Raw genomic sequence first — 213,007 nt, 5'->3', positions numbered from 1 at the left:
GCTACTTAAAGGAAAAAAAAGACATAATCAACAAGAGGGAACTGGAAACAGTTTCTTAGAGGAGAGATTTCAGCTAAAACTCAAAGGAAGATAGAGAAGCCAGAGATGGCAATGAGGAGGCTGAGCAGTCCAGGCATGGGAAACAGTCCAAAAAAATAGCTTCTGGAACTAAGAGATGGTGTATCCAGTTCATGATTTTTTCTAGCTTCATTCATCAAATATTTATCAAGCAGCTGTTATGAAATTAACTCTAATGGTGGAATTTCAGGCAGTGTGGTAGGCAGGGGAGATCTCTGAGAGAAGATCTCCCAAGTTGCATCACCATAACTCAATTCAACAAACTTATATTACATAACTATAATATGCAACTCATTCTGCTAAGTGTTGGGTGAGATTTAAAAATTAAATAAAAGATAGACCCTGCCTTCATAAAGCTTGCAATCTATATGGGAGGCAAGGAGAGAAATACAAATACAGATATCTCTAAGACAAATTAATAAATTCCAAACACAAAAACTGGGAATGTCATTAACAAAGTCTAGTGTAGGATGGGGATAGAGAACATTTAATCTGGGCAGAAACAACCAAGGAAGCAATTTTGGCTGACCCTTCTCAGTTGTAACAATGCAAGAATCACTACAGGTATTGGGCCTCGCTTCATCAATCAGTAAGCGTACCTGCCGTGCATCAGGCACTGAGGACACAAAAACAAAAGGAACAACAGTTATGTGATGGAAGAATAGATTTGAAATTAGAAGGAATCTGTGCCCTCAAGAAGCATACAGCCTATATGTGTATACATATACATACACATATCCATACAAACTAGCTCATGTATAAAAGAGATAAAGATTATTTGAGAGGATGTCGATAGGTACTATGGAGAGCAGGAATGGTGAATGGGAAGGCCGGAGTGGCTAGGCCATAATGTGCAAGGAGTAGAGGCCTATATAATAAGACTAGAAAGTTAGGTTGGGCCAGGTTATGAAAGGCTTTAAATGCACGACAGAGGAGTCTATATTTCATATTCTCTTGATAAATGTTTGTTGAACTGAATTTTTAAAAAATGAATCCAATTTACAAATTAAGAAAAAGGAGCTTCCAGAAGTTAAGATTGGATTGTTAATTAGTAAAAGAGACTAAATCAGACCCCGTTCTTCCACGGCCCTTTCCAGCGTGGCAGACAGGTCATCTCACCAGGGAGTTCCTCCCCATGCTCCTCGAGGAATCACACCCTCAGCAAGTCTTGCTGTCAGGCAATGAGAATTTGCTGGAGAATACTTTTGCCAAATAGGCCAACATCAACCTCTCGAGAGGCTTGCAGAATATTTGCTTGGAATATTTACAGAGAGGCGGCAAAGAATTACCAGCATGCACTGGAGACAAGCAGCCTGGCGGGCAGAAGGAGGGTTGGATTCAGCTTCAGAACACCTGGAACTGGACGACAGCTCCGTCACTTACTACCTAGCTGTGTGGCCTTGGCAAGCCCTCTGGCATCCCGGAATGCAAAAGGAACTTATTAATGACCATCCCCTGCTGGGGGCGGGGGGAGTCTGTGAGAAAAAACCCAGAATTATGTCTCCAAACCACTTTGTGAATAAAAAGCATTTTTATGTAGAGACAGAAACAAAACAAAACAAAACTAGGCCTTGAGTTGAAGGACATGACCTCTGGGGCAGGCTTGTTCTGGCTGATAGGAAGTCACCTCAGTTCTCTGAACCTGTCTCTTCACCTAGAAGTAGAGATCAGCAGTGATAATAAACACTTATGACTTGCTTCCCAAGGCTTTTATAGTGAAGAAAGTGCTTTGTGACTGGATGCAAGGACATTTATAAAGTGCTTATCATTTGTAAAACATGGGGAACCCCTGGTGAGAAAACCCTCTTTGACAATGAAGGCTGCCCCCTTCTAGTCTTAGAAAATTTCCTAGGGGCAGCTGGGTGGTGCAGGGGATACAACACCAGCCCTGAAGTCAGGAGGACCTGAGTTCAAATCTGTCCTCAGACACTTAATAGTCCTAGCTGTGTGACCCTGGGCAAGTCACTTAACCCCGATTGCCTCAGGGTAAAAAGGAAAAAAAGAAAAAGAAATAATTCTTAGAAGTTAAATGTACTGAAAGGTGGTGGCTTGCACAAGATCACACAGCTAGTGTTAATCAATCAATTAATATTGATTAAGTGCCTAACCAGGGGCAGCTGGGTGGTGCAGTGGATAGGACACTGGGCCTGAGTCAGAGAAGACTGAACCATCCTTCTGAACTCATCTGGCCTTAGACATTTGCTAGCTGTGTAACTCCACTTGCCTCAGTTTCTTCTTCTGCAAAACAAGTTGGTTTTAAATCTGGAAGCCCAACTCTTTATTCCTTTGACCAGGCCAGATATTCAAAACACAAAGCCAAAATCACACACGCAATTTTTTTTTTTTTGCCTTCAAATATTTTAGAATTCAGGACATAGATAAGTAAATATAAAATTAAAACAATTTCTGCTAGAGGCAGATAACACTAACAAATTGGGGGTAGAGGTGTCGGGAAAGGAATTGGATAGGGAGAGGCCTTGTGTGGATGTGAGGGTAGCTTCTGAGCTCTGAGCTATGCTTGGAGGTTGTGGACAAGTATGGCCAGATTCCAGGCCTTTGAAACTTGCTGCTGTTTCCTGGCACAGGCCCAGATGTGCATGTGGGGATTGTGGGTTAACACCCATGGTGGCTTCCTGAAAGCCCTTCTGGCTAAAATTCCCAACAGAACGAGAGATTTAAGGCAGTATTTCCCAACTGATATTCTATGGACCTGATGGGTAATTCCTATTGTGAGTGAGGGATCCCTTCTATAATATTACATATGAAATTATGTATCTGGTATCTTGAAGTCCCTAAGTATGAGGGCAAGAGTTGGGAAAGCAAGAAATTATAATCCAGGTACCAAAGTTTTTGAGGAAGAAAGAGAAATGACACCTACCAGGAAATAATTTCTCTTTTAATTATTTTCTACGTATTCTGTAAATAGCTGTACATGTTTGCTTTCCTGTTGTCTTTCCCATTAGTCTTTGAGCTCCTTCAGAGTATGGACTGTCTTTTGCCTCTTCTTGTATCCCCAGAATTTAGCACAGTGCCTGGCACACAGTAGTTTATTAATTTTGTTCAGTCCTTTTCAGTCATGTCTGACTCTTTATGATAATGACACTTAGGGTTTTCTTAGCAAAGTCACTGAAGTGGTTTGCCACTTCCCTCTCCAACTCTTTACACAAGATAAGGAAACTGAGGCAATTAGGGTTATGTGACTTGCCCAGGGTCATTCAGCTAGTTAGTGTCTGAGGTCACATTTGAACTCAGGTCTTCCTGATTCCAGACCTGACCCTTGGTCCAAAGTACCATTTAGTTGCCCAGTTGTTTATTCATGGGCTTTTAATAAATATTTATTGAATGAATATGGGAAAATTGCTACATGTGAAAAATGTTTGGTACAAAACCAGGCTTAAGTTCCTGTATTTTGCTTCAAAATCCTCCTGATTCTGAAACGTTCTGAGCCACAACTTATGATCCATATTCTGTAAATTGTTTTAAAGTCCAGAATGCTCTCTGGCTAAATTAGTTTAAGAAATGCTGAGTTGAGAAATTGAAGGCTCTATCAATGTATCTTGTTAAATCATCAGTGCTGAACATGAATTGAGGGCTTGAAGGGAAATCTCAAGCCAACTAGTCCAAAACCCTCACTTGATAGATGAGGAAAGCTGGGGACAGAAAAGTTAAGTGACTGATCCACCCTCTCATGAGCAGTAAGTGCCTAAAGCAAGATTTGAACCTAGGACTTCTTAACTAAACACACTAAGCACGCTAAATCACGAGATACTGTACAATGACTTGTCTAAAGTACTTGCCTAGGCAGAGCCAGAGTAGGATTCACTCAGGATTTCCTACTGCAAAGCCAGCTCTCTGTCTGTATTACTACTTATCCTACCTCACTTTGGGTGAGATTAAGCCATTATGTGGGCAGCTAAGTGGCACAATATATCCAGCACTGAACCTAGAATTAGGAAAACCCATCAAATCTGGCCTCAGACACTTACTAACATGGCTAAGTTACTTAAGCCTGCTTGCCTCAGTTGCCTTATCTGTAAAATGAATTGGAGGGGGAAAGTATAAAGCCATTCCATATCTTTACCAAGAAAACCCTACATAGAGTCACAAAGGGTTGGATATGACTGAAAAAAAAAAGGACTGAACAATAACAACACCAAAACCTATTATCTGCTATTAATAGTTTAGTGCAATGTGGTTGATGTGTTCTCCAGCATAGACAAAAGAACCGAAATGATATGGGAGAAAGGGCAGGTCTGGCTTGTGGGATAAGTCTGAGTGAGTACCATAGTGGGTAGTCCTGGGTAAATAAATGGTGGAGACCACAAGGATGGAGTCAGAGATTAAAAGAGTTGAGAGCTCCACTGCCTGGAGGTGAGAGGGGCACATCAAGGCAGCTTTCCCAAAGCAATGAAAGGATCATGAGGAAGGTGACCTTGATCTTCTACAATCCCTCCAGCAGAACACAAAGAGATTGTAGGCTGCCTCTGCAAAAGGGGAGGAGCGGGGAAGAGCAGTTTGCTACTCCTGTAAAATAAAGCCTGCTGTACATAGTGGAGAGAGTGAATTTTCAAAGGGAAGGGCTGGTTTCCTTTAGTTAGCAAATTGCTGTAGACATTTCAGAGACAGGCCTACCAACCCCAGTGTTGTGCTGGGCTGGGCTGGGCCGGGCTCTGTGACTCATGAGTGTGCTCTGGAGGAAGAGAAGCTTGTTATTTTAGGGTACTTCACACTCTGAGGCATGGCTCACACTGATACCAACAGCCCCAGTGCCAAATGCCTTGTGCAGCATGTTCTGTCCCTCCAGGGAGGGAATGGGGGAACAGCTGGGCTGGAGATGCAAAGAGAAAAGGCAAGAACTTTGGGGGAGGAAGACGAGGATCAGGAAAGTAGAGGGGGCTCAGACATAGAGTGGGGTGGGCTGGGAAAATGGAATAACATCTCGTCATTCAGGGATGTTATTCAAAAAGCCCCAATTCTAAAATGGCAACACCACTCTCCCAGCACTCCCCCTGCCCCAAACAAAAGGGAGAATGACCAATCTTTCTCTTCCTCCTCCTCCTCTCCCACTCCACCCTCCTTCCATTCTCCCCTCCTCCTACTGTCTTTCCCTAAACAGAACAAAATGAAACAATTCAGCCTCTAGGAATCTTCAGAAACTGTGTAAATCACACAGAAATGCAAAGGAATGTTTAGATAATGTTCAAAAAGTAGTTTTTTTATATTGTGTTACATTTGAGGGGAGGAGAACGTCAGGGTAGAAAGACAGGGAGGCTTTGGAGTTGAAATCTGGGTTCAAATTCCAGCTCTGAAGCCAACTACCCATGTGGCCTTGGGCAGGTCATTTAACACTCCAATATTTTGTTTCTCCCCCATCTGAGATACTAAAAAGGTCTCCCTATATTCTGGGTACTCCCTCCCCCAAATATCCTCCCCACTTGGCCCTCAGTTTCATCAGTTATTAAACGAAGGTGCTGCATTGGAGGGGTTCTGAAGCTTCTTCCATCTGAATCTATGATCCTGTGGTCAGAGATAAGCTTTAAACTGAAGATCCATTCTCCCAGGATTGAAGGTAGGTGAGTGGAGCCCAAGGTGGAGCCAGGGAGAGGAATTTCCAGTGATTTGGAGCAAATTTTAAAAAAGAAAATAGGATGTGAGGAGTGAGAATTATTCCTATGTTTCTGTTTATTGTTTGACCTTCCTTTACTGGTACAAAAGACATGAAATCATAAATCTAGAACTGAAGAAAATCCCCAAAGTCACTCAGGTTAATCTTTCATTTTACAGATGGGTAAACTGAGTCACAAGTTGATTAAATAATTTGCCAAACATCATACAGTTAGTAAAGCAGGATTGGGTTCATTCATATCTAGGGCCTTCAATTTCACAGTCAGTGCTCTTTCCTCATTTGGTACTCATCAAGGATAGGTATAATAGAAAAAAGGAGGAGCCACATTGTATATTAAGGATGAGTGGCAGGAGATAGCATCCCAAGTACTATACTGGTAGTACCCCCAGATTGGTAAAACAAGAACCAGAATAAAATGGCCTTTCTGTTAAGTGGACACTTTGTGGAGCATTTAAGCACAAGATGGCAGGTCACAGATGGGATTATAATCAATAGAGGTAGGAGATAAGAACATTGATATGCCACATATCATATATATATATATAGGCATATGGATGTAAAACATATATAAAATCATGAATTATAGAACCAAGAGACTCTCTCTCCTACCACTGAGACAATAATAAATGTTTTTTATCAGATACTAATTTACTGGCAGAGTTTTGCTGAACCTTTCTAGTTTCCATTTGATCCATGCATATATACTAAGCACATGATCTTGACTCCTTTCCTTTTTCTCAAGAAAGTTTATCTCCCTCTCTCAGATTCTGTGGTCTTTCTCAGTATTCAACTTCTCTAGATCTATTTTAAGGTATTCCATTTTTCTCTTTCTTTCACAGAATTGTCTTTTTTTGCACTTTTTTTCTTTCAGTTTCTTATTCTTGCCCTATCCCTCCTTTTTAATTCAATACTATTTTTTCCCCATCTGTAATTCATTCTGGTATACAAAAAAGATCCTGGCTGACCTCCCCTTTCCCCAATTCTATCTTCCCTGCTTTAAAACTGGAAATATGCCAACTTTATCTTAACATTTTTATTCCTGTTAAAGTAAAACCATTCTGGGAAAGGTACCATTTTAATGTATTAGTCATTTACATCTTACTTTGAATAAAGATTAGAGATCAGATTTGAGTAGGAAAAATAGGGCTCTGAAAGTATATGTGGAGTTGAGGATCACTTTACTTCTCTAATCCCTGAAACACCCTAATCAGATGTCCAATTCTCTCATTTTATTGATGAGAAGCTAAGACCTGACAAAGTTGTTTCTTGCCCCAGCTCATACAGGTATAATCAGAAATGATTTCTGAACCCAGGTTCTTTGAAAACCCATTGCTCTTTCTGCTGTATTATATAAATCCACTTTTTTCTCACTGCTGCCACCCTAACAGCCCTTTATTAATATATGCCTTCACTATTATAAGAGGCTCTTTGTAATAAGAATTTTGTTTTTCTTGTTTTCTCAACTGGGTTGGAGAGAGAGGAGGAAAGAAAGGTAGGGATAAGAAAATGTGAATCTGAAAATAAAATAAAGACTAATTAAAACAATAATACCTTGTCCCTTAAGAGATCTTCCTGCTGTCTCCATTTTCTCTTCATTATTGGCCATCCTTCAATGAGACACCAAACTAATCTTTCTTATTTATAGGTCTCAACACTTCAGTCCTACTTAGCTCTCAAATGCCTGAAACATATTGAACTCAATAGCCAAACTATATCACTTTACTATTCCTTGTATATGCTTTATACCTTTCCATCTTCTTGCCTTTACTTATCATAATCTCTGCCTAGAATGTATTCTCTTACCCCAGCTTCAACTCTTAAATTTCTGCCTATTCTTTAAAGTCCCGTTCTTCCTGAAAGCCTTTTCTAATTTTACAGTTTAGACTTTCCCTTGAATCTCATTTTGTTTTTCTTATATATATCCCCTACATTTCTAATATATTATATTATAGTTATTTATATATGTTTTTCATTTCTCTTCTAAACTATAAACCCAGTCTTATCAAAATTTTGTCTCAAGCATGGCGTTGTGCATATAGCAGCACAAATATTTATTGAATTGAAATTACAGTCAATCTTCAATTTTCACAAAGTTGCTATTCCTAGAAAATGGCATAAAAGTAAAAAATGCAAATGCTGATGCATTGAACCTATAGGAAATAGAGGGCTACATTTCTGTAACCATTAAAACTCATAATCTTTCAATAGATATTGTTAAAATATACTTTTCTGCATATAATTCTTTATAATACAATATCAATTCTGATAACATGAACTTTTCCTAACACAGTAACTATGAAACAATCCAAAAAATCCCCAAATCGCAAAATAAAACTGGCAACATGCAAAACATTTTTCTTATTTGTAATTTCTTAGAATTCTGCCAACATCTCAATTTAAAAAAATTTTTTCGAATAATAATTACTTTTCATAACATATGAAATCTATAATTCCACAAATATTATACAACAAAAATTCTTAAAATTGAAACATTTTTTAATCTGAATCTTATCTTCCACTGTGTCAGATGACAGTGAGAGCTTTCTACTGTATATTATATTTCTGTAAACCTCTCTTCCTTGGCCACCCTCTAAAAACCAAGGGCTCTCCCTGCTAGAACTTTGGTCAATGTGGTTAGCAAGATCTCTGACACTATATCCTTCATGGCAGATGGATAGCATTGGAGATCATAAAATAATTCATCACATATCTGCTTTGAGCATTTTTTGAAATTCTTAAGAATCTCAGAATATGAGAGCAGAGCAAAGGCAAGTTGATCTTTGATGATGGAATTGACAGCTTCATTGTATCTAGTGAGCTAATCTATTAGTATGACAGGGCTTCAGCATCTACCAGGAAGTTTTTCTAACACTTTTTTTCTCACTAAGCCTTATCACTGACTTTGCACTCTTGGACTTAAAGCCCAAATGATTTATACTATGCTTTGAGGGCAGAATTACAACACAGAACTTGTCTTTTTTAAAAAAGCTTTTTCTTTTCTTTTTTTTTTTTTAATTAAAGGTTTCTATTTTCAAAACACATGCCTAGATAATTTTCAACATTCACCCTTGCAAAATCTTTTTATTCCCTCCCTTCTCACCATCCCTCCTCTAGACAGCAAATAATCCAATATAAGTTAAACACAGGTAATTTTTCTATAAGTATTTCCACAGTTATTATGCTGCACAATAAAAATCAGATCAAAAAAGGAAAAAAGAGAAAGAAAACCAAATGTAAGCAAGCAATAAAAAAAGTGAAAGTACCATGTTGTAATCTATCTCAGTTTCATAGTCCTCTCCATGGGTGCAGATGGCTCTCCCCATCACAGGACCATTGGAACTGGCCTGAATCACCTCACTGTTGGAGAGAAACACATCCAGAGTTCATCATCATATAATCTTCTTGTTGCCTCTTCAATATTCATCATCTTCATCTGTCATTTTAGCCAATCTGAGAGGTTTGTAGTGACACCTCAGAGTTGTCTTAATTTGCATTTCTCTGTGATTTAGAACATTTTTTCATATATCTAGAAATTGTTTTAATTTCATCATCTGAAAATTGTACATATCTTTTAAACATTTATCAATTGGAGAATGGCTTATATTCTTATAAATTTGAGTCAATTCTCTATATATTTTAGAATAGGGCCTTTATCAGAACCCTTGGATATAATTTTTTTTCCCAGTTTATTGCTTCCCTTCTAATCTTGTGTACATTAGTTTTGTTTGTACAAAAACTTTTTAACTTAATATAATCAAAATTATCCATTTTGCATTCCATAATGTACTCTACTTCTTCTTTGGCTACAAATTCCTTCTTTTTCCACTGATGAGATGTAGATTATCCTTTGTTCTTCTAATTTGCTTATGGTATCACTCTTTATATCTAAATCATGAACCCATTTCAACGTTATCTTGGTATAGGGTGTTAGGCATAGGTCAATGCCTAGTTTCTGCCATACTAGTTTCCAATCTTCCCAGCAATTTTTGTAAATAGTGAGTTCTTATCTCAAAAGCTGGGGTCCTTGGGTTTATCAAACATTAGATTACTTTAGTCATTGTTGTATCTTGTGAACCTAAACTATTCCACTAATCCACTACTCTATTTCTTGGTCAGTACCAAATGGTTTTAATGACAGCTACTTTATAATATAATTTTAGATGTGGCACAGCTAGGCCACCATTATTTGCATTTTTTTTTTCATTAATTCCCTTGAAATTCTTGACCTTTTGTTCTTCCATATAAATTTTGTTATTATTTTTTCTAGCTCTGTAAAATAATTTCTTGGGAGTTTGATTGGTATTGATGGAGGGAACCTTGAAACTGTCCTAATTTGGAGGGGATGGAGGGGTAGGGGGGGGACTACTCTCCTTGAACTCTTGAGAAGCTCTCTTCTGACAGAGATCTATCCTTCAAGGAAGTTAAATGGTTTCATTAAGATTAGGCCAGGACCACTCCCTACTTAGCTGAAACTTAAGTGGTCTCATTTAGCTGTAAATATGGACCTGATATTTCTATTGAGCTGAAAATTAGTCCAGGACCATTTCTACTTAGCTAGAACTTAATGGTCTTATTCAATTGGAAATCTAGACCTAGGGGCAGTGACAACAATTGCATTCAATTGAAACTTCAGTCTCAGATTTCCTATTTAAAGGGCAATTTGGGGGTTCATTTCTTTGCAGAGGCCCAAAAGCAGGACCATATCTTGTCAAGGAACCTCTCTCTCTCCTTGGCATAGCTGCCTGTGAGGGCCCCTGCCTGCTGTGAAGATATTCTCTTCTCAGCATTAACCTCTCTTTATCTCTCTGCCAGGATTTCTCTACACCCCTTATTTATCTCTCTGCCAGGGCTTTTGTCACTGGGAAGTCAGTCTTCCTAGCAAAAGCTAACTCCTACAGTACCAACAGTAAACTCCCTTTTTTGCCACTTAAACTCTTCGGGTTCGTGAATTCTTTCACATTGACCAGAACGGGTTCCCATGACTCTTTGACTGCCACTAACCCCATCAGTATGGCACTGAATAAGTGATTAATTTAGGTAGAATTGTCATTTTGATTATATTAGCTTGGTCTGCCCATGAGCACTTGATATTCTTCCAGTTAATTAGAGCTGACTTTTTTGTGTGGAAAGTGTTTTGTTATTATGTTCAGGACTTTGTTTTGATAGGTAGACTCCCAGGTATTTTATAATATCTACAGTTATTTCAAATGGGATTTATCCTTCTATCTGTTGCTGCTGGACTTTGTTAGTAAGATATAGAAATGGTGATGACTTATGTGGATTTATTTTGTATCCTATAACTTTGCTAAAGTTGCAAATTGTTTCTAATAGTTTTTTAGTTGATTCTCTAAGAAACCTAGAGTTCTATTTGCAAAGAGTGATCATTTGGTTTCCTTATTAGCTATTCTAATTTCTTTAATTTCTTTTCCTTCTCTTAAAAAGGTAACTTTTGAACTTGAGCCTTAAACCCTAATGATGAAAATATGTAGTGAATATAAGTAGAACTCTTTATAACAGTTGGGTGAACAAAGCCAGTAAAGCATACAGCTATTTTGTCAACTTGTGCAAATAGCACCTCTCATTTTTTTCCTTTACTGCATGAAATTATGCATGCAGTTACCAACACAAAAATGAAAATGAGGTTACTAATAAAATCACAAGAATGGCAGGAATGTTGAGGATTGACTGTATTTGTCTTGAAAAGTCAAAGTCAATATAAGGATAGTAAGGCAGGAGAAACCAAAAGCTGTATCAAAAAGGAAACAAAATTTTACTTGTTTCACAATTTTCTCAGATGGTTAACCCTGCAAAGCTTAAGAATGATTGATCAATCTAGTTCATTCCCATATTTCTATGTCAGCCTTTTGAGGTCATGACCTGGGTCCAAGTTCTTTATTGTCAGTCACCAGCCCATATGACTTTGACTAAGTCTTTTTTTTCTATTAGTCTCAGTTTCCCTTATTTAAAAAAACAAAGGGATGGATTTGTTATATCTCTAATTCTCCTTCTATCTCTTTTTCTGTGATTCATGATCAAAAAGACCAGGAGTAAATATAATTTGCATTTCCAAGGAAGACAACTGATTATGTAACTCCACTGATGCTTCTATCTCAAGGACAATATTGATGACATATGGAACTCAATAAGGAGGAAAGCTGATTTTAAGTTTTGCACAATTTTTCTCTTTTGAAATATCCTTGTGTTGTTGCTTCTATAACTGTAGAAATCAGCTTGTTTGAATTGGCAAGTTTCTTGAGTAACCCTTGCCAAGTTGCAAACTGTTTTGTGCTCAACAGTCAAAGTACCATATTGTATAAAGAAATATGTAAATATACTAGACAAAGACTTTGTTAGATTCATGGAGCTCCCCTCCCCCTCATTCTTTCCTCTACCCCTTCATAGACAATTCAGACTTACTCCACTTGAAACACTCTGGAAATTAATAATTAAAGGAGCAGTTATCTTTCTTCCTCAGGATAATCATTTTGCCATTTAAAAATCCAGAATAGATGCAATACAAAGTGAAAAATCTTAAATGCACTAATTTGCATGCACTGAAGGTCATTGCATGGGAAAATACATGTTCTGTATTCATGGCAAATACAAAGGGGAACAGAAAAGAAGGAGGAAAAACTGAGACAGCAAGTCTGGGACAAAACAAAACAAAAGCCACCACCAATGGTATTTTGTAACCAGCTTAAGTCTCCCTTTCACCCTCCCCCACTTGGAATTTGGGTTTTTTGTCTTGTTTGTTTGGGGTTTATATTCTACATTACAGAAAATTTCCATTCATCCAAGACTTACAGAGCACCTTTATCTATAAGGACTGAGCCCAGAGGCAGGAAGACCTGAGTTCAAATTTGACCTCAAATACTTCCTACCTGTGTGATCTTGGGCAAGTTAGTTAACTTCTGTCTGCTTCAGTTTCTTCAGCTGTAGATGGAAATAATAAAAACACCTTCCTCTTGGGAGGATTAAATGAGATGATATTTGTAAAGTGCTTAGCATAATGTCTGAAATATGGCAGATGCTTAATAAATGTTTCCTTCCTTCCTTCCTTCCCTCCTTCCCCCTTTTCTCTTCCCTCCTTTCCTCTTTCCTTGCTTCCTTCCATCCATCCATTCAAAGAAGTTGGAAGATACAATACCTGTCTTCAACATACTCACTAATTAATTCCTTAGGGAGTTCAGTGTGATATAGTGAAAATGGGATTGGGAAGAAATCAAGATCTAGGTTCCATTGTGGCACTAATGAGCCTTTTTATTTTCTTTAAGCTTCAGTTTCTTTATAATGATAGCTCACTTTATATAGTACTTTCTTTACTTGATAAGGTAAACATTGAAAATGTCTTTATTTCCATGTTATAGATGAGAAAAATGAGATCAGAGCAGTTAAATGACTTGGCAGAATGTACTGTTATAAAACTGAACCACAGGACCTCTGATACCAAGTCCAAAGTTCTTTCATTAATTTTCACTATAACACACTGCGTCTAATCTGCACAATCATGTGGTTGGACTAGATTGGTAAGATTTGGAGCCAGATGACACCTGAGAAATCACCTGCTCTATTGCCCTTTATTTATAGATCTAGTAGGTAAAAGGAAGAGGCTGATCAGGAGATCTTTGATAGATTCCTCCCCCTCCCTCCCCTCTCCCACCCCAGGTTACTTTATGATATTATAGGATGTGAAGGGAAAGGGATAGGGAAAATTAAGTGTTACTGTAGTTCAAAAAGGAAAAGTGAAGATTCAACCTGATGGAATTTTAGGGCTGGTAGCCATTGGCTAGTAGGATTGACTCAAGGATCAACTATACCACTGATAGTCTTTTAAAAACATAATCTTTAAAGTCTATCAAGATAGCTAGGTGGCACATAGATAGAATGATGAAGCTGGAATAAGGAAGACCTGAGTGATCCCAACCATTACTAGCTCTCTACAATGCTGGACAATTCACTTGACCTCTGTCTGTCTAATTCTCTTCATCAGTAAAATAAATATAGTAATAGTATCTACTTCCCAGGAGTATTGTTAAGATTAAATATGAAAGCACTATATAAATGCTAGCTTTTATTTACCATTGTAAAGTACAGAGAGCCACAGACAATGGGGAAACTTTCAGTGAAATAAACCTTCAGCCTAGAGGGAACCTTCTGACAATATCTGGTTCAGCTCTCATCTCCCCTTGGGGGCATCTCAGCTTTCCTGAGAAGTCAGGGATGTGTGACAACCTGTGTTCTACTTGAAACAGAGATACTTGCAGTAAAGAGGTATTTACATAATAATAGCAGGGAGCTTATACTTAGCGCATGCTCAGTGTGTTATGGTAATTGTATTAAGGTATTTAAGACTGAGAGAACTTGAAATAAATGGACTCCATATTTGACCATCCACCTAGGTCCCTGATTCATCATTCTTCCTCTAAAACCAAGGACTTGGACTGGTCCCAAGATCCTCCAGAGAGCTAGTCTAGAAGGTACATTTTGACACCCCAAAATGGGGCTCCAGAAAGCATACTACAGAAAAGGATTATGATTATAATTTAGCCCTGGTAGTCAAAAAGAGAGCCAGTTATGGAAGCTCTTGAGAAGGAATTGTTCATCAGTTCTAGGGAAAGGAGATAATTTGAGTAGATCTATTTTGCCAAGAAGTAAAAAATATTGTGGCTTACAAAGAGCAGTCCCAGAGAACCCAGCCCAAAGAACAATACATGAGAATGAGATACCATGAGAAGAAAAAGGATACTAGGACCTTGAAGTACTGAAGATATTGGAGTTATGAGTACTTGGATCACGTGTTACCAAAGTTTGTCCCATCTACCAATATAATCAAAGTGTGTGCCATTTTTCTTGTCAATACTATGTACTTGTGGTAGAATGTATTCCAGGGATATGGACAGAGTATTTTATAGCGACTGTTTTTATGATGTCATTTAAGTACCTTTGTTTTGAGCTAATTGTGTCTTCAGAACTACTATTTAAGGTAAATGCATTGGTTGGGGCTCAAGAGCTATCATTTTAAAAACATGGTTAAAAACCAAAAAGAATTAGTTGTATCCTAGGAAATCCAACCTATGAGTTCAAGTTATAAGGCAACTTCAAAGAGTGAATAAAAAAGAAACTGAGTCACAGAGAGGTGAAATCATTTTCCCAAGATTACACAAGTGTTAAACAGATGAATTAGAATTCCAACCTAGGACTTCTGACTCCAAATTCTTTTCTCAATATCCCTTTTAGAAGCTTTCATATTCTATGTTTGTTATTAGAAAAAGAGCCATGTAGAGAGGATTCTACATCAAAGTACGCTTAACAGTTATTGCTATGAAGATTGCCAGAGAAAAATTTAAAGATGCTCTTTCTCTCTCTTTCTGTCTGTGTGTCACTGTTTCTGTTCCATTGTCTCTCTGTCTCTATCTCTGTTTTTCTGTCTGACTGTCTGTCTTTTTCTGTCTCTGTCTATCTCTCCCCTCCCTGTGTATGTATAAACTAATACATCCACATGTGTATACATAAACACACTGTCCTGCTTTCACATTATTCAATTCAAGTTCCCTAATATAGTAAACAATTACTTTGTGCAAGATCTTTATTCTAAGATCTTGGTAAATGATGAAAAGAAAAAGCAATTCTTATCATTAAGGAGTTTTTTCCCTATTGGAATGATAAAAAATAACATTCAGACAGAAAAATATAACATAATTGCAGTGAGAAGAAAGTACTCACAGTTACTGAAATTTGGGAAGGCTTCATGAAGATCACATCTGAACAGCTCCTTGAAGGAAAATCGAGTCTGAGAGGTGATGATGAGAAAGGTTTTCATTCCCAGTATGAAGGTTGACTAATGCAAATCTGTGGATATGTAAGATGGGATGCTGAGATTTGTGAAACAACTAGCAGTCCAGTTTGGAGTAATAGATTAGGAGTTTCTTCCCCAAAAGTTGGGTCTAGAACCTCATCATTTTCCACAACTCTCCCATGCTGGGGAGATGGCTCTTACTCCAGTAATTTCTTGATTTTTCTGTCACTGCTTCTCTCTGGCTGTTTGATCTCAGGAACCTGGAGTCCAAGACACCTATCAATGTGAGCTACTTAGACTGCACTGAGTCAAGTCTGACCCACAACAATAGTTATATATAATTAGTACAGTATAATGTTAGAAACAGAATGACATGGATTCAAATCCTTCCCCTATAACACCAACTTTTTGACTCTGGACAAAACAACTTCTAAGGCGACAACGCTCTAGGATTCCGAGTTATAATGGCTTGCCAATTTTCACTAGTGGAAGAAATTTCCATGTTGGGAGTTCCCTACACTGATGAAATCTCAGGTCTATACCAAATATATATAAATATATGCATATGTATATATACATAATCTATATTTGGAATATACACATAACACATACATATTTCTTTGGAACATCTTATACCTCAGAAAATAGGATCCAAGTGTAAAGATATTACAAGCTGTGAAAATGTGTTATGCTATAACATATTCTCACAGTACACAATGAATAATGTTTTTAATGATGAGTGGGAAAAAAGCAAGAAAGTATTTTCCATTTGAGAAGATTGCTATATTCAGATCTTAGTCCATTTCCTAGATCTCTTGTCTTATAGGTGTCCCCATATGTCATTTGGATGTATAAGAGGCAGCTGGCAGGAGGGTCAAATGAGATAATTTGTGTAAATATGTGTAATATGTGCCAGCATTAATGCTATAAAAATGGTAGCTCTTATGCACTAGAAATATCACATCTATAATAGAATAGTGAATTTGGTGTGTCTTAAATTTGCCCAGTAGAGAAGTAGAACAGTAGTTTCCAGATTTCTTAGAATTTTTTTCCTTCTTCCTTGTCCTCAACAATTCCTCAAAGCCAAACCCTGTCTCTAGAGGCTCTTGATCAAACAGTAGGTTAGATTGGGTCAGCAGACTTTGATTTACCTTCACTTAAAGTCCTGTCCTATCTCTGCCCTGAAAGACCTTTTCATTTGAGTTCTAAGAACCTCTCCCATCAATGGCTACTAACATAAGTTAATACAACTATAGCTACTTCCAAAAAAAGGAAAAAAAACATAAACCCCAGTGACTATATCTTTTCAAATCTATTCTCTTCCTGAGTTTTTTTTTTTATCAGTTATTTCTAAAATAGAAATTGAGGTGGGGGAATTGAAGGAGGAGGAAAAGGGTGTCAATGGGTGGATAAAGTAGGTAACTACCCTGCAGTGATATCAATTAAGGGATAGTAGTAGGGGCTGCCAACCCTGAATTGTCCATAGAGGTTTGCCAAAAATCTCTTCTCCTCTTTAAATCTTAAGATTGGTTCTTCCCAAAAAATTGTTTCTACTTTAACTGGCACTAGTATCTGTTTAATGCTGGGCCACTCCAATAACCTAACAAAAAGATGAGCCCTGCAGGAATAGAATATGGAAGTTAAGTTTTGAGAGGAGGAAAGTATAAGGAAGTTCTGAAATAGGGGTCCCTTGAGAGCCTAAGATTGGTATGAGGGTTATTTTTGTCAGAACAGAGTAAAAGATGTTAAAAACAACTTTTGTGTATCCTCCAGACTTTTTCTTAAACTTTTTGTTTGTATCTGGGGTTTCTGCTCTCTCACAGCAATATCTTATTGATCCTTTTAGCCAAACTCAATGCCATGCACTTTAAAGCTTTCCCTGATGTCCCTCATTGATAACAACTTAACTTCTTCTAATGCATTTATCATACATAATGTTGTATTGGAGTTATCAGCATTTATGTCTTATTCCATGTTAGAATATAAGCTCCATGAAGGCAGGGTTTGAGTCATATCTAAACTAATCTTATCTGTATGAGTCATAATTTGCTTAGAACCAGCTCTGATCTGTTTTATTGTGGGGACCAGAGTAAGAGAGGTGAAAATATGTTTCGGGTCAGTAGTAAGTTAGAGATATGGAGTTCTTCTGAGCATAAATATCAGCTAGTCCAATTATAAAATAAACAAATCTCCACACCTTTCACCACAACTTTCTCCTAAATGATTCTAGTTTGTTTTCCATTGTCAGTGTAGATGGCTTCCCTGTGAGTTATCTAAAATCCAAAACCCCTTGAAAAAGTTAATTAAAAAGGCAAGACAACAAATAAGATGAAACAGCCTTCTCTGGGTTTAGGAAGTGATCTTGGGGCAAGGAAAGGCTTTCAGGTTCAGAGACTTAAGCTGAAGTGAACATTGCATAAGAATGCTGTGTTGTATGGCTGCCTATGACAATGCCCAGGACAGTCCAAGCTTGTATGGGAAGAGGCACTCTGCCATAGTCCTATTCCTTCCAGGGTAGTCTCCCAACAGCTCCAGGGTTTTCCCCATTTGATTTTTGGCTATCATGTTTCTTTCCAAGCAGTGTAAAGACTGCACATGACACCCAAAATAGTGAATTTCTCCTGTCCCCAGACAACCCCTTGAACATGAGCGGAAGGAAAGTTGGTGCTGTTATCTTTCTGGACTTGGCACAAGGTCTCACCTGGAGTTTTAAAAGTTGTTTTGCAAGTTGGAAAAGCCAGTAATGTTTAATAAATAGAAACATGGACTGAGAGGTAGGAGGCCTTGTGATTAAGAGAACAAGTGGTCCAGGCAGATGCCTAATTGACACGGGGTGGATGGGACTTTGCCCCAGGGTTCTGATATGTGGGGAGGGATGGAGTTCTTTCTCCCTGTGGCTATTACTGTCCTTGTACCTCAGCTGCAGGTTAGTATGTCCTTGTGCCCCTTGCCCTTTAAATAAATTGTTTTTTACCTAGATGAAAAATATTCTAGTTACCCCTCTAAGTCCAAGGTTCCCAAGGTTATTATAGAGAATATGGAGACATGACCTCAGAAGTATAATTAGCACTTTTAACATCTGGGATAAGCAACATCGTTTGGATAAGCAACATCGTTTGGATAAGCAGTATGAAAGTACTTTCAAATCAGCTTTGTAATTACTAATATTAAAATAGTGTAAAAAGGTGTTGGGTTTTTTAAAATCTGGAGGTTTTTTCATTAGACCTGTGATTTCATTGGTATAAGAAGTTTGCTGTAAAGAACTTCAACAATCACTGCAGATCAGAATCTTCTGTGAAATATGTAGTCTTAGCAAGGTATCTGGATCACCGACGTTTTCGTGACTTGACCATGTTTCCATAGTCAACGTACGTCAGGGACAAAATTTGAACCCGGGTTTTGCCTCTGAAGTTAGCAGCCCCAATTAAACTGAGACCTGTTGAAGACTTTAGATTAAAAAGTCTAAAAACTCCCACTGCATCATCTCCAGTCATCTTAATCTATATCTTGTCCCTAGACCCAGATGACTCTGGAACGGAAAGTGAGGTGACCTTGCCCAGCCCTCCCTCACTTAAACCCAATTCACTTGCACGTCATAGCATTACCTCCCCAATGTCACAATCATCTTCTAGAAGGAAGGATAAACAAACAGCCCTCTAGCCATTTTAGCAACCTATCTCTCCTAGTGCAACCTAATATTACATTTGTTGTCATATCACATATTGACTCATATTGAATGTACAATTCACTACAATCCATGAAACATTTTATAAGAATTTTTGAGCATGCACCTTCCATCTTCTATTTATGAAGCTAAATTTTTTAAACACTTACAGTAATTCTTCCTCTTCATACAAAAAAAAAAAAAAAGTTTGAAGACAAACTCAGTTGAGAAGGAAATTCATTAACATAGAAACTATAGCTTTTGTCTTCTAAATGTTGATGTTCTGGGACAAAAACCCTATTATTCCATGCTAGACATGGTTTTTGACTTTCAGTCTTCCTTCTAAATTAATTGAAATTATGAACTGGCAATCATGCTTACATGAAGCTATTGACAGAACTAACTTAACGACTTGAGAAAGACTCAAGTATATTTGGAGGCTACCTCTAAATCTTTTTCAACATCTAAAAAACAAAGTGTCTAGTTCTTATGTAATATTATTGTTTGCTTTCAACTTCAAAAAGTTACAAGAACCATTAGTGGCCATTTCACTTTATTTAGTTTTTCTTACTATTGTGAGAATTAGCTTAAACAGACTACTGTGAAATGTGAATTAGTTAAACAGATGTTTCTCTTAAGGTCTGACATCCTTCATCACTAAGAAAATGGGATGTCTGATTTGCGGGGGCAGAGAGATAAAAAGGAAAGATAATTTTATAAGATGGACACTTTGGGGAAGGGCTAGTCTGGGCAGGCTGCTAAACTGAGGAACTTTGGTTCATCAGTAAACAGGATACTGTGACGCTACTGTGAGGGTACTGAGAGGTTAAAAAAAAAGTGTATTGTGGCTTGAAAAGGTTCTAAGGATAATATTCACCCATTTTGAAAGTTTGGTTAGGCTTATCTTGCCCCCTACAATTCTCCCATAGCCCAAATGAAAAGCAGTGATCATTTTCAGAGGGGCCTTTGGGAACAGTGGCCAGGGCAAACCATTTTTCTACCACAGGAAACTTTTGAAAATGCCTCTTTTTTGTTTTTGAAAGTTAAACTCCATTGTATCTTATTTTCCATCAGATACTTTGAGTCTTTATCATAATACATGTGACAATTTGTCTCCAAACAATTACCTATAGATCAATAGAGAATGGATTTTATGGCATTTAAAATATGTGCATTTATTTTTAAAAATCACATTAAAAAGTGTTTCCTTTTGGAAATGCCCTCCCCTACCCACATGTTATATATACCCTAGGTGACTGCCTACTTTCTCTATCTCTAATTCTTTCTTTGACTGGGACACTAAACTTCCTCCTTTGGGACTGAGAATAGGAAGAACGCCACAGCCTTATTATCCTATTCTGGTAGAGCAAGACTACAAGAGGGTCAAGAGTTGGTCTTTTCATTTTACTAAGAACTATGGTCCCCTGGAGTTATTTTTGAGGAGAAGAATACAAACTTAATCTAAGGCTTCCTGACGCCCTTTGAGAAAAATCTAATATAGGCATTTTTAAACTAGGGTTAGTTACTTGTTTTTAGTAACTGTATTTCAATATAATTGGTTTCTTCTGTAATTCTATACATTTTTCCTTTGGCACTTAAAAATATTAATCTGATAAAAGATCCATAGATTTCCAAAGAGGGCTATGACATAAAAAAATGATGAAGAAACTGTTCTAATTTCTTATTTGCTATATTGAGCTGATTGCATGATAAATTGCCCAAGGGAAGGTGAGAAGACTTCACTGAGATAGGTTACTGGCACCTGGTATTTTTCACAGCTAATAATATGCACAGCTGAGAGGGAATATCAAGAACTCTATTTTTGAATATCCAGTGGGAAATGGAAGAGTATGGAAATTGAGATTATGAGCCAGAGTGGGAGAAGATAAAAAAAACAAAACAAAATTTCTCACACTAAAGCCACAAGAGTGGGGAATGAACAGTAGGGAATCCTAGCCTTAGTGGTCCTCTAGCCACTTTTTCCCAGGAATTCCTTTTAGTTGTAAAATAACTGGACTATAAAAGGGCCATGATTGTAAGATACATAATAAGAACAGGCTGATAAGTATCCTGAAGTAGGTATTCTCTGTTCCATAAAGCTTTCCTGTTCTCACCAGGTCTAGGTTTATTTACTTCTTCAAATTTCCTACATTATCTATATATTTCTCCTTTCTTAACTGTTGCACTATACCTTATAGTTATTTATGTTCATATTGTTCCTCTTGAAAGGCAACTGTGGTGCAGTGGATGGAAAAACAGTCTCAAAACTAGAAATCCAGTGGGGCAGTGGATAGAGCACCAACCTAAAAGTCAGGAGGACCTGAATTCAAATTTGGCCTCAGACACTTTACACTTCCTAGCTATGTGACCCTGGGCAAGTCAATTAACCCCGATTGCCTCAGCAAAAAGCAAAGCAAAACAAAACAAACAAAAAACCCCTAGAAATCCCTGAGTTTAAATCCCTTTTCTGACATATGATATCTGTGTAATCCTGAGCCAGTCACTTCACCTCAGTCCCCTAGAACCCAGCTTCTTAACTTGTGGTTTAGGGACCTCATTTGGGAATCTCATAACTGAATGGGAGGAGAATGAAATGATGATTTATTAACAGTAAATATTTGATTTGTATGCATACATAATATGTATCTATATGCAACTATATACCCAGAGTCATGTAAAACTTTTTTGGTTATGAGTAGAAAAAGTTTAAGAAACCTTGTTCTAGACCAGAGATGTCAAACCACAGATGGTGCTCAGCCACACTAGAATGCATCTCTAACCAGATTAAAATGTAATTGAGAAATATTTAACACAAATAAACAAACACACAAGAGGACATAGGAAATGTTAACATAGGGTTTTGTTTTGTTTTTTGTTCTCCCCATCTGAATTTGACAGCTCCATGTTTGTAAGCTCCGTGAGGACAGAGACTGTCTAGATGTTTTATCTTCCTCTCATCCTTGCTGTTGACACCTGTTGACACATGTTAGCACAACATATTGTTGAATTGAATCTGGTAACTTATAAAACAACAGAAAGCCTAAAGGCATTGTGTGTGTGTGTGTGTGTGTGTGTGTGTGTGTGTGTGTGTGTGTGTATTTAAAAGAACCAATGTGTTCACAGCACACTGTTGGGTCCTTTGGCTTTGGAAGAGAGCTTTTTGAAAACTTGGCAACATGTGACCAGGAAACTATCTTGGCCAAACACTTCAGAGCTGTGGTCTTGTGGTATCAGCTCTTAGCTGAGAAAGTCCACCACGCTGATGCAAAGAGTGGGCGGGGCAGAAGAGAAGGGGAATTCTTCCCCAGAGAGGAAGGGGGAGAGTGAACCAGGAGGTATCAAAAGTCCTAACAAAAATCATTGTGCAACCATTCCTGGAGACACACCTTAAATTTAGGTTATTTCTCTTCTGATTCTATTTTTCCCTCCCAACCACTCTTCTAGAGATTTTTTCATCATGCCTTGGAGCTGGGCAACTTCTCTTTGTAAATTGACTGGGCTTTTAGATTGTAAACTCATTGAGAGCAGGGACTGTCTTTCTTTTTTGTATTTGTATTCCCAGTGCTTACCACTGTCCCTGGAACTTTGAGACCCATAATAAACATTTACTGACTGACAAGGATATATTAATTCAATTAAAAATATTTTGGAATCGCCTTCTTTGTTAACCCTGCTTTCTGTCAGTGTCAACTTTCCTCATGGAAGGATCTTGAAATGGCTTATTCATATAACTGTTGTATCTCTCCAGTAAAAGATAAAGTTCTTTGGGCAAGGACTGCTTTCATTTCTGTATATCTCTAGTGTCTAGCACAGTGTCTTATAGTCAGCATTTAATCTAAACTTTACCTGTGCTTTAGAAAATTAATGTGGTTGGAAAAACAGGCAACTATTGTAAGAATTGAAGGAGATATTTTTCTTATAATATAAAAATAAAACTTTTGAAAGAGAGAGGGAGAAAGAAAGCAATATTATAAAGTCATATTATAAATATGACTTCTGCTAAACTCACAAATCTCACAGAATTAGAGTTTGTCAGGCTTCCTCATTTGTTTGTTTATTTGTTTTTAGCAGATGAAGCATCTGAGGCACACCAAGGTAACATGACCAGCCCAGGTAGTCAGTATGAGAGACCACAGGTCTTCTGATTGCACGGCCCCATCTTTCCACTAGACTCTCCAACTGCTCAGGCCAAGAAACTCTTAGCACTTCTCTCAGAGGTAAACGATGAGGGAGGGAAGAACAAGGGCCCAAGGGAACCCTGAGAATTCTTCCTTTTGGCCCAGTATGAGTTGAAATAAAGTTAGCTTTAGGGAGACCATCCTTGCACCATTGACTGGCAAGAGAGTCAGGGGGGATTTCCAGGAAGCTCAGGACATTTTGGTGTCTCCCCACCCAATGGAGACAAAACTCTTTAGAGAGGAGGGTGGTTTAGTTAACTGCAGACCATAGAAAGAAGGCCTCTGATAAGCCTGGCAAGAGCATTGTTGCCCCTTCTGAGCAGTGCTAGCAGATGTGGAATGAACCAGTTTCTAAAACCCAACATAAATGTACTCGAAGATAAGTTTATCTTGCAGAGGAGGCTGACCCAGAGCAGCGCTTGAATTGAATGTTATCCATTCACACATGCCTAATCTTAATAGAACACTAAGGCCAAGGGCTTTTAACTCTCTGTCTCTCCACCCAACTGCTCTGGTAGAGCGGAGCGTGGAGAGGTCACTCACTCCTAGCTGAGAACCATGTGGCGCTTTGGCAAGCCAAATAGTTTAACTCTGAAAGATCAAATGAAATCCCCCAGCCCGGGTCTGGGGTAGTGTTCCTCAGCCACTTATTAACATATGTTGACACTTCTGAGAGAAGGCTGTTCAGGCAGTTATGCTGAGAAATGAAACATTTCCTAACTCTGAAGAGTAACCACAAGAACCGAAAAAAAAAAAGAAAAAGAAAGAAAAAGAAAAAACAGAAACTTTTGCAGATGGTAGTCACGTTATTTAACCCTTAACTCTCTGTAGCTATTTTTTCTTTTCTTTTTTTTGGGGGGGAGGAGGAGAGGAGGATTTGGAGAAAGGAGGTATGGGATTATTTTGCCACTGAGGCAGTGAAATGAGGAAAGCTGGCTGGCCAGGCCTTGAGTTCGTTTCTATGAAGTGATTGTCAGAGTTTTGGAAAACGCCTTCTCTAACTGACAGCCTTATTTGTTCTAGGGACCTAGTTTCTCCCATAGGTGCTTCTGTGCTGAAACAAGAAGTACCTACAAAAAGTATCAGACAAAGCAAGATGGGGCCTGACCTACACACCTGGGCCCACAGCAGCTGCATCAGGGACATTGCAAGAGAATGAGAGAACCAAAACCCTCCCACCAGACATGAGAAGCTTTTTTTCCCCCTAAAGTCAAATCTTTAGGCCCCTAGAATGGGGAGCCCTTAAATAGACTTTATTTTCATTGCACTGCATGTAGAAGCTCATCTCCAAGAATTCATTGTGTATGGAAAGCTAATATTTCAGCTCAAATGTCACCTACCTTACCAAACCTTCCTGCACCATGCCAGTCTCTGAAGTACTTATTGCCTTCAGCATACATTTAACCCCTACCTTATATTGCTTCGTACTAATTTTTTCTTTTTTACTGTTTTAAACATTTCACTCAGGCTGTCTGGTACCTTAGGGACAAAGACCATTTTGTCTGTTTCTTTGTTTCCCCTAGATTTCCTAATACAGAGCTAGCAATTAAATTTATTTTTAAATCTTTTTATTCTGAACTTAATCACTCCCCTAAAGGAGTGTCTCCATCCACAGAGATACAAAAAATAGAAGTGTATATGAAACTGTGGATTTCCATTTCATATTTCCTGCTCTCCAAAAAAAATTAATTTCATTTATTTTTAATTTGTGGGATAAAACAAGCATTTCCATAACATATGAAACTTCAAATCTATTATGTACAACATGTTATTCCATTTATATAATAAAATTATCATGTGAATTAATTTTTTTCTTTCCCTCCTAGAAATGGCTATAATTAGATACATGTATGTATGTGTGTTTATGCATATCTACATATATGCAAATATATGTCATGTGTGTCACATGCATTTAAGAACATTCTATATATATAGTTCTATTTATCAATTCTTTCTCTGGATACAGATAGCATCTTCATATTTCCTTTGTTTGTAGTTATTCTGGGCATTTATAACAGTTATACTGCTTGCTTTTAAAAAATAAACTGCACATAATTTTCCAAATTCTCCAGCTTGAGCTGCAACAATCCAATTTAACAAGTCTCTATCAAGGGATTCCTTCTGTATGTGGTACTATGCTAAGTACTGGTACTGAAAAGACAAAGTCCAGATAGTCCTTACCTTTAGTATTTGCACAGATAAGCAAACACAAGACAGCATGAGGAAGGAGGGAAAAATAAATAGCAAAGGAAAGCAACATAATTAGTACTGAAATAATCATTCTACATATGTCTACGAATGTGCTAGCACTGTACTCAATAGTGGGTTCACAGAAGCAGAAATGAAATAATGCCTGACTTTAAGCCGCCCATGGAGGGACAGTAAATGTTCATATATAATTGTATACAGAATATAGTTGGGGGGTGGGGTGAAGAAAGGAGGAGGTACTAGTAACTGGGAAATCAGAAAAGGCCTGAGGTAGGAAGTGGGTTTTGAGCTGAGCTTTAAAGGTAGCTAAAAATTCTAAGAGCCCTTTCTTAGACTCACAGGGAATGCATTCCAATAAAAATCCTTTTGAATGAAATAGAAAGATTCTCATCCTTAGTGAAAGCAGATTGATGAGAAAGAGAACTATTTCTCAATTTAAAGAGACCAGTACATGATTGGGCTGGGCCAGTATTCAGGGTACAGCCTGATTCCCATCATGACCAAATCACCCAAGGCCCCCAGCCTCCAAGGTCCTTTGCTATCAGCAAAGTGATGTCCACTGTGATTATACTTCCAGGAAGATGGATTGCTGTTCCTTTTGCCCAGAAGTTATGATGAAGTCCTTTTTTGAAACTGTTTTGCTGCTGCCTATCCTTGAAAATCTCATGACCACACATCTGGTAAAGGTTGGGCAAAGCTAGAAATTTTATCAGAAACCTTATTCTCTACCCTCTTCCCCCCTTCACCTCCCCCTTCCCTTATATACTCCCCAGATTTGGTTAGGAAAGGGTGGAGCCCAGTAGCACAACTTTTTTTTAAAGAATAAAAGCTCAAGTAGAAAAATGTTTTAGATTCAATATAATATTTATAAAACCACATTGGTTTTTACTGTCTTGTACTTTGTATCCCCCAAAGCACCTATACCAAGCTATATTTAGAGATGAGCTCAATATTCCTTGAGTGAATGAATAAATGAATGAAATATCAAAAAAGTAATTTATTGAATGTTGCCAGTATGTAAACACTGTTTCTAACTACTATCTAAACACTGTATCTAAATACTATTAGTAGTTAACAGTAAAATTAGATTGTAGTTAATTAAGGATAAACCAATCATAAATATATTAACCATTTCCTGACAGATGATAGAATTAGAACATAGACTTCTTTTTTGACATGGCCACTAGGTGAATTTCTTTGTTTGTTTAAACACCCATATTTTAAAATATTATTTTGTTCTTTCTTTTTCAATGGGGAGGGGAAATGAAGGAGGTATGAGAACGTGAAGGTAGATTTTTGTTAAATAAAAAAATTTAATTTAAAAATAGATAATTCGGGGCAGCTAGGTGGCGCAGAGGATAGAGCACCAGCCTTGAATTCAGGAGGACCCTAGTTCAAATCCGATCTCAGACACTTACCACATCCTAGCTGTGTGACCCTGTGCAAGTCACTTAACCCCAGCCTCAGGGGAAAAAAAAAGAAAAAAGAAAAAAAAAAAAGAAAAGAAAAGAAAAAAAATTAAAAATAGATAATTCAAAAAGGCAGTAATAGTTGACTTTTTAAAATATGACCAGGGATCAATATAAGTCCCCTATAAAAGAAGCAAACTCTGACATTGGGGTAGGGAAAATGAAATAATTCTTCAGTGACTTGTGATTTTGATACAGTTGCCTAAGATTCAAAGATTTACCTAGTCACCAATTATCAAGTGTTAGGGCCTTAGGTGAGAGTTTGAATTTAAGTTATTTTGATTTTAAGAGTAGCCGTCTAATCACTACCCCAGTCTCTACCAATGTAGTACAATGTGATTGATGATGAACACTAGCATTTGCTTAATGCTTTAATATGCAAAATGCTTTACAAATATTATCTTATTTTAGCTTGGCAATAATCCTAGGGAGTATGTGCTATTTTTATCTCTATAGGTTTAAAAAAAATAATAAGGCAGAGGGTAAGTAACTTGTGTAGGGACACACAGCTATTAAATATTTGAGGGGAAATTGAACATAGGTCTTCCTGACTCTGAGTCTAGTTTTCTATCTACTGAACCACCTAGATGCCATATATAAGAAGTTGCCATATATAAGAAGAAATGCTGATCATTTCTTACTTTTTTTTTTTTCTAATGGAACTTAAATAGAATATTCAACCAAGTCAGAATATACTAGTCCCCCTAATTAGAAGCAACAATATCCATAGAATACAAGGAAACCTTATAGTTCCTGGCAACTCTAATGAAAGCTTTTGAATGGGTCTAGGGTGGGAGACAAAAATCGTAGAATACTAGAAAAAGGACTGGCAATTAGGAGACTTGGGTTCTACTCTCAATCTTCCATTAATTTATTGAGTAATCTTGGGTTTATGTTTTACATCTCTGGTTCTCAGTTTCCTATTTATAAGATAGAAGCAGTTGAATTAGTTGGTTTCTAATGTTCCTTTCATTTGACTCCTAACTCTATGAATGGATTTTGGGCTACTCCAAACTGGGAAAAGGAAAAGGTACCTTAAAGAAGGAAAAGTGAAGAAATGCCATGAATTTCAGATTAGGATTTAGAGGAAAATCTCCCCTTGAACTCCAAGCTATACCAAATGCAATCACTTTCATAAAGCATTTTTATAAACCTTAATGTGTTATATAAACATGGGTCTTTGTTATCATTTATTTTATCAGCACAAGTACACTATATTGCAAACAGTTACTTTTCCCTACCCTTCTGTCTAGAAGTCTTGTTTTACTAATTGTCCTTCATAATTAAGCTGGTGATCTTCTCTCAAAATTATATTGCATATATTTTATATTTATCTATGGAATGGAGGACTGATTAGTAGGAGATTGCCACTGTTCATATGGGCTACAGCAGGTAGAGCAGAGCTATTTGTGCTCCTTAGATGGAGTTCCCATTGCCCCTGTTCATGTCACAATTGTATGTGTATCAATTGTTTCTCCCAAGAGAAAGTAAGCTCCTTTGGATCAGGCAAGGCTTTACTTTCACTTTGTATCCCCAGTACCTGTTGCTTCATAAAATACAACAATGAATTGAATTGCTAGAATGCAAAATGTTATTTATGTGTGCAAGCAAGCAAATTATAATCCCTGAATGTAATAGAATATTACCATGCTACACAAAATGACAAATGTAATACAAAGAATTATGAAAGATTTACATGGACTGATGCTAAGTGAAATAAGCAGAACCAACAATATACACAATGATTTACAACAATGTAAATTCTAATATATTCAAAAGTGAATTCCACAAAATTACAGAGAGCAAAATGTTATTTATGTGTGCAAGCATGCAAAGTTATCCCAGGTATGCATTCTTAAGAATATAGCCTGCAGAGTCTTTTTGTTGATTTATGCAGTAATGATTCTGAAAGGCCCTGTGCTGGGTGCTTCAGATAGAAAAATAAAAAGTGGCAATACCTATCCTCAAGGAGCTTATATTCAACTACATTGGGGGAATGGCATGAGAAGGCACAAAAATAATATATACACAGATAAGAAGCAATAAAAGCAAAGAGGTACAAAGAAGTCACTCTAGAAAAATATAAAGAGAAAGAAGACACTTTCAATAGAGAGATCAGGGAAGGTATCACAGAGGAGCCTCCTGAGCTGACCCATGAAAGAAAAGAATTCTGGAAAGTAGAATAGAGAAAGGAGTGCATTCTGGGAATGGACTTCACAGAAGGGGGGAGGGCATGATGATTTCTGGAAACCGTAGTCAGTTTTGAGTAGAAAATAGAATGCATAACCTCGTTTAGTTTTTTGAAGAATATTTTTTGTTATTGTTGCTATTCTTTATATATTAAAATGCTTGTGTTTTTCCTATGGAAAAGAGGGAGTAAGTGAAATTTTTTGATTACGGGAGTGACATGGTCAGACATATACTATAGGAAGATTATTTTGGAACCTCTGAACACTGAGTTAGGGAAGAAAGGGAAGGAGACCAGATAAGAAGTAATTAAGAATTAGTTAGGAAGTAATAATAGAGAGAAATCAAAGATGACTGACTACAAGCTTTTAAATGACTGATAAAGTGATTGTGCCACCCACAAAAACAGGGAAGTTTGGAGGAAAGGACATTTTACGTGAAAAGATAATGAGTTCAGATTCTCCTAGTAGTATTATACCTGAAAGAAGTCAATGCCTTCAACCTATTAATCATTTCCTATTTATCCTGTATATAACTTGCAAAAAGGTAGTCCTTGCCCTCTGAAAGCCTGTAAACAAATGGGGGAGATAACATACAAACAAATATACAGAGCAAATTATATATAGGATAAATAGGAAATAATTAATAGATTGATGGCATTGGAATTAAGAAGCATAAGAAATTCTTCTAGTAAAAGATGGGATTTTAGTTGGGACATAAATCTAGCAAAAATCAGTAGGTGGAATTGAGGAGGAATAGCCAGAGGGGCATAGCCAGAGAAAATGTTCAGAGCTAAGAGATGGAGTGTCTTGTTTGTGGAATAACCAGAGGCTAATGTTACTGGGTCAAAGTGTACCTGTCAGCAAGGTGTAAGAAGATCTATCTTGGAAAGACAGGAGAGGGATAGGTTTTGGAAGACTTTGTCAAATAGATAATTGTGTATATCATTGCTAAGAAAGTTTCTATATGCATCAAAATATTTATTAGGAGCACATTGGTAGTAAAAAAGAATTGTAAACAAAGAATATAGTCAATAATTAAGAAATAGTCAGCAAATTATAATCCCTGAATGTAATAGAATATTACCATGCTACACAAAATGACAAATTAATACAAAGAATTATGAAAGATTTACATGGACTGATGCTAAGTGAAATAAGCAGAACCAACAATATACACAATGATTTACAACAATGTAAATTCTAATATATTCAAAAGTTAATTCCACAAAATTACAGAGAGCAAGTATTACTCCAAAGGAAAGTTATAGAAAAGACATCATCCTGGTCCTTTGTAAAGGTCAGAGGCCACAAATATATATATTTTTAGACTTTTACAATGTATTAATCAGCTTTGCTGATTTCTCTCTTTTTTTTTCTTTAAAAATATTGTATAAAATGACTTTATGGGAAGAATATTGGGGAAATTTTGATGATATAAAAAAATAATTAAAGATTTTTTTAAAATGAAGTGGTAACACTTCTCTATGTTAGACATGTTGAGTTAAAGATGCTAGTGGAATATATAAATTAAAACATTTACTAAATAGTTGGAAATCTGGGACTAGAGTTCAAAGGAGAGATATTTAGATTAGGGAGTTACTGATGCTGAGGTGGTAACTAAATCCTGATGAGATCATCAAAGAGAGCTCATACCAGAGACTTGAAGGATACTCACAATTTAGGGAATAGTAGGATGATAAATCAATACAGGAGATAGAGGGGAAATTGTTATCAGAAAAAATAAAAGAATAATGTTTCAGAAATGAAAAGAAGAGAATATCCAGAAGGAAGAATTTGAGTTTGAAAGGCTGAAGGAAAATCAATTCAGACTAAAACTGAGTAAAGGCTTTTGGCCTTCACAATTAAGAAATCATTGGTAGCCTCTCAGAAAATAATTTCAGTTAGAATTATGGGGTTCAAGGTAATATTTTTTTAAAATTCCATTTTATTTTTCATTTCCAAATCTTTCTCTTCCCTTCTTCACACCATTGAAAAGGCAAGGAAAATAAAATCCATTACATATATGTCTAGACATGTAAAACAAATTTCCACATTAGCTTGTAGAAGGCTGGAACTCTGAAAAGGTATACTTAAGATACTGACAGCAGAGTGCTTATAGTTAAGCACTTAACTCAGTATGATTGATAAAATAATGATTCTTTAGTTTAGTATATACTTAGTGTGATATGGTGATATAATGGCTTTCCTAAAAAAAAAAAAAAAAAAAAAAAAGGAGGGGGCAAGAAAAAAGAAAAAAAAAAAACTGCTTTAGTCTATATTCTGAGCCTATCAATTCTCCATGTGAAGGTGAATAACATATTTCATCAGGAGTTTTTTTGGAAGTGTTGATGGTCATTGTGTTCATCAGAGTTACTAAATCTTCCAGAGTTTATTATCTTTACAATATTGTTATTACTGTATAAAATGTTCTGGTTCTGCTCACTTCACTTTGTATCAGCTCATACAACTTTTCCCATATTTTGCTGAAACCATCCCCTCATCATTTCTAAACACTGTTATATTCCATCACATTCATATACTATAACTGGCTTAATCATTCCCCAAATGATGATTACCCCTTAATTTCTCTGCTACCACAAAAAGAGCTGCTCCAAATATTTTTTTGTATATATAAGCCCTTTCTCTTTTTCTTTGATCTTTTTGGGATATAGACCTAGTAATGGTCTGACTGGGTCAAAGGTTATACAGTTTAATAGCTTTTAGAGCATAGTTCCAAATTGTTTTCTAGAATAGTTAGACTAGTTAACAACTGCCCCAACAATGTATTAGTGATCCTATTTTCTATGCATCTTCTTTGTCATCTTCCTTTATTTTTTTTTTATCCTCTTAGCCAATCTGTTGGATGTGAGGTAATACCAGAGTTGATTTAATTTGCATTTCTATTTAATGGGATTAAGGAGTGAATAGGTGGTAAAGAATCTAAATCTATGAATGAAGATTATTTTGTAATGGTTTTTAACAGTTTAAGGGAAAAGAGCTATAAATCTATGCTATATTGGAGTAAAAAAAAAAAAAAACCACACACACACACAACCCCAACACATTTCTTAAGGATAGGCTGAAAGAGCTCAACATGTTCTTCTTAGGCAGTGGAAGACAGAGCTAGTAAGTTGGGAGAGATTGAAAGTGATAGAGAAAGGAATGATTGAAGAAGTAAGCTTTAAAACAGGGTTCTTAACCTTGGTTCCATGGACAAAAATTTTTGAATAAGTAATGTGTCATTTAAAAACTTTAGAATTGATTGTATGACATGGGAGACATTGGCACAGAACCACTCAGTATGGTGTGCTCTCATCAGAGAAAATGATGTATGAGCAAAGCAGAATTGAATTGGCTCAGAAGAAACTTGAGATGCACAAAGTTAGACTCCACTCCAGTTTATAGGGACTATTTGTGTCTGACCTTTGGCAGAGAATTCGGAGCTCATATTGATCTGATCAGCCATAGTCAGATGCTTTAAATTGACTTTAACATTTTGGTCCTTTTTGAGAATGAAGGATAACAACCAACAAACAAGGGTTCTGTGAATTTAGGTGAAAGATTATATATATATATTTTACTAACTTTTGCTTTCTTTGGTAATCCTATGTATTTTATTTTATGAATTTAAAAACATTATTTTGAGGAAGCATTCATTGCTTCCATCAGACTGCCAAAGTCAGCCAAAAACATTTCCAAGTGTTATGTGCCACTCACTGTGCTGTCGTGCTCTTAAGGGCTCACAGACTAATGTGGGAGACAACATGCCAACAAATATTTAGAAAAAAAATATAAACAGGATAAACTGGAAATAATTTTAGAGAGAAGGATAATATTAAGGAGGACTGAGAAAGGCTTTTTGAAGAAAATGGGTCATTGGCTGGGACTTGATGGAAAGCATGGAAGCTAAAAGTGGAGATAGGAGGGTGAGCTTTTCAGGAATAGTGAATGGGAAGAGCATGAGCTAACCCATAAAAGTATTCAGAATGGGGTATGGGGGCAGGAGTTGGAATGTTATATAAGTCAAGCTGACTGAAACCTGGTTTGCTGGGAGGATAGACCTCCTTTAGACAATAATTGGAAAGTCAGAAAGAGGGACAGGTTACGGAGAGTTAAGATAAAGAGTTCAGTTTTGAGTGTACTGAATTTATGTCTATAGGGCATCCAGTTCAAAATGGGTTTCTTTCTCTTCTTTTCTCCTTCCCTTCCTCCCTCTCTCATTTTCTCTCTCTATCCCCCTCCTCTAAAGCAAATGTCAAAGAAAAAAGTTAAGAACCTTTGCTTTAGAAGAAAAGAGAAGATAGGATCAAGGATATAAGTAGAAAAGTTAGCTTTGACAAGGAGAATGGCCATCTAATCTTTTTCTACTGAGAAGAAAGAGAAATAGGTTTGTTTTTTTTTTTTAAGTAGAGTGCTTTTGAGGTACAAAGGAGAGAAGATGAGGAAGCTCACTGAAGATGTTTTTTGTATTCTCAGTATAAAGTAAGTTCATCTCCTGAAAAAGAATGGGATTGGTTTGGAATTGGAGGTTCGAGGAGAGAGAGAAAAAAAAATTAGCAACAGCTGCTATGGGGATTTTGTTAAAAGAATCCACGAAAGATGAATGAAAGACTGTTTTGCAACAATGAGGTCTAATTGAATTTAATGTAAAGGGAGACAGTAGCTCATTCTGATGGCCAGAATGCAGATGAAGCATCAACATCTCTCCTTATCTTCCTGCAATATTAATAAGTATCTCCTGAAACTTAATGGTTCTTTGGGGTAATTTTCATGGCCCAGATGCTAGCTACAAAGGTCTTGACAGGAATTGAAAGGACAAATAGTTTTGCATTTATTCATACCAAGTATCATTAAGACTATATGGATGTTTTAAACTTAGTGGAAAATGTACAGCCTACATAGTAAGCAGAAGAGGAATTTACCCTTCTGATCTAACTGATGTTGACCTTGGGTACCTTACAGTGAAGGTGGGGTAGGCATGGGAGACCAAGAAAACAAAGTCTTGCTAATCTTCCTGAACAACTTCCCGTCAATAGGTTATTGTAATGGCCTTTCTAACAAAAGAACTAAAAATGTATTGGCTAGTTCCAAGCAATGTGTGTAGGGAAACCCCACAAAAGTGTAATAATCTCTCTCTGCTCTATCCGTATGTGCATACTCAATGCATGCACAAACATAGATACCCCAAGAAGAGCCATAGCTGCAGCTAACTGTCATTTGAAGGCAGCAACAGCAACTCAGTGGTAAAGAAGAGAAGATGACTAAGTGGAAAGGCAGTGGCAAGGGGATTGCAGGACCACCCCCAAGGGATCTATGAAAGACTAAGCTGAGAAGTGTCAAATAACAGGAAGTTAATGAAAGGCAGAGCTGTGAACGGTGTTCTGGCTAAATTTCCTCTGTAGAGGGAGCCTTAGAGATCACGTCTCTTAATGTATTGAGTATGAGGCTCAGAATAAATCAACTACTTGATCCTAATCTATTATTCATTTTGTGATTCCCCTTGATTTAATTCATGATTCCTTTCTGTTTGTGGGGAGAGAATGTAGTGGGTAGAGGCTCTATCTATAAATGCATAATTTTGATTAACTAAAAAACAGCCTCCATTCACCCTGGGATAGCAAGAGTTTCCAGAGTTGAGTGGGAGTCATATTGAAATAACATAACTTTGCAGTGGACTCAGTTGTGTGTGTGTGTGTGTGTGTGTGTGTAAATTCTTCTGAGAGTGTTTAATGTTAGGTTCTTACTAAGTGCTAAGTTGGTACTTGACAATTTTCTAGTTCCGGCCTTTCCTGGTAGTTTTTACTTGTGAATTCCTGGAGAAGAACTTGAATGATCAGGAGGAGCAAGTTCATTGGTTGGAGTAATTCTTCCCAGAAGCCCATGCATTATCCCACGCCCATTCTCTGGGAGGATAAAGAGGGCAGCTCTGGAGGAGATAGGGAGTCTCTGCTTTAGACCAGGCTTGATGCGGCTCTCTGCAGGAAGGGAAGTCACTTCTCTGGACGAGAGTTAATGGCAACTGTCTGGAGACAACAGCACGTTACAAACTGGCGTCCTCACATGGGGCAAGGACTTTTCCTTATCCTGACAAGGACTTATTCTGAGCCCTGCAGAGAAGCTAGCCCAGACCTTTGCAATTTGGCTCCCAAACAGGTACAGACACGGTCCTGATTCCAGTGGAAAAGCCTCCCATCCAGATCTCAGTCTCTCTGACCCAGAACCGTGAGTAACAAGGAAACTTTGCTAAAGATTAAGTGAGCGTGCTAATAGATAAATAAGGAACTTAACTTGTTAAGGGCTAAACCAGCAATCTCTTATAGTGAAATGGGGCAAATGCCTTCTGTTCAAGGAAAATGTTTGGAGAGCATTATCAAGGTTATGAAAAGCCAAGGATTGATTATAATTTTGGAGGAGATTACTGAACTTTTAAAAACTGTGAAGGTCATATGTCCTTGTTTTTCTCTGGAAGAAGAATTGGATCCAGATGAATGGGAATTAATAGGAAAGCAATTAGATGAACACTATAACTCCAGACCAAACTCAATTTCCAAAGATATACTTCATACCTACAATTTAATCCAAATGGCTTTAAAAATTGTTATTCTAAAGGAAGAAAAGAAGGAGCAAAATGGGGAAGTGTCAACTAAACTAGATGAAAAGGATGAATCAGATAACAATGAAGTTAAGTACAATTCTGAGCAACAGGAGCATTTTTCATCTCCTCCCTCAATTAACCCTTCAGGGGTGGAGCAAGAAGGAGGAGGGGAAGAGGCAGAAACACAAACAGAATTGCCTGTGAAGCAGCCTATGACAAGATTAGAAAAAGCATTGGTTAAAGGTAAGAGAGAAGAACAGGATATAAGTGATTTTATACATGCTTATCCTGTGATTGAAGATATTGACTCTGTAGGTCATAAAAGGAGAAAATATGCACATTTAGATTTGAATAAAATTAAAGATTTGAAAAAAAGTTGTACCCTTTAGGGGGCTACATCAGCTTATGTTAAAATGTTACTAGATGGTTTGTCTTATGAAGTCCTAACCCCGAATGATTGGAAATCCATAGCAAGGCTATGCCTGGAACCTGGAGAAAATTTGTTATGGCTTGCGGAGTTTCATGAATTATGTAAAATCCAAGTCAGATGCAATTTGGAAATAGGAGTTAGCACAAAATTCACTTTTGAACACTTAGCTGGTGAAGGTCAGTATGGAGAGAATTCAGAACAGATTAATTATACCATGACAATATATGAGCAAATTGCTAAGGCTGCAATAAAATCTTGGGGACAGAAAGATTGGGGAGAGGCTTTCACTAAAAAGAGCAAGGTCCCAATGAACCTTTTGCAGATTTTGTGGGATGTTTGCAAACTGCTGTCAAAAGAACTATTGGAGAAAATGCAGCTACAGAAATAATGACCAGACATCTGGCTAAGGAAAATGCCAATGAGATTTGCAAAAAATTACATGGGGATTAGACAAAGATGCTCCTTTAGAGGAGATCATAAGATGTTGTGCTACAGTGGGAACAAATGCTTTTTACACCCGGACAATGATGAACATGGAAAGACAGGGTCCCTCCTGGCAAGGGACTTCTAGAGAATCTCGGCGATGTTTTCAATGTGGAAAAATTGGACATCTAAGAGCTCAGTGTAGATATGGAGATACAGTGAGAAGACAGGGTGAGAGAAGACCTAAAACTCCATGTCCAAAATGTCACAAGGGTCTCCACTGGGCCTCCGAATGTAGATTGACCCAGGGAAATGAGAGGCGGGGCCCAGCTTCAGCCCCCCAAGTGGGGCATGATGGCAGCCGAGGTTACATCCAGAGAATTTTAAGACATGATCAATCAGCCAAAAGGCAATCAGATGGAAGAAAGGGATTGAAATTAGGAAAAATAGAGTTGTGTGCAGTAGAGACTATTGAGATACTCCCTGGAGAAGTGAAATCTGTTCCTGTTGAGCCTATGGATCCTTTGCCTCCAGGCACAGTAGGCTTGACCATTTCACCTTCTGAGAGTGCCTACAAACAGTGTCTATCCATACACTGATGTGGGAAACTGGAGAACGTGTAGCTAATATCCCAGTCACTAACACAGGTAGACAACATGTGATTTATCAACCAGGAGAAGTAGTAGCATCAGGCTTATTGCTATGTATCCCTAATAAGCAACCTGGTGATAGTCGCCTAGATTCTGACTCCAATGAACAAAATCCAGGAATATATTGGACAGCAGCTGTGACAGCTGACCAACCTATGCTTACTATTTATATAAATGGAATACCATTTGAAGGATTGGTAGACACGGGTGCAGATCATACAGTTATTAGAGGTGCCAATTGTCCCAGTCACTGGCCAAAGATTAAGGCAGACACCTACATGTCTGGGGTAGGAGGATCAATAGCAGCAGAAGTTAGTGCTAGTCCTTTGAGATGGATATTTGAAGGAGAAACAGGAGTTTTTCCTCCTTTTGTGGTTGAAAAAATCCCCACCAATCTTACAGCAGATAGGATTACAGATAAGCACTTTGGCTTTTTAGGCAGGGCTGATGTTGAAGGCCTACCTGCACTTTCATCAGTTCCTATTCAGTGGAAGACTGATTCACCAGTGTGGGTAGAACAGTGGCCCTTAAGAAGTGATAAAATTCAGGCCTTATTAGACATAGTGAACAAACAACTTGACCAAGGACACTTGCGGCCTTCTCTAAGTCCTTGGAATTCCCCAGTATTTGTGGTGAAAAAAAAATCTGGAAAATGGAGAATGTTAACTGATCTAAGAAGAGTAAATGAACAGATGGAAACTATGGGAACTCTTCAGCCTGGACTTCCATCTCCTACTCAGTTGCCAAGAGAATGGCCTCTATGGGTTATAGACATTAAGGATTGTTTCTATTCTATCCCTCTAGATAAGGAGGATATGAAAAGATTTGCTTTTTCAGTGCCTAGTGTTAATTTGGCTGAGCCTTATAAAAGATATGAATGGACAGTTTTGCCACAGGGAATGAAAAACATCCCTACTATGTGCCAAATGTATGTTGCTGCTGCTCTTGCTCCAATAAAAAAAGCATTTCCAAAAGTAATATTGTTACATTACATGGATGATATTTTGGAATGTGTACCTGAGGAACAAATGTTAGAAGCATGTTTACAAAAGACCATGGAAACACTAAAGTACTACAAACTGCATATAGCTACAGAAAAAATTCAAAGACATTCTCCTTTTCAATATTTAGGATATGAAGTATATCCTAAGACACTCACAGTACAAAAGCTTTCTTTAAGAACAGAGAAGTTGAACACCTTAAATGATTTTCAAAAATTAATAGGAGATATCCAATGGATGTGTCCAGTGTTAGGCTTAACTACCAATCAACTACAACCTCTATATGACATTTTAAGGGGAGACAGTGCTTTAAATTCACCATGCCAGCTTACAAAAGAAGCACAAGAGGCTTTGAGAGAAGTTGAACTGGCTTTATCCAATGTGGTTGAAAGAGTCACTCAAAAACCCTTGGAAATATCAGTTTTTGCTACAAAAGAGGCACCCACAGCAGTCCTTCATCAAGGAGACAGTGTGATTGAGTGGGTGAACCTCCCAGCACAACCAGAACAAAGCCTTACTCCTTACCCAGTGCTTGTGGCTAGAATTTTATTAAGGGCAATTAAGAGAGTAATACAATTATCTGGAATAAGTCCTGAAAAAATATGCACATTCTATACTCATGCACAAATTAATGTATGCTGTGAGACCATCCCAGAATGGCAAATTTTATTGGCCACCGCTCCAAATTTTGCACATTGATCTCCATTAAAGATAACCCGGCTACTACATAATTGGCGATGGATCTTTGAAGAAAAGGTTTCTAAGGTTCCTCTTAAAGGACCAACAATCTTTACAGACACCTCTAAAGAAAATATTTGTGCTATATACTCTCATGATTTAACCATAAGGAGAGTAGTCAGGACTCCTTTTCAATCCACTCAACAGAATGAATTATTTGCTATCATGCTAGCTCTTACTTATTAACCAGGAGATGTAAATATAATTACTGATTCAGCCTATTCAGTAGGTGTAGTACAAAGAATTGTCACAGCCCAAATAAAATTTGCAGCCTCTAATATTTATCAGCTCTTTAAGGAACTTCAAGAGCAAGTGAGAAAACATCCAGGCAAGATTTATATCTTGCATGTCCACTCACATAGTGGACTTCCAGGTCCTATTTTTGATGGAAATTCAAAGGCAGATAGCCTTCTAGCCATGTTAGCCAGTAGTCCTTTATTTCAGGAAGCACAAGAATCTCATTCTAAATATCATCAGGCTGCTCGAGCTTTATGTTTACAATTTGGAATCACAAGAGAGGAAGCTAGGAGCATAGTAAAAAGCTGTACAGCTTGTCTTCCTTTCTACTCTCCTACACTCCCTCCAGGGAAGAATCCTCATGGTTTAAGACCCAATGAAACCTGGCAAATGGATGTGACCCATTATAAATCTTTTGGTCGTCTATCTTTTATTCATGTCTTGGTAGACACCTTTTCAGGATTCACATTTGCAATGCCAACAGCAAAAGAGACAACCCGAGTGGTCACTGAATTCCTTATACAAGCATTTGCAATTATGGGTGTGCCACAAGCAATAAAAACAGACAATGGACCTGCATATACGTCCAAACATTTTACACACTTTTGTGCACAGTATAAGATTTTACATACCATGGACATACCCTTTAATCCTCAAGGGCAGGCAATAGTAGAGAGAAGAAACAGAGATATTAAGACACTCCTCCAAAAACAAAAGAAAGGGGGAGCCATGGGTAACCCTAGAGAACTTCTAAATTTAGTTCTCTATACCACTAATTTTTCAATTTTTGACAAAGATGCACTGGCTCCGGCAGACAGGTTTTATAACCCACCAGAACGGCAGTGTCCAGTGCGAGCAGCTCCACTGTCCTTAGATAATCGCCAGGTGATGTGGAGAGACCCAGAAGTGGTGAATGGAAGGGACCAGATAGGTTAACTACCTGGGGGAGAGGGTTTGCTTGTATTTCTTCAGATGGAGAAGGAATCAGATGGGTGCCGACGAGTCGTATTCGCCTTGTCCATCAGAGAGAGACAGAAAAAGAGAAAGACCTCAAAACAAAGGAGAAAATCTAAGAAACATCTGACACTGAAAGAGCATGGCTAATAAGAAGACTGTTAAAGAACTTTAAAAACTAGCAGGAATCATTGGATTTCCTAACACAAGATGAGACGAATGGACAATGGACTTATGGACATTTATAAATTCTCAATTTATGATTATTTGATCATGTTATTTGTTACATACTTCTAGTATGTACAATGTTACAATGTTATTATGTTACTATGTGTTTATGTAATTATGTGTAATGCCTCCCATATTGATGGATTTATGTTTCAAGGTCACGACCACTCTATGTTCTAAATCAAAAGAAAGGGGGAGATGTTAGGTTGTTACTAAGTGCTAAGTTGGTACTTGACAATTTTCTAGTTCCGGCCTTTCCTGGTAGTTTTTACTTGTGAATTCCTGGAGAAGAGCTTGAATGATCAGGAGGAGCAAGTTCATTGGTTGGAGTAATTCTTCCCAGAAGCCCATGCATTATCCCACACCCATTCTCTGGGAGGATAAAGAGGGCAGCTCTGGAGGAGATAGGGAGTCTTTCCTTTAGACCAGGCTTGATGCGGCTCTCTGCAGGAAGGGAAGTCACTTCTCTGGATGAGAGTTAATGGCAACTGTCTGGAGACAATAGCACGTTACAGTTTAACAACTCAGGAAATGGGATTTAATTTAAGATAGAGGAGTAAAGGTGTAAACTACAGGAAGACAAAGGGACAAGGAATTCAAAGGTATAGGCAATTTATAATTGAACTGATTTAACCATTAGTTCAAGACTTTGAAGAGAGAAAAGTAGATCAGAATTAAGGTGATGACCTGATAAAACAGGGAAGGCTGAGAGGCTGGAGGTCACAGTAGAGATGCAGTATGGATTTAGATAAAATGAGTCAGTAAAAAGTAAAAAAGAAAAAGAGGTATAATAAGACAATAAGAGAATCAATAATCAATAAAACCAAACAGGACACTTTTCTATTACCCTCAATAATAATAGAGAATAGTTATATAGCATTTGAATAGGAGACAGCTAAGTAGTTCAGTGGATAAAATGCTATACCTATCATCAGGAGACCTGAGTTCAATTCTGGCCCCAGACTCTTAATAACTGTGTGACCCTGGACAATTCACTTAACCCTGTTTGTCTGAATCTACTTAAGAAGGAAACAGTGAGGAAATTTCTTGCCAAGAAAATTCCATGGACAGTATCATCCATGGGGTCAAAGAGTTGGATACAACTGGACAACTACAATAATAGCAACAGCTTTTTCAAGTGTGAAAAACACTTTTCATATATTATCTCATTTGATCTCATAACTCTCCTGTGATGTAAGTGCTTTTATTATCCTCATTTTATAGTTGAGGAAAGTGAAACAGATAAAGGTGAAGTGACTTGATCAAGTAAATATTAGGGGAAGACTTCATACCTTTACTATTCTGGGGTCCAGTGGCCAGAATTGAATCAGGACAACTGAAGATAGTCCTGGATGCAGTGGGAGGCCTAGGCCTTTTTTACGATAAGATCCTTTTTTAAGGAATCTCAGTTTGTCTGAGGCAACACCTATTCAGTGATTCAATGAGACTGAGGCAAAGAACAGCCTCTTTAACCTGTTTTAAAAAAAGCCCTCAAACAACCTGAGGGAGAACTCAAGTTTTCTGGCCAAAACAGAAATAATTGTTATTTATATTAATTCTGAGGCAATTGGAATCCAATAAGACTTGGCCTGGGACCTATTTTTGGCTCATCAATGACAGCCAGAATAATTTGGGTTTATTGAAGGCAATTCCAATGGACTTGTGATGGAAAGAGTTATTTGCAACCAGAGAGAGAACTATGAAAACTGAAAGTGGATCAAAGTTTCGTATTTTCACCTTTTGGGGGTTTGTTATTGTTTGCTTATAGGCTTTTTTGTTTTTGTTTTGTTTTTGTTTTTTTTTTTACTCCTTTTTGATCTGATTTTTCTAGTGCAACATGACAAATATGGGAATATATTTAGAGGAATTGCAATTAACCTATATTGAATTGCTTGCTGTCTAGAGGAGGGGGAGGGGAAAGGGAGGGAGAAAAATTTGGGACACAAGGTTTTGCAGAGGCAAATGTGAAAAACTATCTTTGCTTTTGTTTGGAAAAATAAAACACTATTGTAAAAATGATTCTGTTTAAGGCATAGTTCTCAAGGGAAAAAAATCTAACCCATGAACCCCAAGATATCTTTTGAGGTATCAGCAATCAAAATTTACATTCCTTTGGGCAGAGCACTCATAGAAAAGAAGAAAGAGAAAGGAAAAAAGGAAGGAAGGAAGGAAGGAAGGAAGGAAGGAAGGAAGGAAGGAAGGAAGGAAGGAAGGAAGGAAGGAAGGAAGGAAGGAAGGAAGCTTCAGAGAAGAAAATGAGGTTGGTGACTTTGCAAAGCCCTCCCTCATTTAAATCCAATTCATTTTTTTGTCTGATGTCACTTCCCTGGTCATCTTCAAGAAGAAAGGAGAAATTACAATAACTATACAATAATATACAGGGTTTATGACCAGAACAGAAACAATTGCTATTTATGTTCTTTTGAGTCATTATAACCAAAACAAAGACCAAGTGAGGCTTGGCCTAGGACCGATTATTGGACAATGAGAGCTACAGTGATTTGAATTTAAGGCCTAGTAAAGTAGCTCCAATTGAATCCCAATGGGTTTTATCAACTGCTGATAACTGTACAGTCCCTAAGTCACTTAGTCAAGTGCAAGTCAAGACACTGCCCTTTTGATGTCATTAATTTTCTTTTAGAATGATACACACATGAACAACAATCTGTGAATAGTAGTAACGGCTCCACTGGGGATCCATCTGACCAGTTCCAATTGGGCAATGCTGCTCCTTCCTTCCTTTCCTTCCTCTCTCCTTTCTCCCTAACTTCCCTCCTCCTTCTTTCTTTCTTTTCCTCCCTCCCTCCTTCCCTCTCTCCTCCCTCCTTCCCTCTCTTTCTTCCTCCTTCCTTCCCTCTTTCCTTCCTTTCTTAATTACATGGGAAATCATTCCCTTACATGTAGCTGTTTTATATCTGGGACCATTTCTAGTCAGTCTAACCTATGTCTTGCCAATTAACTCAGATAACTCTGGAGAACAAAAAAAGATGACTCTGAAAAGCCTGAGTCACTTAAATACAATTCACTTTCAAGTCAAGACATTCTCCTCCTGATGTCATTGATCTTCTTTGAGAAAGAAGAATGAAAAAATAGCAACAACAAATACACAATTTAAAAAAGTAAACTAACTATCCAATAAGCTTATAGTTTCATGTCTATTTTTTAATTTAAAAAAATTTAAAGAATTAATTTATGAGAAATTAGACAGTAGGAACAGTGGAAAGTATTACCAGAGGAGAATGTCAGAGCACAAGATCAGAAGGATGAACACGTTTGAGGTGATTGTGAAGTCAAAGGTATGACTATCCCATGGGGAGTTGAGGTAGAATGAAGGTGAAAGTCATGGGAATTGAGGAAATTAAGGGGTTATGAGGACTTAATGTAGTGAGGATTAAAATTAATATGGATAAGAGCAAAGATTAAGGTACAAAGGGAAATTATAGGGTATAAAATTCATTTCAAAGCAAAGAGACTTACTTTGAAGTTTTTAAATGCTAGTGATAAGGAAGTTAGTAAAGTGATATGAAAGGATGGAGACACCAGTAAAATAGAATCATGAAGTCAAGAAAGGGTTTGCAAATGGAAATAAAGGTTCTTGATACAAGAGATAGCAGACTCTACCTCCAAGATTTAATCACTGGCTCAATGAACTAGCATTTATTAATTGCCCCATAAGTGCTGGGTATTGTGATAGATGTTAGGAAAGACAAAAATAAAAACAATTCCTTCCTGAGAGAATATCATGTTCTAGGTCAGGAGAGGGCAGGGAAAGAAATTTACATATAGACATGTTTGTTGTTGTCATGTCCAACTCTTTATGTTTTTTTGTTTGTTTTTTGATTGTTTTGATTTGTTGGCAAAGATATTAATTAGAGTGGTTTGTAATTTCCTTCTCTGGTGGATTAAGACAAATAGAGCAGTTTATAAGGGTTTAAAGCCAGATTGAACTCAGATCTTCCTCTTTTCCAAGAACTCTATTGATTAAGCTACCTAGCTGCCTCCTATAGATCTATATAAATAGATGCTCATCAATGCAAGATAATTTTGAAGAGAAGGCATTAATGGGTAAAACAATCAGGAAAGGCCTCATAAATATGGTGATACTTGAATTGAGCATTAAAGGAAACCAGGGGTTCTAAGAGATGAGATTAGGAAAGACAACAATAGACAGCCTATAACCAGGCATGAAGGCAGGGGATGGAGTGGACAGAAGCATGTGGAATGCGTGCGCGCATGCGCGCTTGTGTGTGGGTGTGTGTGTGTGTGTGTGCGCGCAAAGGAATATGTCCAATAAAGCTAGAAAGATAGTTTGGTGCCAGATTTTGAGGGACTTTCAGTACCAAACCAAAAGTTTCATGCTTCCACAAACATGGTGCCTCAGGGTTTAGACTTTGAGACAACCAAACCTTGCCATGCAGCCACACTTATTGTCAATAAAACTCTGCCCAATGGCCTTCCAGAGAACTTGCTGACAACTTGGTTTAAGGCCAAAGCTCAAATAATTGCTTCTATTCACACTATCAGTTGGCTGAACGAAGAAGGAGTAGTTCTGGAGACAACACAATGGGTTTGCTGTGTGAAACCAGTGGCACTAGGAAGGAGTGGTATTAAGGCAAAGATCACTGTCAATGTGGAATGGACACTTCTAGCATGAAAACTAGAAGACAGAAAATAATCATCAGTCCATCAGTGATGGACAAGTTTAATAAGTGAATGCACACCTCATGGTGACGAGCCTTTCATTCATTCAGTAGGTGTTGATTTAGCAACTCTGATGTGCTTATTGCCAAGCGTAGCAAAACAGTAGAAACAAAGGAAAACAATAGTAAATAAATACTAGTTATGTCACACTAAAGTTGGCAAAGCAGGTACATTATCTGAGTTTTACGACAATCTTGTGAAGTTAATACTAAAAATACTGTATTCTTCATTGGAAACTGAACTCAGAAAGATTAAGCAGCTAATCATGGTCCCTTAGCTAGTAGGATTAAAAAGAAAGATTTGAATCTGGGCATTTTAGGCTCCAAGGTTAGTGTTGTACTGTATACTACTGTACCATTACACGTCTCCTGTACCATCTCCCTACAGCCTTTAAAGTTGTCATAGTCAAAGAGAGAGAGCAGGAGACCAAGATCAAAAGTGAAGTGCTCTTCCCTAATTCTGAAAACTTAAGCATCTCTCATGGACTTGTTCATGCTAATTTCGGACAATTCTGGGTAAGGCGATCAATATACTCCATCAACACCACTTGGGAGTCTATTCACATATCTAGTGCAATGGATCATTCAGAGTCTGGGGGTCCTTTTACTGAAAACATGTTCCAAAATGCCAAGGAATTGTTAAAACTCCAGAGTTCCCAGAGTTGTTAAAAGTCAATTGGTCAATAAGCATTTATTAAGCACCTGCTATATGCCAGGCACTGTGCCAAGCAGTAGGGATCTAAAGAAAGGCAAAAAACAGTTCTTGCTCTCGTAGAGCTCAGAGTCTAGTGTTGGATACAACATACAAACAGATATCTACAATCTATGTACAAGATAAATAGGAAATAAACACAGAGGAAAGGCACTAGAATTAAGAGGGATTGGAAAAGACTTCCTGTAAAAGATTAAAACAGAGTAAAGTCATAAGCATAGAGTTTCCTTGAGTCTCAAGAGCTCCCACCAAAGCCCTAAAAATGTTTTTTATACTCTTATTGCCCAGAGGACCCATAGCTGTATCCTGGAAGAATCCAAGTGGGGACACAACTTCCAGTCCCATCTACGGTTTTAGGATTGTGGAGACATAAGTTCCCAGTGTCAATAACAACCATCTTACAAAATATAGGACTTTACTCTCTAGTAGCTTATAATTTTGTTAGGGAGAAAAAGAAAAGTAAAGTGAGTAGCTTGAGAGTAGTAATATTTCATAATTATATATTGCTCCAAATTTTGTAAAGCACATTATGTGCTTCATCTCATTTGATCCTTACAACCCTATGAAGACAGTACTGAGATCATTCCCACTTACAGAAAAGAAAATTGAATTAAATCCCTTGAAGATAAATCGCTTGCCCATGTCAATTAATTAATAAGTATCTGAGGCAAGATTCAAGTCTAGGCCTTCCTGATGAGGCATCTTGACATCAGGGGAAGATGGAGTATTGAACTTGTAGTCATGGGCTCTGAATTCAAATTCCAGCTCTGCTAATTATTACCATAGGATCTTAGACCTTATAATCTCTAAAAAAACAGTCTACATGATAAGGTCCCTTCCACTTCCCCAAATCTGTGAGCCTAAGACTCCAAGATCTCTCTCTGCCATTCCATACAGGAGATGACTATAGCACAAGAAGCGTGCTAGAGGTAGGATAAGTGGTCTTTGATTTCAGAAGAGGGAAAGGTCACTCTCTGTAGGGTGGAACAATCTGGGGATGTCTGAGACCCGTAGGTTTGGAATAATTGGAGAGGGAAGCGAGAGGCTTTTACTAGGGGTAAGGGGAAGTTGTCAACATCATGGAGGAAGGATGAGTATAATACAGGACAGTAAGGAAACTGCCTTTCATGGTAGGACAATATAATTGAGAACTAAAAGTGACCTCAGTGGAAGAGAGTGTTCATTTTGGGGGAACAGAAGGAGATAAGGTTGGGTAGGTAAATAGTATGATATCACACAGTCAGATCCCTAAGATTCGCACTGTGCTTGTGTGAACCTGGGTAAAACCACTTGCCACCCTAAGTCTCAGTTCTCTACATCTCTTCCAATCTAATTCTGGGCAATATGAAGGATCATTAAAGTAAGATGGGATCAGATTGTGGAATTATTTGATTTGGGGATTTTTATTCAAGTTGAAGTGGCCAAGCCTTAGAGGATAAAGGATTGTATTACACACATATACATAAACACACACACACACACACACACACACACACACACACACACACACACACACACAAAATCATACTAGGTAGGAAACTAATTCCCTTAGAAGGTGAGAATAATATAGCCAAAGCTATATGGTTATCATAGGTTGTAGTCATAGGATACTGGAGAGGCAATATTACCACAAACATCCCATGAAAGCTGCCCTTCTCCTTTGAAATTGGCACTGAATGCTTTCTTGGGTCAGTCAGGCTGGCTCCCAGGAGCCTCACAGGGCACTGAGCTCATCCCAGTTCTTTTGTTCGATGGAGCTAATTCTGCTCTAGGTGGAGTACTTTCCGTCTGCTGAGGTACACAGCCCATATGAGGGAACGAGCCCATGCTGTTAGTGACCAAAAGGAAAGACACTATTTTTAGTTCAAAACTAGGCTGGTTGTTTCCTGTTTCCTCCCTTACCACCAGGAGGGTGAGAGTGTAGGAGCAGCTTCTGGTGACAACCTCACAGGGCTTCCATCTGCTCTGGGGAAATCATATGGGCACAAAGATGATCAGACTTATTCCAAACTGAAAGACTAAACACAGTTCCTTTTAGATGGAAAAGCCAGCTTCTCTTGAAAAGTCTATTTTTGATGCATTGGGGAAAAACACACATACACACAAAATGAAATCAAAAAACAAGGACAGGGCCTGAGAACAGAGGGAATCTGTCTAAATCACTATCATTTCGGAACAAGGTTCTAGAGGTTTGATGTCCAACACATTTGTTTGTGAATTCTTTGCCTGAAAATAAAAAAAAAAGATATGAAAAAGAGTGACTAGGTTTCCAGACCAGCCATTTAGGCTTTTTGATTGGAATTATGATTTCATTGGTATAAAGAATTGCAGATGAACAAATTCCATCTATCAATGCAAATCAGAAATTCCTTTGCAGTTTAGAATTTTAGGGAATTGCCTAGTGAGGGAAGCACTGAGAAGTAAAGGGACTTGTTTAGGTCATATCTCATATGCATCAGAACCTGGATTTACATTCTGGTTTTTCAGTCTCAGAGGTCAGCTCTCTATCCTTTGCCTTTTGACCTGTAATATAACTGAACCCAAACTAAAAGGACTAACACTAAACTAATCACTTTCATTGTTTCTTTAAAATAAAATGCAACTGTCTGTGGATATCAGAAATATATGTGTGTAAATGTACACACACACATACACATACACACACACACACACACACACACACACACACACACACACACACACACCATGGAGGACAAACCTTCAGATACTTAGAATGGGAAGTTGCCCCACACCACTAATTTGATCTCATAGTATGGGAGATGACTCAGGTATAAGGGTTTTTCTGGATAATATTTGAATAAAAAGAGAGATGAAGTTACTAGTGGCTTCCAGATGACCTGTTGTTAGATAACAGGTGCTAAACTATAAATCATGGGAATCATAGAAAACCAGAATCTGTGGCAACCAGTAGGGATGGCTTGCTCTTGGAGGTATGGAACCTTTGACAGTAGTTCAGAGGAGCTCGAAGGTTCTCAGAAGCCAATGAAGATGATCCAAAGGCATTGTATCCCATTAAGAGCAATTGTAACAACTTAAACTGTTGAAGCAACCACAGTCAGGGTTTAGAGACCTTTTCAGGGCAGGGAGAAAGTGAGAAGTTTGGGAATGAAGAATAGAAGGAAGAGGGGTTTTGTGGGGATCATTTCTAAGTTTTATTCAGAAGAAGTTTATCATCATTTTAGAATTTTGGGTTCAAGGCTGAATTCACATGCTAGCTCCTCTAGGACATCCTTCCTTATGACTCCAATTATTTGTGCTCCAGACTTCTTATGTTGCTGCTGCATGGACAACCCATAAAACTTGTTTATTATTATATCAAATGAAGACAAACACCACAAATGAACAATGAGTTTGTCTCAGAATTGAATAAAGGAGGAGAGCTGGACTGTCTTTGGAAAATTGCAAGTTTCTAGCCCCAAGGTTCTCCCTCAAAGACCACATTTTTTTAAAATAACAGTATTGTTTTGGTGATGCTATGTGGCTTTAAGCTTGGGATAACTCAAAGGGCAATGGTGAAACATATGAATTTGGAGCTGGAAAACCAATCTCTTCATCATCCTCATCATCATAGATAATATTTAAGATCTAAAAATCCTTTAAATATATTATTTTTATTTGATCTTCATTACACTTCTTTAAGACAGGTGCTGTTATTAAGACTGTTTTACAAATGAGAAAACTGAGTCTACAAAAAGTTAAATGATTTCCCCAGGAATAAGTCTGAGTTAAATGACATAACTGGTAAGTATATGAGATGAGATGAGAACTGGAAGGAACAATCTTAGATTTCCCTGATTCCAGAGTACAAACAGTATACATCATTAAATAAATCCCATCTAAAATGACACATTCTACAGTAAGCCCATACAAATCCTTCTTAATTCTAGTGGCTTTCTCCTTTTAATTAATTAATACTATCCTATATATAGCTTGCTCCTGTATATTTTTTTGCTTATTGTCTCTATTAGATTGTAAACTGTTTGAGGGTAAGGACTTTCTTTTGTACTTTTTTGTATCCCCAAGTCTGGCAGATAGTAGTTGCTGAATAAATCTTCATCAACTGAATGAAAGATGTATTCCATTGGTATCCATTTTTGTTCCATTAGTATCTAGCCAAAGTTAAAAAAAATTGAGGAAAACTCCTAAATCATTGAATGGAATAGCATTTTAGTTTTATGGGAGGGCTCGGATGATAGTCACACAGATTGGGAAGGCACAGATGGGTAACAATCTGCACCATAGGAGAGGGCATCCCTATTGAGGAGATCACAGATCCATTGGAGCATGGATCTCAACTGTTTCTATGTTGTTTTTCCTAAAAGCTTCTTTTGGGCAGAAGCCATCACATTGCCTTTGTATGATGAGCACAGTGACATGTAAATTTAAGTTCTTAAAAATATTTGGTATATTGAATTGAATAGAGATATTATGGTTTTGGGGTAGTCATAGAAGGAAGAGATGGCACCAGTGTTCCCTCTAATCCTCTTATACTGTGAAAAGATAATCATTCTTTCCCAGTAGTGAGCTATAAATTCTAAGTATAGAGTTTGTTGTTTTAATTAAATAAAAGTTGGGGCAAAGCAAGTGTGGCATATTTAGTGATGCAAATGGTCATTGAACTAGGTGAAAACATAGCACTTTCCCATTTTCCAAGCTCTTTTGCATTCATTATCTTATTTGATTCTCACAATAACCCTATAAGGAATGTTGGATAGTAATAATATCTGCACTTTGTAGAGGGTAAAACTGAATCTCTGTGAAATCAAATAATTCATCCAATCTCATAAGTAACAGAGCTAGTCCCAAACCTCAATCGCTTGGCGTCAAATCTAGTGTTCATTATATTACACTCCAATGCTTTTTCTTTTACTGAATAGTAATTAGGCATAAATGGAAGGGAATTTATATAAATCACTATAATCAGTGTTGCTTTTTTCTATAGTCAAAATAAATTCTTAAAATCATAGATTCAAAGCTTGGAAGGGCTTTTTAGTTCTTTCTTTTCTCCCTCACTTGATTCTTCAATATCTGTGATCAGTGTTAGATTGACAGTTTCCCTAAACCATCTTTTCATCTTTCTTATATAATCATATCAATTCATTAAATCTTCATTGATCATCTGTGGGTTTTATTCCTAGGCTGGGACTATAATGATAAAGATGAAATCATCTTACTCAAGGAGTATTCTACTGGGTAGAATACAAAATGTTCACAATCAAAAGAATGAGTTGCTACAGGGGAGGTTCTCAGATATCAGATTCTAGGTCAAGGAAGGCTTCAAACCCATTTCATAAGAGATGCCAGAGTTGGGTATCCCTGGCATTTTGTTGGATGTAATTGGGTGAATTAATATTCTTCAAAAAAGAGAGGGTTTTTTCTACTGTTAGGAAGACAAAGGACCAGGACCTATAGTGATCTCCAAACTTTTTTGATTGAGCACCACCAACAATTTTTTCCCCTAGTGGATTTGCTAGTGTGTGTGTGTGTGTGTGATATTTTCCAATTAGTACCTTAACTTCTATGAGTGCTTAAATCAGAATTGTATCATAAATCCCCTGAGGCACAGAAAGGGAGAGGGATTGGGAGTTTGCAAAGCAAACACAAAAGTATAAACTGGGGAGAGAGATGGATTTTAGTGGTTTTATATTGGAGACAAGCCTAATGATTAGAGGTCAAAAATCACATTCTCACCTTCTGCTTGATTAGTTCACATTCCTGTAAAGTCACTTTAGGGCTTGTACCTTGGAGACCAATGACCTGGAGCTACCCTGATAGTCTCTTGCTCATTTTCTGCTAATGGTATCCTTGAATTTTCAATATCAGAAGACAGGAAATCAATATAACTTCCTTTTCTTTCCTCTCCATTGTTTTTCTGTTTTTCATTTTTGTATAACTTGACTTCACATTTGCTTATCACATACACTTTACCTTTCTCACATTTTCGGTCACCATGTTTTAGATTCAATGTGGTAGGGGAAGAGACAATATTCATAGATATTCAGTGTTGAAGTTCATCTTGAAAATATGCACCTTTTAAAATATAAATAAAAAAGGCTTTTCTTCTCCCTCCATCCACAAATATTAGATATCACTGGTTCTTCTTAAGAAAGAATCCAAGTCTCTAATTCTATCCAAAAGGTTTTTTAAATGGTCTTGAAAATAGATCTCATAGATGATTATACACCACCGCAACAAGACTATACAATGATCAAATCTGATGGAAGTAGCTCTCTTCAACATTGAGATGATTCAAACTAGTTCCACTTGTGCAGTGATGAAGAGAACCATCTACACCCAGAGAGAGAACAATGGGAACAGAGTGTAGAACACAACATAACATTCTCACTCTCTCTGTTGTTATTTGGTTGAATTTTGTTTTCTTTCTCAGTTTTTCTTTTTCTTCCTTCTTGATCTGACTTTTTTTGTTCAACAAAATATATATATATATATATATAGGATCTAACATGTATTTCAACACATTTAACATAGATTGGACTACCTGCCAGGTTGGGGGGGGGGAGGAAGGAGGGGAAAATATGGAAAAAAAAGGTTATGCAAGGGTCAATGTTGGAAAAATTACTCATGCATATGCTTTGTAAATAAAAAAACTTTAATAAAAATATATAAAATAAGTATATAAATCAAACATTTAGTGAAAATAAATCATAAGGAAATTTATTTTAAAACAGTTCTTTGGTATACATATAATTTTATCATGTATTAAAGATAAAAGCAAATTTGCATACTAAAAAAAAAAAGAAAATAGATTTCAAAACTTTATCTTCCCCTCAGTGAGATTTTAATTTTTTTTTTATTTAAGCAACCTCCTTCCCCCCATCCCAATCAAGAAGAGAAAGAGATAGCAAAAGTTATCATTTATCCAAGTGTCATTGTTATTTACTCTGGATAAGGACAAGACTGAAATAAAACTCTGAATTCTGTCTTCAACTCTTTCTGCTTCACTCTTCCTGGTTAAATGTCTTGCTCTAACATTCAGGGAGAAAACCAATCAGCTAAACTTGAATGAGACCCTGGTCTTTCCTATAAAATACCTAGTCCTTTTCACCATTCCTGAAGTCCCATGATTCATTACTTGACTCAGTTTCTTTAAACTAATTCCTTACTTTTTCTATCCTAGGCAAATGTGATCTCAGGGTTTATCTTATACCTAGGCAGAACAGAGCCACCCCTTTCCTTAAAAATATCTCCCCTCTTCAAGTACAAATCTGAAGTTCTATCACTGGAGATTAATTTCCCACAATCTTTTAAAAAGGAAGGAGAGGAAAGAGTTTGTGTTTATATCATGGTAATTCCCAAAGTCCCATCCCTGAGCATGTTAACTTTCCTTTTTAACAAATAAAAATAGTGACACAATATAAATGGATACAGGCTACATCTGATGGCATAGTCAGTTTTCTATACCTGTAGTCCCCCTCCTTTCTACTGAGAGAAAGAAGCTGACTTCCACCTTCTGTTCTCTCCAGTCATAACTGATTTTTACAATTAATCAGAGATCAGCTACTTTTTGTTCATCCATATGCAAATAGATGGAGATTCTACTTCATTAGGTTTTATTTTCCTGTTACTAGAGAAAAAAAAAGTATCACTCTCCTTTTAAAATTAAATTCTCTTGATAGTGGTAATTCACAACAATTTATACTAAATTGAATTGGCAGCAAGGAGTGTCGGAACTAGTGGATATAGCACTGACTTAAGAATCAGGGGACAGCTGGGTTCAAGTCTTGCCTCTGACACATTCTGGCTGTTTTCAAGTTTCAGTAATGTAGTGCCTGTTATTAGGAAGGATATAGCAATAATTCTAAGGCTATCTGGCCTTGGGAGTGATGTAGTTGGAAATGATATATTTTTTACTGTAGGTTATCCTGTCCCAGTTTACTCTACATGACCAGGATGTTGTGGCCATAAATATGGCTGACTGTCAGATAACAAGCTTATTGGTCGGTGATAACAAAGTTTCTGAGACTAATAACTAACAATAATGAGATGTTTGAAGTTGATATAGGCATAGAAAAAATTTGATATCCCTCATTTGACCTAGTGATGTTTCAGGCCTGAAAACAATCCTCCAGAAGGTTCCACATCCACCCCCTTCCCCCCAACCTCTCAAAGAACTACGGGTACTACACCTGTGCACAAAATCAGAACCAAACTACTATTTAACTTCACTTCTAAGCCATGAAATTATCATATCAGTGACATGAAGCACCTGGTCTCTAATTTTTCCCTATAAATTTATCTTCTTGTCCTTGGGTTTATGCTATCTTCTTTTGGAACTTAGCCCACTTTAATCAGCATAAAAAATATAATAAATTTTGCCCTTTGACTTGGAGATGGGTCTGAGGCTGAAAATTATTTTGAGACACCTCATGACACTAGTCTAGAACCTCAACTTTTGGGGGTCCCCTTAAACCCTATTATCAGTGCCTCCTGACAACTAAGACTTTTATAGTAGAACAGTTGTAGTTCTATATTTCCTAGTTTCTTTTACATTGAGTTTCCTACAGCAGTCAAACCACAGGTCCTGTTTAAAAAAAAAATAATCTACCTAAGTGTGGTAACATCTTTATCTTTGTTCTGAAAAGATCAGTGCAATTGTCAGATTAGAAAGTCTGTGGAGTTCACATTTGACAAGCTTGAATGTGACCTTAAAGGGAGTAATTAAGAGGGATTGAATAGTTTGGGAAAATTATTTTCCTAGACTGTACTGATAGTTAAGTGATTTTTGTTCTTTTTAATAAAGCAAACTGTTAATTAAACACTTTCTTAGTCAATCTTTTGACTATGAAATATTTTTGTTCCAAAATTCCATAAATTGGGACTTCAGAATTACTTGTGTTAGAGAAATGCCTGATGGCATGAAAATATCATCAATTTGGACATTCCTCCAAGTAGAATAATACTAGATTTAAATTAATTTAAAAATCATTGAGGCAGGCTTGTGCCTACAATACAGCAGATAGTATTCATTTTTCTTTAACAAATGATAGTGAAGTATAAATGTAGGATACATTTGTGGCAAACAGTTTATAACTTCTGATACTGTAGGGTCTCAAAGTTTGTCCTTCCTTCCTTCCTTCCTTCCTTCCTTCCTTCCTTCCTTCCTTCCTTCCTTCCTTCCTTCCTTCCTTCCTTCCTTCCTTCCCCTTCCTTCCTTCCCCTTCCTTCCTTCCTTCCTTCCTTCCTTCCTTCCTTCCTTCCTTCCTTCCTTCCTTCCTTCCTTCCTTCCTTCCTTCCTTCCTTCCTTCCTTCCTTCCTTCCTTCCATCTTTCATAATTATATTTGGTCAGTTTGGTGTATTGTTTTCAGAAGGTCCCAGAGCATATGCCTCTCTATGGTTGGCTCTCTTCTCTGCTGCCAGAAGTCTAGTTTATTGGAGTTGCTGCTTCTCTTGAACTTTTTTTTTTGTGGGGGGGGTACCTATGTCTGGATTGTTTCTCAAATCCCTCAATTATGCTTTAGTCTCTTTCTTGAATCAAAACAACAACAAAAACCAAAAAACCCTCCTAATCTTCTAGATGATTTTTTTCCTACTCTGTTGTTGGACTCCATAACTGATGTGATAGGGCAAGAGAGCAAAATTCTCTCTTCCTTTTCCAGAATCTCCTCCACAGTCTTCTGAATCCCAATTTCCTAAAATTTCTCAAGGCTTAATTACTTACAGGTCTAAGGATGTGGTTAATTTGTCTGATCATCCAATTCTTCTGATTTACTCAAGAAATTTATTCTTATCTCATCAAGGTTACACAAAATCTCACAAATACTTATTTTAACATTTTGTTATCTCATTAAAATTTTATCATTTATAACTGAATCAACTGCATGTGTGGGTATGTAAAGGTGGGACACAGATAAATCATATACAATCTTTCTTATACCTATATTGGTAGATGCTAAAATGTTAGGAAAATCAAAAGTAGCTTCTCATCCAGATTGGGTAACTCTGTTCTAGTCTTATCCTCATTCCTCCAAAGTTTTAAAAAGTTCTTTAAGGAAATCATGAAAAAAATCCCTTTCAAAATCCATCTTAGGTATCTTTACATGATTAAGCATGAACCAACTTTGGTATTTCATGTCTTTCTATGAGACTCTGTAGTTGAACTTGGGGATTCCTGTAAATGGGCATCATCCTACCATATCTTTCCAAGAATGTCCTTGTTCTATAACTCAACCTACTGGCAAAGGACAATGATACCTCTGTTGTGTTATTCTAAGTAGTCTAGACATACTGTAATGGATTTTGATGTCATTGCTAGAAATGGTCATATTTATGTTTGCATTCAATAATATAATAACCATGTTTTCTGTGTATGTTTTTGCTAGTGTGTACATGCATGAGTTCATAATATGGTTGAAGACCCTAGAAGCAGAAAAGAATTGATTTAATCATGTTCATACATGAGTCAGTGGCCATAAGATTAGGCCAATGTAGGCCAGTGAGATCATAAGGACAATAAAACCATAGCTATACAACCTGAAGGTATCTTAGTCAATCCCCATATTTTGCAGATAAGGAAACTGAGGTCCAATGAAGTCAAAGGACTTACTGCTTTAAGTGATATAGGTAATAACAGAGACAGGATTCAATTCCACTTCATCTGACTCCAAAATTACTAGCCTTTCCATTATAACACAACAAATTTTGGCACTGAAACACTCCTTCAGGACCTGATTTAGTTATGTTTGCTTGGATGAGAAATTGTGAATTTAAAAGCCATACATAAGCTACACTCCTTAAGGAGAATGGAGTGCCAAAGCTCATGTCCTGTAACAGCTGGGAGCACTTTGGAGATGACACACTCAGACTGCACAGAGAAGACTGGGACACCCCCTGACAAGAGTGGCCTCCCAGACAATCTCTGTAGCTCCTCTTAGGGGATGATGCTGGTGAGGAGGCAGAACACAAGGCAATTGTTTCAGTTCATGTGCTGGGAAGGGTTATACAAACCTGGGCTACTGGAGGGAAAAAAAGAGATGAAAACAGTCTTTTGTAAACAGTTTCATGCCAACACAGTGGGATTGTGTTTCTCTCATCTGACAATAGGGGAAACATTAGACTGGTGCATCAGTTATTCATATCTTACTCAGAGGTCAAAGTACACATTCCCCCCACCAAAAAAAAAACACGAGTAAAATAATGCAATAAAATATGCTCAAAGTAATTTATTGTACAAGGACAGAATATAAAATACAATAAGTCTTTTTGCAGATATATTTATGAGAACCCTAAGGTACTTATACCTACATGGTCTACCAACATTGTCCCTTCTCTAAAGCTGTTTTCTCCTCTCTTCCTCTCTCTTCCCCAGTTCTCTCCTCCCTTGACCTCTCCTCCCCTGTTTTCCCCTCTCTTCTTCTCTCCTCCTTTCCCCTATTTTCTCCTCTCCTCTTCTCCCCTTTCCTCTCATCTGCTTCTCTCTTCTCTCCTCTGCTTCCTTCTCTTCTCCTTTCAGCTCTTCTTCTCTTCTCCTCTCCTCTCCTTTTCTCTCCTCTCTTCTCCTCTGCTTTCTTTTTCCTCTCCTGTCCTCTTCTCTCCTTTCTTCTTCTTTCCTCTCCTCGTCTCTCCTCTTTTCACCTTCCTTCCTCTCCCTTCTCCTCTTCTCCTTTTCTCTCTTTTCTTCTCTCTCTTTTCCTCTCCTTTTTCCTCTCTTGTCCTTTTCTCTCCCCTCATTATTCTCTTCTCTACAAAGTCCATTATAAAGAAAGAAATCTAGGTGTGAATTCAAAAAACCTCAGTTCAAATGCTGGCTTTACTACTTACGTCTTGTGTTACTTCAGTAACTCATCTACTTGGGGCCAAGACAAGGAGGTGAAAGCTTTGCCCTTGGGCACTGAAATGTAGACAGCTCCTTATATGATTCGTATATCATGATGTAGCCTCACTGTCTGAGCCAGGCTGATAAATGCAGATTAAATTTAGAAGTATATCACGTCTACATTTCTCTCTCCCCTTTCCGAGGCTGATTGTTAAACATTTACCAGCACACTGTTGATTACAGGGAACAATTAAGGATTTATCTCTTCTCTATTACCATTGGCTTAAGTCTCTTTCAGTTGTGTTCTTATTCCCAATGGCCACCATTTTATAGACTCCAATTTGGAAGGTCTAGATTCTAGTCTTACTTTTGATACTTATCCATGAGACCCTGCAGAAGTTACTTAATCTTAATATCTTTGTCCCTCGGCAAGTGTACAAGAGCACAAGTTTCATGGAAAGTAAATTGATAAATGTAATCCTTTACAGGGAGGGGAGCTCCCTATGCTAGTAAAATCACATGTATGAAAAGAAAAATAAAATAAATCACCTGATTAGTGAGACACATTTTGAAAATAAGCTCACATTTATCTAAAGCTACTATGTGTAGATTTGAAGCAAATGTTTGGGGTCACTTAATACAAGTACTTTTGTATTCAAAGACTAAATGACAATATATTTGGGCAGATGCCAAAAATCTGAAATGACTGGGTTGAGATCTCACTGCTTTTGTCTTAATAGCCTCAACAGAGTCTTAGCAATCTATCTTTGTCTCACTGTCTCTCAGTGCCTCTTAGAAAAGATGATGCTTTGAGATGCTTGTGGGGGCTGGACCTGACAGAGACATCAGGGGAAAGCCTGTCAGGAACAAAATCTAGAAGCAGTTTGCCAGCCTGAAGTGAGGCTTGTATGACAGGGCTGACATCACATGCTGGGTTGGATGGTTGGGAAAACAGATGATAGCAGGCTACCCAATGAACTGTCATACAGAGAGCCAAAGTGGGATAATTATAAGTAAGGAGGGAATAAGAAACACATCCAGAACTGCAAGCACAGATAGGATAATAATGATAATAATGCTGGGTTATATTTTTATAATGCTCTGCCTTTTCCAAAGCATTTTCACAGCTGTTATCTTCATAATGCGCCTGGGAGCTAAGTAGAATAGATATTAAAGGAACACAGAAACTCAAAAGTGATAAAAGGGACCTCCAGGGTCAACCAGCACTTAAAGAAGAACCTCCTCTAAGATCTCCTTTGAAGCTTGGTTCTAGTGATGGGAACCCATCATCTCCTAATGCATTCCAAATCACTGAAGGATGGTTATAACCAGCAGTGTGCCAATAAAATTTTAAGGGTCTTTCCTTTCCCAAACTGATAGTTTTGTGATGGTAAATTGTGATAGGTAAATTCTTACCTAGCCCTTAGTCATTGGATGGGCATTGCTTCAGACAAACTGAGATCTAGGAAAGACCTTAATTTAGAAAGGTCAAGGTCACCAACTGCATCCTGGGCCATTGCTGGTTATCTTGACCTTTGTCTAGTCACTTGACTTCAATAAGTCTGAAAGAGAATATGAGGCTAATGATTTCATGCAGCTCTGCCTCACTTAAGTCCAATTTATGCATGATTAAGTCATCACCCTGTGATGTCATTCATTCTCTTTAAAAATGAAGAACAAAGAACAACAATAACAACAAGTTTTCTCAAGGAAAAATTTAATTATACATAGGCCCACACTTTTAAGTTTAATATGCATAATTAACATTCATCATTTTCTTGCAACAAAAACAATAAATTCAACCCAGGTTTGTAGCATTTGCTCATTTCTATTTGAGGTATTAAATGTTACTGATCATTTAATAATTGGGAGCCAGTTTGAACAGGCTCCAGCACACCCCTAGTTCTAACTATTCTGAAAGTTTTTCTTACATCAAAACAAAATCCACTTTTTTATGACTTCCTTATATTATTTATAGTCCTGCATTAGGTGATTCTACTTAGCAGGAATTAGCTGAAAACTCCTTGATATTTAGGTTGTGGATAATTTAGGAGTTTAGGAGTGGATAATTCTTTTTAACACCCAGTGGTAGTTGCCAGTAATTATCAGAACCATGTAAAATACCCTGTAACTTTGATAAGCCTCAAAGAGGTATTTAGCCACACTGGAGGGGGCAGGATAGAACTGGTGACCTTTGCTCTCAACTTCTACAATTGCATTCAGATCATTGTCCTTCTTTACCTATTTAAAGGTACTTCCAAATTCTTTATTTACTTAAGAATAAACAACCATCCTTTCTTCCACATGTCTCCACATCTAGAAGATAAATATTTGCCATTCCTTCAACAATTCCTCCTATAGCACAGTCTTTACTTTTGTAACCATATTGATCACTTTTTTCTGGACATGTTCCAGCTTGTCATTTTCCTTTCCAAAATGTGAGCTCTAGAACAAACAGAATACTCCAGCAGTTGTCTGACCAAGGCACAATGGGGGAAAATATTATGTCCCTCATGCTGTATAAAATGCCTCTCTTTGCATCTAATATTGAAATAAGTTTTTTTTGACTGACATATCACACTTTTGTGCCATTTCATTCTTCACAGTCCAAGAAACCCCTCCCCCTTTTGGAAATCAAGAAATTTGCTTCTTTAGTCCTGGGATAACTTAACAGGTAAAGAGACTAAGACATCAAGGTCTGAATCTGGTCAAATCACTTGTGTTCACTGGGTAAGATTTGAAAAAAAAAAAATAAAAGACATCTTCCTGCATTTGAAAATTGCGTCATTTCATTTGTGTCACAGTCTATAGAAGCTTAGTACCACTACCATAATGATTGTATGGCATAAGGGTATAAGAAATGCTTTTTGATTGATGGGTGAAAAGATTGGTACCAAAAAAAAATGCTTACATACCATGGAAAGCAGAATTTTCTGACATCAAAAAAATGTGCATTTATAAAAGGGATAGAGATAATGTAGGGAAGTGAATAGAGAGCTGGTCTCAGTCAAGAAGACCTGGGTTCAAGTTCAGCTTCTAGTATATACTGGGTTATGACTGAGCAAGTCATTTAAAGATTCAGTGCTGTGAATAGCTAAGACATTAAATTATAGAGTAGGGTAAAGTTGCATTTCCTTATTAGGAGTTCCTTAAACCAATAAAATCATAGATTCACTTCCTTTTGATCCCATGCCCATAAAATGTAATATTTTTTTTTAAAATCTTGTATTAACCTATGTTTTAGACTGGTACCTACTTAACTCTAATTCTAGTTCTGTTAATCTCACAAACTAGTTGATGGAATAGCTGAAACTACAATTCAGGTCTCTCTCCTCTAGACAGAAAGTTAACCTGTTTTGTTTCATGGATGGTTTCATATGGCCCATAAAAGCACTTCTCAGAATAATGCTTTACATAAATAAAATAAAATATATATGTTTACAAAGGAAACCAACTGTATTGACATGTTTGTAAAAAAAAAAATGTTTACTCATCTGAGGTAGGAGGTGATCTAGACCTATTATCTCTAAAGTAGGGGCTGTGCCCCACTCCCAGTCCAGGAGGATGTGTCATGGCCTTCCAGGATGTGAAACCAGTCTGAAATTATCCTACATGAGTCCTGTCTCCAGAACAATCACACTTATCCTTCACCCAATTCATTCTGTCCTATCTGCAGGAAAAGCTCTTAACTTCCCCACTTCTGATCTAGGTGCTAGCCCTTCAAGGTAATTATAACTTAAACCTAATTCAGGGACTCAAAGCTGCAAGCCCTCTGATATTATATAGTAAATTCACCTGCCCTCTTATCTCTCACCAGCATATCCATTGGATGAAAAACATTAATAGAGAAGTTCAGCAAAAAATTTGGTGACCATTGTTCAAGATTACACTAACCCTACACCAATGAGAATTAGTCATGACAGACAGCCCATTGTAATATATGACTATAAGGAAGAAATTTTTCTTTCAGACAAACACATCAACAACTGAAAGTTCCAAACAGCACCAAGCTCTTTGGAAAGGGGTTAGGAGGCAGTTGTAACTCAAAGATTCCATATGACTTGTGCTTAATGCATTAGCCTTTGAGGCTCCATATCCCCTATCTGGGGACTAGTCTTCTAACAGAAGCATTTTGTTTAGAAACAAAGAAACAGATAGAGGGGAAAAGGTGGAAAGAAGAGAAAAGGAAAAGAGAGGAGGAGAGTGGAGGAGAAGAAGAAGAAAAAGGAAAAAGCAGAAGAAGAGGGAGGAGGAGAAGAAGGAGAAGAAGAGGAAGGAGAAGAAAGAGAAAGAGAAGGAGAAGAAGGAGAAGGAGGAGAGGAAGGAGAAGAAGGAGGAGGAAAAGGAGGAGAAGGAGGAAGAGAAAGAGGAGGAGAAAAAAAGGAGGAGGACAAGAAGGAAGAGGAAGATGAAAAGGAAGGGGAAGAGAAAGGAAAAGAAGGAGAAGGAAAAGGAGGAAGAGAAAGAGGAGGAGAAAAAAAGAGGAGGACAAGAAGGAGGAGGAGGAGAAGTGAGGGAGAAAAAGAAGGAAGGAAGGAAAGGAAAGGAAAGGAAAGGAAGGAAGGAAAGGAAAGAAAGGAAAGGAAGGAAGGAAAGGAAGGAAGGAAGGAAGGGAAGGAAGGAAGGGAAGGAAGGAAAGGAAGGAAGGAAGGAAGGAAAGGAAGGAAGGAAGGAAGGAAGGAAGGAAGGAAGGAAGGAAGGAAGGAAGGAAGGAAGGAAGGAAGGAAGGAAGGAAGGAAGGAAGGAAGGAAGGAAGGAAGGAAGGAAGGAAGGAAAGAGAAGTAGAGGCTCATCTACATCAGAAGAACTGAGAGGTTTTAGGTAAGGCTATCATATCTCCACCATTGATCCTATCACAATACCAGAATTTCCAACAATTGCTGTAATAAGATCTTGAAACCTCTGGTTAAAATCTAAATGCTTTCTGGAAGGTCCAATTCAAATTTAACAAGCATCTACCAGGTAACTACCATATGCAAGGCACTATGTTAGACAATGAGGATACAAAAACAAAACTAAATAAAATCCATATAATCCCTGACCTCAGGGAGCTTATTCTACTGGGGAGAGAAAGAATGCAACATATATTTTACAGAAAAGTAAGTACAAAACATGAACTCTATAGTCATAGCTTGCTTGTTTATAGTGTTGCCAGGGAAACTTGGAACTACAGAATTAGCTCTAGCAACTAAGCAAACTTTTTCCCAACATAATCTTTTGAACTTGGTGTTTTTGAGATGAGGGATATAAAGGATTAATCTTGACTGAGGTACAAGGATGGAAAGGAGGGACTGATAGAAGCTAGAGCCTCACTAAACTCAACTCAGTTTACGTATTAAGTATAAGCATTTTGGAGGGCTGCTGAACAAGCAAATCCCAATCACAAATGGCATTGTCATAGCAACTCATGGTAAGGCCAGAAAGAATTTGTAAGAATCAGATTGTCAAGGACTCAATGACATGACTTCAGATTACCATATTGACAAGGGATACACTCCTCTGTAAACTTCTTCAAGGCAAGAACTGTGTTTTATTTTTATATCTCCAACGCTTAGCTTAATTCTTGGCATATAATACTAGGCACTTAATAAATATTAACTGACCAACTGACTGACTTTCTTCAAGAGAGATTCTGTTGAAGAAATCTCCCTTTTGGAAGCCAGTGATCAGTTTCTGAATACAATAATTGTTGAGTTCTTGGGAATCCACAATTTTGGGATCTCTCAAACTGAGTTAACTCCAAAGCTAGAAAATTACATTCTTGGGATCTTTTATCTCAGACTATATACATGGACCAATCTATTTACTACACCATGTACTTCTGCAACTTGCATCTTGGCTGAAGGTGCTACATCAGTTTTAATCAAGGAAAATCTATCCTGAAAAACCTTAATCTCTTGATTAACTGTGAGGAATTTGGCTCTTTTCAACAATGAGGGTGATTCAAGACAATTCCAATAGATTTGTGATGAAAAGAGCCATCCATATCCAAGAAGACATTGAATGTGGATCAAAGCTTAGTATTTTCACCTTTTGTTGTTGTTTGCTTGTTTTTTTTTTCTCATGTTCCCTCCCCCCCCATTTAATCTGATTTTTTTTTGCACAGCACAATGAATATGGAAATATATTTAGAAAAATTGCACATGTTTAACCTATATTGGGCTGCTTGCTGACTAAGGAGGGGGGGTGAGAGAGAGAAAAAAATGGATATACAAGATTTTGCAAAGGTGAATGTTGAAAACTGTCTGCATGTATTTGGAACAATAAAAAGCTATTATTAAAAAACAAAAACAAAAACCTCTAACCTCTGACCTATATTCAGAAAAGGAAATAAAAAGACAGAAATAAGATAGGAATTTAAGATTCTTAAATTCTCTCCTAATGCTACAGGGTAGAGGAAGGGAGATATGAGAGAAATTGTACCTAGGCACAGGATTATTTATATCCATTTCTTTTTTTTTTTAACTTTTTTTACTCTTTTTTTAAAAATAGTTTTTATTTACCAGATATATTCTTGGGTAATTTTACAACATTGACAATTGCCAAACCTTTTGTTCTAATTTTTCCCCTCCTTCCCTCCCACCTCCCCCCAGATGGCAGGTTGACCAGTATATGTTAAATATGTTAAAGTATAAATTAAATACAATATATGTATACATGTCCAAACAGTTGTTTTGCTGTACAAAAAAAAATGGGACTTTGAAATAGTGTACAATTATCCTGTGAAGGAAATCTAAAATGCAGGTGGACAAAAATAGAGGGATTGGGAATTCTATGTAGTGGTTCATAGTCATCTCCCAGAGTTCTTTCGCTGGGTGTAGCTGGTTCAATTCATTAATACTCTACTGGAACTGATTTGGTTCATCTCATTGTTGAAAAGGGCCATGTCCATCAGAATTGATCATCATATAGTATTGTTGTTGAAGTATATAATGATCTCCTGGTCCTGCCCATTTCACTCAGCATCAGTTCATGTAAGTCTCTCCAGGCCTTTCTGAAATCATCTTGTGGGCATTTCTTACAGAACAATAATATTCCATAATGTTCATTATATCCATTTCTTATTCCAGGCCCATCCCACTTCTACCCCAGAAATCAGGTCTAGAAGTTTAAGGACTAGAGGTAGAAATGTGTCATCAACTTGCTTCTAAAAACAATGGAGCACAGGCAGCTCTTCTGAAAAGAATATCATCCTTCCTGACTTTCAGTCCCCAAATATCTTGGAGTCTGTTAAAATAACCTGAGCTCAGATGAAAAGTGCTTAGCACAGTGCTTGCACATAGAAAGCACTACATAAATGTTAGCAATTATCATTATGTGTAAGAATAGAAAAGGAGAATGTGAAATTCCACAAAGACCATTCAAATGTATATGCAAAGGACAGTTTTTTTTTTCCCTTTGTGAACTTCTTCATGCCTTACTTTCTCCATCTGGAATATGAAGTGCTTGTCTTAGATGATCTCTAAAGGCCTCCTCCAGATCTAATATTCTGAGTCGATGATTTCTTTTCTGCTAAATTGCACAACTGTTTAGTACTGTTATGGTGTTTTTTGTGACAAGAGACTTGAAGAAAAAAAAAAAAAGTCCTTTTCCCAGGCTCCATGGAAAAACTCAAACCTTCTCCTTGTATTTTGAATGTTGTGAGCGTGCCTTGTCCCTACTCTGTTCGTTCAGTGCTGTACAGTACATTACATGTGCTGATATATGGGGCGGGACACAATGCAGGCTTTGTAGAGGGCAGCTGGTACTGGGCATATGCACAGTGTGTTCTGGGGGCAGGCCCCGTGCCCTGGGTTCTTGCCCCATGATTGCCAGCCACTGAGAAAAGCTGAAAATGAGTCTCTTTTATTATTTCTTCTGACTTGTAGGCGGCTGAAAGAAGCATTCTACTCATCCCCGAGAGTGATGCCATTGGGTCAGGAAGAGAAGAGGTGGAATAACTAAATAGCTTCTCCTTGGAAAAATGATTAGGATACGCTCCATCCCCATCTTTTGCTGAAACCCTGAATAAATGAAATCTCTGGAAAACAGTCCTTGTAATTATAAAGTCCTAACTATTTCTTATTGACCTTTACAGGGGACTTCATCCCCTAGACCCACATAAATTACCCCCACTTGCTTTGCATATTATAGACACTTTATAAATACATTAGGAATGAATGAATGAATCTGATGGATTTTTAAAAGAAACTACCTTTTATTCTTACTTCTAAAGGAAAATCTACCAAAGAAACTATTTGAAGACTCTTCTCTTTTAAAGAGCCTGAGACTCATTCATTTATTCAACAATTATTTATCTTTCACCTAATTCATGGAAGACACTGTGCTAGGAATCATAGAGAAAATAAATATCAATAGGGACTCTACCTTCTATAAATTTATAATTTAAGTATAATTAAGTATAATTTAAGGGCAAATCATAGCAAACATAGCTTTGAAAAGAAAAAAAATTCCTGCTTTTTTGTGGCATTGAAAATGCTGCACCTTCTCTTCTAAAGCCCACCCTGATCTCTCTCTATTCTGATGTCTCATGACATTTGTTGTCTGGTCCATTGGCCCAGCATTTAACAAGTTATCTATTGACCTTTATTGTCACTTAAATCAGTTTGTATGAATGACTTGTTTTCTCAATGGCATTATAAGATCCTCAGGAAATCATTGACCATATAATGAATTTACCTTCTTTCCCCCATGCAGTAGGACTTCCATAAATTCCATTAATCATTGTTGAATTTAATTAAAATATTTTTTCTTCTGGAAAGGTACTGCTGAATTCAGATCCTAGCTTTGACATGGATTTACTTCATGATCCTAGACAAGTCATTGCCCAGGAAACTAATTTACAGCTCAGTTTCAGATCTTCATTGTGTGAGTTCCTTAAGGACAGGGACTGACCTTTGCCTTCATAGTCTCATCACTTAACACAATATTTGACACATAGTTGTTATTTAAATAAATACCAATTAACTAATTACATTGGTAGAGGTTTTCACAGTAGGAATGAAAACAAGTCTTGATAACCAATGCTTCTCCTTCTCCCTTAGAAAATCTTGTTCTTGATTAATATGTTTCTACAAAATGGGAAATATTTCTTGGGCTGTGTTGGGTGACATAATCTAAAATCTATTATACATATACACATGCAGGCTCCCAAAATCTCTACTTCAATCCAAGTCAATTAACATTCATTAGGGCCAGTCAAACCAGTCCTGTGAAATCTGTAGAATTGGGATATCTATTCTATCTTCTGGGCAGACAGACTGCACTATTCTGTTTGAGTGACAGATAATGACTAAAAATATTCATTTCTTGGAGCTATTTTACTACTTCACATGTAGTCATGGCCTGAAATAACCCTGAACCTTATACTACTAATCTGGGGAAATAATCCCTATTTGGACAGAACCAGGAATGGCATCAGAAGACTGACTCAGGAATACACACTATTGCTACTAAAAGGAAGCCAAACTTAGGGCAAGCTAAAAATCAGAAGATCAGATAATAAAACATATGTTCTTTCCTTTGACAGAGTCAGGGGTCTATTAGGACAGAATGGTGCATATCAGATTTAGAAACTGAATTCATTGTTTTTCTTAATTTTTCTTTATTGTATTCTTAACTTTTTCTTCCTCACTTCTTTAGAATGGGAGTGGGGAATATGTAAAAAAAAAATGATATCACGTAAAAGCAAATAGCATCAATCATTTCCTCCTTATGCCCCCAAAGAAGCCCATTCAGATTATGGATAGGGAGAGATGATCATAAGTATAATTTTCTCTTTGGGAAAAAGGACAAATAGAAAATTTATTTTTCTTCAGTAAAAAATTTATAAACTGCAAGCTGACAGAAAAACAGTGATTCTGTAATTCATGGCTTGAAGGGTAATTTTTATAAGACCCCTTATTGATAGAGATTAATTATTCAATACTTTATGCTTGTGTGAGAGTTGGAGATGGTGAGTTCTGGAGAGAAAAGAAATCCAAGACTTCTGCCTTTCAGCTTTAAGAGAAAAGAAACATGGCTCCAACCTTTCTTCAGATCCTTGAAAGGAGAGAAAAACTCTAGGAAGGACATATAATCTCCATCAAGTTGATTTATTCCCAGGGTCTTTTTCTTCCTTCAATGATTTGAAGAAAGTTTGAAATTACATGACTTATCCTTGGAAGGCAGAAGCTAGGTCTAAAAGACCTAGAACTCTATCACTCTCTCTCTCTCTCTCTCTCTCTCTCTCTCTCTCTCTCTCTCTCTCTCTCTCTCTCTCTCTCTCTCTCTCTCTTTCTGTCTCTCATCAGCTCTATTCTTTTCATAGTTATGAAGCAGTTAATAATCAATCTCCACCAGAAAGTAAAATTTTATACAAATGGCCCTTTGAGCTGTGGGTTATATTTCTATGACTTGGATCTTTGAGCACATTGATATAACTACTTATCCAGATTCGTATAGCTACTAAACAAATACAGGGAAATATTATTAGGCAGCTAGTGGATATAGTACTGGACCTGAATTCAAATATAACTTTAGACACTTATTAGCTGGGCATGTCCCTTACACACTGTCTGTCTCAGGTTTCTTATATATAAGATTGGGGTAAGTATCTACTTCATAAGGTTGTCATAAAAATAAAGGGAGATATTAATAAAGCAGTTCACAAATTGTACTATGATTTGTAATTGCTATTTATTATTGTTTAGATCATAAAAATCTAAGGTTGTTATACAACTCATTAATCAAAGCCATTATCAGGGCAGAATAACTAAGACTTTGTTCCCATATGCTGAAATTTGAAGCAGTATGTTAATACTTCTACTTCATTAGCAGGTAGAAACAATGGAGTTTAGCATGAAGTTAAATATAAATAATAAAAATAGGAAGCTACCAGTTATGGATTTCCCTCACCCTCAGTGAGCTCCTCCCCATTCTCAACCCAACTTGCTCCCAATTTGCATTAATTGGAGTCTCTCCAGTAAAAGTTTGACAATTTCTTGGGAGTCTCTGGTTTTTCCTTATATAATATCGCTGAGCCTTTTCTTGAAGGATCCCTGTGCCTCAAGTCAATTTCTTTACAGAGTACCCTCCTCACTTCAACTGAATTTCTCTTTAAAAATTGATTTGAGGATGTCTTCTATTCTATTTTTCCCCATACATTTTGTGGTGCTTTCCCAAGCAGAAGATATGCTAGCTATATCTCTGTTTTTAATATCTCGCTAATCAGAGACAGCATGATGCAATACAGTGGTTTCTGGACATTTTGGACTATGCAACACATCCTTAAAATGTTTGTGAATTCACATCCATATATATGTGTGTGTGTGTGTGTGTGTGTGTGTGTGTGTGTGTGTGTTTGTGTATTTATAAATTACTCCCATATTATACCATACTAATATATTAAATACATTTTAAAGCATATGCTAAATAGAAATTAAGTAGTATAGGATAGAGATGAAATGATATCTTAAAATATTTTAATTTTATTTATGGAACTGTACAAAATCCCTTTTTGACATATCAAAACTTTATTTATATATAACATAAATGTAATGATGTTAATAATGAAAATGCAGGAATGAGATCAAATATGCATTATTATTTTATCAAAATCTTGACTTAATATTTTTTGCTACAATAAATCAAAGGTCTGGCTATAAATTCAGTTTAATTCTGATACTTGATTTAATGTCTTTATATCTGGTAAAGATAATCCACAAAGATATAAAGGTCCCAGTGGAGAAAGCACATCAATGACTATATGTATTAAATCATGATGTTCATTTTTAAAATTAATTTTAAAATGTTTTTATTTAAAGTTTTGAATTCCAAATTCTACCCTTCTCCCCTCCCTGACACAGTAAGCAATCAGATATAAATTAGACATATGTAATTATGTAAGACAATTCCACATTGGTCATTTTGTGCAAGAAGACTTGAATAAAAGAAAAAAAATTAAAGAAAGAAAGAGAAAAACACCATGCTTCAGTCTGCATTCAGACAGTATCAGTTCTTTCTCTGGAAGTGGATAATATGCTTTATCATTAGTCCTTTAGGATAGTCTTGGATCATTGTGTTACTGAGAATAGATAAATCCTTCAGAGTTCTTCATTGAACAATATTGCAGTTACTATATACAATAGTCTCTTGAGTAATTTCTGACTTTTTAAAAATTATCCTGCTTGTAATTTCTTATAGCACAATAACATTCCATTACAATCATATACTATAGCTTGTTTGGCTGTTCCCCAATGGATGGATATTACCTTTGCTTTCCAATTATTAGCCACTGAAAAAAGATTTGTTATAAATATTTTTATACAGATAGATCCTTTTTCCTTTTGGGAGGATGCCTTTGGGATATAGACCTAGAAGAGTATAATTTTACAACTCTTTGGACAGAGTTCCAAATTGTTCTCCAGAATGGTTGGATCAATGTATTAGTGTCCTAGTTTTCTCACATTCCTTCCAAAATCCAACATTTTCCTTTTTTTTTTTTTTAATCAAAGTAACTATTCTAATAGATGTGAAGTGATACTTCAGAGCCGTTTTAATTTGTATTCCTCTAATCAATAGTGATTTGGAACACTTTTCATGACTATATATAACTTTGATTTTTTTTTTTGGTAAAAAAAAATTGCCTGTTCATATCCCTTGATCATTTATGACACCAATTTTTTCAGCCCATTCCATTAATTGTGCAAAGATTTTTGTTTAAATTTCATTAGCAAATTCCCATTTTCTTTGATGTCAACCAGCTGTTTTTGAAAACTAGTTAGGTGTTACATTTTTTGACATATGAGTTCCCAATCCACTCAATCTTTGTTTAGAAGATTAAATTTTTTTGTTCTCAAGTTTTTGTGTTGTGTTGTGTTGTGTTTTAAAAACTGGATTTCCTCACCCACCTTGTCTGGAAGTACAAGAATTATTCACAATCCCAATTCCACTACTGATTGGCATGAGGGTTTTGAGCTTCTCTGCTTCCTGACTGGGGCAGTTTTCTGCTTCTTAGATAATCTGGTCCCTCTCATATCACATTCGTATGGACTTAGTAGGGACATCCTATCAGCTCAGAACTCACGAGTTCAAGGGATACACCAGCTTCAACCTCTCCAGTCTCTGGGATTACAGCCAGGCCTGACTGTTTCGATAATTTAAAGTGTTCAGTTGTGAAAGTTTTCATAAGTGATACAATGGCTTCATTAATAATAACAAAAGCTTAGTGTTTGATCAGGACAGCTTCATACTATCATTAATTGCTATTTTAAGGCTCAGTAGAAACTTAGAGAAAGATACACTGTTAATGATAATTAATATCCATTTCAAGTCAAATCAGACCTCATTTTTTGTTTCAAATCTTTTGCCTCAATTCTTACCTTTAATCAATGAATGGATGTTGCCTCGACAAACTGAGACCTGGGAAAGCTCTTAGCTTAAACAGGCCAGAGTCTCCCATTGGATTGTGGACCATCATCAGTTGTGCTACCTTATGTCTTGACAGTCAACTCAGATGACCCAAGAGGAGAGAATGAGGCTGAAGACTTTGCACTCTGTCTCACTTAAATCTAATTCACTTGCAAGTCAAGATATCACCTCCTGAAGTCTTTTTTTTTTTTTTTTAGAACAAAGGATAGACAACAATAAGGATAATGAAGATAAGTCCAAATTTCAGATATTCTTTATCATTTCAATTTTTGACCAATTTCTTATTATACCTGATCATTTTAGCTCGTAATAAGAGCTCTCATCAGAAGTATCAGCTCTTCTATTTTCTAGTTGTCACTTGTACTTGTATTAATTGGTATTGTCTTTGAATCTGGTTCCTTTGTAGGCATGTACAATGAAGCAGGCCCAAGTTGGGCCTGAGTTCAAATCTTGATTGTCATTTACTGCCTGTGTGGCTCATTTAACAACTCTAGATCTCAGTTACCTCATTTATAAAATGAAGGACTGAGTTAGATCACTTTTAGGGTCACTTTCAGTTCTAGATCTAGGATATTTTTCATTCACTTGTCATTTTATGAAGTTAGTTTAGCTAAATTTGGATACTATACCTAGTAAATCTACTTAACAAAATACATAGAAACTGTAATATATTGTGATACATTATGAGTGATAAAGGGTACCATCACTGATCTCTCAGGTTTCCTTGTATACTTTATGTACTATGTGATCATTTAAGGTAAAAACGGAGAAAGAGTGCTTGTGTCAACCCATTAAGTAGTAGTAGTTTAATTTCCTATTTTTAGTTTTAGTAAAAAATAAGTAGAAACAGAATTTCTAATCTTTTCTTCTCCAAGGCCAATTAGAACAACTAGATAGCTCAGTGGAACTTTGAAGTAAGAAGATTCATCTTCCTGAGTTCAAGTTTGACCTCAGACACTAGCTGTGTGATCCTGAGCCAGTCACTTAACCCTGTTTGTTTCAGTTTCCACATCTGGAAATAAAATGAGCTAGAGAAAGAAATAGCATATCATTCCAGTATCTTTGCCAAAATGAAACAAAGCAAAAACCCAAAACAAAACCCAAGTGGGATCATGAAGACTTGGGCATTACTGAAACAATTTGAAGAGCAGTAGCAGTATGTGTACTTTACCTAAGAGAACACTGGCAAAGAAGATAAAAAGATGGCTTTAGAATCAGAAAGACCTGGGTTCAGGTTCTACCACTACTATACTGACTGTTTGACTCCAGAGCAAATCATTTAACACCATATTTCCTTAGGTAACTCTTTCAGACTAGAAGGGATATGGAAGCATGGAAGATCTGAAGTGATAAGAGAGAGTTCCCTTTACCAGTGAAATCACAAGTCTAGATTAAAAATCTCAGCAGTTAATTTTAAGTTAATTTCACTCAAAGTGTGGGATGAAATTCAACTAACTATATTTCAGGACCTAGCACATGACAATCCTGTTACAGACAGAACAACAATTCACTTAAGTACTCACAGACTGAAATCTTTTGAAGATTCAAAAAGTGAAATGTTTTCTAAAAGCCTTTATTCATTCAGTCAGTCAGTCAATTGATAAACATTTACTGAATCCCTATTATCTGCAAGTCACTAAGCAAGATGCTTAGGTGCTAAAAATAAAAATAAGACATTTCCCCTTCCTCAATACCTTTAAGATCTAGTTGGGATGATTAAAAATGAACATAAATGTGCTTTCAAGTAGTCAGTGATAGATCATAAAGAGAGATACAATGTGCTTTTAAAGTTTTGAGAAGGGAAGAGGTCTTTTTATTTTATATATTTATTTTGCCACGGGAAGCATAGAAGTCTTCCTGATAAAAGTAGCATTTGAACTAGACTTTTAGATAAATGGGAGAAGCATTCTAGACAGAACAGATAACATAAGCAAAGGCATGGAGATATAATAACTGCCATTTAAATGTTGTTGTTATTCAGTTATTTATCATATCTAACTCTTGGTGTCCTCCACAGACTATATTGCCCATGGAATTGTCTTGGCAAAGATATTGGAATGGTTTGCTATTTCCTACTCCAGTTGTAATTTCCAGGTAGAGGTCAAATGATCTGTCCAAGATCACATGGCTAGTAAGTGCCTGAAGTCAGATTTGAACTCTTATTTTTCTGACTCCATGTGCAGTACTCTATCCACCAAATCACTTAGCTTCCTGACAATTTATATAGCATTTGAAAATTTACAAAAAATTTAAGATACTGTATACTTTGCCTCATTTGGGACTTAACAATATGTGAGGTAGATTATTATTGCTTTTTTTTTTTTATCATGATCTCACAAATAAGGAAACTCGGGCAGAGAGAGATAGAATGATTTATTTCGGTTAACACAACTAGTAATATTGGATTGGAATCCAGATCTTACTTACTAGTGCCAAGCATGGTGCTAAGTGCTTTACAATAATTATAAGGAGGAGATTGAACTTGATGGTCTAGAAGATCCTTTCTACTTCTATGTCTTTTATCTAGTAAACTTCTCTGAGCTTCAGTTTCCTTATCTGTAAAATAGGGATTATAATAGAACCGACTTCTTAGGGTTGCTGTGAAGATTAAAGTAATGTTATAAAGCAATTTGCAAGTTTTTTAAGAGATATAATCACATCAGTTATTATTATAAAAGAGACTATCATGAGGTAAAGCTAAAAAAAGATAGATTGGAGACAGAAGTTAGAGGCCTTGAGTGTCCAGTTAAGAAATTTGGCCTTAATTCTGTAAATAAGAAGCCATTGAATTTTTGAGTAGAGGAGGGACATGGTCAAAACTATTCATTAAGAAGGTCATTCAGGAAGAAGTTTGTAGACTATTGGAATAGACTAAAGACAGAACCAGTTAGGTAAGTATCACAATAATCTGGACAATAGGTTATAATGGTTGGAATTTTGGAATGATAAGAAAGAGATGGAAGTAAGAGATACCAGAGAGACAGCTTAGAAAGGACCTGGTGATTGATTGAACATGGGAGACAAGGAAGAGGAGAAGGCACCAAACTTTTGAGATTGAGATTGAGTGACTAGAAGATTGATCACACCAGTAAGAGAAATAGGGAATATGTTTTAGGGAAAAGACAAGAAATTCAGTTTGGAGCAAGCAGAATTTAAGTTGCTGGGAAGAAAGCTGAGTGGAGATCTATAGTGAATATTTGAAAATGTGGCTCCAGAGCTCAGAAAAGAGGTAGGACAGGATGGAAACCATCCAACCAACCTACCGATGTATATAAACATTCAATTCAATGATTTTTTTTTTTTAATTAAGTAGCTACTATGTTCAAAGCTCTATGCTATATGGGGGAAATAAGTTTAGAAAAAATACCTCTTCATTTTCATAGAAATTAGAATTTAAAGGAATGTGATGCAAATACAAACAATTATAGTACAAAATACATTATAAGTGCATCAGAAAGTTGTAGGCAAAGTACTAATTGGGGTCAAAGTGAGTAAGGGTCATTATTGACCTGGGTATTTCCTGCATTTAACGTAGACCAGAATATGGATAGGAATTAAACAGATAGAAACTAGAGGAAATCATTTCAAGAAGAAACAGCAAGATTAACCATAAGTGTATGAGATTTACAGAGGAGACAGGACTAAATATACTTGCTGGTTTCCATTCCTAGAGAGAAGATAATTTAACAGAAACAAAGAACTCAGACACAAGAGATAAAATTTCATTGAGTCTCAGACCACATTACCCACGCTGCTTTGCTGTCATAATGGTTCCATCTGATTCCTCCTCAAGTTCACTATGGATTTTCCTGTTCTTTGTTTCTTCATAAAGGGAGCAGGCTAAAAGATTTAACCCTCCCAAAGACCACATTCCCTTAATTACAAAATATGTTGACTTTAGCAGGAAAGTGGACTCTCTTGCTCTTTATTTTCACCTCTATCAGTCTTCCATATTGATTTCAGATCTTCACTACCTGTAGTTTTATTTTTTTCCTAATCATTCTTCCTCCTTCAAATTTCTCCCTAATCCAATCTATTTTCCATACAGCTGCCAATGCGATTTTCCTAACTTGTAAGTATGACCATGATCTATAAATTCTAGTGGCTTCTTGATCACGTATTCTCTGGCATTTAAAGCTCTTCTACAACCTAGCCCTTTCCTATCTTTACAATCTTCTGACACATTCCTTCCCTCCACATATTCTAAGATCAATCATACTGATTTTCATACTTACTTTTCTTCACATTCTACTCTATATCTCCCATCTCTCTAGTCTCTACACTGCCGTTTCCCACTATCTTCTTACCTCTAACTCTTAGATTCTCTTTAGCTCAATCGCCCTCCCCCCATAAGGTATTTCCTCATCCCCCTAGCTACTAGAACTTTCTCCTCTAAGTTTATTATCTTATCTATGTATTATTTATATAGTTATTTATATATATCCTCCCTTCCCCATTAGGATGTAAATTCTGTGAGGGGAGGGAATATTTCAGATTTTTCTTTATATCTTCAGAGCCTATCACAGTGACTGGCATACTGGAGGCACTTAATAAATGCATGGTAATCCATCCTGCCAGTTGTAAGAAAGTTGAGGAAATAACTGCAAATGATATTTTCCTGAAGTTTGGTTTTAAAAGGAAGGTGGTAAGTGGGATTACAGTTGGCTCAAATCATAGAATCATAAAACTATACAAGCCATAAAGTTAACCAGATGTGGTAGTATACACCACATCTATAACTCCTCATCTTGGAGAAGTTGAAGCTAGTAGATCAGCTGATTTCAGGAGTTTTGTGCTACAATAGACTAAAGCCATTGAACAGATCCTTTCTGTCCAGCATAAAATGGTAGATCCCTAGAAATAGTAGACCAATAAGGAGGGACAAAGCAGCTCAACTCAGAATGGAAACAGGTCAAAACTTTTATGCAAATCAGCTGTGGAACTGGGTAATCCCAATCTGGGTAAGATAAGGGAGATCCAATCTTGGGTAGGAAGTCAACTATTTCAAAATTTAACTCTTCTTATTAAATAAGTTTCAAATATCAAATGCACTTTTGAATCTCCATATTATTTATTAGGAACTTCCCCCATACAGATCTACTTATTGAAGTGTCTGTAAAAGAGAAAAATCAATGGTAAAGATCATATTAGCAAGTGACATTTATAGTGAAATAAAGCTGTTAGTTGGATGTTACCTCCAATGATAAAGATTATAATGCATTCATATAAGGACTTTAACAATTATAAAGCTTTTAGAGCTGGAAAAAATTCTCTATGATCCTATGAAGTAGGTACTACAGGTATGTAAACTGCTTTTAAGTAAGGATTTGTATCCCCAGTTTGTCTATAGTTATAATGAGGGAGAGAGACAGACTAAGAGAGAGAAAGGGGGGGGGGGCAGAGACAGAAAGAGACACAGAAAGATAGAGGAAGAAGGAGAGAAAAAGAAAGAAAGCGGGGCAAATACAGGACCAAAGAATGAGATAAGGACTAGGAGAAGGAAAGAAAAAGAGAGAAGATGAAAAAGAGGGAGAGAGAAGAAGAGAGAGAAAAAGACAGAGACAGAGAATCAGTTTTGACCTGAAAACATCTACCTTACAAAAAAACATAAGTATTATCCTTTCAATGCTACATGAATTATGTACTTTCTGTTCACTAGGGGCCCATTTTTAGAGCAGCAATTAATTTTTATCATCATGTGGGTGGTCCTTTGCTTTACTGTGAACTTAAAAAACTGTTTCTCATGATACAGTGCATGTGTGCTTTAGTTTTATGGGAAAGGACATATGTTCTCTGACCACTTGCTAAAAGTTTCCTGGTTGGTTCCTTGGTCCCCTGACAGAGAGGTCAGTGGAGGCTGTACCAAAGAGGAATGATGATTGTGCTAGAAGAGCTGTCCACTCTGTGTCCAAAGGGAAGCAGGAAAAATGGTTTCTGGTCTCATTCAAGGTGGGTTTGTATTCAGTCACAGACCAAACAAAACTCTTCTTCTCTCCTTCCCTCTGGCACCAATGACGATATGGACATGATAGCAAGAATATATATTTGCTTAAGAGAGTCTAATATTGGATCTCAAATCTCTGGAGCTACATGGTAAGCATCCAGAAGCCATAGAATGTTACTAAAAAGGAATTGCTTCAATAAAATCTTGCAGGACTAGAGTAGAAAATGATAAACAGTGAGGCTTTGTAAAACAGCAAGAAACTATATGGGTAAGGAAAATAAGTTTACAGAAAGAGAGATTCGAATAAATTAGGTTATGTTCAGAGCACATGAAACATTTTAACAAGGGAAAACAATAACAATAGCTAGTATTTATGCAGTGCTTTAAGGTTTTTTAATATATATTTTTTAATCCTTACAACTGCCCTATAAGGTAGATGCTTTTATCATTCCCATTTTAAAGATGAGTAAAATGTGCCTGGGAGAGGTTGAGTGACTTTTCTGGGTCTGTCTGGTTTGAACTCACATCTTTCTGGCTTAATCCAGCATTCCAGCTACTGCATTATAGGAGGGGAGAGATGACCAAGGAGAAAGGTCTGTGTCTGGGAAGTCAATAGAATGGTGTGTGAGCAGAGAGGGCAATAAATTGACCTGCCCTTTCCAGTACTGGAAGTGTTGATTTCATTAATGCTCTTCATGTAAGAAGTAGAAAGTGTATGGGGGGGAAGGGAGGGATGGAAATAGTGAGATAGGACGAAGGAGATAAGATGATTGCTATATTACAATATGGTCCTGTCTTGGGACTGGCAAGATATCATGAACTTTCATTACATGCCAACAATGGGGAGAGCAGGACCCTAGAGTAGGCACTGGGGATGAAGGCTCTGGTCAGAGATGGAGGGATGGGGGCCAGGGGGCCAGGGAATAGGAGGGCAGGAGGAGAGGGGGACGTAGCAGTATTCCAGGAAGAGTCTTGGGTATACCCAAGTATACTCGAGCATGAGTGAGAAGGTGAGATGCATTTGTCCATTATGGAAGATTTGTAAAAAGGAAAGAAAGACACAGGGTCAGTGTTATAGTAGCTAGAGCACTGGACCTAAGTTCAAATGTGATCTCAGACACTTACTAGCTGTGTGATCCTGGGCAAGTCACTTTATCTGTGTGCCTCATTTTTCTCATCTGTAAAATGAGCTGGAGAAGGAAATGGCAAACTACCCCAGGATCTTTGCAAAGAAAACCCCCAAAAGGGGTTACAAAGAATCAGACACAACTAAAAACAACTAAACAAAAAAGGAAAGCATCATTGAAAGGAACAAATTTTAATTGTCATTACAGTATCAAAAATGGATAATGTAATGTTTCTCCAGTCAGTGTGATACACTGTGGAAAAGAATACTGGTTTTAAAATCAGATGACGCAGATTCAAATTCTGCCTCCTACCACTTAGCTGTGTGACAATGCACAAGTCACTTAAACTCTCCTGAGCCTCTGGTTCCCCTTCTGTAAAATGAGGGAGTTGTCTCTATATTCTCCAAAATCCTCAGCTCAGGAAGACAAGATGAGATAGCCTTCTGAGAATTAGTAGTCCTTTAAAGTTAAAGACAAGAAAGAAAGAAAGAAAGAAAGAAAGAAAGAAAGAAAGAAAGAAAGAAAGAAAGAAAGAAAGAAAAGAAAAGAAAGAAAGAAAGAAAGAAAGAAAGAGAAAGAAAGAAAGAAAGCAGCTGAAGAAACATAATTTCCTTTTCAAAGATAAGAAAATAAGGTTTTTTAATTCTACATCTGTAAAATAGTGTTAGATTAAAAGATCTCATCCTTTTCTATATCCTGAATAGAGCCTTGACTTTTATAATTAGAGATAAAAATAATACTAAGTTAGAGATTAAAGTAATATATTAACAATAAGATCTAAACAATCCTGTTTGCAGTTAAGAATTTTGAAGAGTGTAGAGGGAGGGAGGAAAAAGAAGATGTCTCTTGCATTCTGCAAGAGGGACTGAAAGTGGCTAAAGAAAAAGGAAACTTAAAACAGAAAGGAAAATTCACAAATTTTACAATTTTCCTTGGGATTCTTCTCCCATCAGATGCAGACAGATAGTTTTGGAAGTTTTGCATGATCATATCTAACTCAGAGCCCCAAAAAAATTATGCCCCAAATCTGCTATGGCCCTAGAGGCATTGGATTCAAAGGATTTTTCTAGTGCTTTATAAAAGGCAGAGAAAGTTCAAATACTACCTTTGGAAGCCTATTGATATCTTTAAATATTTCCCTTCTGCCTGTGGTTTATCTGCAAGGCCAAATCCAAATAATGGAAAACCAAAAATTATTTATCTCAGATCTCTTTGGGAAAAGGAGATACCTTACAATTAGCCCTCTTCCCCCTACCCAATTCAAGTTTTGCCATGTCTCTTCTCAATGATGGGAAGAGCTTCACAAAATGAGAATTTATGTGTAACCTATAAGGCCGTAAAGGAGGAGTGCATGAATTTGAGAAGAATTGTGGCCATAGAATCGATAGAATTTGACAATTGATTGAATATGGACACTATAGTTATTATTGTATTACTTTGATAATAATGATAATGATTTGTGTAGTATTGAAACAAACCCACTAGAAATCTAGAAAGACTATTCAGTGGTTCTGTGGAAAGTTTTAACTCTTGAATCAGGAATTAGAAGATCTAAATTTCAATCTTCTCTCTGCTATTCACTAACTACAGCTTTTAACTATTCACTTAACGTCACTCCACCTCAGTTTCTTCATCTGTAAAACAGAAATAATAAGACCATCCCTACTTAACTCACTGGGTTGTTGTGAAGATCGTTAAAGCTTCTGGCAATTCCATAGCATCAGAGATAATCCTCATGAATAAGACTTCTACTTGTTGCAGTCTGGTTAGACTAGATCCTTCTCCCAGGGGGGAGATGGAAAAACACATAGAATGGAACAGCCAAGATGACTGATGAATCCATTAAGAATAGTCCCTAAAAGAAAGTTTACTAACCTGTATATTCATCATTAGGGAACTTACTCATGACTGGCAGATGGATGCAAAGGTAGCTGGGCTCTGCCTCTATGCCTTGCTACACTGGTAAACTTCCAGCACTCACCCTCCTTCTGAGTACAAAACCCAATTATTCTGAGACACTCAAAATCAGCCTGCTATTCTAGGAAGAGATGGTGTTCCCGTACTATCATGTGTGTTGCTTCATCTTGTACCAGAACTAAGAGAACAGTTTCAATGCCATCCACTGACCTTATAGTAGAATAATAAAGTGCAGCTTTGCCTTTGGTTTTTGAAATCCCAGCAGGTCTAACTCACAAAGTTGTGGACCTTCAATGAAATCTTAAAAGTCCCTGGGGCAGCTAGGTGGCGCAGTGGATAGAGCACCAGCCTTGAATTCTGGAGGACGCCAGTTCAAATATGGTCTCAGGAGGGGGAAATTTGAAAAAATGAATACAAGGGAATAATGTTCTAAAAAAAAAAAATTACTCATGCATATGTCCTGTTAAAAACTTTCATAATTATAAAATTAATTTTAAAACAACAACAACAAAAAAAAAAAAAAAAAACAAATCTGGTCTCAGACACTTGCCACTAACTAGCTGTGTGACCCTGGGCAAGTCACTTAACCCAGCCTCAGGGGGGGGGGGAAAAAAAAGTCCCTATTCCACCTACTCTGCTGAAATCACTTTCTATCAGGTCATCAGTGATTTCTTAATCACTAGATCTAATCACCTTTTTTTTCCCCCTCCTCATCATCCTTGATTTTTATAGGCTTTGTATTACCAAGTCCCTTCATTAATTTCCCTGACCTCTGCTTCTTCTCAGTTGCAGTCATTATTTCATCTCCCACTTTTCCCTGCCCTTCCTCATTGCTAAATTTTGTTCTGATCCCTCTTTGCTTTATACACTTTCCACTTTTGTGCTTATTAATTCACTTATTGCTTTACCTGATTTCACTTCAATTATCACTTCTCTGTAGATAACTCCAAAATTTTTGTCTTGTCACAATTCCCTCATATATAAAATCAAGACTAAATGATCTCCACATCAGTATTTACCAGTTTTCTAAAAATTTATTAAAGATTTATTAAATTTATTAAAGATCCCACATCTAATCAATTGCCAAAAATCTATTAATTGTACTTTCATATTCTCTTCTCTCAAATTCATGCTCTCCTCTCCTTACACTCAAACCAGGTTATAACAATAACAGCTCAGACCAATGAATTATTTGAAATCAGACTTCTGAGCCTCAGTAGAACGAAGCCTTTTTCAGTATCCTCACTAAATGAAGAGGGGCTTCCCAGGAGCTGTGGGCCACCAGATTATTTAAGCAGGAACAGCAAACTAACACAGGTCAGAAAAAAAAGCTTAAGTAATAGTGGGATACAGCCAATGAGTGATCACCGCACTTCCTCCTGAGCAAGATAGGGAGACTCAGTTTTAAAACAACAAAAAAAATTCTGAAGAATTGTGTGTGTATGTGTGTATATCTATACAGATATATATATATATATATATATATATATATATATATATATATATATATATATATATATATATATCTGTATATGACTCAAAAAATGAACTACAGAGAAGGCACAGATGCAACCTTTAAATGACTAAAATATATACCTTGACTCTCTTGTGATAACTCCCCATTCACCCCTATATTTCCTTTTCTAACATAGTAATTGGAGGTTTAGAAGAGAAATATCCACCAATTTGAACTGTGTAGTTACATGTGTTTTAGAATAAATCACTTTACTTTAAGCACAAAATACTTAACATTCAATAGAAAGTACAGCTTTCCCCCTTACCCAAATAATCATTTGCATACCAAAAGGTTTTTTTTTTTTCTCTCTCAAAATGCATTACATCAATTGTCTCTTGCAGCTTTGTTCAGAGCTCACATAGTGACATGGAATTTATGGGAAATTGCTAAAATTTATCAAATCAGTGGAGTTGAACCCTTTGCTTTGAACTAGCCCAATTTCTCAACAAAAAGCAGCATTACTGGCAGTTGATATTCTAATGAAGTCCTCAAAACCATCTGAACTCCACAGGCTGGCAATAGACAGCTTCCCACCTGCCATCACTACTACTACCACCACCAAACATTTGTTATTTTTCCCTAATCACTTATAAGGCTACATGAAAGCTCATCACTGCCATTTAAGCCTAAATGATTTTAAATACTGAAAGCAAAAGGTATTTGTATTTCAAAGAGAAATTTTGCCTCTAAATGAGACTTGAGTAGTAGCATAATATTCAAAAATCAAAAAACTTCATCTACTGAGATAAGAACTAAATAGTCAACAAAAACTGCTAGGAAAACTAGAAAGAGTCAAATAGATATTGGGGTTAGGTCAATATCTTACTCTAAAAGATGTATTAATGCATATAAAAGAGCAAAAAGAATTTTAGAGGGACATCCAAAGTGGGACAGCTTTGAAACTAATATATTAAGTTTATTATATATTTTTAAAATGAGTTATACAATGATCAGTTTTCTCTAGAATTATTTTTTTATTCCCTTTTGTATGTGGAAAGTTTATTTTATTTTATTTGGTGTTTTATCAAGTTAAGAATAATAAAAATAAATAAATAAGTAAATTGTAACCCAGAATTCCAAGTTCTAGGTCCCAAAAGATTGGGTTCAGATCCCTTTCCCACCCAAATCATGTAGCTTTGGGTTATATTGTCCCCAGAGTTTCTCTGGGAAATTTCAGAATACATTTATTTAAAATATATGTGTTACCCCTTCATGTGGGTAAAATAGTACCCCCAATTCTATGCAGATGTGTAATTTCACTATATGTCAGATATAGGACAATCTTTATTTCACCCCGAGAGCATGAAGAAAGCATCCACAGGACTCACAATAGGCAATTAATGATTCTTCTCTGTTGAGTCTTACTTTTCCTCTTCCAAGATTATAATCCCCTAGACACAGCTTTTTAGCACAACATTATGGTTTGAACTCTCTTCAGATGGAAAGCAAACTTGGTGTGTGTGTGTGTGTGTGTGTGTGTGTGTGTGTGTGTGTGTGTGTGTGTGTGAAAGCAACACCTTGACATCCTGGCAAGTTTCACCTTTTCCTCAGAGGTATGTTGACCTGTAAGTACTACCCTAAAGGTTTGAACCTCCCCAGAAGGAAATAAACTTCACTGTCATCAGACCAGAACTATTTAAAATAAGACACAGCAATAATAGAGGGCAAAGTTCATATCTTTTGTTCCCCAATAATATGGCTAAATCTCTTGCTGCTCTTTCATTTCCATGACCACATTCATAATTCTCAAAAGATTAGTACTGCCAAGGAATCCAAGAAAACAGCTCTTCTCTATCCAGAAGGCTGGCTCCTAAAAGCCAACATAGTCTAGGATAATAGTGTCAAATTCAGAGACACATCTCTAAAGGTTGCACGTTGACATTATGTTATATTATATTTTATATATATATATATATGTGTGTGTGTGTGTGTGTGTGTGTGTGTGTGTGTTTAATTTTGTTAAACATATCCCAATTATATTTCAATCTGTTTCAGGCCTCATTCAAGAGTTTTACCACCCCAAACTGTTAGCCAGCTTCAAGGTTGACATCTCTGAAGATTCTAGGAAGTCTTTTATTTGTGCAGGAGTCTGGAATTGAAGGACTCCCATAACTTCACTTGATGAGTCCAGGCTCCTGAGGCTACATCTTTGTGAGTAAATACTCACTATTTAGTGTCTCCAGATTCTGGTCATAGTCTTTCCAGATGCTGGATCTCGGCCCTCAGAGTCCAGGAATTTGGATCCCAAGAATTTCTAATACTCCATTATTTTCCTAGCTACTTCTAGTTTTTAGTCCAAGAGGCGACCATTGGCCAGCTGGCCAGCCAGCCAATAAGTATTCATTAAGCTTTTCCTGTGTGGTAAGCATAATTCCAAAAGAAAAAAAAAATGCAAATACAAATAGAAATACAGTCCCTGATTTCAAAGAACTTAAATTCTAATCAAGAAGACAATATATAACGAGAAGTTAAAAGTGGGGAGAGACAACTGTATCTGGAAGGAGCATGGTAGAGGAAATTGGGAGAAGGACAAGATGTGATTTACCTGGGCAGCTTCCTCAATGGAGTTTTTAGGAGGAGCCATCCCACTAGAGGGAGAGTTTTCAGGGGTGGATGGTATTCCCAATATATGACAATTCCAAGGGTAGACTGAAGCTTCAGTATGAATAACTGAGGATGATAGAGGAGAATGGCTAAAAGGAGAATGATCATGTAGTCTCTGGGGTTAGGGGAGCTCTGATCATTTTAAACTGCCCTCTGTCTTTAGGAACCACTTATCCAGATCACTTTTGTGTCTCTGATTTGTGCTGTGCTTACTTCTGTTCCTTTCTGAATCTAAAAATAGACAAAAGGCTAAAGGGTCTGACTCCAAAATAACTTTTATAGGACCAAAATAAAGAGATGAGTGATCCACACAGCAGATCTCAGTCAACTAATTCTTCCCATATTAGTCCTAGTAGTTCATCCCAAACATCAAAATCTCAAAGGAAAACTGATCATCTGTGAGGCAGCTAGGTGGCACAATAGAGAGGATAGGTCTTGAAGTCAGTAAGACTCAGATTCCCATGTTTAAAACCAGCTACAGACATTTACTAGCTTTGTAACTCTGGGCAAGGGACTAAAATCTTGTTTGCCTTGGTTTTCCCATCTGTAAAGTGAGTGGGGAAGGAAATGGCAAATCACTCCTATTTATCAACCAAAAAACACCAAAAATTGGACACGATTGAAAAACAACTTAACAATAAAATGTAACAAACTTCCTGACTCTAGGCCAAGGACTCTATCCAATGCATCACCTTGTTTTCCCCACAGAACAAATAGATTTGACCTCCCAAATGTCAAAGTAGCTTGTACTTCAACAGTAAATATCCTCAACAATCTGCTTTCCCCATCTTTCACTCCTCCCATACCTATGTAAACCATCTCATTATCAAAGCTCTAGATAACAAATATAACTTGTAGGCTTCCCTATAATCAGTACTCCATATAGTTTGTACCCTCTTGTGAGATTCTCTCTTTAGTAAAATAATAATCTGGTGCATTTTTAGCTCTTCCCTAAGGGTGATTGCATTTCTGGAAACAACTCAAGTCTTCCAATCACCATTTAAACATGGAACAATCTTTCAGGATAGTAAGAAACAGAAGAAACAGGCAATGTGTTACAAACAAAAAAGTCCCTCCCCCCAGGAAAATAATTTGGGGGAAAGGGAGTAGAGCTGAGAATAGAGGGAAGCAGACTTACTCTGTGATATCAAATTCACAAGTCAGGAACAGAGATAGAAGAGAAAGGAAGGCCAATCTGAGCCCCTACTCAAAATGAATTGTTAATGGAGAAGGGGTCAAACTTTACAAAAGAATCTTCTAGGTTGAGAGAGGATGCAGGAGTGATGGATGTTCCAGGGCAAGGAGGCCCCAGTCTCTGAGAGAAGTTCCAGGATGAAACAGTACGATTTGGAAGTCCAGAAGCTGGGAACAAAGATAGGAGTGCTATTTTATCAGATTCATTCTTTGTAAAGGGCTGAAATTCTGAATAGGTGCACTAGAATCAGACAACTGAGCACTTAAGGCTAATTACCTATTGGACAATACTCAATTAGCATATGATTGGGAAAATGGCCCTTCTCACTATTCTGTGCTGGCTCCATCTTTTGGTATATACAGATAATTATAAGAGGGATTAGGGGGTGGAGTAAAACAAGCCAGAGTCACTTTGGAGGAGAATAAGGAGAAGGGAGGTTGGTGGCAAGCCCTCGTGGAGTTTCGCCCATCTCCTTTACTTCTCCCCCTAAAGACCAAGGACTTTTGCTGATCCTGACTCTGGCTGATCCTGAGGTCAACAGGGAGCTAACTCGGACTTCACAATTCTTAATTCCTAAAAATTCTCAACAACAATTAGGCAAATCTGAAAGAAGTCCCAGTAGGCTGAGTAGTTCATTATCAACTGAATTCATCCCAACACCTGGCTTTTGTCACTGCTTGGTCTGCTACCTGCCTCTTTCATCACCTGGTTTTGGTTTGGATTATTTATTTCTTTATTTAATTTTGCTACTGACTTATCTCCCTGCAGCATAATCTTTCAACTCAGTCTTGGTTCACTGGCCCTTCATCTTTCAAACATGGCTACTGCCATGGCTTCTCCCATTATTGTTGTCTTCTGACCTTAGATAAGTTATTTAATCTTTCTTTTTTCTCAATTATAAAATGAGAGATTTGGACTAAATGATTTTGAAATTTCCTTCCGCCTTCAAATTCATGATCCTGTGATTTTCTTTTTCCTAATTCCTTTTGGGTCTCTCCTTTTCAATCACCTCCATTTTTTGCTTTCTGCCATGCACCCTTAGTCTACAGAATTCTGGGAAATGGAATTTTTTCCCTACTGGTACTAGGACTACTACAATTATACAAGCACTTTCCTACCTTCTGTTTCTGACCCTTCCAAAATGAATGGAGAGAAAGAATAAAGTGCCTCCATCTCACCTTCCAACTTTTATTCATGTGTGCTATGAGAGTCCACAAGTATTCAGAGGAATTCTTCCTCTTTCTCCTGAATGGAATAAACTGAGTGAAGACCTTTCATAGGCAACTATGCCCTAATTGTGACTTGAAACTTTGCAATAACAAGTTGATGGATAGCTAAAAAACTGCTGGTGTTCCATTGTCTTGGATAAACAGTTCCCCTCCTGTTTCCCCTCATCACTTAAGGCATGATGACTTTGGGCATTCAGGTAATAGAATTCTCTCATTCAAGAATATCTGTTTGTATAGCAGTTCTCTGGGGAGATTTGAATTAAAAGTTTATTTACTGGTATTCTTTTGTTTCTGAGATAGATTTCCATGTTTAGAGTGTAAGCCTGGACTCCCCCAGACAATGGGAGAAAAGTGGGGGACTTCAGTATTTAGGGTCTAAAAATCTTGTGTTTTTCAGTTTGTGCTTTGCATTCCTCTACTGATACTTTATCTGTTGGGAGTTGCCCTTTAGCACAAGATTGTAATAGATCCTTTTCTTTTTTTTTTTTTTTTTTTTTTTTTTTTTTTTTTTTTTTTGCTTTTTACCTTGAGAGTCTCTGATCTCTGATTTTAATTTGAGTAAGGGTCACTGTCCTAAACACTATATTTCCTCAGAAACCTCAGCAGAAGGTGAAATTTGAACTAGGATTTGAAGGGTAGGCAGTGAAATCGAGGGAAGAAATGATTGTGTTCTCTAATTGTTGTTTTTTCCTATATTTGAAAGCCTCTTGAGGGCAAAGATGAAGGTTCAGAGGAAGCTGCTTCACTGAAAGTGTGTTTAGGAACATAGATAATAATCTCTATAATTGATACTCTGCTGATGCAGCCTAAATACATTAATGTAGTTCTTGGAAAACAAATTAAAACTCTAGGTACATATGTACAAAGACAGGACTAATCACCATGGCATTCTGAGCCCAATATAATTTGTTCTCTTCTTAGTGAGTCTCTCTGGAACAAAAAAAGCCCCTCCTCCCAAGAAATATATCTGTTTAAAATCCAGAGCATAGACTATTCAGGAAACACAAATTTAATAATCACTGGGAGATAAATATTTCATAATCTCCATGAGATAGGAGATGCATAATTAGTGACATCTACTTCTCTCTTCTCACCAGGCTTATAAGAATATAAAAATCTACATATCAGCACATTCATATTAAATTGAATTTACTGGGAATGCAATTAATTTTAAAAAATACACACACACACACACACACACACATTTAGTTAAACTTTGACTAGCTTCCCCAAATTATCTAAAGTGGAAAATCTTTCTAGATCAGAAAGCTGGCTGCTTAGATAGTGACAGATTTTTCCAAATCAACCCTCTCCTCTGGCTGTGGATTACAGACAATTGTGGTAACAGAAAAGTGTTTTGAGTTTTTCTAGTGAGAGTAATATTTTTGAGAAAGGGAGAGGAATATCTTTGGTATCTTCACATGAAGAAAGGAAGATTGAGAGAGGGAATTTGTTTATCTGCTGAAGAGGCTCTGCCAGTGCCAACAACAGAGAAATTTTCTGGGTTATGATACATTAAAATTCATCTTAAAAATCTATTTATTTTATTTTTTATCATTAATTATTGATTGATTTATTGATTTTAGTAGTTTTATTTATTTATTATTGATTGATTTTAATTTTATTTTATTTATAAATTTTTGTAGAGAAACATAATTCTGGAGCTTGCTTGAAGCTAATTTTTGTTCCTTTTTAAGGTAGATAGCATGCACAATTACTTGCTTATTTGGACAAATACCAAATTTAGACAACTAACAGACTTCTAAGGAAAGAATCAGACTGTCCACCATGTAGACCACAATTATTCTCAAGTTCACATTCAGAGGTTTCAGTGTTCTCTTAGTCACCATTTCTTACACTTTTTCCCCTCCTCCCAATATATTGCTTTTAAGAGATGATACTATTATTCCAACCCCAGAATTATGGAGCATGCCAATTAAAGATCTTTGCTTAACAGTAAATCTATATATTTATAACCCAGAGGTCAGTAAACTTCAAGGTAGGCCTTATCAGAGGAGTACTGACAATCAAAGACCCCTCATGTCCATAGAGATACACAAGCAATCAATGGGAGATTCTAGCAACAGATTAGAGGAGGAAATCCAGGAGAGCAGGCAGTTAGTATCAGGAATTCAACAATAAATAATACATTAATCTTCTGGAATGACCTTAGAGGTATAACTGGGCTAAGACAACAAGGGTTTTTGGCCAGGATATCTAAATCCAGAAGATACTGATGGCATTTTAGTAATGTTGATGCAACTGAACTTAGTGCCAGGATCACTGGAATATTAATTGAAAAAAGAAACCACCTTGACCCAATATATTCAAAAGTTATTAATTTTTTACACCACTTTTTCAAGTCTAATTTTTTCCCCTGAGGCAATGGGGTTAAAAGATTTGCCCAGGGTCACACAGTTAGGAATTCTTAAGTGTCTGAGGTCAAATTTGAACTCATGTCCTCCCAATTTCAGGACTGGCTGAACTAGCTGCCCCATTCAAGTTTAATCTTGAAAAGGCTATAAGTCAAGACTAAAGTGAAAGGAATATTGGAACACAATTTTTTTGTTTGCAGATGATTGTGCATTCAATGCAGTCTGAAGCTGAGATGCAACAAAGTATGGATCAATGTTCTGCTTACTTGTGCTAATTTTGGCCTGATAATTAACATCAAGAAAACACAGATGCTCTATCAGCCAGCACCACACCATCCATATGTGGAACCACCAGTTACAACAAATGGAGGAGTTTTGAATGATGTGGATAAATTTACTTATCTTGACAATATAGTTTCCAGAGATATACACATTGTTAATGAGGCTGACATATATATTGCCAGAGCTAGCTCAGTGTTTGGTGGCTCCAAAGAAAAATATGGAAGAGAAGAGGTATTAGACTAACCACCAAACTGAAAGTCTACAGATCCCTTGTGCTGACCTCATTGTTGTATACCTATGAAGCCTGGACAGTACACCAGTGCCATGTCAGGAAACTGAATCACTTCCATCAGGTAGATTCTGAGGATCACCTGGCAGGAAAAAAGACACTTAGATCCTTTCTCAAATTAAGCTGCCAAGCATTCCACCTCTACTGCAGAGAGTGCAACCTCCTTTGGGCAGGCCACATTGTTCTTAAGCCAAAAATAGGCTTGCTAAAAAGACTATTTTATGAAGAGCTCACATAGAGCAAATGCTCACATGAGGGACAGAAAAAGCATACAAGGACTCTTTCAAGGTCTCTCATCAAGAACTTTGGATTGATTTCATGCCATGGGAGATACTGGCACAGGACTGCCCAGCATGGCATACTCTCATCAGAGATGATGCTGTGCTCTATGAGCAAAGCAGAATCAAAGTAGCTCAAAAGAAACATGTGCAAATTTAAAGAATCTACCCCAAATGTTCACATGGACTATTTCTGTCTGACATATGGTAGAGCATTGTGAGCTCATATTGATTTGATAAGCCACAGTAGGACACACTGTAACTTGACTAAGCTAGGGATATCATTTTGGTCCTCTTAGAGAATGAAAAAACAACAACTAACCAACCACTTCAAACCCTGATTTCTAGTGTTTACTAGTGTTGGAGTTGTAAAGGCTCATATTGAAATTTTAACAATCAGCAGTTATGAACTGGTATGAGCTGGCTTCAGTATACCACTGATCAGACTAGATGACCTCTAAAGTCACTTCCTGATTTAAGTCAATTTGTATGATCTAGGGGGATCTAGGTTTCATGGGCAAATATTCTGGCAGAAAACCAGGTCCTGGGCAAGGAGTCAGAGCAGGATATAAGGGTAAGGGACAAGACAGAGTGCCTCAATAAATACAAAGGAGCACAAGACAGAGGGGCTTGGTTACAAAGAACAAGATAAGAAGCCTGTACTAGAACCAGGATACAAAGTCCAACAAATTTCACGATATAGTTATGGAGTAACTGCCTACTCTGCACTGTGAGCCAAACCTAAACCACAGAGAAGAGGCAAACCTCCTGGGGGCTGGGGAAAAGAAAGACCCTTTCCCCAGCCCCCAGTGACAGATGACAATAATAATCTTGGCAACCCTCAGTCACAACTTTCTGTGCTAATGAAAGGAAGCTCTCCACCCTGGCTCTGAGGGATTTCTCTGTTTTTCAGAGGATGATCATCAATCAACTCAGAGCTGGTGATAGAAGCGCTGGAGGGCTTGGCAGGGTGGGCACAGTGCCCTGGCTTCTGGGCTGTGGAACAGCCTTGTCATTGTATAAGGATCAGTAGATGCACTTCACTGGTTTACTAGGGAATAAATCCTTTCATGCAGTTTTAGAGAGTAAAGCTCTTGAGCCTTATAAGTCACCAGATCCCTGAGGTGCCCTGTCCTACCCTATTCTTGAGGTCTTTTTCTCAAGAATAAGGACACACAATTTCTCAACCTGGAATTTACTTGAAATATTTAAAAAGACAATACAGTATCGACAGATATGAGATTTTTTTTTTTTTTTTTTAAATGCATAGACATTTAAACTCCTCTTCTAAAAATTCCTTGTTCACCGGAGGGGGAGTGTTTGAGACATAGGATTTTTCTCTGCTTTGTTATGTTACACAGTTGCTATAGGGTTGCCGAGGCAAATATGTGTTTTGGTTGGCTATAAGTGTGAGTGGCCAAAACACCCTAATTTCCTTCTGAAAACAGTTCCCAAAAAGAACAGAGATATCTGCTGTCCAACTGACCTACTTAGCAAGTCTCCTAGAAAGACATGTCTATGTGGGGCTGTGCCTGGCATGGATAAAACTATTGGCTCTTATCATTGAATCATAGAATTTTAGAGTTGGAACAAATCTTAAGGGTTCAACTTTTTCAACCAATGTAAGATCCTAGTCTACAACATCTTTAATTGATGGATATAGTGCTTAGCACATAGTAGTGCATAATAAGTATGTGTGTATTGATTGGTAGATCTAGCCTCTGCTTGGAACAAAATTCAGTTATCCCTTTCACATTGCAGAAGAAAGAGTTCATGGGTGGTGGTGGTAGTAAGGGGCATGGTATCCCCACAATCTGGAAAATCTGCATACAATTTTTTGGTTCTGCCTTTGTACCAGAGAAGAAATCTGAATTTTTTTCTTTTTCTTTTATGAGATGTTTATAGTATTTTATTGTAAAATCTGGATTGATGTTGTACAATACTACACATATGTTTTATGTATACTTTCTAAAGTTTCTAAACATTTTCTGTGTCTTCTGGCCTTTATGTGTCAACTGTGACCCTTATAAAACTCTAAAAAAAATTCCCATTTAATTTCTTGCAATACATTCAAAATGTAACTGTAGTAGTAGCCATGGGACAGGGTCGGTATTTCACCTTTCAAGAATCTTGAGAAATCTGAAGTTAAAAATAATTCAGTCTAATCCAGACAATCATAATGGCTCTCAAAGGCAAATTCTTAGAAGGTGTTTTCATTACAAACCCCAGTGATTTAAAAATGGAGATGAGCAACTCATAGCATGGATACTTTAGAGCTTCTTAGTTATTATAGAACTGAGTGGCAACTTATAGAACTGGTGGCATTCTCTAAGTAACCAGCATATGCATTTTTATATCTCTTTCTTCTATCTTCTTTTCTTCTACCTCCATTCCCTTTCACCTCCTTTATTTTTTCATACTCCAATGCCCTGAAGTGTTACTTGGTTCAGCTGATCAAGCACTTCCTATAAAGGCAACAATGAAGGCTGTGTTTGTTGGATGATGGTCATAGGACTTTTCCTCAGGTGCCTCATTGCCAACAGATGTGGGTCCTGGCTACATTCCTGTAAACTTAATTCTCCTGCTATCCCTCTTGAGATGGTCTGCTTCTTGTAGACTTCTCTGCCTTGGTTAGGGGAAATGGGTTAAAAACAGATGGGCTTTTAAACTCTTTACTGTATTTGATAGGAAGCTGACCTTAAAGTCAGGAAAACCAGGGTTAAAATCTGGCTTCTGATATATACTGGATGAGTGACCATAGGAAAGCACATATATAATGTACATAGGCAAATCATTTAGCCTTTCTCTATGTATAGAGGAAAGTTATTTAATCTCCAGGTGCTCTAATCAATTCTCTAGTATTACAAATTGAAGCCTACTTGGTAAAGTGATAGATCACTGGCCCCAGAATTAGGAAGACCTGACTTCAAAATTTATTAGCTGTGTGACTCTGGGTAAATCACTTAACTCAGAAAACTCTGTCTCAGTTTCCTCATCTATAAAATTATCTGGAGAAGGAAATGGCAAAGCACTCCAGTATCTTTGCCAAGAAAATCACAAATGGGTCATGAAGTTAGATATGACCAAAAATGACAACACAACAACAAATAAGTTTCAGCCAAAGGCCAATCTTAATTGTTAGGGGAACTTATCTGGTTTGGAGTTTGCTTTACCCTTAATAATCACAAATTCAGTCCCATCAGACCTATCCTATTCCTGACCAAAACAATGCAATTCACTAGAAGCCAAGGCTCTGAAGCTTTTTCTTTTCTTGATAACCTTTCCTTAATAAGTATATTTTACTTTCAATTTAGACAATTAAATATTTACTAACTGTGCTAAGCACCACAAGGGGAATAAAAATGAAATCAGTTTTTTTTTCAAGGAATTTACATTCTAATAATAAACTGAAAAAAAAAAAGTCAATAGTAGCAGATTATGTCACTTAAAACTATGGCAATAAGCTACAATTGCACTTATTTTTTATATTATATTCTAATTCCTGAGACTACATGAATGAAGAGGGAATAAGAAGATAAACTAAAGACCATCATGCCTTCATACTGATGTAGAAGCAAGCTGTCCAGCAATCTCCTTGAGTCTTTCTTAAAAATCTGAGATGTTTCTCCAAACCATCAGTGACCTGAATTTGGGTCTTCACTTGAGATTGGTAATCAATGGCCTGGAGGAAGGTATATTTAAAAAGATGCTTTATTTCATTAGTTTTGGTACTTTATATCATCTTATATCACAAATCCTCCAGGCTTTACGAAACAATCTTCATGAATTGCCATGGCCAGAAAAATTTATTACCTTACAGCCAGTGTTTTATAGTAAAGATTCTCCAAATTTAGTTAAGCTGGTGTTTAGACATGAAACACATAAGTAATAACTTGTGTGGGTCCATACTCAAAGTTTTGCCAGCTTGGCAGCATCTGTCAGAGCTTGTTTTCCACTGGTGTAATCTTCTAGAATCAGGGTCATTGCCACATCAAGTTAAACTTTTAGAGAAGAGGGACAACACACTGACATTTTTGTTACTTTTGGTTATTTTCCTTGAAAGCTAAAAAAAATAAAATAAAATAAAAAATTCTTTTGGCTCCTAAATTTGGGAGTTGGTTTATAGATTCAAAACAAATTTGTAAACACTGCTCTAAGAATGACTGTCTTATTTTTGTGTTTGACACACAGTGGAGCTCCAGAAGTGTCCTTAGCTGACCAATTCTTGAAAATTATGCAATTAGCCTGTCCCAATGACAGGAAAAGTCAGAATGCCCTAAAAGGATGTCAGGTCAGTTTAATATGACAAAGGATTAATTTCCATGCCTATTTATATAGAAACTGAGCTTCGATGGTTCAATTTGCATTATTTAATGAAATTCAACAGGAACATTTTCTGGACCTTTAAGAAATCAATTAATCAATCAAGTATTGCTTAAGTACTTACTATGTGTCAGACACATCGTGTGCTCTGAACTAGAGATACAAATGCAAGGAGTGAAACTATCCTTACATTCAAAGAGTTTATATTCTAATGGGAGAGACAACAAGAACATATATATGTATAAATAGAACAAACATAAAAAGATTAAATACAAGATAATTAAAAAACAAATTAATTTGGGTAGCAGAGCACTAGAAGTTCAAAATACCATGAAAGGTTACATGTAGAATGTGATCTTGAAAGAAGAGAAAGAGTCAATGAAGTGGAAGTGAAGAGAGAATTCATTTCAGTATAGAGGGAAGTCCAATGCAAAGAAGATGGAAGATCTTAAGGACATCACTAATTTCTGCAGTGTTGTCCTTTTGGCTGATATATTACTGTAATATAGATCTGTCTAATTGATTTTTAATATCATTTTTCCTTCCTTGAAGAAAAACCTCAATACATTTCTCCTATTTTCCTGTATACAAAATCTCAGGCAGTATATATGACATCCGATTTTTATAATTAATTCTCTATAACTGAAATCGATCTTTTCCTCCTCCCTCAGATTGTCTTAAGGGTCCTTTGTTTTGATCTCAGCTTTGCCCCTTTACATTTCTACCTTATTCTTAGATATGTAGTACAAATACCTTGAGGACAGTGACTTTTTTCCTCTTATCTTTGAATCTTGCACATAGTAGGTGTTTTGACAAATATTCTAGGATAATAAATATCTACACAATTGTGGTTAAATTAGGACCTCAAAAATTCACTTTTCAGATAATATAAATTTATGTAATTGTGTATTTTTAAAATATAAAATATACAGTCTTACATGTTCAGTACATTAAACTTGTGAAGTATATGAGGATATGAAAAATGAACAGATTATTTCCCTTGTGGTTAACTATAAGACCACATATACCCATTTTGGAGAGCTTAATTTTACCATAAGTGGTATGGCCTAGAAGCTTTTTTTCATCTCTACTTTTAGTCATTTTTTGGCACATATTGATATCTATTATAACATCAGCCAACTAGCATATTAATTGAATTCAAATCATTTCAACTAAAATTCACTCATAATCAGCAATAAGTAGGATGAATAGGGCTGAAAGGAAGGAAAACTCTAGAATTCCACAGGCAAATTTCTCAGTTTCATAGTGAAAATATCCATTAGGAAAAATTCCCATGGGGCCACAGAGTAGACCGAGTTACCTCTAAATAAATTGACTTAATTTATTTTCTCATTTAGCAACTGACCACACAAACACATGTTTGTATTTTAGGAATGAAATTAAAAGATGAAAAGATGCAATTCAATATTTATGTCCCAGATATAACACACAAGGAGAGCATTAAGGGTCAGGAGTGGCTAAATTTCTAGGGGCCAAAAAATGATGTCAAGCTGAGTTAAGGTGAGCCAAAAAGAGCGGGCATGTAGAATAGGTCTGGTAGGATGGTACATTATTATGGCAAACATATGGACCATTTTAGACAATTTGAGCAAAATGAGAACGGACATCAAATCTCAGCTTCCATCTTCAAGCATTGTAATGTCCTGCTCTTGGGGCTTCCTTATAGGCAAGCAAAGTAATTGATTCATTATGTTAATTTATTTTTCCTTATATTTCTTATAGAACCTGTAAACATCAATCGGCTATCAATGATGCTCATAATATATTTCTGATTGATCTATATGTATATGTATATCAGATGTGGAACTCTTTTGTCATTTCATTTTTTTTGTCTTTTTATTTTATTTTAGGGACATAGGAAATAAATCCGGAGGAAAAAAAATGGATTGTTTCCCTCTATCTCCTATCCCCTGGCACTGTCATAAATCAATAACTCCCATATTCTCATTTTCCATTTTAATAGTCAGGTACAAGGCTTTGCCCCTGATAACCTGGCTTGTAATCAAGTGATTACTTAAGATCTTTTAGTGAATTCTTCAACACTGATAATAAGGTTTTGGAAAAAGTTATACCAAAGTGTTGGAAAAGCTCAAGATTAGATCTAAAGTTTTTCACCTAATGAATCAATCTTTAATAATGTTTTTATTAAGATAAGAAACAGGAAAAGGTAGATAAGAAGGGTAGGAGAAAAGAAAATGTGAGCAGAACCATGAGCACTGGAACCACAGATCTAGATCTAGAGGTAACCTTAGAGATAATATGGACAAGCTCCCACATTTTAAATTTGTGGAGAATTCTAAGTCACCCTGACAGAATCTGAACCCACGTCTTTGAAGTCCAAAGTCAGTATTCTTTCTATTAGGCCACACTGATTGCATTAGCAAACTTCCTTAGTGATTTGGACCTTGCAGTGGACAATATACATATATGACATAGCTAGATTGCACAGTGGATGTATGGGGGAGACATAAAGTCAGGAATACCTGAGTTCAAATCTGGGCTCAGACATATATAAACTTTGGGATGCTGGGCAGGCCACTTAACTCTGTCTGCCTCTGTTTTCTCATCTGTAAAATAAACTGGAGAAGGAAATGGCAAACCATTCCAAACCACTCTTTGTCAAGAAAACTCCAAATGGGATCATGAAGAATTGGACATGACTGAAATGACTGAACAATGAACAACATACAGATTTTATCCTTGACTTAAAGTCCATTTGCATAAGACTCTCTTCATTTGTGGAAATTGATTACTCAATCTCAGAGCCTTCAAGAAGGGAGAGTTAGGGAGAATAGAGATCCTGGTCTTCTAACTTCCAACTTTGAGAGAGAAGACATGTAGTTCCAGACTTTTTTCAGGTCTCCTGAAGGAAGAGAAAGACACTGGGAGAAAACCAACGTTGAATTATGGGTTATACAGAAACAAGATGTCCTTCAAAATAACAGCTAACAATTATATGCCACTTTAAATTTTATAAAATGTTTACAAATATTTACCTCATTTGATTCCCTACAATAGGTAGGGAATGCAAATATTATTATCCTTATGTTACAGATGAGGAAACAGTGGCTAGAAGATTCACTGTGGCTTGTCAATAATAACACAATTAAGAAGTGTAAAAAGTAGGATTTTGTCACATATATCTTTTTACTCTAAGTCCAGCATTTGTTTTCAGTACATTGTACTGCTCATATGACCTCTAGAAATTAATCTTGACCTTTGCATTTAAGATTCAGCAACATATATATATATATATATATACACACATATAATATAACACATATATACACACATATATATATAAAACTCTTTCCCTTCCCTACCCTTTCCTCCTTCCTTCACACCAATCCTAGATATTTAGAGCAATGGAATATTAACATCCAGGCCCACTATAATTTTGTCAAAAAGGTTTTTTTTAGCTGTGATATTCTTTAACTATAATTGTCTACCTCACAACTCGAGTGCCTATTTAATATGTTTCTGTACCACTAGTCAAAATTGATAGAATTGATTTTAGTTATTAATGATTATTGGCAATTATTATTAATATTATTAGACATTTTTCAAAGACACACAAATCTAGTAACAAATGGATTTAATGAAGACATAACATGTTATGAACCACTAACAGAAAATGCAATGGTAAATCATTCTTTGCACCTAGACACAAAAGGATATAATTTCCTATAACTCCAGTGAATTATAATTTAATGCCTGTTTAATTCTTTTGACTCCCTCCCCTCCCCACATACTATCAGCACATAGCCATTTCAGAAGTCCTAGTTTCAGTGGTAGAAGGTTAGCACTCCCTCAGGGTAGAATGGAAAACTGAAAATCTTCAGCCTGGCTCTGTTGAAGACATGAAATAGATAACAATTGGGTTTGAGGAAAATCCCCTAAAGAAAGCTTAACTGAAAAAAAAAAAAAAGTCAGTAGCCATTGAAGTCAATAGAAACTGTGCTCTATATAGTCAGTATTCTCTGCTTGGAATAAGATTCTTTTTTGACATCAGTGACTACCTTGGGTTTCACTGTCCTTTGAGGGTGTGACCATTATCAATTGATCTACCATGAGGTCTCAGCTAGTTCAATGTAGTGAACCATCCAGCAATGTCTACACTACAGTTTTCCTCAGACCTTTCTTGAGAGGGATCCTTCATTCCCTTCCTGAACGAGCCAGTTTGAGCAGTTCTTACAGTCTGAAGAAGGGTGATAAGATTTTCTTGCCTTGAAGGTATATTGCTTGTTTGCAACTTAATAACTACTTTAGCCACAGAGACTCATTTGTAACTAGTTTCTTCATAGAGTTACAGAGTTGCTCCCCAATGGAATCTGATTTCTCTCACTGAGTGCCTACTCAAATGGATTGACTAAACTTTGTTCCAATGCTGTATCTCTCCAGTCTCCCTGGAATGATAAGGGGACTTCTAGGGGTTCTAGACTATCTTCTAAAAATTGAGGTTGGGGTAATGATATGGTGTGATTGAGGGGTGGTAATGAAGTTTGTATCTACTGTCTCTAGCACTCTACTTTCTATTTTTTTAAATTATAGCCTTTTACTTTCAAAATATATACATGAATAATTTTTGACATTCATCCCTATAAAATCCTGTGTCCTGATTTTTTCTCCTCCCTTTCTCTTCCACCTACCCCAGTTGGTAAGTGATCCAATATATATTAAACATGCAGCACTCTACTTTCTGATGCCTTGTTATCATCATGGGTACAAGGAAGGAGCACTGAATTTTGGGTCACGAGGGCTTGCCTGTGGCTCTGTGACAATAAGCAGGCATAACCACTCTGGAGCCTCAGTGCCTCCATCTGTAAAATAAAAGTTATATGGTAATTACTTAACAGGGTTGTAAGGAGTTTCAAATGAGATTTTATATGTAAAGGACTTTGCAAACTAAAGTGATAATAGCAAAAGCAACATTGTGTGATGATCAACTATGATAGATTTAGCTTTTCTCAACAATACAGTGATCCAAGACAATTCTAAAAGTCTCATAATGGAAAATGGCATTCACATTCAGAGAAAGAAGTGATGGAGTCTGAATGCAGATTGAAGACTACTATTTTCACTTTCTTTGTGTTTTTTTTTTTCTTTTTGTTCTGCTTCTTTCACAACATGACTAATGTAGAAATAAGCTTCTATGACTGCACATAATATAAATCAGAATGCCATCTTGGGGGAGGGGAGTGGGAAGGAGAGTGGGGAGGAAGGAAGAAAAATTTGGAACTCAAAAAAATCTTATTAAAAATGAATGTTGAAAATGGTCTTTACATATAATTGAAAAATAAAATATTTAAAACAACTTTAAAATGATATATGCATGCATGTGTGTACATGTATATAGTATATGTATATACACATATATGCACATACATTGATGTTGATTGTTGTTATGAGTAAAGTTCCATTTTTTTGGAGTGTATATTTGTTGCCTGTGGAATTTACATCATATAAAGTACCACAGGTTTAGAGCTTCAGGGACTCCCTATAGTCTCCAGAATATAAGTTCTTCTCTTTTCCTTTAAAAGCTCTTTATAACCTGAGTCCTTTCTATATACTCTTTATTCCTTTTCACATAATTGAGTTACACTGGTCCACATGCTGTTTTTTGAGTCCATGTCTTTTTGATGGTTGTCTCCCAGGCTTCCTTGAAATCTCAGCTTAAATACCATCTTCTTCAAGAGGCATTTCCTACTCCACCCAGATATGCCTTCTTTTCTAAAACTACCTTCCATTTGTATTGTATATGTATCAGAAGTATCTAGTTATTTACATATTATATCCCCCATGGGAATTCCTTGAAATCAGAGAATTTTTTTAAATCTTTTTTTTTTTTTGGTGGGGGGGAGGGAGGTAATCTTCAGCCTTTAGCACAATGCCTAACATGTAGTAATCACTTAATAGATGCTTTTGATGTTTGTGGCAGCCCTTTTTGTAATAGCTAGAAATTGGAAACTGAATGGATGCTCATCAATTGGAGGATGGCTGAATATATTATTGTATATGAATGTTATGGAATATTATTGTTCTGTAAGAAATGACCAGCAGGATGATCTCAGAGAGTCTTGAAGAGACTTACATGAACTGATACTAAGTGAAATGAGAGAAACAGATCATTATACATGGCAACTAGAAGACTATATGATGATCAATTCTGATGAACAGCTCTCTTCAACAATGAGATCATTCAAACCAATTTCCAATTGTTCAGTCGTGAAGAGACTCATCTACACCCAGAGAGAGGACTATGAGAAATGAGTGTGGACCACTCTATTCTGTTTTTGTTTTTTTCACTCTTTCTGTTATTGTTTGCTTGCATTTTTGTTTTTTCTTTCTAGATCTGATTTTCTTGTGCAGCAAGATAACTATATATATATATATATATATACATATATTGGATTTAACATATATTTAACATGTTTAACATGTATTAGACTGCCTACCATCTAGGGGAGGGGGTGGGGGGAAGGAGGGGAAAATTTGGAACAGGTTCTATAAGGATCAATGTTGAAAAATTATATATGTTTTGTAAATAAAAAGCTATAATAATAATAATAAGATGCTTTTGGATTAAGTGATTGATATTCATTGTGTAGAGAGAAAATTTTTTTCCTGCCAAAGAAAAGCCTGATATTGAGTGTTCTCAGCAGGTAAAGACTTTGTAGTTATTCTATAGAAAGGGAGAAGGCTAGTAGGCCACATTAAAGTAAAATTATTTATTTGAAAGACAGACAGCAAGAGAGTTCTTTCCTGGTGGCACTCTGGCAAACTTTTGCCCTACTAGTCTAGCATCTCAATAAGTTCCCTTTTAAAATCTGCAAATTAATACCAATTGGAGAAATTGGAAGTAGTTTGATCAATAAATGCGTGACCAGATTTCCATATTCTGTGACAGCCAAACCTGTTCTTGTTTCTCCTAGGAAACATTTTGAGAGCAAATTAGAATATAATAGTTATCAAATAAGCATAAAATAGCAGAATTTGAGATTTGATACAAGGAACCTTCTAATCCAAATAAATAGAGAAATAAAGAGAATCTCTACTACAGAACATTCCACAAGTGGTCTTCTAATACCTAGCCTCACATTAATTGTGTCACCTTGGGTAAAGCCTTAATCATTATCTGCCTCAATTTCCAAAATTGCAAAATGAGGAGAATGATGGTACCTGCCTCTCAGAGTTGTTGGGAGAATTAAATGAGATAATATTTGTAAAGTATTTAAGCACAGTAAGTGGAACATGGTAGATATTTAGTAAGTACTTATTTCCTACCTTCTTGAAGACCTATCTCTAAGGAGGAGGAGGGGACTATTAACATTTCAGGTGGTCCTTTCAATGTATTTCAGCATATTATGTCAGCTTTAAAAAAATATGCTATGGTCATCTGCTTGGTCCAATTCATTTGATCTAAGGAATTCTCTCGCTTAGTGTCAGAAATCCCTTTGAATGCCATCTCTTTATTCTTGGATAGGATAATATAAAGACAAGAATATACTCTTTCCTCTTTATTTAAAAGTAACAATGTACCAAGAGCATTGGAACGGTTCCAAAGGCATCTCTAAAACAGTGTGTTTCACAGAGTGATATAATTCAAAATAGTTGGATCTTAATCAATATTTGGTGAATGGGCTGTGTTGACTGGAAGGATGCAGTAAAGATCTCTTAAAGGATAATTGAAGGATACATTAATTTCATAGTTAACTAAATTGAATTCCAGAGAGTGAGGGAATGGCTTATCCAAAGTCAAAAGTCCTATAGGTGGAAGTCAAGAATTCTCTGACTATAATCAGTTCCCTTCCTCTCTATCACACTGCTATTCTTTGCTTATGGCTTACATGAATAACTTCCATATGCACTTTGGTAATGCAATGGATTGAGTTTGAACTTGGGAGTCAGGAAGATAAGTTCAAATCCATCCTCAGACACTTACCAGTTATGTGATCCTGAGCAAGTCACTTAAACTCTGCCTACTTCAGTTTTCTAAGATAAAATAGCACCTCCCTCTCTGAGTTGTTGTGAGGGTCAAATATTTGTAAAGCATCTTACAATCCTTAAAAAGCTATGTAATGTAATAATAAGTTAGTTATAATAATAGTAATTATTCCCTTTTATGGATTTTTAGCAAAGCTCCTGAGTCAAGGATCTTTAAATTGGTACTAGGTCCAGAAAATATTAGTTACTAATTATCACTGAACATTCCCTAGAGAAGTTAGCAACGAAGCTTCCCTCTTGGAAGGAGAAAGTAAAAGAATATTTTCCCTTCTTCCCAATACTTCAATATTCCTAGGCAGGAAAGCCTTGTTGTTCTTGGGTCCTAGCCTAGAATTCACTTCACCTCAAATTGCCTCGTCCTTTCTCCATACTTGGGACTTGTGGACAATATTTTTTTAAGGAGCTGCCTTTTAATTATTTTAATTCAGTTCAATCCAACTGAATTAAACAAGAATATTTTTAAAAATTTGCTGTATTACCAGGCACTGTCCTTAAAAAAAAAAAAAAAAAAAAAAAAAAAAAAAGGTGGGAGAGGTTAATACAAAGATGAACAAAACAGGAATCCACCCTTTCTTTTTCTTTGGAAGATAATATGGTGCCAAAGGCTCCCTACTCTCAGAGAGCTTGCATTCTACTGGAGCTATACAATGAGAATATAAAAAGTAAAATATAGAATAATCTTGGTTTATGCCTTGCTTGACTATCTTACCTGAAGATGTTACTACCTTGTCATATGGAATATAGAAGAGTGAGGAATTAAACATGAGTGTTGTGCAAAATGGCAGAGAGAAAGGTATGAGGCAACTACAATGCACAACCAATTAAAGAAAAGTAGATCTAATTGTATGATGGCATAGAGAGTACTCTCTGGCCTCCCAGTCTGTCTTTATAACTGGAAGAGAAGATGAACTGGTTTCAAGGCAAACCAACAGGTAACCAGCTATGGTAGTCACCAGACACCCTCCCAAAGAAGTCCTGTAGCACATTGGATGGATCTTCTTTTGAAAAGAGCTGCATAGGAAAGGCAGTCCCAGATAAATTGTGAACTGCATTGTTGGTGGGAACTTCTAAATCAATTAGATTACAGATCCATTTGAATATCTGAGTAATTACAAAATAATTTAGTTGGTATGTGGAGGAGAGAGTACTAACCATTATTGGGGAAGGGGAAGAATAAGGAAAAATCTCAGTTATAAAGTGGCATGCAAGCTGATTCTGAAAGGTATTTGAAGTGCTGAGGTGTTGGCCAGGAGAGAACATTCCAAACGTGGAGGGTTTTATGGGAAAAGACAAAATTTAGATATTGAATGTTATCTACAAAGAACATCAGATCAGCCAAATGGGTAGAATAAGCATAGTCTGTGAGGAAAAGTAATGTGAAATAAATCTGAAAAGATAGGTCTTATGTTAAGGTTAAGATCTTATGGAAAGTCTTAACATCCAAAGTTGTGGAATTTTAATTTGAACCTAAAGGCAATGTGGAGCCATTGCAGCTTCTTGATTTAGTTGTAAGCTGAGTCCTATACCTGTCAACAAGTGCCAAGAATTGGTTGGTGTTAATTGGTATTCTTTCCATCAAATGCTGTTTCCATTTAGAAATGTGATTAAATGTGTTTGAAAACTTGATTGATAATGATTGTGCTCAGGAAAGACTATTGATGATGTATTAGATGCATTAGTGCAGAGCATATGTTAAGAGGAGGAGGAAGAAGAGGAGGAAAGGGGGGGAAGAGGCAGAACTGAGGGATAAAAAGGAAGAAGGAGATGGGGAGAAAGAAAAAGGGGGAAAGAGAGGAAGAGGAGGAGAAGGAAGGAGAAGGCAGGTAATATCATTCCCCTCCCCCAGCTTCTTGATCAGAGGAGTGCTTTGGTCAAACCTGTGCTTTAGTAGAGACAGCTAAATGGTGCAATGAATAGAGTATGGAGTCTGAAGTCAGGCAGACTTATCTTCCTGAGTTCAAATATGGATGGACTCAGACACTTACTAGCTATGTGAACCTGGGCAAGTCATTTGACTCTATTTGCCCCAATTTCCTTATCTGTAAAATGAGCTGGAGAAGGAAATGGCAAACCACTCTAATATCTCTGACAAGGAAATCCCAAATGGAGTCACAGAGTTGGATTTCACTGAACAGAGTAGGACAACACTAAAATGACTAAACAGTAGTAACTAAGCAAACAGAACTACAGAGAAAATATGACTAATATTAGCCAGTTTGATTGAAAGAAAAAAAAAATCCTGAAAAATCATTCTTTTTTTTTTTTTTTTTTTTTTTAACATAAAATTTAAAGCTGGAAGGGAATTTTGTAACCTAGGATCCACAGAGTATTTCAGGGCAACACAGATCTCAGAGAGGGGAAAATTACATTATTATTTCAGTATAATTATTTTCTTTTATAAACCTACATATTTTATTATATGTTTTTAAATGAGGATCATGGCACAGAAGAGATTAAAAACAATTGTTCTAGACCTCTTTTTCATCTCACATGTGAGAAAAATTAACTCTATGAGATTGAGTCCCTTGCCCAAAGTGTAACTTGAGTAGTAAATAGTTTAATTTTCAAATTTAATTGCTCTGACTTCAGAATAGGATTCTTTCCCCTATAATGCTGAAGGTATAGATCACCCCATTTCCAAACCATGATTTGAACAAGCATATAATAGTTCTGAGATATTCTTTTCCTCTTCTTCCTTCCCCTTACTCAAGAGCACCTGCAATTTCTAACAAGCCACTTGTCAGGAGAATTAGCTCAAATGTAAGGCCTCCTTCCAGAATTGAGATGAACCCTGTATGAGTATTTCTAAACAAGATTCATATTTAACTAGGAATGCTTCCAGAAAAAATACCATGCCCTACAGCTTTAGCAGGGTCACTCATTCACTGCTATGTTATTTAAAAGTGAGAGACCTGGCAGACTAACAGTGCCAGGCTGTTAAGGTGTACCCTTTGGCCAAAGATCTGGATTTAATGACTGTGGAGAGTGTGTATCACCTTCTCACTCAAATGGTAGGGAGCAAAGAAGGTTCAGAGAAAGCCTGATCTCCCAAGAGAGATGGGGGAAAACCCTTGACTAGCAGAAGGTAGATTCCCTAGGAAAGGAGCCAGGAATCTCAGTAGTGAAAGCTAGGAGAAAGTGGAAGGGAGATTAAAAGTAGTGTTGTAGTTGAAGGAAATCAGGACACTTTAAATCTGAATCCCCTGAAAAAACCACAATTGACATGACCAAAACATCTCCACAATCCCAGTAATCCACATTCTGGGGTCACTAAAGAAGAGAAGGAAGAAGATAGAATTCTCTGTGAGGTGTTGGCCATGTCTTCCTCCGTCTTGGAAGATATGACTGTAGAAGATGGATAATTGGAAAGGGACAATTTCTAACCTAGAACATAAACTTACTAACAAATGACATTATAATTCACGAGTCAAAAAGAGTGCCTACATTCTCCAATTTTTTACAGCATTGATCTCTATACTGTTTTACGGCTTTGCTACCTCTTTTCTTTTTCCTTTCTTTTCTTTTCCTTTCTTCTTTTCTTTTTTTCTTCCAACCTTCCTTCCTTCTTCTATGCTTCTTGGGTCTCATCAGATCCTCATTCTCTTGTTTTTTGGATAATTTCTTATTATTTGCATATTCTCTTAAATGCATGAATAATTCCTTTCATTGTGTGATTGTTTAGGAAAGAAACTACAGTTCTTTTAATCTCTTAGTCTCAGTTCCAGAATGAAATGTTTAATGTTGTTGTTTAGTTGAATGTGATTCTTTGTGACCCCTTTTTTGGCAAAGATACCATAGTGGTTTGCCATTTCTTTTTCCAGTTCATTTTATGGATGAGGAATTGAGGGAAATGACTTGCCCAGATTCACATAGCTAGTAAGTATCTGAGACTAGATTTGAACTCAGAAAGATGAATCTTTCTGACTCTAAGGCCTGACATTCTATCTATTGTGACACCTAGCTACCCTAAACTGAGGCAAATAGAGCTAAGTAACTTGCTTTAAGATTATGTAGCTGATCAGTGTTTGAGGTGAAAGGACCTCAGAGACCACTTATATTAACTCCTGAGGATCACAGGTTAAGGGACTTAACTATGATTACACTTCAAGTAAAATGTATAGAGAGTACTGTATAGATTTTCCTGACTTCAAGTCCAGAATTCTACCTACTATCTTCTTCAAGTGTAACTGCCTAGACACAATTCCTTCCTCCCCACCCCCACCCCACCTAAAGATTGACTAACCTGGCTGGTCTATTTTTCTTCTAAATAATGAAATCTTACATTTCTTTAACAATTTATGTTTTAAAAGTTTTTGCCTTAAACTTGTGAGATAGATAATTACAAACATTATTATTTGTATCATCTTAAAGATAATGAAATTCAGCCTCAAGGATGACAAGTGATTTGCCCATAGTCATGCTGTTAATAAGTATTAGAATGACACTGAGATCCACATTTTCAGGGTAAAGTCTAGTATCAATTCCATTATAACACACTATCATTCCTACAAATTAAGTCTTCTTCCAAATCCATCATGGAATTGATCAATTTTACTCTCTCCTCTTCTACTCCTTCCCCAAATAATAAGCAAACACCATTTTGCTTTTAAGGTGACTAAGAGGTAAAACAAATAAAATGAAAAATTACAAAGATAAAATGTCTTTAAAATGGATCTAAAGCAAAAGTGATCACTAATTTTTATAAGCATTTCAAAGTGGAGCTGATCATACACACATCTACATGCATATATTATATATACACATATGTATACATACATGTATGTATACATTCACATACATATACACAGTCATATATTTAAATATATGGCTCTTTTATTCCCTTGGACTGCTATTCTTGATTCTCTATTCCATATGCCCTTGGATCCTGGCATTTGATCTTTTACATTTATAAGATAAATAAGAGTCTTAATGGTGAGATATCCAAATTAGGTAACTGGCTTGAAAATGTAATGGAATGAATTCCTGGGCTTGAATTCTAGTTCTATTACCTGTGTGACAATGGACAAATCGCAGATCTTTTCTGGGCCTTAGAGTCACAGGACTATAGCATCTAGATTGGAAGAGACCTTAGAAGTTATCTTGTCTGACACCCTAATTTTACAGATGAGGAAAATCAAGCTTCAAGATTGTCAAGATACTTTTTTAAAATGTCACCAGTAGTATTGGCAGAGTGAATATTTGAACCTGGGTACTCCTACTTCATTCATATTCAAGCAGAGGCTTCCTCTATAAAATGTGGAGAGTGTACTAAATGATCTCTAAAGTCTTTAAATTAGGTTTCTTCACATCTCAGGAAATTCCATCTCACCCCCTTTTCTCCAAACAGTTAAATCATTATAGATTTATTTAAACTCCAATATAATTCCTATCTTACAGGGAAACAAAACCCATCAACCATAAGGTCTTTATTTTGGTGGAAATGTGATTAGATCAAAGGCGTGGGAGGCAAAGGGAGGGAAAGAAAGCTGTGGGAATTGGGGGCAGCAGGTGTGGAAAGCAGGAGGAGGTTGCTTAGGAGAGAAGTGGGGAGGGGACGCGTATGTATCACATTCTGCCACTAATTGTGTCTGCAAATTGCATTCCAATGTATGGGGCTAAAGAGGATAAAAAGGAGGACTCCCACATTTGTTATGTCTGAAGTTTCTCTCAACTTTCTAAAGGACATGTCTAATGACATTATGCTGTGTCACTTTGACTTTTTTATCCACCAGAGCTGACTTCCATGTGGTCCTTCAATAGGAAGCAAAGAGCTATTTCCTTTCTCTTACCCTTTAACTTGATGTAAAACAGCCAGCGCTCTGTGATGGGCCATAGTCCTCTGGTAGCTTTGGGTTCCATTGCATTGTTTTGCCTTCAGAGATAGAAATCTTCCAAATCAATTCAATCAACTGCAAATTTGGCAGATGGGAGGTGATACAGTATAGCTGTTGATGAACACTGACCCAGCCCCCCCCTGACCTTCTCTTCCCAGTCTCTCCTTCTCTTCCCAGTCCCTCCTCCTCATCCCAATTCTCCTTTTTCTGAAAACAAGGTGTGAAACTTTTCCAACAGACTCTCCTGAGATCTTCTGTACTTCTTAGTTTCAATTCATCAGAAATATTGAGAAAATAATGTACAGTAGCACATTGGTTGTTCAGCTTCCTGTCTCAGCCCAAATTAGGAAACAATAAGAGCCTCTGAGAAAAAAAAAAATCAGAACAGTTATAAATTTTTTTTCAATTGTGAAAGCATCCCAGTTCATTTAAGATACCAAAAAAGGAGGCAGCTAGGTGGTGCAGTGGATAGAGCACTGCAGTGAAATCAAGAGGACCTGAATTCAAATCTGGTCTCAGATACTTTACACTTCCTAACTGTGTGGTCTAGGGCAAGTTATTTAACCCCAATTGCCTCAGAAAAAACCAAAAACTTTTAAAACACAAAAAATACATTAGTCAAATTGGTTTGTTTATTTCTAAATAATGTCATGACTACCTCACAACTCAGGGGATCTCTTTCTATAAGGAAAAACTATACAGTGACTTTAACAATTAAGACCTTTTACAATATAGTTGTTACTCTTCTTTCCAACCTTGTTTCACACTATTCCACTTAAAAAATAGCCAAATTTTGACCAGATAAGACTATTATTGCTTCTACTAACTTTGGATTTACAAAGTGCTTTCCTTATGAAAAAGGGGAGAATTAAGAAGTGTCTTGATGAGGGTGAAAGGAGAGTGTGAAAACTTGGCTTGAAGCTTAATGGAAAAAAAAAAAAAAAACCAGTAACTGAAATTCTGGCAACTGGTCTCATCACTTCCTGGAAAATAAAGGGAGAAGAAATGGAAGCAATGTCAGATTTTATATTCTTGAGCTCATAAATCACTGAGGATGGCAACTGCAACCATGAAATTAAAATATGCTTACTCCTTGCAAGGAAAGATAAGCAAATCTGGACAGCATACAAAATAGCAGAGATACCACCTCCACAAAGGTCCATATAGTCAAAGCTATGACTTTCCCAGTAGTAATGTAGAGCTATGAGGAATTATTCAATTGAAAGAAATGATAGATCCATTTGAGCATGGTTAACTCTCTTAAGTTCTGTCTCTTTTTTCAAGACCTAGCTCAGATATTATACAAAAGGCTTGAACCAGATTGGAAGTTCCCTTCATGGAAGTAAATACATGGGCTCTCTGAGGTACAAGAAAATTGTCAAGGAGGTAAGAAAAATATTTGGTAAATTACCATTTTATCCTACTGAAATATTCCCAATAATGTTAATAAAAAAAGAATGTGTGAGAAGGAGGTGAGGGTTGGGTGGATAAGAGAGAGTATTAATTATAGTGCATCTGAAAAATGTTAAAAGAGCAACTGATTCCCAAATGTGAAATAGTCAAAGCAATTTTCAGATGATGAAATAAATTAGAACCATCTATAGTCATATGAAAAAAATACAAATTAAAACACCTCTGAGGTATAACACCCCATATTTGTCATATTGGCTAAAATTACAGGGAAAAATAATTATAAATGTTGGAGAGGATATGGGAAAACTGGGACACCAATGCATCATTGGTAGAATTGTGAAATAACCCAACCATTCTAGAGAGCAACTTGGAACTATGCCCCATGGGCTATCAAATTGTGCATACCCCTTTGATTCAGTCTGTATCACAAGGAAATCATACTAGAGGGAAAAGGACCCATATGTGCAAAAATGTTTGTAACAGCTCTTTTTGTGGTGGCAAAAAATTGGAAAATGAATAGGTGCCTAGCAATTGGTAAATGATTGAATAAATTATAGCATATGAAAATAATAGGATATTGTTATTCTATTTTTTAAAATGATGAACAAGTTGATTTTGGAAAGGCCTGGAAAGATTTACACAAACTGATGCTAAGGGAAGCCAGCAGATCCAGGAATACATCATACACAGTAACAGCAAGAATGTGCAATGATCAACTATGAAAGACTTGATTCTCTTCAGCAGTTCAGTGATCCAAGACAATTCCAATAAACTTTGAATAGAAAATTCCATCTACATCCAGAAAGAGAACTGTGCAGATTGAATGTAAATCAACACATGCTATGTTCACTTTTCTTTTTCTTTTTTCTCTTTTTGTTTTCTCTTGTGGTTTTTCTCTTTTGTTCTGATTTTTTTTCTCCCAACATGATTCATAAAGAAATACATATTTCAAAAAATCATTGTACATGTGTAACCAGAAAAAGAAATTTTTTAAATTAAAAAGAGACAACTGAAAGAATAACTTATACTGACTAAAACCAAAACTTATGTGAATCAAGATTCTTAGATATGTTCTTAGTTAAATCCAAAGTAAGAAAGTTTGAATGCTATATATGTGCATATCCATTTCAGACTATATCCAAAATAAAACCATTATATGATCAAAAAACAGAACCAAGGTTCTCACTAAATTAGTTGATTGTATTCCTGATGCAATTGAACAATTTTGTGATACTAAAAAATGTGATTATTTACCAAATAAATGCTTCCTTATGAAAAATTAATTTATTTTTACATGCATGTGAACGGCGAACTCTCCTGTTGAATAAGGATTGAGAAGCAATGTGGTATAATCGATAAAGAACTAGTTTCAGAGCCAAGAAAAGGGCACATTTTAACTTCCCCTTAGCTTCTCATTGCTAAGGACAACTCTAAAATTATAATTTTCAGAAATGGTGTTTACTGGCATAGTCAGAGGGAATCTCCTTACCTAAGAGTTTAAAATACTAGTGAGGTTACAAGTCTCTATCTTCTTGAATGGGAACTACAAGAAAGTTTGCATAGTCAAGAGGCCTGAGGCTTGAAAAGTTTGAAAACCTCTAGACTCAGTGATCTCTAAGTTTATTTAAGCTCTAAATCCATGATTATATGGACAACTCTATGAGGTAAGCAGGACAGGTACTATTATTCCCATTTCAGAAAGAAAATGAGATTCCATGAGGTCAAATGACTGATTTAAAGCCACACAGTTAGTAAGAGAACAATAGGCCTCAAATTCTAATCCCAATATCCAGTATTCATTTCATTTCATCAGGATTACTTTTTATTTCATTGTTATCAATCAATATGAATTGATCACTACCATAGACATTACTGTAAACATCTACTGTTTGTCAAGCTTTGTGCTAAGTACTGGGGATATCCAGAGGAGCAAAAGACAATTTCTGGCCTCAAGGAACTTGTCATCTAGTGGGAGAAACAACATGCAAATAAGTATATGCAAAGCAAGCTACATATGAGATAAGTAGGAATTAATTACTAGAGAGAAGGCAATAGATTTAAGATGATCTGGATAAGGCTTCTTTTATTTTAGTTTGGACTTAAAGGAAAAAAGGGAGATTAGTAGTTGGAGTGGAAGAGAAAAAGCATCTAATCATCAGTACAACTTGACTTGGCCAAAGCACTTTATCACTTTAGGCCTCAGGTTAGTTATCTGTAAAATGGGGGTTTTGGACTACTTGATTTGTTAAGTTCCTTCCAGAACTAAATCTCTGATCCTGTGAACTCCCATATAAGCATACATAATGCTTTGAGGCTTACAATGCACTTTCCTTACAATAATCCTACTGCAGAGATAGCACAAATATCAGTATCTCTTATGATAGGAAAGTGAGTTTCAGAGTAGTGAAGTTACCCAGAATAATGCAATTAGTAAATGTGGGATTTGAACCTAGATTCTGGCATTGTTTCCCACACCAGATACTGATTATATGGAAGGCAATGCCTTAAATCATGACCAGGAAAATTTAGAAGAAAACACAGCCATTGCCTTCATGATAATCTATAAAGTTGAGGAGAAAAATAAGAAAAATTATAAGGCAATATGTTTCTTAAATAAGTGTCATAGGCAGTAACTGTTATGAGAATTCAGAATAAGGAGAGCTCATTGTAACTAAAGAAAGTTTCACGGATTAAATGGCTCCGAGAATCCACTACCTGAGTCTCTAACTTCATAGACAAACACCCCTTCCTGGTTCTCAATCCCCATTAGAAAGTAGAAAGGCAGATTGTCTTACTTTTTCTATTTTTATCACCTGAATTTAGCACAGTAGCTTGTATGTAATTAGTATTTAATAAATGTTCATTAGTTCATTCAATAAAAGAGCAAATTTTTTTTTTTTCAGATGGTAAAGAACAGAGAGGTGGTGTGACATGTGCACAGGTAAGGACAAAGGGTATTTGGGAGGACAGTGAGTGATTCACATTGGATGAGACAGAACATTTGTGTGTTGGAGATAAGATTGGAATAGATTTTCCACATGAATAAATAAATAGGGGCAGTAAAGTCTCAAAATGCTGAACTTGGAGTATTAAAGACCTAAATTTGATTCTTCTTTCAATTATGTCTTAGACCCCATGCAAGTCCAATCTTTTTGCTTCAATGTTTTCATATGGAAAAGGAGAAGATTGACTTTGATGGCTTTTTGATGGCTCCCTTTCAGTTCTAAATCTAAGATCCTATGAATTCTCACCGAATTGTATGAATGGTGGAACAGTTTGAATTGTTATCTGGATAGGACAAAGGTTTTTATGCAAATTATTTAGAAAGCATCCTCTCAATCTATTAATAATAAACGTTAGTACCATGAAGAAAGATCCAGTGTTTAAATTATTTCATATGACAAATTCTGGAATTAACTGTCTTCCGGTGAATGAAAAGTTCCAAGACTTGGATTCTTCTCCTTCTCCATCTTCAGTTCTTTAGGTTCTTACTGCAACATAAAATGATCAAACTAATCTTTAAAATACGCAATCATTTTAGTTCAATGGGAGGAGATCTCAAGGTATCAACCACATAGATATTAGGAAAATGAGAGATGCCTTTGCTTCTATTTCCTGCCCAAGACTGAACTAGTCCTCCTAGTCTTCTTGGGGAATAAGAAAAACAAAGTCCTCCTTTAGATGTAGACCCAAACTCACCCCTTGCTTTCAGGAGGAAATTGCTCACACTTGAATCCTAATTCAGTAGGTTCCAAGAGTTACTTTGAAAGTACTCTTCCTTGGGGGGGCATGCAGTCCACTAGCATCAGGCTTTCCTCTTTCTAATAGCTTCCTCTTGCTCAACATCTTTGTTCAACACCCTCCTCCCCTTCTTCCCAACTAGTTTCTCTAATTGTTATAGTGCTTCCTCCTAACTGAGACTGACACAGCAGTGAGTCCCCACATTCCCTCAAGTATACATTTCCCGTCCTATTGTTTTTTCCAGGACCAATATTAACATAGCCACCGACATTAGCATTACATTTGGATGACTTATCCACAGGTCAATAGGAGGTCTCAACTCAAGCTTTTTTGGAGAGGGTGGGGGAAAGAGAGGGATATGCTATGCAGCCTAGTAGGCCAGGTGTCATTTTTTCAAGGCCAGATTTAGGAGAGCTATTTAGTGGAGGCTGCAAAAGCTCTGGTGGATAGGCTAGAACTCGAGAAGGAACAGTTATCTGATGTAATGCCAATAATTAAAAATTTGTAGCTAGCATTTTACAGTGTTTTAGGTTTTTCAAAACAGTTTGTATATGTTATATTCAATCAGTCAATCACTTGATCAGTAAAATGTTGATTCATTTTGGGCAGAGAATGTTTCCTTTTTTGTTTTTATATAGTCAAATATCTGGCATATAGTAGGCATTTAATAAAAGCTCATTGACTTGAATTTGTAGAGGCCTTGGAGAATATGGGAAGAGAGACAAGACAGAGAATGATAATTTAATATCAAGGAGCATTGGCCCAATTCCTTCTTTTGAAATTTCATGACTTATTCAAGTTAACACAGGTAATAAGCCTGGCAAAGAAAGAAAAAAGAAAAAAAAGAAACCTGGTCTCAACCCATGTATAGAGAGGATTGCCCCCTTATAGTCTTAAATCCTACATTCTTTGGAATGGTTCTATTCTCTTCCCATATTCTCCAAGTCTTTATCCATTCAAATCAATTAAGGACCTAATGTGTGCCAAGTGCTGAAATCATGTCACTGCTTTTGAGTTATAGAAAACTAAGCACTACTTTCTTTAAGATGAAAAGGTACTTTAAAACTTAGTTAAAGTTGGTTTGTTTGGTTGTACTGCTTCCCCCTCCTCCCCCTTGTTTATTCTTACTATGGAGGATAGCTCTTGGGAAAGTGGGACTGTAAGGGAGAGCACAAGTGCATGCTGTGCTAAGTGCTTTAAAATATATATATATTATCTCCTTTAACCTTCACAACTGCCCTGGGAGATGTATATTAAGGAAAGTATTTGGCAAAATAAACAAAATATATTTAAATTTTTAAAATTAAGTAAGAATATCTTAGGGAAAGTCTGACAAATACAGTTAGAAGCCCACAGGGGTAGCAGTGGCTGAGAATTTCCCATTAGAAATCCTGATCGAGGGGTGTGGTTCCGTGGCATTGGTCTGCAGAAGTTGGTGGTTTTTGAAGTCTCAGTAGCTTCAAGAAGAAAAGAAGAATGGGGAACTTCAAGTGGTAAATAAATGTGCTTTTGAGGAGAGGGAAGTGAGGGAAGGAGAGGGACTGAGGGACTGAGGGAGAAAGAGGGAGGGAAGGGGAGAGACAGAGAAAGAGAGAGGGATAGAGAGAAGGAAGAAAGAGAAGAAGGAAGAGAGAGATCATTTTTATTTTCTTTTCATATCTTTCAACCTACTTCTGAAGCTTCTTTGTTGGAAGCAAATCATTCCATAACCTTCCTTCTATTCTTCTCTTTAGCCCTTTCAATTCTCTTCCAGTCCATCAAACCGTTTAGTCAAAATCAATCAACTAGGAATCAGGAGACCCCGGTATTTCCCTGTACACTGAATCTAACCTAGTTAGGTCTGACCGTAATCTCTAAAAGCATTGTCCAGTTCCAAAATTCTGAAATCCCCACGAGCTCTACAAAGCTGCAAGTAGACTGTTGCGGGTGGAGCCGATGGGGTTCAAGGGTCAAGAATATAATTTTAAAACACTGCCATTTCCTCTTTCTTCTCAAGCTTTGATGTGCAGGGGAGCACGGGTTCTAGCGTTTTGTGTTTCCTGGGCAGATCACTGAGGCAGCAACATCTGTGGAGACTATGAAGGAGTGTTGGGGGCGGGGTGAGGTGGGAAGGGCTGATAATGGGATTTTTAGATTTCAGTAGTTCAGGTCCTTGGGCCCCTGACTTCTGGTGATTTAAGAAGTAATTAGAGTTCATGACAGAGCATACGGGACTTTTGCTGGGTGAAGAGTGTATTTTGGAGTCCACGCAGTTCGGCACCAGGTTCACATTCCCCTTTGCATACACATCTCATTCTGCTCCTGCTGTTTGCAAATCTAGGTAGGAGAGGGTTTTATATATGTAAATTATATGAATATGAATGTATATGTGTGTATTTGTAAAAGCCGAACCAAAGATGCCACAGACAGTAACAAAGTACGTAATTGTGTAAATGGTAGGCTTCTCAGAGGTAGCTGGGCAGCTTTTGCAGGAAAATGACAGGGGAGCCAAAGATGAGATTGTGTCGTTGCACAAGCCCTAGAATGAGATGCCCAAGGCGCGAGGGTGGCGGTAAGGGTGGGGCTAGGGTGTGAGCATCTCCACAAAACTACACCCAGAAACCCTACGGCTGCTTTTAAGGAGGTTTCACAGAAGCGAGCCAAGAGCTTATCTCAAATTTCTGTCCTCGCGGTTCGGCTCGTCTGTAACAGGAATCCGATTGGTTCCAGGAAACTTGCAACTGTAGAAGTTTCCCCATCATGGCGCTGATTGGCTCCTGCTATCCCTTCCCCAGGCCAATGGCGACCTCTGTTTCATTTGCCCGTACTGGCTGCCTCCCTCAGTCCATGCTCACAAGCCACACATATCTCCTCTATGCAAAGGTCCTGCCTCTCCAGCCTACTCCTCACATGCAGCTTTGCAGCCTCAGCCGCAACTGAACGTTTTTTAACCTGATCTGCCCCAGGATGTGGCTTCTGGGGTGACGTCGGGCCCAGATGTTCTCCCCAGACCACGCCCACACCCGGGATTGAAACACCCTCAGAGCAGCAATAACGGGCAAAGCTTGTTGTATTGTCACAATGCAAGGGAAAGGGTAGACCAGCAGCATTTTTTTTTTTACGTTTATTATTTGGCATCCTTAAAAAAAAAAAAAAAATCAGTTTTTGAAGCCGATGAAGCCGCAGCTTCCTGAGCTGGGATTTCCTCTCTTTCCTTTCACTGGACTTCAAATGCATTCACTTTTTAATGACCGGCCGGGTGGGATCTTCCTGGACGAAGTGCAGTTTTGGTAAAGCGACAAACCCAGCACTCACGGTTCGCAGCGTACCCAGAGAGAGAAGACCCATCCCCCACCCCCTCCGCCCACCAGCTTGGATATATAGAGATAGATTTATATATTTTTTTATGCAAAGAGAGAAAAAGTGCAATTCGAGATTAAAACAAACAATTTCTCTGTAAAATGGCAGCCGCCGCCTATGTGGATCATTTTGCAGCCGAGTGCCTTGTTTCCATGTCCAATCGAGCGATTGTCCATAGCCCCAAAGAGGACCCCGACACTTCACTCGAAGGCACAGCAGCCCCTCTTTTTCCGAACGTAGAAGAGAGGCGAGAAAGCAGAGAGACCGGCAAGGACAACGCCTCTTTGATCGTGGTGGCCAGGATTTTAGCTGATCTCAACCAACACGTCCCAGCTCCAGCCCCGCCGACGGAGAGGAGGGAAAATGCCTCCAAAAAGGAGAAATTACCTAGCCGCCTCTCTCCGTCGGGGGAGCCGGCTCAGGAAGCCGCCTCCCCGGACCGCCGATGGAGTGGAGAAGCGGCCACACCTACTAGTCCAGCAGGGAGCGAGCCCAGCCTCAAACAAAGGAGCAGACGGGGGAGAAGCCGAGCTGACCCTGAGTCACCTCAGAAAAAGCACAGATGCCACTACGCGGGCTGCGAAAAAGTTTATGGCAAATCCTCCCACCTCAAAGCTCACCTAAGGACTCATACAGGTCAGTCCCCAGCCGGCCAGTGGCTTAGCCATTAAACTGTGTAAGGAGTGGCACCCCCCAAGGCCAACGTTAGGATCTGTCTCTTGGACGTTTCCAAGCTGACACCTGGTGCCAGACACTCAGTGAACTAACACCTTTTCTCCCTGGTTGTTGTTAATGTTTTAAAGTGACGAGAATAAAGTGCCGTGTTAGTGCCGTGGACAGTAAGTGACACTAGTGTTTATCCACTTCCCTCCTTTCCCATCACCCCTGTCCCCCAGGTGTGAAGATTGTAAACGGTAGTAAAAAAAAAACAAAAAAAAAAACCTTCTGGGTTCAGCTCGTTTTCGTCTTCCCCACCCACAACCTACCTGTCCTCTCTACAGCTGTACCCCGCTGTAAGCCAACTCGATATAAAAAGATCTGGGATTTTATACGGGAAATAACCCCCGGGGATGGGATTATTCTCATCTCAAAATGATTCATCCCTTCCAAGAAAGGGTTCACGGAGAATTGCTTTAAATAGTGACTCCCTCAACGCGTACACAATGTGATCTGGTTTACAAAAATTCGATTTACACAAACTTTGCTGGGAAACTAGTGCATACAGCGAGGTACACCGGTACTGCTCCAACCCCGGCTATCCTGCATCAGTTCTGGATCCCGACAGCTTCCTAGAAACCTTGAACCAAATTTTGCCTTCCATTCCCTTCCAAGGCTTCTCATGTATTATCCAATATTCTCCTCAGCTCTCGGGGTGCGCTTAGAAACCGCGGAACTTGCCTCTGGTAGAGGCTAGTGGGGCTCGTGGGAAGTCGTCACGGCTAAGGGATTGAGGTGGAGGTTAGAGAGAACACGGCCTCTCCGTCCCTCGTAGCAAGCTTGGAGGTGATCAGAATAGGACGCAGGGGCTGGGACAAGAAGCGGTGGTCGTAGGTAGAAGGTGGTGGTGGTCGGGGCTAGGGAAGCGCCCCTAAAGGCTCCCAGTACTCGGAGCCCGGGCGACCCCGCCCCACTTTAAAGGGTCAGCCGCTGGCCCCGGGGCGAGCCAGCGCGAGTGGCAGCGAGGAGTCGGGCGAGGCGTCCGAGGGGCAGGTGGATGGCTCCGGCCCTGTCCCACTTCCTCGCTGTCTCCGGGAGGGGAGTGGCTCGGCGCCAGCCCTCCGAGTCTTTCTGCGTTCGCCTTGTAGAACGCCAGGAAAAAGAAGCTGCACGTTTTTTCGGAGTTGTTGACTGGGTGAAGGACTAGGCTAACTACGGGGAAAGCCCTCCTTTCCCCCACCCCCTCCTTTTCCCAGCCCAAGTGAATTTGGGAGGGGCTGGGAGGGAAACCGAGGGGAGGAGCCCGAGCCGGGTCGGGTTCACCCGGGGACACCGGCGCTCTCCAGCTACTCTGCACATTCTTCGCTCCCCTCTTCCTGTAATTTTTTTTCCCCCTCAGTGCTCTGGGGTTTAATTTGTTGTTATTAGAGCCAACAGTACTGACTGTGTGCATTGGGGAAGGATTAGGAAAGAGTGTCTCTGCTACGAAACGGGACTGAATCCGGGGGGAGTGGGTTTTCTTTGTTGGAAGCTCCCCCACCCAACTAGCCAGACAGTGGAAATAGTCGGGCTCCGTCTCTTTCTCTTACACACACATACACACACAAACACACATACGCATACGCACACAACCCGAAGCTCCACACCCAGATTCAAGCCTGTTGTTGCTCCAGGAAAGAACAAACTTCCTATTTACCAAACGTTTTTAATCTTTAACTCCTCTCATTTGTTTACCGGGCTGCCTGGAGTTCCTTCCCAGGAATCCAGACCTCATCATCAAAAAATAGGAAAAGTCCTGCCTTCTACTATTGCTGACACTGTGTATATACAGCTCAGACTTAACTGCTAAGGGCTGCAAGTAAACAAAGATAAATAATAATCCCGCAGGCCAGGACACAGGTTTGGAATATGGCGTGACATGGCCTGAATGAGCAAGTACTTGTCTAAGCTTGCTGCTAATTGCGAGACACTTTAAAAAAAAAAAAAATTACCCTAAACCAACAAAAGGCGTGAGAAAGTAGTTGTTCTCTCCTCCCAATTGTATTAAAAGAGCCTTTATGAGACAAAATGAATTAATTTATTAATTTTATCTTTTCAGTTTTGTGCCTGATCAGACTAACAGCTCTAAAAACATCACTTTTCTAGTCCATCTGTACATTAATAAGTTATTCGTTTAGCATTAATTAGACATCTCCAAAAACACGAAAAAACTTAACACCCTGAATATAACTTCCCTTGCTTAAACCCATATTCACGCAATAGCAGAACTACTTAGATTGTCTCTTTCCAGAGTTCTTTCAAGTACACATATTGGAGAAAGGAAGCCTCAGTCTTATTCTTTTGTTGGCTTTCATTTTACTCCTCCCCCACGATACAAATTGTCCTCTCTGGTTGTTTTTGTTTGTTTTTCTTTCTTTTCTTTTCCTCTCACTCTACCTTCTCTCTTCTTTCTGTGTTCTCCCCAACTCCCCAAACATGGCATAAGGGAGAGTTAGGGTAATAAGTGTTACTAGGACTGAGGGTGTAGGGTATTATTTCTGTTTAAGAATGAGGTTAATGGTAGAAGTACCGGGCTTGGGGATCTATGATCAGAGTTTGTGGGTGTGTGAAGTGTAGAAGGGTAAGTGGAGAGTCGGAGTGGGAGGTAGGGAGTGTGGTCAGGAATGATGAATCTAATTGAATTGGAATTTATGGTCAAGTTTGAGGGTATGTGGTGAGGATTAAGGGGGTATGGATCAGAATCAGGGGGCATTGTCAGGTTGGCCATGTATCCAGTGTGGGGCATAATCAGTGTTAGGGGTGTGCCCAAAGTTGTGGCTTGTGCTCAAAGTTGAGAGATGTGGCTGGTTTAGTACTGAGAAAACAAGCTCAGTTCCTCTTTTGCTCTCTTCTCAGACTGAGACGCTAAGATGAAACATCACCATGTGGCTGTGTATTATAAATGGTGGTAGGGCAGCTATTGGCCTATAAAGTGGGGGGTGGAGGATGAGGCAATATAAGCTTCCTATAATAAGCTCTGTCAAAAAAAAAAAAAAAAAAAAAACAAGGCAGAAGGAAAATGACTCCCCAACCTGTGTTTTTACTTCACAGTCAGTCCTCAGGAACTTTGAAATATAAGAGATTTTAGCATTTCTATTTGAATTGGAAGTGAGATGGTGAAGGGGTGGGAAGATACACATATACACAGAAGAAGATTCTAGAATGAGTCTATTATACCATGGACAAACCATTTTCTAGATAAGCTTCATTTTGAATACTCAAAGCTCTGTCTCTTAGTTGTCTACACTAGCAAGCATGTACTAGCCAGACAGTGGAAATAGTCGGGACATTTTATTTTCTGATAAATATCCTATCCTATTCACTGGTTTAAAGTGGTGTGTGTGTGTGTGTGTGTGTGTGTGTGTGTGTGTGTGTGTGTGTGTGTGTGTGTGTGTTTTCCCCTCTCAAATTACCTAGAGAATTCTCTCAACTCTCAATTCAACTTTCCTATATACTTCCCCTATGTTTTTTGTTATAGATATTAGTGTTTCAGAGTAATGAGTCTGAACCTACTGATAGGCCTGCAGAACATATTAAATTTAAAGTTTTAGAGAGTGTTTACTCCTCTCTCACCTAAAAAGAATGTTCTGTTTTCCTTTTATTCCTCAATCATGGGGAAAAGTTCTTTCTTGGTCCTAGGTCAATTAGAACTCCATTAACCAGCCAAGTTAGTGCCATTACCATCAACTAACATGACTTTGTATGGAATCTAAGATGTTTGCAATTTCTCCCAGAAATATTTGCAACATGCAGATATCCCAGTAATAATAGTACTAAAGAGAAACCTAAATCTTTTTCTAGCCAAGTGAAGGATTGGTATGAATGATGGACTGAGATCAGATGGTGCTATGGGATACCAAGATCTGTCTGATCTATATTCAAATTGCTCTCTCATAGAAACTAACCCTCTTGCAGATGGCAAGGATCTGGATCTGGGTTTTATTTGAAAGGTCATTGCATTATGATAATGGATAGAGGGCTAATTTGCCTTAGTCACAAGAACCAGATTTAAATCCTGGTTCCATCACAAAATAGCAAGTCATTTTAACCTCTTTTAGCCTTGATTTCTTCATCTGTAAAATGGGAATAAAAATGTTTGTTTTACTCAGTTTACCAGATTTTTATGAAGAAACTTTAGATATATAATAATAGCTAGCATGTACATAGTGCTTTAAGAAAATATACTTATTTTATTTGATCTTCATAAACACCCTGTGATGTAGGTACTGTTATTCTCCCTTTTTACAGATGAAGAAATGGAGGCATTGAGAAGTGACTTGCCCAATATCATACAGCTAGCATATACATACAGGCACATATATACATAGATACATATATAAACATAGGAGCCATCGTGTGATGCAATGGGCAGAGAACTGGTCAATAGAATCAGAAAGACTTAAATTTGAATTCTTCTCACAGACATTGGGTATAGGGCCATGGGCTAATCACTTAAACTTTTAAGGTCCCAAACAGCTCTCTATAAGTTGCAGATAGAATATTGACCTATATTGATCTAGGAATTTCCTGTGTCAATGAAATCCTAAGTCTGTCTATCTCCTATGTTTTTCTGTGTGGTGTGTGTGTGTGTGTGTGTGTGTGTGTGTGTGTGTGTGTGTGTGTGATGCCATCATGATGCATGTTGTATCTATTTGGGTGTTTTTTTCATTCCTTGAAGTTATTTGATCTGGACATTTTGCTCAAGTGCTAATAATCAGAATAACAAAAATTTGGAAAGGGGTTGTGGGAAGGACCAAACCAGAGCACAGGAAGCCAGAGGATTCAAAGATGGAAAAAGGCATCTCGTCCACCACTCTCATTTTATAGATGATAAAGTCCTGGAGAGTCACATATTCTAGATCCAGGGCTTTTAATCTTTTAACCCTTCTCTTTAAGGAGTTTTGGACAATATAGATAAACCTTAGGTAGGAAGTAGATTGTAAAGACTATTTTCCTAACTAGACTGTAACCTTTGTTGAATCACTTAGCCTAGTCTTGATCTGTGACAGATGGGTAATCATATCTGATTTGTATATCTCAAAGAGTTGGTACAAAATGACATTAGTATGTAGGCATTTAAATGTTTGTTGAATTAAGTAGTGTATAAAAAAATACTTTGTAAAGTATAAAAAGCCATGACATTTGAGATTTTATTATCCTATTAGTATAGTAGAACTCTCTGATAACAATGGAATATTATTACTTAAATTTTAATATACTGAGGATTAAATTATGTCACCTCATTCTCTAATAACTACATGCAGAAACTATAAAGCTTAACATGTCTCTGGATCACAGGATCAGAGCTGCTAGAGAACTTAAAGGCAATTTAGTCCAACTCCTTCATTTTACAAGTGAGGAAACTGAGGCATAAAGAGATTTAATGACTGCCCAAGGTTACTGAGTATTACATGAGAGGGAGGATTTGAAGCCACATCTTCTCACTACAAATCCAGTGTTCTTTAGATTCATAGTGTAGCATTTGATTTTTTTTTATTTATTTCCCCTATACATTTTATTGGTTTTTTTATTTTATTTTAAATTTTTTAATTTTTTAATTTAAATTTTAAAATTTAAATTTAAACCCATGTCAATTCAAATATTGTCTCAGAACTTTAAGCCAAAGGTCACACATATCTCTGAACATGGTCTTAGCTCTTCATTTTTTTTCAAATGGAGAAGGGTGGATGCTGGTATTGCAAACATTTAAAATGGACTTGTAAAGAGGAGACTGTTCTCAGGTGAGGAAGGCAATGATATAAACCAGACAACTGAGTTACTCTTTGTTTAAAGGTTTAAAACCCTTACAATATATTCCTAAGGAAAGCCTTTGTGTCTTTCTGTCATTCACTTTTTTTAAGGGTTTTTTTTTTTTTCCAGGATTCTGGAAAAGGCTTTAGAGGAAAATAGTATTTCTTAGTGTTTCCAGTTTTATTTTAAAAAGGTTTTTTTTTTTTTTTTTTTTTTTTTTAATATGCTTCTATGGAACCATCCTATGTTCTTAACTTAAGAGTCCTGGAGCTAGGCAGCACGACAGAAAAGCTGGCAAAGGTTAAAATACATTTAACAGGTGATGAGAAAGGCTGAAGACTTCTCAATGGTTTCTTTCATAAAGTTGTTATTGTCATTAATATTCTTTTTTTTTTTTTTTTTCTGATGTAGGTTAAAACCATTCTGAGCATTGTTAGGGTATAAACATTAAGTTAATTTATAATTTGAAGGTGATATTTCTCTAATAGTTTCATGAAAGAATGGCCACAGAAGGATCTAAATTATATCAATTTAGAATTCAAATCAATCTTATCTATTAGAATCAGATAGGTGGTTGAGTGGGTAGAGTACAGAGTATTGGACCTAGAATCAGAAGGACCACAAACATTTATTAACTGTGTGGATCTTAGCCACACTATTTCCCCATTTTATGCCTCAATTTGCTCAATTATAAAATGGGAATAATAGCACCCACCTCCTAGAATTGTTGTGAAAATCAAATAAGATAATATTTGTAAAGTATCCAGCACAGTGACTGGCAGATGGTTACTGTTGTGTCATTTCAGTCAGATATGACATAGGTTTTCAGGAAATTTATTCTTCCAGTGCGAGAAGTTTCTATGATGGGACATTCTATCAACCAAAAAGCTCTATTAACTAGTAGTTATGGGCTTTAATAACATAATACTAATTGATGGCTACAATGATTATCGTGAATCATCTGATACAGGTCCCAAAAGGCTTTCCATTTGTAGAAAAATACAATTATGTTCAGTAGAATTTTAGTGTCAATTGTATTTTATTTCATTGAAGTTGTTTGAAAGTTATTTGAAATCAATGTAAGATAGTTTTCTATTAGTTGGACTATTGAGCCAGCCAAAACCCCTAGTCCAAAACGTAAGAGAAGGATGTCCTATACTTTACCATTTAGATTTTATTCCCCAGGTTGGAGAAAAAAAGATTTTAAGCCCCAGCCTTCTGAGAGAGGGGCATTAATGTGGAAATTAAGGCAGGGAAAGTGAGGTATACGGAAAGATCCTAAAGATCATTGCTTTATTCTTTAGAAAATCTCACCACTAGACTCCGGCAGAGAGCTCTCTTATGAAATGGCTCACCCTGCTTCTATCACTCTAGCAGCTGGCAGCCAGTGTTTTGACTTCGTCAGATTCTGTTGTGTTGTCCAGAGCAATGGGGGGGCTTGGCTTGCTACCAGTGGAATGGACACGCTGTCTTTCTTGGCAGAGACACTCTGAATACATTCCTACCTATTGTTCCCTCAAAAGAATTGTTTTCAGAACAGTTCTGTTCTCTGCTTTTCCTCCAGCCGACCAGCCAAAAACGTTTCTCATTCAATGTCTTAGCCAGGGCAATCCAAGTTTCAGTTCTCATGTAGTTTTTCCACTGCTTTCTGTTCAAGCCAAGGGAAAACAAGAATAAAATTGTATCTTTACCTTCTTCATGTACATTTAATCAGATCTGCCAACCTTGCAGTTTGGGGGAATAGAGATGCTGTTAACCCTTGAGGGCTAAAGCAGGGCAACAGATAGGAAGGAGGGAGGGAGCATATGAAATAAAACATTTCTAATGACTCCAGTGTGATCCATGAGAACTGGCCTGGGCTAAAGTTTATGTTATTAAAGTGAAGCAACTGTTTTGAAAAATTTGGAGCCACTCATTTTCATAGAAATAATTCATGAGATAATTACACTACCTAGCTCATTAAAATAACAAACTGTTAACTCTGGAAGAGTCCTTACAGATTATCTGTTCCATCTTTTCATAGATGAGTAAACTGAGACCCAGAGGTTTTAACCAATTTTTTTCACAAATTCAGACAAACTTCCATTCTCAGTGGTTTACAACTTTTTCTGTATAGCAATAAGATTATTGAATTTTTGTCTCTTCTAGCTGTCTTTTCTTTGGGGGTTCCATGTGAAAAGGGAGAATAAACACAAAATAAAAATTTGAGAAAAACCAAAAATCAGCCTTCCAGATTCATAATTTGGTCTGCTGAAATATCTTCAGCCATCATTTTCCACTTCTGTAATAAGAGGAGCATAAGATCCTACATTATAGAATGATGAACTTATGGTCAGGATCTTGGAGGTCATACAAATTCATTTTACAGAAAAGGAAATTGAGGCACCTAGAGGTTAAGTAAATTGCTCAGGAACACACAGCTAATAAGAATAGGAGGTTGGATCTAAAACCAGGCCTTCTTGATTACAAATCTTATTCTCTATTCACTGTGGTTCTTGGTCCAAAATCAGTCTTCCAGCTTGTGTGCATTGTTGTCAAAAAGAGAGTCTAGAGACACACCCATATACCCACAATTAAATAAACACTTAGTGCGGTTGTTTGCCCTTGGAGACAAAGTGACCACGTATGTGGTATTTCCTGGGTCAGAATTCCCAGAAACTCCTGCACTTGAATTGCCTATAGTGATAATAATTGCTGTTTTTTGTTAAATTAAAAACATATATATTAATAGTAATACTGTACTTTGTCTCAGTCTGACAGAAAGTTTTATATAATTTAGCACTAATCTCTAAGTCATTTTCTATATTTTAAAATAGAGATCTAAATTGTCATAATTCCCCATTCCCTCCTCTACTCAAATGAGTATCATAAGAAGATGGGAATCTTAAAGTAGGAAAAGGGTTAAACATATATTGTCTGGGTTAATAATCCAAAATTGTTGAGTAATCTATTGGACATCCCATTCCCTTTCAGACCACTCTCCTCTCTCCAGGAATTAAACAAAAGAACCTCACAGTTCAACTTAATCCTTTTTCAATGGAGAAGGGTGGGTGCTGGTATTGCAAACATTTAAAATGGACTTGTAAAGAAGAGACTGTTCTCAGGTGAGGAAGGCAATGATATAAACCAGACAACTGAGTTAGTTACTCTTTGTTTAAAGATTTAAAACCTTTACAATATATTCCTAAGGAAAGCCTTTGTGTCTTTCTGTCATTCATTTTTTTAAGGGTTTGCTTTTTTTTTTTTTTTCCCAGAAGTCTGGAAAAGGCTTTAGATAAGAAAAATAGTATTTCTTAGTGTTTCCAGTTTTAAAAAGGTTTTTTTAATATGCTTCTATGGAACCATCCTATGTTCTTAACTTCTGTAAGAGTCCTGGGGCTAGGCAGCACGACAGAAAAGCTGGCAAAGGTTAAGATACATTTAACAGGTGATGAGAAAGGCTGAAGACTTCTCAATGGTTTCTTTCATAAAAATCATATAATGAAATTAATACCTCACTTATAAGAAAGAGACCTTACTTAGTGACTCAGTTATTTAGAGCTCAGCAAAAAAGAAAGAAAGAAAGAAAAGCAAGATGAGTAGTTGAAATTGTATACATTTTATTTTACAAAATTTATGCATTAAATCTCATGCACTTAGTTCACAAGAATTCCGGGTCCTTATTCAGAGACTGTTTACACATACTTTACACAAAATTTGTTTGTTTATCCAACTTACAAAAATGGAATTAAGGTAGGGGAATGCAGTTAAATGCAGGCACACTAAAAGCCTAATTACCAGGAAGAAGATAGACAGAAAATAACTATGAAAAGAAAACCCAAACCATTAAGAACTCAAGAAACAGTGACTTAGTAACAGGTAAAGATAGAAAACAGCTTTATAGACCTTAAGAGCATAGGTGGACACACAGGGTGTGCTTGAAGGTCCTATGAGAATGTACCTCCAAGTACATCACTGCCTTAAAATAGATTAAAAAAAAAAAATGACACACAAAAAGAGGAACAAAATAAAAACAAGAAGTGATGTTCATGATAACTCTTGTATCATCCCCAAAAGTTAAATAAGTGTTAGCATGTTTTAGTATATAATTGAGAAAACTTTTTTTATTATGAGTAACTTAAAAATAGACCTAATATTCATAAACTTTACTTATGTGGACCATTCATTTGTAAGGAAGATAAGACAAATAAGATATTACTATATAAGAGGATTCCCCTATTATTTTCCTCTGAAATGTACTTTACTTTTATCTGTATGTTGGGCAGCAAGTTTACAGACTTGAAGAATAAGTCTTAACCTCCATCTTTATGTGCAAGAGATAATAGACATTATGGTGACTGTGACTGAGAAATGGACGAGGAAATTAGCTCAAATTTAAATGAGAATTATTAAGAAGAATGAGAAACATGGATATAAGCTACAAGAGCAATATGGCACAATGGAAAGTGTTGGATTTGGAGAAAGAGGACTTGGCAGCTGTGTGATCCTGAGGAAATGAATTTTTTGGGGGGTTCCATTTTCCTCATCTATTTAAAGAGGAGGTTGGAGTAGTTAGCTTCATCCCAATATAAAGCTTCTTGAGAAGGGAAAGAGAACAAAACATTTATTAAGCGTCTACCACTTGCCAGTACTGTGCTAACTGATTTGATCCTCACAACTCTTTAAATTAGGTGCTATTATTATGTCTACATTAGAACTTTGGAAACCAAAAGGTTAAGTGACTTTCCTAGAGTAACAAAGCTAATAAATATCAGAGGTCGAATTTGAATTCAGATCTTTCTGCCTCCAGGTCCAGTGCTTTTTGATTCACTTTACTACTTATTTGCCTAAAAGTAAGTAAATACTTCATACTTCATTCTTTATATTGACATTTCTGGTGCCTAGTAGAGTACTTGGCACATAGTAAATGCTTAAAAATAGATGCTTTTTGATTGATTGTTATCTCTGATACTCTAGTTTCAAGTTGAACATTACAAAGAACTTCCTATGCTTTATGAATTTATGGAAATCCCCAAATAGCCTTACCTAAGACATTTGCAGATTCTTCTCTTGTGCAGATTTAAAGAGAAGTGTAAATAGGTATCTTTATGGAATTGTTTAAATAGAGAGGCTTATTATATGACCACTTGAAGTGCATTTCAGATTTGCAATTCTTTGGTTGGCCATGCCCTAAGAGCCCTGGATTTGAAATTTGCCAGACCTGGGTGAAGATGCTTGCAGTGCCTTAGCAAAATGGAAAGCCATTGTCTCCAAGTCCCATCTCCTCAAGGTCCTTTCACTCCTGGCAAACAACTATTCAACTAATTAGTCTTTGCAGTTGTTATATCATCTCTAGTTGAATGTATCAACCAATTAGTTTTATTTGGAAAAGTTTTCAGGTGACTTTGCCTTTTGCATGTTAATCACATTACATGTCATCTCCTTGATGAAGGAAGCACACAGACCTGGGCTGGCCCAAGGGCATGGGTGATTTTCCTGGACTTGAGGTTTCAGTAGTCCTAAGGACAAGGTTGGTCTGTGCCCTAGAGAGGCCCTGCTGGTGACAAAGCATAACTCATACACATACAAAAGTTTACAGAAACAACAATAACAAAAGTAAACCACTGGACTTGAGAATCATAGGAATGAGTTTATCAACTTCCCTATATCTGTTTTCCTCCCTCCTCCCCCCAACAAATTGGGTAGGACTTTACCTACTTTCCTCTAGGTTACTTGTTATCTTTTTAATGACTTTTTTTTTTTTTCTCTTTCAAAGCCATGCAGAGCTATGTTATACTCATTTTAATACGTACAAAGTTGTTGGGAAACAAATAGTATGATTTGCTCTAAGCCCTAAATCCATTATAGTAAATTCTCCTTTCTCAAATCCTTGCAACCAACCATGGAGGTCTTTTCTCCTGATCTTGAAAGTCTGTTTCTGAAAAGGAAGAGAGAGAAAAGACAAAGTCACGGAAATGGCAAATGGAAGAGACTGAGTAGTTGGTTCAGAGGGAAGCAGGGTCATCTAAGGAAGCTGTGGCTGATATTTTTCCTGTTCCTTGCTCATGACATACCATCTCTGGGTTCTGTGACCTTTTACTGGCTGTCTTCCATCTTGGAATGCTTTTTTTTTCCTCATCTCTGACTTGGCTCCCCTAGATTCTTTGAAGACTTAGTTCAAATCCTATCATCTGCAAAAGCTTGTTCTCATTCCCTGTCACTTGCTAGGTCCTCCTTTCTTTCTTTCTTTCTTTCTTTCTTTCTTTCTTTCTTTCTTTCTTTCTTTCTTTCTTTCTTTCTTTCTTTCTTTCTTTCTTTCTTTCTTTCTTTTGGCTTTCAACATGATTCAACTTTATTACTACAAAAATAGTTTCAGAATTAGACACAAATACAGAAACACAAAAGACACAAAACACTAAGAAATACAAAGGGAATAATAACTCATCCTATATTTGTTTGTTCTCACAACAATTCCCCATGCCTAAAATGTACTCTTCCTTCTCTCTCCCTGAGACAGTCTTTTTTTTTTTTATTTATAAGTTTCTTTTGACAGTATATATGCATGAGTAATTTTTTTTATGACGTTATCCCTTGTATTCATTCTTCCAAATTTTCCCCTTCCTTCCTCTACTCCCTCCCCTAGATGACAGGCAATCCCATACATTTTACATGTGTTACAATATAACCTAGATACAATATATGTGTGTAAATCCCATTTTCTTGTTGCACGTTAAGTATTAGATTCCGAAGGTGTAAGTAACCTGGGTAGATAGACAGTAGTGCTAACAACTTACATTCACTTCCCAGTGTTCCTTCTCTGGGACAGTTGTTTCTGTCTGTCCATCATTGATCAACTGGAAGTGAGTTGGGTCTTCTTTATGTTGAAGATATCCACTTAGGACCTCTTTTCTTACATTACCTCTAATTTGCCCCATATTTATCTCGGGCATTCATATTTATTTACATGTCTCTCCTATTCTAGTGTGAGGTCCTTGACTAAGGCACCATTTTTTGCCTTTCTTTGAATCCCTAGTGTTTAGCACATTGTCTCAAACATAGTAGGTACCTAATAAAAGTTTATCATTTGGCTGACTATTAAGTACTCTTAAATCTAAATTCAATTTATGACAGAAAGGAATTCATTTGTCACCAAAGTCATTGAAGTTAGTTATTGGATCTTTATAATTTCCTTTTGTATGCATTTGCTATTTTTAAAATGCTTTTTTGAGCAAGATTTTTGAAAGTCCTTATCCCTTCTTTGGTCCCACCTGAATGATGTGATATGGGGAAAAAAAACTGGTTTCTTTTTCTAGTATTAGTATCCACCATACTTTAGATATTAGAGAAGAGGGAGAAGAAAGGGTAGAGGAAGTGAAAGCCAAATGAAGAAAAGAACAAAAGGAGGGAGAGAGTAGAGAGGAACCTGTACATTTGTTCCTTCATTCAGTAAGCATGTATTAACTATTTTCCCTGAGTTAGGCACAGAGGGGTGATACAAATCATAATCCTTGACTTTCAGGAGACAATTATTTAGCATATGATATGACTAATTTTTCTCTATCTTCTTTGCAAAGATCTAGACACCCTCCATTTCCTTTCCATAAGGAGCCAAAGACTAACTTGGAATACCAGCCATCAAAACTGTCAACATTGCCAAGGGAAATTCTGTGGCAGCTAAACACTATAAATAACTTGTTTCCATGCAACTTTCCATTTTTGTATAATAAATGTTGAATTTGAGTTTAAATTTGAACCTCCTCTGGTTTCTACACCACCTTTCAACTTAGCCAGCTGACTAGGTGGTAGCTTTTTCCAGTTCTGTTGTGAATCTTTTTAAAAACAAATGATAGCTCTTGAGAAGCTTGGGAATGTCCAAATCACTACCTCCTCCCTTTTTTCTCCCCTCCCCCCAATAAACACCACTGCCAAACAGGTTTTGCTGTTTATACTTGTTAAAAATATGTTTCAACAAGATATTTATAGCCAGGAGAAGGTATTTATAGTAGTGTTGTCAGTCATGCCTTTGCACAGTTTGCCCATTTAGCTTGAATCCAGTCCACAAAGATGGGACTGTCCCTTGAATTGGGTTTTGTCACCTGCTTACTTTGGTGACACCCACTAAGTACTGTAATGATACAGATGTACAACCCATTAAAGAAAACAAAACAAAACAAAACAAAGAAACAAAAACAAGTACAGATCAAACACCTAAACTTGCTTTCTCTTCCCACACTAGAAACCAACTTCCTGGGAACTCCAGGTGGGCATATACTTGTGAATTTCTCTCCTGTTTTTCTGGGGACTATTCAAAAGCAGAGGTGGTTTTACTTATAATTTGAAGCAGATATGAGTGAGGCCATTACCGAAAAGCAAAAAAAAAAAAAAAAAGACAATGAAAAAGAGATGTTATTTATTTAGTTTTCTCACACTGTTTATTTGCACTGCTTTGAATAAAACACTGGACATTTTTTAAATTCAATAATAATTTTACCAATATATTATTTATGAAAACTATTAAAAAGTTTTTTGTGTGTATTGACAACTGAGTTTATTTTCCACAAAACTCTCAAAAACAAAAACAAACCATTTACCCTTCTACTTTGAGGACTTCAAGTGCTATATTTTATTATTGTCCAGGCAAAATATGGTCATGGCTCTTCCCAGTGGGCAAACTTGGAACTTGTTTATATAGGACATGTGATTTCTAGTTCTGTTTTATAACTTAAACCTATGCCAGAAATTTTTTTTCCCTACCCCCAAATAACCTTGTATCAGCTGTTTGGAAGTTAACCTTGTTGACAAAGCCAATATACTTTTCAACTCAAATTAAGAGAAATCTTTCAAGATAATTTGTTAACCACCTCCTTCTCCTTCTCCTCATTGTGATTTTTTTTTTAATTATGCTTAAAAGAAAGTAGGGCCTTTTAAAAAATTTTCTTTGTTCCTACTTTGTTTTGGTTTCTATGCGGCTAGATTTGGAGATTTGTTTCTTAGACAGCCATCAGACCAATGTTGACTCATTAATAAGAAGCAATGAGAGTCAGACATTCTAATCCTGTATTTGAACTGGAAGACTCAGGTTTATACATGGTCTCTATTCAAGTAATAAAAGGCAAAGGGAAAAAAGTTCAGCAGGCATTCCCAAGAAGCTATATGGGGGAGGGAAGAGTAGGGAAGAGGTCTTAATTTATTCTTTTCTTTTTTTGGCAATCATAGCACAAAAACACTTGCTAACCAGGAACTTGGCTTAAATCATGCAACTGTAAGCCTGACTATCCTTAAATGACCTCCCTGGAAAAGCACTGAGTGGTTTGTTGCCTTAGGTTATATATCTCTGTGCTTGTGCCAGGTGATAAACACATTTCTGCTGGAACAAAGAGGGAGGAGCTATAGATGATTGGAATTACTGAAAGATCTCATCTGCCACCTAAGAAAATGGCACTGCCTTCTTTCACTGAATTATGGACCTTCCCTCCTCCCCCATCTTGGATCTCTAGCCTGTGCTGACAACAATTTGGGAGTTTGAGTTTACATGATATTTGGGGCCAAAGTTCCTGCCACCTAATAAAAAACATTAGGTTTGACTTTAATGGCCTTTCTTTGTACTTTTAGCTTCTGTTTCAAAAATGAGTTTAAAAGATGGCATTTGGAGAGCATTCCAACTCCAAAAGCTGATAGTTTTTAAGTTGTATGTTCTTTGTTAAGTAAAACTTAGTTAATTAGAATATGTAGATAATGGAACGTTCTGGGTTCCTTCATTTTCTCGAAAATGGATGGTTTATCCTATAAATAGTGCAGTATGGTTTAATTTCAACTTTTCTAAGACTATTGAATGTACACTGATCATAATGAGGAGCACCCAGGAGAACTGGTTTCTAGTCCTGGCTCTACAATTAATGGTTCTGTGACTTTAGAGAAGAAATTTACCTTTTCTATACCTTAGTTTCCTTGTCTGTAAGATGAATAGATTAGATCAGAAGATCTCTCTGTTCTCTAATTTTAAATTATATCAACAAGCATTTTATGATGCTCTACTTTAGTAGATTGCCTTACACAGGTATTTAGTAGCTGTACAACCAGAATAATGGAAAGAACTCTGAATTGGGGGCTTGGGTAAATGCTGAGTTAAATGGAAAAATGTCTCTCTAGAAGAATGCCTTAGGTTTTTCCTTTTATGATACAGTTGTGGTGCTTATATCTAAACCAGGAAGGGACAAAACAGAGAAAAAAATTATAGACCAATATTCCTAATAAATATTGATGCAAAAATATTAAATAACATATTAGCAAAGAGAATACCCTAGGTTTGGAGAGTGTCCTTGAACCTGTACTATTCAAGAGTTTTATCAGTGACTCAGTGAAGGAATAGATGATATTATGTCTATGCTACAAATTACAAAGCTTTTGTAAGCCTTTTGACATATAAATCAGGGCTTGCTTAATTATCTTGTTGAGTATATAGACTTAAGAAATTAGTGGAAAAAGTTTAATACTGCAAATTAAATTTATTTTATTTTTTTAAATAATTTAATTTTTATTTTATTTTATAATTATAACTTTTTTTTGACAGTACATATGCATGGGTAATTTTTTACAACATTATCCCTTGCACTTACTTCTGTTCAGATTTTTTTCCCTTCCTCCCTCAACCCCCTCCCCCAGATGGCAGGCAGTCTTATACATGTTAAATATATTACAGTATATTCTAGATACAATATATGTGTGTAGAACCGAATTTTTTGTTGCACAGGAAGAATTGGATTCAGAAGGTAAAAATAACAGTTTACACTCATTTCCCAGTGTTCCTTTTCTGGATATAGCTGATTCTGTCCATCATTAATCAATTGGAATTGGATTAGCTCTTCTCTATGTTGAAGATATCCACTTCCATCAGCATACATCCTCTTACAGTATCATTGTTGAAGTGTATAATGATCTTCTGGTTCTGCTCGTTTCACTTAGCATCAGTTGATGTAAGTCTCTCCAAGCCTCTCTGTATTTCTCCTGTTGTTCATTTCTTACAGAACAATAATATTCCATAACATTCATATACCATAATTTACCCAACCATTCTCCAATTGATGGACATCCATTCATCTTCCAGCTTCTAGCCACTATGAAAAGGGCTGCCACAAACATTTTGGCACATACAGGTCCCTTTCCCTTCTTTAGTATTTCCTTGGGATATAAGCCCAGTAGTAGTATGGCTGGGTCAAAGGGTATGCACATTTTGATAACTTTTTGGGCATAATTCCAGATTACTCTCCAGAATGGTTGGATTCTTTCACAACTCCACCAACAATGCAAATTAAATTTAAATGTTTATTGTGTATATGCTTCCTTTTTTTGGAGAGTTGTTTGTTTAAAATTTACTAATACACTTAGTGTACTTATCCAAAGATAGAATGCTTATCCACAGTGAAATAGAGTAATGTTTGAGTTGAGTTGAGTTATAGGTATCTATCTTGTTTCTCAAATATAGGGACCAACAATAGTTTGTGAGAGAAGTATTTAAAAGTTTTAGCAGATTGAAAACTAAAAATGTAACAGCCAAGCACCACAGTACCAAAAAAAGTGACATTATTCATGGTTGAATTAAGAGTGTTATAATGCCCAGAATGAAACAGTCTTTTACTCCTCATTCTGCTTGAGTCAAACTACCTCTGGTATATCATATTCATGCAATGACTATAGGTAGCTTATTTGTGTATGAGACATTTAGAAAAAAGTTTAATTCAAAATTTCTGGTTAAAGCTTTGACCCCAAAAATATACATTCTTCTTTTCATTACAGAATTGGGGGGGGATGTCAGGGTATAGAATATTGAATTTGTTCTCCGTCTTAGTTATCAAAATGCTCCCCTGACCCTCTTTTTCTTTTTAAAAATATTTATTGCAAGGAATGGCTCCATGTGGGACAGAGGGGAATGAGAGGGATATTTTCAGAAATAAATATAAGGTATTTTTTTTCAATGATATCAATAAAAAAAGACAGGAAATGGGGGAAGAGAATGCTTAGTATAGGATGAATGTGCAGTCCTTAATTATGCAGTGACTTTATGTTTAAGGAACTCAGATTGTGTCACAGTAATCATGTTTGGGACTGGGCTGTCATTTGATTGGGACCTAAACCTAAAGTAAAAATACTGGGAGTTTAGTCTTAACTCCCTTTTTTTAATTTGTAGTTACTTTCTATGGAACTTGGACAAAATTATAAATAAGAGTACATGTAGTAACTTGTTAGCATGACCAGAGATTAGTCTAGAAACAAGAATGTAGCAGATACTAATTAATCAATGACCTAGTCACAAACCTTCTGTCCCTTCCTTCGTACCCTGTCCCTGTTATCCTTCATATATTTTAGTTAAAGTTTCAAACCCATGTAACATTCATGAAAGAGAAAAACAATAAGTTTGTCCTTGATTTATCCTCTGATTACATTTCTATTCTCGGTTGTTAATTGTTTTGTTCTTTCAGGAAGGCCATTTGTCATAAGAGTATAAACTCAAGAACATGTTTGTTAAATCTAGCTTCCTAGTAGTGTGAATTATAGATTTTCTGAAATACATGGTACCCTCTTTGGAAAGGCCTTGACAAAGGCAGAAGCACAGATATAAATCACCAGTTAATCTTAAGAATAGGGCTACAAACAAAAGTTTGGCTGAATTTGCCATTTATTCTTTGCCATTAACTAGATTAGCCATCATCCCAAATTGTTGTGCTTATGTTGAAGAGTTCTGAATAACTGCATTTTATATCAAGGTCACTTTGAACAAGGATTTCAAGATAGTTTCCACTTTTTCACTCTAACTTGTTCCTTTTACCCAAATCATCTATTTGGAGCAATGCTATTTAAGCTCAGGGAATACATTAAATCAACTCTATGGCATTGAAGACTATAGCTCTTTTTATTCCTTTAAAATGAATTTTTTATATTAAATTTTTCTTATGGAAAAACATTTCTAGATGTTCAAGGATTATTTGAAGTAAGGAACAGAGTGTATTTTCCTGATATTTCCAGGTTAGGAGAGGTTGTATTTGTAAGGCTACCTGGTGGTTAGTAGTGGTAATTATCATAAATGATGTTTTGGTGGTTTTCATAGATTCTCCAATAGGTCACATGATTCACACATTGTCCAAGGGTGTATGATATTGGCCTAACTGGAAATAGTCTGGAAATAATGAGAATCGTTTGGAGGCTAAAATCTGAAGAGGAACTTCCCTAGTAATGTGATAAGGGTTAAGGGCTAACTTTCCTTTAGAATGACACACACAACTTTCTTTTATATTCAATATAACGTTCATATAGTACACCTGAGACTTTATTTCCTTTTCTTTTATCTTCATAATCACTTTGACATCATTCCTAAGTGATTGAAATCCTGTTCACATTTCCATTCAGTAATAAAAATGGTGCTTAGAATCATATTTATCTGTCTGTGAGAGGGCTATGCTTTGACCGCTAAATCTTCAGTGAAATTATTCCTCTGGAAAGAAATCAATCAAAAGAAACTTTGGCCCAGATAGCATAAACTGCCAGCAATAATGTTTGATTCTCTTTACCAGGGTATCTTTGCCAAATGAACTAAGTTGGGGGTTATATTCCTTCAAGGAAGAACTTGATTCCATGTGGTGTAATTCACAATAGAATTTATAGGCATGGAAGCATGTTGAAAATCTTTTTAGATGAAAATATTAAGAAATAATATTTTCCTCTAAAGCTCTTTTCAGACTACTAGGAAAAACTCTTGGAAAGGTGGATGTTAGTATACTGGAGAAAAGAACAAAAAGGTTTTCCCCTGGGAGATGGATTAAGGATGGTACCAAACCTTTTAACAAAAAACAAAAACAAAACGCTTATCTAATCTTGTGTACCTGGTTGAAGTGATTTGATTTTTGACTCATCACCACTTAACCCATCCACCCAAAACAGTTGGTGGGCCTTGACTACCCTGTTCCACTGAATAAAGATTAAGATATCTTTGGAAAGGAGGAGGCCCTTTCCTGTAACTCCTCTCAAACGAATGGAGTAGTGACTTAATTGCCCAGTTCTGGAATGGTAACATAGATTGTATTTTAAGATATTTTCTCAAGTTCCAAAACCTATTACTATGGGACTTGGGTTTCATAGGTTATCCAAAATCTTGTAACAGAGTTATGTCAGAGGGCATAGGAGACCATACATTAAGTTAGAAATGCCTGAAAAAAAATGTTAAAATTTTTTTCAATCAATATCTTAACAGAGTGTTGTATTAATATTAACATTTTTCTTTGACATATGCAATAAGGACACGTTAAAGACACAGATATTGTATGCCTTTGAGATGAGCAATGGGCAATTCCTGTTTTTACAGCAAAGCTCACAGAATTCAGACAGAAAATGGTCCATTAGCTACAGACATGTGTGCCCTTGTGTATGGATGGGTGAGAGGAGAGGAGTGGGGGGAGGGGAAGGAATTGTAACTGTATACACTGACAGTTCCACTGCTTTGCTCACCCTGGAGCACAGTAGTTTAATCTACCTAGTTGCCCCTTAGTTGGAGCTCTTTCGCTTCCTGTTCCTCCAGTAATACCTCCATTAATTGACAGAAGAGCTGGTATCTTCTGAGATATCTGGGCACCTGCCAGATCTTTTCTGATTAGAAGCTTTAGTGAAGGTTTTCTACTATCTAGTAAAACTATTCAAAATTTGATCTGAGACTCACAACCAAAGTAACACACAACTCCTTTTAAGTTAACAAAAATTGGAGAAAAAAGAGGAAGAGACTAGGGACAATTTTTTTTTTTTTTTTTCTGGTGGAAATGGTTTTCCAATTCCCAATTTCCCTCACTCTCATCCCTACCCCAAGCCTTAGATACTTAGAGATTATAAATTAGGCCAATAATACAGATCATCAGATACTCTGTGAGTCATGTGATCAATTGGTCTCCAAATCTGGAAAAGGGAGTTTTATCTTTTGTGGGTTAGTTCTTTGAGTTGCCATGAGGGCTTATGAAGTACATTATGTGTGCTTCACATACCAATATTTGGTTAGATGTTCAGTGTTAAGTGATTAGTGCCCAACAAAGCTAAAGGTAAACACTATGTAGCCTTGGAAACTGCCTGTGAGCTAGATTGAAAAATGCTTGTAGTGAGAGTAGTTTTAATTGTTTCAAGTTTCCAAGTAGTGGTTTTGTTTTGCTGTATTTTTTTTTTTTTAATTGGATAGAGTGAGTAAGATATCAAAATGTCTGACCTGGTTCCATGTAATTTATTTTTTTAACAAATATTTGTCTTTCTTTTGTAGAAGGAACAAATTTTTTTTTTCAAAAGATTCATTAAACTCTATTTTTTTTTTTAAATAATAGAAAAAGTCTTCTGAACATTCTGATAGTATTGTTCACTCCCAAAGGCAAGGAACAGAAAAAAGGCAGAATCATCCCTCCTCAACCCTGCAGGTGAGGAAAAGGAATAAAATTTGTATAGGAAAACCTCCTAGAATTAGGTGAGCCTAAATAAACATAATGTCAGGACTTTATTAGCTTCTAAGATGATTAGGTCCATGGAAAATTTCTGGGAGATGCCTATATTGGAATATCCACTTTTCTGGAAACTGTACTCTTAAATATTAGTAAAAAAGAATAGAGATCCAGTACTTAAATCATTCTGAAGCCCAAAAGAGCCCTCCAGTTCTGAAAAAAATCCTCATTCCTTCTCAACAACTGTAGTTTGTGATCAGGGAATAAACCATTCCTTTTAGTTGGATGATCTACTGACAAATAATAATGTGCAAGGTTTTTTATTAGTGTTCTAAGGTGTGAACATGTTTTATTTAATGTTACTGTTAATGTTAGCTTATTAAACTGTTCAAATGGCAGATCAGGATCAAGAGTGGCTGTGTGTGTGTGTGTGTGTGTGTGTGTGTGTGTGTGTGTGTGTGTGTGTGTGTGTGTGTGTGATGCTGCCTGACTCTCAGTTCCATATGGAAGGTTAGATGGCAAAACTTTCTGGGGGACATCACTGGGGGTTAGAAAGAAAAGGAGGAGGAGGGAGAAGGAAGGGGAAGAGGAAAAAAAGAAGAGGAGGAGAAGGAGGAGGAGGAGAGGAAGCAGAAGGAGAATAAAGAGGAAGAGGAGGAATAAGAAAAAGAGGAAGAAGAATGCCATGCTTTAGGGTATGGTTAACTTCAGCCTGAAGAAGACATTTCTGTTCATATTTAGGACTCCTAACTCCTGGTTCTTGGTATTTTCCATGTTATAGCTTAACTTATAAAATGTCACCTCCTTGACAGTGAGGGCAATGCATTTCTGCCTTTTTCTCCTTCTTACCACAGGCACCACAATCCCAGACATGAAGGTGTCTAATATATTCATTGATTGGTAATCACATTTGATAGATTTTCTTCACCTGTGTCTTCTTTCTTTTTATCCCTTACTTTGTAATCATAGCTGCCTAGTATTCATGGAATCATTCCAGGATTCATAAAACCAATTGAGGGATTGAGAGAGGGCTGGTTTTGGATTCCAGACTCTGGTTCAAATCCTGGTTTGGGTATCTATTCTTGGTGTAACTATAAGCAAGTCATTTTCCCTCTGTTGACTTCAAGAAATGGAGAAGTTGGACCTTTAAGTTTTCTTCAGATTCTAAACCTATAATCCTATGGGCTGTAAATAGGACTAAGTTCTATACCTGTGGTATGTAAATACTAGCAATGATAATGGTGATAGTATAGTTTGACACTGTCTTTATGAACTAAAAATCAATTTCCATTAAATTTGAACTCAAAATTCACTTGACTATGGTGAGTATAATAACAGTTTGTGATCATGTAGGTGGCAGTATAATTAGGCTGCTAATTCTGAAATCTTGGAAGCTCTGAGTTCAAATCTAGCTTTAGACACTTACTATGAGACTCTGGGCAAATTATTTATCTTGTTTTCTTCCATTTTCTAATCTGTGAAATGGGGATAAAAATAGCATCTACCTCAAAGTGTTGCTGTGAGGATCAAGTCAGACAATTGCAAAGCTCTTAGCATAGTGCCCAGCACATATTAGTAATTATATAAGTGTTAACTATTACTATTATTATAATCATTTATTTGTTTCAGCTGAGCATAAAGTAATATACTAACTTTATTTTATTAAGGAGGGCTACAATTTTTTTAAAGCAACTTCTTTGCAACAATGGTCAGATTGTAGAGGAACCTTAAATGCCAGGTTAGAAATTTTTTATTCTAGAAAGAATGTGGATTGGAACAGGGAATTGTTATGGTCAAGATCTAGGCTCTGGTAAAATGAAACAAGCAAGGAAATTCATTAGGAGATTATTACAATAGTCTAGTTGAGAGGAAAAGAGGACCTCAACTAAGATGATGGTACTGTGAGTGGATGGAATAAAGATGAAAGTGATATTGAAGACATAACTAGACAAGACCTGACAGCTGATTGAGATGAGGAGAAAGTGAAGGAGTGAGAAGAGACAAGAATGACTCAGGAGTCAGAAACCCAGGTAAGTAAAAGTGTGCTGCTGACATCAGAAGAAATAGGGTTATTTTGAGATTTGAGGAGATGAATTCTATATTGGATATCCTTTACTTAAGATGCCGATGAGACATGATGATATTAATAGCTACTTTTCAAATATTATCTCATTTGATCTGTCCTCTGAGGTACATGTTAGTATTATCCCCATTTTACAGTTGAGGAAACTGAGGCAGAAGAAGGTGAAAGAGCTGTCCAAGTCATATGGCTAACAAATGTCTGAGACTGGGTTTGAAGAGAGGCATTCCTAACTCTAGGTCCAGTGCTGTATCTACCATATGATCTAGCTGCTTAGGCACAGATTTAGGATTGGAGTTGAGGAAAGATAGTAAAACTTAGAGATCAGTCAGTCAGTCAACAAGCATTATGCACTTTTTTTATGCCAGGTACTGCTATGCTAAGCACAAAGGAAGGCAAAATCCCTGCCTTTAGGGAGCTCATGATCCCCTGAGAGTGGATAATGTAAAGGACTAGAACTGAGCAGATGCACTTAACCGAGATAACCTAGCACTTAAGGCTAATTACCAATTGGACAACTCTCTATTAATATATGCTTGGAGGATGACCCTGCTCAACTCTGTGCTGGATCGATCTGTGGGTGTGGACAAAGAGGGGAAGAGAGATCAGAGGGTGGAGTAGGATAAGATCATCAATTGAGAAAATGTAAGAAGAGAAAAGGGAGATGGAGATGAACTTTGGGAAGGAACTGTGCCTATGAAGCAGGAGAGAGATAGATGATGATGATTAAACAAAGGAGAATGAGAAGATTAATCAGAAGGGTAAGAAAGGAACCAAAAGAAAAGAATCTAAGAAATAGTGGAGGTGAAGGAGATAGATTCAGTAGATTCAAGGAGTCATCAACAATGTTAAAAGAAGAAAGCTCATTTCTGAGAAACAAGCTTCCAGAAAACCTAATTGACAACATGGCAATTAACTATATAACATAAGTGGAATCAGAGAACCCCAGAATTCTATAGAACCTTAGTGGTCAATTAGTATAGTCCATATCTTATTATTTAGAGAAGAGATAGGATACTCACCCCTTTCTTTTCAAATATTTGCTATATTAACCCACTCTTTTCTTCAGAAATGATTATATATCCACTGGTAAAAGAATGGGAGAGGTGTAGTAATTGGTGTGGACTATATATATTACTAAATGATACTGGTTCCATTCATTTTATTCTCTGGTTGTCTATGTGTGTGTGTGTGTGTGTGTGTGTGTGTGTGTGTGTGTGTGTGTGTGTGTGTGTGTATATGGGGGGGATACACATGCTCAAAACACACATGCTTATGCATTCTATTTATATTTATTACCAGAACATAAAATTATATTATGGATTTATTTTTAGGAAAAAGAAATACATTTTCAGACTATTCATTATTCAGACTATAAACTATTCCTCCTTAGTTCCCCCCCCCCCAGGCAATTGGGGTTAAGTGACTTGCCCAGGGTCACACAGCTAGGAAGTGTTAAGTGTCTGAGGCCATATTTGAACTCAGGTCCTTCTAACTTCAAGTTTGGTGCTCTATTCACTGCACCACCTAGTTGCCCCATAGACTATAAACTATTGAGGAATAAACTTGAGGATTAACATGACTTTTGTATGGTTTTCTTAAATCTTTTAATGCCTAGATAGTGAAAATTTATGTTTAGAATGATGGCCTGCAACAATTTTAAAGAATACTCATTATTTTAACTTCATGGAACTCTGATCAGAAGGGGAATCCATTTATTTGATAAAGGTTTTCAAATCTAGTTAAATTAGGAAAAAAAATAAATTATCTATTATGTGCAAAAATTATACTGTACTTTGGAAAGTACACCAAGAGAAATAAAATGTAATCCCTATCCTCATGGAGCTTTAGTTCTGTATAGTATATATGTACATAAATATGTATAATTTAAAATAAGAAAATTGTATAGATAAGCAATCAAAGTATCTTGAGATTTAGATGTGTGTTGGGGGAATCAAAAAAAGATTAATAGGGGAGTTGAATAGATAGAAAATGGAAGAGGGTTCTACAGAATAGTATAGAGAGTGTGGTGAGAAAACCTGAAGAACTACAAATAATCCAGTTGTGTTGGCACATAAAATAAGTACATCAATAAGGGGAGTTTCCACACATTGGAAGTTTCCCAGAGCAATGAAATTACAGGTCCAAGACTCTCTCCCTCCCTGCCATTTCTTATCCTCTTCCATTCTCTCCTCTTCAAAAAAGAACATAAAGGAAAGTAATAAAAGACAAAAATAGTATGCTACCATGTTATAGTATACCTTAAATGCCAGACTAAATTGTATTTCATTTAGTTGATCATGGGGATTCAGGGAGTAGTTTTTTAGCAGTGAAATCACAGTATTCAAGCATCAAACAAGATGAATCTGGCAAGCATCCTTTAGGATAGGTTGAAGGAAAGAGAGCTTGGATATGGGGAACCTGGCCAAGAAGATATTGCATTAATTCAGGTAAGATGTAATGACTGTTTCATTAGGGTGGTAAGATCTGGGAGCAATTTGACAGATATTAGTGACTGTACTTAGTAACTGACTTAATGTGGAGGAAAAAAAAGAGAAGGAATAAAAAATGATAGGGAAATCCCAAAGTCAGGTAAGCAGGCCAATGATGGTGTTTTTGAAAAAAAGTCAAGAAGGGGCAAAGTTTGTACAAGATACGGAGTTCATTTCTGGACATGGTGAGTTGGAGATGCTGTTGGGAACCAGGTAGAGGTGTCTAGGAAGCCACTGGAAGTAAAAGTTTACAATAGTGGGAGATTCAGTTTTTGACACTCTTTTGACAATGGTGAAGCTATTCAGCCTTTTTGGACCTCAGTGTTCTGATCCATAAAATGGAGAGTATTGAATCGAATAACTTCTAAAGTCCTTTCCAATTTTTAAATCCATTATCTTATGTTCCAATGGTCCTGTGCCATAGTTTTTGGTGCTATCTGTATAGATGTAAGAGTTAAAACCAAGGGAAGAGAGTCCTAGAAAAGGCTACAGTTAAAACTTTGAATAATAGAGTTTTTTAGAAAGAGACTGAAGTAGAAGGAATAGGAGTCAGCAAATGACTCAGAGGGGAAAAAAAAAAATTCTGCCTAAATCTCAGTTAGAACAGCCAGCTAATTACAATAAACCCTCTATTTCCTAAATGCTGAGCATATAAAGATTTTATTCTATCAACAAGAGGACAACCAGAAGAAGCAAAGAAACCAGACAGAAAGTCCCCAAATCAGCTATAAAAAGAATACAGAAAAGAACCCTTGCAATTTTGTATTTCCCATGACAGAATTTTTTTTTTTTCAAAGATGCCAGGCCTCAATCTCTCTAGATGTTGACAAATCCTCTTTGGGATATCTGCCAATGATGCAATGATTTACTGCCACCTTCAATCCTGAAGCAGTGTTCCAGGAATACAAATACAAAGGCTGATATCTCTCTATATCTATCTATCTATATCTATATAGATATATATATGTCTATATAGATATAGAGATACAAAAGTAGATAAGATATATATCTATGTTTATATCTACATCTATATCTATATCTATATATCTATATCTATATATATAGTGTGTATGTCTACACAATACATACTTACAGATATATTTATGTAATACCTGTGAATTTTTTTTTTTTCTTTTTGGTCTTTTTTTTGTAATTGGAAGAATCACTGCATCAGTAGTAGATTGTAGCTTATTCAGACTCTCTAAGATTTCAATAACTCCTCAGCATGATGCCATATACCTTTGTCTTTGATTACTTCCAATTTCTATTTTTCATAAAGCTAGAGCCTTAGGCAAGGGTAGTTACCATGTTGGATTTCATAACTGACATTGCTTTTGCAATCCCCAGACAATAGCAATTCTGTTTATAATGAAACCAGTTTAGTAATTATTTTACATGAATATAATCAGACAGACAATTCTAGTTTCTATCATGTCAAAATGAATCTTAAACATATAAAGGAAAATAACACGAGGGATCTATTGATTGCCATTTTTTGTAGTTTATTTTTGCTTCTCTTGTTTTGGGATGCATTCCTTTGCTTGGCTGCATGAATATTTGTTACTTTGATGAGCTTTGGGTCTTACGGAATTTTTTTTTTGAGGTGGGGAGCACATAATTCCATATTTTTAGTTATTGGAATTCTTTCTCAAAGATATGCATAAAGGATAGCATATTTGGTTGTTTTTATACTTGTTAAACAACAGCTTTTACATTGGGTTCTTAAATTTTTATTTTCTTTTCATCATCTATACATTCTTTTGAAGTAGAAATTTCTTCTTTTGTGAAGAAACTCAAATTTTAAGAGTATCCTCAGGAAAGAAAATATATCATGTAAGCATCTTCCTCAAATTGTTCTAAAATTGTTTAATATAAAATATGACAAAATCTGCCATTTACAGAAGAGGTTAAAAAAAAACATTCATACTGGAAGAAAATTAATTTGGTTGTGAAAGTCAAAATATCTTAAACTTTCCATTAGGATGGAATATGTAATTCAAATCCCTATTAGATCATAAATAATGTCCTTGAAAGTAAGGACCTTGTTTTATTCATTTTTTAAAAAAAATTATTTTGTTTTTAATTTGTGGACTAAAACAAGAATTTCATAACATAATGTAATAAAAAGGATGGTTGCACATGAAACTGTAAATCTGGTATGAAACATTATTTATTTTAAATATAGTAAAATTATTATGTAAATTTCTATTTTTCCTCATTTTGTTTCCCTCCTGAACCTCCCCATGCTAAAGATGGCTACTATTAGATACAAATAGGTATATCTATATCAATCTATTAATATGTACATATATATATGTAAAATTATTCTACACATGTTTCTATTTGTCAGTTCTTTTTTTAGATGCAGATAGCTTCTTTCTTTATTTGTCCTTTATAGTAATTTGGGTATTTGTAATACTCTAAATGACTTATTCATTCACCCCAGTGTCCACTACTTTGATCCAGAATAGATATGCCTATGTTATTAACTGAATTATTGGTTACTCTTATGCAAAGAATAGTCACTGGAAATCTTTCTAAATAGGTCTTGAGGCCAAGTTGAGGCAGGTGCAGAGTAAAAAAAAAAAATCTGATGCTGACAGTTACTTCTGCTGGAGACCTTCAAGAAGTCACTCACAGGTGGTGATGTGTGTGGGAAAAGGGGTGGTAGTATTTCAGTTGGCTGAATGCAAATTGGAGTTCAGGACTTACTCAGACAGAGAGAAAAACACAAGTATCGAGATTTACCTCAAAAACATTATTTCTATCCTAAAACACACACACACACACACACACACACACACACACACACACGCACACACACACGCACACACATTTCAGTTCAGATAGTGAGTTCAAATACAATAATATCTTGATTTTTTTTTTTTTAGTTCACTGTCCTGAATTACTGTGTGTGTGTGTTTTTTTTTTTTTTAATTAACTCAGTTATATTTAAAGCTTTGATCAGGTTTTCTCAAAATGTTATCTGTTCTTTCTCTCTCTCTGCAGCAAAGATAAGCCCTTATTTCTGACATTAGACTGACCCCAAATCTGAGTAATATGTTATACTTCCATTATGTACAGAGCCCTATAAAAGGTACCAGAGGGGAAACAAAAAGTATTGTTATGCCTCACCTCAAGGATCTACAATTTTACATGATTTGTGTAATCTCATTTTTGTTATTTTTTCTTGATGAGATCATATTAGTCATTGATGGGATTAGGAACAATTTGAAAATGATAAATACAGGTTATCTGTACCAATATCCCAGAAAGACTTGGACCCAGAAGTGATTCTTGCATTTCTTCCTAAAGGTGGGAATATGGTATGCCAGGAGGTATTTTTATTTAAAAATTTCTTATGAATATTAAAAAAGATTTAAGTCCTAGGTATTTTATTTGTTTTTAGAGGAATCAGAGTTAAATGACTTGTCCATTGGGATTTGAACCCAGGTCCTCCTGACTCTAGGACTGGTGCTCTTTCCACTGTGCCACCAAGCTTCCCTAAAAAAAGATTTAAAAATAAATAATTTTTGTATAAGGACCTTACCTTCAAGTAGTTTACACAACATTTGGATAACAAGTCACACCCTTGTGAATGAGTTAATATTCAACTTGATGACTACAGAATGGTATAAGAATATTTGATAGAGAGATCATTTATAGCTGAAAAGGAGGATGGACAGGCACTGTGGCAGGCTTCATTGAGCTTGTCCTTGAAGGAAGAATAGCATTTCAACAGGGGAAGATGAAGAGGGAATACAAGACAGGCATGGGGGATGGTCTACAGTTAATGGTCAAAGCTCAGCAAATGATGGTGGAAGCAATTATTTAGTAATTCAGTCAGGTAGGAATCTGGAGTGTGTGTTGGAGAAATAAAACTAGAACGGTTGGTTAGAGCCAGATTTGAATGCCAGATACTAGGTTATTAGAAAGAGGGAATCACTATTTTGTGGGTTTAGAGCCCTCCTTTTTTGAGCCAAGTGGAAATATTGCCACATTTAGTCTTTAAGAATATAAATTTGTCATCTTTGTGAAGGATGATCACAGCAACCAAGCAGAGGCCAGTGAAGATTCTTTTATTTAATTCAAACAAGTGATGATAAGTTCTAGAACTTGGATGGTAGCCATGTGAGAAGATGGGAATGGGAAGTAGGGGATGGATATGAGAGATGTTATGGAGATAGAATTTGTGGAACTAAACTACTAATAATTGAGTTTGGAAAGTAAAGAAGAGGGAAGAGTAAATGTTTTTTTGCCTGAGTGCCTGGGAGAATGGTGGTGCCATCGATAGAAATAAGGAAGTTGGGAAGAAGGCCAGGTTTAGGTGGAAAGACAGGGGACACATTGAATTTGGTTTGCTGACAGAATATCCAGTAGAGGTGCTTAGATATGGAATTTAGGGACAGACTGGGGTTAGTTATGTGATTTGGAAGTCATGGAGATGGTAAATGAAGCTCTGGGAAATGGATGAAATGAGGGTAGATGGGGGAGAATATAGCTACAACAGAACCAAGGACAGTTCTTTAAGTCATCCATATTTAGGAGAAGAAAGAAGGAAAATAAATTAGTGAAGAAGACATAATTAGGCAAGAGAGAACACCGTCTAGAAGCCAAGGAATGAGAATGTCAAGAAAGTTATTGATATTGACAATTAAGTAATCATTAGAGGCCTGGAAGAGACCCTAACAATTCAGTAGAATGGTAAAAATAGGACCTAGATATATAGGTTTGAGGAATAAATGGATGATGAGGAAGTAGAAGTAGCATATATAGATTATTATTTCTGTAAATACATCAGTGAGAGGAAAGAGAATTACACGGAGTAGCTTAAGAGGGTAGGATTAAGGGAAGAGTGTTTTGTTTTGTTTTGATTTCTGGGAAACAGCAGAACTAATTATGTTTCTAGGTTGAGAGAATGGGGCAGTAGAAAAAGAGACTGATTATGAAAGAAGAAAGGGGGTAATAAATGAACAGAAATTCCCAGAAGAAATGTGGGAGGATAGGATTAAGTTTTAATATGTTACGGTTTTATGACTGACCATAGTTAAGTCAACACCTGGACTCTGAGGGTGTTTCTCTTACTTGTAGATTTCCTATAAGACCACATTCCTCTGAATCACCACTTTTAGGTTGTACACTGTTTTCTGCTTAGCCAACAACTTGGAAGAGGGCCTCACCCTGGAAAAACAAATAACATGATTCTGAATAAAAATGTTTGCCAAATCACCAGGTGGCACAAATGAAAACCCTCTATGTCACTACACAGTGGAAGATGCTTTATTCCTTTTTGGAAAAGATGGTGAAGGATGGAGAGGAAGGAAGAAGGGATGAGAGAGAGGAGAGGAGAGAGAGGGAGAGGGAGAGGGAGAGAGAGAGAGAGAGAGAAAGAGAGAGAGAGAGAGAGAGAGAGAGAGAGAGAGAGAGAGAGAGAGAGAGAGAAAGAGAGAGAGAGAGAGAGAGAGAGAGAGAGAGAGAGAAAGAGAGAGAGAGAGAGAGAGAGAGAGAGAGAAAGAGAGGAGAGAGAGAGAGAGAGAGAGAGAGAGAGAGAGAGAGAGAGAGAGAGAGAGAGAGAGAGAGAGAGAGAGGAGAGAGAGAGAGAGAGAGAGAGAGAGAGAGAGAGGAGAGAGAGGGAGAGAGAGAGAGAGAGAAAGAGAGAGTGAGAGAGAGAGGAGAGAGGAGAGAGAGAGAGAGAGAGGAGAAGAGAGAGAGAGAGAGAGAGAGAGGAGAGAGAGAGAAAGAGAGAGAGAGAGAGAGAGAGAGAGAGAGAGAGAGAGAGTCCCAATAAAACTTGATCTGTTTATTTCTGGAGATTTCAGTATATTAAGTATAGTTATTATTAAATATTAAAGCTCTAACAAGTTCATTGAGCTTAACAATTGTTTATATTTAAATTCTATCATGCTTATCTTGGCTATTGCTGATTTACATGAGGAATATATGGTTTTTGTCACATTGTGCCTCTAATAAAATCAAGTGGATACATATTCAATTCTTGCAGATGGCTAAACTTTTTTGTTTGAAAAGAAAATACTCAACACATCTTGTAATTTTAAGATGTGTTCGTGTTTAAAAAAAAAAAAAAGAGAGAGAGAGACCTGACTTTATTTTTTATATCATCTCAGACTAAATATTTTAATCCCTCTGATTTGTTTTTATAAAAAGGAAAGCTGTGGAAAGAAAAGTGTGATAGAGGAAGGTCATGTAATGGGATAGGATCACTTCAGTAGGGACACTTACTGCTTGAGTGACTTTGGACAAACCAACTTAATTTCCCTGGCCCTCAGTTTACTCCTCTGAAAAATGAGTGTTGAACTGGATTGTCTGTATTGTTTCATTCTCTTCCAGATCTTTGGTCTTATGATCATGTGAATTGAATCCCATAGAGTATACACTTCATAGAGCTGTTTTAAATTGCTTCTTTAGAGGTACATTCACCACAGCACTAAAAGAACCAAACTTTTCAGATGCCAACAGATCTCACTCCATATAGAAAGGGACAAACAGAAATTTTTAAATTGCTGATTTGTTGTAAATCCTATGTCTCAGCTCTTTCCTGAATCCCTAAGAAATGGCTGTTAGCAAAAGAATATCCACAGTATTTTGTAGCCATAATTATCCTGTTCCTGTGTATTTTCTCATATCATTGTGATAAGGACAGGCTTTGAAAGGATTGATCAAGGAAGCTGAGAAGCAATAACTGACATAAGGCTTCTTTTCTCTTTTTGATCCTGAAAGAAAAAGGTGAAAACTCTCATGAATGTGAATAACATCAATGAAAAGCCAAGTATTTAATGGAGTCATAGTACTATTTATTTGTGTTATTACGAGTATGAAGTTCTGCTATCTTTGACTAAAGTTCAATGATCAAATGAAATAATGCATGTAAAGTGCTTTGCAAATCATTAAAGCATTATACAAGCACCATTGTTATTGTTATTATTATTAGGTTGTTTTCCCTCCAGAGATTGGAATAGAACATAGGGCATGTTGAATAATAAGTATGATACAAGTTAGAATATAATAGAGACAGAGGAGACACCTTGACTAAAAAAATTGAGGAAGGAGAAGACACTTAAAGATAGGGGCAACCAACGATGGCCCTTTGGATCATATATAACTTTCAAGTTAGACTTTGAAGAGAAGGGTTTAAAAAGTTAGAAATGAGAAAGAATGGAGTGCTTTATAGTCTTAAAGCTAATGGGATTGCATAGAGGTTTGATCATGCTGGATGCTTTGAAAACAACTGATAATTCACTTAGGCTGGAGTATAAAATGGGTAAAAGGGAACAATGTAAAATAAAGCTGGGAAGTTGGGATAGGGATAAAGCCAGTCTGTACAGCTTTAAAGGTCAAGCTAAAGAACTTTCAGTTTATCCAGTGGTTAATAGGGAATCACTGGAATTTTTTGAGTGGAGGGGTAATCTACTCAGAAGATGGTCTAGAGTGATTATTTTGATAGCTTTGTGAAAGATGGACTGATATTTGATGCAAATATTTACCCATTTTATCTATTGTTTCTCTTTTAATTCTATCTTCATTGATTTTATTCATTGTATTATTCATATATGTATACATTTTATAATATTCACATATGATTCATATATACATATTTATTCATATTCATTTAGGAATAATATATTATTCATGTTTTTAGCTTTTTAGTTTTGTGTAATCAGAATTGTCTATCTGGTTGATCTCCTTTATCTCCCATTTAGTTAAGTATTCTTTCCCAGTAATAGTTGTAAGGGCCTGTTTGGATCTCATTCTTTTCTAATTATTTTGTATAGTGGGCCATTTTGACTTCAGATCATACATCTTGAGTTATTTTTGGAACATGGAATAAGTTGCTAGGTTAAATGTAATTTTTGCCAAATTGATTTCTATTTTTCCTAGCAATTCTTGTAAAAATATATTCAGGGTATTAAGACCTTTAATAGGTACTATATAAATTTACATTTTGTTCATGCTTAGAAAAATAATTTTTATGATTTTCTCAAAAATATTTAGGGTATTAAGACTTTTAATAGGTACTATGTAAATGTGTATTTTGTTGGTGCTTAGAATAAAAATTATCGTGACTTCCTTACAGTAATTTTATCATTTGAAGTTTGGTCATTAGTAAGAAATATTACTTAGTAATTATAAGGATAACAAATTTAAGTGGAATTCAAAAGATTTTTATAAAAAAAAGTCTTCAAAGTGACAATAGGATTTGGATGTGAAATCTGGCATATTATAATGTGATATAATATTGAAATATTATAAAACCTCTATAAATACTAGTTATTATTATTTTTATGACTCACTTATGGAAATGAGTATCCTTTTTAAAGTTTAGTTGCCACAGTGAGAGAGCTTTGTATGCCTGAATTCTCATGGATCCAGTAACACAGATCAGTTAGAAGAGTCCGTGTGAAATTATGATGTTAAAGATGATGCTGTATTTTGTATAAATTATATTTTGGATTGGTACTTTCCTATTAGAATTTTGGGTAACAACTTAATATAATCTACCATATATTTATAAATCATGCTTGGGTTGACCTGGAGAGGATTTCTGTAGTTGCTTAACCCCCTTATCATTTATGATTTTTTTTTTTTTTTTAGCCTATGCAGTAGAATTGAGCTTTGGGTAACCTAGGTACTTTTTGTTTCTTAGTTTTTATATCATAGTCATATCCAGGTATACTACTGTTCTCTCTCGTGCCTTGACCCTCTGCACTGAATTTTTTCCTCATAGGAAAAAGGTGAGGTGGGGGACTAAAAGCAATTAAGGAAAATTCACACACTAACTTTCCCAGATAAAGTAGGAACCATTCTGTAATTCTTAAGCTCCACTTCTTTAAATTACATGAGGGAAATGCATTTCTTCCTCTTTTCTCTTAGACCATGATTGGTATCAAAGTATATTCCAAAGCTTTTTCCAAAGTCTTGGTTCTTTAGTCCTGTGTTAATGTCCCTTATACTCCTGCCTCCCCCCACTTTTTTTTTTAACCCCAAGACTACTCTTTATTTTCTGCATTTTCATGTCTACGTCCTCTCAGGCTTCTCAGCTTCTTACCAACCATTATATTTTGTCATTTGTTTGCAAAAGATTTCTACTTAAGAAGCCATCTCTTCTAACGCTCATTTTTTCAGATGAGAAATCAAATTTAGAGAGGTCATTTGTTTAAGATCACATAGAATAACAGAGAAATGATTTGAACTCTGATATTTTGGCTCCCAAATCAATGCTTTTCCCACTGGGTAGTAGAAATGGCTCTGGAAAATCTGCAGTGCCTCTTCTCTTTGGGCTATTTTGGGAGACTCTTTTTAACTGATCTGTGTTTCTGGATCCATGAGAATTCAGGCAGACAAAGCTCTCTGATATCACTGTGGCAACTAAACTTTAAAAAGAGTACTCATTTCCATAAGTGAGTCATAATAATAATAATAACTAGTATTTATAGAGGGTTTTATAATATGCAAGCACTTTAACTATGTTATATCACTCGATCTTCCCAACTCAGTGAGTCCATTTTTTCATTATTGGAAAAGAATATTGTGATCAGCTAAGAAAGCAAAAGACTGGGAATCATCATCTAAATAATGGAGAACCCAGGATGCTGACATATTGTGCAGATTCTGACAGCATGTTCTTATATGGCCAATGAGAAAACAGAAAACCCATGAAATAAAGTCCAGTAGCCTAAAGACTTTAAGGGTAATAGGTAGCTGAGTAGACTGACCAAAAGGAATTTGGTTCTACCAGGATTAATTTAAAATTAGTTAATTGTAAGTAACACTATTATTCTAGAATCTATTTTATAAAGACTGCCTAGGGCAGAACTGCAACAAAACTGCAAAGAAGTTGGATTTTTCCTCCAAGATGTCAAAATTGGGGAGAAGTCATTTCTTCCTAAGGGAATATAATTCCTCTCTCCATGGTGGTCAAAAGTCTGCTGCTGTCCCCATGTGGAATACTTTATAATTTTCCCCAGTCTGTCCACAGATCCTATCTATCAGTCTCAGACACCTGCTCCTCAAATGTTCCCTTAATAGTACCCTCCCTTAACTTCTGTAGATACATAGTTTGAACTTTTTGGAGGACAGATTGCCCCTTCATTTTCTATTGTCTGTCTTCTACCTATTCATCTCCCATTTCTGCACCTTCCTTCCTGTCTTGGACTGTCCTGGGAACTATTACTACCACCAGATATTTTTGGCTCAGGTGAAAGTCCCTTCAATTCAGATTCTAACCTCAGGCATGACGTCCCCCATCATATTAACTTGACACCTAAGAGTTCTTGAACAGTGAAGGCTCTTGCACCTGGATGAGAAATGCTAACCAGTATTTTCAGCAGCTGGGTTTTTAGTAATTGCTATTACTGTTGTACTGAGGATTAGTTCTCAGTGATGTGAAATTTCCTTCCCTTTTGAAGTGTTCAGGCTTTTTAAAAATCATGGTTCATTTGTGTGGAGTGGACAGTTTCTTCTTCTACAAAGTGACAGGCTTGGGCTAAGCTATTCATAAAGCCCTCCCAGTGCCAACTCTATGCTTCAAGTGGTGTTTTTTGATTCAGATTCAATGTGTTGAGTGTTGAGCTTCTGACAGACCCCAAGCTGGCTCAAAAATACCACAGTTCCTATTTTCTCTGAGGACAGATTCTTTCCAATGGCAGAAATACCACATCTGTCAGCCATCTTTTTCCCTTTCAATAATAAAATCCAGCTCTTGTTATTCTAGCTCTAGGTGTTGGCACCTGGAGTTCATCTGCAGCCAGTTGGAAATACAGTATCTTCGGAGAGTTTCCAATTCAATCATCTGTGCTTAGCTCAGCTAATTGGAGCTGAGTCAAGAAGCAGAAAAACTTTACCATAAAAGCTGCCTGAAGTGTAGCGTATGCCCCAGACAAAAGGTACCTAGCACAGAGAATCATACAATTTGAGTGAAAAGGAACTGAGATCAATTTGTCCTACCTTCTTGTTTTACTGATGAGGAAACTGAGACCCAAGAACTTGACATGACTTTCTCAATGGAACACAAATGGCAAGTAGCAGAGCTAGGATTTAAACTCAGGATCTGCCTCTGAGCCCAGATCATCTATTCCATTGTACTATGCTGCTGTCCAACATCACACAGATATGAAGATCATTAATGAGTAGCTGGAATTTGAACACAGGCCCCTGTTATCTAACATCAAAGCCAGACTTCTTTCCATGTGCTGCTCATAAGTGAATATTATATGCTCATTATGATGGCGACATGTTAAAGTTTTGAAACCATGGGGAGAGAAAAAGAAAGAAAATCTTTAAAACAAGCAAAAATTCCAACAACATTCAATGGTTCTCATTTTTGCCTTAAAGAGCATAAGACAATCTAAGCAGGCAAGGTCTTGGTCCCTGTCTGGAGCAGGAATAGTCTGAACAACAAAGATATGGCTAATTTTGAGGTAGGTAACTGTGGATGATCTAATTTAATTTGAAGAATTCTTAGAAGAATGTTAGAGATAGAAGTACAATGGGAATCTCCTAATTCAGTTTATAGGTGTAGACACTGAAACTTAGAGGTCACAAGACTTCTCCAAGATTATATTGTCTAATTGCAGAGACTAGAATCTCTGTCTGTTCTTCTATATTTTGTTGGTCCTTTGATTTTTATTACTTCTGGAGGGAGAGAAAAAACCCTCTCCATAAACCAAAAACAAACTATTCCATCTCTTCCCCTCCCCATGCCTACTTTTCAGCAAAGTTTGAAATTCCTAGAGCAGGGTACAAAGCCTTTCATTAGAGTGAAGATGTAAAATGCATAATGCCTGAGAAAGAGAAAAGAGAATTTAAATTCATTTTCAAGTGTGAAGGACTGACAAGACATTTTCAGAAAACTGGTGTTTCCAGGCAGGAGTTCTTAAACTGATCCATAAACTTTTTAAATGTATATTTTTGATCTCGATTTCATTATAATTGCTTTCCTTTGTAATTATGTAGATTTTATTTCAGCTTTTAAAAAATGTTATTTAGGGGATGGGGTATGGTCTATAGACTTTACCAGACCAAAAAAGGCATCTCCCCTCTATAATGGGTTATTTAAGGGGGTGTTTTTTAAAACGGTTTATAGGGGGGAGATCCTGACTCCCCCCTATAGGTAGAGTGGAGGGGGAGAAGAAAAAAATAATTAAATGAGGAAAAGGTCTCCAATAAAGAGAGTCTGGGAATACATTGGTCTTACCTTGTTTGTTATGGAGGGTGGGGGTGGTGTTGCTTATTTGTTTCCCTGAGGCTAAAATAGAGGAAGTGACTTTGTTGTCAGTAGAGAAATGATAACTATTTGACTAGTGGCCATATCTTTTCTCTCTTCCTACCCTCCATCCCTCATTCTACCATGGAATATTTAAACTAGTTAGAATATCAGGATAGAAAATGGATTATATGTTTATTGATGTCTGGTTTGAAATTGGGAGAGAAATCCTCATCTGGCAAACACATTTGCAAAGAAATTGGTAACATGTGTTTCATAGCTGAGGAGGACAGGGCATATTGGCCTGCCTGGAGTACCTAAAGTTTTGGGAAACAAGACTAATTCACAGCTCTTGGCCTTATTCCTTTTGTTTCTTAATCCATTCACATATCAGATTTAATTTTACAAGCAGAATGATGAGTTGGAAGACAAACTAGAAGATCACAGAATTCCAAACTGAATGGATGTTAGCAATGACCTTTTCCAAACTCCCTCATTTTATAGATGAGGGAGTTGAGAGCCAAAGGGGTGGACTGCTTTTCCTAAGTCAAAGAGAGCCAAGATTCAAAAGCAAATTTAGTTCCAAATTCAATATGCTTACCATTTCAATATGCTGTGCTTTATATTAAGCTGAACAAATTTTCTGTTACATATATATCATAGGATTTGGTGAGATTTTTAAGTGTTGAGAAGAAAGAAGACTTAAAAAGTGACTTCTGGGGATTGTGATGACTACATTTCAATTTCCTTTTTCCTATACAACAGCAGACCAGGATGATTTTCAAGATATACTATCTACTTTTTTTCTCCTATACTCAAGAAATGGTGAGATTTTGGCCTATCTCTTATCTTCCTATCTCGCCGAAATTTCTTTAAAATTATAGTGTTGGTTTAGATCCTTAAGGTTGCTTGTATGACTATAACTCAATGATTCATATTTATCATGTTGGCATCTTTAGAATAAGATTAACTGATACAAAATTTAGTAGAAAGAGCACCAAACTAGGGAAATGAGAGCTTGGGATCTAGTCTTTTCTTCCTTACTGAGAGATTTTGGGAGAGTTCTTCAGTTTTTATGGTCCTTGGAGATCCTTATTTGTACAATGAATATGCCTTCTGGTCCTTTCCAGTCCTATGACCTTGGATTGTAAAACTTTGAGTGAGCTTCTAGGTCAAAACAAAACAAAAATTAACTAGATCATTTAGTTTTCTTCACAACCTCAAATTGAGTTCTAAAGCAAACCTCCCTTACATCCCCTAAGATTATACTAATTATAGTCCTGATCCAAGGAAATTTCATACTGGGTGCAAAATGCTGAGAAATTGGCAGGCTAAATTTTCCAAGCCAAGTTGAGAAGTAGCTTGTTACAATAGTAAGAACATTAGCCCTAAAATCAGAGGATCTGAGTTCAAATTCTGATTTTGATCATGGCTAGGTGTGTGTCTCTAGGCAAGTTATTTAACTACTTTGGGCCTTAGTTTTTTATCTGCAAAATGAAAAGTTTGGATGCCATAGCTTCTGATGTCCCTTCCAACTGTAGATTTATGCTCCTATTATAATACCATTTCTGTGGGCCAACTTAGCATTTTGGCTAGGAAGTTGGTCTTTCTTAGAAGCAAGGTGAAAACTCTAGACCTTTCTAGGCACTGATCCTCACTTCCTGATTTCTTCCTTTAGCTATAATCATCTTTTTATTTAGAAAGTCACCATAAATATCAATCTTGCAGAACAAAAAAAAAAAAAAAAAAAAAAAAAGGAAAAAATGGACCAATGCTTGAATTCACATCAGCATGTTGGTGAAAGCAAGTGATCACAAATGAAGTCAATGCTCACAGATAAGAAAAGGGATATGCATATAATTCAGAGGAATAAGGGGAAAGTTGTATGTACTGATGCACAGTGCCCGACACTTGGGAGCAACCAATGTGTTTGTGGATTCATTAAAATAAGCACAACTAAGCACGCAATATGCACGATAGTATATTGTTGTTGTGAAGTCATTTTTAATCTTCTAAGATTCTTTATGAGTCCATTTGGGGTTTTACATATTGGAGTGGTTTACCATTTCCTTCTCCAGTTCATTTTACACATGAAGAAACTGAGATAAATAGGATGAAATCACAAAGCTTGTAAGTTCCTATTTGAACTCTGCTCCTTCTGGCTTGGAGGACTAAGGCTCTCTTTAGTTTATCATCCAGCTGCACAATGTAATTACAACAATATAAATGAAAAGATCACAAAGAAGCTAGGTCCTGAGCAATTAAAAAGAAAAGCAATAATGACTTTAGAGAACAAATAATGAAATGAAATACCTTTCCTTTTGGCAATGGAGAATGAGGGTGCAATGTTGCGTACATTGCTGAATGTTTTCACTATATATTATTTGTTTTTGTTTAATCAAGTCTTGAGATTGGAGTAGGTTTTGTAACCAGATATTATTTTGATGTCAAACACAAAAGGCAGCAATAAAACACTAAAAAAATTTTGGAGGTATATCACATTAAATTAATCCTAGCTATATTATTAATAACTTTTATCAGTTTTCTGTAAAAATAATAGAAGAGAACCTCATATGGAAAGCTAGGGAGCAAGGGATGATCTGGACTCTGGGAAGTATTGAGGAGAATGCCTATCAAAGAAGTTAGGGAGGTCTACTTCATTTTGGAGGTCTTCTCTAACATTTTTTACAGGAGCAGATCACCATGGAGCCCACTACTGTCTTCTATAGAATAATATCACTTGCAGGCATGAAAGAGAGCCTATACAGGAGAATTATAAGTGCTGTTCTTTGTATCATCTGGTACTCTTTCCAGGTGATGCTATTTCCTGTTGGTTATGGCTCCTCAAGATTAGCATTGGGCAATTCAGTGAGAATGAGACTTCAAGAATGATTGATAATGGTATCTCTCTGTTCTGGGAGCTTTTACTTTTCCTTAACCTTTAACTTTAATCTTCAATTGTATTTGACAATTCAATAAGTATTTTCTGAGCACTTGCTCTAGGGATTGTATGTGACAATTTAGCAAGTGTTTTTTGAGTGCTTGCTATATAAAAGCTCTATGTCAGAGGTTTGGTGGCTGGAGCAGCACTAAGTCAGTGCTTACAAACAGATCAGCCTCATTAGTTTTCCAGAACACATGCCTGCCCAGTATAATGTAAACTTCTTGATCACAGGGGACTGTTTTGTTTTCATCTTTGTATTCCTATCACCTCACACAGTGCTTTATGGAGCATAGAAAAGTAATAATTGAATTAAATATCAAAGGACCCTTGAAGTGAATTGCATATTGCTCTCAAGAATAGCACAAAAGATTACTAAATGTGTTACTAAAATCAGGACATCCTATGTCTAAAGCATCTTTTGAGCTACCATTTAAATATAATTTAAGTTAAATTTAAAATTAAAGAGAAAAAATAACTTTTAGTCAACTCATGCTAGCTCCTAATAGCACAGTATCTGATATATAGTTAAGAGCACTAACATAACATTTGTGTTAGTGATGATGATGATGATTTGCTCACGGTGATGTTTAGTGATCCATCTTAGAATTCTGCTGCAGTTCAACATTAAACATTAAATTTACTGATCGATAGTTTCCAGAATCTACTTTTTTCTAATTTAAAAAAATGTAATTTCATCCTAATCCTTTTAATTCTCTTAATTTCTCCATAGTTTCTTAAGATTATTGATGATGGCTCCACATTCATTCATGAATATTCTTTCCTAATGGCTAGAGTAGGAGATCTGAGCATTTCAAAAGCTGCAAAATATTTTCTAAAACTTTTTTCATCTTGGGTTTTAATGAGTCAGAAATGACAAAACTTAGTGACTGGACAGGAAGGGAGAGGGACTTGGAAGTTTTAAATGAGGGTGACTGGGAGGAATGTTGGGGAAGATGAAAATAAAACAGAAGGAGTTAAGTAATTCTGCCTTGTCATCTAGTAACATTCCTCCATCTTCCCCAAATCTTTCCTGGTCCTAAACATACTAAATTTTTCTCGTCCTCAACATAACTAAAATTTTTTGTTGCCCTTCCCCTCCCCCATGCCTCAGATTTTCTATTGCTTTTATAACACTTTCTTTTTTCTCCCACTTAGTAATATTTTTTTTCTAACTACATGCAAAGATTGTTTTAAAAATCCACTTATAAGATTTTATACTTTAATTTTTTTCTCTCTCCTTTTCCCCCTCCCTAAGGTGGTAACAATCTGATATGTAGTATACATGTATATTATATCAAACATATTTCCACATTAGTCATATTGTGAAAGAAAAAGGGAAAAAACCATAAGAAAGAAAGAAAATTTTAAAAAAGGTAAAAATAGTATGCTTTGATCTGCATTCAAACTTCATAGTTCTTTCTCTGGATGTGAATAGCATTTTACATCACGAATCTTTTTGAATTGTCTTAGGTCATTCTTTTGCTGAGAAGAGCTAAGTCTATCCAAAATTGATCATCATATAATTTTGTTACTATATATAATGTTCTCCTGTTTCTACTCACTTCACTTAGTATCAGTTTATGTAAGTCTTTATAGGGTTTTCTGAAATCTGCCTGCTCATAATTTCTTATAGAATAATAGTATTCCATTCAAATACCACAATTTGCTCAGCCCTTCCCCAATTGAGGCACACCCTCAATTTCCATATAACACTATTCTTATAGTTTCATGCCATTCATTTGTATATGGCTTATCTAAAATATGAGCTCAACAAGAACTCCCTTTGTGACTCAAAGCTAAATTTAGAAATTCTTAATCATTTTTTTTGTGTCTCAGACTCCATGACCCCATTAGGGGTTTTCTTGGCAAAGATACTGGAGTGCTTTGCCATTTCCTTCTTCAGCTCATTTTACAGATGAGGAAATTGAGTTAAGTGACTTGTCCAGGGTCATACAGCTAGTACATTTTAAAGACTGAATTTGAACTCAAGTATTACTGACTCTAGGTGCTCTATCTACTGTACCACCTAGCTGCTGTCCTTTTTTTATTTGCAGTGTGATGGAACTTATGGTCCTTTCTCAGAATAACTTTAGACTATATAAAACAATATATATAATTATCAAGGAAAATGTTTTGAAACAATAATTATTAAAATACATATTTTTAAAAAACAAAATTTGTGAGCTCCAGCTTAAGATATAGAGGAAAGGAGCAATGGTCCCAGATTTTTCCCAGTATCTGCTACATCAAGTCAACAGGTATTTATTAAGTGCCTACTATGCTCCAGGCTATGGCCATCTGTGTTAAGCTAGAGTTCATTAGAAATGTCAAGTCTAATAGGGAAAGTGAGAGGAAAGGAAGCACAGGGCCTTTGGTGTTGGGGAAAAGATAACATGTGGGTAATGTCAGTAGTTCAGACAGAAAAGGTCACTGGACTGAAAGTTAAGAGAACTACATTTAGTTTCAGCTCTGCAATTAATTAGGCCTATGACCCTGGGCAACACTTAATCACTCTGAGCTTTATTCTTTATGTCTATAAAGTAAGGCAGTTGGACCAGATGCAGTCTACATTCCCTTCCAGCTTTCAAATTGCCATTTAAGAAAATCTCTCATGTTGACATTAAGAACAAGGTAGAGGTACCTCATCTCATCTACGGATGATATGAAGCTGAAAAAGATGGTTTACATGTTGGGTAATAGTCCAAATCCAAAAAGACCTCAATAGGTTAGAAGCATGAGTCAAATTTGAGTAAGATGAAATTTAATAGGTAAAAATATAAAAAAAAATTCTACACCTAAATTAAGAATCTACTGAATGGATATAGAAATAGGAGCAGTTAAACAGCAGTTTGCATGAAAAAAAGGTCTGCACTGTCTTAAGTTAATAGTCCAATACAGCAGTCTTATAATCTTAGGTTGTATCTTTCTGACCTCCATTGTAGGAAGGTTATTGGCAAATTAGAAGGATGTCAAGATAAAAGGGGAGAGTAAAGATCATATTATAACAAGGATTAGTTGAAGAAATTGGGGATATTTACTTTAGAGAAAAAAGGAAAACATCTTGAAGGATTTACAGGTCTGTCATGAAGAATAGACATTACTAGTCTTGTTCTGTTTGGTTGGAGAGGTTGAGATGCATATTTTGGATTTTGGCCTGGTCCTGATTAGAGTTGTCCAATAGTGAGATCAGCTGCCTTGAAAGATAGTAATTTATTTCTCACTAAAGGAAAACTATGTGACCATTTATTGGGGATTTCTTATTAGGCATTAGCTAAACTAAATGACCTTGGAAGTCATTTCCATCCTTCCAACACTGAGATTTTATTATTCTGTGATCTATGAAATATGCTTTCCTAAAGTCAATAGTACCTGACAAACTGTGTCAGCAATTCTTTCCTCAAGACTATGACCTGCCAGATAAAGTTTATGGTTACTTTATCAGAGTAGTCTCATCACTATTTTTAAAAAGTTTGCTTTTTTTGGTGAGTCAGTCAGAGTTAAATGATCTGCCCAGGATCACATAAATATTAAATATCAAGTGTCTGAGGCTAGATTTGAACTCAGGGCCTCCTGACTCCAAGGCCAATACTCTTTCCACTTCACTAGCTACCTGACCCAGTCATATCATTTTTCACCACTAACTCATTTTTCCTTGCTAGTATTAATAATGTTAATTTACATTCATGGAGTGCTTTCTTCACAATAACCCTACTGGGCGAGGACCATAAATCTTAGCCTAATTTGGGAGATTAATATATCGAGTCTCAGAAAAATTGAGCAATTTGCCTGAAATCACATAGCTGAGAAATGTCAAAACAGGATTTAAATGGAGCACTCTGGTCTCCAAATCCAGCTCTGTTCCAATATACCCACAGTGCTGTTAATCAGAATTGAGTCTAGATTGGAAGTGATCATGAAGGCAAGTCAAGAATTTATCAGACACCTTTTCTTTTAGCAGAATTTAACTTTGATCAAATGTTCAGATAGTTAAAATTCTCCACATAATTTTATCTTGTTTCTAGGCTAATTTTTAAATAAACGCTCTTAGAATAATGAATCAAATAAAAAAAACATTAAGTGCCTACCATCTGCATAGCACTTTACTAAGCCCTGGGAATATAAAAGGAGGCAAAATACGGCCCTTGCTCTCAAGAAGCTTACAATCTAATGGGAGAGACAACTATGAATACAAAGTGAGCTATATTCTATACAAGTAAGAAGGCAGTGGAATTAAGAGGGTTTCAAAAAGACTTCTTGTATGTAGGCTTAGTTTGTGGCACATAAAGAGTCATGCTGGAGAGCAGTGATAGAAGACTTCCTAGACAGGATGAGTACCAGATTATGGAAGGATTAGAATTTTACATTTTCCCTTTCAACAATGGAGAGCCATTGCAATGTTTTAGCGGGGAAAAATATGATGAAATAGGTATTTTAACAAGATTCACCTATGAATTGCATAAAAGATAAACTAGAATGGACAAAATTTGAAGAAAGGTCAACTAGTATAGTGAGACAATTGTTCCATATGATCTCTCAGTCACAATCATTTTATAATTATAGGTGGTTGTTAACAACAATTCAACTATGAGGTTATGAATATTTGAACCTGCTTATCAGTGGAAAATTTTGAAGAAAATCAATAGGACTGCATATAAGAACTAAAAGAGGAACAAAGAGTAGTCAAGTATGGTGTTCCTGCTATGTGAGAGTATTTAAGCAGAAGACGGACAAACATTTTGTTGAAGTTGGTTAGGGTAAAGCTAGATAAGATGACTTCTTTGGTTTCATTCCACTCTGGAGTTCAGTAATCTAATGATAGTTTTAGAAAGTCTGTGAGACCATTATATATATAAATATATATAACAGGGAAGTTGGGATGACAAACTGGTTTAGGGAAAAGTGATGGATTTAATTGATTTAATTTAATTTAATTTTAATATAGTGAATTTAAAATGTTGGGAGAATGTTTAGTTGGGAATAACTATAAATAGTTACAGATATAGGACTCAAACTCAAGGGACAGGTCAGATTTGAAAATTTGAAGCCATAGTTGGTATCAGTTTGCTAAGAGAAAATAATGTAGAGAAAAAGGAGCAGAGCACTGTGGACTGAATCTTAAGGAAAGCCTATGATTGGGAAAAGGGAGAAGGAAGAACAAAAAAAGATAAATTAAAAGACACTTTGTTATAGAAACCAAAGGAAGAGAGTTTCAAGAAGTGTGTATCATGAGCTCTGCTTTGAGGAAGCTATCTCACTCTTTGCACATGGACTTTTATAGTTGTAGCAGAGGCAGAACACTTCACTTGGAGTCATGAAGACCAAGGTTTGAATATTATCACACATAAACTCTTCCATAATTTTTGACAAATCATATGATCTTTCTAAGCCTCAGTTACCTCATCTGTAAAATGAGGATGTTGGAGCTAATGATCTCCAAAATCCTTCCCAGCTCAAAACTGAAGATCCCATGATGATTATTTCCATTTTCAGCATGCTTAAGTTAAAAACTATACATTTCTGTGGATCTTGCTTCCTATATACACTACTTCATGCCTTCACTAATTGAATTTTCATCTTCTCTCTATATTGTCACTTATTTTACCGACTTATTTTTTTAACCTCCTTAACTCTAAATGACAAAGCTTCCAACTTAGGGCTTCAATATATTATCCTTTGAAATTAGGCTTGGTCTTGGTCTTAAGTGCCACTTATGCTAATATCTACACCTTTCTCCCTCTCCCCCCCCAAAAAAGAATCATTCAAGTGAGGGGCTGGGTATATGTGGGAAATGACATAGAACTCCATTTCCTTCTTGTGGAATGGGTATCTTTGGTGTCAGGTGCTCCATCCCTTGATGCCCCAAACAACTCTTCCATGACATTAGAGATGGTCATTGAAGGTTTTGTGGTCAAAAATTCATCGCCAGTCATGTGCCCTAGTAATGAGCTTCTCTAAATTTAACTGGACTTGAACAATCGCTAAGAGGCTGAGAGTGAGACCCAAGAATTGATGATTGCTGCTACAAGAATGCTTTTAAAATGTCTTTGACAACTCACTGATCCAACAGAGTAAAGAACAATAAATTTTCCACACTAATGAAACTTTGCATGTAGACTAGGATGCTTCCCTCACTTGTCACATTAATCTGTGATGAATGGGGATTATAAAAATAAACATAGCCAAGAGTGAGTGAAGGAGAAATTGCAACTCATTCTACCATACAAGAGATTGCTCCTAATTCCTTTTTATTCACATCAGTCATAAGATGACCCTCTGAACCCATCGTGTCTGGTTAGCTGCCAACACAATCTCTAACATTTTTTCTGAGCAGATGTGGCTAACTGGAATAAATTGAATTTCCAAAAATGTAATGCCCAGGAAACATATTTAGAATTTTCCTGCTTTCACAGGGTGCATTGTCCAGATCCCTCCTTTGTCAGGGTATTTATGAGGAGAGAGAGACATCTGATTTTTGAGACTTGTGTAACTTTCTGAAATTGATTTTGGAAAAAGTGTAAGCCTAAATTAGAAGGTTCAGGTGAAAAAGTCCCATTTGTAAAGATCCATGTATAAGAATATGAACTCTCATTTTTTCCCAGGCTTTGACCACAAAAGAGGAGCCACTGTACTGGCTGGAATAATCCTTATTTGGGACCAATCACCAATTACTTTAGTGATTATATATGCTGGTCTTAAGAAGACTGGGTCTGATGTAATATTACCAACAATAGACAATCAGAAGAAATATAAGTAATAATGGAAATGTAACTGTTTGCTAATTGAGAGAAACGGGATTCAGAGAAATAAATAGGTACTCTATATACCCCTCTGTTTAACTTGAGTACTGATGATTTGATAGTCTATTCTAGTGACATCTTCCACACCTCAACAGTGAAGCATGTACCTGGAGTTCTTTTTCTTGTAGTAGGATTATTTTAATGATATTCTCTGATCCAAACTTTTTGTAATAATAATGTGTCTATGATATAGATACCCAGGGTTATGTGGCCTTGCAATATAATAAAGGGATATGACCCATATGAGAACCAGCATAGTTACTTTGCTTTTCTAGCTCTAGATTCCAACTAACTAAATTTATATTTGTCACTGAATGTTCTGGAGTGCCCCAAGATAATGATTTACTGTGGTTGTAAAATATCTAAGATGAAATAACATTTCTAGACTATCTCAACATTCCTTCAGTTATGAGCATGAACCTGGAAAAAAGGAGAATCATGTAATCCTCCACATTTCTCTTTTAATTTCCAGGTCTGCCTGAGCTCTTTGGTCCCTTGATAATTTGGTCACCTGCAGTGTCTGGGCTTCAGGACTCTTACAACTGTGTCCAGGAACAGCACCTGAAAAGGGGAGGCGGTTGATGCAAGCCTGGTCTGCATTGATCATCATCTTGCCATCTGCCACGATGACCAAACTATCCCTAGGCCAAGGTGACTGTGAACTAAAGTAGGAAAATGGAGAGTCTCCACTGGAGGTGGGCTGTCATTGTTTGCCCACTCCAGTATAAACAGTAGGGCAGCAAGAATCAACAGAGCATTAACACTAGTGGTATTCAATGGATTATTGACTTCAGAGAAATAGGTTCTGTTTCCTGCCTAGTCAGTGAACCATGAGCCTAAGAGTCAAGAAATATGAGTTTTTATTTAGTTTCCTTCACCAATTAGTTGATTGAATTTGGATAAATAACATAATCATTTGTAATTAGAATTTGCTCTACTTGCCAGATAGGAATATTGATATTCGTTTCTCCAATCCATGAAGTTATGATGATGAATGGATCAAGAGATGAGGAGAATCATTTTGAGTTCCTTAGAAGGCTGATGCTGTAGCAGGGCTGGGGGTGAGGGAGGACATTTAAAAAAATTATTCAATGTCAACTTCTTAAACAATGGTGCTGCTTAATGGATATATACAGAGTTAAAGTCAGGATGGGATGGGTTGCTTCAAACTAGGGTAAGAAGGGTTCATTTATGTTAGCATTAGCATGGATTCCACCTTCATTTTTGGACATAATATTATTGACAATTTTTGTTCATTCTCCTAGCCAGACAATCCTACTTGTTGTTCATTGAATCTGGCATTGCATCATTCCATTTACCTCTTAGAATCTTTAGTTTTTTTAAGGCTTAATTGAACCTTTATGTATATCTCAAATGAAGTGCCACTTCTTATGGGAAATCTTGCATGATTTTCTTCATTGTTATTTTTCTTTCTTTTCTCAAATTATCATGCAATCACTTATCTGTGTATATTTTGTATCCTTGTCTGGGATATAAAACATAAACTCCCTAAGGGCAGGGCATTCTTCATCTTTGATGCATTAACCCAGTGCTTTGTATTTAAGAAATGCTTGTTGAATTGAACTGGAAGGAAAGGAACTCATGAGACCTTTTGGATTTCTGACAGATCTCCTGGAAAAGTTGATGAGGAGTTGAGTGTAAATGAATAAAAAAAACAGATGGATTAAATGTACCTTAAAATTCACATAAAGTTAAATGATGAGGCTAATTGATTATCCATATGTGTTTGGCAGGGTGAGGAATAGAAAAGAATATGAAGTGTTGCTAAAACTCCAATGTCTTAGTCTAAATCATTGAAAAATCATGAAAATCTCATTGTATACATGGGTATGCCCACAAAGCAATGGTTTAGGAGCTTTTCCTAAAATGAATTTCCTTATTTTTTCCATTTAAAACACTAGAAATTTAAATGTCATTACAGTACCCAAAGGATTTAGATTGATGTTTTTTGATCTTAAGAAAAAAGATAGAAAGAAAACCAACTAAAAGGTACATTAAAAAGCAAAGCAACAACAACAATTAGGAATGAACAGCACTTTAAGAAATGGATGAAACCTACAGCAATCAGGCAGAACTAAAAATTAGGAATCACCAAAAAATATGTTCTAATTCTTGAAAGGAAAATTGAAATACCAAAATGGAGAAAGTAATATAAATTCGTTATTCCAAATGAAAAAGTTGCCCTGCTGTCCTTTTATTGACAGCTAATCTAATCATTGTGCCAAATAACACTGAGATGTCTTCTCAGACAGAGCCTGATTGGAGGGGAGGCTCTGCTTGAGCACATTTCTTAATGTGCAGGAAAAATTTTCCCATACAAAAGGATTGGGTAATGTCTATGTATATCTCATTACAGATTATAATATGAAATGCACATGATTTAGGGATGGGTCAAGCCAATTATGCTCTGGGTTCTTCAGATGTTGAAAGATTGAAAGATTTGGGAAATATTTTGGGTTTCTGAAACTGTGTTTTCTTCTTTCTTCTTTCTTCCTTCTTCTTCTTCTTCTTCTTCTTCTTCTTCTTCTTCTTCTTCTTCTTCTTCTTCTTCTTCTTCTTCTTCTTCTTCTTCTTCTTCTTCTTCTTCTTCTTCTTCTTCTTCTTCTTCCTTCTTCTTCTTCTTCTTCTTCTTCTTTCTTCTTCTTCTTCTTCTTCTTCTTCTTCTTCTTCTTCTTCTTCTCTCTCTCTCTCTCTCTCTCTCTCTCTCTCTCTCTCTCTCTCTCTCTCTCTCTCTGTGTGTGTGTGTGTGTGTGTGTGTGTGTGTATTTAAATGTGTACTTTCAGGAAAATTTAATCCATATGGTTGATTCCTTTATGCTTAACTCATCTAACACTTGTTTGAGAAAAGCTGTTTGATGTGTAAAAAGACTTCTAATCTATTTTTATATGGCTTTTAAAGTTTTCTTCAGACTGGATTGTCTTGTTTTGTCAAGATGTTCATGAAATTCATTTACCAAAAAGGGCAAAACCTGGGAACTTTTGAATTTCTATTAGGATATGCATTTACACAAATGGCAGTCTTTAAAATTCTTATCCAAAAGGGGATTTCCTTTAAAACCCTGTGTGTTAGGTCAAGCTGAGTAGGAATCATTGTATTCTGGTCTTTTGTCAATAGTTGACAAACTCTTCCAAAGCATCTTCTTTTTTTATTTCAACCCAAAAGAACTGAAGAAGAGGGGTGCATAGTCAGAGAAGGGGAGAACATATTCTTTCCCCTGCTCCCTCCTCAAGCGCAGGTGAAAATCCCTTTGTAATGAAGTTTTAAAGGTATTTTAAAATACAGGCAAAAGGAGCATGATTTCCATGCCACTGCGAATAAGGGATTCTTCCACCATTAGTAAAAGTTAAAATCACTTTGTAGTTTGTCCTTTGCTCCAGAATTTAGACTAAGTAACGTGACATAAAGCTGGTATTTCCAAGCCACCATAGAATATTTTACAGGAGATTTATAATGACAGAATTTTAGAGAAATAAGGGACTTTTGAGAATATCTAATACAACTATTTCTCTCCTCCGATATTTATTACCCATGTAAAATTATGGACAAGTTCCTTAGCCTCTCTGGGCCTCTGTTTCTTCATTTTTTATAATAAGGACATTGGACTGGATGGTCTCTGAAATCCTTTCCAGCTCAGAGATCCCTACCTTCCATGATTTTGAAATCTCATTAGTTTATAGCTGAGAAGGCTGAGATCTATTACAATATATAGGGTACTAGAGAAAATATTGTATTTGGATTCAGAAAACCAGAGTTTGGATCCCCAGTTCCCTACTTACTACATTTGTAACATTGAAAAAAATGACTCTAGCTCCTGGGCCTTATATTCTGCATCTGCAAAATGAGGGGATTAGACTAGAACAACTCTAAAGTTTCAAGTGGCTTGAAATCTATAATCCTATGATTAAATGAAACCTTAAGCAAATTGCTCAAGATTACACAGCTAGTTTATGGTAGAATTAGGAACCCAGGGTTCTGATTGACAATCCACTATTAATTCCACAATACACAATGCATTTATTTGAATATATAGGAGTCAAGTTTTCTTAAATATATTTGCTTTAAAAGGAGACATCAAGATGAAGTGAATAAAGTATAAGACTTTGATTTAGGAAGTCCTGGTTCAAATATGATATCAAATATGATATCAGATATTTGCTGTTTGAACCTAAACAAGTCATTTGGCCAAATTTATCTGTGAAATGGGGATAACAATAGCCCCTAACTTGTAGGGTTTGGGGTAAAAATCAATTAAAATAATGTATGTAAATTGCTTTGAAAAACTTAAAACACTATATAAATGCCAGTTATTGTTATTTAGCAAAAATAGGGTAATTAGAAGAAAGTATTGTAAGACCATCCAAATCCTCTTGTCCTATTATGAATTATCATTGTTGTTGTTATACATACTTTTAGGTCTTACTGGAGTGATGAAGCCTTTAGAATTTGTCCAGTTTGTGATTTCTAGGCCTACTGGCAGTGTGGAAAAAAGCTTTTGCATTCCTAGAGAGCTAATCTTGCCTCTCCTCCCTCCTCCTCCCCCCTCCCCTCAAATACATTGTTTGTAGACTATTAAATATGAAGTAGGTGTGCTAAAGTGAGATGAAATGTTAGGCAAAAGCTTTTTAAATTTATTTTTTAGTATTCAAATAGTTTGTTGGCTAGAATATTATGGTTGGAGCGTGGGTGGTAATGTTATTAAAAACTGAAAGGTTTTTGGAACACTTCAAGGTGACACTTTGTAAGGTTTTAACTTTCTAAAGAACAAAATTTTTGTTTTCTTTTTCTCTTATAAAAATAAGGGTACAAAAGCCCCACCTTAAGATACAGGCAAATTAAAAGCACTCCTAGAAATTCTAGCTATCAAACTGAGGTGTAAAGGTAAGAGGCAGGGGTTGAAATTGATTTTGTATTTAGCTTTTCTTCTTGCCCTTAATTGAGCAATACACTTAAATGACTGAATCAGCACCCCGCAAAGACATCAAATAAACAAGCAAGATCATTGTAGTATCTAAAGAGTTTGGAAGAACCACTGGGTTTATTAGGCCTCTGTTATGATGGTCCCGACTCACCTTAAATTAGGCAACCTTACCAAAAGCTTCACCCATTAAATAAAATGATTGGATCATCTATTTTAATTTCCCTTGGGCCATTTTGCAAAACTCCCTAATCCTTGCCTGAAATAAGCAGTCAATCCTGGAAGAAAATAATGCAAAATGATAGAAACCATATGAATTCAAGTTCACCAGTAGAGTTGTGATATCTGCCCAGCACTTGAGTTACACTGTTATTTTTCACTTCTAGTAACCTTCCCAGATGGAGAATTATGGAATTGTAGACATATAGGGTTTAAAGGGATATTAGAGGGCAGCTAGTCAAAATTCTACCTGAAATTTGCATATCCTCTCCGGCAACTTGTCTAAATGATTTCTAAGCTCCATTCCAATTCTCACTGGCAATTTTTCCTTTTCTTTCTGCAGAGCTAAGAAACTAGTCTTTGAAATAGCCATTTTTTTTTTTTTTTTTTTTTTTTTTTTTTTTTGATTAAGGAACCCTCTTTCTCTCTCCTTCTTTGCAAGAGCTAAATTTTGATGTCCATATTGTAGGCTCATTTGTGTCTGCTCTATTTCCTACTGTCAATTATAACTGCTAGGTTTGATTTATTCCTCTTGACTTTTTCTAAACTATTACATTATGGAGATCAATAAATAGAAACTTAATAAAAGGTTGAATTCAGTCATGCTAATTATGCACTATAAAACTAAACTCAAATGCCACTTATAAGAGAAAAGAGGAAGTCATCTTTTCCTAGTTCCTAAACTATGTGCACCACCAATATAGAACCCCTAAAATATCATTGGACAGTCCAACCTCAAAGATGGCTAGTCTGCTTGGTGGGAGGAGGGGAGGAGAAATAGGGAAGCAATTGAGTTTGCTCATAAGTCTATGAGGAGACTGAGAAGTTATACTCTAGACTTTGTCTACAACTCAGCTTGGACCTAAAGTACACTGAGTGAGTCATGTGATTACCCCAGAGGAGCTGAAGCTCCTGTTCTCTTAGGAACCCCCAAGTAATTAAGTGAGTTGCTCAGCCCAGCAACGCCTCCCTGTGTCCCAGCAACACATCCCTTCTCAACCTCAGGCCATAAAGCTTGTTTCCTTTCTGGAGATCTCTAGTTGAAGACCTCATAAATTATTTAGAATCCACACCTATACTTGAGTAGCTAGAATTGTTGTTGTCTCTCTGAAGGATCCCACTTATTATTAAAAGGACAAATATATCTGTTGTTAGAGGTTCACAGGCAGACATCCTCAGGGGGGAAAAAAAAAAACAAAAAAAACCATTCTCACCATTAGTGCAATTATAAATGGAAACTGAGTTTATCCATTAAGCCCTTTGAAACTTTTGAATTTTAAAAACAAAAATAGCTTATATAGACAATTCTAGGTTATCAGAGTAGTATTGTCAGGTAAAGGTAATTAAATTATTAAGTAAAAGTAAAAAGTAATCAAGTAAACTTGGTTCAAACTAAGGTTTTGGATATGTTGCAGAAACCTGGTCAAATTGGGAATAAAGGGCTAATTTCATATTTCACAATTTTATTTTTCAGTTCCCTTTAATAGTAAAACCACTTCAGCTTGCAAAGAACAGAATGTTATCATCAGATGATTTAAGATTATGGTTTTAGTTCTGCTTTTTTTCTGTTTTTATATTTTGATACCTTACAAATGTAGCCTCTCCTCTTTGCCTGGTCTGACGGGTTAAGGACAGGTTCTTCTAGTAATCCAGAATATTCCTAATGGAGGATCTTTAGATCTGTGCTTCCTTCCTTAGGAATGCTGGCAATCTGAGCAAATATTGTCTGTCATGCAATAACAGATTAGGTGAAGAGGCAAGGTCTTTGGGCTGTTCCCATGACAAAGGATTTTGCTTGTACTGCTGGAGTTTGATTACTTTTTTGTGCTGCCCTTGAGATGGTACCTTCTCCCCATAGTTCGTTTGTTTTATGAGTGCAAACTAATCCACTTAATTCATTATATCTACTGCCTGGTTCTAGTAAGCAGGCCCATCCAATCCAGCCATCTGCTCAGACCATCTCTCCATGGAGGTACGTAGGATAAACTGGGCCTGAAGTCAAGAAGAATTGAATTCAAATCTAGCCTATGATTTGTTTCATAAATTTATGAGCAACCAGTTGTATGACCCTGGGCAAGTCATCTAAACTCTCTTTAACTTGATTTCCTCAACTGTTTCTTTTTAAAACAATTTTTTTTTTAAAATTCTCAAGTCTTATTATCAAGTATATGCTTAATATTTTTTTTCATACTTCACATAATCATGAACCTAAAAGTACATGAGAACACCTGTAAAAGAGAGAAAAGGTGATGAGCTAGTCCTCTGAGCACTAAGCTAATACTCTTCCACATCAGTAGAACCCAGTACTAGGCAGATGCCAGCCAAGAAGCTAGAAGTCTTAGGAGCTAGTGATAAATCCAATTTTCTCATTCACTGTTATTATCCTTTTGCATGATATACATGGTGTGCATATTACAAAAAGTAAATAGTGGTTTGAGTGCTGGACTCAGAGTCGGGAAAACATGTTTGAATCCACTTTTGCCATGCAATAACTCCATGACCACTGGCAATTTACTTTTCTGAGCTTTAATTTCCCCATATTTTTATAAAATGGGGATAGTCACACACATACACAGACATACAAATATACATATATATATACACATCAGTAAGTCAGCAGAGTAGATCCAGTGCCAGCCCCGGAGACAGGAAGATTCATCTTTCTGAGTTCAAATCTGGCCTCAGATACTTACTAATTGGGTGATGCTGGGGAAGTCATACAGTTTCCTTATCTATAAAATGAACTGAAGAAAGAAATGACAAATCACTTTAGTATCTTTGCCAAGAAAACCCCAAAATGGGGTCACAAAAATTGACACAATTAAAAATGATTGAACAACAAAATATATGTGTGTGTGTGTGTTTGTGTGTGTGTGTGTGTGTGTGTATAAATTTCAGTTCATGTGGCTATATATATCTATAACAACAAAAATTCTTAATTGTAACATGCACTCCTGGTAGTTACTATTACCAGTCTGTCCAAGGCCCAACAGAGTACTTTTGACCACTGATCTTTGTAGTGTCAACTCTACCCGGCTCGCCTCCTTTGAGGCCTTCAAAGGTCTCTGGCCATGATTTCTTGAATCTATAGTTTAATAACCGGTAGCACACTCAAGAACAACCATGTGTAAACTTAAAAGCCTTTATTATACCTACTCACATAATACCCTGACTTAATGCCTGACTTGTTAGCTCCTGGTCTGAAGACCAGTGTTCACTACCAAACTCCTTACCTCTCAGCTATTCATCAACTTGGCTTGGCTACCCCAGGCTAGGGAGCCAGGTTAAAGAGTGCCAGGTTAAAGAGAGCGACTACTGTCTACAGTGGGCTTATAAAGGGCCTGTGAGATCACACACACAACCAACCAGCGAGAGAGCCATCACCCATTATGAAACTATCTCAATATGGCCAGGATCCCACCCACAGGGAAGCTATATCCACAGAGATTACTTCTGGGCCACTCAAATCTCCTATTGTGCTGTGCTCGTCCATTTAAAGGACTCTTACAATTCCTTTCTCTTGTTTTCTAGGAACTGCATCCTTACACTTAATAAATTCTTAATAAAGCCCCAAAAGGAGATTCCAGTGAAATTCAACAAATATTTATTCAGTCTCTTTACTTTGTACAAGACATTAGGGATAAAGGTGATAGAATGAAACAGGCTATAAAAATGAATGTCAAAATAATAGATTTTTCCCAGAAGAATTTTATAATGCAGCATGGTGGGGATAAAATTAGAAGATCTTATATTCAGAGCTGGAATGGACCTTCAGACCATAAAATACAACTTCCTGCCTTTTTACTTTATCGATGAAGAAATTGAAACCCAAACAATATAACTTGCCCTTTGTCAACCTGCTGACAAGTATCTAATCAGAATTCAAATCCAGAAGTCTTGCTGACTCCAAGTCCAGCACTTTTAATATTCTATGCTCCAAATCAGAATTTCAGTTCTATAAGGAAATGTACAAATAAAGTACTTTGGGATTCAGAAGAAGTGTGATTCACATCTAGTTGATGGAGGGATGATAGTGACAATCTGAGAAGAATTTATAATGGAAAAATTTGAGCAAGGCCTTTAAGAGTGGATAAAACTCATAGGCACAGATGATGGTTAAGACATTCCAGGTGGACATTCCAGGTGGATGGAAGAGTATAAAGGGAAGTATAGAGATAGGACTTTGAAGGATGTGTTCTAGGATAATAAGATAGTCCAGTTGGGGTGGAATGATGGTAGCTAAGGCATTTATTGATCATGTGCCACATAATCAGAGCTGAGAATTTATATATATATATATATATATTAAAGAGATAGTATCTGACCTCAAGAAGCTTATATTTTAAGAAAAAGGCAACATATAAAGGGGGAGGTGACCAGGGAAGGGAATTTTGTTCTGAGGACATGGAAAAGGTGGGAGGGATACATGTATGTGCAGATAAAGGGAAAGAAGGAAGGAAATGATCACTTATTAAATGCCTACTATATGCCAAGGCAGAGGAAATGAGATTGGAAAAGCTAGGTTGGGATAGAACATGGGAACCTTATATAAAAAAGATTTCCTGATTATACATTACATTTTGGATTTTATATAATAAACTATAAACTCTATGAGGGCAAGACCTATGGCTTACTCATTTTTGTATTTCACCCCTCAGTACCTAAAAGATTGCCCTGTGCCCAGTAGATGATTATTGTTGAAGAATACTAAGAAATACTATCCGTGGAACTTTACTTTGATGTGAAATAAAAACATATGGAAATTCTAACTATCCCAAATGGTTTGTTGAGTTCCAAGGCAATTCATCCGTCTGAAGTTGGGAAATCATTCATTTAACTCAGTGGTTCAAGTGTTAGAGTATGTGGTGGGGCTGACCTCATCTTCAAATGGGTTTCATTTTATAAGCTCATTCCAGGTAAAAGGAAAGCAGCCAGAAATATTATGCATCCTGACCAATCCTGGACTAAATCCCAGACACAAAAATGAAAGAAATAATAATAATAATAATAAAAGAATAAATAGCCCACACAGCAGTACAAATAGATTATTAGTTAGGAGCAAGGATTCAGAACCTTTCTTCCAGGTCCCCTCATCCATCACAGCCTAAGAATGTTCTAAATGCATGTTCATTGATTGCTTAATAGCTCTGAATGGTTCTGGTTTCTAAATAGTTAATCTTTGATTGAAGATTTTTTGCCCAGTAAGTGAATTCAAGTTGCATTTCCATGATTCTTCTTGTAAACAGTATGGCAGAGTAAAAAATGATTTTCTTTGGTCATGAAGGCAAAAAACAAATCTTAGTTCTGACATCTATTTTGCAGTGTTACCCTGAGCAAGATATTTAACTTCCTTGAACCTCAGTTGTGTTATCTAGAACATGAAAATAATTATATTTTCAGGCTTAGTAACTCTTAGGTTGGAGTCTTGTTTCTACCTAATCCCATGGAATTATGAGGAAAGGATTCTGAAGACTTTAAAGTGACATATAAATGTAAATTACAATTATTAGACATTATTATAAACAAATTCTATGTAACCATCCTTTCCCTTTTTCAACCTATATCTTTGTAGGGGATCAGGCCAGGGATGGACAGTTAACACACAGAATGACTTCAGTGAGATTTACATAGAACAGAAGGTTCTACATAATTCACTTGTCTGCCTGCTTATTCTGATTGCTCACTTCTTATATGATTTGTATGTTGTGCAAATTAAGTGTTTTGGGACTTGGAGAAAGAGTGGATCCCCTTCATTCTTGTGCTGTGTTTTAAGGGAAAAGATGGATCAAGTAGTGTTTATGTTGCAAAGGAGAGTATGTGAGAGGGACATTTTACTTTTATTGAGTAAAGAAGCTGGATTGTATAAAAAATCCATAATAATAACAATAATGATAAGTAGTAATACGTTTTCTCTATGTACTTTCAAAAGTACATTGGCTTATTTTAGCCTCATTAGAAAAAATAAAAACCCATGAAGTAGATAAGGAACAATATTAGCTCTATTTTACAGTTGAGAAAATTGAGGTTCATAGAGAAGTCAGATGAATAACTAAGGTCACATGACTAGCAGCTGAGCTAGAAATTAGAACCATTGTCTAATTCCTTTTCTTTTATACCAGACTAGAGGAGTAAACTGACTTTAAGATGAGGAAGATAAGTAAACTTGAGTAGCAATAGTGTGTTTAGGAAAGAAAACAAGCTGCATAATACAGAATACAAAGTGACTAATGGAGAGCAGAAGATGTTTGGGGGGCCAGTGGTGAACCATAAAATGAACATGAGTTAATCATATATTCTGAGTATAAGTTGATACAAAGTGACATGAGCAGAAACAAGAGAATAATTTATACAGTAATAGCAATATTGTAAAGATAATTAACTTTGAAAGACTTAGTAATTGATCAACATAATTACCAATTACCCTTTCAAAACATTCAGTTTGAAACATGCCTATCTATCTTTAGATAGAGAACTGATAGATCAAAGTGCAAATTGAAGTGTATTTTCCCTTCCTTTCTTTCCTCCCTCTCCCTCTCCCTCCCTTCTTTCCTTCCTTCCTTCCTTCCCTACCTCTTCCCTCTTTCTTTCCTTCCCTTCCTTCCCTTCCTCCTCCCCTCCTTCCTTCCTTCCCTCTTTCCCTCCTTCCTTCCTTCCTTCCCTCTTTCCTTTCTCCTTTCTTTCCTTCCCTCCTTTCCTCCTTCCCTCCTTCCCTCCTTCCTTCCTTCCTTCCTTCCTTCCTTCCTTCCTTCCTTCCACAGGAAACTTCATTAATTCTCTTAAGAAATTGACTTACTAGAAGTAACTTTCTTTATGTTTTTTCCTTTTTTTTTTTTTAAACATTAGGCACACCACAATGGATTAGGGACAAATAAAAGGAAAAACACTATTGAATTACATCTTTGTAATAAATTAGCAAAAGCAAGAGATCTGGAGACCTCTGATTTTTTAAATGAAGAGGTACCACCTCATTATGAGGGGCAGGGAACTCCTGGATACTTTAAAAAATAGGTGCAGTAGGTGCTGTTGGGTTTATGAAATGCTAAATTTAAATCTTCCTTCCTTCCTTCCTTCCTTCCTTCCTTCCTTCCTTCCTTCCTTCCTTCCTTCCTTCCTTCCTTCCTTCCTTCCTTCCTTCCTTCCTTCCTTCCTTCTTCTCTTCCTCCCTCTTTCCCTCTCTCCCTTTCTCCCTAATTTCCCACCTTTCTTTCTTCCTTCCTTTTTTTCATCTCTGCTACAAAGTGGAAAAAGGAAAAGAAGTAAAAAATCACAATGAGAGATATAGCTTAAATATGGGGTGAAAGCTTTGTGACTGAAGGGTTATTAAATATTGATTAAATATTTTTGAAAAGTATAGAATTGGCTCGTCTGTTTTTAAGTACTGGGTAAACAACTATCTCTCTAAACTGGCATAATCCTAATTGGGTAGACTTAATAAAAATGGACTTAATTAAACACACAAAGCTAGGTGGCTCATTTATTATGTCTGATCCCTTAGTGAGATAATTCATTGTCTTCAGATGGTCATTTGTCCTTTAAGAGATTAAAATTGAATTCCAAGTTACAGCTTAATCGCAAATTTAGAAACAGCAATATTTTCTAAGAGAACCTGAGGTTCTTGATTTTAAACTCTTTCAAGTTATATTATTATTGAAGTACATGGTGACTAACTAGTATTTACTTCCACAATTTAGGCAGCTCACACATTGCCCCCTGTAAAAAAATCAGGGCTATAGGAACAGGAGAGTTGAGAGGGGAATTATCAGACTATTTGGCTGTTCTGTTAGTCGATGCCACAGGAAACTTCATTAATTCTCTTAAGAAATTGACTTACTAGAAGTAACTTTCTTTATGTTTTTTCCTTTTTTTTTTTTTAAACATTAGGCACACCACAATGGATTAGGGACAAATAAAAGGAAAAACACTATTGAATTACATCTTTGTAATAAATTAGCAAAAGCAAGAGATCTGGAGACCTCTGATTTTTTAAATGAAGAGGTACCACCTCATTATGAGGGGCAGGGAACTCCTGGATACTTTAAAAAATAGGTGCAGTAGGTGCTGTTGGGTTTATGAAATGCTAAATTTAAATCTTACCTCTTACTCTTACTTACTGAGTCATCCTGGTTATGTCACATATCCTCTTAGTGACCTACACAACCAATACACTGAATTACAGAAAAGGTACCAGTCTCCATTAGTAGAGAGGGTTACCTCATTGGGAGTTTCCCTGTAATTAATGAAATCACAAGTTCAGTCCAAAAGATTGTGAAAGGAAAACAGCTGTCAGATATTTTAACATGTTTAGTGTTTCCACCTAATTTAGGGTATAGGTTAGAAATGAGCTGCTGATGGGTAGTAGGCACTTCCACACTAGGATGAAATCAGAGGCCCAGAGCTCCTCACCCCCACCACTCCAGAGAGAGAGAGAGAGAGAGAGAGAAACAGTGACAGAGAGAGGGACAGGGAGACAGAGATAAGACGGAGAGAAAGAGAAACAGAGTGGGGGGGAAGGGGAAAGAGAGTGCACTGAGGAGTCTGAAGTAAATATTTGAAATCCTTTAGTTTTGTATCTACAGAACTCCCTGGAAGTATAAACAAATTTAGGCCCTAGCAGAATAAATATCTGTTGGAGAATGACATTTTCCCATAAAACATGCAGCCCTGATGAGTACCAGGTGAATGGTTTTCTATATACACGTATGCTATGAATGCGTGACTAGGTTCTTGGGGATAGAATAATTCCACTAGTCAAGCTCAGGAATTGCCCTCCATGGCCAGTGGCAAGCTGCTCCCTCTAGGCAACAAACTCCACTTTGAGCCTGAATTCACTTCTGTGACCTACATTACATTCTGCATCAGCAAAGGTACACTAAACTCATGTATAATTCAAAGAGAAGTTGAGTGATTAAATCGAGGAATTATCTTTGCATTATCCATTAATAGGGCTCACAGCTTTGGGAACAAGGGCAAACAAGTCTACAAAGAAGGGTGCTAGGTTTCTGAGAGTGAGTAGAGTTGCCCCTTATCTGACATTGGGTAAGATAACCTTGCTTTGGAAGTCTCTGGTTTCTGTCTGGTGGCTACTGATGACGGAGAAAGTAAGAATTATGGGAGCTGTAGTTTTATTGAGGTCACAGTGGCATTCATAGTAGCATTGATCTAGAAATAGAAATGTCTCTAAAGATCTATATCTAGTCCACTCCCCCTCTTCTCATCTCATTTTACAGAGGTGAAATTAGATGACTGGCTTAAGTTCTAATCTAATGCAGGTAGTAAGGATTTGAACTCAAGTCCTATAGTTTAAAATTCATTGCTTTGCCTTCCAAGATTCCCAGAATTATTGAAAAAAATCAGGATGCTGTGGCTATTGACACAGTGCCTCTCATTTCTGGGGGTATCAGTCCCTTCTCTAGAATTTATAGTCCAGTAGAGGCAGGAAATATAAGTTTGAGTGGAGACCAAGGAACCAGTCACTTAGTAACTTAGAAAGTATTTTTTAAGTACTATGTCAAAGTAAGATGCTAAGTAAGCCCTGGGAATACAAAGAAATAACAGTACTATTCATGTATAATCTGTTATTGTGACTACTATTAATTATGGTTTAAAAACAATTCTACTGGAATACTACTGTGTTATAAAAAATTACAAACTAGCTAATTTTAGAAAACCATGGAAAGATTTGCATGAAATAATGTAGAGTGAAATGAGCAGAACCAAAAGATACAGAGTGATTGTATACAACAATACTGTTTGAAGAGTAACTGTGAATAACTAAGCTATTTTGAGTAATATGTATATTCAAATCAACTACTAATAATTTTTCTTCAGAGAAAGAACTGATACATGATTGTATGGTTCCACATACATATCTATATGAAATGTTGACCTCCAATGTGGGGATTAGGAGAAAGACAATTTAAAACTCAAAATATAACAAAAAATAAATAAGGTAAATATTTTTAAAAGAAGAAAAGTGAAATTTATTAGTTATAGTTAAACATTCATTAAGAACAATAAGAAAACAAAAAACAAAGAACAAAGAGTTCACAAAGCCTTATCAGTAGAATGAGAGCTCCCAGTGATTGGAATTGTTATGGAAAAAAATCAAATGAGATAACACATATAAAGGGATTTTGTCAAATCTAGCACACTATATAAATGTTATTGAAATCATCATCATCATCATGGTTAGATGAGAGCCTTGCAGTCAGGAATATCCAAGTTTAAATATCCACCTCTCACCTATATTAGTTGTATGCCCATGAATAAGTCATAAATTACTTCACCTTTCATCGTGGGGCATGCTCTAAAACAACAGACTACAGATGAGCTGCCCAGCTGTACTGGCAGAAAGAGTTTTCCTGTAGGGAGTATCCTATATACATGAAGTCACAGGACCAAAAATATCAATTGATTTAAAAACACTACTTCTCTCCTTACCCCCTCTCCCAAAGATACCTGGTTAGAAAACATTTTGTTTTGGCCCATTCTGAGTAAGGTTAGTTTGGGGGTAAAAACAATAATTTCCTTAAAGATTTTCCATAATTATATTTTTTCACAATGCACAAAAGGTAGACTTGATTAGTTTGCAGCAGTGAATTTTCTTTACATATATAAACCATATATTCAATTATTAAATGAGATATTATATCCCTACCTATCCTTAGTGAATTAATTTAAAGAAATCTATATGAAGATATTCTATTGAAATGTGTTTCTACATAAAGTTGCCAGGTCTTTGCTTTGAAGGATGAGAATGCCAATGAAGTAAAATTTAGCTTCCAAACCAGAATGAACACACCTATTTTGAAGCCTGGAAAGGAAAAAGAAAGCCTGAGAGATGTTTACCAGCTTTCTTGTGATTTCAGTTCTTTCCTCAAGAGCTTTAGTCCACTTTTCTTGACTTCTCTTTTGATAGAGCTGATGATTTTCTCCTCAAATCAGATAAAAGGATTGTGAGTTTGTTTGAAGGGCATCAGTCACCATTTTGGATGAGCTCATTACTTGCATTACATCCCATTTTGGGAAAGGGCTACTGTTGTGTGTCTTCGGATGCATCTTTGGAAGCTTTTGTCATGTAGAGCAAGGTATTTATTTCTAGACTCAGATCCCTTTGGGAAGAAACTTGTTTTGTGTGTATGGCAGGTTAGCTTTAGCTAAGAGGGCTTTTGTCTGTGGTAGCTATTGGTCTCCTGGGAATAAAATACCCAGAGATTTTTGCTGGCAGAAATGATCAGTAGTTTAGTATTGCTGTTTTAAAAGTGACCTTGGGAATGGAAATTTTTTGATGTGTTTTGCAATCCTTAGCAAAAAAAAAAAAATATGAAGAAAAAAAAAAAAACTTATGAAATTCTTGGCATGTGGTCCTTTTGACCTCTACCGACAAATGAGCTGGAGGAAGGGGTATGTATTTGTAATTACTGTTTCTCTTCCCTCTACCCCAACCCCCCATCAATGTTCTTGTTCTTCCAGTACCCTTTAAAGAAGAACTTTATTTCATGCTTGTGGTACTGTAACTTCAAATAAACCTGTTTTACATTGGGCAACCTGTCAATTACTTACCTCTAAGAACACATCTTTACTTGCCCAAGAGATACAGATTCAGTAAAGATTAGGTCACTCTCTAGAAGGAGTATTAACCACCTCATTGGGATTAGGGGAATCACATTGGCTGAGTCTACCTCTCTTCAAAATATCCTTGAGAAATTAACAAATAAATCATACTGTAGATGAAGCATTATCACAAACAAAACTAGCATCCATAACGGCTCAGACAGATCCATAAACAATTACGAGCAATAGTTTCATTTGCTTCAGTTCTGGTAGGGTTTATTTATTGAATTCTCAAAAATATTTCAGACTTTCTGCTTGCAGTATGTAGTACTTGTAGCAAAGCATTTTCACATGTTAATTCTTCTAATCCTTGTTGTTGTGCAGTCATTTTTTCCACTCTTCTCTGACTCTTTGTGACCCCATTTAGGGTTTTCTTGGCAGAGATATTGAGTGCCATTTCCTTCTCCAGTTCATTTTGTAGGTGAAGAAACTGAGGCAAACATGATTAAATGATTTATCCAGGGTCGTGTGTGTGTGTGTGTGTGTGTGTGTGTGAATTCCCTATATTTTTGGATATCAGACTTTTATCAGAAATAATTGATGAAAATGTGTGTTTTTTATTTTCAAAATATATGCATGAATAATTTTCAACATTGACCCTTGCATAGCCTTGTGTTTCAGATTTTCTCTTCCTCCCCACCCCCTTCCCTAGATGTGAAGCAATCAAATATATGTTATACATGTTAAAATATATGTTAAATCCAATATGTGTAAACATATTTATATAATTCTCTTTATGTTTTAACGTCTAACTTATGGTTAAGTTTTTAATTTTAGATAATGAAGATTATGTCCCCTCTTTTGTAGTCACTTTTGTCTTCTATTTGTTTAGAAATTCCTCAATCATAAATCGAAGGGGCATTTCCTTCTGTTGTCATTTAATTGTTTCTTTGATATAACTTTGTGTATTTAGGTCTTACATCTATCTATTTGGAACTCCTGGTATATAATGTGAGATTCTTGCCTATACTTACTTTTTTGCCTAATTGATTTCTAGCTTTCTCAGCAATTTTTTTTTCCTAACCCAGAATTCTTCCCTTAGGATTTTAGGTTCATAGGATTTTGAACCTTAAAAGCAATGCCAGAGAAACATTAACTATAGAATATTCTACCAAACTAGGAAAGTTTAGTGTTCAAAGCCTAGTGTTCAAAGACCTACCTAAGTATGGGGAAACATCACTAGATTGCTTCAGAGTGAATTTTTTTTTTGGGGGGGAGGACAATTACAAAATCAGCTATTGAGTTGTAGAGGGATTGTCTAGAGGGACTACACAAGTGGTACTGTAGTGGACAGAGCACTGGGCCTGGAATCAGGAAGAACTGAATTCAAATCTGTCCTCAGACACTTATTATCTGTATGACTCTGAACAAGTCACCTAACCTCAATTTCTTCATCTGTAAAATGAGGATAATGATAACACTTGTTTCCGGGGATTTTTGTGAGGATCGAATGAGATACCAGGTACAATGGCACATAGTAGGTATTTAAGAAAGGTGTTTAATAAATGTTTATGGGTTGATTGATCTAATGACTAAGTTGTCATTTTGCCTTCCTCCCTACCCTTTGCAATTCACTAATTCTCATAATTGTCAGCAAATGCAAAGACAGGAAGCTGTATGTTTTCCTATATTGTTGGGGTTTTCAAGGTAGAGATAGAAAAGTAAAGAGGCTGATATTTCTAATGTGATGATAGCTCACAATGGATATAATGTTATTCCATGGGAATAGGTCCAGTCTGAATCTGACAGTGCTCTTGAAATTAAATGGGACTGTGAAGCATTCTGGGGTCACTTGAAGAGACTGACCCTAAAATCAATGGTTTGGAGAAAATTTCTCTTTCTGCTTAGTGTAGGGATTAAGTATGACCTCATTAGAGGAAAAGATCCAGCTCTTTCTGCCCTGGTAGAAGCATAGAGATTTCCAAGTCTTGTAAGTGGTCAGACACTGGATTGGAACTTGGTTTTTTGGCTCAGTGAAGTCAGAATGTCCCAATTAGTCAGAATCTGGGGATAGCCCATAAATTCTTTCAGCTTTAGGGTAGAACAGCTGGGATACAACTTCTGCCTGTCACCCAGAATCATTTCCAAATATATGCTTTAACTCATCCCTTATGGTTAGGGAATGCCCCAGAAGGTTTTGGGTCGCTGGGAAAAGTAAGTATATCTGTTGTTACTCTTTCTTCTTTCTCCTGTCTCTGGCTGTTATAGCGGATTTGACTTATCAGATTGCTATATTCATCACTGATTTTAATAGAATATAAGCTTCTTGTGGAAAGAGACTAATTTTCTATTTATGTTTGTAATCCCATGCCCAGAACAGTGCCTTGCCCATGGTAAATGCTCATTAGATTGCATTGGATTGTATTCTATCAAATTGATACATCAAGTCCTGAAATATATTCATTGGAGGCAACAGTAGGTAAAGACAGATCAACCAATGAATGGGCAGAAAGGAAGGAGAAAATATATGATAATAACAACAACAATAATTTGTTTTTGCACACTGCTTTAGTTTTTCAAAGCACTTTTACATGTTATCTCCTTCAATCCATTGTTGTTATTCATTCATTTTTCCCTGTTGTCTCTGACTCTTTGTGATCTTGTTTGGGGTTTTCTTGGCAGAGGTACTGAAGTGGTTTGCCATTTGCTTTTTTCAGCTCATCTACATCTAAGGAAACTGAGGCAAAGGTGATTAAATGATTTTCCTAGGGTCACACAGCTAGTAACTGTCTGAGGATGAATTTCAACAAAGGAAGATGAATCCTTACAATCTTGTTAAATCTCCTTTTACTTTGATAGAGTCTTAATCTCTTAGGTATGTGTACTCTTGTATTTTGTACAAATCATAATTCATCCACTACTTTTTATTTTGTGTACATCCTTCTCATTTTACCAGAAACTTACAGAGTGTCTATTTACTCGATGTGTTAGAGGTTTTCTTCTTGTTACTCTACCATCTCAAGGGCACTAGCATACCATTTAGTTTATCTCCCTGTTGTTTCACATTCTTATAATATAACTTGTTCACCTTATTTTTTGCTCATACATCTCCCAGTAATGTTTTTTTTAATATTGCTTCTTACCCACAAGTCATTGTTATTAACAGTATGTCTGTTCACTAGTGTGTCTTTCCATTTTCCTTTGAGTTTTGTAATTTAATTCTTTTTAGACCTTTGTATTCTGACTTACAGTTGAACATAAATAGCAATAAGAGAATAATGATATTAAAGAGATGATCTTTTGCAGTAACAAACAGTTTGGGCTCACTGGAAATATTACAGAATTTCTAAATATTCTGGGCCCTGCTCATTATCTGTCTACTGTGCTTATCCAAGCTATATATATAGTTGGACTAATTTAATAGATGGTTTATATAGCATCATGCCATTTTCTGGATATTATGTTTTTTATCCACTTTGTTTTCCAGTGAGAATGAGTAGATTATTCTTTTTCATCACTCAATCAATCAACAATCTTTTGTTAATTAGTTACTTATATGTAACCTCTCTTCTAAGTGATAGTGATAAAAATACAAAAAAAAAAGTGAAGCTCTCTATACTCTTCAGGAGCTTACATTCTATCATGTACTATGGATTTCTCTAAAGAGGCTTGTAAGTTTAGGCTTTGTAAGTTATAGGGTTCTTTGCAATTAGTTCGATGTATTTTTTTAAATATAACTTTCATTAAGAAATCCTTCTTTTATTTGGATTTTTCATTAGGCATTTATAACATCCGTAACTTTTGGTGAACACACATTCTTTCCCCCATTTTATAGTGAAAGAAAGGGAAGATTATAACTAGAAAGTAAGTGAGCCAGAATTCAAGGCCAAATCTTTGGATATTCTGTCCACTATATTGTGATATTTCTATGGAGTAGGTTGACAAGAAAGAAAAAGAATAAAGAATGAAAGAAATATGCCTAGAATTGCATAGTGTCTCTTGGGATGACCCTTTGCAAATGTATAAAGAGAGAAAACTTGCTGGTAATGATGCTCTACCTGCTTCTCCCTTACAAAATTTTTTTTAATTCATTTTTCCAAATTATCCCCTCCCTCCCTCCACTCCTTACAAAATTTTTAAATGAATGTATTGCCTTTTTTTGCCTTCTATTATCTTTTCCATATCTATGCAGTCTTACATGTATTTTCTCCTTTCTCCTGAATCAAAATTGGCCTTTGACATCAATATTTCTGAAAGTCCATTTCAATCATCTTCATAAGGGTATTTGCATTTTAAATCCCATATCTTTCTCTTTGTGCCTTTCTATATTCAATTAAAGGCATTTCAAGGTATCAGTTCACATGGAAGAGAATTATTCTGGGATGCTAAGGACTTTCCTCAGCACCTTAAGACAATACCTGACACATATTGAATAAAGCTTATATCCTTATTTGTCTCCTGTTTTAATTTGACCAGTGGACTAGGAAACAAGACTTGAATGAACTCTGAATTAGGCCAGAAAATACTGGCAAAAAGAGGAATTTGAGCTGAGTCTTGAAGAAATCTAGGGAAATTAGGAGTTGGAGGAGAGAAAGGAGAGCATTTCAGGGGTGAGGGCAGCCAGTAAAAATGCATGGACATAGGAGGCACAGTGTTGTATTCCAGGAATTTCAAAGAGGCCAATGTCTCCGGACCACAGAGTTTACAAAGGGGAGTAAGTTGTAGGAAGATATTCCCTTTTTTGGAATTGATTACTTCATGAATTTGAGGCAGTTTGGTGAAGTAGAGCAATGGTTTTAGAGCTAGAAGCTTCAGTTCTGCTATATGTCATCCAAGTGGTATTAAGTAAGTCATTTGATTACCCCGGTTCCATTTCCTCATCTGTAAAATGAAGGAGTTGGACTGGATGATAATCACTAATGTTTCACCTAGCTTTAAATCCTGTCATCAGAGATCAAGTAGTTTTGGGCACCATAAGCAAATCAACATGGCAACATATTGTATGGCCATAAGATGTCCCATATGAAGTTAAACTCAAAAGTGTTAGCTATTTGTATTCTCAGAGACTCATCTTAATTCTACTTTGCCTGTAATATTTTTAAACTTTTTCTGAAGAAAACATAGTGCCTATTCTTCACCCTGGACATTGTTGCAAGGATGTCTGAACAATAACACCAAAAAACAAAAAACAAAACAAAACAAAACAAAAAAAAACCCCAAACCCAACAACAACAAAAGGAAAAAAAAATCAGTAAATTTTATCCCCCATCTGCAGTGTTGGCCAACTAGTTCATTTGTCTTATTAAAAAAAACCAAACATAACAAAACCCCCTCATGTGACTCTAATACTTCATCTCTCACTTTGTTAAGTATACCACTGTCTTGACACTTCTCAACCTTTTCACCAACTTGGGTTCATCACTTTACTAGCTCCCACATTGTGATAAAATATTTGTTTTAGTCAGAGTCTCTTAGAAAACCACTACCAAGCATCTTAAAATACTTTAAGAAGTAGCAAGATATCTGTATTCATCAGAATTGGGCAATTTTTATAGAAAACTGCTTTTTTTTCTTAGTGAATTTATTGTGTTAGTATTTAATGAATGCCCACTCTAGCCTGAGGACTCCTAAAGGTCCTATGGGTACATATAGAAGAAAGAGAAAACTGGTTCTTTCTATTAACCTAGTTGGGGAACAGAGAGGCCATATATAGAATATGTAATTCAAAAGATACCAAGCTTTGCTATACCAGGATTGCTATACAAAAATATGTACCTACTACTTGTATGGTTCCTGGAATTTCACTGTTCATGATTTATTCCTCTGGGTTGTATATTTTTCATATTTGAGTGACTTATTAAAATGCAAATACTCCTGAGAGCTATAGCAGTTAAATCTATTATCAACTAAGGCATTAGTAGGGATTAGTTGGCTGGCATTTGGAAGCAAGGTCTAAGGCAGATATTAGCATTTTTTTTTTTTATGTCATGAGTCCCTCTGACAGAATAGTGTGCTATAGATTCCTCAGAATTATATTTTCATATGGAAATGCTTCATTCAACTTTGAAGTTAGTGAAAATAAAAATGCAATTCTTTTTTTCTCTCATTGAAATCCACAACCTTCTGACATACATTCATAAACAACTATACTCAAGTTTAAGAACCCTTGCCATGGGGGAATAGCTTTCTGTGTGAGATAAAATAAGTAGTAGATAAATTTCACTAGTTTCCATATTCTTGTCTAGCTTTCTTGGGAAGACAGTAACTCAACAGAAAATTATTTTAGAACAGCACAAAGCAACACATCTATAAGTGGAATATGAAAAATTTAAAGACTGTGAGCACATGCCAAAGAGATAATGAATAAAGAAATAATCTAGACTAGATCATGTGGAAAGAGTCCAGGAAGACGTTCTGGATGGTATAAGTTGAATTGGTTGAAAGATAAATTGAATAAACATGTTTAGAAGAAAATTTGGGTCTGGAAAAACAGAAAGGTAAAGTAGGTAGTATGTGTGTTGGGGAAGGGTGGCAGGGAATTGTTTGGGGCAGAAGGGAAGCAGATTAGTTTTATTGAAGGAGTATGCTTAGAGAAACAAATTAATTTGGAAAGTTGGCCAATGGTTTGGTGAAGAGGTTGAGGGTAATTAATAGTAGCTGAAAGTCAATTAGAATTTAGATTTCAAAGGTTAGGCAATAGGGATCCTTTTGATCTGAAACAGCGATGGAAATGTAGAGACTGAAAGAACACTGAATGAAGAGGAACCACTTAAATGGCTCTGGGAATAGTGACATACAGATGAGTTTGCAGTCATCAACCTCCCCCCCCCCAAAAAAAAAAAATAGCATGGTATAATAGAAAGAGATATTGGTTCTGGTGTCTGAGGTCCTAGTTCAAATACTGCTTCTGATGCTTATTACTTATCTGACCTTGGTCAAGCTACTCAGTATCTCTGGGCCTCACATGTAAAATGGGAAGAGGCTGGATCAGAATCCTTCTGGGTCTAGATCTGTGATATTTTTAGCCCAAAGTCATGCTTCAACTATTCTTGACCCAAATAAAGAGAGATGAGACAGGTATTCACATCAATGAAAAGGGATGACTGGAAACAATGGTCTGCTTAAGAAATCGTAGACAAGCACAAACTCAGTTCTGATCTACTTACGTACTTGAGAAAGCTCTGGGTAGTTCAGACCACTGATAAAGGGAATTCTTTATCCTGCAGAATCCCTACATATAACTAAGAGTCTCAGTGAATTGTTTGGGGTACTTGCACATATTTCCACAAATAGTACATCACCGGAGCAGTATTTGAATCTTGGTTTTCCTGAATCTAAATCTGGCTCTTCTATCTACTTTGCCATGGTGCTTATCAATCTGTCATCGTATATTTAATTTGTCACAATGAAAAATAGTTTTTTATCCTTGGAGGGAAGGATTGATATCCCCCTCACTGAGTGCCACCAGCAAAATCAAATGTTCCAAAATCAAAAAAAGTATTAGCAATAGGCTAGAAAGGAAGAAAATTGTTGAAAGGAAGAAATAGAATAGAAAAGAAGAAGCAGACAGAAAAAAAATGGAAAAACAAAGGGACAAATGACAAGAAAGGGGAGAGTGCTATTTATGTTTGCCTTGGGTTCTAATTCATTGGCATCAGTGCTAGTAGATGGTCCAAGTAGTTTAAATCATTTGTCAACTCTTGTCTCAATATGCAAAGACTCTACCTAGGTAAAATTAAAGTGATGAGATTTGGTCATATTTTCCCTGACCGCAGGAGAAATGGAAATAGGATTTTTTCACTCAAGTGTACACCCATCCCTAATGCATATACTTGCAGGCAATGAAGAAATCACATTACATAGTGTGTTTTATTTCATATCCCAAGAGGATACAAAGAAGTGAAAAATTCTTCGTGAGTCATAGATGGCAACAGTATCCCCAGGTGGAACTGATTCCACATTTGCACATCTTTTTCCATTTCCAATTTGTATGATTCAGCACCCAGAGACATGGAGTCAGACCATTGAAATCAGGTCACATTTTAATAATAGACAGTATTTATTTAGGGCTTGAAGGTCTCTAAAGTACTTGACAAATATGGTCTCACTTTATCCTGAGAAAAAATGCTGAGTGCTAGGCATTATTATTCTTCTTCATATTTTATAGATGAAAAAAACTGAAATGACTTGCTCATGGGTCACCCAAGTAGAAAGTATTTGAGGGTAGATTTGGATGTTAGTCTTCCTGATTAAAAATCCAGCACTCTACGCAACTGCCTTATTTTCTGAGAAATAAGGAAATAATTCATATGATCACACATCTATAACATGGTGTATAGAATAGAAGTACTTGCCTGTGATGATATAATTAGTAGTTATTTAAAGCATGATTCAACCCAAATCTCCTGACTCTAAGTTTAGCATTCTTACAGCATTTTCCTAGGCTTCCAAGTCCTCACAAGGAAGAAAAAAATCTGGGGTTCACTAGGGAATTAGTAGAACCCCTTTGTTCAGGAGTGCTGTGGGATCTACAGCCTCATGTTGTCCAGTTGTTTTTCAGTCATGACCTATTCTTTGTGATCTCATTTAGGATTTTCATGGCAAAAATAATGGACTTGTTAGCCATTTCTTTCTTCAGCTCATTTTACAGATAAGGAAACTAAGGCAAACAAGTTTAAGTGGCTTGTCACTTAAGTCAGTGTGACTTGCCCAGGATCACACAACTAGTAATTATTTGAGGTGGGATTTGAAACTCACAAAGATGTCTTCCTGAGTGTATCTCTATCTACTGAGCCACCTAGCTGCATGAAGCTTAAACAAGCAAGGGGCAAGGTCTGTATTTTTCCTTCACTTCAGGGCCCTGTACCTTGTTTTGTTTGTTTTTGGTGAAGTAGTTGGGGTTATGTGACTTGCTTGGCTAAAAAGTGTCGTGTCACTTGGCAGATTTGAACTTAGGTCCTCCTGACTCTAGGGCAGTGTTCTATCTACTGTGCCATCTAGCTGCCCCAATCTTGTTGTACCTTGATTAGTTGGGCCCAATCACTGCTCCATAGCTTCACTGACCTATCCCACCCCGTAGCTTTTACTAGTCCGCTGCCCTATATTTTTTGGCAGGTATTTTTTCCACTTCATTGTCATTTGACTCTCCTCTGATAGATGATCATACCTATTGCCTATGGCTCCCACATTCATGTAAACATGTCTCTTCACTGATATTGCAGCTTCCCACTGTTTGTTATCTTTCCTAGGACAGAGTGCCAGCTACTGAACACATGGACATTGGAGAGATTAAAATGGAAATATGATCTATGTTATAGTTCTTCAGAATGAGATCACCAGCACCAAAATGTCTTTGGATTATTTGAAACTTTCTGCTTTTTCTTTTGGAACTGGTTGTCCCATCCAAGAATAAAGGGCCCCTTCTATGGCTTGTGGGAGCTAGCTGCCTTCTCCTTGCCTGACTTTTATAAAAGTCTCCATTTTTCCAGCCTGAAGAAAGTAAGATGTATTTTCCCATGTGCCCATCTGTCTGTCAATTCCCAGGTGAGATGTTTCCTTCTTCTTCAGCATCTCTCACTGAGTCTTGAGGTTTGGAGGTTTGCTTCTGCCCTTCAGCATGTCTCACTATTCCCTGTCTTTCTCTGAGGGAAAGCCTTGGAAAGCAACAGGCAAAAAAACCTGGATAGAGCATGGAGGAGGGGCAGATGGGAGGGGCAGAATCCATGTGCTTCCCAGGCAGGCAGGCACCTGTGCCACAGGGAAGGGAATGGGTGGAGGAAAAGGAGGGAGAACCACTCCTAACTGCATTTCAAATGGGGATAATACCCTGTAATGTGGATGACTGTGGCAACCATAAAGTGAGATAATAGATGGTAGAGTGCTTTGAAAAGTTAAAAGCACTGTTCAATTCAATCCAATTCAACCAACATTATTAAGTGCCTCTTATATGCAAGGCATTGTGCTACAGCTGGGGATACAAAGATAGATATGATCCAAGCCCTGCTCACAAGGGAACTACAACTTAATGGTAGGGAGGGTACTTACACAAATAGCTACTATAATCCAAGGCAGAGTGGGATAAAGTTAAAGGAGAAGTCCAGGGAAACAGCTGTGAGAATTTGAGGAGGCAAATTTGCTTTTTTACTGAGGAAGAGATGGGAGCTGAGGAGATCAGAGAAGACATCACAGGAGATAGGGCATCAGAATTGAGTTGATGCCATTGAAGAGAATTTCCCAGAAGTGGGAAGAGGGATGAGGAGGGCATTTCTGGCAGGTGCAGAGAGAGAGAATAAGAAAGGATGAAAACAGGACAGAGAACGGGGTCAGTTTGCCTGAAAACAGAGTCAGTGATGAGAAGTAGCATGAGACAAATATAGACAAGTAGGAATCAAATTGTGAAGAGGATGGCAAATATCCTTTTTCAGAATTTAGACTTTATGCAATAGGCAACGGGGAGCCACTGTAGATTTTTGAGAAGATGAGTAAGACAATCATATCAAAGAATTAGGAATATCATTACTAAGGAGGATGAATTAAAGAAGGAATAGATAGGAAGTAAGAAGCCCATACAACTCATTCCCTTAACATCATATGGCTTAAAAATTATTTCTTCATTGAAATACATAGTTAATGTATTATCATCATTTCACAGATAAGAAACTAAGTCACAGAGAGGTGTTTACTCAGGTCTACCCAGTACATCAGAGTCAAGTTTTGAAAGGAAGCCTTTCCTGCTCTAACCCTTACACCACACTATGCATACTACTAAGGAGATTTAAGTGGGAGTAGAGAGAAAGGATGAATGCCAGAGAAATAATAATGTTAGCAGCTAATTGTAAGTGTAAGGTAAAGGGGTAAGAAGAGTCAAAGATGGATGAATCCAAAGTAACAAGCCAAAGAAACTGGAAGGATGGTGGCACCATTAGCAGAGAGAGAATAGTTATAGGGAGGGGGTATTTAGGTGGGAAGATGATAAATTCAGTTTTAGACATGAAAAATTTGAAGTGCCAGCCAGAGAGATATTTAGGTGGAGATGTCTAAGAAGCCAGTAGGAAATACAAACATAAACCAGCTTCCCTCACACATTTACAAGATTTGATTTACACAGTTTTTCAGGAACACATCTGTTATGCTTAAAATGTCCATTTAAAGACTTACAAAGTTCCCTTTCAGTTGTTTCTCTAGCTCCTAAGTCTAGACACTGGGCTACTTCCTGTTTCTTACTAATAAATAAATGCCAATGATACTGACTCCAATAAATGCCTATATGGGTGGGCTTATTATCCTTTTGTATATGTCTCACAAATATCCAATTAGGTTATTGGAGAGCAAATCATTAAATGAATTAAGAAGCTTTATTGATATCAAGAACATGAGATACAAAAGGTTTTTTAAAAGGGAGGAAAGATTCTAACAAAATATAATTATAATCTCAGATGGATGTTTAAATTCTTTGCTGAATATTTCTCCTCCATAATCTTTTAAAGTGCGACCTTTCCCAAATAGCAATGTTCTTTAGAACATTTATCAGTGAACATTCTAAAATGAAGCCTGCTAAATCTGACCTAATGATGATACTTTAAAAAAATTAGGTTGTTCTACAATGGGATCATTGCCTATTTCTTGCCTCTTCCCTAACTCCCTACCCCCAGGTTTTCTGATTCTCATTTCTCCTCTGATTCTTGATTAGGAGTACTGGAAATGACTAATTGTAGCTCTAATAGTTCATGTGGCAGACTTTGCTATGACTGCAATAAGTTAGAATAAAAAAAACTTGATGGACTTCTGGAATTACTTTGGGAAGATTCTAACACTCACCAAGACAGTTGTTGCTAGCATATGTAATAGGCATTAAGAAATATAAAAGGATAAATGTGTTGGTTACTGATATTTACCCCACCTATAGCTAATAATAATCATAAAATAAAAAAAAATAACTAAAAGTTGTATAGTGTAAAAATTATAGATGTAACTGGGAATCAGGAGATTTATAATTTTGACTAATACCTATCATGGATTAGCTGTGTGTCAAGAAGTATTTATTAAGGAACTGCTATGTGACAGATATATTAAAAAAAAAAAAAAAAAGGCAAGAAAAAAGAGGAGGAGAAGGAGATGGTGGAAGAAAAAAACATACAAATAGCTATGTTCAACCTGAACACTCTGGAGATTATCTCAGAGGGGCAGTCTGTATTAGCATTAAGGAGGGCGTTTTTTCAAAGTCTTCTGGTACAAAGTAGGATTAATGAGAGGAAGGAAGCTGGGAGAAAGAGAAGAGGAGGGAAACAATACCAGCTATGAGGGCATAGCCCATGGAAATGCAGTCAGTAGATAGAGTATCTTGGTCAAAAGGGAGACCAGTGTCTTTGGATCACATTCTATGCAGAAAGGAGTAGCATACAAGAAGACTGTAGAATTATGGCATTCTGGGTTCTTTTGGGAGACCTCTCTAGGAAGTCTTTTCATTTTCAAAGCTTCATACTCACTATTACCATTGATCGATTTAAACTTTAGCTTTAGGGATCTCCCATCCCAAAGCTTCTCAAAATATAGGTTACAGCCTCATATGGAGTCATACAATTGAAGGTGGGAGTCACAAATTATGACTTATTATCAGTAAATGTTTGATTTTTATACCTATTTTATATACCTACATGCCTAGGTCATATACCAATTTCTCAGGTGGAATGGGGTGGTGAATAGAAAAAGTTTAAGAAGTCCTGCTCTATTCCAACTAGTACTTGAGCAAGAATTCCCTCTTCAACATACTGATTGAGAAACTAAGGCACCTTTCAATTGCTCTAATTCTTCGTAATGTTTTTCTTTTCCATCAGGATTAAATTGGACAATTTCTACCCACTACTCCTACTATATTTTTATACCCCCTGAAGACCAAAAAAACCCCAAAACAAAACAAAAACACCCAACAACTCATCCCTCTACTACATGTTAAGTTCTTCAAATATTTGAAGGCAATCATTGGATTTGTCCTAAGTCTTCTAAACCCCTCTCTTTTTAAAAACTGATTCTCATTTGCCTTGAAAAGACCTTAGAGATTATCTAATCCAACCTTCTCTTTTTCAAGAAGGAAAATGAAGCTCTTTGTAGACAAGGAAACCAACAGCTAGTTAGGTAATGGCAGGGTTCTGACTAGGATGAAGTTCTCCTAATTCACTTTAGAACAATGACTCTTGACCTGGGGCTCTGTGGATAGATTTCAGAGCATCAAGAACTTAGATGGGAATTTTTTTTTATTATTAGTTTTCTTTGTAGTCCTGTGTATTTCATTATATCCATTTAAGAGCATTATTTTGAGAAGAGATTCAGAGACTTCATCAGTTTGCCAAAAGAATCCATAACACACACACACACACACACACAAAGGTTAAGAAAACCTGCATTACAGGCATCTTTGACCTATGTCATTCTTTCTTATATTACATGTGAAAAGAATAAACAAATGTTTATTTACAAATATAGTACCGATTATGTTCCAGGTACTGTGCTAGGTACTTTTTATAAATATTATCTCATTTAACACTCACAACAACCCTGTGAGGTTGCTGTTATTACTCCCATTTTACATTTGAGGAAATTGAGGCATAATTTAAGTGACTTGTCCAGAATTACACAACTAGTAAGTGTCTGAGGCTGTATTTGAATGTAAAATCTTCCTGACTCCAGGCTCAGTGCTTTCTTTATCTGCTGCAACAGGTAGCTAGCTGCCTACATAGATAAATTTAAATGTAAATTATAAACTATAAAGCCAGGCACTTTGAGAGTGGGGGAGAGATCTACAGATTAATTTGTCAAGTTAAAGAAAGTAGATTAGAGTACTCTAGAAGAGTAATGGTATCTCTGCTTGGCTGTATTCAGAGTTGGCCCATAAGCACTGGCAAAGTATACTGCCTATATGGTGTCATTAGAAAGGTGTTTACTGAGAGGCTTGTCTCCCCAAACTATTTCCTTCACTGGCCTGCCAACAGTTCTGAAATTCCCACCATTACTGTTAGCATTAGCATTAGCTAGTCAATGGGCCTTAAGTGCTCCATAACGGGAGAAGATATTATCTGGGGGAAGGGGCTAATATGGAAGGTTGCCAAAGACAACCATGGCCCACTTCATAGCCCAGAGCTGATTTCAACTCCTGCATATACAAGTGATAGCTTACTCATTTGGGAGTACTTGGTTCTTTGAGGGGAGGGGGGGGTATTTGCAATTGCTCCTTGATTGTTGTAATGAATGGTAGGTACAAATGATGAGCTTGAAACCTAAGTGTTTCTACTTAGGTGGCCATGGGAATGTAAAGTTCAATTACCCAGTATGTTCTATTAGAGTCCATTTACTCCACAAATAAACTATGAGAAATGCTGGTGGTCTCTGTGCTTCAAATGGTCTTTTCAGGGCCTGAATGGCCTCAGACTAACCTTTCCCTTACCATCTATGTTTCTTTTTATCCAGAAAAACCACATTTGCATTTTTCCAAGTGTTAATGTGGCATTTCCTTTGGCCTTTCCACCTTAAGGTCTGTCAGAGAGTATAGTTCTTTGCCTTGGTTGAGAAAGTTGTCTAATCCTCCTGCCAACTCCAGAGAAAGCTTCATCAAGAAATAATTGATTTATATATACTTAGATATCCTTTTATTTTGGTGAGTTTGAAAGGTGATTTTTTTTCTTCTAGCCAAGAGTTTAGCAGAATTTTATTCATTATGTTAGGTAATATAAGAAGTGCTAATGAAGCCTTGGCTAGGATTATTAAGTGAGGTTTTTTTTTTTTTTCATTTCTTAAATCATTTGGCTCTGCTATCCAATTCAGTAATAAAATTCTTAAATGCATGTTTATATAGACACATATGTACATATTATCCTTTTAATTAAGTAATGATTCAAGGCATAATTTTCTCATTATATAAATACATTTCTATATATAATATTTCATTTTCCCCAAATATATGTTAAAACAATTTTTAATATTTAAAAAAGAATTTAAGTACCAAATTCTATTTTTTGTATCTTCCTATCCCTTCTCCCTCCCTGAAACAGTAAGCAGTATTGATGAGGATAGTGGCAGTGCAGAGAATTGTGGAAATTCCCTTTTGGTTGGAGGTGCAGATTCTTTGTGAAAGAATTCACGAACCCAAACAGTTTTTGTTGGAAAAAATGGAAATTTATTGTTGGATGAGAAGTCAACTTTGCTAGAAGACTGACTTCATAGTGGCAAAGTCCTATTAGAGAAATGGAGGCTGGCACTGAGAAGAGAATGTCTTCTCAATGGGAAGAATCCTGACAGCCAGCTATACCAAGCGACAAGACATAGTCCTGCTTTGGACATTCTGCAAATAAATGAGTGAACAGAAACCTATTATATGAGCAGATCTTGGTGAGCGCTGGGGCAGCCTGAGCCGATCAAACCAGGATCTCCCAAATGAAATTGCTTTGAAGGCTTCCTCAGCTTGAAGGCTTGCCCTAAAAATAGCCCAGTCAGATATTGCTACTTAACTTGTCTGGGGAGATATGCCTCTCAGGAGGGCCTGAGACTCAAATCTCCCTTCTCTACAAATCAAAGGGTACACACTTTTAGAGTGTTAATTTTACAGGTTAAAGGGAACACAATTTCACACCCCATCAATATGATATAGATTATATAAGTATATTCCCAAATTATTCATTTTGTACAAGAAAACAAAAAGAAAGAGAGAGAAAGAAAGAAAGAGAGAGAAAAAAAGGAAGAAAGAAAGAGAGAAAGAAAGAAAGAAGGAAAGAAAGAAAATGAAAAATAGTATGCCCAATCTATATTCAGACAACATGAGTTGTTTCTCTGGAGGCAGATAGCATGTTTCATCCTTTGTCCTTTGAGATTGTCTTGGATCATCATACTGCTAAAAATAGTTAAATCATTCACAATTCTTCATCTCACAATATTGCTATTATTGTGGGCAAAGTTCTCCTGGTTCTATTCACTTCACTTGCATCAATTCATATAAGTCTTTCTAGGTTTTTCTAAAATCATTTTGTTTGTCATTTCTTAAAGCACAATATTCCATCACTGCAGTTTATTCAGCCATTCCCTAATTGTTGGGTATCCCTTTGATTGTTAATTCTTCACCACCATATAAAAAGATGCTATAAATGTCTTTTTTTTTTTTTTTTTTTTTTTTTACAAATAGGTTCTTTTCCCTTTTGATGGGAATCTCTTTGGGATACAGACCGAGCAGTGAGCAAATTACATTCCACTTGATTTGATCCCCATCTTTTTGGAGTTTAATCTACTTGACCTGTACTAACTGTAGTGAAGAAAGGAAGAAAAGGAAGAAGGAAACATTCGTATATACACATATATATCAGAAGGAAGGAAGGAAGGGAGGAAGGAAGGTGTGGATGGGAGATTTTGTTAGCAAAGGTAGAAGGGCAAAAGAATAAAACTTGGGCCTAAATGATCATCTTTATGCCATTGATGAACTCTGGAGTTTCTATCTATATTTGAATTGGTAAGGAAGGGATATTTAGGCTAGGTTTATGTTGCAATCAGTGCCAGTATACGTTCTTCATAGTGTGGTGAGTAGTAGAATATGGAAGCCAGTGATCAGGTTGGCCTTTCGAAAGTCTAACAGCAGTTTGACAAGGATGGTTGGTATTTCCTTCCCATTTCCCTCTGTTCGTTTTGTGTATCCCTACACAAACTTGTAATAAGACAGTCAAGTTTTTTTTTTTTTTTTTCCATATCTCTATTTTGTCTAAATGTGGGATCAGGTCTTTTGCTAAACTAGGAAATAATATATTGAAAGAAAAATGTGGGTGAACATGCAGCCTAAATGTTGCCCTTTCATCATATTTGATCTTTTGCTACTAAGCTCTATCTTCCTATGAAGAGTGGTGAGCAGTTTATATGAAAAAACTCCTATGTGCATCTGTATACACACATAATTGTAATTGTACCTCTAGCTAAAATTTAACAATGGGCTAATGTTTGAAACTTGCTTGAGGGACCAGTAAATATTCATTGCTCAATAAAAACCAGAAACAGGGCAAGTTTCCATTTTAAGAACAATCTTAATACATTTACTCTGTAGGCTCTGTGTGTGTGTGTAAGTAAATGTGTATTAATATATGCATGTATATCCATACATATCTATCTTATATATCTATACATATAGATCTATATGTAGAATGGATGTAAACATGCATATACACATGGCATGTATATGCATATTTGGACTATACACATATAAATATACTCACATATATACACAGAGATTCACATACAAACAAACATATACATATAAACACATTTCACGAGCTTGTTTTCTGGTGTTTGGATTTGAACATTAAGCAGCTGCTCAAGGCTTTATATTAGGCTGTCATTTATTATTAATCATCATATACACACATACCATATGAAGAAGAACCTGAGTATAAATATGTAGTATTGAGTGGAATCCATCCCGGAGACTCGAGTTAAAGGCATAAAAAGGGCCTTACTTTTAGGCCATATTGCCTCTAACACAAGTCCTCTGGATATGGCATCCTGACATTGTGTCTCCTGCATGTGTACTGTGCCTCTTTTTCATGAAAAGAAGGCTGTTGTAAAATGTTATTCTAAGAAATTACTTATTTTCCATGATAAAATCCAATGCCTTCCCATGACATGTTCTATTTTCCCTCTGAAATGAAACTTTTCAGCTTTGTGGTCACTCATCCCACCACTAAGCTGTCCCCTGAGAAACCAACATATAAATAGAACTTCTCTGGAGAATAAGTCTTGAGGCTGTGAGCTGAAAAGATGTCCAAACCCAGTAGTCACAAATCAAAGCAACATAGTGATAGATAAAAGCCTATTAATTTGAATCACTAGGGTGAGGTTTCTGTAACAGTTTCTGAAACCATGGAGAATGATGCTGAGAGTATCTTGCCTATCTTTCTCCTCTAATAGACAGAAATGTATCGATCCATTCAACAAAAGCAACATAACATCTATTAAACACCTAGAATGTGACCAATGTTAGGCTAGACACTAATCATACAAGAAACTTATGATCTAGTAGGAAACTAAATAATTGGTGATGTGGTAGTAATTAATATTGATACTTAAGCTTATTGGGGTAGCTAAAATCCAGACTCAAACACTTCCTAGCTATGTGACCCTAGCAAGTCAACCCTGCTTGCCTCAGTTTCCTCATCTATAAAATGAGCTGGAGTAGGAAATGGCAAAGCATTCTAGTATCATTGCCAAGAAAAACCAAAATGGGTCATGAAGAATCAGACATGACTAAATGACTAAACAATAACAAAAAATGTATTAAATAGACTTCATGTGTGGGTAACTTCAGGATTTGATTTTAATTCTTTTAAATAATATACATTTATTTTGGAAAGCAATTTTTCATCATTCTTCATATATATAAAATGACAAATTCCAAATTCACAAGGATGTGAATCCAGTGGTCAGACACAATTTGAATCAAATCCATCAGATTGGTCAGGGTCTAGATCCTGAGTCTTTCAGCAAGGCTGATGTATTATTGTTTCCTGTCTCTCACCTCTGATAGCTGCTGGCTGTGTGACTCTGAGAAAGTCACTTAATCTCTTCTTGCTTTAAGTAACTCTCTCACAAAGTGAAGACCTGCAGGGGTAAAGATTTCCCCATCTAGAAATTTCCTACATCAATGATGTACCTGTCCATATCCCTAAATATGCGTAATTAGTTGACCAATTCTAGGTCACTACCAGTCCCCGATTTTGCTTCTTATTTTCTGGCCTTATCCAGTTGCTTCTCCATTCCCCTCTTGCTACCCATGATGTTTCCACAAATTTGCTTCATTCCTTCCATGTAGGGATTTGCCATCAAAGGAAACAAAACCACAGAGAAATATAAAATATTTAAAGACCTAATGCAAGTCACCATGGAGATGATCACTTTAGTCTGTGGCTAATTCATTATATCCATACTTTCCTTTGACTAGGATCAAAGTTTAATCTACTCACTTAAAGGAAAAGATATTCCTTCTAGTCTAAATTTATTCTAGGCAGGATTCTTTTCTTGGAGAGTAAGGGAAAAAAGCTAGAACACATGCTGTTGAACTAGCTCAGAGACTACTTTTGCTTGGTTTCCTTCTAAAGAACTTTTTATCTGAAACACAAAGACAGTGATGTAGGTGAGCCCTTGCAAGAAAGCACAAAATTGGAATCTGACTGCCTTTTCCTATTCCATTTTGACTTGACTTGACTTTCTCTTTCTTTCATCCCTCCAAATGGGAGTCTCCATTGAACCTGTTCTTCTGGATGGTGTCACATGCTGACTTCCTCTTTCTTATCCAGGTTTATATGTCTAGAATGACATATTAAATCATTTTCAGTGAAGAGTATTTGATTATCTAACAATGCATTGAGAGAGTAGAACATGGATAGTCTGTTTTGATTGGTGGGAGTGTGAAGGAGGTGCAAAAAAGCATTTTGAAAGGCTACTGGGGCAGTTCAGGGGCATAGCAAAAATCAGAAGACATTCATCCAGTATCTCTACTATACCCAGTTTAGAGCTAGGCACTTGGCAGAGAAGGAAAAAATAACACAGGGTCTCTATCTTTAAAAATCTTTCATAAAGAGACAAAACATATATAGTATTAAAATATGAAAACAACCTAAGCAACAGCTAAATTGTTACTAAATTAACTCTCTGACCTTAGCGTTTTCTTGGCAAAGATACTGGAGAGGTTTGCCATTTTCTTCTCTAACTCACTTTATAGATGAGGAAATAGAGGCAAACCAATTTAAATGACTCTCAGGATCACATGGCTAGTTAAGTGTCTGAGACTGGATTTCAATTCACATTTTCCTAACTCCAGGGCTAGTGGTCTATCCATTTTGCCACTGGGTTTCCCAACAGTTAAATAGTGAGGTACTAAAAATGCAATGTGAGTTCAAAGAATGGAAGAAAGAGATGGACCTTGGTGCAATTGGCAAAAAGAAATGGTAGAATCTGACCCATGTTTTGGATGATATGTAAGATTTGAGTGGATGCGCATGAGGGCAGCAAGAAATGGGAGAGTTATCATCCCTTTCTTATTGATCCTTTCCCCAACATTATCCCCATTTTAGAGATGAAGGAAAATGACATTTGGAGAGGCCAACTGAATTAACCAAGGTTATACACATAGCAAATGGCCAAAATGGGAGCCAATCCTCAGGTGTCTGTCTTAGACCTAAGTCCTGTGGTCCTTCCATTGAGCTAAATCTACCTAATTAGTCAATTCCCTTAGAACAGATCCTGTCTGTGACAGAGGATAGAACCACAAATCTAGACTTGGAAGAGACCTGAGAGGCTAGTAAATCCAACTCCCTGTTTTTTCCAGGTGAAGAAAATGAGACCCAGAAAGATGCTTGTTGAATGGTCACCTAGATAGTAAGGAACAGGGCTGAGGTGAAGTCTAACCTCTGATCCCCAATCTACTCCTTTTCTTGTTCTAACACTCTACTCCCCTCAGCTACCTGGAAAGAGAAAATGAAAGGAGAAAACAAAATGCAAACAACAATGATAACAAAAAAGGTGAAAATACTAGGTTGTGATCCACATTTGGTTCCCACAATCCTTTTTCTAGATGCAGATGGCTCTCTCCATCACAAGTCTATTGGGATTGGCCTGAATCACTTCATTGTTGAAAAGGGGCCAGGTCCATCACAGTCGATCATCACATAATCTCTCATTGCTGTGTACAATGTTCTCTTGGTTCTACTTACTTCGGTTAGCATCAGTTCATATAAGTCTCTCCAGGCCTTTCTGAAATCATCCTCCTGATCGTTTCTTATAAAACAATAATATTCCCTAACATTCATATACCATGATTTATTCAGCCATTCTCCAGTTGATGGGCATCTACTTAGTTTCCAGTTCCTTGCCACTTATTATAAAAAAAAAGGCTCCTACAAACATTTTCACATGTGTGGGTCCTTTTCCCTCTTTTATTACCTCTTTGGATTACAGACCCAATAGAGACACTGTGGGATCAACGGGTATGCACAGTTTGATAGCCCTGTGGGCATAGTTCCAAATTATTCACCAGAATGGTTCAGCCTCCTTTATTGGAAAGGCTCATTTCTCATGTTCTCTGCATATTATTGCCAACGGCTCAGCATGAGGGTCTGATGTACATCCAAAGCACGGTTCTAGAACCTGTATCCAATAGAACAGTTAGAAATAAAAAATAAAGCCAAATTTATTATAAACTCTACTCCCCCCAAATCTGCCTGATATAAATCCTATTCTTAATTCCACAATTTTCTTTCCTTAAGACAAACAAATGCTTTCTTCCAGATTAATCCTTCTGAACAGTCATTTACACTTGAGTATCAACTCTGGGAAAACAGTCTCTCTCTGTGTCTCTCTGTGTCTCTCTCTCTCTGTGTCTCTCTCTCTCTTTCTCTCTCTCTCTGTGTCTCTCTCTCTCTCTCTTTGTCTCTCTGTCTCTGTCTCTCTCTGTCTCTCTCTGTCTCTCTCTGTCTCTCTCTGTCTCTCTCTGTCTCTCTCTGTCTCTCTCTCTCTCTCTCTCTCTCTCTCTCTCTCTCTCTCTCTCTCTCTCTCTGTTCTAGGATAAGGGAAGAGAGGATGAGAATTTAAAACCCAGGAGGAAGAGGGTTGGGAGAGGGCACAATATAAAGATGTAACACTGAAGACAAATTTGACTCCCTTCATAATTGTATTGGTGGCCACCTATTGTGTAAATAGAACTGTCTTTACTCCCTGTAGAAAGATGTCCCAGCTCTATACCCAGTATCTGCCTTTGGATCCAGCCAGACACAGCTTGGAAGGGCAGTCTGGTCATGTTACCCAATGCCCCAAGCCTTTTGATCGAGGGATAACCAAGCAGCTTATTTTGTCCCTGGGTTCTATTTCTGCTATTGCTGTGATCTGGGCTAGAACCCAGAGCCCTCTTCCCCTTCCTCCCATTCCTCCTCCTCCACATCAAAGACACAGGTGGGTGCCTTGAAAACTAGGCTCCTAAAAAGCCTAGGAGGCCTCAAAGCTTTTTTTTTCCCCCCTATGTTAACATTTTCAAAGGGGACACCCCAGGATCTCAAACTTTGTTTAAAGTACGATTAGCCTACATTGCTGAGTGCCAAAAGTGGCCTCGGCAGAACAAAATATACAATGTGGGCTGCATTTTTCAAATGCTTAAACAATCTTTTCCTTTTTTGGAATGTTATAAACATTCTTCCTTACCATCATTCTTCACCCACCCACCCACCTCCAAAGGCATTACAGTCTTAAGGAGTGACCTTTGCCTCTTGCAGTAAGACTTTCTGAATAAGTCTGATGTTCTGGATCTCCTTCAGCCTTGGAATTTAGTCAGGTAGCATTTGGAGTGCTTGACCTAACCCCTCGAGCTTCTCAAGTTTCAGCCACTGGCTGCTGCTGTCCAAAAATATTTTGTTTTGACCCCAATCCTAAATGCTGCCTTCATCTAAAGGCTCTCAACTCTCTGATTCAAGCCCAGGAAGATAAAGCAGAGGAAATTCATAGTAATGTTGAAAGCAGCTTCAGAAGGGACACCCTGTTCCTCTCACTGCTTACTCTTGAGCAAGAAAAAAACCATGCTGTGCTCTATGTTCCCTGATAAGATTAGGCAATCAGTTCATATAATCAGTCTCTCTTTGTCTCTCCCTCCCCTCCCCCGTCTTTCTCTCTCAATCTCTTTCTGTCTCTGTCTTTCCCTCACTCTCTCTTCCCTTCTCTCTCTCTCTCTCCCCTCTCCCTCTCTCTCTCTCCCCTCTCCCTCCCCCTCTCTCTTTCTGTTTTTTTCTCTCCCTCTTTCTCCCTCCCCCCTTTTCTCTCCCTCCCTCCCTCCTCCCTGTCTCTCTGTCCTTCCCTTTCTCTTTCTTCCACCTTCCCTCTTCCCTCCTTTTGTCCTCCCTCCCTCCCTTCTCCCTTCTCTGTCTCTGTCTTTCTATCTCTCTGTCTCTCTCTTTTTCTGTCTGTCTATTTTTTTCTGTCTCTTTCTCTGACTGTCTTTCTATCTCTGTCTTTTTTGTCTTTCTATCTCTCTGTCCCTATTTCTCTGTCTCTGGTTTTTTGTCTGTCTCTGTCTCCCTGTCTTTCCCTCTCCCCTTCTCTCTCTCTCCCTCCCTCTTTCCCCTCTCTTCCTCCTCACTCCCTTCCCCCCCTCTCCCTCTTTCTCCTTTCCCCCTCTCTCTCCCTGGTCCTCCCTTCCCCCTCTCTTTCTCACTTCCACCCTCCCTTCGTCCCTCCCTCCCTCCCTCCCTCCTCCCTCTTCCCCCCCTCCCCTTTTACTGGCAGTAAGAGAGAACATTTATGTAACCTACCTGCACTTGGAAGCCACATCCCCTTCCAAAGAAGAGCCAAGCCATTTCTTCACCCAAGCTGCGTGTAGCTTTAACGGGCCCACGCCTTCATTACCAGAAGACAAAGGTTTGTCCCTGGCGTCGGGCCCACGTTCGCCCTGACAGCAGGAGCTCCTGCTTGCCAAAGCAAAGTCCCGGCGCTCGCGTCCAGAACATAGCGCTGCTCCGTGTTCAGGGAGGACGAGTCCACGGCTCTATTTCTGGGAGCTGCGTTCAGATTGAAAATTCAGGACTCACATGTTAGAAAGGAGCCATGTGTCATGACGGAAAGATCACATTCTTGGGAGGCCAGAGACTTGGAGTGCAGGCCCAGCTCCTGGGAACAGAGACTGAAGGTTGAAATGGATCTCGGTTCTGGTGCTAACTAGCTAGCACCTGATCATCGGGCAAGTCCTTTAACCTCTGGGCTGACTTCTTATTTGTCAGCTCTTTTGAAAACATGTCAAAGTGCTCAGTAAAACACAGGCTCTTCTGGAGCAACAATGTTTGTTGCATTCTTTGTATTTGTAATTTGTAACTCTGCTGCCTAACATTATCTAGAACACTGCAGGTGCTTAATAATTGCTTGTTGACTGGTCCAATAAATATCACGCCTATATGAAGGTATTTTTTTTTTTAAGAAAAATTCTTCTGATTCAGTTTGCACAGGCCCATCTTCCATGAGATTATCTAGGGTCACCAGCACGAATAATCAACAAAAAATGATAAACTTCAAAGTTTCCTTCTCTATAGGAACTATATTAAGACTAATTTTGATCAGAAGAATTCTATAAAGTGCATATTTCAAGATGAGGTAGGCTTTAATGAATGTGAGGGACATAACAAATATAGAGGTGAGAGCAAGGAAAACAAAAGACAGGACAATTCAAAATAATAGTGTTAAAGATCACAAAACTGCCCAGATATTATCTCATTTGATACTTACAACAGCCTTCAGAAATAGGTGCTATTAACATTCTCTGTTTACTGATAAAGGTTAGATGACTTGTCTAGATTCCCACTGCTAGTAAGAGTCTGAAACTGGATTGGAACTCAGGTTCTAGCTTAGTCAGGAAGCTCCATTCACTATAACACCTAGCTGCCTATTTAATATTCTAATTTGGGGCAGCTAAGTATGGAAGTGGATAAAGCACCAGCCCTGAAATCAGGAGGACCTGAGTTCAAATCTACCCTCAGACACTTAATACTTCCTGGCTGTGTAACCCTGGGCAAGTCACTTAACCCCAATTTCAGAAAGAAAGAGAAAAAGAAAAAAAAATCTAATTTCTAGGCTGTTAGAATTAAAATCAGCGTTATAGGTCATCTGATGCCACTTCTTCCTTGTATAGATATGGCAACTGAGGCCCAAAAAAGTTGTCTTGCCCATGAATAGAAAAGTTGGGACTAGGCTCCACCAGCCTGTAAGCTCATGAAGCAATTTCAGAGGGTCTGGGAACTTACATAAGGGGGAAATTATATTTTTACTTTTGCTGACCTCTAACTGAAATTTAATATTTGCATCAATTATGAATTTGAAAAAACCTTTATTGTGAGAAGGAGTCCGTGAGCTTCACCAGACTGTCAAAGGGATCTGGGACACAAAAAAATTCAGAATTTTTGCTGTAGTTACAAGTATGTACACTACTATCTCCCTTCCTCCAACCTACTCACATATATACACACATGCATTTACTGACATCATAACAGATTGTGGTTGCTGTTTCCTGATGAAATTTTAGCTACAGCTTAGCAGGTGAGCTTCCATGTCTTGTTTCCCCCTTCAGAAGGCTTGGTTAACACATGGAGATAAAACCTGGAACTGGTTAACAAGCTTGCTGCATTAGGGGAGAGAGGGTCCATTAGAATGCAGTATGGGAGTCAGCCTCTGCCAACTGTACTTGGCTGGGTGTTAGCTGTCATAAAACACTACCCTGAAAATCTGCCAGGCTGATAAAATGATCAGAGTTCTTGCTAAGCCTCCTTTTCTAGAAAGGGCTAATAATGCAAAGTTCTGTCTCCCCTGCCCAGCTCCCATGACTATTAGAAGCCTCATCTCCAGAGGTAGAGCTAATAAACGAATCAAAGTTTTGTCTGCTACAGTGGCTGATAAGTATGGTTGCCTATGTGCTGTGGTGAGGGGTTATCCAGAATTCTTATTTTTCACCTCTTCTCCATCCAAGACTCATTCCTTGAAATTCCAACATGTAGCTTATAGGGCCTTTTTTTCCCCCTCAAGTCCCCCTGAGAAGAATTACAAACTTCTCTGTTATCAGTCACTGACACTTTGGTTTGGTTTAGAGATACTGAGAACTCCCCAAGAGAAAAAAAAAAAAAACCAGGGGCCTTGAGGAAACCAGACTTTTGTTGACAGCAAGATTTTTATGATTCACCTCTGCCCCATTTAGAATCCTTTGTTTCCTTCAGTGCTCAGCTCAAGCATCACCTTCTGAGTCTTTTTTGTTCCTCTGCTAGTGTCTTCCCTCCCAAACATTAAAGGCACCAGTTTTCTCCCTTGGTTAGATTGTAAGAGTCTTGAGGGCAGGACCTGTTTTACTCTTATGGTTGTATCACCAGAACCTAGCACAGTCTGGACTTTAAGAAGAGCTCATTGTTTGATATGGGAACCTAGCAAGAGTAAGCCTGGATGACATATGGTGGTTGGAAGGGAACTTAGACATCAGGAAGGGCAAAAAACTACACAAAAGGGAAGCTGGGGAGGGATGCCAAAGACAAACTTTTATTTGTTATCAATCATTGACATTTTTTCTTGCTAAAAGGTAAATGTACTTACATGTTTTATTAATAGCATTTACACAGCACTTTACCTATCACTGTTGAGTGCTTTACACATTTGATTAAGCTTCATCTTCACAAGAGCCCTATAAGGTAGGTTTTAATTATTATCCCCCTTAGGAGAGATGAAGTGATTTGCCGAGGGGTCACACAGCTGGTGTCTGCAGTAAGATTGAAACTAGTCTTTCTGACTCCGGGGCCATTACTACCAAAGCCTTTCTCCTTCCCTAGACTCCATCAGCATTCTCCCGAGAGGCTGATCTAGCCTAGAAGTCATCACTCAGCGTCCCAACGCCCCTTCGGGTGGGTGATACACTCATGCTCTTATTTTCTTCTCCCTCTAGGCGAGAGACCCTTTGCCTGCAGCTGGCAGGATTGCAGCAAGAAATTTGCCCGGTCCGATGAGCTCGCCCGGCACTACCGCACCCACACAGGGGAGAAGAAATTCAGCTGCCCCATCTGCGAGAAGCGTTTCATGCGCAGTGACCATCTGACCAAACACGCCCGTCGCCACGCCAACTTCCACCCCAGCATGCTCCAGCGGCGAAGCGGGAGCAGCTCTCGGACGGGCTCGGTCAGTGACTACAGCCGCTCGGACGCCAGCAGCCCCACCATCAGCCCGGCCAGCTCGCCCTGAATCTCCCTGGACTGGGCAGCAACAAAACCTACCATGCACTCTGTGGAGTCTGACTTGTGTCGCACACGTCTACGGATCTCTCTTGCTTGTTGTTGCTGTTTAATTTTTTTTTTTTTCTTTTTTGGGGGGAGGGATAGTTCAGTTATAGCTTGCAGTCTCGGCAAATACTTGTCACCAACTCCTGTGGGTGGCTGAACTAACCTTACCAATGGACGGATTGAATTCATTTCCTGTACCTAAATATTCCTTTTGTTTTATAGCCATATGCTTCTTGTTAACCTATATTTTTTTTAAGAGAAAAAACATTTTTTAAAAGCCAACAACAACAACAAAACTTTTCTTCACCTCAGGTGTCAAAGCAGATTTGTTTAAAAAAAAAAGAAAGGAAAAAAAAGAAAAAAAAAAAGAAAAGAAAGAACAAGAAAGAAAGAAATTTAAAAAAAAAGAAAAAAATTTTAAAAATAAAAAAAAATTTAAAAACCACAAATTGCACAATAGGGAAAAAAAAAAAAAAAACTATGTGATTTAAATTCAACTAAGTTGAACTCTCCCCCACCCCCCCCCCACCCCTTCCCCTTTCTCAGGGATGGATATTTATGTTACACAATAAGTACAGTGAAGACACACCCTTACTGCAGCCTTATTCTGTAAATAGATTTGCACTCAGAGGTTTTCTGTTAGATTCTTTCACACACTGGGGAAAAAGACAGACAATGATGATGATGGTGATGATGATAATGATAATAAAAGAAACAAGGACTGGAAGCTAATGCTCGACTGGTCAGTTTCATCATAATGGAAATGTGTTCTTTGGGTTTATGTAGTTAATACCAAGCAGGCCCAAACTCAGGGGTCTGTGAGCTGTGGCTCGTGAGGAAAGTGCTTCTCTGGTCTTGCTTCCGGCTCTCCCCACCCCTCCCCACTTCCTCCCTACTTCCACTCCCTTACCCTTACTCCCAACCACCAGCCCTTTGCTTCTGAGTGCCGAGTCTGTAACCCTGGTTATTTCTTCAAGAAGAGATCTCACTTCCAACTCCAAGAAATAAAAAACCAAAATTCTCCCCATTCAAAGCCCAAATTGAAGGCACCTAGCAGAGATTCCCCAAATGTATGCCTTAAGCCTGATTGGCAAAGAGAAAGAAAGCTTTAGCTATGCTAAGGCCCCACTGCTTCTGAGAGATGGCAGCCTCTCCTATAGTTATTCTTATCACCAGGGACCCTTTTCTCTCAAGTTGTCGAGTTATAAGCATTCTCTCTCCACTGAATTAGCAGGAAATTTTAAAAGCCCTATCACTGAGACCAACTTTCCCCTTTTTTGAAGTGCTGAGGAAGCAGAATGTGGAAGGAGTCCTGTGCTGGCCGGTCTTCCCTGCCCCCACACCAATTCTTTCTAAGGTACTTACCTACTGCACCCATGAGAGCCATTGAGATAGTGAACTTGCACAACACAGGAAGTTCCTCTACCCCCTTGCAACATAATTGTGGTGAACGGTAAAAGCAAAAGGAACTTTTTATTATAATAACGTACTCTGACTGGAAAAATAAAACATACCTATTTTTTAAGCATCAAAAAGTGTTATTAGCTCATCCATGGTTTAAAAAACTCCACAGCCCTATGGCTGCTGCTAAGACATCTTCCATGTAAGAAAAAGGGAATTTGAAGGACTATGTTTTAACTATTGGGACATTTTTTCAGGTGTGTGGGTAGCCTGTGTGCCACCGATATGTATGTAGAACACACATACATAACCATGCACAATAAGCTGCACAAATTGTATTCTATTGCAAGAAACTAGAACATTGTGACTTGGAGAAATTTTTTCATGGGTAAAGTGAACTGGCCTATCAAAAATGCTGGCAGAACATGCTGCAAACCCTGTCCCCTCCTCCAACTTCTTCCCACCAGGAAGAGTGCAAAACATTACAGGGATTTTTCTTCCTTGACCCAAGCTGCCACTATGGGGAGAGGAGGGGAGAAAAGAAGATCCATCCTTATAACCCTAGGTCCTTTTCCCACACTCAGTCAATCTCACTCAAAATTGATCATTGGTGACCATCTCCACATCCCTTTTCTTAACCATGTTCCCTGATCTCAGCATCCCTTCTTTCCATCTTCCCTGCTCCAGGACAAGTGATTCTTCAACAGTTACACCTAATATTATAGAAACCTTGACTTCTGCTATTTTTTGGAATACACTTCATTTTGCCTGGGAAGAAATGGCCATTCACGTTAAATGCGATGGCCTGAATTATGAAGAAGTCCTTTTGATTCACTTAGGTTAGTTCAGAGTGAGTTTTTTGAAGTGTGTGTAGGGGAGTACTTTGGACCTCTTTTGCATTTTTATTTCATATTACTGTAAGAATGGAAATGTCAGAGAGTATAGCATAGCAAAGAAATTTTACACACATATAGTACCTTGATCTGCTGTTTGTCATCAAGCAAATGCTTCCACATTCCAAAGGAGTTTCAATTCCTCTCTCATTTTGCTGCTTTGCATTGTTCCAGTTTGCCAGTTTCTAATTTTGTACTGTATGTTAACTATGATAGGCTAATAATATGTTAGAGGTTTCTAAGTAGCGTAATAGGTACTTGCATTTAACAGTTGTGTTGTTCATGATGTCTTGCACTGTTTCAGTTGTGTGGTGGGTGGCTACTTAAGCCCAGGTTGAAGCATAGCTGTTCCAGTCTTTAAATATGTGTGTGTGCGCACATATACACATATATGCACATACAAATGTATTAGTATTACATACACATACATACTGTGTGTTCATATGTATATATCAACCGTCACCTGGCTTCATTTTAATTTAATTATTCTCATTCATTTAGACTGGACTTTTTGGTTGAAAATAAAGGTCCAGGAAGAGAAGGAATATCATGTGTTTATAGAATAATAGGAAAAGGCTAACTTGGGGAATTATGGTGTATTCTACACAACTGGTTGTCTCAAAGGTATGGCTGGATGGCCCTGACTGCCAAATTTATCATGTTTTCCAAAGTTCTTGCTATGCTTTTTCAGAGAAAACGGATGTTTTATATACATTTCAAATATTAGGAATTCATATTCCAGGCATAGGGAAACTTATCCCAAAGTCTTTTGTCGTTGTGGTCATTGAATGATCTCATGTGCAAGTGGAGAAGGAGAAGGAGATAAATGCTTCAGGTATTTTTTTTTTTTTTTTTTTTTTTTTTCTGTGCCAAGTGCACATGTTTCTAAAGCCATTCACAGAGGGGCCCATAAGTGATTTTTCTAGTTATGTTGTGATTGCTGAAATGCATTTTCAGATCCCACATTTTGCACATATAGAAAAATAATAAAGGGAATTCTTAGAATAATGAACTTGTTTCATTAGTGAAATAAGAGATAGGAGAGGGAGAAGAGAAGCTTGCAATTCCCAAAGAAAGCACTTTGTTTCATTCAAATTTCATTGTAGGACCTGAATTTTTGGCCATTCTGTCCACTAGATGGAAGGGAAACATTGCCTTAATATAGGATTTTGCTGTATCATTGAAGCCTGAACACAATGATGTGGTATTGGCCATTTCAAGGAACCCAACATTGTCTTCATTCTTAAAGTGGTTTTGATTCCATTTCATGAAATAAAATGGGGGTAGTACCTAGAAGTGAGCAATCAGGCTATTATTGATGTCTGAGACATGGTGATGGAACTACTGCTTGCTGATGGGTTGCAAGACCTAATTTCCATTTTTCACCTGAATCTTTGTTGAATTTAAATTTGTCTCATTAGCTAGATTTGGGTTATGTGCAAATAGAATTCTCCCATCAGAGGGCCATTTCATTAGAAGTAGAATTCAGAAGGCAATTTGTGTGGCCTCTAGTATGTCTTTAACAAAAAGGAATGCAATTAAAAAAAAAAAAAACTTAGAAAGCCTTATTTACTCAGACCTCAGTTGGAAAAAAAAAAAAAAGAGCAAGCCTTTGTTTATACATTAGAAAATTCACCTGAAACAAATAGCGTTTTTGTTTTTGTTTTTGTTTTCTGGTTCAAAATATGCCTTCCAGACATCTGGGACTCTCACTTATTTTGTGTTTAGGAGCCATCTCAGAAGTCTGTGGGTCTGGATGTTTAAAGTGGACATTTGAAAACTGTAAAAAAAAAAAAAAAAAAAAAAAAAAAAAAAAAAATTGGGAGGAGATTTTAAACTCCACCAAGGCAAGGAGGAATAATGAGTTTAAAGGGAACTTGCCCCACAACTATCTCAGCTGACTTTTCCTGGACCAAAGTGGTGCTGATCCATATCTAAATATTTTTCAAACTACCCCTCCAAAACTAGGAAGCTCACCTCATATGCCTAGACACACCCTATAGAAAAATTTGTCTTTGTTTCTGGGAAAACTGGGTCTAATTCCCTGAATGTTTCCTGAATCCTAAATAGCCATAAAGATAAAAACTTGGAAGGCCACAATCAGCTTTATAAAGGGCTTTTGTAAAGGTGCTAATAAATGCAAAGTATCAGATTATTTCAACATATAGTCTCTATTATGTTAATCTTAAACTCCCAAAGTGGAGTGATTTTAGGTTTCCAAACAACTTAGGGACAGAAACTGTATTTTGATATATTGCTCTCCTATGTGGGTCTTGCTAT

The 213,007-nt window shown here is 36.8% G+C and overlaps 1 protein-coding gene and 2 long non-coding RNA genes across 3 annotated transcripts; 2 read left to right on the top strand and 1 right to left on the bottom strand.

Moving 5' to 3' along the window:
- Positions 1-5,495: 5,495 nt before the first annotated feature.
- LOC141553710 (uncharacterized) lies at positions 5,496-112,374 on the top strand. The gene is made up of 3 exons (XR_012485596.1): positions 5,496-5,647; positions 109,304-109,405; positions 112,336-112,374. It is a non-coding gene; the product is annotated as an uncharacterized LOC141553710 (long non-coding RNA).
- Positions 112,375-115,997: 3,623 nt separating this feature from the next.
- On the top strand, positions 115,998-209,160 carry KLF13 (KLF transcription factor 13). The gene is made up of 2 exons (XM_074294963.1): positions 115,998-117,148; positions 208,103-209,160. The coding sequence occupies exons 1-2, from the start codon at positions 116,614-116,616 to the stop codon at positions 208,393-208,395; spliced, it is 828 nt and encodes a 275-aa protein (XP_074151064.1). The 5' UTR covers positions 115,998-116,613; the 3' UTR covers positions 208,396-209,160.
- LOC141558157 (uncharacterized) lies at positions 198,667-205,517 on the bottom strand. Its single transcript, XR_012486979.1, has 2 exons — positions 204,948-205,517; positions 198,667-202,800 (listed from the first exon to the last, which is right to left on the bottom strand). It is a non-coding gene; the product is annotated as an uncharacterized LOC141558157 (long non-coding RNA).
- Positions 209,161-213,007: the final 3,847 nt, after the last annotated feature.

This window comes from Sminthopsis crassicaudata, chromosome 2 (assembly GCF_048593235.1).
Source record: "Sminthopsis crassicaudata isolate SCR6 chromosome 2, ASM4859323v1, whole genome shotgun sequence".
In the NCBI taxonomy this organism is placed as follows: domain Eukaryota; kingdom Metazoa; phylum Chordata; class Mammalia; order Dasyuromorphia; family Dasyuridae; genus Sminthopsis; species Sminthopsis crassicaudata.
The sequence above is the reverse complement of the archived record's forward strand: the minus strand, read 5'-3'. Positions and strand labels throughout refer to the sequence as shown.

Coding starts and splice junctions, on each gene's coding strand:
- KLF13 (XM_074294963.1), top strand. CDS start 116,614: ATGGCAGCCGCCGCCTATGTGGATCATTTTGCAGCCGAGTGCCTTGTT. Junction 117,149..208,102: donor TCACCTAAGGACTCATACAG/GTCAGTCCCCAG, acceptor TTCTCCCTCTAG/GCGAGAGACCCTTTGCCTGC.